The 209,948-nt window shown below is 40.9% G+C and overlaps 2 protein-coding genes across 7 annotated transcripts; one reads left to right on the plus strand and one right to left on the minus strand.

The window, feature by feature from the left end:
- The first annotated feature begins 8,355 nt into the window (after nucleotides 1–8,355).
- On the plus strand, nucleotides 8,356–91,866 carry LOC125450800 (aldehyde dehydrogenase 1A1-like). 4 transcript variants are annotated; one of them, XM_048526996.2, is made up of 14 exons: nucleotides 8,356–8,505; nucleotides 11,036–11,151; nucleotides 11,904–12,008; nucleotides 19,800–19,940; nucleotides 30,648–30,777; nucleotides 40,218–40,279; nucleotides 42,307–42,435; nucleotides 51,035–51,148; nucleotides 57,337–57,439; nucleotides 60,496–60,680; nucleotides 85,261–85,425; nucleotides 88,107–88,264; nucleotides 88,368–88,442; nucleotides 91,355–91,866. In XM_048526996.2, exons 1-14 carry the CDS (start codon nucleotides 8,490–8,492, stop codon nucleotides 91,425–91,427), a joined length of 1,572 nt encoding a protein of 523 aa, XP_048382953.1. In that variant the 5' UTR covers nucleotides 8,356–8,489; the 3' UTR covers nucleotides 91,428–91,866. The 4 variants fall into 4 exon arrangements, with proteins under 4 accessions (XP_048382953.1, XP_059500643.1, XP_048382952.1 ...); XM_059644660.1 differs by lacking the exon at nucleotides 8,356–8,505 and adding an exon at nucleotides 10,364–10,382; XM_048526995.2 differs by lacking the exon at nucleotides 8,356–8,505 and adding an exon at nucleotides 10,496–10,669.
- A 9,998-nt stretch (nucleotides 91,867–101,864) lies between these two features.
- LOC125451034 (transmembrane channel-like protein 2-A) lies at nucleotides 101,865–191,137 on the minus strand. 3 transcript variants are annotated; one of them, XM_048527703.1, is made up of 20 exons: nucleotides 190,921–191,137; nucleotides 185,670–185,732; nucleotides 183,041–183,512; nucleotides 169,134–169,280; nucleotides 168,952–169,042; nucleotides 167,808–167,889; nucleotides 165,587–165,693; nucleotides 163,495–163,593; nucleotides 157,317–157,459; nucleotides 156,898–157,045; nucleotides 151,898–152,086; nucleotides 144,287–144,466; nucleotides 138,728–138,871; nucleotides 137,702–137,830; nucleotides 137,528–137,595; nucleotides 120,595–120,834; nucleotides 112,565–112,690; nucleotides 106,907–106,985; nucleotides 103,850–103,961; nucleotides 101,865–102,590 (listed from the first exon to the last, which is right to left on the minus strand). In XM_048527703.1, exons 1-20 carry the CDS (start codon nucleotides 190,970–190,972, stop codon nucleotides 102,382–102,384), a joined length of 2,880 nt encoding a protein of 959 aa, XP_048383660.1. In that variant the 5' UTR covers nucleotides 190,973–191,137; the 3' UTR covers nucleotides 101,865–102,381. The 3 variants fall into 3 exon arrangements, with proteins under 3 accessions (XP_048383660.1, XP_048383662.1, XP_048383661.1); XM_048527705.1 differs by lacking the exon at nucleotides 144,287–144,466; XM_048527704.1 differs by lacking the exon at nucleotides 112,565–112,690.
- Between the last annotated feature and the right edge of the window lie 18,811 nt (nucleotides 191,138–209,948).

Here is a 209,948-nt window from a genome sequence, read left to right on the forward strand (position 1 = left end):
CTTCACCCTCCGCCAGTTCAGAGATGTTCACCTCAGTGGATTCTCTATTAAGAACCAATTCATGAGTTCAGTCTGGCAAGTACATTATAGATACTTGTCTGCAGCTGGCCAAGGAAGAATCCACCCAGGCCTCTGACACTCAGAAGGTTGCTGGAGAGGAAGAACCTTCTCAGCCCCATGTGAAAGACAATTTCATGGAGTCCCTCATTAATTACTTCATGAAAATGCGTGGATAGGCTCAGGAACAGCAGGCAGTTTTTCCAGAAGCAATCAGTAAACTGGATCAAAGGATGGAGGAGTCCACCAATGTAATCAATTCTGTGCTGTCTCTATGTACAGTGAGCTAGGTGCAGCACACAGTGTTTTCTGAATATGTTCATAGACTTGCATTCCATGATTATTACCACTGATGCTCAGCATTAATGGCAAAGAATCCGATGAGTGACCTCAAGTTTACTTCAGGTGCCCCTTCTTTTCAGAATGACATGTTGGTCCTGTGGGCAGCTGTAGGGAGAGGTGTAACACAGAAGGCTTCCAGAAACTCCTTCTCAAGACACCCTGGAGTCAATTCTGACGAAGTCCAAACATGATAGGGTGAAACTATACAATATTTAAAAGACATTTAGATAAATACATGAATAGAAAAGAATTGGATGGATATGGGCAGGAGCAGGCAGGTGGAACCAGCTTGGTTTAGGGCTACGTTCAGCATGGACAGGTTGGACCGAAGGGTCTGTTTGTGTGCTGTACAACACTACGCGCAGGACCCTATAATATCAGAGGTGGGCATTCTAATTCCCAAGGGATAGCCAACTGAGTCTTCCAGGACAACAAGGCACATTACAGAGCAGGTTCCTTCCACCCACAGCTGAGCAAAATGATATTGCACTTAAAAGTATGGATGAGAAAGAAAGAAAATCTTACTGAGGACATTTAAGTATATTTTTCCTTTATTCATTTATGTGATGCATTGCCCTTGAACCAAGTGACTTGTTGGGCCATCTCAGATGGTTGTTAAGAGTCAAATGCATTGTCCTGGGTTTGGAGTTACATGTCGGCCAGACTAGGTGAGGATGACAAATTTTCCTTCTGTCAGGAAATTTGTGAACCAGACAGGTCATTATGAAAATTGATTTGCAGTTACCATTAGACAAGCTTTTAATTCCGGATTGACCATTGAACTGAAATTTCACCATCATGGGATTTAAACCCATGTCCTCAGAGATTTAGCCTGGGTCTTTGGATCACTCATCCAGTGTCAGTACCACAATATTGCCACCTCACTTGTGACATGGGGCTGCTTGACTGAAAAGAATCCTGCAATGATGGAACCTAAGGATGGAATGGCCTAGCATGAAAGAAGATTCATAAGTATTGCTGATCTCTCACAAGTATTCCCGATCTCTCACAAGCAACCAACCCCATTGCAGATAACCTTAGAGATCAGGATGCCCTGAACCAACACATTGTTGACTGCAGACATGGCATTGCACTTTAATGTGGACAGTACAGGGGTGAAGGAAATGTGCAGAGATAGTGGAAGGGTCTGTCCTGCATAGTTCATTCCATACTTAGATCCCCCCGCACCCTCCCACCCACCGCTTCCCATGAGTGACAGGATGGAATGAGTGATGATTTCACACACCTCTGCAGACACTGTTTTATTCTATCTTTCATCTTTTCAAGGGATGACATTGCCGTTCAAGATTAGGAGATATACAATGGGAAGTTTACATGTCCAATCTCCCTCGGAGAGCAGTGCTCCTTTGAACGAGCCACTGGCATAAAACTGACGCGTCCTTGATGGCCAGCAGGATGGGAAGGTCAGCCATCTCTTCTGAATGTAGATAACATACCTTGTTGATAATATCCCAGCACTTTTTTAATCTCCAGTTTCACTGGGCCTCCAGCTGCTCTAGGTAATGAGGTCAGTGGACTCAGATTTGGGCTGTCTCCTCTGAAGGCTGTGTGGCTGCTGCTGGAGGTTTCTGTTCCAACTTAGCTTAGCCACAACGCCTTTGGCTTTGAGCAATGCCATAGGGAATCCTCCAAGTGCTGGCGCCATCTTAGACAGGTGAGGCAATAGTCTATGGAGAATGTTAGAAATAGAATAGCATGTTAGTGATGGCACTCCTAAACTCTTAGAACAATTACAATTACCTTCACCAGGAAGTCAATGTCACACCTTGATACGGAGTTCTAAATAATGTCACCTTATCCAGATGTATGTTGCAGATCCACCATAGTAATATCACAAACCATGTTGTCACACACTTGCATTTAGGTGTGAGAATGTGGCAGTTATGTGTTACTCCAGATTTGAAAAGTGATGCAGAAGTGTCAAAGCCAGGTGAGAAAGTGAGTGAGTGTATAGCTGTGTGTATCTGACATGGCAGGGGCAATGATGCAAAGTATGCAACAGTCATGATTATTTAAGGGCATAATTTGTAACAGTTATTGTTGCCAAAAGAATGAGCTATAAAATGTAATTCAGTTTGGTGGCAGATGGGGTTATTATTGAATCAATAAATTTTTGATTAATCCAGTTGCCCTAATCAAGCCTCACAAGGAAAGAATTATACGCCCCCCCACCAAAGAGAAACACACAGTAACCTGCCCCCTTGACCTGTCCATCCTCCCTGGACTGACGTATCCCCTCCCTAACCCCCCACCCACATTCATTTTTATTGGCTCCATCCCCACCTCTTTGACCTGTCAGTCTCCTCTCCACCTATCTTCTCCTTTATCCATCTTCTATCTGCCTCCCCCTTTCTCCCTATTTATTCCAGAATCCCCTTGCCCTCCCACATTTCTGAAGAAGGGTCTAGGCCTGAAACATCAGCTTTCCTGCTCCTCTGATGCTGCTTGGCCTGCTGTGTTCCTCCAGCTCTACACCGTGTTATCACACAGTAACTTACTTAATCTGTTGTCGTATGTGGTTGCAGCAATTTTCTCTCAAAATTGCAAAGTTGAAGTTGGTGTGAAGGTGACAAGGTTTCAACATTGCATCCTGGTGAGTCAGGAAAGTAACAACTACTGCTTTCGTCATAATTTTTTCTCTGTGTTTTGGTCCTTGTGTCCCTGACAGTCTTTCAGTCTCCCCTCATTTCTGATCAGCCCCTTTTTAGTATGTTAATGGTTCCCATTTAATCCCTGAACTCATGGCTTTTTTCAAGCTGCCTTGCCTTTGTTGATCATGCACTGTATTTTAGTTTGGTGAGGATGATTGTGAATTGTGAAAACCATTCTCAACCTACCCAGCCACCTCATCTCCTGTTGATTCCCATCCCTCCTGTGCTCTATGAAACCCCACACTTTTTATCTGGAATTGCCTGTTTCCTTACCACCATTCCCTCAATAGCCCAGTCCAATGAACCTAAACCCAAGATTTGAGCTTCCCACACGGTACTGTACAGGCTTCTCCATGTAAGACCCCAACAGCTAATGCCCAAAAACTGACACTGGCACATCCCCTCAGTCTAAACTGCATGGTCAATCTCAACTGAGCCATAACAGATGGCTCTAACTGACATATCTGTTACCCTCAGACTGACTGTGGCCCAACTCCACACAATAGGACACTGATCCCTGGACTCTAGTTGGAACAAGTGGCTAATAGTTGTAGCCAGCTTCATGGGCAGTGACTGGGCAAGTCCTTTGACAGAATCTGGTGGCACCATGTGATAAAGAGGAGAGTTGGGAGCTGCATAGAAATTGGGTAAGATTCGCTAAGAATGAGATGCAAATGCAAGGAACTATGGTGGTCGCCACACATTAACAAGATTCAGAACATGCCATTTAAACATTGAGGTGAAAGCTGGAAATGTTTCCTTGATGTTGGGAATCTGATTCATTTCATACTCAAAGTATTTTCATAACTTTCTCATCATTGACCACACTACTTAAAGTAATGGAAAATTCTGCCCTGTGTCCTTGCATTTTAAATTCTCTGATCTGCAAAACAGTTATTACCCTCCTTCAAAATATTACATGTTTCACGGACCAGAGAATACAGACAAAAGTTGTTGAGCCTCTTAACATAGGACAACCTCCTTATCCAGGGATTTACAAATAAGTCATGCCTCCAATGTAAGAACATCTTTCCACAAATACAGAGACCAAAATTGTACACAGAACTCCATTGATGGTGTGTTGAAAAGGAGCAGAATTTCTCTGAATTGTAGGCTGATGTGCTGGGATATGAAAAACTAAGGCACTACAGTGCCACTATGGACAGGAAAGTGTAATTACATCATTTGTTCCAAAAGTAAATTTAATTACGAATGTAGCCAAGGGAATGTATAAGAGAAAACATTGACAGTGCTGAATGGAAATCAGTAGCAAAGAGGAACTAATTTGTTAAGTGGTAATTCATGACAAGGTAACAATAGATCTACTCAGCTTTAAATTCATGTTGATACCGTTCACACATTAGTAATGTTATGACTACAGGTACACATCATACGTGCCAAAGTCTATATTTACCTTCATGATCTCTCATCAGATGCAGATGGTGTTATATTATTACAGGAGGCTGACAAGCTAGACAGATACACACAGCCACCATGAAGTCATACAGCCCCAAGAGGCCGTGCACCTTAATTTCTCAGCCAGAGTGCATTTCACGTGGTGATAGGAACATACCACATAATCCAAGAAAGTCTTCAGAAAGAATGTCAAATTAGTTGTGTTATTATCTGCTGCCACACCTTTGTTGTTCTTCCGTATGGCACTACAGGTCCAAGATTCATGGTTCTTTCCCATAATAACCTTTACCGGTAAAACAGTCCTAAAATGGATCACAAAAGCAGAATTCCCAAAGTGCTCTGTTTATATAATTTTAACTATTTATTTTTATTCATTCAGTTTTGAATGTGGCATTCATTTGCCAAGCTGCAGTCTTTGCCCATTCCTATTTGCCTGCTTTGGTGCATGTTGACCAATAGTGGTGTTTATGGAGGGTGTTCCAGGATTTTGACCTAGTGACACTGAAGGAGCGCAATGTATTTCCAAGTCAGAAGGGTATGTGGCTTGTACATGACCTTGTAGGTGATGGTGTCCTAATGCATCTGCTACTCATGTCCTTTGATTTGGTAGTTGACGTGGGTTTGGAGAGTGATACGTAAGGAGCCTTGGTGAATTTCAACATTGCATCTGTTAGATGATTCACACTGCTGCAAGTGTGCATCATTGATGGAAGGAATGAATGTTTGTGGATGTGGTGTCAATCAAATTGGCTGCTTTGTCTTGGATACTGTCATGTTTCCTAAGCATTGTTGAAGCTGTACCCATCCAGGCAAATGGGGAGTATTTCATCATACTCCTGATTCGTAGATAGTAGTCAGGCTCTGAAGAGTCAAAATATGGATTAGCCACAACCATATTCGTAGCTTCTCAACTGCTCTTCTAACTGTTGTATTTGTATGGCTAGTCCAGTTCAGTTTCTAGTCAATGGCAACCTGCAAAATATTGATAGTGAGGGATTTAGTAATTATATCGTTAGTGACTGCTGAGGTGTGATGTTTAACTTTTTTCTTGTTGGAGATGGTTATTCCCTAGCACTTTTGTACCGCGAGTGTAACTTGCCACTTATTAGACCAAAGTAGACAAACAGGAGGCAGGAAGAACACAGTAAAGCCAGGCAGCATCTGGAGGAAAGGAGAAGTCAACATTTCAGGTATTACCCTTCTACAGAACATTGACTTCTCCTTTCCTCTTGATGCTACCTGGCTCGCTGTGTTCTTCTAGCCTCCTGTTTGACTACCTTGGATTCTAGCATCTGTAGTTTTATTTGTCTCTAACTTGTTAGACCAACCTAGTTATTGTCCAGGTCTCAATACATTTAGGCATGGAACTGCTCTGTGTCTGACAGTTGCAAATAGTGCTGAACATTATGAAACCATCAGTGAATGTGCCCACTCCTGACCTCATGATGGGGATAAGATCATGAATGAAGCACCTGAAGGTGGTTGGTCCAGCACACTACCCTAAGGAACTCCTTCAGATATGTCCTGGAGCTGAACAACAATCACAAACATCTTCTTTTATACTATGAATGATGCCAACCAGAGAAGAGTTTTCTTTTGATTCCCATTGACTCTAGTTTTGCCATGGCTCCTTGATCTGGCCAAATACAGTCCAGATGTCACAAGCAGTCACTCTCACCTCACCTCCAGAATTATGCTCTTCTGTCCATGTTGAACAAAGGCTATAGTGAGGTTAGGAGTTGAGTGGCCCTGGCAAAACCCAAACTGAATGTCACTGAGCAGGTTATTGCCAAGTAAGTGTCGATTGATACCCCAGTTGATGATCCCTTCCACCATTTACTGGTGGTCAAGAGTAGGCAGGCTGGTTGGCAATTGGCCAGATTGGATTTGTTTTTGGATTTTATGTAAAGGACATGCCAGGTAGATGCCAGTGTTGTCACTGTACTGGAACAGTTTGGCTAGCGAACAGCAACTTCCGGAACACAAGCCTTCAGTTTTATTGCAGGAATGTTGTTAGGACCATAACCTATACAGTTTCAAATGCCTTCAGCCTTTTTTTAATATTGTGGGGAGTGTATCAAATTGGCTGAAGACTGGCATCTGTACTGTTGACGAGGCCAAGATGAATCACTCACTCAGCACTTCTGACTGAAGGTTATTGTGAATGTTTCAATCTTAAACTTTTATTCTGTTGTGCTGGACTTCCCCATCATGATAATTGAGGAGCCTTCTGTTCCTGTTCATTGTTTGATTTTCCACCACCATTCATTACTGGGAGTGACAAGACTGTAGAGCTTAGATTTGATTTTTGGTGATGGGGTTACTTAAGCCTGGCTATGGCATTCTGCTTTCACTGTTTGACTTGGAAGTGGCCCTTTGTTGTAGCTCACTAGTTGATTTTCTGAAGAAGAGTCATATTGGAATCAAAACATTCACTTTGTTCCTGTCTCATAAATGCTGCTATTTTTGAGTTTGGCAAGAATTGTCCAATGTCATTCACAACTGGATATGGCAGGACTGTAGAGTTAAAATCCATTCTATTGGTTGTGGATTTGATTAGCTCTGACTCTCCCTTGCTGCGTATGCTGTTTGACACTCAAGGAGACCACTTTATCTTTTTAATGTACCCCTGGTGGCTGCTCCTGATCCCCCAATGCACTTCACTGAACCAGAGTTGGCTCCCTTGCTTGATAGCAATAGAGGACAGGGGCATATGCCAAGCCATTATGCTACAGATTGTGTTGAAGTACAATTTGAATTCTATCCCATTTAGTACTGCGATTGTGCCACACAACATGCTGAATTCTTAAGTTGAAGACAACACTTTGCCTCTACAAGTCTGTGTGGTGATCACTCCAGCAATACGTGGACACGGTCACAGACACATGCACCTGCTGCAGGCAGATTGGTGAGGATAAGATCAGGGTTTTTTTTCCCTATATGACAGGATTGTAATTGACTGGGTTGGATTTGTCCTGCTTTTTCTCCTGGTGCTTTTCCTCACCACCTGCTCTTGATGAAGTCCAGCCGTTCTGTCCTTTAGGACTCGATGAGTTCAGTCAGAAATAGTGTTGCCGAGTCTTGCTTGGTGATTGATATTGAAGTCCTCCACCCTAAGTAATTTCTAAACCCTTGCCACACTTCCTGCTTTCTCCAAGTGGTGTACAACATAAAGGAGTACTGCATTGAAAGATAAAAATAAGAGGGTGCCCATTTAACACAGAGTTGAGGAAACCATTCTTTTCTCTCTCTAGCATTATATGTCTTTGGAATTGCATGTCTTTGGAATTCTTTTCCCCAAAAGCCAGTGGATACAGAATCATCAAATATTTTTAAGGCAGAGCTGGGTAGATTCTTGCTTAACAAGGGAATGAAAGATTATCGGAGATATGCAGAAATGTAGAGTCGACAGTTAAAATCAGATTTACCATGATCTTATTGAATGATGGAGCAAGCATGAAGGGTTGAGTGGCCTACTCTTGTTCCTTGTTTGGATGTTTGTATGGTTCGTCAGCAGAGGGCTGCAGGCAAGAAATTGGCAGTATGTGATCATCAGCAGGAAGTTTCTTTGTCCATGTTTGATACCATGAGACTTCAGGGAGTCCAAAGCCAATGCGGATTCCCAGGCAACTCCCATCCTAGTGTGTATCCATTGTGCCACCACCTCTGCTGAGTCCTACTAGTGTAACAGGACATACCTGAAATTATAATAATGACAGTGAATGGGGCATTGTCTTTAATGTTTGATTTCTTGTCTGTGTCAGGCTGCTGATTAACCAATCTGTGAGACAGCTCTTCCAATTTTGGCTCTATCTCTGATATTAGTACGGTAAACTTTGCAGGGTCAACAGGACTAAGTTTGTCATTGTTGTCTCTTGTGCCCAGAATGAGGCCAGGTAGTCTGTCTGGTTTTGTTCTCTTTTTGAGATTTTTTTAACAGTTTGCTCAGCCACTTCCAAAGACAATTAAGAGTCAACCACATTGCAAGAAGTCTGGAAACACATGTTGGCCAGATCAGGTAAGGACAACAAGTTTCTTTCCCAAAAGAACATTAGTAAATCAAAGGGGCTTTATTGCGGAAGCAAAGGTCTTGTGATATTATCACAAGACTATTAATTCAGAAACTCAGGTCATGTTCTGTGGCTCTGTGCTCAAATCCCACCAAGCAGATGTTGCAAATTGAGTTCAATGAAAATTATGGATTTAGGAGGCCAATAGTGAAACTGCTGGTTTTGATGGAAAAAACCCATCCAGTTCACTAATTTCCTTTGGGTAGGGAAACTGATGCCATTACCTTGTTGCCATTACATGTGACCTCAGAACGACAGTAATGTGGTTAATGCTCAACAGCCCTCTGGGCAATTAAGAATGGCCACTAAATGCTGACCCAGCCAATGATGCACACATCACACGAATGAATTTTTGAAAAAGTAACTGTGATCAACATGGTAATTGTTAGACTCTTTAAAATTAGTTTGTTTCTTTTAATTCAAATTCCACCATCAGCCGTGGGCAAGCGTTACAGGGAAAGAACGGGAAATGGTGATTTGATACTAAATGGTGTGGGATAGTCCGAATCAATGCACTTTGATTCTATGACCCCAGGTACAATAGACATATTTGAATTAACCCATTACAAGTAAAGAATTCATGATATCAGTACAAAGTTACACAGTAAGTTGGTTGCGAAGGTCATACTGAGATATGGACTGACCTTAATATTTGGCTGTTGCTTATTTCTTCTGTTGAATTCAAGTACAGAATGATAAACATCAGTGATTAAATGTATTAAAATTCTTAATTTTACACACAGTTGCTGAATCACTGAAGTATTCACACAATGTGCACTCAAATTAGCTTCAGATAGGTTTATAAGAAATCAGTGGTCTAACAAACTTGCATATTTCATTCTACACTCAATGAGTGGTAAATTTCATGCAGTTTAAACTTAATTTTGTCATGAATTATGCTTAGGTTGTAATGCTAATGCATTCTTTAACAGATCATAGGCATTATGACATTGTGCCAGTTGTGGTTCAATGTTTGTAATCTTGCCACTGCATCAGATGGCTAAGGGTTCATTTTGAGTCTTGAATACAAAACCTGGCCTGACACTAGGAAGTTCTGTCTCCTCGAAGCATTAAACAGACTTTTCCAACTTGAGTGAATGTAAAATGATACTATTATTGAAAAGAGCATGGATTTTTCCCTACTTTTGTGGTCTGTATTTATCCTTGAACCATTCTTTCATTATCACTTTAGTATATATGAGATGTAGCTGAATACAGACATATTTTCTGTGTTAGAACAGTGACTACATTTCAAAAAGTACTTAATTTGACCATGAAGTGTAATGAATAATCCACAGGCATGAAAGTCACAGTGTAAATGTAGGTTTTAGCAATTCATTTTTCTGGCAAAGGCCAATGGAAAAGTGGAAGTAACAAAGTGGAAGAATCAAAGTCAAGGAAGAAATATTCAGCAACAATATCAATTTGTACAGACAAATATCTTGTGATTAGATATAAAGGAAAAGCATCAGTGAACTAAGTGCAAGAAGAGTCACAAATCTGACAAATGTACAAATCTCTGGAGACGTAATAGCCAATGAGTACAATTTACATATCCACTGCAAAAGTTCACTAGAGATCCATAGACAGCACATTCAGAACCCACGACCACTTCCATTTAGAAGGACAAGGGCAGCAGATATATCGGGAACACCATCACCAGCGAGTGCCCCTCCAAGTCATGCCCCATTCTGACTTGCAAATATATCGCCGGTCACTCGCTGTGACCGGATCAAAATCCTGGAATTTCCTTCCTAAGGGCATCAACTTACGGCACACAGACTGCAGCGATTCACGAAGGCAGCTCACCATCACTTTCTCAAAGGTAACAAAGGTTGAGCAATAAATGTTGGCTTGTCAGCGGCGCCCGCATCCCACGAATAAATAATAAAAACATCAATTTTGATGATTTGGTAAGAAATTCAGTAACTCCTACGGCCGTTTCCAGTGAGGAAGGAAAACACTGATGCCTGTTAATTAGGCTAATATCTAAACGTATCGACCTGCTGAATGGAAACTGTAAAAACGTTCAAGTACTCAGCAAAACTAAAGTGATGAACTTCTCATTTCCCGAGCGACTCTTAACAGCGCCGATCTTTCAAGTTTGCTTAGGTAATAACGTTTTCATTATTTTGACGTTTATTTATTTAATATATAACCATCGCTTTATAACCTGAATTAGTTGGGAACGATCGCAATGATCACAGGCGGTTTTCAATCTGTTGTGGCTTGATTCTATATGCTGCTGCCGAGAGGTGGGGATTTGCCCTTTGAACGTGCCCCATGCACTGTACCGTGGGTTTTCAGCCAATCGGTTCTCTGAATGTTAGTAGTGTTTAATAACTCTGTTTCAGCACCTTCTGGCTGAAAACAAAAGTAGGCGAGAACTGTGGACTTGTTTTCTTTTTTGTTTAAGTTATTATTTTGCAAGGAGAGGAAGCTCTTGTTGTGTCTGAACCTGAACTACGCCTATTCCAGGAACACAAGCAAACAAGCACAACATGAGTGCTCCAGCTGCCGACCACGAAAGTCCAGCGCCAGCTCCCCGCAATGTGCCCGCGCCACTTACTGAGCTGCAAATCAAATATACCAAGGTGAGTGCGTTCATTTCAAATCGCAACAGTTCGGGCACCTACAACCTTCCCGACTGCAGCCCCGTGCCCGTAGCTACCCCCATCCGATTTGTTATTTCATGTAAACATAAACTGGAATAAATCTGAAACTAAAAAAAAATGCATAGACCTGGAATTCCGATCAATTCTCTGAGCTAGCATTAGCCTGAATAGGTTTTGTGCGCACTACGGTGGAATCTACGACGGAGAAAAATAGTGGTTATAACAATTTTATTTTTTAAAAAACGTACAAGAAGTGCGCTTTTTCGCGTGTTCCGATTGAAATTACCGAGACCTGCGACAGAACGGGAAGCCTGCACACAAAATCTGTCTGAGCTGCAGCGAACAGCCAACAAACAGGTCGTGAGCTTTACTAGAGCGAGAAACTGGACAACTCAAGTGTTTCTTGATAACGAAGACAAAAGAATGTTCTCGGATAATTACATTTCTGTCTTTAGGAGCTTCTGGGAAAGCAACGTACAGTAGGAACCCTGACCCATGTGATGTATAAAGTGCAATATTAACTGAAAACAGACCAACCTTTAAATGATCAGAGGATTCACATAGATTGAGATTCCTTAGACCCCAGTAGTGTATCAGTAAAACCAGGGTGCACTCTACCGGGGACTAAGAGAGCAGGTAAAGCTAGCTGGTCACTGCGGTTTCGGGATCACTGTTTTGCAGCGATGTTGCTTAGGATCGGTGTCCAATTATATGTGCTTGTTTTATTGTAGATCTTTATCAACAATGAGTGGCACAATTCCAGCAGTGGCAAAAAGTTTACAACCTATAACCCTGCGACGGGAGAGAAGATCTGCGACGTGGAAGAAGGCGACAAAGTGGGTTTGCTCAATAATTTCAGTGTTTTTGAATAATTCCTAAAAGGGCGCTTCGTTTTTTTTTAAATTCATTAAGCTTCTGCCAGTCGCCTCAAACGTATATCAAGTCGACTGAAATGAGACAGTGTGAGCTTGAAGCCACGCTTAGCTTTTGCCAGTTTTGCCTGTTGTACATGTTCGCTTGTATTTGACACTTTTGTTCTTCAAGGATGACTGTTGAAGCTATATGCTGAACGTTATAGTTAATTGTAGATAGTATCCGCAGCAACTTACATAGAGATCGCATTCTTGATGGTCGGGCTTGAGTAAAAGATATACATTGACGCAAAGGTTAAAATCAAATCAAACGAAGACTGTCTTTATTTAGCAGTTTGAATCTTTTCTAACATCATGTGCTGCATTCTAAATAAAATACAGCGCTAATATGCACGCCAACAGGGAGTTCAGAAGTGACATGATGTAGAACGTTATGTAGACATTGGCTTTAAATTCATCATGAAAGAAATATATTGTTTGGTGAGTGACATGAGCACATAGTACAATTCCTATCTGCAGTTCTAAAGTGAATCAAAAGGGAATCGACAATTGTTGAACAGGACATTTCTGAAGCTACTGAGTCTTACTCTGTTCTCCTCCAATGCTTAGATGGTTAAAGTTGATAAGATCACGATAATTGGATGAAGAAACATGATTATATCAGATGTAATTGGACCATAAATGTTCCTTTTTTGAAGGCAAAGGAAGTTGTATTATAACTCTTGTAACATCCATATTCTTGCATAGAGTAAGAACTACGTGGGTTTTCTATCAGTTAAAATCCTGGGGCTATCATTGGTCAAAAACTGAACTGGACTGACTATAAAAGTACCTGTGGTTGCAAGAACAGGCCAGAGGCTGGGAATTCTGCGGTGAGTCACATCCTGATATCCCAAAACCAGCCCACCAATTACGAAGCACAATTCAGGAGTGTGATGGAATGCTTTGACTTGCCTGGTTAAATGAAGTTCCAACAAGATTCAACAAGCTTCATGCTCTCCAGGACCAAGCAGCTGACATGATTAGCGTCTAATGCACCACTTTAACCATTCACTTCCTTCCCCATAGACCACAGTGACATAGTATGTGCCATCTACAAGTTGCATTGCAGTAGGTCACCAAGGTGTCCTTAGACAGCACCTTTCAAACCTACGATCTTTACCACCTAGAAAGACAAGCAAAGCAGATGTGTGGGAACAGCACTACTTCATCCTGTTGACTTGGAAGTAGATAGCCGTGCCTTGACTGTTGCCATTTCAAAATTCTGGAACTCCTAATGGCACTGCGGATGCATCTATGCATCATGGACTGTCGTAGTTCAAAAAGATCGCCACGATCTCCCCAAGGCAAACTAAGGAAAGGCAATAAATGCTACCTTAGCTGACAATTCCAGTATCTCATGAATGATTGTTTTAAAACAATCTACAACTATGAATTTCAAAACTTTACCATTAAGGAAATATTTACCTGAATCCCAAAGGTCTGTAATGACTTATTGAAAAATGACCTTGACAAAATATAATTGATATTTCCTTCTAATCATAGTTATAGAAGGCAAAGGAAGTTGTATTATAACTCTTGTAACATCCATATTCTTGCACAGAGTATGAACTACGTGGGTTTTCTATCAGTTAAAATCCTGGGACTATCATTGGTCAAAAACTGAACTGGACTGACTATAAAAGTACCTGCAGATATTGCAGATTTTCCTGTGCAAGTCATACCTCACTATTAAGAACTAGAAGAACACAACACTGAAACCTCAAAAAGAGCATAACACAGCAAGTTCAGAACACAGACTAAAACAATTAATCTTTTGCCAATTTTCCTTTATATTGTGGTTACTGACAATGGAAGATGCCTTGATCTTTCAGAAAATAATATTTTGAGATACAGTATGTGAGCAATTTGGCACATGATATGTGAACATTTATACCCATATTTTAAAAATATTTAGCAGAGATGGATAAATCAGGCATTAATGAACAATCTGCCTAACATCAGCTGTGGGGATAAATTGGTGACAATAGGCTCAGACAGAATTAATTGACATTTGAAAAATTATTAGATCATAATTGAAAACCAGCATATATTTATTCAACTTGATTGTGTTAAAGTAGTTATAGGGAGAAATGAATTAGGGCCATGATGTTTATGTAGTACAGATGGACTTTCAAAGTGACATTTTATCAAATACATGTAATAGACTTGTTAACAAATGTAAAACTTCTGGAATTAAAGATATAATGACAACACAAATTCAAATTGACTAAGGGACAGCAGTAAGTGAGCTTTTAGTGTTTTTCAAACTGATAGAAATTTTAGAATGATGAACCCTCAGCCTTAAGGCCACTCTATATCAGTGTCTGTTAGTTGAGTGTACAGGGTATAATACCAATGTTTTCAGGTAATGTGAAATGTCTTAATCAGCAGGGTATAGTAACAGACATCAGGAAGGCGCAGAGAGGCCAGTAAAATAGGCAGACACAAATTCAAATGATACCACACAAAAGTGTGAATTAATGCATTTTACAGGAGGAATGAAGCGAAACAATGTAAAGTAAATGATATTATAATATAGTGATTTGCTGGAACAGGCACCTAGGGTGTGTGTCCGTAAATCTAAGGAAATGGAAAGACAAGTTAAGAAGACTTAAAATATCATTTGGACCTTTGATATTATTAATGGAGAAATAGAGGCAAAAGTAAGAAAATTATGCTAAATCCATATGAAACACAAAGACAGACCTCAGCTAAGTTCAATCTGAACAACACATGATGAAGATGTCAAGGCCTCTGAAAGGATGCAATCATCAGCAAACACTCCACCTCTGACCTTATAATGGATGAAGCAGCTGGAGATGGTTCGGCCTAGGACACCGCCATGAGGAATTCCTGTAATGATGTCCTGGAGCTGAGACAAATGCCCTAAAACAATCACAACCATTTTCCTGTATGCCAGGTATTACTCCAACCAGCAGAGAGATTTCCCCTAATTTCCATTGATTACACTTTTGCTAGGGCTCCTTGACATCACATTTGGTCAAATGCAGCCTTGATGCCAAGGGCTGCCACTCTCACCTCACCTCTAGCATTGAGCTCTTTGTCTATGTTTGAACCAAGTCTATTAGGATGGCAGCAGCTGAGTGGGCCTGGTGGAACCCAAACTGCGCATCACTGAGCAGGTTATTGCTGAGCAACTGCCACTTGATAGCACTGTTGATGGCATGTAATAACATTTTGCTGATGGGGGAGAGTAGATTGATGGGTCTGTAATTGGCTGGGTTGGATTTGTTCTTTTTGTATACAGGACATACCTAGATAATTTTCCACATTATCTGATTGATACCAATGTACTGTAATAGCTTGGCTAGGCGTGTGGCACATTCTGAGGTATGTGCCTTTAGTACTATTGCCGGAATGCTTTCAAAGCTCACAACCTTCACAGTAACCAAAGCCTCCAACCTCTTCTTGATATCCTGTGGAGTGAGTCAAATTGTTGAGGCCTGATCAATTTGCTGGCAAAGTCCCCACTACTCTAATGGAGAACCACAATAGAGTCTTTTAGTTGTTTAATGACCTTAAAAAGAAAACACATTACAGAAGAGTTAAATAGTGTTTGCTAAAGGTTTTGTTTTGTTTTTACTGGAGTAATATACAACCAATGCATTTGCTGGATCCATAGACAACATGTCAGCTATTTCATTAATATCCAGCAAAAATGTGGAAGGTTGCAAAGTATGCCCTCCCCTCAGAAATTAGACAAATCTAATCAGATCAATTATTTTCAATCATTAACGGAGTGAAGGTAAGACTTATCAAATATTGTCAACACACATCTATTCAGCAATCTTCAGCTATTCAATATGATTTCTGCTAGAGTCATTGGGTTCCAAACTTCATTATAGCCTTCAACTGGACAAGGACACATAATCTAAATTCCAGAAGCAAGGTGTGGTTTACTCTTAATATACCCTGCCATATGGCTTATATCAAGAGTAATCAGGGATTGGCAACAAACACTGGACTTGTCAATGACACCCAGATCTAATGAAAGAATAAATAAAAGGAATTGCCGGAGCTTCAACCGTACTCTTTACTGAACACACATGATTACCATCCCATGGTGATCACCATTGACCAGAAGCTTAATTATGCTAATGTTCATATACTCATGTTAACAGCATGACCGAAGAGCAGGCAGAGTTCGCGCATCTCTCAAATACCTATTGGAATCTATAGGAATATAAGGGAATGTTCTTCTACGTTTAGCAAAACGCTGTGTGCTCACAACAGACCAATCAGATTGACCATTGTCCCTTTCAATACATTGAATATTCACCCATTCCAATAGCATACAGTGGCTGTAATTTGCATTAACCAACACTGCAGATATTCTCTAACAGTGCTGAAACAATACCTGTCAATCCTACTACTTCTAAGAAGGAGAAGAGCACTTAAATCATAGGAACACATTTACTGTCAGTTGTCCTACAAATTTTGCACCATCAAATTATGCATTTTTATTGCTGTTGGTTTATCAACATGTGTCAATATCCTGGGATTCTCATGTAATCTTCATGTGAGTACTACTCTACTCGTTTATAAAAGGCTTACACTCGCAAGCTGACTAGAGACAGTAAATGTCCACGTGATGTTTGCACATGATTCAGTTTTGTGAAGTGACCAAAATGTTAGGACTGGATATTGAGCCAACTGAGCTGTAAGTTGATGTCCACCTGAATTTTGAGTGGGGTTCAGTTCTGGTGACAGTAGCTGCCATTTACAAATGGAAAATTTGGATCAGAAGAGATATTCCATGCACCAATGCCATGTAAGTCTTAGTCTGCCTATATTGGCAGTGGATACTTCTGCTCAATGACATGAGTGGCACAAGTTACTCATTTTCCGTGACAATTTAAAAGAAAATGTTCTTAGCTCTCTTCAGGAAATGCTAGATGCAAAATCGGGTAACATTGTTAGTGGAGTCACATGTGTATTTTGAGCTGAGGCTTTTAACTTTAATGTTTTTCCTGCGTAGATTCTGGAAACATTGCTTGCTACAATAAGGTATTATGTTCCTATATTCTTGATACCATTATCCTTCCTACTTAATTTGGTATTACAGCATCTTCACATTCCTAACCCAAGATGTAGTATTGTGCAATGATAAAATGCAGATTGACTCTCATGCGTTCTCACAGAATGAATTTCTGAGCCATATCAGATCGGTTCAAAGCAAAGAATAAAGGAGTTCAGTATCATGCAAACAGCTTGTACATATCTCCCACAGATATTTTCCGTTGATAGGAGCCTGGGATAAGGTTGTTCAGAAGACAACACTGTACAAGCAATCAGATATTTAAAGGAATGGACAAATAGTAAATCAAAACAAGTAAAAAGCTGTTTTAAATTTTAGTTAACATTTTAAAGAAAGCTCACTGTTGTTCTTTAAACTAGTTAAGAACACTAACAATTTGTTAGCTTACTTCTGTTCAAACGTCTAAGATAAAATTGTGAGAAGTAATTTCAGACATGCAATGATAAGTGCAATTTAGGGCTGTAAGTTAAATTGTCGTAATTAAAAGGGAGAATTGTGTTTATGTTGAATAAAAAGCATAGATTTACTCAAGATTAAATTACCACTAATTTTGGTTTCTCTGATATTTGACCAGGCAGGAATTATGAGATGAACAGTAATTGAATTACCTTGATCCATTTTTTGACAGCTCGTGTAGAGCTCTGTTTCACTTCCATTCATTTGCCAGATACAGAAGAGTCCATGAATAATGCTATTATGCCCACAGGTGCATTTTTCTATAACTAATTGCTAGGTCAGAGATTGTATTTTTGTTGGTTTTAGTCAAACCGAAGAAGGAGCCTTTTTTTCTCTTTCTTTATCTGTTCGTCTTTGTATTTCCTGCACATTTCCTAACAGTATAAATATAGAATATTAAAACAGGAGATGTTGGAAATGCACATTTGGTCAGTCGGCACCTGAAAGAAAACTGTTTCTGCTCCCATGTCTTAGCCCATTCTCACAAACAGGTCCTGACTCCTGTTACCTTTAAAAAGTTGTTTATTCTTACCTTCTGATCTAACTTGTTTGTTTCAATAACTTGACCAGGAAGCAGACAGAAAATCCTTGCAAATAACTGTTTAAACGCTTTTCTCCCCCTCTAATTTATGGGGTGTGAATTGATTGCCTAAGCTCGTTATCCTGAAAAGACAGTGTGAGCTTTCTTCTTGGACTACTTTGATCATTTGAATACCACTGAATATCTTGCTAGGTCAATTCTGAGGGTGGTTGAGAGTTAGCCACATTGGTGGAGTGATGTATTAACCAGATCAGGTAAAGATGACAAGTGACACTTGTTGGATATATGTATGACAACCTGAGAGATAGAGTTATAGTACAGACTCAGGTAGCATCTAGAAGAAAGAACAAAGAAAATTACAGCACAGGAATAGGCCTTTTGGCCCTCTGATCGAGATCCTCTATCTAAACCTGTCACCTATTTTCTAAGGGTCTGTGTCCATTTGTTCCCTGCCCATCCATGTACCTGTCCAGCTTAACCTTAAAAGACACTATTGTGCCTGCATCTACCACCTCCGCTGGCAACGCTTTCCAAGCACACACCACCCTCTGCATAAAGAACTTTCCACGCATATGTCCCATAAACTTTCCTCCTCTCACTTTGAATTCATGACCCCTAGCAATTGAGTCCCCCACTCTGGGAAAAAGCTAATTGAATAATGAAGCTGGCATGAGGTGCTGAATGGTCAGTCTCTGTTCTTATATAACATCAAAGTGTATTTTGTTCGTTTTGATTTAAGACATAGCCTGATCACTTCTAAATAAGAATGTGATATTGCTATATTCATAAGAGTCAAAAACTATGTGATAGAATTACAAATTTTGCATGTTTGGGGCACAGAATAAAACCATGCAATAAGGTCTGAAGTACCCCAGTGTTTGATCTTGGCATCATTTCTATGATGTCTGTGAGATATGGATTGTAACAGTAACCGTGGTTGCAGCAATTCTCAGTTATGTGAGACAAGAAGGGTGTGACTACGACCACGTCACAGGGTGGAAAGTGTTGCAAATGGGAAGAAGGATACTCCTGCTGAATCCACATTCAGGTACATTTTAAAAGCTTACTCCATTGGTTTCTGACGAACAAGCGGTTTCTTTAAGAATCATCTGTTAGGTCTACATATAAACCCTGTATACCCAACTGCAGCTAGCACCAGCGCTGACTGGTGACTCAGAAAAAATATTCTATATTCAAGGCATCAAGGAGTCCTTTGAACTTCACCAATATGGCAGGCTGTGTCCTCTAATCTCCATGTGAACTTGCTGCCTGCCATATGGGAGCCTTAGCTCTTTAGTGACTGAAAAACTGGGTGGATTTCTGAGCCTATTTTCTTTCTCAGTGTGTCAGCTTTAATTCTTTCATCAATCACATAGGTATTCATTAAATGATATACTTCTTCATTTGTAAACAAATCTGTGCCCCCAAATATGTTGTATTTAACTATGGAAAAGCTAAAGGTGAATGGCTAAGTGCAGAAAGTATAATCATTCCTTGCAGCCTAAATGTGTAATGTATTGAATGTCTTCATGTTATATCCAGAAGAATGTCTTAATTTTAACTATTGTGCTATAACTGATTACAATGTTGCCTAACTATAACCTTCAATGTTAAATTTTCAAAAGACACACTGTGACTGTGCATTGTTACCTTTAAGGTGGAAGTTGACAAAGCAGTAAAAGCAGCACGAGAAGCTTTTCAGATTGGATCAACATGGCGCAGGATGGATGCTTCTGGAAGAGGGAGGCTTTTGCATAAACTTGCTGATTTGATGGAGCGCGATCGCATTATATTAAGTGTGAGTTATATTTTACATTTTCATGATAATACATGTGCAAAATTCCAACATTACTTTAATGGTACACCAGTGTATTAAAAGTGCTGCTAATGAATTCAAACACAACAAATAACCGGAGCATGTCTTCTAGCAGAGCATTTCCATTATCACCTTATTAATAACATTGTTTTAAATGAGTGCAAACAGGTACAAATGCCCTAAAACAACAGCTTTATCTTAAAATTATAGTGTTCCTTTTTCATACAGTATCCTGTACATTAGCAATATTATTCCTAAGTGTTTCTCCTACTTCCAGTAAACAAAAGAAGTCAAGGAAAGTGAAATATTTGGATCTGTGTCAGCGCATTGACATTTGGAGCCAATAATAGTCAATGAGCTAGAATTTGGTCGCAATTTAATTTTTCTAAATTGCTACCCTCAAACAAGCAAGATACAACAAGGAATTAGGAATTAAGTTGTAGGCTAGCCTTTAGTACATAGGTTTTGGAGTATAGAAATTGACAAAGTCTTACAGAATTGCATAAGCTCTTTGTAAGACTGCACCTGTTGACAGGTTTGAATTCCTTTTCCAAGGGCAAACATGTTGACTTTAGAAGAAATAGATCAAAGACTGACTCGTGGGGAAAATGGATTGTACTTTGTGAAGAGATTGAGTAGACTAAGCCCATGTTCTCCCAACTTTAGAAGAATGAAAGGTGATCTCGCTAAAATGTAAATTCTATAAGATTTGACCGGGCAAATGTTCGATGTTTCCACTGGAGTACAATGAGGACAAATTTCTTCACTCAAAGGATTGAGAACTTTTAGAATTTTTCATGCAGTACAGTAGTGGATGCTTAGCCAGGGAATATATTCATGACACAGTTGCTATATTTTTGGTAATTAAGGGAACTGAGGATTTCTTTTAAAAAAGCAATATGTAACTGAGGTAGGATCTTTACCATATTCTTACATAATCAAAGTGTGCTCAAAAGGTCAAATGGCCCAGCCTTGCTGCTATTTCTCATGTTCTTACGCAAGCTCAATACAAAGGACAAGATTGTTTTTAAAAGGATTCATTGTTGGAGTATTTTAAGTAACAGCCAAAGAACCTGTGAGTGGGCTGTGCCAAAACAGTGCTGCTGAGAATGTCCACTCCTAAACTGACTGACCAAGGTTGGGCAGGTCATTCATTTTTGGTATGTTATACCACTGTGAATGTCCTGCACAAGGGAGTTGAAGGTTTCGATATACAGAAGCAATGTCAGGCATTAGTTCTCACCTGACACAGAAGTCTGTTTCCTTTCACAGCTAATTGATTTCCCTTAAAGAGCAACTTGATTTCCTCTTTCTTCTGGTTTTCTTTTTTGCTGATCCTCAAACCAAGAGGTCTCCAGAGCAAATTGGCCATGCCAAGGATCAGTAGCCTCATTCTGAATCCTTTTTACTGGTTGCACACCATAAATAAAGATGTTGATTAAAATCAGAGGTACCAAGTTTCTGCCGCCAGCCAGCGGACTGCACTTGACTTTGCCGATCTTGGCATTAATACAAATTTGTGCAGCCTCTGACAGTGGTGCAGATAGGGTTGTGGGGCATAATGATCAGCTAGTTAAAATCAAGCTCGAAGAGTCTATACCCATCGTTGTTTATACTCTGCGGTATCTCGCTGCTGTGAGGCAAAATTCCCTCCTGTTTATCCTTTCAAATTATTCCATAGCTTTGAAAATCTTTGTCAGATCCAACGTAAAAGAAAATCAATGTTCCAGTTAAAAAAAAAATTTCAAGAATTTCCACATATATTTGTCAATTTTAGTATAATTTTAATATGTATTTTTCCATCCCTCTTCAATCTAGAAAATGCAAGGGCAGTAGATTGATGGCAACATCCCCCCCCAACCCCTTCAAGTTCAACTCCACGTCACACACCAACTTGTCTTGGAAATATATCGCTGCTCTTTCAGTGTCATGGGGTCAAAATCCTGGAACTCCCTCCCTACAAGCATCGTGAGTGTCAGTATTTCTCACGACTGCAGTAGATAAAGAAGATGCGTAACTGTATAATGACTGGATTAGGCAGCAACACCCATATCCCAAATTCAAAGGCCTCATCACCACTGTTGCTACTCTACTATACAGTATGATTATCTAACTATGGCTTCAGTCATGTCCTGCATAAATTCAGCGTAACTTCTCTTTGTATTCAGTGGCCTAGAAGAAAAACCAATAATTGGATTTTATTTTTAACATTCTTTTCTATTTCAGTTCCATTTTTTATTATCTACGAATTTGCACTGTTTGCTAAAATACCACCAAAGTATACTTCACTCCACTCTTCCTTTGCCAAAATGAATTATCGCGTATTACCCCACATTAAATTGAATCTGTTATAGATCTATTTACTGTTTTAACCTATGTCCTTCAGCAATTCCGTGCTCTAATTCTAGAGGTTTGTCTTGCTACCTAATTTTTTTTGCTGCATATGTCCAGCCATTTACATAGAAACGTATGAAACATTAGCAGGAGTAAATCATTCAGCCTGCCAAGCCTGCTCTACCATTCAGTGTGATCATAGGTGATCATCCAACTCAGTACGCTGTTCCAGCTTTCTACCCATACCCTTTGATCTGTTTTAACCCTAAGAACTATAGCTAAATCCATCTTGAAAGCATTCAATGTTTTGGCCTCAGCCACTTTCTGTGGCAAAGAATTCCAAAGGCTCATTACTCTCTGGGTGAAGAAATTTCTCCTCATCTCAGTCCTAAAAGGTCTATCCCAAATCATCAAAATGTGACCCTAATTACCTTACAACACTTCTTCCTGTAGTTTGTAACAATACACAGATGACAATAGATAAATAAATCAAATGGTTCTGGATTCCCCTGCATCAGGAACATCTTTCCTGCATTTACCTTATCTAATACTGTTAGAATTTTATAGGTTTCTATGAGATCCTTATGCATTTTTCTCAACTCCAATTATTATAGTGCTAATCAATCAAGTCGCTCTTCACATATCTGTCTTGACATCCCAGTAAACTTTTGCTGTATACCCTCCATAGTCAAAACATTCTTCCTCAGATAAAGAGGCCATAAATGCACACAGTACCCCAGGTGTGGCCTCAACAAAACCCTGTATAATTTCAGCAAAATATCCCCGTTCCTGTGCTCTAATCCTCTTGTTATGAAGGACAACATATCCCCTGCCTTCTTCACACCGGTTGTGCCAGCAAGTTCACTTCCAGTGACTGAAGCATACGGGCACTCAGCTCACGCTGCACTTCCACCTTTCCCAAACTGTCAGCATTCAGATATTAATCTGCTGAACTGTTCTTGCTACTAAAGTGGTTAACTTCACATTGATCCACTTATATTTCATCTGCTATGCATTTGCCCACTCACTCAGCTTGTCCAGTTTGCCCAGAAGCATATCTGCAGCTCACCTTCCCATCCAGCTTTGTATCATCTGCAAACTTGAAGATAATACTTCTGGTTACCTCGTCTTAATCAATATATATATTGTGAATAGGTGGGATCCAAGTACGGATCATGTCGACACCCCATTAGTCACTGGTTGTCATTTGGAAAAAGATCCCTTTATTCCTGCTATATCAAGGTGTAGAGCTGGATGAACACAGTGGGCCAAGTAGCATCAGAGGAGCAGGAATGCCCTTTACTCCTGCTCTTCATTTGCTCTGAAACTTGATCCTCAGCTTCTTGACCGATAAACCACAATCAGTGAAGGAAGATGACTACACCTGCTCTACCTTGAGCAACCCTCAACACTGGAGCCCCCCAGGGATGCATTCTAAGCCCCCTACTATACTCTCTGTAAACCCATGACTGTGCAGCCAAATTCCCACTAAATGCCATCTGCAAATTTGCTGATGACACCACCGTTGGGTATCAAATAATGATGAGCCAGAATACAGAAAGGAGGTAGAGGGCATGGTGTCATGTTGCAATGATAACAAGCTATCTCTCAGTGTCGGTAAAACTAAAGAGCTGATTATTGACTTCAGAAAGAAAGGAGGAGAACATGCCCCTATTTACGTCAACTGAGCAGAAGTTGAGAGGATTGAGAGTGTCAAGTTCATAGGAGTGACAACAACTGACAGCCTCTCCTGGACTTCCCACGTAAATGCAGTGGTCAAAAAGTCTCAACAACGCCTCTTCTTCCTCAGGCAGCTTAGGAAATTTGGCCTGTCCATAGGTCCCTCACCAACTTCTACAGATGCACCATTGAAGGCTTACTGTCCAGGTGCATAACAGCCTGATATGGCACCTGCTCTGAACAGGACGAAAAGAAACTACAGAAGGTGGTGTGGACAGCCCAGACCATCATGGAAGCCAACCTCCCATCCATGGACTGGGTTTGCTGGATTTATGGTTGTCTTATGTTGGTACATTGGACATGCTGGGCTTGTTTCTACTGGAATTTGGAAGACTAAGAGGTGATTTGATTGAAATGTGTAAGATACTAAATGGTCTTGACAGGGTAAACACAGAAAGGATATTTATTTTTGCGGGTGATTCTTGATCAAGGGGATATTGCCATAAAATTGATGGTCACCTTTTTAGGAGAGACTCAAGAATTGTTTTTCAGTCAGAGACATGTGAAAATTTGGAGCTCTCTGCCTCAGAAGATGATGAACACAGGATGATTTGTTATTTTCAAAGCTCGGATAGGTAGATTCTTGTTAAACAAGAGAATTGAAGGCTTTCAGTAGGAGATGGGAATGTGGAGTCTAAAACACAAACAGATCAGACGCAATTTTATTGAATGGTAGGTCAGGCCTGAGGGGTGAATGGAATACTTCAGTTCCTCCTTTGTATGTTCGATCATGCTTGAACAGTCAGCAAGCAAGCTAACTGTAGGCAAAATATATGGTCAACTTTCTTAAATCATGCTAAAGTGAACGAGATTACCCTTGTTGAATCTCTTTATTACAATGTTAGGGTATGTTGAAAAATCAGTTTTCTGGCAAGTAGACAAATCCCTACTGTGAGCTCAGTTAATTCACTTGAGAAAGGAAAATGACCACGGTGTGTGGCATTTATAGTAAACAAGGGAAAGCCAGAGGCATATTCTCAAAATTTCCATAAATTAAATTGGGACACAGCAGAAATATTTAAAGAGTGTTCAGATCTATGGTTTCTACTTTTGTGCATGTCCAATATGGAAAAGCAAGTCATTAAGATTTGCTGAGCAATTTGGAACAAAGACCTACACAGATAATAGCAAGCAAGGATTAACAGATGAAGAATCAAAAGATTTCCAAACGATAAGGACTGTATTTAGGATATTAATTAAGAGTCAGATTCAAATGTTGTATTCATCAAAGAATTTACATCAATAGACAGAGGCTTTCAAAATTCATAGACCATGTTGTGGTCAGATACAGAGTAAGGGGCTCGCGATGTGACAGTTCAGATGAGCAAACAGAATTTTTGGTGATCATATTTATAATCATGGAAGCTTTCCAGAAATAACTCTGACACAAACTGATAACGTTGTATCAGGTTCATAGTTCCTTGAAATCTAAGTCGCAGGTAGACAGGATACTGAAGAAGGCATTTGGTACGGGGATAATGGGAACTGCAGATGCTGCAGAATCCGAGATAATAAAGTGTGGAGCTGGATGGGTCTAAGCCCAAAAAGTCAGCTTTTGTGCTCCTAAGATGCTGCTTGGCCTGCTGTGTTCATCCAGCTCCATACTTTGTTATCAAGGCATTTGGTACACTTCCCTTTATTGCTCAGTGCATTGAGTATTGGAGTTGGGAAGTCATGCTGCGGCTATATAGAACATCAGTTAGGCCACTTTTAGGATACTGTGTTCAGTTCTGGTCGCTCTGCTATAGGAAAGATGTTGTGAAACTTGAAAGGGTTCAGAAAAGACTCACTAGGATGTTGCCAGGGTTGGAGGGTTTGAACTATAGGGAAAGGCTGACTAGGCTGGGGCTATTTTCCCTGGAGCATCGGATACTGTGTGGTGACATCATAGAAGTTTATAAAATCATAAAAGGCATGTATAGGGTGAGTAGCCAAAGTCTTTTTCCGTGGGTAGGCGAGTCCAAACCCAAGGGTGTAGTTTAGATTATGAGGGGAAAGATTTAGAAGGAACCTAAGGGACAACTTTTTTCACACAGGGGATGGCGAATGTTTAGAATGAGCTGCCAGAGTAAGTAGTGGAGGCCTGTATAATTACAGCATTTAAAAGGTATCAGCACAAGTATATGAATAGAAAGGGTTTAGAGGGATATGGGCCAAATGCCTGCAAATGGAATTAGATTAATTTAAGATACCTGGTTGGCATGGACGAGTTGGACTGAAGGGTCTTGTTCCTGTGCTGTACAGCTCTATGACTCTGTAATAGTTACTGAAGGATAGCTACTTGCAAGTCAATGAAGCTTACAAGCCTTAAGTACATCTCAGTGATTGACATAAATCAATAAAACGCCTAAACATGGCAAGGTGTGGCCTTTTGCATATACTATGGAAACCCCCAAAGTTCGATCAACTTTGTAAGGCACATAGCAGAAAAGGTTATTGGCAGAGGCAATTCAGTAGAGCAAAGGTTAATACAACTGCAAAGAGCCATGCCCTGACCCAAAACAGCTATGCTCAAGAAGTACTTCAAAGCTACAATAAAGTCCATCTGGTATTGTGCCAGAGGTGAGTGCATAAAGTGATCAATTAAAAGAGATTCTGACAAAGTACATGATGAGTCAAAGTCTCATGAACACATGTCTCACATTGTTAATTCTGTGGGAAACATCACTGTCATCATATTCTCCAAAGTATTGGCAAAAATTCAAATTATCTGTACCTAGGTAACTGGTGAATGTTTGTGAGCAGCTGAGGGCAACAGCCAATATACTACCACTGTGAATTCTAAAAAGATATATAATCAACAGACATGGGCAGTCATCACAAAGCCTGTGAAAATATACATTTCTTTAATTCCTCATGTAGAATCAATAGTGCAGGAGGACAAGTATAATCAATCTGCCTGGGCATCTACATTGCTGGACCAGCAATTGGAGGTATACCAGAGTGCTTGCAGCACTGCGATAGTGTTCCCTACCTCTGAACCATATGGCCTAGGTTTGAGTCCCATCTGCTCAGAGGTGTATCAAAACATCTCTGAACAGGATGATTAGGAAAAACTTTGCACTATTCTCAACTCATCGAATCCATCGAACATCGGAGACACAATAGAACTGTAAGACTATTTAAGAAACAGAACTGAAAATGGAAAAAACAATGAAGCACTTCTTCAGGCTGAATTAGTGATACTAATCATTAGCTCCTTGCTAGGGACAGAAAGTAAAAGTTAAAGAGAAAAAGGCTGAAGTTCCACTTCAGGATTAATCCAAACATGAGACCACCACGACTGAGATGAAGTTTTTAGCAGATGCCTCTGCTCCGCTCATGTAATGAATGAAGAGCTACAAGACAAATAAAAGTAAGCAGGATGAATTACAAGCTCTGTAACATCAACCCAATGAAACGATTGATGGCTTACAGGAAGATCTGGAGCAATTTGCATGCAAAGCTGATCAGACTCAGCAGGAGCAGCTGCAGAAATATTAGATTGAGCTCAAACCAAAACTGGAGTAAATGACAGATCTGCAGAAAAAAGGGGAAATGTACAGTGCACGCAAGGAGCTACAAATCATTTATGACAGTCCTATTGACAATAATTACTAACAATAATGCTCCAGCCAAGTATTTTAAACATGGTTTAGAGAAAGTTAAATAACTGCTGAAACAGCAAGTGGAAAAGGATCATGCTTCAAATAAAACATAAAGGACAAAATTACAAAGGTTGGACAGTTATTAGAGCAGGGTGTGAAAGAAAGTATGCTAGACCAACAATAGGCTAAAACTTTGAAAGAGTTAGAAGAATCCAGTGTCTAAAACTAAAACCTTCAAAGTGAGTTGGTGATCTTCTAGAATGTGATAAAATCAAGAGGGGCATGAACAGGGTGAATAGTCACAGTCTTTTCCCTGGGGTAGGAGAGTCAAGACCTAGAGGGCATAGGTTTAAAGGTGAGAGGGGAAAGATATAAAAGGCTCCTAAGAGTCAATGTTTTCACACAGAGCGTGGTATGTGTATGGAATGAACCGCCAGAGAAGGTGGTGGAGACTGGTACATTTACAACATTCAAAACACATCGGGATGGGTATATGAATAGGAAGGGTTCAGAGGGATATGGGCCAAATGCTAGCAAATGGGGCTAGATCAATTTAGGGTATCTGGTCAGCATGGACAAGTTGAACCAAAGGGTCTGTTTCCATGCTGTACATCTATATGACTCTGTGTCTCCATAACCTTAATAAAATCAAAAGATTAAATGTCACAAAGACCTGAACAACGTGCAACACCTCAAAGAAGACATCAGTCAGTGTTTAACCTGAAACAAAACTTGACTATAGTGCACTAGAATAAGCAACTTCTGGACCAGCAGCTGCCGCCTGTGAAAGAAAACCAGGCAATTCAAACAGCAATGACAGACAATATCACAGCTGACAGTGGAAATTGACACATCTCCAGACAAAGTCATCTTCATGAGATCTGGAAGTATCAGCGAATTACTGGTAAGTTACAGAAATTCGTAGGTTCACTTGTTAATGTAAATAATTACATTTTCTTTTGAAAAAGAGGTGGTTTCAATAAATATATTTTGCTTTCAAGAAAATTTATCTTTACAGGCTTCACATGTATGTGTACAGTGTTGCACATCTGCCTATCAGTTAGTTTGCTGTGGATCTTCAAATGGTGTATACCATAGATATCAGCTGATCCAATGTTTTCATAACTTGTAACTTGTTTACTGTTTTAAATAAATTAGATCACTGTGTTAATCAATTCATGAAGAGTGATTAATCAATGTGAAGGTAATTTTTTTTGCAATAATGCCTGAAAGCAATTTGAAACAGTGACCTAAATATATAATGTCAAAAGAATTGTGTGATGCAGTCGAATGCTTCGCAGGATACTTGTGATGTTAATCGAAGGAATACCTATATAACTGAGTTTTATGATGACAGAGAAAATAAACTAGGGGCCAATAATTTAGTTTTGCCTTCTTTTCAAAAAGAATCAGGAGAACAGCCAGCTTAGCAGCAGGGTTTTAGTTTATAAGGGCTCTAAGCTATGAGAGTTTGTTTAAAAATTTGTAAATCAAAAGAGGATATAGAAGTAAAAAGAGGTGAGCAGAACAAGGAAAAAATTGCAAAGCTATCTTGGCAGTCCATGGAAAGGAATTGGAAAGACCCAATTAAGTAAGGAATTAAGGAGTTGGGAAGGGTCTGAAATCTTTCTGGATTGAGTATCTGCAAAGGAATATCAGAGATAACAAGGTGTGGAGCTGGATGAACACAGCAGGCCAGGCAGCATCTTAGGGACAGGAAGGCTGACGTGTCGGGCCAAGCCTTTTTCAGAAATGGGGGAGGGGAAGAGGGTTCTGAAATAAATAGGGAGAGAAAGGGAGGCAGATCGAAGATGTATAGAGGAGCAGATAGGTGGAGAGGAGACAGACAAGTTAAAGAGGCAGGAATGGAGCCAGTAAAGGTGAGTGTAGGTGGAAGGTAGGAAGGAGATAGGTCAGTCCAGGGAGGATGAACAGGTCAAGGGGCAGGATGAGGTTACTAGGTAGGAAATTGGGCTGCAGCTTGAGGTGGGAGGACGGGATAGTGAGAGGAAAACAGGTTAGGGAGGCGGGGACGAGCTGGGCTGGTTTTGGGATGCGGCAGGGGAGGGGAGATTTTGAAGCTTGTGAAATGTCATCTTTCCTGCTCCTAAGATGCTGCTTGGCCTGCTGTGATCATCTAGTTCCACACCTTGTTATCTTGGATTCTCCAGCATCTGCAGTTCCTATTATCTCTGAAGTAATTTCGGGCCTAGACCCTTCTTCAGGCCCTTCCCATTATCTCTGCATAGGAATATTGTTGGGAAACAGCTTGAAATTTTGAAATAAACAGAGAAAGTGCTGGAGAAACTCAATAGTACTGGCAGCATCTGTTAATATGATTGTTATTCTGAGTTCCTAGATCTCCAGTATCCTCAGTACTTTGCTTTTATTTGTTGAATCTTTGTTTAAACGTTTATATTAACGTCTTTCTAAACTGACTTATGTGAAAGTATATTATATATGTGTAGATTTGCTTGTTTTCCTTCTGTAATAAACTTGTGCTCTTTTGTTAAAAAAGACACTTGCAGGCTTGTTTAAATATCTTCAATATTTACCCGTCGTGGTAACCACCTGCAAAATTAATCTTACAGTCTAACAAGGCAAGTTTTACTCTGGGATGTGATTGGTCTAGTACACATACACAACCTCCATGATTCACTAAAGTTACAAAATAAGTATGAAGTAAAATTTTTGTATCAGGAAAGGTTGGGATTCCGTTATTTTATTATTTATTGCACTGTTGCTGACGGAAGCTTTTACATTCATCAACTATTTAAAACTGACACTCGAGATCTGGTCCTGAAGTATGTTAACCACAAAATAATGTGTCATAGAATTCTGAAAGTGGTACAATTACTTTGAAGATCATTATAGTAGACTGTGAAAGACTTTATACTTGTTTTATGTTTAATTTTTGTTAAGATTTCAATTTGAGGTAGCTCCAGCATTCTTGGAAAGTTAAAGCTTAGTTAACTGTAGTTTCTTAGAACCTATATCACTGACAGGGAGATTTTTATTTTTATTTAAGACAATAGAATCCATTGACTCTGGAAAACTCTTTCTTCATGCGTACTTTGTTGACCTAGATGGCTCAATTAAAACATTGCGTTACTATGCTGGCTGGGCTGACAAAATCCAAGGACGCACTATCCCTGTGGGTAAGGTTTTATTTATGTCCATTAATTGTGTTGAATTACTGTTTTCATCTGCCCTTGAAATAAACACTGTGGGAATTTTCTAATATTGTGAGAATGTCTTAGAAGAATGTTTATTTTTGGCCAAATTATTCTAATCTCAAACTTTTCAGAACCAGAAACAAAATTATCTTGTCTGTTACTCCCAGTACGAGTCTTAAACTTCACTAATCCTTGAACAACTGTGTTAGAAAGAACAGCTATTTAAATATATGAATGGGGAATTAAAAGTAAATCATTAATAAGTCATTCCCAAAATGCACCTAAGGTCATTCTTTATTGCAGATCTTTTACATTGACCATTTCCTTCACATCTAAAATGCTATGACATTGGCAAGAAATCAATGTATTGAATCAAACCAGTGGAAGTGAGTTTTCTTCATACATGAGCATAAATGGTAAAAATTTGGTAAAACTATTCGCATTTCAGGTGCATCACAGTGGAATCCAATTCTGTAGTTATCAAAATTACATACTAGTACATTTTACAACCTAGAATATTTGGAATGCCACCCACCCAGAAATTGTACTTCACCCACTACCCTCTCAATGTCAGTAGTTAACACACTAGAGACTAGAAACTCAGTCTATCGATAATTCATTCGGCAGCGAGAGCTGTCAGTAAGTAGTGTCTTATCAAAAAAAATCTTTTATGTCTTTAGCAGCCTATAAACAGGTCGTTGACTAAGAATAGGACATGTCCACTGGAGAGATTTACATCTGATTTACAATATACATTAAGCTGCATATACATGTATTAGATTTCCAAGTGAGCAGTTGACATTCATTTTCCTTGGCTCCAAAATGTTTAATACCTCTGCAATTTTAAGCTTATAGATCAATTATACTTTTGCAGTTTGTTAACTTAATGCAACAAACTTAATGTACTCGAAGTAAATTCAGCTGAAGTCTGGGAAGAATGTGGAGAAGACTTGAATCCTTTGCTGTCACATCAGCCATAGTACAACTACAGATGCTGTTTTTTGCTGAAACAATTGCAATGCAATTGGTTTCCTAGCTACTCCTTAACTTCTTTTTAAAACTGTTTTATGTTGACATAGAGCTGAATGCCCATTGATCCTTATTAAAAATTCAGCAAACTTGGTTTAATTCTGTTCTGTGCTGATACTGAACAGCTTCTTGTATATAACGGTACCCTCTTAAAAAGTCTAGTGGAGATTTAAATGAAAATGTTCCCTATCTCTGTCAAGAAGGTAATTTTCAAAAGATAGTTTGCAGAAGATTCTGATAAATTCCAAAGAGGCCAATGGATAGACAAAAGGAAATTAAATTAAACATCAAATATAATAAATTAATAACTATATGCTTATCAACCTTCCAAATAATTTCCAGTTCCTGGAATGAAAGTACAGATTGTTTCCAGTGCTGAGTTGACTTGAAATAAATCAACTGAGACAGACCTGGAGAGACTCAAGCTTAATAAATTACTTTTCAATATTAATAATGGCTTTGTTGTTTGTTTTTAAAGATAACTTGGCAATACAAATTTTAACTTATGTATAAAGTAGGGAGTAAATTGCATTTATAAAGTTTAAAATTAGAGGAAGTCATTGCTGGAAAAATTACTTTTGATTAATTGTGGATCCAGAGCATTCTTTTAAACAATGAGGCATCCGCAGTATGCTTCATACAGTGAGGACTCCATAGTATTCTCCTATACTATGAATAATAGTGTTCCTTCTTACTGTGGGAAGGTCCAGGATGTTTTTCCATACAATGAGGGATAGTTATTTTTAACCATACAGCGAGTGATCCTCACTGTTTCTAGTGATGCATTGTGGACACTTGATTATAAGAATGAAGACAGAGGATTCTTCATTGTCTCAAGAAACAGTGTGGATCACTGATGGTATGTTTAAAAATAACTAAACCTCTTTGTATGGAAAAACACCATTGACCTTTCCATAAAAAACATGCTAAATCAGGAACTAAAACAGAAGTTGCTGGAAGCTCAGTTGGTCTGCTGGCGTCTGTGAAGAAACAAAAAATCAGTTTACATTTCGAGTCCGGTGACCCTTCCTTCTGAGGACCCGAAACAATAACACAGTTTCTTTTTCTTCACACACCTGCTGAGCTTACAGCAACTTTTGTTTTGTAATAGACCTTCCCATATTGGTGATGGGTTTACAATGGTCCTGTATGTAATAAGGGGCCCAGATAGCTTAAGTGAGTGGGAGGACATTTGGAAGATGATGTATAGTGTAAGTAAAAGTGAATTTGTCCATTTTTGCAGGAAGATTGAAAAAGCAATAGATTATTTAAAAGGAGAGGGATTGCTGAACTTGGTGGTATAGAATCCTGGTATATGAATCACATAATGTTTGTGTGCAGCAGCTGATAAAGCAGGTACATCAAATGTTGCCATTTATTGTGAGGGCAACAGAATAGAAATGATGTTCACTGAAGTTGTACAGAATGTTGGTGAGACCACACCTGGAGTATTGTGTACAGCTCTGGTCTCCATACATGAAAAAAAAACTTCAGAAGCAGCTCAGAAGAAGTTCAATCAATTCATTCCTGCAAAGAATGCCTGATCTTAAGAAGAAAGAATAGACAGATTTGTTCATTGGACTTTAGATTGACAAAAGGAAATCTTACAGAATCAAATAAAATTTTGAGAAGGCTCGTTATGGTGGATATGTGGAGGATGTTTCCTTTTATGGGGCAGTGTAGGACTGGGGGACACAGTTTAAGAATAAGATTCTCCCTTTGAAGATAGACGTGATTTTTTTCTCTCTCTCTCAAAATGTTGTCAGTGTTTAGAAGTGCCTTTCACAGAAAGTAGAGGATTTTATGTCGTTGCATTCTGATTTAGTTGGTTGTTTGAAAGATGAGGGGTTACCAACAAGACAATAGAGTTGAGAACTCAGCCATGTTCATGTTGAATGGTGGAGCAAGCTCAAAGTGTCAGATGGCCTACTCTTACTCCTAAATCCGCACCGTTGCCTCATACTGATGTGTTATGCTGTCTATTTTGGATGCTGTGTGATTCCCCAAGCATTAGCAAGGAAGCAACAATTTAACAGAGGGAGTGACTTTATTCCTCAGTCCTGGATAGCCAAGAGGTGCAAAAACAAACTACCATATTTCTTGGATTTTACATCAAGTTAGTATAACTTCAGTTTGGACAGAAGCCACTTTCAAACGTTACTAAATTATTCCAGAAAAGCTTTTCAATAGTTTAAAAGTTTTTAAGTTTTTTCAGTGTTATTGTCAGTGTTAAGTTCCTGTCTATTCTTAATCTAGATATTAGCATACACAAAGTTGTTTTTTGTTGCACAGTGGCAATCCTTTGGGTGTCTGCTTCCCACTATGTGGGGGCTATTGTGACACGTTTGTCATATAAAACAGAACTTGAACTTCGATTTTAAAAAAAGTACTTTAAAATAATCTCCCTTCTAATAATTATTAAAAGCCCTTTGCAATATTAATGACTGGGTTGATGTTGCTATGAAATTAGCATACAGATCTACATGATAGGATGATGTTACACTTTCAAATGCCATTATCACAAGTGCAGAGATTTGTATGCAGTGTTGTAGAGTCCCTTCTTCTGAGCCAGATACCCCAGATTCAAGACCCACTGTCTGGCTTGATGGGCATAGAATACAGAACAGTGAATCACAGAAACAGGACCTTTGGCCCATTGTGTCTCTGCCAATCATGTTGTCATTCTAAACTAATTCTACCTGCCTGCTCATGGTCAGTATCTCTTGTCTGCCTGTTCATGTTTCTGTCCAAATGCCTCTAAATCCATTTGAAATAACTGCACAGAGGCCTGTAGTCTGTCACCAGGTCACCCTTTGTTTACTTGTGCACAGTACACGGGCTGCCACCAGCCAACTTGGAGTCAGTTGCCTGAACGGAAGAGATTCTAATCTCCTGGATAAATTGGTCAGCAGGGCTTTCCTGATAGACCCGGGTTAACAAACACAATCAGTGACCTCATAGTCAATGAGGTCAACCAGGTTCCAATCACTACAACCCTCCACACACCAACCCCACGCCCCCCCCACCCCGCCCAACTCCACCGTCCTCTATGCCCCAGGATGTGGGACTGGTCTTTGGCCTGTAGCTTTGTCTGCAACATTTTCGGCCCAAGTCCGGTTCCTGTCATTCAGACTCTGATACGGGTGGCATGTACTGGGTAGCAGCCCACCTCGTGCGTCCGGAATGTCCTGGGAGAGTTTCCTCCTCTTCTTCTGACAGTAGCGGTATCAAGACTGCATCCGTCTCAGATTCTGAGGTTTACTCAACACTGAAGTGAGGGGGAGAGTCTATGGCTTCCAACAAGTCTTCTGTCTGTTCAAAGGGGCTAGGTATGTTTTGCTCCTGCCCGTTTGTGAGGTATCAGCTTTTAGGCGATCTGTGTGTTTGTTCAGGACTGTCTCACCTATCTGAACTTTGCAAGTGACAGGACCTTGCCTCAACCTCAAATCATATCCATACAGGGCCATTTCCATGGTTCTGACACCAAACTTTGTCCCCAAATTAAATTATCTCTCTTGCTTAGGGGTGGCATGTGGCTGGCAGTGGCATTCCTGCTGTTGTTTCACCCTCACCCCCTAGGTCTGGGAATATCAAGTTTAACTTGATGTGGAGCAGTCTCCCCATCAGCAACCCTGCTGAAGCTATCCCTGTTGTTGCATGTGAGGCAGTCCTATAATCGAATGGGAACAATGATAATTTGGTACCAATTGACACTGTAGGCTGTTGCCTTAAGCCTTTCCCTCAATGTTTGGCTTGCTTTGTCTAGTAGTCAATTGGACAATGGAGATAGTATGGAACTTCCCTTATGTACTGAATGCCATTGGACTTTCAGAAATATTCAAATTCCCTACTGGTGGATGATGTCCCATTATCCGTTACTAATACTACCGGAAGCCCATGTGTCACAAATGATGCACGCAGCTTCTCAGTTTCAGAGTTCGCTGAATGAATTTTATGTGCGTCCAACCACTTTGAATGGGCATCCACAATGACCAGGAGCACTGAATCCATGAATGGACCCCCAGCACAGTTGACATGCAACTAAGTCCAGGATTTTCCCAGTCATTCTGTGGGGGCACTGCAGGTGGAAATTTTTGTCCTTCTTAGCCCCATTAGTGGGGCAATGCCCAGGGTGCCATGTTGGCATCCAACCCCAGCCACCAGACATAGCTTCTTCATCTTGAAAACCCCTGGATGTCCATGTTAGAGTTCAGCAGGTTCTGGTGGTGGTGTTTACTTGGGACAATCACCCTTGCTTCCCATTGTAATATGCCAAGCTTTGCAGTGATCTGGTCTCACTGGGGACAGAGATTTCAATCTTGGTTGCAATATTCCCCATTACCATCAGCTGATATAATTCTGCTAGCCCAGGATATTTTTGTGTCCATAGTCGGATATTGTCAGCGTTGACTGGAAGGGTGTCCGGGAAGTTTAAAACCAAAGCGGACACTTCCAGGAAAGGACCTACCGGTGAAGTATCTGCCAGTGGGAGGTGGCTCAGGGCATCCACATTAGTCACTTCGCTTCCTGGACGGTGTTCTAACTTGTACACATTGAGTATAAGGACCCAATACCAAATTCTATGCGAAGTCATGGTAAAACCATCTTGTCTTCCTTTAGTAGCCCTAGCAGGGGTTTGTGATTTGTTATTATGATAAATTTCTGTCTGTAAAGATACTGGTGGAACTTCTTCGCACCACAGATGCCCACCAAACCTTCCTTCTCTATCTGGGCATGTTTGCATTTGGCATCAGCTAAAGTCTGGGAAGCACAACCTACCGGGTGTTCCTCTCCATTGGGCCACCGATGAACGAACACTACCCCAATACCGTACTGGGAGGCATCACATGCCAATACTACTTTTCACTTTGGATCAGAGTGGACCAGCACCTTTGATGATGACAGTTGCTTTTTCATTTTTCTGAAGGCTGCTTGTTGACTACATCACAATTTCCAAGACTGACCCTTTTTCAGCAGCAGGTGTAAGGGTGCTAAGATGGAGGCCAGGTTACTTGTGAACTTTCCATAATAATTTGCTAACCCAAGGACAGACCTAAGCTCCGGTACAGGTGTGGGAGCTGGGGTTCCTTTGATCGCTCTCCCTTTCTCTTCCAACTGGTGTGGCCCAGTTTTGTTGAATCTGTAACCCAGTTTGGTCACTTGGGGTGGGTGGAAAATACTTTTGTCTCTTCCAAAGCATACGCCTGCCTGGGAGAAACTTGTAAGCGCTGTGTCCAAGTTCTCCAAGTGCGCTTCATTGGTCTTCCTGGCCATTAGTACGTCATCTAGATAAATGAAGACCTGGGGTAGCTCTTGTAAAATGTTCTTCGTGGTCCACTGGAAAGGTTGCAAGCTGATAATACCCCAAATAGCAGTCTTGTATGTTTGTATGAGCCCTTTTGGGTATTAACTGCAGCGTACGTCTGGGACTATTCATCCAGTCACACTTGCAGGAAGGCTTGGCTCATGTCCAGCTTTGTAAAGGAAAGCCCCACACCCCACCGCACCGCCCCCTCCCCCCGCCCCCGCCAACCCCCTGCCACCCAGCAACTTTGCAAACAAGTCCTCTATGCGAGGGATTAGGTATTTATCCAGCTAGGAGAGACGGTTTACCATTTGCCAAAAATCACCATTAAGCCAAGCTGAGTGATCAGTCTTCACAATTGGTATGACCGGTGCTGCTCATTCTGCAAACTGGATTGGTTTGATGATTCTTTCGCTCTCTATCTTCCTGGTTTCTACCTCTACTTTTGCCCACAAGGTAAATGACACAGGGCAGGGCACGAAGAAATCGCAGATTTGCCTATTTATCATAGTACAAAGTGGTTTTGGCTCCTTTGATAGTGCCATGCCCTTCCTGAAATACTGCTGGATATTTCACTAGGACTTCACTGAGGTAGCCTTTTACTAACTGAAAAATTTTGAGCCAACCCAGGTGAATCTCTCTCAACCAATTCCACCCCAGTAGGCTTGGGCCAGAGCCTTTTACTACAGTCGGTGGTAAATGCACCAACTGCTTCTCATAGGAGACTGGGACTGAAGCCATATCCTTAACCTACAATGGTTCCCCAGTGTATGTTCTCAGTCTGGCTGTGGTCTTGTGCAAACTTAAGGGTTGGATCCCTGAGCAAATCTTGTTTTAGACAGATTCTGCAACCATAGATACAGCTGCATCAGTATCAACCTCCATAGGAACTGGTTGACCTTTTAACTGCTCATTAATTTTAATCAGTTCCAATTTAGATGTCACTAAGCAATTTAATTGTGCCCTATTATATGGAGGAGGACTTTCCAAGAAGTTTACTCTACTGGATACCTACAAGTTTTCTTACTTAAGTAGTCTGCGTCAAGTCCACATACTGGCAGCAACTACAATAGCTTGCTTGCCCAGATCCTGAAACATTTTAGCCACTTTGCCAAAGGATACTGCTATGGCAGGCATAGGGCCCCTTTGCTCAGGACATGCCCTTCCTGAGGCTCTGCAATTGCCTACGTTCAAGTGGTGTTCCCCAAGTTCAATTGGAGAGATGAGGGAGTTCACTTCCAATTGGATGTCCTGTGGCTACCAGGCTCCACTTGCTGCATTTTCTAATGCCAATGCCACTTGTAGTGGCTGTTTGAAGTCCAGCTAGGCTCAGCATCTCATCCAGTGTCAACACAAAATCACATGCTTCTGTCATTTGTCTCAACCTCGTCAAAAATCCCAATACAGATTCCCCCAGTTTTCTAATAGCCAAATAAAACCAATAGTGTCTCAGAATTGGAGGAGATTTGGGGTTGTAATATTCCTCAACCAACTCCTTCAGCTCTTGGAGGGAGTGTTAGTGTCTGGTGCCTCTGGGATAGGTAAGCCCCTTGTAACTGAGATTGCTGCAAGCCTACAAGCAGTCAGAAGGATTAATTGTTGCTTTTCATCTGCCTCAATGCCATTTTCCTAGAAAAAAATATTACATTCTTTCCACATACTGGGCACAGTCTTCAACAGCACAATCAAATGAGTCAAGCTTCCGAAATAAAGGCATAATGCCAGAAATGCTCATTCCAGTGTTAAGATGATTGTTGCAAGTGAATGTTCTTGAGGCACATCCCGTTTTCTCCCTTCATCACTGAAATATCTGCACAGAGGGCAGTATCACATCATCAAGTGACCCTTCATTTACCTATGCACAGTCTACTGCCTGTGGCCAGTCACTTGAACTGAAGAGATGCTAATCTCCTGGATATATTGGTCAGCCAGGACTTTCCTCATTGGCCCAGGTTAATAACCCCAATCAATGGCCTCGTAGTCAATAAAGTCAACCTGGTTGTAATTCCTACATTATTGCTCTCAGATCTGCTTCTTCCATTTCCCATGGCAGCACATTCCGGGCACCTGTCATTCTCTGCATAAAAAAACTTGCCTTGCACATCTCCTTTAAACTTCTCCCTCTTGCATGAAACCTATGCCCCCTAGTATTTGGCAATTCTTCATCTAGGAAAAACACTGTATCTATCCACCCCATCTATGCCTCTCATTATTGTATACACTTCTATCAGGTCACCCCTCAGCCTCCGATCCTCCAGCAAAAACAATTAAAGTCTATCCAACTTCTCCTTATAACTAATACACACCATGAAAGGAAAAATGGTGAAACAGGTTGATTACCAAATTCTTCTAATGCCAGGTAGTAAGAGTGAGGTAGTTGCATGGTCAGCCATGCCTGACTCTTAATGGCACTCCTCAAGTTACAGCCTGTGGTGATAGCCTGTGACTTATTTCAGGAAAATCTACCCATGGAAACAAATGTACATGTGCTTTGTCTGTCTGAAATGATGCTTGGTGTGGGAAGAGAGTAAAAAGAATATCACAAGCGTGGTGACTCATTGGTTAGCACTGCTCCCTCACAGTGCCAGGGACCCAAGCTCAATTCCACCCATGGGTGACTGTCTGACTGTGGGGACTTGGCACATTCACTCCATGTCTGCATGGATTTCCTCCGGGTGCCCCAGCTTCCTCCCACAGTCCAAAGACGTGCAGATTACGTGGATTGACCATGCTAAATTACCCATAGTGCCAGGGTTGTGTAGGTTTGGTGGATTAGCCATGGGAAATGCAGGATTACAGGGGTTAAGTTTAGGGGGTATGGGTCTGGGTGGGGTGCTCTTCTGAGGGTTGGTAACAAATTTGATGGGTTGAATGGCCTGCTTCCACACTGTAGGGAATCTATGTTCTAAGCATAGAGTTCCAAACTGAAGAGTTTATTTCAAATTTGTGAACTAGTGGCACATTTAATGCACATTCTGACAAACATAATTCTCTTGTCTGTACTAATTTAAAAATGCAGCTATGCTGCATAACTATCCAAATGTTTGTTTAAGGTAAATAATTGAATTAATTTCTTATTTTGCATCAGATGGAGATTATCTCACCTTTACAAGACACGAACCAATTGGTGTTTGTGGACAAATTATACCTGTAAGTAACATTTGTAGTTGGATTTTATGTTGCCAAGATTCCTGAAGAGTATTGCAAGGAATTTCACTTTCAGTTACCTGAGTCTGAAATAGAAAATAGTCACCTTTATAGGGGACTGCAAACCAGTCCTGCTTTTTTTAAGAATTCTGTACTTTCACTTCAAGGAGCACGACATCAAAAATAAATTGCAACACATTCATTAATGATTTAGTGTGCAGCTGAATATTCAATCAGCACATAATCATTTATTGTTTTGCATATTTCAGCAAAATCACAGATCATTGAATTATGTAATATGGTTCGCAGGCAACAGAATTAAAGATGCGCATGAATGAGTTGAAGAGTAAATATATTAACAATTAGTGGTTGATACATCAAAGAATACAGTAAATTGTGTTTGAACTTATATTCACGCATGAACAATTTCTTGTGAATATAAAAGCTAATTTGCATTAATCAAATACAAGTTCATTTGGATTCATTATTAACTGACTGATAAATATCATGGCCAAGAGAAACATTAGTTAAAAGTTTTTTGGCATAACAAAACCATCATTTATAAGCAATTTTAGTCATATTAGGGTAGGAATTTTGCTAATCATTTTGTGTGCCAATATATAAATTTATTTGTGAAACTTCTGTCTGCTTAGACAAAATTATTTCTTTCTGTTTTTATTTCAGTAACTAAGGTTTTGTACCTAGGTATTTTGTACCTAAGATGGTGCTGTGTGTGGCAACATTGCGCACTTTTTACTGTAATCTTGGACCTTGTGCTTGAGTACACAAGACAATAAAACCTAAATTTAAATCTAATAGTTCCAGTAAAATACTCATTTCAAACATAAGGTATATTCTATGATTCAATTTTCACAACAAAAATGCACTTAAAGGGCCTGATTTTATGTCAACCTTGGTAGTGGGTTTAAAGATGTGGAGGTGGAGGGGTTTTTTTATACGGGGAGGTACAGGAAATGGCATTGGTGCTTCTAAAAAAAAGGGACAGCTCTACCTGTCAACTACTCACCCACTCCAACCGTATTACAATATTGCAAGCAGTAGGGGTGACATCAAGTGTCTAGTGGGCTAATTAATGCCCTTAAGAGTCCAATTATTTCCTACTTAAGGACTTTATCCCACTGATAATTCTAGCACAAAGTTCTGGAAAGTTTTTGGTATTTGACTATCTCTTTGAGGAGGGACATACTGTTCATGAGGGAAAGGAATCCTGCCTCAGGCCGATTTAACCATCAGCTGGCTATGGGGCAGTCATTCAGAGATAGTAAGAACTGCCGATGCTGGAGTTTGAGATAACACAGTGTGGAGCTAAAGGGACACAGTAGGCTAGGCAGCATCAGAGGAGGAGGAAAGATGATGTTTCGGGTCGGGACCCTTCTTCAGAAATGGGGGAGGGGAAGGGACTCTCAAATAAATAAAAGGGTGGGGTCGGGCTGGGGAAGGTAGGTAGGATGGTGATAGGTGAATGCTGAAAGTAGTGGTAGGGATTGGTCAGTGAGGTGGGAGGAGCGGATAGGTGGGCGAGAAGACAGACAGGTCAAGGAGATGGGGATGAGAGGGATCAGGCAGGGGTGGGGAGATTTTGAAGCTCATAAAGGCCACATTGAGACCGTTGGGTTGTAAGCTCCCAAAGTGGAATATTGTTTTTCTTGGTGGACCTTTTGTTAGGATACAAGAAAATTAATATTTCATAAAATTCAGCTCAAAGGGATTGTGGAACATAGACTTTTTCTACAGCCTGTCTTTGACTACACTCCTTTCTAACTCACTTGAGTGCCAAGTGCACAGGAGTGTTAATTTTCCAATTACGTATTATATTTTTATTGAAATTGCTGGACAGGAAATTTCAATGACCTATTTATGATATTGTTGTACTCATATAGAAAATTTTTATCCTAATATGAGGCATGAATATTATTATGCTATAATCATAATAACTGTGCCCATAAAACTAATGATAATCTAATGACAAAATCTGATGTGATTAATGCAATTTTTTTTTGTCTCTCTAGTGGAACTTTCCACTTCTGATGTTTACTTGGAAACTTGCTCCTGCACTTTGCTGTGGCAACACAGTAGTTATTAAACCAGCAGAGCAAACCCCACTCACTGCACTCTACATGGGAGCTTTAATCAAAGAGGTAATTCATTAAAGATAAGATTTATAAACTTGTAATTTATTGATGTATCTTACGAAACCTATTTTTATGCAAGTGTAAGTTCACACCCACCATGTAACAGTGTCAAAAGTATCTAATGAAATCCAGTCCCAATTGATAAAGGAGGAAACTAAAGATTCATGAAAACCGTTGTAATGTTTGGGTCTGAATAAGGCTCACCAACTGAGAAAAAATGTGATAGAAGTGAAATGCATTGCCTTTGCTTTTTGGGTGTAAAACAAGTGAAGAAATTTCTAATTCAAGAGAGAAGTACATGTATTTAGGTTGAGCTGTTTTGGGGTTTTTCTTGTACTTGCTCAAAACATAATTTCAGAGCCTTGGAGTATGCTAATAAGGAACCTAATGCTTCTTGTAGGATACAAACCAGAAATTGATTTGCCAAGAATGCAAGAGACAGCTCCACGTTAAATCTGGCCGCTGCTGACCACTGTTCATCATCTCCTGGTTTCCGCAAATCCTTCTGCCCTATGTGGAAGTCTCAGTAAGCTGCTCTAGCTAACATACATGTAAACTAAAGCAAAACATGTAGAAAATATTAAACCAAAGCTAAAAAAAGAGGGCTGAAGAAGATAGCAACAATGGTGAGAGAAACAGTTAATCTTTTGAGTGGACTATGAGTCTTCATCAGAAAAGTTCAAGTTAGAGTCATATTTGACTCAAAATATTAACTCTGTTTCTCTATTTAAAAAAGTACCTCTGTCCCTCACTGCATGATATCCACAGATCTGCCAAGTTTGACATGTTCTGTTTAATTTATTGCTAGTCCGCATGACTGGCAGCCACAACTAGCATTTATCCTAATGAAGGCAGTGGACCAATGTGCTGTACCCCAGCCAGATCATGTCTCCATCATCACCTCCCCAGAATAGATACAATCCAATTTTTAAGTCAGTTTTTGGGAAATATTGATATCTAATATATTTATATTGCGCTTGTGCATTTAATCATTTTTAAAAAAATTATTTAAATTATTTTATTTATTTAGTCTATTCATTCTTTCTCCAACATCATAGCCCAGGTTAAAAATCTTATAATCCTTTCCTGGCTCACTTAGTATCAACTACTGTATGTCCTTTTGTTTTGATTATAAATGGTTAAATGCAGCAGCTAAAATGGCTTTTATAAGTCACAGCGAGTAAATTATTTACTAGAACTCTAGACATCGACCTGAAATTGGTTGATCATTTTTCTTTCACTTGATGCTAAAGGGCTAGATCATGTCAAGCTTGAGTTATACCCTTAGGCACATGGTGAATAGATACCATAAAAGATGCAAAGTCTTCCTGCTTTACAGATTTTTTAATTTAACTACTAATCTGGAGTGAACATTCTGTTTAGAAGTAAAGAATGATTGTCCAGTTGCACATAGCTACTAAAATGAAAATTCTCAGCACCCTTTCCAAGTTGTGCTGAGATTCCTTTGAGTATGGCTAAAGGGAAACATTTAAATTCCTCCTTACTTTAGCAACATGTTATGACATAGTTCCTATTTGTTCCAAACGTAAGGAGACCAGTAAGTTAGTATTTTTTGCTACTAACAATTAAACATTAACTTCAACTTGAAAAATGCTTTGAATTTACTTTTAGACCAGTTCAGTCAAACGATCACAGTAATGCTGTTGTTTGTTTCTTTATCCAATTTAAAACACTATTGGGTTGATAGTTCTGCAGATCATTAAATGTTTGTCAAATGTGCTAAAAAAAATTACAATTCCAACAAGAGTAGCTGAGTTGATGAGACCACATGGACAAAATTCTACCAAGTTTAAAAGAAATTAGATAATTAAATTAGTTAATTAAGAAGTCACCACTATCTGATGCCAAGTCTGGATTTTAAAATATAGTTTGTAATGGATAAATCTATTGCTTTTTATTCTACAATGCGCTGATAGTGGATGACCCATGTGTATGGCCAGTAGCTTGTCAATAAAGCTGGACCACTTTCAATTTTTTTTTTCATTTTCATGAGGGCATGGAGCTGGTTAGGTCATCGTCTACTGCCCATCCCTATTGCTCCCAAGGTGGCAGTGGTGAGCTGCATTCTTAAACTAATACGAGTCTTGGGGTCTGGGCCACCGGCAATGATCGACAATGAAGGAATGGTGATGGCATTTCAACTCAAGATCGTGCCTTAAATAGAGGAGAACTTAGCGATGGTGCTCTCGTGCATCTGCTTCCCGTAACTTTCTAGATGGTTGACTGTTTAGAAGATGCTGTTTATGGAAACTTGAATTTCTGTTTTGTCAGGCGATGAAAAAACCTCCAAGATTTCAAAGCCAATTTTTATACAAAAGCTATATGAAGCCTTTAACTTAAAAGAAATGCTGGGGTATTTTGTAAATTTGAAAGGAAAATTATTTTTCTGTTTTGTTTGTCAATGTATTTAGGACCAACAATCATAGAAATATATCTTTTGCAAACAAATTATTAAATCCTGTTTTAATCATATAATCCTATGGACCTTGGACAGAGTATTCAAAGCTGAACTTTATGTCAACCAATCTTCTCCCTTTCCTAACTACCCTGCTACCTCAAAGCACCAGTTTGGCACGCACAGGCACTACCTGCACCCCGATAAGACAAAGGATTCAAAGAAACCATTAACTTTGTGGCAATAACAGTTGATGAGAAATTGATGCTGTCTACCCGCCAATGGTAAATTGTAAACTTATTGTTGCAATGAAAAACAAACCTACACTTAACAGTCAGAAACATATTTCTTGCCTTACACTAAAGAAAATGTGACATAATTCCAAGTTGTTATTGCAATGTTATTAAACTTTATTGAATTATAAAATCATGATTATACTTTCTTCTTCAAATCACAAATATATCGATGTGGACTAGACAAACATGAAATGTTGCCTTACCCATAGATTACAACTGAGTGCATTAGGTGAGAAATCTGATTTATTATAATTTGTTATTTTCCCTAGATTGTTACATCTTGATTTTCCATGATTGTTTGTGTCTGGAATATGCAGTTTGTGCCATTTTACCATTTATGTTAACTTTGAAAGTGTCTACAAAATAAAAATAAAGTATTCCAACTAAGATCAGATCCAAAAGTCCTCATCACAATAACCAATCACTTTAACGAACATCAGAAAACTGGCTGGTCCAGAGGAACCTGCCTCATTTTTTTCCTAAGTTGCCAATAATTCTACGCCTTTAGTAACAAGGATTGATGGTAATTTATGATTGATCAAATTTATAAACAAACATGAAAAAAAACAGGGAAGGTTCAGCTGGTATGATGACTCAGAATGCCACCCTCCCAGTGGCTGGCCATGTAACCACTTAGGAGAGATATTAAAAAAAAACAACCATGTTAGGAGTAGATAAACTGGAAAAAATATTTTTGATCCCCTTTGGGCCTCCAAACTGTCCAGGGGCGTGGGGTCATAGAGTAATAGAGTAATAAAGCATGGAAACAAGGCCTTCATCCCAACAGGTCCATGATGACTGTGGTGCCCACTCAGTTAGTTTTCATATACCTATCCAAATGTTTTGTCAATGTTGCTATTGTAACTGCCTCAACCACTTTCTCTGGCAGCCCATTCCATATACAGACCACTCGCTGCTTGAAGAAGTTGCCCCTCAGGTCCTTCTTAAATCTATCCCCTCTCACTTTAAACCTATGCCCTCTAGTTTTCAATTCCCCATCCCTGGGAAAAAGACTACATGCGTTCGTCCTATCTATGCTCCTCATGATCTTATATACCTCAGTAAGGTCACCCTTCATTCTCCTACTTTCAAAGGTAAAACTGCTAAACTGGTGCTTTGAGGTAGCAGGGTAGTTAGGAAAGGGAGAATATTGGCTGACATAAAGTTCAGCTTTGAATAGTCCGTCCAAGCTCCATAGGGTTATATGATCTTTAACTCGTCATTGTCTACAGGAGTAGTGCCAGACGACTGGAGGATAGCGAATGTGGTTCCCCTGTTCAAGAAGGGGAGTAGAGACAACCCTGGTAATTATAGACCAGTGAGCCTTACCTCAGTTGTTGGTAAAGTGTTGGAAAAGGTTATAAGGGATAGGATTTATAATCATCTAGAAAAGAATAAATTGATTAGGGATAGTCAGCACGGTTTTGTGAAGGGAAGGTCGTGCCTCACAAACCTTATTGAGTTCTTTGAGAAGGTGACCAAACAGGTAGATGAGAGTAAACCAGTTGATGTGGTGTATACGGATTTCAGCAAGGCGTTCGATAAGGTTCCCCACAATAGGCTATTGTACAAAATGCAGAGGAATGGAATTGTGGGAGATATAGCGGTTTGGATCAGAAATTGGCTTGCTGAAAGAAGACAGAGGATGGTAGTTGATGGGAAATGTTCATCCTGGAGGCCAGTTACTAGTCGTGTACCACAAGGGTCGGTGTTGGGTCCACTGCTGTTTGTCATTTTTATAAATGACCTGGATGAGGGTGTAGAAGGATGGGTTAGTAAATTTGCACATGACACTAAGGTCAGTGGAGTTGTGGATAGTGACGAAGGATGCTGTAGGTTGCAGAGAGACATAGATAAGCTGCAGAGCTGGGCTGAGAGGTGGCAAATGGAGTTCAATGCAGACAAGTGTGAGGTGACGCACTTTGGTAGGAGTAACTGGAAGGCAAAGTACTGGGCTAATGGTAAGATTCTTGGTAGTGTAGATGAGCAGAGAGATCTCGGTGTCCATGTACACAGATCCTTGAAAGTTACCACCCAGGTTGACAGGGCTGTTCAGAAGGCATACAGTGTTTTAGCTTTTATTAATAGAGGGATCAAGTTCCGGAACCATGAGGTTATGCTGCAGCTGTACAAAACTCTGGTGCGGCCACACTTGGAGTATTGTTCTGGTCACCACATTATAAGAAGAATGTGGAAGCTTTGGAAAGAGTGCAGAGGAGATTTACTAGGATGTTGCCTGGTATGGAGGGAAGGTCTTATGGGGAAAGGCTGAGGGACTTGAGGCTGTTTTTGTTAGAGAGAAGGTTGAGAGGTGACTTAATTGAGACATATAAAATAATCAGCGGGTTAGATAGGATGGATAGGGAGAGACTTTTTCCTAGGATGGTGATGGCGAGCATGAGGGGGCATAGCTTTAAATTGAGGGGTGAAAGATATAGAACAGATGTCAGAGGTGGTTTCTTTACTCAGAGAGTAGTAAGGGAATGGAACGCTTTGCCTGCAGCAGTAGTAGATTCGCCAACTTTAGGTACATTTAAGTCGTCATTGGACAAGCATATGGATGTACATGGAATAGTGTAGGTTAGATGGGCTTGAGATCGGTATGACAGGTCAGCACAACATCGAGGGCCGAAGGGCCTATACTGTGCTGTAATGTTCCATGTTCTTTGTTCTAAAAAGACCTATCCTGACTGACCTCTCCCTATAACTCAGGCCTACTAGTCCTGGCAATATTCTGGTAAATTTTCTTTGCACACTTCCCAGTTTAACCATGCCTTTCCTATAACAGGGTGACCAAAACTGAACTCATTCTGAGGAGGGGTAACCGGACCCAAAATGTTAACTCTGGTTTTTAATTCACAGATGCTGCCAGACGTGCCGAGCATTTCCAGCAACTTCTTTTTTTTATCCCGCCTCTTATACTCAATGCCTCGACCGACGAAGGCCAGCATGCTAAATGCCTTCTTCACCACCTGTGACACTGCTTTCAACGAATTATGTATTTGTATTTCTAGGTCCCTCTGTTCCACAACACTCCTCAGGACCTTACCATTTACTATATAATTCCAACCTTGGTTTGACGTTCCAAAATGCAACATCTCATACTTATCTATATTGCATCACATTTGCCAATCCTCAACCCACTTCCCCATCTGACCAAGATCCCTCTGTCGTTTTTGATACCCTTCTTCACTATCAATGAGACCTTCTAATTTTGTATCATCTGCAAACTTACTAATCGTGCCTTGTACATTCATATCCAAATCATTTACGTAAATAGCCAATAACAAAGGTCCCAACACAGACCCTTGTGGCACACCACTAGTCGCAGGCCTCCAGTCCAAGAAACAACCTTGTATGTTAACAATGATTCATATTGTTAATTTATAATCTGCCTTCTCCATTTTGTGACTTCTACTGAAGCTAGAAATTTATTCAGAGATGATGGGAACTGCAGATGCTGGGGAATCCAAGATAACAAAGTGTGGAGCTGGATGAACACAGCAGGCCAAGCAGCATCAGAGGAGCACAAAAGGTGACGTTTCGAGCCTAGATCCTTCATCAGAAAAGGGGGATAGGGAGAGGATTCTGAAGTAAATAGGGAGACGGGGGAGGTGGACTGAAAATGGATTGAGGAGAAAATAAGAGGAGAGGAGTGTATAGATGGGGAGGTAGGGAGGGGATAGGTCAGTCCGGGAGGACGGACAGATTAAGGGGGTGGGATGAGGTTAGTAGGTGGGAAATGGAGGTGCGGCTTGAGGTGGGAGGAGGGGATAGGAGAGAGGAAGAACAGGTGAGGCAGGCGGGGACGAGCTGGGCTGGTTTTGGGATGCGGTGGGGGGAGGGGAGATTTTGAAGCTGGTGAAATCCACATTGATACAATTGGGCTGCAGGGTTCCCAAGCAGAATATAAGTTGCTGTTTCTGCAACCTATGGGTGGCATTATTGTGGCACTGCAGGAGGCCCAGGATGGACATGTTGTCTAAGGAATGGGAGGGGGAGTTGAAATGGTTCGTGTCTGGGAGGTGCAGTTGCTTATTGCGAACCGAGCAGAGGTGTTCTGCAAAGTGGTCGCCAAGCCTCCGCTTGGTTTCCCCAATGTAGAGGAAGCCACACCGTCTACAGCGTACCACATCTTGGGCCTCCTGCAGTGCCATAATGATGCCACCCGTAGGCTGCAGGAACAGCAACTCATATTACGCTTGGGAACCCTGCAGCCCAATGGTATCAATGTGGATTTCACCAGCTTCAAAATCTCCTCTCTCCCCACTGCATCCCAAAACCAGCCCAGCTCATCCCGGCCTGCCTAACCTGTTCTTCCTCTCACCTATTCCCTCCTCCCACCTCAAGCCGCACCTCCATTTCCTACCTACTAACCTCATCATGCCACCTTGCCCTGTCCATCCTCCCCGGACTGATTTATCCCCTCCCTACCTCCCCACCCATACTCTCCTCTCCACCTATCTTCTCCTCTATCCATCTTCAGTCCACCTCCTCCTCTCTCCCTATTTATTTCAGAATCCTCTCCCCATCCCCTTTTTCTGATGAAGGGTCTAGGCCCGAAACGTCAGCTTTTGTGCTCCTAAGATGCTGCTTGGCCTGCTGTGTTCATCCAGCCCCACACTTTGTTATCTTAGAAATTTATTCAGTTCTGTTTTAAATGATTGCAGTGAATGTACACTCAGCAGTTTGACAGTTTGTTACTTAGGCCAATTAATCTCTGTGAAAGTAAGAACCACCTGACTTCTGACATAGCTCTCTCTATGAACACTTTATACATGATGATATCTGGTTCGATGCAACTTAAATTTATATGTACGCAATCTTGTCTCCTCTGAAATTTAAATATCTCTGTTAGATAGCCATGGTATTTAGGCATTTCTGTAATGAATGCAATTAATTTTTTAAGTCTTTCTGGTTTTAGGGTGGGTTTCATTCTAACAGCACTCCTGTAGTCTTTTTCAAAGGCCCCTTTTTCACCCACTATAATAGACAATCAGCCAAGACAGAGTATTCCGAATTAAAGCTTACTAAACTTCATATTAGGTCTTTTATTTATCATTTCTTGCAAAAAGAACAGTACTGTGCAAAAATGCCTCAAGTGCTCATCGTGCATTAAGACAAAAGTGATCTTTCTGTGAACCCACCAAGCTCCTTTCATTCTGGTTTAAATTTGTCACCTATTTTGATTTTATTGCCCTAATGTATAACTACAGCTTTATATTTAAGTAAGTTTGCAATTGTCCTCCACTTTTAGAGTCATAGTCATAGAGTCATAGAGTTGTACAGCACAGAAACAGACCCTTTGGTCCATCTAGTCCATGCTGAGCAGATATCCTAAATCGATCTAGTTCCATTTGCTAGCATTTTGCCCATATTGGTCTAAGCCATTCCCATTCATGTACCCATCAAGATGCCTGTTAAATGTTGAAATTGTATAAGCTTCCACCACCTCCTCTGGCAGCTCATTCCATACACGTACAACCCTCTGCATGAATATGTTGCCCCTTAGTTCCCTTTTATATCTTTCCCCTCTTATCTGAAACCTATGCCGTCTAGGTTTGGGACTTCCTTATCCTGGGAAAAAGACCTTGGTTATTCATCCTTTCCATGCCCTTCATGATTTTATAAATGTCTACAAGGTCACCCATCACCCTCCGACACTCCAGGGAAAAAAGCTTCAGCCTATTCGGCCTCTTCCTTAGTTCAAACCCTCCAACCATCAATTTTATGATTATACATTTATTCCAAAAATTTGATCAATTAGATTACCACAGTTAGATATCTTTTCTTAACTTTTACTGTTTAAAGTAACTTACCATCTAATGAACACAATGCATCCTCAACAATTCATTGTACCTATTGAATATTAACTCATTATCTTTTGCTTTAGGCAGGATTTCCTCCTGGAGTGGTGAACATTGTACCAGGATATGGATGCACTGCAGGAGCAACTATGACCAGTCATATGGACATAGATAAAGTAGCTTTCACTGGTTCTACTGAGGTACTCTGAACTGAACATGATTCTTTTGCAAAACTGTGTAGACCTCAAACCAATTTAGAGGGCTTTTCTGAGATTATGTTAGTAATTATTGCTTGTGTCAAATCATATATTTCAAGAGAAATGTATCTATCTTTGAAGGCTCTGATGTTGAAAATTGTTTGTGCTAATACACCTCAGTACATTCACCATAGGATAAATGTTTCACTCATTTCTATAAATTAAAACAGCATTCCAAACTTTAAACGTTAAATCCCAGCAGACAAATGTGAAGCTACTCAGCTAATTGTTAAAGAAGCCACATTCTGTTTGGAAAGCTTCAAATACAATTCCCACCAATGTTATTAGAGAATGGGACTTACAGCAACTGAAATTCTGTGAAGTTCTTTCATCTCCTGTAAATACAGTGGATAATCTGAGAATCAATCCAACTATCTCAAGTTATCTGTAGACTCACTTCTGTCGTTCCGAATTCGGCTACTAGGGATTGAACCAGGATCACATATATTAATATTAAACAGTGCACTCTGTTTTTGTTGTGCTTGCAATACCATACACACTGGTCAGATGAACTTGTAGTTTATCTCTGTGTGGGTATATTGTAGCAAGAATCATTTCTGCTATAACAGGAAAATAGGTGATATGTTTATGGAAGCATGTGGTGTTTTCATGGTCCTATAGGAAAACAATGTACTGAATACTTCGACTTTTTGGCAAAGTGTTTTTGGTGACTGGACTGTCATGGCCCATGTCAATATTTCTTTTCACTCTTCCTCTCACTGATTTATGATTGGTCCCTTCAATGCCTGTCTTATGGAATCAGGAGAAGAAGAGTAAGAAGGATTTGTTGCCACTGTGACCTTGCTATGCTCAGGCCACTAGGGCCATATTTAAACCACAACTACTCACCACTTTCGATGCTGCAAGCTAGGAAGTAACCCTCACACTATGGCATTCCTACATTATCCCAAAGAAATTGGCCCAGAAAAGGAAGTGGATCCCCACATTGTGAACAGTGATCTTAAGGAGCTAGTGGTAGAGAGGTGAACCAACTTCTTTCCTGCTGACTGTAAAAGGAGACCACATCACCAGATTCAACTAGAGATAGTAGGAACTGCAGATGCTGAAGAATCTGAGATAACAAGGTGTAGAGCTGGATGAACATAGCAGGCCAAGCAGCATCAGAGGAGCAGGAAAGCTGATGTTTCATGTCTAGACCCTCATTATACCAGATTCAACTAGATTGGATTGAGATAGATTGCAGAGTTAGTGCTGTATCCCAGGTTAAATGCAGTGCCTGGCAGTACAAGGAGAAAGGGAATTATCTTCTGTGCAACACAAGGGTAAGTGCCATTATTTTTTATTTGCTAACTTGTACACAGTGCCATCGATTATTTTAACTGTGCCAGCACATACAACTGTCACCAAGGCACAAGTTACACTATCACATGCATCACGTCTGATCAATGGCTCTCAGGCACCTCAGCATCCTAAATAACCAACACTTCCTGTACTCTATATTTCCTATTCCCTCGTTTAGAACACGTCACCATTGCTCCTACTCCCACATCACCATTGATGTGTTTACCATCCACTTCCAGCATCCTCAATCTTGGTTTTTGCCTCATCGCAGGAAAAGTTCTTATAACTAGGCCAAGAGGCTGAAGATAAGCATGGGATTTGCATTGGAACAGGATGTTCCAGCTGGAGTTTGTCCACTTCACTTGTTTTTCCTCTTCTTTTCTTCTCTTTTCTCTTTTTCTTAGTGTTTTTTTTACTTCTCTCCTGGCTTCTGAGGATTCCCAGCCTCTAGTAATGAATCCTGGTTTCTGGCAATGACTCCCAGCCTTCAGCGACACTTCCAGGTCTCTGACAACTCCCGGCCTCCCAGTATGGAGCAGCTGCTTCCCGGCATGGCGCAGTGACTGCCTGGATTGGTGTGTCAATTGCCCGGAATGGCGACCTCCTGGCCAGGCATAGCGGTCTCCCCACCTTTAGAAATGGCCTTCCAGGGCAGCCTCTCAGCCCAGAATGGTGCCCTCTTGGCCCAGTGTGACAGTCTGAAGTGATCTCCCAGCTTCATGATCTTCAAGGTGAAGCCCGGCGTGATTTGGAGCCAGGGCCCTGTGCAGACTGGAGGCTAGGTGCCAACATGATCTGTTGTTGTGAACTTTTATTTCTGCACTACTGAACATTTTATTTCTCTATTGTCTAAGATCTTGTAACTGAAAAAGCTGTACCTAGTTATAAGAACTTTTCCTGCGATGAGGCAAAAACCAAGATTGAGGATGCTGGAAGAGGATGGTAAACACATCAATGGTGATGTGGGAGTAGGAGCAATGGTGACGTGTTCTAAACGAGGGAATAGGAAATATAGAGTACAGGAAGTGTTGGCTATTTAGATACCTAGATACCTAAGATAGCGCTGTAACTGGCAATGTATAGCGTTTTCACTAAACGTATTGAGTGTATGTGAAATAAAGCTGTTTCAATTCACTTAAGGTAGTTCACCTATATGTGGAGAAGATGGTTGTCTTGGCTGGTGGAGGATTTGACTACTCCTATAGGGACACACACTCTATGTGTAACCTCCTAATGAGCTTCCTTGTGCTATGCTCTGCTACTTTCTCATTAATGGGGGTGCTAACTCATTCATAGCCTGCTCAAACTTCTATCCCTTTACAATTTGAATGTCTAGCCACATCCAGTTAACGTCCCCGAAGAAGAGGCCAACGTGGGAAGTCCTGGCTCTACCTCCACCTCTGAAGGGGGAGTCACTGAACCAACAGAGGACGAACTGTCCAGGCTTTCACCTGTACCCTTCACAAACACAGAGACTTTCATCTCTGCGGATTCTCTAACAAGATTAGACTGAGGAGCACAATCTGGTGAATAATCCACTAAGGCATCTCCATAGATATTGCAGAAGAAGTGCTGCAGATCACTGGGAATTAGAGGACTGCTAGGGACCAGGTACTGCTTATCCCCAAGCAGATGATGAGCCCATGGTCATAGCTATGAATCACATAATCAAAGTTTACAGACAAGCATGGAAGTAGCAGTTGGATTTGTCAGAGGCAGTTGGCCAACAGGAACAAAGGAGCCTATTAAAATTAACGGTTCCACACTAGCTCTCACCTGCACCCATCTGGCTACTATCATGAAGAGCCAGGTCCAGCACGCTCAGTGTCTGCTTGTACACTGACCTGTACTCCATCACGTCAGTCAAAGGTGTTAAGTATCTAGGTGCCCCTTTCTCTCAGAGAGACAGGACGGTGCCAGCAGGGAGCATGAACTGCAAAAGTCTCCCAGAAGCTTCCTTTCGTGGCTATCAATCTCCACTCTAAATTCTGCAGAAGTCTAAGTTGAGGAGGGGGAAATCAGCATTTGATTCACTTTTAATCACTTTGAGCAGGCTTGGGCCCAGAGATTAAAGAAGTTCTAATGGCCAAGTATTACTCATCTGTCAAAAGCAACCAACTCCTTGACTGTGGATAGTCTCAAATATCAACCTGGACTGCAGCCAAAGCGTTGCACTTTAATGGAGACAACACTGAGGATACAAGCAGTGTGCAGGGAGTGGTAGGCCCTGCCCTGCCTAAGTCATCCATACTTACACTCACCTTATATCTCAGGATTGCTCCCAACATGCAGCCTATGCTGAGAGTCAAGCACAGAGAAACTCAGGAGCAAAAACATAATTGCTGGAAAAACTCACCAGGTCTGGTAGCATCTGTGGGGAGAGAAACAAAGTTAACGTATTGAATCTGACGACTCTTCACGACTGAAAGATGTTGAAAAATATGTTCTGAATACATACTTTTGTCAGAGGCAGAGGAGTTGTTGATAGTGGAGAAAGAGAAAAAAAGGGAGGTAAGATGAGTGTAAATTAAGGTGTGAACTAGCAGGAATGGGTTCTCTTTACTAAGAACAAAGTAAACAAGACACAATCAAGACTAGAGTGCTCAGGGGGTGGGGGAGCAGGAGAAGAAGAGAATGTAAGAAAAATGGATAATGGACTAAGTGTGATCAGCTTCAGAAGTTATTGAATTTGATGTTGAAATCTCAAGATGTAAAATATTTAAGCAGAAAAGAGGTGTTTGGCCTTGAGCTTGCATTGTGCTTTCTTGGAACATTGCAACAGGCCCAGTACAGAAACACTAGCATGAGAGCAAGGTGTTTTATTGGAGTGGTCGGTCACTGGGAGGTCTGTGCCATTCTGTGGACAGAACAGACATGTTGTGCAAAGCAGTCATTTGTCTGCATTTCCTCTTGCCAACATACAGATGACATTGTGAGCAGTGAATGGAATAGACTAGATTGAATGAAATACTAGTGAAATACAGCTTCACCTGGAAGACGTGTTTGTGACTTTGGAATGTGAGGAGGCAAGAGGGGAATGGAAAGTTTCATGGCAAGGTGCTATCATGTGTGGGTGGCCTGATGGCTCATTGGTCAGCACAGCTGCATCACATTGCTAGGGTTCAATTCCAATCTCAGGTGACTATCTGCTTGGAGTTTGCACAATCTCCCTGTGTCTACGTGGATTCCCTCCAGGTGCTCTGGTTCCCTCCCACAGTCCAAAGACGTGCAGGTTAGGTGAAATTGCCCTGTAATGTCCAGGGATGTGTAGGCTAGATAGATTAGCCATAGGAAATGCAGGGTTACGTCAATGGGTGGGTCTGGGTGGGATGCCCTTCAGAGGGTCAGTGTGGACTCGATGTAATATAACTATAAGATCAGAGCCTGGAGTCTGTAGGACTACCATATAAAACAGAGTGTTACATTTCTGCCAAATAAAGTGTTACTTTGAAGTTTAAACCTGAAGAATGTTCTTGACCTTGCCTTCTCCTTGACCAGTCTGTCTTGAACCCAAACTCATATTGTGGTATCTTTTCTATGATAAAAGAGGTGTCAATAGAACATCTCATCTGGATGTAGAACCTCCAAGAGTGCATTGCCCCCTCAACCCTGATGTCGAGTATCATTATCGATTTAGTGGGCTTTGAGTCTGGAATCGCGAGTGAGGAATGAAAATGCTGCCAATTGATAGACAGCTGACATTCTAATGCAGGAAGAAATTTCATGGACTCGTGAGAGCAGCTTTGTCAAGAACAAACTGGTTGTGCGATAAATGCCAGTGAAGTTTACATACCATAGAGGAATAAAACATAAGACTTCTCCTTACATCTTTCTGACTCTGTCCAGAGACCTACAATACCTCTATTTTAGCTGTACCAAGCCAAATCTTCCCTCTCTGTTTCTAATGCTTTTTCTTTGATCATAATGGAATACTACACTGCACCAGCTTCTACTTGGACTCACAACTGATTCTCCAGCTGACAACACTTGCTGTTTTTTCCCTTGGTATATGCCAAATTGTCTACTACAACTTCAAAACCCATCAGAAGTGTATATTGCTAACTCACTATCTTCTTTTTGCAGAAGTTGGCGTATCACTTAAGGGAAAGTTGAAGATCAAGAGAAAGAGAACAAGAGAACTTGAAACAAATGGAAGATATCACAATTGAATTTGTTGGCAGAAAAACAGCATGCAATATTACAAATGGCAAGGCCACTTCGAAAATTTTTTATGAAGGGTCCAGACCCGAAACATCAGCTTTCCTGCTGCTCTGATGCTGCCTGGCCTGCTCTGTTCATCCAACTGTACACTTTGTTATCTCTGATTCTCCAGCATCAGCAGTTCCTACTATCTCACAGTAACATGAGGACAAGCACAGAACATAGAACATAGAACAATACAGCGCAGAAGAAGCCCTTCGGCCCTCAATGTTGCACCATCCTGTGAACTAAACTAAGCTCCTCCCCCTACACTATCCCAACAACCAAAGGTTCAATAAGGCAGCATATCACCACTTTCTCAAGACAATTGTGGATGCCCAGTAAAAGCTGATTTCATCAGCGATACCTACATCTGTGAAGAAAGCAAAAAAAGTAGCTAGGGTTTGGAAAGCTCACGAATATGGTGGAGTAAAATTCATTGCAGGCTTGAGAGAAGAGGTGGAAAAATAAAACTAACTGAGGTTTTATTGCAGAGATTCAGTGGAGGGATTGTGCTGCATCATTCAAATAGATTTCATGCTTCTGTGAAATACTTATAGCACAGTATAAAGGTAAGCTTAATGAATTTAAATACTATATTGACATTTCTTATTACCATTTTTACTCAGGTTGGTAAACTAATACAAGAAGCAGCAGGCAAGAGTAATCTAAAGAGAGTAACACTGGAACTTGGAGGGAAGAATCCAAACATCATATTTGCTGATGCAGATTGTTAGTATTAAAAGTTATTTCTATACATAAATTTCATTTTCATCAGATATTTAATTGTTTTCGGCACTGATATTTGGGTGTTTTTGGCAAGGTTTTATGTACTTTCCAAACATGGATTTCTAAAGAAGTTGGTTGTGGGCCTTCTGTGAATTTTGCCACAGAACTGCGAAAAGATCAACAATACATGGTCACGGCAGAATGATGTGTGACTTCAAGGGAAAATTGTCACTGATTGCTCCATTACTTTGGTGCTTTTGCCATTCTTGGTGGCAGAGGTCATGAATTACTGGCAAAATTGTGTTTTTACATACTCAATAAAGTTCATGCTCTAAATAGTCATTTTTGTGACGTAGGGAAGCCCATTAAGACCAGTTGCAAGAGCACCAATTAAATTAACCCATTTATCCTGGATTATGAAAACCAATGTCGTTGAAGGCAAGACAGAAATAATCACAACATTTTTGTTGGCGACATTCATTGTTTATCACTATAAATTAATATGGTACAGGCTATCTTTTATTTGCAAGCACAGGCCTAGTTATTGTCTAGTTCTGACTATAAGCTGAAAAATACTGTGTCACCTTTTTCCTTTTGCAGGTTTAGGCTGTTCATATATATGTTTGAAATTTAGTTTTCAATGTCAGATGCATTAGAGTAGACTTGAATTTCACTACTGGACAGCATTCACACACTACTATTCTGCACGCTGTCAAATGATCAGGCAAATGTAAAATGGGTAGGAGGCAATGCTGAGATTATTATCTGCTGATGAAAGATTTTACTACTTATGATGTTAATTTTAATTAGACTAGAATGAGTATTGATCAAATGACTGCAGATTTCATTCTATTGTCAAAGAATTTGACAAAAATGCTTAAAATTTATTTTAAAAATTGCTGTCTTGCCCATTATCATAATCATAAAGCTGGTTCTAAAAAAACACCTGTCTAAATTCCATCGTTTACAAATATGGACACAGTTAGCACAATGCTCTTCAGTTCATTGACATGAATACAGCATAAAACCTCTTAATTCAGAAGTCCAGTTGTAAATGATGAACTGTGGCCTAAATTCATGATTCATTAACTAGAAAGTGATCATTGCACCTTTTTGCCTGAGTCTGTTCTCCATTTGCTGCCGCTCCTGGTAAGACATTCAGTAGTACACCAAGTAGTATGCAAAATATGTGAAGATCCCACTTATGTGGAGTAAAAACAGAGGCAAAATCTCGTAAATCCAAAAACTGGTACAACACCAACAGAATGCATCATTAAAATTACCTCAGGGAGCAAACGCTGGTGATAAAACTGCCAAAATAAAAGGTGCACTTTGCCAAGTCAACTATGTGACTAAATGTGTGGCCCATTTAATGAATTACTCGCATTCCAATCATAGTCAGATGCCAACAATATGATTTCCTTGGGTCCGATGGCTCCCAAGCTGCTGCTGATTGCTGTGAAGCTAATACTCCTCAGACATCTGGCAGTGAGAAGGTTCTGACTTGAGGTACTTTATTGCAGCAATTATACTGACCTTTCTGAGAGTATGTCAAAGAAAATAGTGGGGAGTCAATCATGTCAACACTATCATCGTACACATTTGATACTCCCTAGCATTTCCATCCTCTGTTAATAGAGGAACAAATGAGAACTGATAAATTTGATTTTAAAAAAGCTGATTAATGGGGCTAGTCTACAGAAAACTACTCCACTATCTATGAAAGCCAGAATATCCATTCGTGTCTGAAGTGATGTTAAGTGATCAGCAACACATTAGATTTAGCTTACTTTGTAATCGGTTCCACAACCTATTATTTCAAATGATTGGATACTAATTGTTAATAACATAGAGTCATAGAGATGTGAAACATGGAAACAGATTCTTTGGTCCAACTTGTCCATGCCAACCAAATGTCCTAAATTAATGTAGTCCCATTTGCCAACATTTGGACCAAATCCCACTAAGTCCTTCCCATTCATATAGCCATCCAGATGCCTTTTAAATATTGTGATTGCACCAGCCTGGACCACTTCCTCAGACAGCTCATTCCATACACACATTGTCCTCTGTGTGAAAAAGTTGCCCCTCAGATCCCTTTTAAATCTTTCCCCTCTCACCTTAAACCTATGCCCTTTGGCTTTGGACACCACCTACCCTGGAAAAAAGACCTTGGCTGTTCGCCTTATCCATGTGCCTCAAGATTTTATAAACTTCTAAAAGGTTGCCCTTCAGCCTCCAACGCTGCAGGGAAAATAGACCTAGCCTATTCAGTCCCTACCTATGGCTCAAATCCTCCAACCCTGGCAACATCCTTGTAAATAATTTCTGAACACTTTCAAGTTTCGCACATCTTTCCTAAAGCTGGAAGAACAGAAGTAAACACAGTATTCCAATAGTGGCCTGGCCAATGTCCTGTACAGCCACGACATGGCCTCCCAATTCCTATACTCAATGCACTGACCAATAAAGGCAATCGTACCAAACGCCTTCTTCACAATCCTATCTACCTGCAACTCCAAGGTCTGTTTGTTTGGCATCACTCCCCAGACTTTACCATTAAGTGTGAATGTCCTGCCTGTATTTGCCTTTCCAAAATGTAGCACCTCATATTTGTGTAAATTAAACTCCATCTGCCACTCCTCTGCCCATTGACCCATCTAATCAAGGTCCTGTTTTATTTGAGATAACCTTTATAGCTGTCCACTACACCACCAATTTTGGTGTCACCTACATACTTACTAACCATACCTCCTACATTCACATCCCAATCGTTGATGTAAATATAACTTCACACATATTTTTTCCAAAGTATAAATGGTCATAAAGTGTGCTCATCAATTTCTAATGAATGTATCTCATAAATGTAACATGTATTGTATATCCACTGACTTTTATGAGCATGCAATATGCTTCTTAAAAAAATCCAATAACAGTATTTAGAATAATTAACCTCATATGTAAATGCCAGATTTGAACTCTCGAATAAATTATACTGTTGTACATTTTCCAAAATGATCCCCAAAATTTCAAATATGAATGCAACTCATGTTTTGCAGTGGACTTTGCTGTCGAACAAGCCCATCATGGCCTCTTCTTCCATCAAGGACAGTGCTGTTTAGCAGGATCCAGAATATTTGTAGAAGAACCGGTCTACAAGGAATTTGTCTGCAAGAGCATTTCGCTAGCACAGAAGCATGTTATTGGAAATCCCCTACATGAAGCAGTTACCCATGGGCCGCAGGTATCAGAGAAAAGGTGTTATATGGAATGCTTAGAATAATTAAAGAATTAACATAATATTTTAATCTGTGAGAAGAAAGCTCATAAGTGACCACATTCTGAGACATGATACTGTTTTAGTTAAGCTTGTCCATCTTAGCCATCGCTTTATGCATGCTTTTTCCTTTTTATGTGTAAAAACTAACAATGCTGTTGTAGTCTGCCACATTTATTGGGTCTATTGCCATCTGTTCTGATAGTTTCCTTAATATAATGAGAATTATGAATTGCAGGGGATAAAAATTGCAGGTAAGAGGAATATTGGATGGGTTAACACAGACCAGGTAAGGACAATAGCTTTTCCCTCCCTAACTAACATTAGTGAACTATAAGAAGTAACAAGGTGTAGAGCTGGAAGAACATGGCAGGCCAAGCAGCATCAGAGGAGCAGGAAAGCTGATGTTGTGGGTCTGATAAATTTCAAATCTGAAACATCAGCTTTCCTGCTCCTCTGATGCCACCTGGCCTGATCTGTTCCTCCAGCTCCACACTGTGTTATCTCTGACTCCATTATCGGCATTATCTCATATTGGATAGTTTCCTTAAAACTAAGAATTAACATAATTGATGTGTGCAAAATTACAATGGGTGTAGATACAGTAGACAGGAAAGAGCAATTTCCCCAAGTGGAGAAGTCTATTTCATATACACTTTTAACATGATTGGTGTAAGGAATTCGGTTTAATGAGAAAAAAGACTTTCAAGCAAGAGGAAGGTAGATGTCAGGAATTACGGTTCAGTGGAGTCAGAACTCATTTAAAAGGTACCTTCATCGGATCTCCAAGTGTTTTAACCTACAGGGCTAGGGACAAAGTAGAATTAGAATGGGTGGCTAAATTTTTTTAAAAGGTTTCTAAATTTTGACTTTTGTTTGAATGCACAGGCATGTTAGTCAGAATGGTTTCTTTCCATGTCTATGGTTTTACAAGTCTATTAGATCACAAGAACATATGAGAAGGTAAAATATGCAAAGGTCATTCAGCTTATCAATCCATGTCTGTTCACACTTTTAGAAACAATATTACAGGATTACAGTCCTGGCAGAAAAGCTCATTAACTAGAAGATAAACCAAGTAACAAGTTTAACATGAATTATGTTATAATGTGCATGAATATGTAGGAGTCACAGTAGATCATTAAAGATTGATCAACTTTCTTGTGAATATACTTTAGAGTATTTTAAATATAATGTTTGAAATGTATAAAGTCATGGTTGGATTATTGGGCCACATTAATGATAACTTGTAAGGCCATTTAACCTTGAATTATATTGGAGAAAGGTCAAAAATTGAGCCTTGCCATTAATTGCCTTTACCGTTTCTTTCCAAATGGAACTGGTTACTGTATTTTCAGTTTCTTATCCTGTGGTTGCATTGCCCTTCCAGTGCCTAATATTTAGACAAAATCATATGTAAAGTTTGAAACTGTTTCCGTCTGGTTTCTTTTTAAATCAAGAATTGAAATTATCACACACATACATTGTTTGAAGAGTAGAACTCTTCTCTGATGAAGGGTCCAGGCCCGAAACGTCAGTTTTTGTGCTCCTGAGATGTTGCTTGGCCTGCTGTGCTCATCCAGCTCCACACTTTGTTATCTTGGATTCTCCAGCATCTGCAGTTCCCATTATCATTGTTTGAAGAGTAGGTCAGCTTTAAATACAGCAGCTCTACCCTTACTTCATCTGTCACATAAAATGTCAAAACCTCCCCTTATGAGGAGGTAATTGTCAGTAGGACTGTTTGTTTCTAGACTTGTCAACTGTTCAAAACTATCCTGGAGCCTTCAAGAGTTACAAATAACTTTTGAAACACGGCCGGGACAAAACCCAGAGCAAAATCATAGGAGCGTTAAAAATACGTTTTTCTTTCATCTTCCTTTAGTGCTCATTTTAGTAATTAAATACATGATACTTCCAGACATATGGCTAAGAAAAGTTGTAAATCCTATTGGCCCTGTCCAGCAATATTTAATTTTTCTGAATTTGCACATTGCTAGAATAAGACACATTTTGTTGAAGCTTGACACTTTCCATTGTCAGGATAATTTGCAAGAATAACAATGTAAAGGGAAACAATAATTTTTATATCGTATAAGCACAGTGTACTGATTGATTGATTAGCAAATGGATTCCAATTATTCAAGATATTACCATGGAGAATGCATTAGTTATAACTATCCTGCTTGAAAGACAAAGGAGCCAGATTACACCAATGAACCATATTTAATTTGGACCTTTTAAAAGCAGCATAGAAAGAAAGAAATGTGGATTAGTAGCAGCGAAGATCCAAAGTCGCCCTCTCCCTGTTTATCTTTTCAACAAGAACTCACTGAAATATCCTTGGATTTTGCTACTGCTGCAAAAACAAGTCAACCAGTAAACAAATGTGGCCTCAGGGTAAAATCTCACACCTCAAAGTTTTAAAGGACTTTTAAACTGCATAGCCTTTTATTTCCTAGCCAGGACTCCCCTTTTAAAAATTTATATCTGCTTGTCTATGTCTTTGGTATTGTGGTTTTCTTTATTCCTCAGTGTAAGTAAGCAATAAAAACTCAATTTCTTTTCTTTCAGAAAACCTTCTAATGGCTCCTGACTTTTACAAAACAATGTTTTAATTAATGTGAGATAGCTGCACGCTGAAAAGAAATTTGTTGTGATCGACCAACAGTGGGTTACAAAGAGGAGTGTTGAATTATCTCCCTCATCTGGTTGTAAAAAATTCAGGAGCTCAATTTTGTTACTTTCTGTTTGGCAAACAGCTGAACAGGAATTTGAGAGAATAAGTTGTTCCTACAAACACTATTTAAAAAATGGCAGCACTTTTTTTGTCTATTGTATTAAAAGTGCTACTATGTCCATATTTACTGTTAACGCTTTCAGAGAGAAATAAGCTAAAGTCATTGTCTTTGGAAAAATAAGTTAAAAGGGACAGACAAACACTTAGGGGTGGCATACTGCCCAAAAGCCAGGAGAAAGGAAAACTTGCAAAATGGATGATGAAATGTCTAAAAGTAGAAACAGAGCTTAGGAATACACAAAACTACAGCAGCAGAAACTTGTAATGGAATTCTAACAGAAAAAAAGAGGAAAGAGAAATCTAGGAATTGAAAAAGAAAGAATTCCAGAAAAGGGAAATAAAAACAGGAGCTCCAATTGAGAAAGAAAAATTAAGACGGCTCCACTGAAGGAAATACAATATGAACAGACTTAAGGGCTGAAATATTCAAGTTTGTCCATTTAGTTCCAAGTTTTGGTGAGGAGGAGGAAGAGAGAAGTTAGCAGAGCAGTTCAAATGGCCAGTCCAACAATGGACAATGATGTTAAAAAGCAAATTGACAAGGAAATCTCCAAAAAATTACTCTCTACTACCTGAGGAGAATTCTATACAGCAGCAAAAGAGACTATTTTAAACTTGTGCCAGTTAATGTCATAAAGGCAAAAATGCCGTATTCTTAAGAAACAGCTCAACCAGATACACCTGGAATTTGAAAGGCTGAAGTAACTTACTTTTGGCCAATGGGTGTGAACGTTCAAAGTTGAGGTCACTTATGAAAACCTTAGTGCTGAAATTATCCTCGAGGATTAAAACCTCAACATCATGTCCAATGCAGTCACATGTATGGGAGCAGTGGTTAGCAGGGCACAGCCAGATCACAGTTCAGGCTGATAACTATAAGTGAACAGACAGATTCAAAAACTGAGTGAAGGTGAGGTCTCGAAGCTATCACAGAGCAAAGAGAGATAGGGATTAGATGAAGACTCTTGTGACAAGTTGTGGAGAATGGAAAGCCAAGTGAAGAATATAGAATTTTCCCGATCATTAAAAGAAAGGACCTGAACAGGAGGCATGTGGTAAAATGCACCAAATGCTTTGGGAAATAATATGTTTCCCATTACTGCAAGTTACAAAACCAGTGTTTGTAGAATTATTGGTGGCCAGTATCTGCTCCGATATCACTGTTGACCAAGAAAGCTTTCAGAAGTTTGTATAAAAAGGGAAAAAAATGACCATTAACTATTTTAGACAGCATGGGAGAGAGAAATCAGCATTCTGTAAGACACTGAATGTTTGCAGACTTTGATGGTGATGATGAAGTAAAGATTTTCCAACTGAAATTAAGTCTAATTGCACAGTGCTGATAAAAGCACTTGTAGGGACAAGTGTGGAGTTACGACATGTCACAGTTTATTTAGAGAGTGAACTTGTTATTGCAGGTCTAGTAACAGTGAGAGTAATCACTAGGATTGTCAATACCAGGGTAAATGTTTTTCTGAAGCAATTTGGCTGGCAGTGAACTATTACGTTTAAATATAAAAAGACAGTCCAGAGAGATTATAACAGTGTGGAGCTGGAGGAATGCAGCAAGTCAGGCAGCATCAGAGGAGTAGGAAAGTTGATGTAGTGGGTCAGGACCCTTCTTCAGCTGCCTGACCTGTAATGTTTCTCCAGCTCCACAGTATGTTGACTCTGACTCCAGCAACTGCAGTTCTTGCTATCTTCAGAGATATTAGATGGTCCAAAAAAAGTCAACAGGAAGTGAGCAGCAAGGCTGGAAATTGAAACAGCTTTGAAAGCTCCACAGGGGGAAATAAAACCGGTAAGATTTGGAGTGGCTCAAGAAGAGTTGCCTGAATAAAATCAACAGTAAGATGCAAAGAGGCTAGGAGCCAAAACGTTCAGAAATCTCATAGGGCGCAGTAGAACCCAGTTTTGGGAGATTCAGAAAGGGCCAGTTGAGAAGAGGCAGCAAAGCCAGAAACTGAGATTTGGAATCCATATAGTGAGCAATATAATCCTTGAGATTTGAGGTGGTTCATTAAGGGTGATTCATATTAAGAGAGCTGAGATCCAGCCAGGATGTTGGAAAGGTTCAGGACAGAATTCAAAATGAGTTAAACAAGCCAATTGCCATTTTAAAAAAAGTAAGAAAGGCCTGTGAACATGACAGGGCAGAACAAAAGAGTTGGCAAATTTAAAAAGGACTCCAAAATTTCAAGGACACACCACGTGAAAGTGAAGATGAAGTCACTTTTAGTGAAGGAACTGTGGGGATACAGCAGAAGTTCACCGTCCAGCTGATGGCAACCTAGTGGAGGCCATCAAGACCACACCCTTAAGTAAAACACAAAGTTACCCACTGGTGGGTCTGAGGGACAATATTAAGTTTCATAACTAATCCAGTACAATTGGTTTGATGTAAAGTTGAATGAGATCAAGGTGCAGGATGTAAGCTCAGACGTCCTGCTGGATGAAAATTACCTGCCACCAAGCTCATAAATATCAAATTTGTATAAATGCCTGAATGTGGTACATGACTTATAGAAGTGGGCTGTGAAGTATCAGAAGGCCAACATGGCCCAAGGAACAAGTCCGGCTACTAGCCCCAAAGTAGCTTTTGAACTTAATTTAGGATGACAAGAATGAATGTGGAAAGTACACATGTCATCGCAACACTTTCACTGTAATTTCATACTGACCTTGTAATGGAACGCTCACTATAAACAAAAAGAAGAAATATTATGCCTGTTTGTTGATCTTGCTGGAGAGGTGTCATGATAGTGATAAAACTTCCGTCACCTAGGTTTAATACCTGGCACCTATATGGACTTTTGAAAGGAAGAAATGTAGACCTAAAATTATTCAGCAATCACCTGACCACCCATACGTAAGTTCAGGAAACAGATGTTGAATAAATGAAATCACCTTAACTGAAATTACCATCTATCTAAATGCATTAAAACTAGTCAACTGAGTCAGGTATCAAAAAGCTCAGATTTTGTGTTTAATTTACACTTACATGAAATCTGTACACATTCGATATGAAAGGATAGCCCACAACTATCCAGCTTAGAAAGGGAATGGAGCCAGAATTGGGAATACATGAATCATCTTTCAGTGGATGCCTGGAAAGACAAATAAATGGCCTGTTAACAGCAAGGACTGAAGTACCCTTCCCAACGTTAGTCATCTAGACAATTAACCAGTCAAGAGAGTGCAAGTATATTACATATTACAAAATCAACTCTGCGATTAAACATTGCCATTTGCTGTAACATAATCTAATTGCAATATCACTTTATTTCCCATTGTTTGATTTAGGGTACAGGTTTTGTACCTATTCCATCTATTTAGCAAGGTAAAAGTGGCTGCTCTGGACCTCAAGGCAGCATAAAACCCTACCAAACTGGAATTAGAGAGAAAATGCTCCACTGTTTGAGATCATTCCTAATACAAAAGAAGTTGGTTGTATTGGTTGGACATCAATGACCTCAATCCCAGGACACATCACTGCAGGAGTTCCTCAGGGTAGTTTCCCAAGCCCAACCATCTTCAACAACTTCATCAATGACCTTCCAACCATCATAAGGTAAGAAGAGATATTCATGGATGACTACACAATGCCATTCGTGACTGCTCAGGTACTGAAGCAGTCTCTGTTCGTTGGCAACAAGACCTGGACAATATCTAAGATTGTGATGATATAACAAATGCTAGGCATTGACCATTTCCTACAAGAGAGAATATAGCCATTTCCCTTCAAGTTCAATAGCCTTACCATTTCTGATTCATCCATTCTGAGAAACCATTGATCAGAAGCTGAACTGGACCAGCCATACAAAAACTGTGGCTACAACAGCAATCAGAGAATAGAAAGTCTTCAGGAAGTAACTCACCACCTATGTCCTCAAAGCCAGGGCTATGATGGAATATGCTGTACTTGCCCAGATGGGCGCAGCTTTAGCAACACTCAAGAAGCTTGATGTCAGCCTCGACAAAACAACCAACTTGACTGGCATCCCAACAGTTCCTTCGAAATTCACTTCCTTTAACATTGATGCACAGTAACAGCAGTGTGTACCATCTTCAAGGTACACATCAGAATCCAAGAAACCTCCTTTCAGAGCAACTTCCAAACCCAGGACTTCTACTGTGTGGAAGAATTAGGGCAGAGGAATCATTGGAGTATCACTTGCAAACCTCCAAATCACACCATCCTGACCTGGAACTGTGCCATGTTTCCTTCACTGTTTCTGTGTCAAAATGCTGTAACTCTTTCTAGTCTTTACACCCAGGAATGCAACGGTTTGAGAACGCAGCTCACCACCTCCTCTGATGAAGGCTCTAGGCCCGAAACGTCAGCTTTTGTGCTCCTGAGATGCTGCTTGGCCTGCTGTGTTCATCCAGCTTCACACTTTGTTATCTTGGATTCTCCAGCATCTGCAGTTCCCATTATCTCTGATCACCACCGCCTTCTCTGGACAATAAATACCAGCTATGCCAGCGAGGCACACATCCCATGAACAAATGTAAAGGCAAGCTGTACCCTGCCCATTCTTTCTGTTAATATCATAACATCACAACATTGACTGACTGTGTCAAAGAAATGTGCAGTTAACTGTGGGAGTGGATATGTGTGTTTAAATATGACACAATAGCAAATGGTCACCTCAGCATTGCATTGTTATCAAGCAACCAGTGACTACAGGTACATTGTCTTCCCAAGACATTGATTTACAGGAAGTCTACTGTACTATCATTTTCTTTGAGACAATAAGTAATGTCATAGCCTAAAGACATAAGAACAGATTTGAAGAGATACTATAGCAAAAGATATGTATCACTATAATTACAACAAAACATGTTTGACCTTGAAATTAAAGCAGAGGCTAATAACTCACTAATAACTAAACAATCAAAAATTAACTTGCAAAAAGCTAGAACTCCAAAATAAATCCCCAAAATAATAAAGACACTCAAAGCTAAAGCAGTCTCTGAAGGGAGAAAATAGGGTTGATTAAAAAAGGCAGTGGGGAGGCATCATGAATTGCCAGTCCTCAGTGGTGGAAGGGCCCAGCAGCTCATTGCAAACAACAGGCTGAAATGCTTGATTCCATCTTCAGCCAGAAGTGCTAAGTGGGTGATCCATCTCAGCCTTCTCCTGAGGTCCCCAGCATCACAGGTGCCAGTGTTCAGTCATTTCAGTTTATTGTGCACAGTGTTAAGTAATGGCTGGGTACACTGGATTCTGAAAGAATTTTGGCCCTGACAACATCTTGGCAACAATACTAAAAACTTGTTTTCCGTAACTAGCTATATTTTTAGCCAAGCTGCTCCAGTATAGTTATAACATTGACATTTAACTGACTAAGTGGAAAATTCCTCAGGTATCTCCTCTGCAAAAATCAGCACTAATTCCGTGCAATAATTCCATTCATCATACCCTCATTTAATTGAAATAAGTAGTGTATTTACAAGAAGCCGGATATTCTGTGCCTATGGTTTCACCTCTTGATTTCCCAGAAGTGTTTCAGTCACCTGCAAGACATAAGTCAAAGTCTAATGAAATACTGTCACCTAAATTAACACAACTACAAGAAGCTCAATGCCAACCAAAGAAAGGAAGTTTTCAAGATTGGCAGCTCATCCAGCACCTTAAACATTCACACCCTCCACTACCATTCCATTGTTGCTGTAATATGTGCTATTTATAAGTTGCACTACAGAACCTGTAGCACCTTCCAATTTTATGACTTCTGTCATCTGGAAGAACAAGAGAAACAAATACATGGAAATACCATCATTTGTAAGAGCTCATCCAAATCACAAGCTGTCCAGACTTTGAAGTGTATGACTATTCCCTTCCAGTTTCTTTTCTTCTTATTCATTTACAGAATGAGGCTGTCACTGCCCAGGTCAGCATTTATTGCCCAGAGAATTGTTTATGAGTCAATCACATTGTTATGGTCTGGGGTTGCATGTAGGCCAGGCCAGATAAGTATGGCAGTTTCCTTCTCTACTGGATTTAGTTGATGGATCAAAACCTTGAAACTGTCTACTTAATAGCAACATGGGTATCCCTGCAGTGTATGGTTCATAGGTGTCTCACGACCATCTTACAAACCTATGAACATATAAACTAGGAGCAGTAGTAGACCATTCAGCCCCTTGAATCTGATTTGTTACTTAATACAACATGGTAGATCTGTTTGTGTTTAAACCATTTTATTTAACAGTGTTTTATCTACCTACCACTAGTAATGCTTGATTTCCCTGCCTGACAACAATCTACCCACATCTCTCATAAAAATATTCAATGACCCAACCTTCATTGCCTTCTGAGGCATGATCCAATATCATACAACCCTCTGACAGAAATGGGTTTCTCCTTATCTCTGTCCTAAAAAGGTGATGTCTGTTTTTAAAACAATGGTCTGTGGTTCTGGACTGACTCATAACAGGAAACATCCTTCCCACATCTGCCTTGTCAAGACCATTCCAGATTGGTGCACTTTAATCAAGAAGTCTCAGTCTTCTGAACTCCAGCAGAAAGAAACTTACCCTGTCCAACCTAATCACAGAAGACAACCTGCTCATTCCAGGCATCAAGAGAGCAAAACTGCTTTGAACTGCCTCTAATACATTTACATCCTCCCTTAAATAGAGACCAAAACGGCACATGATTTACAAGATATAATCTCATCAATGTCTGACATAATTGAATATATAATATACTTACATGTATATTTAATTCCTTTTGTTATTAAAGGTAGCCTTCCATTAGCCTTCTTGATTATGTGTTGTACCTGCGCACAGTCTCCAGGTTGTGAACAGGTTCTGTTCTGAAGCCTGCTTACGAGTTGAATTTTATGCAGACAGAATACAATGCAGGATGATATTAAGGACCTATTCATGGAAGTATTTGTACATTAAATCTTTAATATTACACCCCTGGATGAGATCACGTTAGTAAGTACAAACATATGAAAGCGTGATGTTCATAAATTGGGGATCCCAATACAATTGTTGATTCATAAACCCGAACATCTAAATCCCTCTGTACCTTAGAATTCTGCAGTCACTCTCCATTTAAATAAAACTCTTCTCCCATTCTTCAGGCTAAAGTGAACAATTTCACATCATCCTTTGTTATACTCTATCTGTTTTACTTTTGCTTACATACTCATCTATATCCATTTGCAAATGTCTTATGCCTTCTGTGTAACATACGTTCCTACCTATCATGGTGCCACCTACAAATTTAGCTATCATGCTTTTGCTCCACTCATTTAATCCATTGATGTTAACTATAAAAATTTCAGGCTCCAGCACGTACCACTGTGGGACTCCATTTAAATCCTGCCAATCAGAAAATGACCCATTTATACATACTCCTTGTTTTCTATCAGTCATCTATCCATGTTAATAGCTTTGCTCTATACTGTGAGCTTTCATTTTCTGCAATAGCCCTTGATGTAGCACTTATGAGATGCCTGCAACAGACCAGTTATGAATGAGCAATAAATGCTGGCCTTGTCAATGATGCCCATAACCTATGAACAAGTCTTAAAAATTATATTTTCTTATGTTTTCTTATCCTAACATGATCCTGGTTGACGGATAACAGATGTTAATATAGAAAAACACACTCTGAACTGTGGTCTTGTATGAGTTTACCAGTGCCTATTTTCTCATTTCATTTCCAAAATAGATTTATATTGGCCTCTTATCTACCTTTGTTTGTGACAGTTCATAAAGGAAGCCCGAATGTTTACAATTTTGCAAAAGTTCTCGTTATTAGCCACAATAATCAGCTGCCATTTTCCTAAACCCTTTCAAAAATGAGGACTGTGAGAAGCATTGAACTAAATAAATATTGCATTAGCAGTTTATAGTTAAGGTTTTATTTTTCTAACTAAACATCCAGTTAATATAAATTGTAACAGAAGCAATTTTAACCCCTAGGTCTTTGCTAATAAGAAACTCAGCATTGTACAAATAAACCTTTTTTTTAGCTTGTAATGTTGTGATCACACTGGCAGATTTATAATGATGTGTTCACTGTGAACAGACATAACAAATTTTGCTGTAGCATTAGAAAGTTATTGTATTATGTTTATATAGGCATCTTGCCTTAGCTTGTCATCTTTTCATGATGCTTTGATTCATAAACTCATGAGAAACTCAAAGCATAATCTCTCAAGGTGCTACTCATTGTTAATGTTCCCTGAACAAATACTTCCATCAGATCTGATTATTTAGACTCTAGTCCTCAGGTAACAGATGACCTTATCATGCAATTAAAACTCATGGGGAAATTGATCCTCATCTTCCTCGATTCAGTTAAATCCCTTCTCCTATGCTAAGTTGCATTTGGAGATAGGTCACTGAAAGATTATAAAAATGAGCATCACTCCATTGTAGTTTAGGAGACAGAGGTCATAAAAAGTTGTTGCACTGTACTTCTGAGGGAATTAAGAGTGACAAAAGAGATATTCAGTCAATAACCTGCTGCTGACAAGATGTCATCAGACTCACATAGACCCACAACAAAAGTCTCATACCTCCTCACAAAATGCTGACCTCATCCACAGTTACAGTGGTGTGTCCAATGGAGGTGAAGCTTGTTAGAAAACAAGAACAGATCGTACTGGAGAAACATAGCAGGTCTGGTAGCATCTGCAGAGAGGAATAACAGAGTTAATGCTTCACATCCAGTGATCCTACATCAGCCTCTGTAGGCCTCAGTCTGTTACCTATTAGGTATGGATGAGGTGAAGTAAACATATTAGAGTTAGATTTTATTGTCATATGTACTCAAGTACAGTGAAAATGTACATTGTCACCATTCCCGGCACCATCTTAGGTTCAAAAGTACCTGGGTATAAAATCTTGGGGACAAAATAGAAAAATAAAGAAATAAGTTAAATGTTCAACATTACAGTTCTTCACGCTACACTAGGTGTTCCCCACGAGAGCATGCTGGTCACTACGCATGGCTGAGTTCCTCACTAACAACCGCCATCCGGACTCATCATCCACTTCACCTCTGTCCGGTCTCATCATCCACTTCATCTCCGTCCGGCCTCATCATCCACTTCATCTCCGTCCGGGCTCATCATCCACTTCATCTCTGTCTGGTCTCATCATTCACGTCATCTCATTCTGGACCCATCATCCACTTCATCTCCGTCCGGCCTCATCATCCACTTCACTTCCATCCGGCCTTATCATCCACTTCATCTCCGTCCGGTCTCATCATACACTTCATCTCCGTCCGGTCTCATCATCCACTTCATCTCCGTCCGGCCTCATCATCCACTTCATCTCCGTCAGGTCTCATCATCCACTTCGTCTCATTCTGGACTCATCATCCACTTCATCTCCGTCCGGTCTCATCATCCACTTCATCTCCGTCCGGTCTCATCATCCACTTCATCTCCGTCCGGCCTCATCATCCACTTCATCTCCGTCCGGTCTCATCATCCACGTCATCTCATTCTGGACTCATCATCCTCTTCATCTCCGTCCGGCCTCATCATCCACTTCATCTCCGTCCGGTCACATCATCCACGTCATCTCATTCTGGACCCATCATCCACTTCACTTCCATCCGGCCTTATCATCCACTTCATCTCCGTCCGGTCTCATCATCCACTTCATCTCTGTTCGGTCTCATCATCCACTTCATCTCCGTCCGGTCTCATCATCCACTTCATCTCCATCCGGCCTCATCATCCACTTCATCTCCGTCCGGTCTCATCATCCACTTCATCTCATTCTGGACTTATCATCCACTTCTTCTCCGTCCGGGCTCATCATCCACTTCATCTCATTCTGGACTTATCATCCACTTCTTCTCCGTCCGGTCTCATCATCCACTTCATCTCATTCTGGACTTATCATCCACTTCTTCTCCGTCCAGTCTCATCATCCACTTCATCTCTGTCCGGTCTCATCATCCACGTCATCTCATTCTGGACCAATCATCCACTTCACTTCCATCCGGCCTTATCATCCACTTCATCTCCGTCCGGTCTCATCATACACTTCATCTCCATCCGGTCTCATCATCCACTTCATCTCCGTCCGGTCTCATCATCCACTTCATCTCATTCTGGACTTATCATCCACTTCTTCTCCGTCCGGTCTCATCATCCACTTCATCTCTGTCCGGTTTCATCATCCACGTCATCTCATTCTGGACTCATCATGCACTTCATCTCCGTCCGGCCTCATCATCCACTTCATCTCCGTCCGGTCTCATCATCCACGTCATCTCATTCTGGACCCATCATCCACTTCACTTCCATCCGGCCTTATCATCCACTTCATCTCCGTCCGGTCTCATCATACACTTCATCTCCATCCGGTCTCATCATACACTTCATCTCCATCCGGTCTCATCATCCACTTCATCTCCGTCCGGTCTCATCATCCACTTCATCTCCGTCCGGCCTCATCATCCACTTCATCTCCGTCTGGTCTCATCATCCACTTCATCTCCGTCTGGTCTCATCATCCACTTCATCTCCGTCCAGTCTCATCATCCACTTCATTTCCTTCTGGTCTCATCATCCACTTCATCTCCGTCCGGTCTCATCATCCACTTCATCTCCGTCCGCTCTCATCATCCACTTCATCTTATTCTGGACTTATCATCCACTTCTTCTCCGTCCGGGCTCATCATCCACTTCATCTCTGTCCGGTCTCATCATCCACGTCATCTCATTCTGGACTCATCATTCACTTCATCCCCGTCCGGCCTCATCACCCACTTCATCTCCGTCCGGTCTCATCATCCACGTCATCTCATTCTGGACCCATCATCCACTTCATCCCCGTCTGGCATCATCATCCACTTCACTTCCATCCGGCCTTATCATCCACTTCATCTCCGTCCGGTCTCATCATACACTTCATCTCCGTCCGGTCTCATCATACACTTCATCTCCGTCCGGTCTCATCATCCACTTCATCTCCGTTCGGTCTCATCATCCACCTCATCTCTGTCCAGTCTCATCATCCACTTCATCTCCATCCGGCCTCATCATCCACGTCATCTCCGGCTGGTCTCATCATCCACTTCATCTCCGTCTGGTCTCATCATCCACTTCATCTCCGTCCGGTCTCATCATCCACTTCAACTCCGTCCGATCTCATCATCCACTTCATCTCCGTCCGGTCTCATCATCCACTTCATCGCATTCTGGACTCATCATCCACTTCATCTCCGTCCGGTCTCATCATCCACTTCATCTCCGTCCGGTCCCTTCATCCACTTCATCTCCGTCCGGTCTCATCATCCACTTCATCGCATTCTGGACTCTTCATCCACTTCATCTCCATCCGGTCTCATCATCCACTTCATCTCCGCCCAGTCTCATCATCCACTTCATCTCCGTCCAGTTTCATCATCCACTTCATCTCCATCTGGCTTTATCATCCACTTCATCTCCATCCGGCCTTATCTCCATTTCGTCTCCGTCCGGCCTTATCATCCACTTAATTTCCGTCCGGTCTCATCATCCACTTCATCTCCGTCCGGCCTTATCATCCACTTCATTTCTGTCCGGTCTCATCATCCACGTCATCTCATTCTGGACCCATCATCCACTTCATCTCCGTCCGGTCTCATCATCCACTTCATCTCCGGCAGGTCTCATCATCCACTTCGTCTCATTCTGGACTCATCATCCACTTCATCTCCGTCCGGTCTCATCATCCACTTCATCTCCGTCCGGTCTCATCATCCACTTCATCTCCATCCGGCCTCATCATCCACTTCATCTCCGTCCGGTCTCATCATCCACGTCATCTTATTCTGGACTCATCATCCTCTTCATCTCCGTCCGGCCTCATCATCCACTTCATCTCCGTCCGGACTCATCATCCACGTCATCTCATTCTGGACCCATCATCCACTTCACTTCCATCCGGCCTTATCATCCACTTCATCTCCGTCCGGTCTCATCATACACTTCATCTCCATCCGGTCTCATCATCCACTTCATCTCCGTTCGGTCTCATCATCCACTTCATCTCCGTCCGGTCTCATCATCCACTTCATCTCCATCCGGCCTCATCATCCACTTCATCTCCGTCCGGTCTCAGCATCCACTTCATCTCCGGCTGGTCTCATCATCCACTTCATCTCCGTCTGGCCTCATCATCCACTTCACTTCCATCCGGCCTTATCATCCACTTCATCTCCGTCCGGTCTCATCATACACTTCATCTCCGTCCGGTCTCATCATCCACTTCATCTCCGTCTGGTCTCATCATCCACTTCATTTCCTTCTGGTCTCATCATCCACTTCATCTCCGTCCGGTCTCATCATCCACTTCATCTCCGTCCGCTCTCATCATCCACTTCATCTTATTCTGGACTTATCATCCACTTCTTCTCCGTCCGGGCTCATCATCCACTTCATCTCTGTCCGGTCTCATCATCCACGTCATCTCATTCTGGACTCATCATTCACTTCATCCCCGTCCGGCCTCATCATCCACTTCATCTCCGTCCGGTCTCATCATCCACGTCATCTCATTCTGGACCCATCATCCACTTCCTCCCCGTCTGGCCTCATCATCCACTTCACTTCCATCCGGCCTTATCATCCACTTCATCTCCGTCCGGTCTCATCATACACTTCATCTCCGTCCGGTCTCATCATCCACTTCATCTCCGTCCGGTCTCATCATCCACTTCATCTCCGTTCGGTCTCATCATACACTTCATCTCCGTCCGGTCTCATCATCCACTTCATCTCCATCCGGCCTCATCATCCACTTCATCTCCGGCTGGTCTCATCATCCACTTCATCTCCGTCTGGTCTCATCATCCACTTCATCTCCGTCCGGTCTCATCATCCACTTCATCTCCGTCCGATCTCATCATCCACTTCATCTCCGTCCGGTCTCATCATCCACTTCATCGCATTCTGGACTCATCATCCACTTCATCTCCGTCCGGTCTCATCATCCACTTCATCTCCGTCCGGTCTCATCATCCACTTCATCGCATTCTGGACTCTTCATCCACTTCATCTCCGTCCGGTCTCATCATCCACTTCATCTCCGTCCAGTCTCATCATCCACTTCATCTCCGTCCAGTTTCATCATCCACTTCATCTCCATCTGGCTTTATCATCCACTTCATCTCCATCCGGCCTTATCTCCATTTCGTCTCCGTCCGGCCTTATCATCCACTTAATTTCCGTCCGGTCTCATCATCCACTTCATCTCCGTCCGGCCTTATCATCCACTTCATTTCTGTCCGGTCTCATCATCCACGTCATCTCATTCTGGACCCATCATCCACTTCATCTCCGTCCGGTCTCATCATCCACTTCATCTCCGTCCAGCCTCATCATCCACTTCATCTCCGTCAGGTCTCATCATCCACTTCGTCTCATTCTGGACTCATCATCCACTTCATCTCCGTCCGGTCTCATCATCCACTTCATCTCCGTCCGGTCTCATCATCCACTTCATCTCCGTCCGGCCTCATCATCCACTTCATCTCCGTCCGGTCTCATCATCCACGTCATCTTATTCTGGACTCATCATCCTCTTCATCTCCGTCCAGCCTCATCATCCACTTCATCTCCGTCCGGTCTCATCATCCACGTCATCTCATTCTGGACCCATCATCCACTTCACTTCCATCCGGCCTTATCATCCACTTCATCTCCGTTCGGTCTCATCATCCACTTCATCTCCGTCCGGTCTCATCATCCACTTCATCTCCATCCGGCCTCATCATCCACTTCATCTCCGTCCGGTCTCAGCATCCACTTCATCTCCGGCTGGTCTCATCATCCACTTCATCTCCGTCTGGCCTCATCATCCACTTCACTTCCATCCGGCCTTATCATCCACTTCATCTCCGTCCGGTCTCATCATACACTTCATCTCCGTCCGGTCTCATCATACACTTCATCTCCGTTCGGTCTCATCATCCACTTCATCTCCATCCGGCCTCATCATCCACTTCATCTCCGTCCGGTCTCATCATCCACTTCATCTCCGTCCGATCTCATCATCCACTTCATCTCCGTCCGGTCTCATCATCCACTTCATCGCATTCTGGACTCATCATCCACTTCATCTCCGTCCGGTCTCATCATCCACTTCATCTCCGTCCAGTTTCATCATCCACTTCATCTCCGTCCGGTCTCATCATCCACTTCATCTCCGTCCGGTCTCATCATCCACTTCGTCGCATTCTGGACTCATCATCCACTTCATCTCCGTCCGGTCTCATCATCCACTTCATCTCCGTCCAGTCTCATCATCCACTTCATTTCCATCTGGCTTTATCATCCACTTCATCTCCGTCCGGCCTTATCTCCATTTCGTCTCCGTCCGGCCTTATCATCCACTTAATTTCCGTCTGGTCTCATCATCCACTTCATCTCCGTCCGGCCTTATCATCCACTTCATTTCTGTCCGGTTTCATCATCCACTTCACTTCCATCCGACCTTATCATCCACTTCACCTCCATCCGGCCTTATCATCCACTTCATCTCCATCCAGTTTCATCACCCACTTCATCTCCATCCGGCCTTAAAAGGGGAGCAGAGCAGCCATAAAGTAAGATATGGGATATGTAATCAGGCTCGTAGGCATCAGTTTTGTGTACCCTTGGAGAGTTGCAATATCCAATTATGATGCACTCATACGTTTGTAACGTGAAATATGTGAGACAGCAGTTTGATTCAGTTAGAAGCGTGCATGCAGTGAATGTGTATCTGAGGTACGCAGGGCAGGCAAATCATAATGTCAATCTATGTGCAATTATATTTCATTTAAAGATATCAACAACTAATTACAGGTTAGTAGCTGGTTAATTTATTCTGGCAGTTGCATTATTCCATCAACTGTCTAGTACTTCATATAGTTATGCCAAATTAAATCTGAAATAACTCCACAGAGGCCAGTAGCCTGTCACCAAGTCACCCTTTTGCGGATTTTGTTAAAGACTGGTTCTGCAATCAATTGACACAGCCACGCCAGTATCAGACTCCATTAGAATCAGGTGATCATTTAAGCAGATGTGTATTTTGGTTGGTTCTGATCCGAATGTTGCTAAGCAATTTAACTGTTCCAAGCCAGATATAGGTGGACTTTCCAGGGTGTGTACTCCTGAATACTAGCCTCTGAGTTCTCTTAATTCAGGCTTAGTGGGACTCTTTTGCTGTCTCGAATCCACATACCAGCAGCAACTACAATGGCTTAGTGGCCCAGACCCTAAAGAAAATGTTACGTGTTTGGCTATGGCTTATTTTAGGGTTTTGCTGTGGGCTGACCTAGAGTTCTTCTGTTCAGGATATGTCCTGAGTGAGGCCACACAATTGCATTCACTCAAGTGGTGTTCCCCAAGCTCAGTCAGCCTGCTGAGGCTGTCCAGTTCCATCAGAATACCCTGCAACTCATACGCTCCACTTGCCGCATTTTCCAATGATAAAGCCAGTTGTAGTGCCTGTTTGAAGTCCTGTTGGGCTTTGGCTAGTAGACACTTTTGCATTGTTGCATCATTAATCTCTCAAACGAAACCGTCTTTCAGCGTCTCATTAGGGTTAAACTAAAGTCACATGCTTCCGCCAGTCATCTTAACCTCGTCAAAAATCACAACAAACGTTCCTCTGGCTCTTGAGCTATCGAGTAAAACTGATAACGTCTCTGAATTAAAGGAGGCCTGTGGTCATAATATTTCTTAACTGTCAACAGTTGAATGGTTTTAGTATCTGGTGCCTCAAGAACTTTCAGGCACTTCATAACCGAAAAAGCTATAGGCCCACAAGCTGTCAGGAGAATTACTCAGATGTTCATCAGCCCCAATGTCATTTGCCTGGAAAAAAATAATGCATTCTTTCCACATACTGGGCCCGCTCTTTGATGGCAGGATCCAACATGTCAAGCTTCCCAATAATGGCATGATGCCAGAAATGCTTACCCCAAATCAAAGACAAATCTTTGTAAATTTCTTCATAAGCCTACTTTTCTCATGGCACCACTCCACAGAGGCTGGTATTATGTCAGCAAGTTACCCTTTATTTGCACATGGAGAGTCCTTGACACTGTGCCAACTTCCTTAGAGACAGCTCTCAGGGTGAACAGATCCCCTGACACTCCTGTATATATCTGTCATCCAGGGATCCCTGATTGGACCAGATTAACAGCCCCAATCAGGGAACTCATATTCTGTGGGTCCATCTGGCTGACCTTGTTACAATCACTACAATAGCAACCAGCCTACCTTCCGATCTTGTCTTCTTCACCTTCAGTGCTTGCTGAATGACACAGGATGAAGAGAAATTTCCTATTCATTCTGCTGCATACAGTAATTTGATAATCGATTCTTTCATCAAGCCTTGCACATGCTTCTAGAAAGTTCCGGTTCTTTTTGCTAAGACTGTCAGAGCTCAGTAAAGACAGTCGGTGCCACGACTCTTGAAAAATGTGTTCTTAGAATATATATGCATAATACCTGAGATTTGTTGTGAGAATGTGGTAATCATTTCTTTTATATTCATTAATGGGATGTCATCCTACTGGCTAGGGCAGTATTCATCACCAATTCCCAATTTCCCCAGAAGATGAATGTGAGGCTTCTCCTTGGATAGCTGCGGTTTTAGGCTTTAAGGACACTAACATTGCTGTTCGGAAGGGATTTTCAGCATTTTTACACTGAATGAACAGCAGTGTAATTCCAAGTCATGATGGCCTGAGGCTTGGAAAGGAACTTTCAGATGGTGGTCTTCCTATGCATCTGCTGCCTTCTTCTTTCTAAGTGATAGAGGTCACCAGCTTGGAACTTACTGTTGACAGTCTTGGTAAGGTGCTACCGTTGTGTGTCAGCAGTGAGGGCAGTGAGCATTGAAGGGGTATTAATCAAACAAGATGCTTTGGCTTTTTTGGCATTTAGCTTCTTGACTGTTGTTGGAGTTGCACTCATCCAGGTAAGTGGAGAGCATTTTTTTCACACTCCTGACTTTGTGCCTTGCAGATGGTGGACTGACTTTGGAGAATGACAAGGTGAGTTACTGACCAAAGAATTCTCAGCCTCAGTCCTGCTGTTATATGGCTCATTTAGTTCGGTTCTTAGTTTCAGATGATGTTGATAGTGGGGTATTGAGTGATGGTAATGCCTTTGAATGCCAAGTGAGATGGATAGATTCTCTCAAATTGGACAGGGTCATTGTCTGACATTTATGTGGCATGAATGCTACTCGCCCCTTAGCAGCCCGAGCCCGAATGTTGTCCAGGTCTTGCTGGATATAGGCAGAAACTGCTTCAGTACAGCACGGGAGTGTTCACCTTAATGTTTATACTCAAATCCAGTAACAGCACATAGACATAAGCCTCCTGGCACAGAGTTGAGATTGCAATCTACTGAGCCATTACATTTTATCTGAAGTTGCAGCAGCAGCGCGAGCGGGAGCTTGGAGCAGGAGCCTGTCGGGAAGCCAGTGAGTCACTGTTTTTGAATCTTTAAAAAGCTTACCTCGTGTATAGGCAGCGGTACGCTGAGCAGGAGCCGACACAGGACTGGTGAGTGAGTGAGGTAATATATTTGTGTGCCCGATTGGTAAGCTAACAAGTTTATTTTTTATTCTTTAGTTTTTCAGTCTTGGGAATTTAGATTAATGGGAACGGAGGTCAGGGCAGTTGAATGTTCCTCCTGCAGAATGTGGGAAGTAAGGGTCACCACGAGTGTCCCTGCTGACTACATCTGCGGGAAGTGCACCCAACTCCAGCTCCTTGAAAACCGCGTTAGGGAATTGGAGCTGGAGCTGGATGAACTTCAGATCATTCGGGAGGCAGAGGGGGTTATTGAGAGGAGTTACAGGGAGGTAGTCATTCCTCAAGTACAGGAAAAAGGCAGATGGGTTACGGTCAGGGGACGGAAAGGGAACCGGCAGGCAGTGCAGGGATCCCCTGTGACCATTCCCCTCAACAATAAGTATACCGTTTTGGATACTGTTGTGGGGGATGACTTACCAGGGGAAAGCAGTGGGGCACAGGTCTCTGGCACAGAGTCTGTACCTGCTGCTCAGAAGGGAAGGGGGAAGAGGAGCAGAGCATTAGTCATTGGGGACTCCATAGTTAGGGGGACAGATAGGAGGTTCTGTGGGGACGAGAGAGACTCACGGTTGGTGTGTTACCTCCCAGGTGCCAGGGTGCGTGATGTCTCTGATCGTGTTTTTGGGATCCTTAAGGGGGAGGGGGAGCAGCCCCAAGTCATGGTCCACATTGGCACCAACGACATAGGTAGGAAGAGAGATGGGGATTTAAGGCAGAAATTCAGGGAGCGAGGATGGAAGCTGAGAGCTAGGACAAACAGGTTTGTTGTCTCTGGTTTGTTGCCCGTGCCACGTGCTAGCGAGGCGAGGAATAGGGAGAGAGAGGGTTTGAACACCTGGCTACAGGGATGGTGCAGGAGGGAGGGTTTTGGATTCTTGGATAATTGGGGCTCTTTCTGGGGTAGGTGGGACCTCTACAAACAAGATGGTCTTCACCTGAACCAGAGGGGTGCCAATATCCTGGGGGGGAATTTTGCTAAGGCTATTCGTGTGGGTTTAAACTAATTCAGCAGGGGGATGGGCACCAAAATTGTAGTTCGACTATAGAAAAGGTTGAGAGTAGGGTGGTCCGAAATAAAGTTTCAGGGAAGCAAGATGGCACCGGCAAGCAAGAAGTTGGTTTGAAGTGTGTCTACTTCAATGCCAGGAGCATCCAGAATAAGGTAGGTGAGCTTGCAGCATGGGTTGGTACCTGGGACTTCGATGTTGTGGCCATTTCGGAGACATGGATAGAGCAGGAACAGGAATGGTTGTTGCAGGTTCTGGGATTTAGATGTTTCAGTAAGAACAGAGAAGATGGTAAAAGGGGCGGAGGTGTGGCATTGTTGGTCAAGGACAGTATTACAGTTGCAGAAAGGATGCTTGGGGACTCATCAACTGAAGTAGTATGGGCTGAGGTTAGAAACAGGAAAGGAGAGGTCACCCTGTTGGGAGTTTTCTATAGGCCTCCGAATAGTTCCAGAGATGTAGAGGAAAGGATAGTAAAGATGATTCTCGATAGGAGTGAGAGAGACAAGGTAGTTGTCATGGGTCTTCAACTTTCCAAATATTGACTGGGAACACTATAGTTTGAGTACTATAGATGGGTCAGTTTTTGTCCAGGGTGTGCAGGAGAGCTTCCTGACCCAGTATGTAGATAGGCCAACAAGGGGCAAAGCCACATTAGATTTGGTACTGGGTAATGAGCCTGGCCAGGTGTTAGATTTGGAAGTAAGTGAGCACTTTGGTGATAGCAACCACAATTCTGTTATGTTTACTTTAGTGATGAAAAGGGATAGGTGTATACCACTGGGCAAGAGTTATGGCTGGGGGAAAGGCAATTACGATGAGATTAGGCAAGATTTAGGGAGCATAGGATAGGAAAAAAAGTTGCAGGGGATGGGCACATTAGAAATGTGGAGCTTATTCAAGGAAAAGCTCCTGTGTGTCCTAGATAAGTATGTACCTGTCAGGCAGGGAGGAAGCTGTAGAGTATGGGAGCCGTGGTTTACGAAGGAGGTGGAATCTCTGGTCAAGAGGAAGAAGAAGGCATATGTTAGGATGAGATGTGAAGGATCAGTTAGGGCACTTGAGGGCTACGAGGTAGCCAGGAAAGACCTAAAGAGAGAGCTCAGAAGAGCCAGGAGGAGACATGAGAAGTTGTTGGCGGATAGGATCAGGGTAAACCCCAAGGCTTTCGATAGGTATTTAAGGAATAAAAGCATGATGAAAGTAAGATTAGACCCAATCAAGGATAGTAGTGGTAAGTTGTGTGTGGAGTCAGATGAGATAGGGGACGCGCTAAATGAAAATTTTTCAACTGTATTCACTCTAGAAAACGACAATGTTGTCGAGGAGAATACTGAGATACAGGCTATTAGACTAGGTAGGATTGAGGTTCACAAGGAAGAGGTATTAGAAATCCTTCAGAGGGTAAAGATAGATAAGTCCCCTGGGCCGGATGGGATTTATCCTCGGATCCTCTGGGAAGCCAGGGACGAGATTGCCAAGCCTTTGGCATTGATCTTTAACTCGTCATTGTCTAGAGGAATAGTGCCAGATGACTGGAGGATAGCAAATGAAGGGGAGTAGAGACAACCCTGGTAATTATAGACCAGTGAGCCTTACCTCAGTTGTTGGTAAAGTGTTGGAAAAGGTTATAAGGGATAGGATTTATAATCATCTAGAAAAGAATAAATTGATTAGGGATAGTCAGCACGGTTTTGTGAAGGGAAGGTCGTGCCTCACAAACCTTATTGAGTTCTTTGAGAAGGTGACCAAACAGGTAGATGAGAGTAAACCGGTTGATGTGGTGTATATGGATTTCAGCAAGGCATTCGATAAGGTTCCCCACAATAGGCTATTGTACAAAATGCAGAGGAATGGAATTGTGGGAGATATAGCAGTTTGGATCGGAAATTGGCTTGCTGAAAGAAGACAGAGGGTGGTAATTGATAGGAAATGTTCATCCTGGAGACCAGTTACTAGTCGTGTACCGCAAGGGTCGGTGTTGGGTCCACTGCTGTTTGTCATTTTTATAAATGACCTGGATGAGGGCGTAGAAGGATGGGTTAGTAAATTTGCAGATGACACTAAGGTCAGTGGAGTTGTGGATAGTGACGAAGGATGCTGTAGGTTGCAGAGAGACATAGATAAGCTGCAGAGCTGGGCTGAGAGGTGGCAAATGGAGTTCAATGCAGACAAGTGTGAGGTGATGCACTTTGGTAGGAGTAACCGGAAGGCAAAGTACAGGGCAAATGGTAAGATTCTTGGTAGTGTAGATGAGCAGAGAGATCTCGGTGTACATGTACACAGATCCTTGAAAGTTACCACCCAGGTTGACAGGGCTGTTCAGAAGGCATACAGTGTTTTAGCTTTTATTAATAGAGGGATCGAGTTCCGGAACCAAGAGGTTATGGTGAAGCTGTACAAAACTCTGGTGTGGCCGCACTTGGAGTATTGTGTACAGTTCTGGTCACCACATTATAAGAAGAATGTGAAAGCTTTGGAAAGAGTGCAGAGGAGATTTACTAGGATGTTGCCTGGTATGGAGGGAAGGTCTTACGAGGAAAGGCCGAGGGACTTGAGGCTGTTTTCATTAGAGAGAAGAAGGTTGAGAGGTGACTTAATTGAAACATATAAAATAATCAGAGCGTTAGATAGGGTGGATAGGGAGAGCCTTTTTCCTAGGATGGTGACGGCGAGCACGAGGGGGCACAGCTTTAAATTGAGGGGTGAAAGATATAGGACAGATGTCAGAGGTAGTTTCTTTACTCAGAGAGTAGTAAGGGAATGGAACGCTTTGCCTGCAACAATAGTAGATTCGCCAACTTTAGGTACATTTAAGTCGTCATTGGATAAGCATATGGACGTACGTGGAATTGTGTAGGTTAGATGGGCTTGAGATCCGTATGACACGTCGGCACAACATCGAGGGCCAAAGGGCCTGTACTGTGCTGTAATGTTCTATTTGAATTGTGGGACTTATACGGAGAGGGTATTCAAATAAGGCACAAAGTATTATTCTCATTTTAATGTAACTTTCATGTAACTGTTAATTTTGTGTAAAATGACCTAGTACAAAAAAAATCACCTGAGACAAAAAAAATCTCAAACATTTATGCAATCATCATACCATTTTGTTTTCAAACGTAGTCATTTATTTATAACATTCATGTGATAATATTTTGACAGATTGACAAAGAGCAGTATGATAAAATTCTCAATTTAATTGAGAGTGGGAAGAAAGAAGGAGCCAAGCTGGAATGTGGAGGTTTGCCATGGGGAGATAAAGGATTCTTCATACAGCCAACAGTCTTCTCAGAGGTTACAGATGAAATGCGGATAGCCAAGGAGGAGGTAATGTGGCTTCACACATGCCAGCTTCTCGGACAAGTACATAATTCAGACTTGCGCTCTTAAATAACTCATTGAAAAAAGCAAGGTCATTATTATTTTGTTTCATAGAAGAAGTATTCACTTTCAGCACCTATTGTGATACCTATTGTGAAACCTCAGTAGGAATGCTGGCCTTGACTGATGTTTGATTCCAGTATGTCCTCAGTAAGCATACTTCCCCAGCTCTCAAACAAGCTGATAACAGACAGAATTTCCTCATGGTGGAGTGCTCCGTGTTGTGGGAGGAGAGTCTGGCACAGTTCTATCTCATAAGAGAAGCAAGCCTACTGGTACTAGTCCCAGAATACCACTTAAAACAGCTATAATCTCTGTAGCACAGATCATTCAAAATGATTATTTAAAAATTAGCAAACGTACAAACTGGGCATATCATGAGAAAAATCAGATTTTACTTTTCTTTTGTTAAAGGAAAGCTACAATATCTTCAAATTAGGCTAAATTTTTAAACTTCAATACAGCTTCATGTATTAAGATGATATATAAACAGAGATTGATTAATGCTTTATATTAGCAGCTTTTACACAGTCACTATCATTGTTAATGTTTGGAAATATACCCTCAGTTACCTTAATTATCTTTCTGCAGATCCGTAGTTAACTTGATTTAATGGCATTTGTTTATCTTAACAAGTGCTTTTTTTAAATTCTGTTGAGAATTTTTCCTAGTTTTGAAATTATTGCAGATCGATTCTGGAAGGCAAGAACTCAAATTTGTATCACTGTATTGAGTTCCATATTTATTCAAGTCACAATTCAACAAAGTGTGAGCTTGAACAGTATATGTTAGCAGTCTGTTTAGCCATGAGACCATAGCAAATAAACTCTCCAGAATGGGGGAGACACTCTGTCAAGACAAAAATATTGGTACTGCTGAGAAATCGTTAGTCTACCCCAAACATAACTCTTCCCATTTTGTTGGGGTGCATTTCACATTTGTGTATCTTATATATTGCTAACACATCAGCTGCCTCCAGTGAAGTGTAATTTTGGAGTTTTGAAGCCCAAGGTGTGCAGTTTAGGTCTGATAAGAACAGGTCTGAATATTATGGATTCAGATGAATAGCACAACACCCTTTTAGAGAGGCAAGGTACCTCTTTGGATGCGATCCTGGGATAGCTTTAGCAGAGGTAAGAGGCCTTTTGGTAGAAGTCAGATGCCCTATGGAATTAAGAGCAGGCATAAATGGCCATAAACTCATTGCCCAAGTCCATTAGGACTGTCAACAATCCTGTCAAAATTAAATATCAAAACTGCAAACTCAAATGGGGTTTCGTGAATGAGAGTGGTTTTCTTTTCGATATAGTGGTCTGCAGTAGGTGCAGAACTTTAATACAACTAATCTCTACATTGGACTTGAGGTCTTTCCATGATGGATATTAGGTGAGTTGGTGTGTTGGATGTTAGGACAAAAGTGTGTTCGTTAGGAGGAGTGGGTTAGCATAAGTTGGCATTAATTTGTCACAGTAGCTATGGAGGGCCATGGGCATGGGTGAAATGACACATGTTGGCATGTAGGGTACAAGGGGCCATATGGGATTTGGGGGCCATAGTTTGGTAATTGGGGCGTGGAGGGCCATGGTGTTGGATAGAAGCATGATGTAGGATGCGTTGGCATGGATGAGACATAGGCAGTTCGGGGAATGGAAGAGGTGCCCTCCTTATTAAACTTCAATTTTGTGCTGGTGCACCAAGATAATACTGTGCATCCTCCCTCTGCACAAGGCAACACTTAATCTCATTCTGGATCGCCCAGACCACATCTGCAGTTTCCCACAACCTGGAATGAAAATCTATCATGCCCATCCACTTTTTTTCTGGGTCAGTTTGTGGAGTCAAGGGTTGTCTCTCTCTGGTTCTGAACTTCCAAACAAGGAGCAAAATTCTCAGCACTTGAAGTTTCTTCAGCCATTATTTGCTGTAATCACTATAACAAATAGATGTTGTTTCGTGTTACTATGTAGAAGAAACACTTGGGAGAAATCTCATTTCTGTGGCAAACAATGTGGAAATTAGTTTTAGTGAAATTTTGTACAATTTCTTTTTTGAATACATTTATGTTGTCACTGTATACAATGACCAAAACAGTACAATATTCTTCTTGCAAGTGTTTAGAACATAGAACATAGAACAATACAGCGCAGAACAGGCCCTTCGGCCCTTGATATTGCGCCGACCTGTGAACTAATCTAAGCCCCTCCCCTAGTTTGGAAGGCACTATTTGAATTTTAGAGAGAAATAGCTAAAATGGCATAACTTACATAGCAATGCTTTTAAACATGATTGATGCATTTAAAAGTGAATATGGTACAAATATTGATAAAGTAAATGCGTATTAATTTTTGAAGAAAATAATGAGCTGTGGATACTGGAGATCTGAAACAAAGCAAAACAGAAATTGCTGGAGCAACTCAGCAAGTCTCGCATCATCTATGAAAAGAAAACAGAATTAACTTTTTGAGTCCCGTTCTGACAGAGGGCCACTGGATTCAAAATGTTAACTCTGCTTTCCCTCCATAAATGCTGCCAGACCTGTTGAGTTTCTCCAGCAATTTCTGTTTCTTTTGTGCATTAATTCTTGCCTTCTTAACAATGTTTTTCCTCTTTCTATATCAAAAATATAGATTTTTGGACCAGTGCAACAAATTATCAAATTTAAAACAGTAGATGAAGTTATCAGAAGAGCCAACAACACCCATTATGGCTTGGTTGCTGCTGTTTTCACCAAAGACATTAATAAAGCGTTTACTGTTGCTTCAGCTCTTCAGGCTGGAACTGTGTGGTGAGCATTTTTTGAAGCTTTTTTACAGTACACGGTAACATTTCAATGAACTAGAAGTTCTATTGCACTGAATGCATTGCTAAACATATTAATATTCCAATAGGGTCAATTGCTACAATGCCATGCATGTTCAGAGTCCTTTTGGGGGATTTAAAATGTCTGGAAATGGTAGAGAAATGTAAGTATCATAAAAAATCAATTTTAATATTTAAGATTTGTGCACATATTGAGTTCAATGAGTTACAAAATATATGCAAATTTGTATCAACAAAATTCATTAAATGCACATTGGTGGAGGAAGGGATGTAATTACATTTTCCACTTTGAAGGATCATAGGTTTTACAGAAAGATAAGAAAACTTGAAAGTAGCAAGATAAGAAAATCAAGGATTAAAGTTCAGATGAGTATTGCGTTAATTTTAACAGAAAATCCAATGGTGGAGAAATTTATTTGTTTAAAAGCCTTACGTCAATCCATCAGACAGGCCATTGTGTGTGCTCTTAATGACTTAGCTGTGGAGAATCAACATTAGTCTCCATGACATCAATAGTATTTGAACACATTCCCCCCCTAAAAGGGATCAAGGTACACATTATAACGTGGAATGATTGTGCATAACACCAAAATGGCTGTTGTACATACACAGATGCAGTCCGTGAGACATCAGTGGCCACAAGACAAGTGCAGGACATGTCTACAAATCCACTGCTGATGAGGGGCTGTGGAAATGAGGTGGAGGTTAAGACCCTGGCAGGGTCAAAGTTCAACACTGAGAGGTGGAGCGAGGGAGGTTTGCACTACGATCAAGGATAGCAGCCTCCACTTCTTTGATTTCTGCATCACTTTTTATACAAAATGATCGCAAATTCTGAAGTACCTTTCTTCCTGCAATGCCAACTGTCGGCTGCTTTGCATTGCTTGCCACAGGTGTCAGCTTTCCTTTTGCTCACACACACTCTTTGTGTTACCTACAGTCTTAAAATCACCGCTCATACCTGTTGATATATATCACAGGAAATCCATCTTGTCTATCTTTGTGGCAGAGATGGAGAGCTCTACTTTCACCTCAGAAGTGGGAAGCATGAACTGAGTCTGATTTTGGTTGAGACACACAGAGCTGCTGGGAAACTGATTTCAGTTCAGATTTTCTGCAGTGTTGAGCCCTTGATTGACATGGAGAAGAGTTTCCTTTACATATTTTTAATTAATTTGGGACCTGAACCTCCTGACCCAATGTTAGAAACACTCGATTCATTCCTCATGATATCAAGAAACTGTTGCAGACACCGGATACTGCAAAGACAATGGGCCCTGATAACATTCCAGCAATAGTACTAAAGACTTGTGCTTCAGAACTTGCTAGCTAAGCTCTTTCATTACACTTACAACACAGGCAGCTACCTGATAACATGAAAAATTGGCCAGGAATGTCCTGCACACTAAAATCAGGATAAACCCAACCCACCAAATGATGCCCCATCAATCTACTTGCAATTATCAGTAAAGTGATGGAAGATGTCATCAACCGTGCCATTTAGCAGCACCTGCTCAGCAATAACCTGCTCAGTGACACCCAGTTTGGGTTCCACCAGGGCAACTCAACCCCTATCCTTGTTACAACCTTGGTTCAAACATGGACAAAAGAGCTAAATTCCAGAGGTGGTGAGAGTGACAGCCCTTGATAACAAGGCCGCATTCGACTGAGTGTGGCATCAAGGGGTCCCGGAAAAACTGGAATCACTGGGGGCAAACTCTGTGGTAGTTGGAGACATACCTGGCATTTAGTAAGATGATTGTGATTGTGGAGGTGAGCCATCTCAGCTCCAGGACATCTCTGCAGGAGTTCATCAGGGTAGTGTTCTAGGCCCAACTATCTTCAGCTACTTCATCAGCAACCTTTCCTCCATCGTAAAGTCAGGAATTGAGATGTTTGTCAATGATTGCACAATGCTCAGCACCATTCGTGAGTCCTCAGATACTTGAAGCAGTCCATGTCTAAATGCAACAAGATCTGGACAATATCCAGACTTGGGATGAAAAATGGCAAGTAACCTTCACACCACACCACAAAATGCCAGATAATCACCGTCTCCAATAAGAGACAATCTAACCACTGCCCCTTGATATTCAATGGTGTTACTATCATTTATTCCCCCACTATCAACATCCTTGAGGCTATCATTGACCTGAATTGAACTTGTCACATAATCACTGTGGCTACAAGAGTATGTCAGAGGCTAGGAATACTGTGGGAGTAACTCAATTCCTGACTCCCCAGAGCCTGTCCACCGTCTACAAAGCACAAGTCAGGAGTGTGATGGAATGCTCCCCAGTTGCCTCGATGGGTACAGCTCCAGCAACAGTCAGGAAGCTTAACACCACCAGGGCAAAGCAGCCCGCTCGACTGGCACCATATCCACAAACATCCAGTCCCTCCACCACTAATACACAGTAGCAGCAGTGTGTATTATCTCAAGATGCACAAAATTTCTTGTGGTTTTATCCTCCATCTTCTGTTGTATGCAAAAATCCACCAATCCACCACATTAAACATTCACTCCCTCCAATGCCAATGCACAGTGGCAGCAGTGTAGGCTGTCTGTAAAATGCCCTGCAACAACTCACCAAGGCTCCTTTGACTTGGCATTGACCACTTTGAAGGACAAGAGGGTGGGAACAACACCATTTGCAAGTTCTCCTCCTCACTTGGAACTGTATTGCCATTACTTCAATGCCAAAGGATTACTATCAGGAACTTATTTCCATACTGCATTATTAAAATACCTACACTATATAGACCACAGCAAAGTTGGCTCACCACTCCCTTCTAAAGGGCACTTAAGTATGGAAATTAATGCCAATCTAAACAATGGTGCCCACATCCAGTGAAGGAGTAATGAAACTCCCTGTCTCTCCTTGAGGGAAAGAAGCATATTCACATATTGGTAAAAAGCAGGTATTCCTATAATTAAAGCTACAAACCCCTGGATGTTTCTCCTGATTTTGGAAAACTTCTTCTTCAGTTACTTCCAAGCACAATGAACACAATTATCTAAGCAAAATTATTGAATATTATTCTTTCTATCTAGGGGAGAATATGGTCTCCAGGAGTACACCGAGATTAAGACCATCACCATCAAAATTCCACAGAAGAACTCCTAAAATATTCTAAATTAAAATGCATTGAGCCTGAAGAAGTAGAAAAGTCTAGAAGCCTCACTTTGTTGAGATGTATCCAAAGTCGAAAGTAATGTATCTGTTTCATCCGTGTAGTTTCTTAATGATGTGGCCTGTATTTTACAGCTGCTTTGCTCCAGAAAGTATAAATATTGTATCAAAATAGTACATACCTGTTTGTGTTTACACAGCAGATCAGAAATGAAAAAAAGTTTGACAGATACTTAGTTTGAATTGTTTTTGTTCATAACATTTGATGTTTTAGTCGTTTAAGACACTCAGCCCATCTGACTCCATCAATCAAAATGATGAAGGTTCTTTTTTAAAAGCACTTATTTTCTTCATTTGGCATTTGTATCAAACGGCTCTGAAATTCAGTTATCAATTTATATCCTACAGATTGTACAATAAACATTAAACTGTGTTCCTACTGTTTTTCCAATCATTTCTGATAGTTAAAAGATTGTATAAATAATATCAGAATACATTTAGTCAAAAGTAAATGCATTAGTTTGACATAACTGAACAAACATGGAGCCTTAGTACCTCTACCAGTCAAAATGAAATTTCTCAGCTCGAACAATGAGATCTCCACTACAATTCAACCATATTGTTGAATGAGAGAGTTGACTAGTTTTATTTTTAAACTCCACTTAAGAATATTTGCATTGTATAGCATCTTATCACAATTCTCAGGAGCAGCTCAAAACACTGGGTGTGCATGACTTTTTTTGAAGTGCAATCACTACTTCTGTACATCACTAAAATCTAACATAAGTTATGCTTTAGAACATCAGTTATAGAAAAACACAACTATCAGTTGTAAACAATGAGACAGGTAGTCATTAGCTTGGCAGTCCAATACAGGAATCTTTCTAAGTATAATTCATGTTATCTCACTTTTGTTTTCCTTCACCTTCCTGTTTTGAAATCAAGACTGAGTGTATTGGTTCAAAATATCTCTGGTCATGCATTGATAACTTGTTAATAAGTTAATGAAGATTTATTCTCTTGAATATTTCTGGCATAATCGTAAATATATTCTTTCACAATGTATTTTCAAATTCAGAACCAAAGGAAAGCAATAACATCACATCAAAGCGAAACATGAGCACCAGAATTTCTTTGGACTGTGTCCTGCTCTGTCAGCAGAAATGCAGCAACACTAGGATTTTTCCTGAAATCAATACAAGCCCTAAACATTGGACAAGGCCTAAAGAATATCCAAGTTTTGACATGTAATTTCTCTGCAAGATGCTGTAACTGTGAGGTTGGCGTGAAATTGCTTCTTATAGAATCATGGAACCATAGTATAGAACTGAAGGTGTATTTCACCAGTCGTGACCATGCCAACTGTCTGCAAACACAGTGAACTAGTTTCACATTCCTGTCCATTCCCATATGCCTGCAAGTCTTTTTTTCTGTTTATGTACTTATTCAATTTCCTATTAAAAGCAGTAGGTGAATCTACGTCCACCTCACTCTCAGGCAGTAAATTCCAGATCTTACCTTGCATGAAAAGGCATTTCCTCTTCTACATTGGTTCTTCTGCAGTTCTCTTTAAATCAATGTTCTCTGGTTCTCAACACTTCTGCCAATGTAACAGTGTCTCTCCATTTGCTGCGTCTGGACCCATCATGATTTGGAACACCTCTGTAATGTTTTATCTCAAGCATTTTTTTTTGCCTAAGAAGAATAACCACAGCTTTTCCAATCTATCCATGTAACTAACATCCCTCATTCCTAGAACTAACTGGTAAATCTTTTCTGTAATTTCTCTGAAACTTCCACCCTTATGTAAAATACGCACAGAATTGAGTACAGTTTTCCAGTAGAGGCTGAATGAGTGTTTGATAAAGATATATCACAATTTCCTTGCCTTTGGGCATAATGCCTCTACTTAGAATAGCAAGGAATCTATGTTTATTCTTAACCATTAACCTGCTCTGCCATCTTCAATGATCCATAAATTTAAACCCCGATCTCTGCATTCCTGCAGCCCCTTTATTTTATGTTGCTCTTTCTCATTTTTCCCAGTAAAATCTATTACATTACACTTCCTTGCTTTAAAATTCAACTGCCACATATTAACTATTCCACCAGCTTGTCTACATCAAACACTATTCTCCTCAAAGTCTGCAATATTTCCACTTTTTATGCCACTTGCAAATGTTGAAATTGTACTCTGCACATTTAAGTCTAATTGATTAATTTATCCCAAACAAAATTGATGTTTTCAGTGCCAATCTTTCAGGAATCCTACTGTGTGCTTACGTCAAGTCTGAAAAACAACTGTTCATCTCTTTTTTGTCACTGAACCGACATTGTACCTATGCTACACTGCCCTCCTACCTCCTTCTCTTCGACAACATCCAACTTGATTAGCAAAGTGATTATGTAATATATTATCAAATGTATTCTAGAAATTCATAATATACTACATTAAATGCATTACCATCATCAAACAAACCTGCTCTGCTGCCAAATCAAGCAATTGAACAAGTTAGTTAAACTCAATCAGAGATAGTCAGATAGGGCGGAGTAAAGGTTTTCTAAAGAAGGGCCCTGACCCGAAACATCAACTTTCCTGCTCCTTTGATACTGTCTGCTGTGTTCTTCCAGCTCCACAATGTGTTACCTTAGTTAAACTCTATTTTCTTTTAACCAAACTGCTATCACGGCTCTCTTGTCAGCTATATCTCTCTTGTCTTGGCTGCTTGTTTCATGTTTATAAGTGAAAGCAACTGTGTGGATTCAATTCCCACTCCATCTGAGACTACATTAAGGTCTCAATATCTCCCCTCACCTGAGACATGGAGATCCTCGGCATTTATCATCACCAATTCTCCCTCTCCTTCTGTCTCAGTCTGTCTGTCTATAATGTGAGCGTAGCTTTATGGTCTGCTAGAACTATGGTGACTTTCCTTTCTCCAACTCACTTGGGAAAGTCCACTGACAAATAGTCTCCGGCTTGCACATAAAGTTAAACATTTAATCAAGTTACTCGAAGTGCCCAGTTTTCCTCATGCTAACAGAAAATACTGACCAAGTATTTGCACTTCATAATAAACAGCTATTTATTCCAAAGAAATCAATTTTAACCACAGCAAACAGACTATGAATTATCAACATATAACTCTGATGTCTGAAACTCTAACCCCTATCTTAAAGCCTTACACATGTATATAGACTACAAAAACAAACATGTCTGTTCTGGGTAGAGGGAAAAGTTACTGGGAAGTGCACTTCAGGTGCATCAGTTCACAAGATTCAAGAAGACATCCTTTCTGCTTCCCATGTCCTTTTGATCACTGAGCTTTTTAATTTTTCCAAGTATTTTTTTCAAATCTTTACTGCAGATACAGGACAATTGGCACAGTCATTGTTCAGCCTTTCAAACACTGGTTACATGTAATAGCAACTTGCAGGGAAAGGATAGCTAGCTTATGTTCCAAGTTTTGGTTACTTCACTGCAGAAAGAAAGAGAGAGGGAAAGACCCTTTCTCTGTTGCAGTCTGGAGGTTTCTGCTCCAGTATTGTTCACTCCCTCCATTCATCTGCTCAGAAGCCAGAGAGTTGTCTTACTGGAGGGTCCTGACCTCCATAACTGGTCCTGATGCACAAATCAATCAGCAATGCCTCTCTGGGCAAAGCTTGTTCTGTACACACCCACAGTGCTGTGATTTCTTGCAAAAATTACCATTTGCGTGTGAACTCCTGATGAGTTCCACTAGCTTGTTTTTAAATTGTAGTAAGTTTTTTCTGTAGTCTTTGTCCGAAAGCAGTCCTTTGCCCCCTTTCGGTCCAAAATCCAAAATAAAGGAAAATATAAAGACATGAAGTGGAAACTTATAGGAGTCTCTTTGCTATGGTCTGTGATGAGAAATCTGGGAAAATCAATAGAAATCCAATGCCTATCTCAGTGTTGGGAACAAGTGGCTGCAAGTTCCAGTCATTGAGTTGAGTCGGCAATGGTGTGGTGCCAAATGATAGGGATTATTGCATGTTAACAATCTCATTACCTCAATGATATACAGTTCCTTATCCTACCACCTGCTGCAAGGAAACGAGACGTCAACAATTTCTGATACAAAAGTTAGAACATGTACCTGATGAATCCAACTTGCTGCTTGCTCCTCTGGGTTACCATCTTGGACACCCAGCATGTCAGGGCATGCTCCAGTGCATCGGCTACACACTCTGCTCATTTATGGATGCCAGCAGCAGCCACTCAGAGCCCTCACAGCACCTGTCCTCAGGATGCTTCTGCATTTTAAACTTTCATATCAGAATGAACCAGCAACTAACACTGAAATATTGCAGTAAGGACTCTGTGAGCACACACAGTCACCCCGATCATAGACTAACCAGGATACATCTCAAAGCTGCTTGCTTGCTCTCACTCAGCGCCTACCTGAATGTACACCGTATCCCTGCCTTGCCTTGCCATGCTGTGACATGCCATGCCATGCTATGGCTTTTAAAGCATTGGCATTTCAGCCTGTTTTCTCCCAGTGCTGCCATATTGACTTGCTATTTAGTACAACACAGAGCCATGCTGATTGGCATGCTTGTCGATACCAGTTAGTCCAGGGGGTGAACATTTTGCTTTTTGGCTCAGCACCCCGGTCAGTCTCACACTTACAGCATGTGCCAGCTGCCTTCACAGCAAACGCACTTCATGATTTCTTTCAAACAGATGGCCATGTCTGGTAGTGTGTCAATGGCAGGGATTTGGGGTGGGAGGAAGGTTGGTGGGAGAGCGGCTAGTCCTCTGCTAAATCAAGGGATCTGCTGTTGGTCAAGGGATCTCAGTATTGTCAAGGGCTTTGGGTATTGATGGTCAGAAGATATGTATAACTACAGTGCAGGGAGTGCCCTATGATCACTTCACTAGGGCCATCACAAGCAGTCAGGGGAATTGCATCCCATCCATCAGGGAGCTGTCAGCACAGTGGTCAGGGATCTGCTTAGCCCTTTCCTGGGGCCGTCCATCATTGTCCATCAGAGCATGGATAGCAGACCTGGGGTTGGAATGCTGAGTGTTGGAGAGGGGGAGAATGGGAACGGGGGCGGGGGGGAAGGCGAGTTGTGGAAGGCGTACTCTGTGACAGTTGGGAATATTCAAGAATTGGAGTGAAATGCAAGAGAATCTTGAAGTAAGCACAAGGATGGTGCTGGAGGAAAATCAAGCAAAAAGAGTGTAAGCAGTGTAGAATGGGTGGGCATGGAAGATGATGGGAAAGGGGTTCGTTAGTAGCGATTACTACCATGGCCCCCATTGGGTTTGGGTGAGCATGCCAAGACCATGGTGGGCATCTTTAAAGTGTATGTCAGAGCTCAGGGGGCAAGAAGGAAAGTTGGCGGCAGAACTCTAAGTGGTGGGTTTCTACATATGCAAGGGAATTGATGGAAATGGGCTGACTGGGTACAGCAAGAGAGGGGTACATGGAGACTCTGGGGTGGAAAGGGTGGTGGGTTACCTAGCGATCAGGCTGAATCCTATGCCTAGAGTATCCACTGGGAGCAGCAAGGAGAAAGTGCGTGGACCGGTAATCTGGGTTAGTGTCAGTTTGATGGACAAAAGCGTGCAGTTCTGCTGATGGGGGGAGGATAGTGAAGGGGCAAAACTAGCAATCACGTCTTTGCAAAATGTAGCAAGGCTTAATTTGCAAACATATTACTGTGAGTGTGAAATGCATGAAGTGTGACAAGTTTTGTGGGTTCAATTGCTGGTCACAGGTGATGCCCACTATGTCATCAGCTCTTGCAAATTGCACATAGAAATCTCAATGAAATAGAAATTGTCACATTAACTTTAAAAGCGCTGCAGCCCTCTGAAATCTCTATGCTTCGTGAATGTTGACCTTACACACCTCCCCAGTTCTAATTGCTGTGCCATAGACAACCATATTTTCAGCTGTCTAGGCTAAATAATAGTTACACTTCAAAAGAATTCATTGGCTGTTTAAGATTCACTGATGCCAAAAGAAAAGTGCATTATAAATGCAAATCTTTCTTTTTGTAGCCTAACCTCTCCACATTTTCATTTTCAGAACACTCCTTAAAATGACCTTGGTTGACCAGGCTGTTTTTGGGCACCTGTCCTAATGATTTATTCATGTGAATCAGTGTCAAATTTTGTTTAAAATCACTCCTGTGAAGTGACTTGGAGTATTTATTGTGTTAAAAGTGCTATCAGTATCAAAGTATTCGCAAAGCAATGTGTCCTGATGCATTAAGGAAAGAATTTCTGTAGCAGACAAGTTTTATACAGTATAAACAAATTCTAACAAATACTTGTTAGCCATAATGTTTCTTTTTTTAAAAAAAATGGAAGATGCTGGTAATATGAAAAGAACCATGAACTGGAAATCCACAACAGCTTTATTAGCATCTCAAAAGAAAGGTTAATGTTTCAGATATCTTTCATCATAAGAACAGAAAACTGGAAGATAAGCACAGTGGATTTACCGCTGTTAAGAAGAGGAGGGAGTCAGAGCAAAACTCAGAAAAGTTGGATGGATGCAGTCAAATAATACTAATCCATTGTCCTCACTTTCCACTTCACTGGTCTCAGAATGATGGTGGATTTCTTTCTTCATTCAGATTGTCACATTGGTCTTTGCAGCATTTACTATTTTTGCCTCAGTCTTCCACTTTCAGTCCAGAATCTGCCTCTATTTTATGTGTTTGCTTTTTGTGGGTCAAACATCTATTTACTAGTTTGTACTTCATACACATTTAGATTAATGTGCACACTTTGACACAATAAAAACGATTAAAAACCAATAGAAAAGTTGCCCATTTTACAGGATAGTTCTTGGTAGTGGGGGGGCAGAAGAGGTTGTGGGATGATGGTGTAGTTAGCGTGACTAGAATTATGAGGAGAAACTTGGGAAGTTGGAGCTTTATCATTGGAGATGAAAAGGCAAAAGACCTGACCGTTTTTTTGAAGTGATCAAACATTATGATAGCATATAATAGAACTAGAAAAGAAAGGAATTACAAATAATGCTTAGAAATTGGAATTTCTGCCACCAAGCAATGTTTAAAGAGACATTATAAATTTGAAAATGAGGATTGCAAAAAGAGTCATGCAGGAGATCAGAATTAGACTAAATGCTTTCAATGAAGTAAAAACATTAGCACAGAATTTTACTTTTACCCTTTCACAAGATGTGAATGCCCAGATAAGCATTTGTTGCCCATACTTAAATATCCTTGAAAATTCAGCAATAAGTTGCTGCCTTGAATTGCCGCTTAACATGTGTTGCTGGTCCACCTACAGTACAGAGAAGAAAGGAGCTCCAGGATTCTGATCCAGTGGCAGCGAAAAGAAAAATGTGATATATTTCCAATCAGGATGGTGTGTACCTTGGAGAGTAACTTGTAAGTGTGGTGTTCCCTTCAATTCGCTTTCTTTGACTTTCTAGGTGGTGTTCATGCTCTAGAAAATGTTGTCAAAGGAGACCTGGCAAGTTACTGCAGTGGATCTTATAGACAATAAAGACTGCTGTCACTATGCATCAGCAGTGGAGGGCATGAATGTTGGTATTTTTTAAGGAGTGTCAGTCAGACAGGTTGGTTTGTTCTGGATTATATTGATCGTCTTGAGTAATCTTGGGGCTACAGTTATCCAGGCAAATGAATAATATACAATTACACTCCTGACCTGTACCTTGTAGACAAAGGACAAGTTTTGGGGATTCAGGAGGTTAATTACTTGTTATGGAAATCGCAACATCTGACCCACTCTTAGAGTACATGTATTTATATGTTTAGTTTCTGATCATTGGTTACCCTCAGGATGTTGACACTGAGGAATTTAATAAAGATAACGTCCTTAAAGGCAAAGGCAAAAGTTTGATTCTGTCATGCCATTGATGGTCATTTCATGCACAGATTATCAGCCCAAGTTACATGTGGACACAACTTCAAGAGTCAGAAATGGTGCTCAATATTTGCAATCTTCAGTAAACTTAAGCCTTTATGACAGAGAAAAAAAGCCAGTAATGAAGCAATTAAAGATGGTGGGGCCTAAGACACTAACCTGAAGAATTTTTGCCATGATGTCCTGGGGGTGTGACGATTGATCGCCAATGAGCATAGCCAACTATATTTGTGTTCAATATGACTTCTACCAGTAGGGAATTTTCTCCCTGATACCTCATTACTTCAATTTTGCTAGGGCTCCTTGAGGTGATATTTAGTCAAATGCTGTTTTGATGTCAAGGGCAGTCACTCTCAAATCTTCTTGGGGTTTCAGTTGTTTTTCTTCCATGATTGGACAAAAGCTATAATGAGGTCAGGAAGTGAGTGGCCCTGGCAGAACACAAACTGAGCTCTATCATTGCTGCTTCGCAGCATTGTTGACATCACCTTCCATTACTTTGTTTGCGATTGAAAGTAGACTGATGTGGCAGTAATTGGCCAGGTTGGACCTCTGCTGATTTTGCCCTGTGGCCAAGACATACTTGGGAATTTTTCCAAATTATCGAGCATATATCAGTGTTTCCGTTGTATTGGAATAATTTGACTGTGCTCTGGTAGATCTGAAGCATGTATCTTTAGTATTATTGCTGGAATATTGACAGGCATATAGCCTTTGCAGTATCCAGTACCTCTTGACATCAAACTGTGGAATGAATCAAATTGGTTGAAGATTGGCTTCTGTGCTGTTGGGAGCCTCTGGGGGAGGCTAAGATGGATAACACACTCGGCACTTATGGTTAAAGATGGTTGAAAACTTTTCTATCTTGACCTTTCCTCTGATATGCTGGGGTCCCCATTATTGAATAAAAACTGACAGAACTGTGGATGCTCTAAATCAGGAACAAAAACAGAAGTTGCTGGAAAAGCTCATCAGGTCTAGCAGCATCAGTGAAGAAAAATCAGAATTAACATTTCGGGTGCAGTGACCCTTCCTCAGAATTCCTTGGGTCACCGGACTCGAAATGTTAACTCTGATTTTTCTTCACAGATGCTGCCAGACCTGCTGAGTTTTTCCAGCAACTTCTGTTTCTTTCCCCCATTATTGAGGCTAGCTTTGGTTGTGGAGCCGCTTTCTCTGATAAGTTGTTTAATTATCCACTACCATTCACATCTGGATGTAGCTGGACTGCAAAGCTTTGATTGTGGGATCACTTAGCTTTGTCTATTGCCTGAGAATCTGTTTTCAATACTGATTTGCTTTCAAGTTATCTCCAACCTCAGTAAAATCTTAATTGCTTGCTGTTTTCAGTCGATGATGCGTTTTGATTGTGGGATCACTTAGATCTGTTTATTGCCTGAGAATCTGTTTTCAATACTGATTTGCATTCAAGTTACCTCCAACCTTAATAAAATCTTAATTGTTTGCTGTTTTCAGTTGATGAAGACTTATACCCAAAATATTAACCTATCTATTCATTTTACAGACATTAAATAGGCCTTCTGAGCATGTTCAGGCACTCCTATTTTTAAATTAATTAAATTTCTGAGAGATTGGTTAAAAAGTCTATTTCACTATTTTTTTAAAAATCTATAGATCATTTGCAGTCTCTTTATTCCATGGTCTCCTTTCGACACAGCACTTTGAGGTTCCCAATGCACCAACATAATGTAATGCACAACACAAAAACATTGGCCTTGCCTGTGATTTTCATTATGTTTTGTACATCAAGTGGGATTTGGCTGGCTTGTTATGAAATGTTGGAACACAGGATGTGCCACACAGTATTTTAGGACATACTGCTGTTCAAACAGCACTGTGGTCTGTTTAAACTTGGAAGAGCAAAATGACCATCTCCCAAATCATCGATAAGAATGATTTTCAGAAGGTTGATTTGGGATGTTTATTTTCTACAACATATTTATTCCATAAGTGGTTGGAGTGGATAAACGTGTACATGATAATCTTTCCCCTCAAGTTGCATTGTGTCTCACAATCCTCAACAGCCTGGAGAACATGTTACACTCACCTTTACCACCTTCATTGAAACATTCATGGAGATGTGTGAATAATTAACACATCTGAGAAACAGGATGTCAAAGTTACAACAGCAAGGGAGGAACAGTCTTGGTTGGTTTGAAATGGAATGCTGGAACAAAATACATGCCAGTGTCATGACCCAAGTGATTTCACTGTCCAATGTTTTATTGTTCCCGCATATTCTGTTCGCGGCTGTACCAAACAAATTTTACTTACTTGGGGACACGTCCCATGGGGATTCTCTAACTAAGGAGGCCAGCGGAACTTGCAGATAAACAACAACTGAATTTCTCACGCCAGAAGTTTTGCTGGTCTTTCAATGGACCACTTTAAATTCAACAAATTAGGCGATCTGTCATATCCACAGTAAAGTTATATGAAATTAACTAATTGACTTCACAACTAATCCTGGAATACTCATTCTAAATACTGTTAATGGCATACTGATCCACATTAAGCAAGTTTTATTCTGCAGTCTCATAGTAAATAAATAACCACAACAATGACAAATTTATGACTGAAATGATGCAGAATGCACCGGCATTAGAAAAACATGAGCTCCAAAGCTCCTACCAATAACGCTTCATACTTAAATTTATGTCATTCCTAAGGACCATCAATACAGCCAAACCTTTAACATATCAATTTGTTTGCAAAACATTGCCTTTCTATTAGGTTTCCTTCAAAACCTAGACTAAATTAAGATAAATTGGAATGATTTTGAACAAATATAGCCAGAAACATCAACGCTAAGAAAAAGGTAATTAATCATACTTAGATGATTACAATTAAGTTACCTTTGCTTCTTACAGAAAATGGCAAATCTGTTAGTGATAGGCATGACAAATTTTGTTTTATTCAAAATATTGCCCAGATGATGCCCCAATGTGAGACCGAACCTTTGTCACAAAAATCCATGAGGAAGCAAGGAGAATTTGAAAGATGGTTCCATTTTTGGCTCACACCTCAATGTCGTGATTGACCAGGAGAAGGTCTACGTGGGCCTGAGCCTGGAGTCCCAGATCTTGGCTGCCCTGGTATATGTGAGACTTGTCTTGGATTCGGTGGTTTCGTTACCACCATTCTTGGAGGTGGTGGTGCTAGTGTCATTTCTTTTCCATGTTTTCCATTAGCTCTTGTTGCTTCATTGGGTTGCTTTCCAATTACTATTTGATCTTTGTAAAAGAAAATGATAAAAATGATCTCAATTAACAATTGCTTGTCCTTTCTTTAAATGTTTTATAATTAATCCTTATAAAAATATGATCATTTTAAAAAGTTTTATTAAATATATGCAATCACTCATCCACAATATTACAGCTGTTTGTGCCCAAGCACAGTGGAGTGGATGGAAAAATAGTCAAGGTTGTTGTTGGATCAATGAGTTTATAGTGAGTATTAATAGACAGTCAATTCCTCAGAAATAGAAACAGAGCGGTCAAGGGATGGAATGGATGGGCCAAATGTGATGCATATGAATGAAAATTGAACAGAAATTGGGAAAAAAAATGTCAATTATATGTTTCAGTTTAGGTAGAGATCAGAAATCCAGTCAGGTAAAACATTTGATATTTACGATTGCAAAAACAGAATAGAGAGAAAACAGATTGAACAGTTAAGGTGACGGAGAACAGAAGTGTTCTTAAAATAAGATTTATATGCTTTATTTGTATAGGTTTATAATAAAACTACTTAAGATAACTATGTGATCTTATGACTGCAGCATTTGTCTTTGTATCAGCATTGTAGGCTGCAAACAGGAATAAATAATCACCCCAGAGATCAAACTGTCTGCCCACTGCCCCCTGCCCACCTTTCATCCGACTGCAACTCAAATACTGAATCATGTAAATATTAGCATTGAAACAATAGTGATGGTTGCTCCATGGTGGTAATATAATTTTGACTCTACTATTCCGACAATGGAAGATAGATTGGGTGAGAAAATCCAGTGAGCAAATTATTTTTCCACTATTTTCCAATTACCTCCAGCAGATTACAGCCATCAGACTACAAAATTTCATCCAAACTTCTGCAATAACTTGCGAAACTATTGCAAAAATTACTCTTTAAAAAATTGCTCTTGCAATCAGGAAGGAGTGAGTACAAATTTTAATTTGAATTGTTGCATTCCATTAGTAAATATTTCCTGCAGATCTTTCAAAAATGGTCAGATGTTAAAACTGTGAAACTCATTTCCAATGCAATATTTACTCAATTTTGGCATTTGTAAAAGCTGTATTAAGCTAATATTCAAAGACTGCAGTTGTTTTACCCATAAAATGATCAACCATATTTAATTGTGCAAACATGTGTATAATTACCAAATAAAGATTTAAGTGCCAAAGCCTTCTTGACATATCTATTCTTGTCAAAATTTTAAAATACATACAAAAGTCAACCTCTAAAATAAAGCTCTGACTCCATCCCTTACTTGATTCAGGTTTGTTTACATTTGCATTATTTGGTAAAAGATCTTCCAAATCTTGCAACATAGGATTGACAGTATATTTATTGTTCCTTCTGTTCTTTTGTTCATCACGCAGCTGTTATGAAAGAAAAGGAATTCCATGATATTTTACAATGCCCTATTTTAAAATCTGAGTGCAGCATGTACACAAATGCAAGTCTGTTCAAATGTAACACAAAATATCCGCCTTGTTCCCAATGAACAACATATTGTGCTGGAACTCAGTGCAGAATGTGACATAATACTGTTACTTATTAACTTCAAAGTTTAACTTATAATTTTCAATGTAATGCAAAGATATTTTAGTGAACTCTGATAACAAGTTGTCCTTTCGCATGCAAACAAAGCAGCCAGAGTTTCATTATGGTTTTAACTATATAGTTAGGCTGCAAACAATTGTCAAACGTTATTTCATGAGTGCATCAACACATTAATTTTAGCAATGCTGAAAAACAGTTCAGTTTCTCATCACTTTCTTTTCTTGTAGCTCAAACTTTGTTGAAGACACAAATGGAAGTGGTCCTCTTTCAGGAAGAAGTCTCATTCCTCTTTCTGTTCAGTATAACTCTAATGTGATAACTATTATGGTGAATTGAAAAGATTTTGCATCTATGTTGTAATCTCACCGTCACAGCACACATTCTATGTGGTAACCAACACATTCGATTTGTAGAGTTAAAAAATAATGGTGTGGATTTTACAAGGCAATGGATTACCCAGCTCCTCTCAACATAAAAGTTGGTTGGCATGTTACCAACGAGAAATTCAGCTGTAATGCAGCAATATTATTCAGGCGAAACTTTAATTGATGACTGATTTAATTGAATTGCAACTTCAGTCCACATCAGAGAGGAAGCCCCGACCTGCCTGGCTGCTCTGTAGCCTTGGGGTGGGGGGGAGGCATCTCCAGAAAAAAAGCAGCAGCCTCTTCTGGGATTACAAGCACTTCAAAAAATGAAGAGAATATGTCTCCCAGACATGAAATAATCTGAGTATTTTGATCAGTCTGGGCTTGGAAAACCTTGTGTGAAACGATAGGAGTGGGGAGTTAGGTGAGAAACGTTGGAGGAGGATAGGGGAGTGTGGCATGATCTTGGGGCTGGTGCCCTGCCTCCAGCCTATGCAACCGCAGCCTGATCAATCAAAGCTGCTGATTTGGTTTACTTCCTTCTGCATTCCCCAAGAGGCCAAGAAAATCATAGCAGAGGAAGTATGAAGCTCTTAATGAGCTACTTACTAAGCCCATGGCTTGGTGAGCTGCCTCATAGAATACTTGCCCCCAAGTATGAGCTACTGGACAGGGTATGTGGAATGGTGGGAAGGGTTGGCCACCTACTCTATTTTATGATCCCAACTGCCTTCACATCTGCTGGTGGAGATGGGGAGATGCATAAAACTCATCCCAACGTGTTCTTGAAACTCTCTGACAAAACATTGTAAGCGCAAGTCTATTGTTTATTCAAATTAAAACGTGGATCATAGTGTTCTATGTGAAAAAATAGAGAGAAGTCCTATGTCAAAGCTGGCAACAGCTATTCAAAAAATGTCAACGTTTACTTAAGTATCAGTTATGAGTGTGGGTGGTATTATGATACAAATTAGAGCTGTTAAACACCACATACCTTTGGTTGCTAAAACAGAAGCTGTGACTTAAAACTGTTGATTTTCATGCTTGGTGTGCAGAGTGAAAATGTTTGGTGATGAAGGAGTGCCCCAGTATGTAGGCTACCAAGAGAGCAGGCACAGACCTGCATGACTTACCGGTGGCCGTGATTTTATCACTGCATTTCCATTCATAACAGGACTCCCAAATACGAGAAGCCAGCATGAAAGAGCTGTAGGATCCATTACTGAAAGCAAGCTACCCCACTTTCAGATTGTGATTGACTATATCCAATATTATGACAGGCTGTTGACTGATCACCACCACTACATCTTGCAGGATTGTGCCTGCTTTCTTGGTAGTTTCATACTGCCTACATATTGTTTCAGTCTTCCATCAGCAAACTCTTTCACTCAGCACACCAAGTCAAAGGCTGCTCCCTTGGAGACAAAGATGCAACACTGCAAAATGAATATGTGACAGCTAAGCAGAAGCATAACTTGACCTATGACACCACTAGTGCCATTATTGAGCAGACCATTGACATAAGCCAATGATTCTGCCAGCTGAACTGTTTGCTGCTTTCTGTTGCACAGTTCAAAAGTTGTACTAGATTGTGATGATTGCTACTTATGGTAATAGCATTGTCTTGCAATGGAGACAGATAACAAGAGACTTTTCAGAATTAGGTGAGGAAAATTCCAATCATGGTTAATTTGGAGGAGAAGCCAAAGGGCAACAACATCAGATTATGAACAAGGCTCTTTGGAAATTATTAATAGTTAATTGAACTCTCCTCTACCCCAACATCCCAGCATGAACAATCCTGAACACTCTCTCCGTAAGTCTGTTCACAACGTTATACAGCCAGTTCACCTTGTTAGAAAATGTTTCCAAACATTGATCAACATTAATATGCATCTGATCTAAGACTAGAGATCGAAACATCATCTCTTGATTGAAGAATCAAGTCTTCATGTGATGACAATCAACCCACTAATCTTTGGGTCCATGAGTTGGGATGTTCTACAAGGTAGTGTGAACCCACATGCAGCATTTGCCTCCTTGTTTTTCCATCTTTGCTGACACACAGCCATGATATTAAGATGTTGAAAATCAAATCATGACGCTGCTTGATGGGCAGGCTGACGCCATTTTGAATAATCGGCAGCAAACTCTTCTCACTCATCAATATAAACACTGCTGTGATTCAAGGAGAACCACGGAGAGAAAGGCATCAGCCTCCAAACCTGCTTGTTAGAGAACTGGTACAATCCAATTCCCCAGATTTTCAAAATTTCAGGATGCAACATTTACTTTCATTCTTGCATCATAAATCATTCATATGGAAAACTATACATGCTATATTTACTTAGTAGCTGTCAATGCAGGCTGAATATTTCTCAAAGTGAACTTACCATTTGCATCTTCCTTTTGAGCTCCAAGTTAGCAGTTTCATATGTTTTCGAAGTGGCATTGAGATAGTATATGGCTAAACTGTAATTGAGTAGAATTAAAACATAGTCAGATACCTTAATACTTGATAATGTAGAATGCATTCTGTTAAAGATATACATTATATTCATACAAAATGCTGACCCCTTTTCAGATAATTAAGGCAATGACTGTTTAGTCAAATTGAATATTGATTTATATGGTGATAGTAAGCCTGTTCATAGCTAATCTAGCTCCATAAACGTTTCCTTCCAAAGTAAAGGGATTGCAAATGTGCAAGCCAACCATCCTAACTATTAGGGAAGGTTCACATCTGTAGTGATTTCATTTTTTCTCCATTGAGTTTCTGGTTTTGGAAAGAATTCCAATTTAGAAATAGCTGGCAGGAACTGTGTCAATAGGTGCTCATCCCAAGGTCCCATCTTTCCAAAGAGGCTTCAAACTACAGCCTCGGTGCCCAAATTGAATCTCACCGAATCTGGTCCCTTTAGAAAGGGTGAAAATGAATCACAAGCCATAATTTTAGTCTGCATCCAGACAGGTGGATTCCACACAAATTTGAACTTATCAAGCCCTTATCAGTAGAGTGGCTGAACTAGAGAGGTTCTGAGGGCTCCATCACTAAGTCATGTTAGAATGTTCATTGCCCTCCTGATGAATGCCACAGAAATACAAAATCAGAAATTGCTGGAGAAACTCAGCAGGTCTGGCAGCATCTGTGAAGAGAAAACAGAGTAAATATTCACACCAGTGACCCTTCTTCAGAACTTGAAACCGCAGAAATACAGTCAGGGTTAAGGAATCTTGGCTCTCTTTCATTTTCTATTAACCTTAACTTTTGACCGATTTTGTATCAATTTGCATCCTTATCTTCTGAAGTGAATCATTTCATTGTATTTTGAAATAAACAAAGAATCCAACTCCCAGTAGCCAGATTTATAAAATTACAGGCAACATCTTTTTTGGAAGTACAAAATGGACATTCTCCAAATAAACAAAAAGCAAACAACAATTTCATTGTTAGAAAATATTTCTGGATGGTTCATTTTTTTAAGCCATAAAGGCAAGAAACTTAACTCCCCAAATGTTTTGGTAAGTATTTGGTGTTAAGAAATGGGCAGCACAGGCAAGGCCAACGATTATTGCACGTAACTAATTGCTTCTTGAGAGTTTGGTAGTGAGTTTCTTCCTTACACGGCTGCAGTAACATGTTTAATGTGTCATTGGATATTGTACTAAATCATATAGACATGAAGGTATCAGATTTAATTTTGCATTAGGTAACCTCAAACAGGACAGATTTGGAAAGGAGAAATGTCAGTCAGGATTCTTGTTTCTCATCTTCACCTATCCAATGACCCAGTCTGGAAAGCACGTGTCTTACAGTTATTTGGTATGGATAGAATAGGGCTCAATTCACATGTTCTCCATAGCCAATTAGCTTGCTACATTCTAGGCTTTCATTAGAAACGGTCAATTGATATCACGTCAGTATGGAGCATCAGCACGAGACCGTCCATTAAATAGAAGCATGGCTTATAATGTTCCCATAATTATTAATTATGTGAATTAATAATTAATTATTATTGTTCAATTATTATTCCTCCTCCTATATCAGGCCTATTGGAACCAGAATTTTACACATATCAATCAAACTATTTGGAAATCAGCTGACTGTGGATAATCAAATAAAATCATTGTCTGGACAATTAATTTATGCCAGTAATTTGGCAAGAAAATTTCCTGGTGATGCAGAAAATTATTTGTTAATAATTTTCATTTCCTTTCTTTGCACATGTACCATGGGTAGTTATTGCAAAGACAATAAAGTATGAAAGCAACAATAATATGCTGAAGGGAAGTTTGACACATTTATTCATAATCTATTCACACTTTCTCCAAAAATATTAGCAGAGTAATCAATCACAGGCATACTATACTCAAGCCCAAACCTGCCTTCATTCAATACCTGCATATACACTGACACTTTTAGCAGAAATCATTGGTTAGCAATCACAAGCAGGATCCCTAAACCATTTTACTCTCCTTTATCAATGCTGTCCATGGTCATTGTAGGTAAATTAGAATCAGTTAACAGTAAAGGACTGGGATCAGACCTGGAATACAGCATATCCACATGACTCAGACATTCACTGGGCAATTCATTAAGCCTTGGGGTGTAATTTAATGTAACTGGCCTAGAAATTCATACATTATCAATCATCTTCATCATCAGTAAAGTGATGGAAGGTGTCATCAACCATGCTATCATGCATTACCTACTCAGCAAAAAGTTTGAGTTCTGCCAGGGTCACTCAATTCCTTGGTCCAAACATGGACATCAAGCCATTGAGACTGAGTGTGGTGTAGAAGGGCGCATCTGGAGGCAATGGAAATCAGGGGAAACTTTCTGCTGATTGGAGGTATGCCTGGCACAAAGGATGATGGTTGTTGCTGTCGGAGGTCAGTCATCTCAGTTCCAGGACATCTCTGCAGGAGTTCTTCGGGGTAGTATCCTAGGCCCAACCATCTTCAGCTTCTTCATCAATGATCTTCAGATCTTCCAGAGCGAAGATATCGCCGATGATTGCACAATATTCAGTACCATTTATGACTCCCCAGATACTGAAGCAGTCCACGTTCAGATGAAGCAAGACCTGGACAAGATCCTGGCTTCAGGGCAGAAAACTGGCAAGTCACACTGATGCTACACAAATGCCTAGCAATGGCCATCTTCAATAAGGGACAGGCTAACCACTACCCATTGATATTCAAAGGTGTTATCATCATGGAATCCCCTACTATCAACAATCTAGGGTTACCATTTACCAGAAGCTCAATTGGTCTCACCACATAAATACAGTGGCTACAACAGCAAGTCAGAGACTAGGAATATAGCAATAAGAAACTCATATCCTGACTCCCCAACACTTGATTACCCTCTACAAGGCACAATTATCTCAGTGTAGGACTGAGACGGACAAAGTCAGAAGTCACACAACACCAGGTTATAGTCCAACAGATTATTTGAAATCACAAGCTTTCATAGCACTGCTCCTTCATCAGGTGAAGATGAAGGCAGAAGGCAGGAGTGTGATGCCTGGATGAGCGCAGCTCCAACAACACTCAAAATGCTTGACAACATCCAGGACAAAGCAGCCCGCTTGAATGGGCACCACATCCACAATCAACTATTCCTTCCACCGCCAACACCCAATAGCAGCAGTGTGTACAAGATGCACTGCAGCAATTCACCAAAGATCCTTAGACGGCACCTTCCAAGCCCGTAACCACCTCAATCTAGAAGGACAAGGGCAGCAGATACATGGGAACAGCACCAAACCGCAAGTTCCGCTCCAAGCCACTCACCATACTGATTTGGAAATATATCACTGTTCCCTTGCTGTTGCTGAGGCAAATTCCTGGAATTCCCTCCCTAATGGTGTTGTAAGTCTACCAACAGCACAAGGATTGCAGTGACTCAAGAAGGCAATTCACTACAACCACCTCTTGAGGGCAATTAGTGATGGGCAATAAATGCTGGCCAGGCAGTGTTTCTCACATATCATGAGTAAATGAAAAAAAGAATTTCAGTTCCTGAAAACTGGCCCAACAAGGATTAATGGATTCAGTTTAAATTGTGCATTTCAAATTAAACCTTAAAATGGTTATTTAAAAAGTACAATGAAAAGATTATATTTTGCAAATAACAAAGTTACAAAAGAATAGTTACAAAACAATAGTTATTCATTATTTTGTTTGTAATTTTTATACTGTTTGTAATTTTTATTAATGACTTGGATGAGGGGATTGAAGGATGGGTCAGCAAGTTTGCAGATGACACAAAGGTTGGAGGTGTCGTTGACAGTATAGAGGGCTGTTGTAGGCTACAGCGGGACATTGACAGGATGCAGAGATGGGCTGAGAGGTGGCAGATGGAGTTCAACCTGGATAAATGCGAGGTGATGCATTTTGGAAGGTCGAATTTGAAAGCTGAGTACAGGATTAAGGATAGGGTTCTTGGCAGTGTGGAGGAACACAGGGATCTTGGTGTGCAGATACATAGATCCCTTAAAAGGGCCACCCAAGTGGACAGGGTTGTTAAGAAAGCATATGGTGTTTTGGCTTTCATTAACAGGGGGATTGAGTTTAAGAGTCATGAGATCTTGTTGCAGCTCTATAAAACTTTGGTTAGACCGCACTTGGAATACTGCATCCAGTTCTGGTCGCCCTATTATAGGAAAGATGTGGATGCTTTGGAGAGGGTTCAGAGGAGGTTACCAGGATGCTGCCTGGACTGGAGGGCTTATCTTATGAAGACAGGTTGACTGAGCTCGGACTTTTTTCATTGGAGAAAAGGAGGAGGAGAGGGGACCTAACTGAGGTATACAAGATAATGAGAGGCATAGATAGAGTTGATAGCCAGAGACTATTTCCCAGGGCAGAAATGGCTAACACGAGGGGTCATAGTTTTAAGCTGGTTGGAGGAAAGTATAGAGGGGATGTCAGAGGCGGGTTCTTTATACAGAGAGTTGTGAGAGCATGGAATGCGTTGCCAGCAGCAGTTGTGGAAGCAAGGTCATTGGGGTCATTTAAGAGACTGCTGGACATGCATATGGTCACAGAAATTTGAGGGTGCATACATGAGGATCAATGGTCGGCACAACATTGTGGGCTGAAGGGCCTGTTCTGTGCTGAACTGTTCTATGTTCTATGTTCTATGTTCTATTAATTATTTATAGAATTTACATTAAAATTGAGTTATATCTGAAAATCAAATCCAAGAGTATATATGAATTGTAAACATGTCCCCCCAAGTAACATAGCTTGGTATGAAAGTGCATTTTGATTAAGTTCGGGAGGAAATTCATCACAAGCCTCATTATAGAAACATGCTTGAGAGTAACAATATATCTGATCCGCAGAAAGATCTAAAGATCCCTGAAAATTAACCTGCCTGTTTAACAAGGCAGCCAAATGTGGCCCATCCTGTTGATTTGACTGATTGAAATGCTCTCAGAGTTCATTTCACTGTTAGAAAATTGTAATTTGTATTTCAAATTTGTGCACGAGTAAAACAGTTGAGACTCAGAGCTGACTGTACATTTGGTTTAAGATAGCAAAGTGTGGAGCTGGATGAACACAGCAGGCCAAGCAGCATCTTAGGAGCACAAAAGCTGATGTTTTGGGCCTAGACCCTTCATCAGAGAGTGCTTTTGTGCTCCTGAGATGCTGCTTGGCCTGCTGTGTTCATCCAGCTCCACACTTTGCTATCTTGGATTCTCCAGCTTCTGCAGTTCCCATTATCACTGTACATTTGGTTTCACTTCTTGCCAATTCAGTGAGCTCCATGGTCAACCTGCACCTCAGTCAGAGAGGGTTGCGAACAGAATATGAGTTACCAGTCCAATTTCGATCAGGATCCAACAAAGCACAACAATTAAGTGGCTCCTGTTCTGTATTTACTTATAGAGGATGCATTGAGCCAATCCATCTGGAAAAATAAATTATGCATTTACTGTATTTGTAATAATCATTGACGTGATTTTACATTTGAAGTGTGTTCTACCATTCAAATGATTTGAGATTTTCCTTTACAGACATGAAGTAAACATACTCACACCATGAGTAAGATTCCAGGAAGAATCAACCCTGGGTTTGATGCGTAACTGAAGAGTTTTCCAATAAATGCTGGAAAATCATTTTGGATTGTTTCCATAATAACTTCAAACATTTTAGTTTTCCCACTGTTGGTTAAGAAAAAGATTAAAATTTGATCTAAATAACCCCAAAAAGTTCTAAGTTGGGGAGTGTACTTCAGAGTAGAACTATTTTATTGAATCATACAACCACGATATCATAGAATCATTTGTATAGACGATCCTTTCAGCCCATCAAGTCTGTACATCAAAGCTACACTAAATCAACACTAAATCTACACTACTCCCACCTTCTAGAACCTGTCCCATAGCCTTCAATGTTACAACATTTCAACGTGGCCATACAAGCAATTTTTAAATGTCATGAAGCTATCCATCTCAACTACCATCCCAGGAAGGGCAGCACATGTTTAAAGGGCAGCACAGTGGCTCAGTGATGAGCACTGCTGTTTCATAACACCAGGGACCCAGGTTCAATCCCAGCCTTGAGCGACTGTTTGTGTGGAGTTTGCACATTCTCCCTGTGTCTGTGCGAGTTCCTTCCAAGTGCACCAGTTTGTTCCCACAGTCCAAAGATGTGCAGGTGAGGTGATAAGATGTGAGGCTGGATGAACACAGCAGGCCAAGCAGCATCTCAGGAGCACAAAAGCTGACGTTTCGGGCCTAGACCCTTCATCAGAGGGTCCTCTGATGAAGGGTCTAGGCCCGAAACGTCAGCTTTTGTGCTCCTGAGATGCGGCTTGGCCTGCTGTGTTCATCCAGCTCCACACTTTGTTATCTTGGATTCTCCAGCATCTGCAGTTCCCATTATCTCTGCAGGTGAGGTGAATTGGTCATGCTTAATTGCCCATAGTGTGCAGGCTAAAGGGATGGGGTGGGTGTCTGGGATGCTATTCAGAGGGTCAGTGCAGACTCAATGGGCCAAACGGCCTCTTTCCACACTCTAATCCTCTTGCCTTTCAGCTTAAAATTATGTCCTGTTGGTATTGACATATTTTAATTAACCTGCTCAGAGCTGTTGTTACACAGCTCTGGAGCAGATGGGACTTAAACTGATAATCATCCTGGTCTGGAGATGGGGATGCTACCACTTAGCCATAAGACCCCTACCTCCCAATTTTGCTATTGGCCCTTAACTAAGGGGGAACTGCTGCTTTCTATACACTTTGACCATGCTTGCCACATGAAGAGTGGTTGATCACTCTGGGTTTGTATTCAATGGAGTTTAGAAGGGTGAGGGTATGATATCACTGAGACTTAAGTGCACTGAGAGGCCTGGATAGGGCGGCTGTGGAGATGATGTTTCCAGTAGTAGGAAAGATAAGGACCTGAGGTCACAGCCTCAGAGTGAAGGGACCACCCTTTAGAAATGATATGAGGAAGAATTTCTCCAGCCAGACGATGGTGAATCTGTGGAACTTATTGACACAGGAGGCTGCAGAAGCCAGGTCATTGAGTGTTTTTAAGACAGAGATTGATAGATTCTCAATTAGTAAGGGGATCGAGGGTTACAGGTGAAATGTAGGAGAATGTTATTAAGAAAGGAATCAGATATGATCGAATGGTAAAGCCTCAATGGGCTGAATGGCCTATTTCTGCCCCAGACTCACGGTATTATGGTCTTATGGACTCACATTCTTAAATATCTCTATCATGTCCCCCGTTAATCTTCTGTGCTCCGAAGATAATAACCCGAGCTTTGTGTAATTGGACATCACTGCGTCGTTTGTTCATTATTAGCGTGAAAGCCGTAGTTTTCAGCTAGGATCCTCATGTCATATTATTTCAATCCAAGAAGTGTCAATTTGATAAAACCTTTAATAATACTATCTAAAATAACTGACTGGAAGTCTCACAGAACTTTACGATTTGACTACATGCCAAATATTTCTCAACCCTTTAACATCAAATCTCCATGTCCAAGTCCATCCAAAATTTGGACTATACTCAAATATTTGGAACAATTTACCCAGCAGTGCTCTCACATTCCTGCACAATTCATTGTCAAAAAGCCAATTTTTCTCTTATCTCCACATTCTTGCACTTGTTTCTAAAATATCCTGTACTCATAGCCATTTCTCAATTGACTGGACATGTTGGCCATGTTGAATACAAGACTTATTATACAATAACTTTCTTTAACTTATTCTTTTAGAAGGGTTCAAAACTGTGATCTCCTTACCCCCATTCATTTTCCCTTATATTAAACACAGGTTTGACAATGTCAAAATATTTTCCTACCCCTAGCCCCATCTCTTAGCTATGTGATTCAGTTATTGAACTTCCCTTCCCAAATGCAATAGATTTTCAAATAATAATTTACTGAGAAGTGAAAATAAACCAGAAAACAGTCATTTGATGCAACATTCAACAGAAATGATCTTGATAATTATTTAAGTTATGTCTACTAAAAGTTATGACCAGTAATAAATTGTGGTTTGCACATTACTATTCATATTAAATAACTGATGGTTCATCATTAAATGATCAATTATATCTTCTTTCTGAAATTAAACATCATGCAAGAAATTTGTTACACATAACATTTTTCAACATTTACAATCCCAATGGTACTGTCACACATCTTGCAGAAGACCAGTACTTGAATAATTATATGTACCATTTGGTTTATACCTCAGGTCTGGCCATTAATGGTTAGGCCAGCATTTAGCGCCCATCTCTACCCGGTGAACACTCAACCACATTGTTGTGGGTCCAGCCCAACATTTTGTACCCATCTCTACCCAGTGAACAGTCAACCATGATGCCGTTGGTCTAGAGTCACATTTTAGTGCATACCAGATAAAAATGGCAGATTTCCTTCCCTAACAGACATTAGTAAATCTGATGAATTCTTATCTCAACCAACGGTTGTTAGATAGCTGCCATTAGACTTGCTTTTTATTCCGTACCTCTATTGACTTCAAGTTTTATCATCTTCCAAGGTGAGATTTGAACCATGCCCCCCAAACATTAGCCAGAGGACCTGATTACTGAGCTAGTGGCATTACCATTGCACAACTGATTCACTGCCACTTCCTCCAGTATGGCTTAAACAAAAATGTGGCTACAATATTTACAATGTTACAGTATCTAATCATTTCATAAGACTAGAAATTGACATAGACAAGCCTCCACTAATTAATGTGTAATAATTAATAAACTCATTTATATAGTATGATGTAATCAAATGGCAGAATAGGAATAAGGGACTGAATGACCTACTGCTGATCCTTGATTCCTATTCTTCTACCCAAAACTCTATGAAAATACAGGAATAGAAGTGCTGCTTGAGTCTATTAAGCATCATTTCGATAATATTGCCTATAGCAATGTCCAGGCTCTCTAAGCATGTAGAATATTTCCTCAATAGCAGATAGAATTCACAGTGCACATTACCACTTCCAGTCAGAGTATATTCCCATCAAAAGCTGAAGGAAACTTAAGGGCTGAATCTTATTTTTGACACAATCCAAGTTGTGTCAACAATTTTGAAGGGATTTCTGGTGGGAGGGCTGATGTGGTTTCTTGCCGTATCTCACCAACCCAGCCTCAATGATTACCTAGCTCGCTCATATAGTATCTGTCACATAGAATTGTGCCCCATCTTATCACATGCCAGTCCCAGAACACTTTCCACTTAGCAGATGTACTCCAAAGGATTGGTGTTGCTTGCGTCTGTGCTTTCTTTAATAAGGCAGTCTGGGCACTCAGACAAACAATGACATTCCGAAGATGCCAAACACAGTACAAACCAAATCTAAATATGTCAGAAAAGGGGAAGATAGTATCGTGATTGTCAAATAGAGACCCGCAGGAATTGGTTGGGGGGCTAGTGTAAAGGAGAGGTGTCCGTTTCTCTGAGGACAGCAGAGAATGTCACAACATTCATCCTTGTTAGAGGGTCCAAGTTCGCTACCCAGATCATTCCCTTTCCAAGGTTTGGAGGAACTGCCAACAGCGCCATAAAAAGGCCATGGGCCTTCTCTGCTGCATCAAGGCGAGGGCCACAACTCTGCACTCAGCTACCATCGCTCTACTTCTGCTTCCACACACACATTCCACCAACGTTCATTCTTTTCCACTCATTTTCTGCAGTTACTTCCCTTACACCACATCCCACCAATCTCCCACAGCAGTGACCCTGCATGCCCTCTACATTGCATCTTCACACACTCTGAACAACTTAGCCCCTTTTTCTCACCTGCAGCAGGACTCACAGACTCTTATGAGATTCCACCAATGATTTTATCATTTTAAACTTAGATTATAGACTACTTTTCAATTCAACCCTAAATTAATGTTCTACTTCAAAGTGTTATTGATTTCTTGAATACCTGGTTGGGTTGACGTGCATTAGAGCACACAGACATGTCAATTAAAGAATGTTATTGATAGGGGCATATACCAGTGAGAAAATATGAGAAAATAAATCGTGGAGGCAAATTTCTGAGATGAAATATATTATTCAGTTTAATGCTACTAGCAAAACTGCAAAGTATATTGTAATAACAACGACTGCAAAAACATATTCGTTTGTAGACTTGAATATTTTCTCAGATGATATGTAGCAGTACACCTCAGAAATGAATTAAAAATGCTTTTTTTCAAATTCTGTTTGAGTGTGCTTCAGTTACTTTATATTTTCCTTTATCTCAGAAGACTTGATAATCAAGGTCACATGTTTTATTGTTGATTGTGGCATCAGTGTTCACTTGACAAATGAATGAACTAGATAAGCTGCACATGCAACATCAGAACAATGTCAGTTTCTTTTAATTAACGGTGGAGAACATGATGTTCTATAGGATGCATTGTGTTAAACAGTGGCCCAACAAAGTAGAAAATGGTGTTGTAAATTATTATAAATAGTCATCAATTCTATAATCCAGACAACATTTATCAGCGTTAGTAATTGCACATGGGTAGAAGAATACCTGTATGACGCTTTTTCATAGTCTCACAGGATGATTATGGTGCAGAAGAGGGCCATTCCACCTGTTATGTTTGCACAAACTCTCCGAGCATTCTAACTTAGTTCCCAACCTCTTCCCATAACCCTGTACATTATTTTTATTTAAGTAATCACCCAAACCCCTCTTGAATCCCTGTTAAATTTTCCTCCACCACACTCCCAGACAGTGCATGCTCGACCCTATTCTCTCATTCCATGTTGGCAGCTTTTCCAAAACACTTTAAAACTCTACTCTTTGATTCTGGATCCGTTTATAAGCAGGAACAATATTCCCTGTCTACTTTGTCAAAACTCCTCTTGATTTTGAATATTTCTAATAATTCTGATCTCTGCTGTTTCCTTTTTAAAGAAGACAGTCCTAACTTTTCCAATCTATCCTCATAATTGATGCATTTCAACCCTGGAACCATTCTCATTAATCTTGAATTGTTAGTAGGGAACTCACTCAAAAGGAATTTAGACTGACAGCCAGCCTGACAATGTCACACTGTTAAATCTGGCATGATTTCTTCTTCAAGACAATTCCCACTAGAAGCATGGAATTGCTGAACTTTCTATCAAATTCTTTTTTACACCTTTACTTGGTACCATCAAAATTAGGCATACACATCAAATTTCCACAGAGGTTCCTCCGACCTCCCTCACAAACACTTGTAGAAAATAGTTACAACCTTGGAGAAACAGCTGTCGATGGTTATTCATCTACAGTCTCCAATGATTTTATTGAATGACCCCAGATGGAATTCCCATTCACTTGGGGTGGCAACACCAAATTATAGCCCTGTGATTGACATAAGTGTACTGTAACCCTAAAGGGGAATGATTGGTTATTTTGACTTTGTGAAGGTCACTTCTGTAATACAAACAGCAATAGCTTACTAATTATATTACATCCATCAGACTACAGTCAACATTAGCTCTACTGCAATCTTACACTTAGCTCACTTGTTTTTTTGTTCAGATACTTTCATCTGACATAAACTTCAAAGCAAGCAAAGCAAGCATTACCCCTGTTGCAGCATTCAAAATGAATGACCTTCCAATGTCAATTGAAGATCAATTTTTCAATCTTGCAATGGAACTATATGCAATCAGTCTGAGTATTTTTGGTTCAAAAGTAGATTACATATCAATAAACTTTGGATATTGTGCATTCATATATTGCAACATCTTGAATCTCCATTTACGAGTATTAATTAAAGTTACGCCCTACCACTTCGCTGATTTCTAATATTTCAGATGAGTGGTTCACTAAACATAAACATATTCAGACACTTCTATATTGCTGACAAATGGACAACTATTTGCCAGCAGAATTTTTTGAGCAATTAAACTTTAGTTTATGATACCTTGTGGCTCTGCCTTAATAAGATTGCTATGTGTAAGCTTTGTGCACCTCCATTTGGATTGCTAATGCCATGTCAATAGTAATAATCTCAATAGTCCATAGGGGAAACTGTATTTGATGTGAATCTGAGAACCCACTTCTTTATCAGAAAGCTGCTAAACTGTGAGTCAGAAACACACTAATCTGAGGAACATTCCAAACTTTATCAGTTTTGGCAAAGATCCTTAGTTACATTTTTTCATCAGCTATTTCAATCATTAACTGTACTTTCTGTATTCAGGTCACGAACTGCTAAATCAAAACCTGATGTGCATTCATTGATCTCCCAAGACATTGTACACAAGGACTAAAGACAGAGGGCTAGAGACTTGACTTGATCACATGGTTAGTAATCTAGCAGACCAGATAAATCCCTGTGTGAGAACCTGCCTCCATTTTTATTCCATTCAGTTATGCTGTAACTATACTCTCACACCTGTGATGACAATATAGAAGATAATTAGAGTGTGACAAGTTCTCAATTTAAATGTCGACACAGGGTATTAAATTAGAATTGCTAACAGTAAGTGTATGAACACATAATGTTTTAAAAATACACTTAACTCACCACGTTACTACAGTACTGAATATGGTAAGTTAAAAATAAAATTGTTACTTCACCCAGATCTTTGCATTCTGTGAGTTCAACCTGAATTACTAAGTTTATGCATTTTCTGCTGATGCAGCTAATGTATTTTCCACTCGTGCAGCTAATAGAATTTTATTTTAGTGGGGCTTGGGCGATGAGCAAATTTATGGTTAACTTTCGGTGGAGTGATATCAGACCTCCTGTGCTCTCATTTACAATGTGAGACTGTGTAGAAGATTCATTTGTAATATAACAAGGGTCTTGCACATACCACACACTTCTGCAAGTGCTCTCACACTCTTATCGTTATAACACAATGTTTCCTCCAAAGTATGGTTGAAAACATCATGGAAGATCCACTTTGTTGAAAAGAATAGGTGCTAAAAGAGATTGAGCGTCACAGTTACCTCAGATGTAGCTCATATTTTTGTCTTTAAAATATAATGTCAAATACCTCAAGACTCTTTTTGATCATGAGATTTCATTCACAGAAATATTTCATAACAGCTCTGAGCCTGTTTATTATTGGTTACTCAAAGAAGATTAGGGAAGAAAATTCACACCATAAAATTGTAAATTATGACATGCTGTACAGAAGGGAGGCAAGACTACAACTATTTATAGAGAATTTGGATCAGTATATGAAAATGAAGGAACCAGAATGTGATGCGGAGGAGCTGAGAAATGGAAGTAAATTTTCTGAGAATAATTAAAATCAGCATGAGTCTAGTTTATCTAATGAGCTCTTATTATAATCAAGATGATTCTATGATCATACTTATTAACATGAGCAGAATGAAAGTTGTGACATCATTTGAGGAATTAACATAACTGGATCCCATTTTAACCTATGGTTTCTTGATAGAAAACATATCATCCTTATTGTATATTTCATGATTGATGTAGATGTGACTAAAGGAATACATAAAAAAGGAAAAATAAATTAATACATATTTTGGTCATGTAGGAGATAATATTTTAGACTTAAAACAAAAAAAAATGCATTCTACACACAGAATTCTATTTTTTAAACTGATTACCTGAATGGTCCACAATCAAACGATGGGGTAAATGTCATTATTGTGTAGATAACTGGCAATAAGCTTAGGAACAAGATCAGCAGTAATAATGACATATAAAAATTATTCGATCCCGATGCCTTGAAAACTCTTGACTGAGGGACATTGCAACACATAACAGCCCAGCACTGAAAGTACATGGATGTCAACAGCCGTAGAATATTGATGCCAATTAAGCCAGGAGAATAGAAAGTCCCCATCCTGAAAAAAATGCATTATTCAGTCAAGTAAAAACAACGTGTATGTAATTAAAAACAGTACTGATGCTATTCTTACTTAAATTTCCATTATTTTATATTTGTTCATACAATGTGTGTATCTATGGCAAGGCCAGTATCTATTTCCTAGCCCCAATCACTTTCTGTAGGTCTAGAGTGACACACAGGCCAAACAAAGCAAAGATAGCAGATTTCCTTCACTAAAAGATATTCGTGCACCATATGGGTTTTGACAACAACCACTAGCTGTCGCACAGTTTTCATTAGACTAGCTTTTATTCCACTTTTTAACTCCATGTTTCCAAAGCATTAGCCTGGATTATTACTCCAGTGACATTATGACTACAGCATTGCTTCCCCTCAGAGTTGCCAATGTCTTCAGACATTTCAAACAAGTGAAATGAAATAGTTCTGACCTCTAATATTTCTGCAGTTTGATAATTCAAAAGTACATTCCGAGAACATGTGATAATCTGTTTTTCTCCTTATTCACTAATGTTACAATTACCGATAAATTGTTTAACTGCATTAACTTATCAACATTCTTTACATGTTAGAATAGCAAGCTGATTTGATTTTTGCTCTGTGTACCCTTTCTGTCTTATTGAAAGACTGAGGGCCAATTTTTCCCATTTTGTGTTAAAGTATTTTGCCAAGTAAAATTCATGACGCCTGGTCCATTATGGCTCACAGCCACTTTTCTCTCAGACGTCCTCACTCTTCAATCTGTTAATAATGTAACCAAGCCCATGGGCACAGTTCTTGTGCAATTGCACGGCAGAAGAGGGAGTAATGCTTGCCAATGCCCGACCTTCCAGTATTCAACTACTGGTGTCATGGTTAAAATCCTACCAGTTTAGATGTTGCAGGCCAGGAATTGCCCCATCTATTGTGGCTCTCCTCCATCATCACTGAAGTTACGGCCCAGAAAGCAAGGCTCGCTCTGCACTTCGTGGGCTGAGACCTGGAGGTGGTGGTGAAGAGGAAAACAGTCCCTTTTTTCTTGTTGACCACCAAAGGAGATTATGGCACCAGACCTAGCTAGACCAGACTCAGGTAACGGCCCAGGTCAGTGATGTGTTCCTGTTTTAAAGGGGATGTTGAGGAGTGCAGGAGGAAGGCTGAAGATGTCCATTGTTGTGAAATGTCACTATCTTCTCTCTAGTAGTTCCCTCTCACAGGGCCTTCACCTATTGGAATGCTGCCTCTACACACTAAGACTCCGGGACAACAACTCATTATTGCACATATCATGTCCACTCAATGGTTTTCACTCACTTATACCCTCAAGGTTCTGACCTCTCCTGCCCTCTACCAACTCACTCAATGGAGACACCTCAAATCACTCCAATTCCTGAAATAACTGCTCTTCCAACCACTTCCCTAACATCCAACCCCACTCTTTCTCGCATTTCAGGAAAAAAATGGCCCATCCCACACACTGATGCCTTCACAGCACTGTGTTCCATTGTCCAATCCCAGGCTGCAAGAGCTCAGAACTCTAAACCCTGGTAAAACCAAGGTTCTGTTTGACTGATATAGGAAGTTTGCTTAATAGGTTTGCAGATGACAAGAAAACTCGTGGTTTATAGACAGTGAAGAAGGTTATCTCAGTGTTTAACTGGACCTTGATCAGATGGGCTAATGGGCCGAAGAGTGGCAGATGGAGTTTAATTTAGATAAATGTGAGGTGCTGCATTTTGAGAAGGCAAATCAGGGCAGGACTTACACATTTAATGGTAAGGTCCTGGGGAGTGTTACTGAACCAAGAGGTCTTGGGGTGCAGGTTTATAGTTCCTTAAAAGTGGAGCCCACGTAATTAGGATAGGGAGAAGGCATTTGGTATACTTGTCTTTATTGGTCAGTGCATTGAATACAGGAGTTGCGAAGTCATTTTGCAGCTGTGTAGGACATTGGTTAGGCCACTTTTGGAACACTGCATTAAATTCTGATCTCCCTGTTATAGGAAAAATGCTGTGAAACTTTAAAGGGTTCAGAAAAGATTTATAAGAATGCTGCCAGGGTTGGAGACTTTGAGCTATAGGGAGAGGCTGAATAACTGGGGCTATTTTCCCTGGAGTGTCGGAGGCTGAGAGGTGGCCTTATAGAGGTCTATAAAATCATGAGGGGAATGGATAGGGTGAATAGACAAGGTATTTTCCCTGGGGTAGGGGAGTCCAGCGCCAGAGGGCATTGGTTTAAGATGAGAGTGAAAAATTTAAAAGAGACTTAAGGGGCAACTTTTTCATGCAGAGGGTGGTGCACGTGTGGAATGAGCTGCCAGAGTTGCAATTTAATGGTCAGGGAACAGTCTTCAAAACCCTCCATGGAAGATGGTCAAATTTAAATGCAGTATAAAAAAAACTGAAGCTAAAGGCTGATATAATAACCATGGGGCAAATATTATGTTTTTTTGGATGAGTCTGAGTTGCATTGGGTTTTTTGAGGATTTCTTGCTGCAAGGTCTAGTGAGTTATCTCACTGTATATTACCAACATGCCTCGTTAACTGTAGACCACATCCCAACAGCATCCCTCATGTCTGACTTCCAATCCTTCTTACCATACATTGTTGCTGGAACAACTCACCACTTAGTGGGTATCCCAGAATTCATTGCATCTCCTGTGCCCGTGCTAACGTAAAAAGCCTTTGTGCAATCCCACAAGCCCTGACAGCCCAGGCCTGCTCTGCACAATTCCTGACATTTATCCCACACATGACAGGCTAGGGGAATTCAGCTCATTGTCTTGTGGAAAGGATCTTCAATATCCTTTTGGATGGGGTGGCATCTACTGGACTTTTTCTTCATCCTGGGACAAGCAATGGAGACCATGACACTAGACCATGCCAGCCTAGTCCAAAGTTGCTACCTGTGTTAGTGCAATCTCCGCCATTTGGAGGAATGCCCAGTAATTTAAGATGAAGGTCAATGTCATTCTACAGTCCAAAAGCAGAGATGCCACCCTCTTCTCCCCAGTACCTTACATTCACTCCATTTCTGCACCTATACCCATCTCCTACTAATAGTCATGCTCTACTACTCTTGATATTGAATGCAAAATGTTCTCTCACTTGCTGTCAACAAACCCAACCCTGACACCACTAACCCCATATTCCTTATGCATTAACTACTCACTTGCTCGTGGCACTTCCCCACAGCAATTACAGCGCCACCCACTTTGAACTACATTTCTGTCTCTCATTCTATGAGGAGAACAGACCATAACAGAATAGAAAGACTTAATACAAGTGATGTGCTGCCAATCATTTGGCTCCTCACACATTGTGAGGAGAGGACTCTGACTCTGACGTCCACAAGCAGGTTATGGACCGATGTCAGGGGCTACCTTTGACTTATCCCTGAGCAAAGGCATACTGACAATGATGGCAAGTGTCCAGGCTTTGTACCTGCACAAAACAGCGTGGCAAGCCAACAGTAATTTGATGTGATAATGGGAACTGCAGATGCTGGAGAATCCAAGATAACAAAGTGTGGAGCTGGATGAACACAGCAGGCCAAGCAGCATCTCAGGAGCACAAAAGCTAATGTTTCGGGCCTAGACCCTTCATCAGATGAAGGGTCTAGGCCCGAAATGTCAGCTTTTGTGCTCCTGAGATGCTGCTTGGCCTGCTGTGTTCATCCAGCTCCACACTTTGTTATCAACAGTAATTTGAGCCTGGTACCACTGGCTGAGGGAACAAAGTGCAAAAAGGTAAGGCAAAGCAGTGCAAGGCAGGGATGCTGTGAGCATAGTAGGCAGACTCAAACTGAGTCAGCGATATGTAGAACATAGAACAATACAGTGCAGACAGGCCCTTCGGCCCTCGATGTTGCACTGACGTGCGAACTAATCTAACCTCCTCCCCCTACACTATCCCATCATCATCCATATGCTTATCCAAGGATATGACAAAGAGTGATGATCCCTGAGACACAGATGTGGTGCAGAATATAGAAAAAAGAATGAAAATAGCCAGAACTAAATTTGTGAACATGAAGGATGCATTAACAGCAAGAAAACTCAAGAATGCAACAAGAGAAAAAGAACTCAGAAGATACTATGTTGGATCAACTTCCAAAATATTGACGTCTATTACAAAGGATGTGATAGGATTGCACAAGATTTTGTTGAAAGTACCAATCTCTCACAGATTCAGACAGTTCATTCACAGCTTACAACCGTTAAGGGAGGCAAACCATGCCCCCTTCAGCACAGCACTCAGCCGCTGTACCCTGACATTTACAGGTCCTGATGGTGATTTTGACATCTGCTGTCAAACGGTAAGTACATCATGTCAATGTCAGGTTAAGGTGCTGGGAACAAAGGATGTTCAATTAGTCATGAGAAGTTTGGTAAGTAGGGTGGGAATAGAGTGCCAACTGGTTAGTGTATCAGCTAGGGAGGAGTTTGGGTGCCAGCTGGTGTAGATGTATGGTGTCACTTGGGTAGGGTGCCAGGTGGGTAAGATTTCAGTGGAGATGACGGTGTGGAAAGGGAATATGGTGCCAAGACTAGTTCTAAGATGGTAGCAGAGAAGCAAGGGCTATGTGCATGCCCCTGCCTAGGGCTCATCCGCGTCTATCTACTTTCTTTTTCTTTACTTTATGCTTTTGTTCTTTCTCTTTTGTTGCATTCTCTTTTCTTCTATTTGATCGGTTAGTTGGCAGCATCAGCGTGGCAGCAAAAGCAGGCCGTGTGCAGAGTGGTACTAGCATGCTGGCAGTTGGGGGCAAGAGTTGGTGAGGGCGCAGCTCCTTTTGGCTATAGGAGGAGGCAGCAGCGGCAGCAAGGATATCCTTCCAGCATTCGAGCCTGGAAGCGGTGGTGGATAAACTCCTCCATCGATCCACTTCAAGATGGTGGTGCTGGCAAGGCAACATCATGGAGGAGGGCAACCAGAGTGGGACTCTTGGTGCTGTAAGGGCCTGGCCTGGCAGTGGAGCCAGGGACTCTTGGCCATGGGGTGAGTATGTTTTCAGCATAGGACTCGGTGGTGTTGGCAAGGTGTAGCCAAGAGATGGGACCTGAAGTATGGTATCTCCTACGAAAGTGGGTCCAGTGCATGTGGCAGCAAGGCAGTGGAGGAAGGTTGGCGGCAAAGATGTCATTGGTGAGCTAGCTGAGTATCCACGTTGGAGACGCCAAAATGAAGACAGACTGTCTTTCAGTTTCATCTTCCTACTGTTTTTTATTCTTAAACTATTCAAAATGGCACCAGATTGTGACAATAATTGAAGCTTTTCACTGAATTTTACCATATTATTGTCTACAAATGCAAGTGACAATAAACCATTCAACTCAATTCAATTCAGGATGGGAGGGTGCCAATTCTCAAGGAGGTAAGGGGCCAGCTAAGTGTCTAGAATAGATTGGAGTGGAATGGAGAAATCAGTCTATTCACTCCAATCTACGCTTAACACTGACCTGGCTCCTTACCAATTTGCAGACTGGCATCCCCATCTGGTGGGTGGGCAGGGTAGGGTGTTGGGTCTGGCGTTCAAGTTGGGACTCACAGGGTGAATTGGGGGAAGGGTTCAACAGTGGAGAATATCAGGATTTAGAGCAGTGTGTGTCAGTTTCCAAGGCAGGGGTTTTGAGTCCTGGGACAAGGGTGTTGGGTCCCTGGGATGGTGGGGGAAGGAGCTGTCAAGTCAGGGTCTGCAAATCCAAGTGGTTTGAGAATGCTGTAGATGGGGATGTGTGAAGAAGGCATGGGGTCTGTTTAAATGCTTACTACAGAATTAGGCTATGTATTTAATAGTCTAAGATTTTCTGAGTGAGTATTTCACTTAATTCCATCAGAACCATTCAAAGTCTCAGGTTTTTATGGAGATTTTCAGAGGGCTCCAATCATGGAGGATTGACCAGAGGAACATTGTTTCCCAGGCAATTCCTTTGGAGGCTGTTACGGTGGAGATTCTGCAACCCCTATCTATTGACTGGTCTCTGCCCAACTCAGACATAATTTTAAATCTTCAAGTGTGTACCTTGCACGTAAAAGACAGTCAGGGCTTGGAATTTATGGCAGGTCAGTTTGCACTGAGAGACAGCCTGGCCTCTTTTGAATCTACACAGGATTTTCAGTGGTGATGTGGAACCAGGCATTATCCATGTCTTAGCCCATGTTTTAGCCAACAGTTTGTTGAGCTAAGTTAAAGGCAGGCACTCTTTGTGGTTTAGCCTGTCATTTAGCACACAAGTCGAGGCTGGTCATTTGTGACAATGGTGAGCACTAAACAGTAAATGCATCAGTTAGAGAGAGAGTGGCAATACCACTGGTATGACATGGTGTTACATCAATGTCGGAGTTGCAGCTTGGGCCTGCAGTTTGCACAGCAAATATACTGCATGTGCTAGAAGAAAATGATGATGTGTGAAAGTCAAATGGGAGGAGTGTTTAGTTGATTGAGAGTGGACTCCAGTAAATTAAGGGACTGCCTCATTTTTGCTGTGATAGCAGAAGTGAGTTTTGTACACCTGCTTTCAGGATTGTTATAAGCATTTAAGAGCTGAGATTGTGCTGTGTGGTCTGATTCCAGTCCAAGGGATTTGTCACAATCAGTCAGGCACTTTATCCTATTTGAGTTCAGGGATCTGTGCACTTGAAGGGAAGTGATTAGGCTGCAGTCAGTTTTCAAAGTCAAGTTTTGCTATTATATACAAAGGCCAGTCAGGGTGCTGTTGAAAGATTAGATTAGATTAGATTAGATTCCCTACAGTGTGGAAACAGGCCCTTCGGCCTAACAAGTCCACACTGCCCCTTGCAGCATCCCATCCAGACCCATCCCCCTATAACCCATACGTCCCTGAATACTACAGGCAATTTAGCATGGCCAATCCACCTAACCTGCTCATCATTGGACTGTGGGAGGAAACCGGAGCCCCCGGAGGAAACCCACGCAGACACGAGGAGATTGTGCAAACTCCACACAGACAGTTAGCTGAGGCTGGAATCGAACCTCAGTTTGATTCCACTCTCGATCAACTGTGTGCGGGGAAGGGAGGATCTGTGGAGTGGGCTTGTGTTTCATGGGGGTGTGGGGGACTACCGGAAAAACCTTACTCCCAATGCAGCATAGGTATTTTGTGAAAAAAAAGTTGCTGGAAAAGCTCAACAAGTCTGGCAGCATACGTAAAGTGAAAAACAGAGTTAACTTCAATTCTGAGGAAGGGTCACCAAACCCGAAACGTTAACTCTGTTTTGTTTCCTTCACAGATGCTGCCAGACCTGCTGAGCTTTTCCAGCAACTTTGTTTGTTCCTGATTTACAGCGTCCGCAGCTCTTTCGGTTTTTATTATAGACATTTTGTGGTTCACCATGTATTTGCTAAGGTACTTGGCAAGGCATAACAATGACCTCCATGAGAAGCCTCCTCCTTGCCACACTGTGTGAGGGCATTGTATTCACCTTAATTGTTGAGGAGGTGATGGCTGAGATATCCCTTTATTAAGGTACATGACCTCTCTCTTTTCTATGATTATCTGCTCATAGAGATGGCTGTCTGAAACTATACCTGTATTTCTTATGGCTTTGCTTCAATTGAGAATGAGAGAGTAGAGACAGGAGCTTCAGCACACCCCAGAAGAATAGTAAGCTCTAGCAGCTGCTGCACAGCCTCCACAATGACAATGGGCAGAACTAGGCAGAACTCGATGAAGGAGATACAGAGGAATGGTGGGAGCCAGGGTTTGTAGGTTTCACTGTAGTTATATGCAAATGTCAGAATGAAAATGCACCAGAAGATTAAGGATGTCCTGTTCCATCACCTCAAAGATTTGCCAAAGTCTGAATTCACATCATCTGCTTCGCAACCTCTTCCCAGTGGCCATATTTCAAACTTAAGTTCTTGCATTGCTCAGCAATAATTCTTGTCACATTGTTAATTCTTGTACATCTCTATCCTCAATTTTTTTCATTTATGGCGCACAGGCATCACTGGCCAGGTCAGTATTTATTTTACCCATCCTATTGCCTAATGGAGAGTTAAGAGTCAGCCATATTGCTGTTTGGCTGGAGTCAGACAAAGGTAAGCTCAAGCAGTTTTGTTTCCAAAAGGGCATTTAAGAACTAAATGGGGTTTTCCAACAATTGACAATGGTTTCAAGGTCATCAATATTCTCTTAATTCTATTCTTCTTTCTACTTAAGACAATGGGAACACGTCCACATGTAAGCTCCCCTCTAAGCCAAACATCATCCTGACTTAGAAATATATCACCATTCCTTCACTGCTGCTGGGGGCAAATCCTGGAATTCCTACCCTATGGACATTGTAGGTCAGCCCACAGCTGGTGGGCTGCAGCAGTTCAAGAAGGCAGCTCACCACCACCTTCTCAAGGGCAACTAGGAATAGGCAACAAATGCTGGCCAGCCAGCAACGCCCACATCCCACAAATGAATTAAAGTAAAAATTTCACATTTTTATTGATTTAATATTCCACTATCTGCCATGGCAGGATTTAAACCCAGGAACCAGAACATTACTTGAGTCCGTGGACTGATAATGTAATGATAATACTACTAGGTGAAGTGATGGTCTGGGAGGTGCACTGCCTGTCACACATAAGAATAATCTGTTATATGAGTTTCAATGGCAGTATGATACCAGGTATACAGGCTGCTTGTCCAAAAAACTGTGTATCGTATCAAGCAGCATATTTAGGGCGGCACAGTGTGTCAGTGGTTAGCAATGCAGCCTCACAGTGCCAGGGACCTGGATTCAATTCCAGCTTCAGGCAACTGTCTGTGTGGAGTTTGCACATTCTCCCCGTGTCTGCATAGCTTTCCCCCAGGTGCTCTGGTTTCCTCCCACAGTCCAAAGATGTGCAGGCTAGATGGATCGGCCATGCTAAATTGCCTGTAGTGTTCAGGGGTGTGTGGGTTATGGGGGATGGGTCTGGGTGGGATGGCCCAAGGGGCAGTGTCGACTTGTTGAGCCAAAGGGCCTGTTTCCACGCTGTAGGGAATGTAATCTCTTGGCTGTTCACAAGAAGTAAGGCACAAACTGTACCTGGCCATAACCAGCTGATGGCCACAAATCTGCCATTTTCTCAAAGCAGATCTATCCTAGCTTCTCCAACCAAGTTTTGGAGCTAAAACCTCTCATTCCTGGAAGCAATTCAATTATTTCCCCTGCACTGCCTCATGGACTCTCGCATCCTTTTAGAAGTGTGGTAACCAGATGAGACACAATTCTTTGGTAGTGGCCTAAGCAGAGGTTTCTAAAAGTCCAACATAACTTCTTTTGTTTTGTCTTTAAAATTATTGAAGGCTAATATACCAGAAGGCTTTACTAACTACTAACAACATGCCTTGGCACGGTCAGGTATCTATAAACATGAACCATGTGTGTCTGACCTGCACATGCTTCAAAAGTAACCATTAAGTATATACTCTTTCTACGAAAATGCATCACCTCCCACTTTTCAGTATTAACTCTCACCTGCCATTTCTCTGTCCATTCTGCTAGCCTATCTATGTTTTATTGTTATCCCTGCATGTTATATCGTATGTATGAGCATTGTATCTATGTTATGACTGATGTTATCCTCACAATGTGTTACACCTCCCAAGTTTAGTGTAATTAACAAATTTTCAAATTTTACTCTGAATTCCAATATATGAGTCAAAAAGCAGGGGACCTTTCACTGGCCCTTGGCAAACACCACTGAAGTACTATTCTCCAAGCTGCCCTCTGGAATTTAAGCATTTGTAATAAACACTGATCTAGTCAGTGACGTCCTCATCTCATGAAAGAATAAAAGCAAAATAGTATTGTGTTCTCTATACCCCTTCATCATCTAAGAAGGAGAGCAGTGCAGAAGAAGACTCCAGAAGTGACAAAGTAAAGGCTGCCAGATTCAAGTAGTAAGCCAATCATCTTACCAAAACCTCATTATGTCATTAAACCTCTTCTGTACTGGCTTCAGGTTCTGGGCACAACACTTGAACATCTTCCAGCCTTTGTGACTTGCTGAGACACCTGCTGGATGAGGCTGGTGGGTCTTCTCCTTCAGTCCTTAAGGAAAAAGGACTTCTCTCTACGTTCTCAGAGCACCAAAGTTGAAGGTGCAAAAGGGGCACAATATTTTTATGCCTTCCATTCATCCAGCTATACTTCGTTCTCTCAGACTAGGATGTTTTCTGAACCACTGTAACCACTGTTAGTCTTGTTTGTAAACTTTTAATTAGAGATTCCTCTTTGTTTATTTAGGTGTATCACTCCACTTGCCCTCCCTGACTGGTCGGAAAACTGAAGAACAGTCTTTGTTTATTCTGCAAATGAACAAAAGCATGGAGAACAATTTTAATGGTTGGGGCCCCACTCATTCAGGAATAAGTGGAGTAGATGCCACCCTACAATTAACTGTAGAGTTGGCTGTACAGTAATTTTGGATTCCTTGAGGTTGTGCAACTCATCACCCTTCTTCCTTTTAATCCAGCTTCTGTTTATGAATGATGGTGAACAAGTAACTAATAACCCAAGGAGGATTCTCCATAAAGATCAACTTTTTTGATTTTAATTGAAGCCCAGCAGTTCAGGTCAGAAGATAAGGCTAAAGAATTTGCAAAATACCTCAGCCTCCTCATAGATCCTAATCGCCATACATGCCAATCTTCAGCCAATTCAGTTCACTGCATACAAAATCAACAGTGCCAGAAAGAACAGGAGACAGAAAAGATTGTGGGTTCAGATGACATTCCGGCAATAGTGTTGAAGACTTGTGCTCCAAAATTAACTGTACCCCTTGCCAAACTCCTTCCGGTACATCTACAACATCGGAATCTTCCCAACAATGTAGAAAATTGCACAGGCATGTCTTTGTTTAGAAAAAGTAACACACCTCCAATTCAACTAATTGCTGCTCCATAAGTCTGGGTATTTTTAGTTAACCGGCTCAAAGATGCGATTACATACATCTTGAGCAGGTGGAACCTTAACCCAGGCCTCCTACTCCAGAGGTAGGCGCACTACCACTGTACCACAAGAGCCCTCAAAGCCACTCGGACCCTGATCTCATGACAGACTTGGTCCAAACAGACAAAAGAGGTTAATTCACAATGTCAGAGTGACTGCTATTGACAGTAGTGCTGCATTCAGTGTATGAGACATCAAGGAGCTCTAGCAAAATTGTCGTCAGTAGGAATCAGGAGAAAACTTGCCACTGGGTGGAGCCATATCTACTGCAAAGGAAAATGAGTGTAGGATTTTTGGGTTCCAGCCCAATAATATAATAATGAAAATGTTCTAGTGAGGTTATCACTTGAGAGATAATCAGGACATTTTAAAAGACAATTTCTCCCCAATTCCACTTTTACACATATTATGACAGTCAGGTCGCTTTAAAAATAGTGAAGCAGATTATTACAGTTGTTATTAATCTCCCATCACTTCTGCAAACACTATGTCTCTGAGTTCTTTTGTGATACAGTGGCAGTGCCCTGGGCTAGGAGGCTCACATTCAAGTCCTACCTATTTCAGAGGTGTATAACAACATCTCTGAACAGGTTGATTTAAAAATATTGCAAAATCTACCTCAGCAGTTATTCTCCTTCATGAAGTCCATTCTCTCTTTGCAGTTTTCAGATTTCCTTTTGTATTATTCATTTAATTCACGGAAAAGCTATTTTTCTTGACTTTCCCCTTCCAGTTCACAACAGGAGAGATTGTTGATGAAAAATAAAACTTGCCTTCTCTGTGTTTCCTCATCACTTGAAAGGCAAACCTCTTTAGCTTTTTATGTTTTGGATATATCAGATTGAGACACAAGATCCCTGACCTGTCTGAAGCCATTGTTACCAATTCAACTTTTCTTCTGCCAATGACTAAAATACAAGCTGCAACATAAAAACTAACAAATAACTCTTTCAATGAACGATAATGTAGTGGTTATTGCAGTGAATTTAAAACATGGAGGTTGAGTTTAAATAAGGTAAATCTGGTTATTTGTGGACAAGCACAATGTCAAAGCAGGAGGTGGTATTCGTTCTTCTTGTTCCATACTTTTGCTAACTTTTCAGAGGTACATATTATATAAAGTTTCTTATGTACAACTGAACATTACCTTAATATTGATGACATAAAATTAGTACTGCACATGGAGGAAAACAAACAGAGGGAATATTGCTGCCAACCCCATATATGGGGATGTTAATTTATCTTCTCATTCCCAATACAGATCAAATTTCCTTCTGGTAGATTTAACAAACGTTACAAAAGTATTCATTGTATAAGTAAATGTAAGGCCAATAAACTAATTATTGTAGTAAATTACTTTTATGAGGGCCATTGTTATCAGTCAGCACTTCACTGTATACCTTAAATCTACAGTCAATCTAGTTACTATAACCTTAGACTAAATTTGTTTTCACATATGAATGATTTTATTCTATCAGTAAATGTAGGCAATCAAGGAAATGACCTTCACTCAGTCATGAGGTAACAGTACTTAGTGGAGCTCACTGCCAGCAAATACCACCCAACCACAAAAGTATAAAGTGTTTCCTCATTTCTGATTAATGGAGTCAGTAAGTTTAAATGGTTTTAAATCTGATTGTTATCAGCCAGTGAACAAAAGAAAATCAAATACTACAAAGCATTCAACAAAACCGTGGACAGAATCTTAGAGGGATCTGAATGATGTGGGTTACCGTGCGATTTGTGGCAGAATCAGATGAGAAATCCAGTGAAGCCAGTTTTGACACTGGGAGCATCTCCATCCAACTTTCATGATTTTCACAAATGGCATGGCATGATTTTCACTAGGAGTGGTGACTTACCAATAAAGAGTGATTAATGCATACTAAATACTTTGTTGACTCATTTTGTTGTCATTTAGCTTTCAATCTTACAGAATTTGTCAAGCAAGCCAGACATCAAGAAAGCTTGACATGGAAACCACAGCAAGTACCTGACGAATTCAGCTTGCCACTTGCTCCAAATGGTCTTCATATTTGATGCCAGGTACCAACATCTCAGGGTGTGCTCCATGGATACCAGTATCTGATATGTGCCAACTTCTAAGAAACCTCATGGCACATCTGCTATCCACTTTCTTTTAGCATTTATTGCCCGTCCATACTAGCACCTGAGAAGATGGTGGTGAGCTGTCTTCTGGAACTACTGCAGTCCACCTTCTATGGGTACCATGAGAGAGAGAATTCCAGGATCTTGACCCAGTGACAGTAAAGGAACAACGATATAGTTCTAAGACAGGATCATGAGTGGCTTGGAGCAGCACTTGGAGGGTGGTGTTCCCATGTATCTGTTGTAGTTGTCCCTCTAGATGGAAGTAGGTTTGGAAGGCGCAGTCTGATTTGCATTAGTGAGTTTCTGCAGTGTATCTTGTACATAGTACACACTGCTGCTACTGAGCATCAGTGGTGGAGGGAGTTTGCAAATGTAGTCAATCAAGCAGGCTGTATTGCCCTGGATGGTATCAAGCTTCTTGAGTGCTGTTGGAGCTGCACCCATCCAGGCAAAAGTGGGGAGCAATTCATCACACTCCTGACTGGTGCCTTTCAGATGGTGCTGAGACTCTGGGAAGTCAGGAGGTGAGTTATTTGCCTAGCCTATTTCTACTCTCTGACCTATTCTAATCGCCACTTGTTCTTTGTGGTGAGTCCAGTTGAGTTTCTGGTCAATGGTAATGCCCAGAATGTTGATATTGTGGGTTTCAATGATGGTAACACCATTGGCTATTAATGGGTGGTGGTTAGATTGTCTGTTATTGGTGATGGCCATAGCCGGCCTGTTACTTGCCTCTTGCAGGCCAAGCCTGAATATGGTCCAGATCTCGTTGTATTTGAACATGAACTGCTTCAGGACACTTCTGCACTTCAATACTGTACCTCAGGTTGCACTGGCAACAAATATTGCAATGTTGTAGCTAGGACATTGTGCACTCAGGGGCATACATATACCTCACTGACTGGACTATCTGGTTGTCAGCAGTTCTCAGTCAAGCAACAGGGACAGCCTTAGTTCAGGGGCTCCTGGCACATAAAGGCAATGGCAGCCTTTGATACAGGTTCAGATGCTTGGGAACGGTCAGTCAATCACTAGGGATGGTCAGAGTCAGGATCTTCTCCATGTATCGTTGGCAGCCCACCACCCACTTTGAATCTTACTGCCCTAACGAGGATTGTTTTCATCCTGAAATGAGAGAGGGGCGGGTATTAAGGGAGATGAAAGGAGATGTCACAGCTCTTCAAGTGAGGACATGTCCTGACCAACTGATTAGGCAGCACACGGGGCGTGCAGGGTGAGTGGTATTGGGAGTTGGGATGGGTGGCAGTGAGTGAAGGATGACATTGCAGCCAATAGTGAGAGTGGTAGAGCACCAGTCTTGGGAGATGTCATTACAGTAACAGATATAGAGTGAGTGTGACGTTATCAGAGAGAAGGTGTGACACAATGGTGGAGTGAAAGAAAATTGACTTTCTTCCTACATTGCTATGTCTTCCTCCACACAGCTGAGACTGCACTGACCTGGCCAGGCTGCATTGTCTGGTATGATGGCCTCCATTACTGGTCCTGAGAGAAGAGAAAGTCCCTTTTCCCTGTCCTCATGGTGCGATGCTGATTTCCCTGGTCTGGAGAAAATATCAGCAATTGTGCAGGGGCAGGTCAGGACTGACAGTGCATGACCGGGTCCACCAGTGGCTTTTAAAGACAGTGCTGGTGAATTCTGGGATATCTGCAGAGTGACAAATTGTTTGGAGAACAGTGCATCGTAAAGTGGGGCTGGAAACGGACACGAGGTACATCATAGGGGCCAGTAGATGGTTAATGAGATGAATTTGGTAAGATACAGCAAGAAAATGTTATGGCAGAAATTCCCCCAAACTAACTTTCCACAACTCGGACTTTAGCAAAACAGTAATGTACAGCCCTCTGTACCAATAAGAAGGTGCTGAAATACCTGTACCTGCTGGTCCTACAAATAGGTAATATAGTTCATATGGAATTCTCAGGAGGACCATGTTATTCAGATCATGTTAATCCATTGGTATCCTAGTTCCTTTCTTCTAGGAAGATAATCACAAAATCCAAGTCCTTTCCCTCAGGGAGCAATTCAACACGTCCTTATGCTGACCAATAGGGGTGAAAGTCAAGTTGAGAAAAAAAAGACTAGATTTACGTCTTTCAGAGAAAGAGTATACAAATATGAAAAAGATAAATATATAAATCCACAAATGCCTGTAAGGTATGTAAGGATGTTAGGAGCTGCCTTGAATATAGACCAGAATGGCCAATTACCTGCTGTCACTCCTTGCACATTCAAAAACTACAATTTTAATACAGGAACATAAAGGTAAAATAACCTTGTGCTACATCATTACTGAAGGACAATTCTGTTTAAAACAATCAAACATCACTGGCAAAAGGCTCATCAATTGCCCTAGGTCATGCAAGGATGGGTTAGAGAGTAAGACCAGGTGGAAATTCACAAAGCTTCATGTCTGGTCAAGTGGGATGATAGGTTCCTGCCTCCAGATGAACAGTTAGCCACAGCTGCTTCCATAGACCATCCTATGGAGAAGCTTCCCCTACACAAGGGTGACCTGGCAGAAGTAACCACGATTCATTTTGTGAAATTAAGAGCTTCTTCAGAGACCACCTCAAGGTCGAGACTCCCTTGCAGTTCTCAGCTTTCCCTTATAGTGAGACTGCTTTCTCTCCAATGCTGTCGGCTCGCAGATTGGCCAGCAGTCTCAGAAGCCAGGGAATGGACCCAGTGATGGCCTGTTAATTTGCTGTTTGTGCAAGAGATCATGGACCAACACCATGGAAATCAGTTAGGGCCTGAAAATTGTCTTGACCGGTCAGTGTTTTTTTTAATGGGTACTGGCTGCCATGAGCATCTTTGAAAGTTTCTTTTGTTTAGTTAACTATTCTTGCACAAAAGACACAATGGATGTATCCCAAACATAAAACGGCCATACGCACTTTCACTTGTTTACGTTTATTTTTGAGCTTGGTTTCTACCACCGCACCTGTTAGAAGGATCTAACATGGCATATTTAGTGGCTCCATTGAGCAGTACAATATTTCCTCATTGCAGTATTCAAGTATTTGAAATAGAAACAGAAACAGACCAGTCAGCGCCTTGAGCCTTCTCCGTCATTCAGTAAGATCCTAGCTGACCTGTTTGTGTTACTACCCATCTACTCCAAATAACCCTTGATTTCACTTGTCTGAAGAGTCTCTCCTGGTCTGACTTAAAAATATTCAATGATACCGTTTCTACAGCCTTTGGAGACAGAGAGTTCCAAAGTCGCACACCCTCTGAGAGAAAAGAATTCTGTGCATCTCAGCGCTGAAATGGAGTCCCCTAAATTTAATACTGTGCAATCTAGTTCTGGGCTGACCCACAAAGGAAACATCTCTTCCACATCCACCTTGTCAAGATCATCCAGGATCATATACAGTTCAGCAAAGCCACCCCTCATTCTTCTAGATTTCAGTGGAAACAAACGCAGCCTGTCCAATATCATCATAAGATAACCCACTCAGTCCAGGTATCAAACTAGTAAACCTCCTCTGAACTGCTTCCCCTACATTTACATCCTCCGTTAAATAAGCAAACCAAAGTTGCACACATGAATTTAAGATGTGTCTCAACAGTGTCACCAATGAATTGTACAGTTGTAGCAAAAAAGCTTCCTTACCATATCATTCCTTGATTGAAGATAAGTCCCAGAACATTTCCACTGATATCAAACTCAGTATATGAAGGCTAAAGTTTAAAGGATAAATGTACAATTTTAATGGAGATGAAGCAACAGCATAAGATGAGTCCGCACATCATATCCAATACATTTATTTCCATAAAATATACTTACAAATCCATACTCCAGATCCCAGCACCAGCAATAGTTAATAAATCTGACAAAGAGAGCACGTAGGAAATCCCCAACCAATATACTGCCATAAGTTACGAGAATGTCAGAGACAGTAAGCTTTGTAAATTCCTACAAATTAAAGGCCACATTATTCAACAGAATGCAATTATCAAACATTTCAGTGATATTAAGCTTTAACCTTTCAACAACATTTATCAAAACAAAATTGTTATTGAAACAAAAAGTGTATAACTTTCTCCCTATTAGTACAGTTGCAAATTTACCAAAATAGTTAAGAACTATTTACATGAGGCTGAGTTAACTGACAGAGTGGTGGGCGCATCACTGATGGCAACATTGTCCCATGATTCCTAGGCACCCTAACACAATTAAAAGCCAATCAAGCAGTTGCCTGGTTGACGCCAGCTTTCTCAGATCCTGTAGGAGGGATGTTGTGCCTCCAAGAACTGCTGATTAACAAGAAGACAGCATATCATATGGTATTAGCAGTTCCATTACACATGATGGCTATGGTCAGTGCTGCAGTGGACCCCAGGAGAAGGAGCAAGTGTGGAGCCTCGGAACAAAGCAAGTCAGAAGGCCTTGGTTAGGCCAGTCAGGCATGTCTGGCAAAGAGGGCATTCTCACAAAGGACAATTGGGTCTTCTACAAGACCATGAAAGGCTAACCTGAGTAAATATTGCAGCCCACTGCCCACAACTGGTTAAAAAATTGGAAGGCCTTCCTTGCCCTTTCCCACCCCTGGGATTGTCTTGGGGAGTCAAGAAGGTGATGGGACCACCAACACATCCCTTCCTGCCTTATTATATAGATTCACCACTGCCCAACCACTACCACTCCTGCAAGGATGAAGGCCATTAAACAGGATCCATTATTACACTGTTAAACCTAGTGAACCTTCAGTGGTACATGGATGTATCTTGAGCTATGATGTGAAAATTACTTGAACACATTAAAGCAGAAAAATTTAGAATCATTTCCACAGTACAGGTTCAAATATCTTACCAATCCAACACCTGTTTCCCAGCAAGGTCCCCTGGGAAAATCTGCAGGATCTATTGCAGGAATGCTTTCCGAGGTTGAATTAGTAAAATTGAAGGAATTCACCATGGCTAAAGTCTTATTCTTTATACTTTCTTCCTCTGCCAACTGAAAAAAGCCAAACAAAACACTTTCAGAGTATGAAAACATATTTGTAGGAATATAAACAGAATGTACTGGAGAAACTCAGCAGGTCTGGCAGCATCTGCAGACAGAGAAACAGAATTAATATTTAGAATCTAATATGACTTTTTTCTCAGAAGAATTTTAGACAAGTATCTGCAGCACTTTCCAGCTTTATTATCAGATCTCTAGCAACCATAGCACATTGCTCTTACTTACATGTTTGTCTACATTTTAAGGCATTTGTTTAGCAAACAATACACTTAGATCTTGCACTCAGCTGTAACCCACCTGGGTTCAGCCTTGTTCCAAGCAAGGTTTTAGGATAATTGTCTTTGAAATAATTTTGTGATGTGACCAAATAAGGGCTGAAAACATCACCTACATCTTAGAATACCTGGCAGCTCCTAAGGTTATTTAATATGGCTGAGACTTTTGTCGGAAAATTGACAAGATTCAGGAGAGCATTGAGTCAATTTGATTGTATTGTTATAGATTTAATTATCTTCCTTCAGCAGATTACATTTTAAAACTTTTCCTGAACTCTCAGCAACAACGCAGGACACCAAGTACACACAGATGGTTCATGTTCAACTTTTGTGAGGCACAAATGAATGAAAACACATTGACACATGTATGAAGCAGTTTCATGCTTAATCAGCAATTAGAATAGATTCGCTTAAGTTTGGTCGAATGCAAAAAAGATTCAACATGTGGCCGCAGCAACTCCTGACAAATTTCTCATGCATAAACCTTCATTACATGGTGTTTGGAGGCCCTCAAATATGATCTTATTTAGATTCTTTATAATTGAGAATTCTTTCTCCTATGTGCCTATTTTCGTATTGTTCAGAGCATACCAGTAAATGGTGGTACAGGAAAATAAATGCTAGCTACACTGTTCATAACAGCAATAGGAATCAAACTAAAACATATCTTGACACGTACTGTAACTTACAGAGATTCTCTGAAGCCTCTCCATCTTTGACTATTGCACTGTAAGCTGTGACGGAATAGCATTGCAAACTTTTAGCCAGTTCTTTCACAATCATTTCAGACCAACAGCACCAGAATTTTATGTACGTAACATGATGCTGAAGAGGGATATTGAAGCTCCTGGTTTGTCAACTATTCGGGTTAGTGGAGTAATGAATAATTAAAATATTATTGTATTTGATTATAGGAATTAAAGGACAATGGTGAGGCCTCTTCTGGAATACTGCGTCCAATTGGGTCACCTGTTATAGAAAAGACATTATAAAGTTAGAGAAGGTTCAGAATAGAGCTCCCAGAATGTTGCTGGGTTTGGAAGGTTTGAGTAATAAAGAAAGGCTGGATTGGCTGGGACTTTTTTCACAGGAGCACAGGAGGTTGAGAGATAACCTAATTTATAAAATACGGAGAGGTATAGATAGAGTTAATGACAGTTGTTTTTTCTCTAGGATGGGGTGTTTCAAGACTAGGGAGCACATTTTAAGGTGAGAAGAGACAGATTTAAAAAACATACTAGAGGCGATTTTTTTTTTACACAAAGAGTGGTTCACACGTTGGATGAACTTCCTGAGGAAATACAGGTAAAATTATTATGTTTGAAAGACATTTAGATAGGTACACAAATAGGAAAGGTTTTGCGGGATATGGGCCAGGAGCAGCAGGTGGGACTAGTTTAGTTTGGGATTATGTTCAGCATGGACTGGTTGGACCAAGGGGTCTGTTGTGGACTATATAACTTTATGAATAGGTTGATAAAGTTTTCTGAGAGAGTAGTAAACATGAGGATTGAGTGAACGCACTGAAGAAACAGATAAAGATGAGAAAGTATTGAATGAGAAATATAATGGTAGACTGTAAATTGTTCCATTGAACTGCAGGCAAAAGCAGGATAAATGATAGTGGAGAGAACAGAAATAGCAGAGATATGAAACACATATTTGAGCCAGATTTTCAATTGCCAGTAGGGGCAGAAAATGAATGAGAATAAGCATGATATGGACACCACATTCCTGGATGCCAGTACTGAATCCCCTGACCAACTGAATGCAATTCAATGGGATGGTGATTTGGAAACTTCCATACCTTCAATGGAATACCTCTTAAGCTATTTACAGAGCCTTTAAAAAGACTTCATTAGACTAGTTTTGAATTTTCAATTGACAGTAGGGAGCAATCAGAGTTAAAGGAAACTCTAGACAATTTATTTCAAACTCGATGGGACAATTATGCTTAGTTGCTGAACCTGCACTTCTGATCCTGAGATGCTTGGATTTCTCATGAGTTGAGATTACAATCCTGTTAGGGGTACAGGATGTTAACGGCAGAGAGGACAGCAGAACCTGGTAGTGGAAGCTCTCCTCCACCACACCCAATACTTCACCCTACATGGCCATACATTGGAACAGATACAGAGCTCTAGCTCGTTTCTGCAGCATTTCCCAATTGTTACACATGTGCAACTGCAGCAGGATGAAGAGTGCATAATGCATGAGCAGACTTCCCTCCTAAAGCTCCCACAATATATCTGGACAGGAGCTGTTGCATTGCTGAGTCATGCTCTCTTCTCATTTTCACCTAAAGTGTGAAGGTTATTGACATTTTTGATTTAACTTGCTCTTTTGGGTATGCAGCCCACTGAGTTCTTGCAGATGCTGCTTTGGACAGGGTTATCTGATGCTGCTCAACACTGGCCTTCTAAGACCTTATGAGGTCATTGAAGAGTTTGTGGCACTAGAACACACATCATCCCAGTGCACTATTGCAGCTCACTTTTCCTCACTTCCAGCCATTCTCTTTGTGTTCCTGGGGCTGTATGCTCTGAAAGGATTTTGAAAACAATTTTGTCTCCTCTTAACTACATCAATGGCGAGGACCTATCACAATCTAGGTTTTCAGAAGTCTACAGCATTTGGGGATGTAATTGTTCTCATCATCCAAAATTCTCTACAGGCCAAGTCTTCTTCTTTTTGGAAGGTCAAAGGTTGTGACCCTGTAGAGGTGCTGAGATGCTGACTCATGTGGAGATTGCCTGGGAGCACTAAAAGGCTGTGAAAGCTCTATCGTTGCAGGCTATTTCAAGTGGGCCTGTTCACTGTTCACTTGGTTAGGAAGAATAAAAAAGCAGAACATCACTAAAATCGATATCAGAATTGGGGTGGCACAGTGGCTCTGTGGTTAGCACTGCTGCCTCACAGTACTAGAGACCTGGGTTTGATTCCAACTTTGGGTGACTGCCTGTGTGGAATTTGGAATGTTATCCCCATATCTGTGTGGGTTTCTGCTGGATTCTCCAGTTTCATCCCAGAGTCCAAAGATGTGCAGTTTAGATGGATTGCCCATAGTGCCCAGAGATGTATAGGTTAGGTGCATTAGCAATGGGGAATGCAGGGTTATAGGGATGAGGAATGGGGATGAGTCTGGGTGGAATTCTCTTTGGAGGGTCGGTGTGGTCTTGTTGGGCTGAATGCCCTGTTTCGACACTGCAGGGATTCTATAAATTTAAAGAAGTTCCAAAGTGCAGAGGGATTTAGGTGTACTAATTCATGAGTCAGATCAGAAAATGTTAGGATTCAGCTACGGCAAGTAATCAAGAAGGCTAACAGGTTATATCCATCACAATCAGAGGGAACTGAGCCAAAAAGTAAGAAGGTTATGCTTAAGTTACAAAGGCATTAGTGAGATGACATCTCAAAGACTGTAGCAGTTTTGTTCTCCTTACTTGAGGAAAGATGTAAATGTTTTGGACACAGTTCAGAGGTTTATTAGATTGATACCTGGAATGTATGGGTTGTCTTATGAGGTTGGTACAGGGTGGCATTGTTTCCACTGGAGTGTGGAAGAGTTAGAGGTGACTTGATTGACGTTTTTAAGATCCCAAATGGTCTTGACAGGTTGACTAAGCTGCAATTTGTTACAGACCTGTAAGCGCAGAACAGCCAGAGAAGACATCTCTCTTGCTCTCTCTGCCTTTTCTAAATGTGAGTTAAAAAGCCAGAAAAAGCTAGAAAACTCATAGGAAAACATTCTAATATCAGGAAAGACATAGGTCCACCAGGTCAATAATTGAAGTGAAAACCAACCTTTGCTTTATAAACAACAGCATATCATAACTGATTAAATCAAGGAAACCGAGAAAGATAATTTAATACACCCTTGTTATATGGACATTTGGCCTTCTGAATTTTGTTCCCTGTTTATATTTTTCCAACAATAATATTTGCATCAAATTGTCTGTCCTTAGTCTGTTTTATTTGTGAATTAGTGTGTGGATTTTAAAGGGGTATAGTTTAACTTATATAATAGCAGATTATCAATCCTTTCTTTTTTCTGCCATTTGTTAAACTTGTGTGTTATAATAATGTGAGTCATTTTCTGTTAATCACAAAGCCTGATGTGAATTGCTTTCGTCCTGTGTAGCAGTCAGACAAATTGATCATCTTCATGGTCTCAACAACGAGACATGATTATCAGTGCACTCTTCTGAGTTAAACCGCACCAGAGTGCATGTTCAAGGGGGAGATGCTTTATCTTTGTTCCTAGATCATATATTCATATGCTAGACAATTTTAAAGACTCCAAACAATCCGAATGAAGACACTTCTCTACCATTCAGTTCTAAATGCTCTTACAACCTGCTTTTATATCCCTGTTTAGCCTTCTCTCATTTTCCACGTTCATAAAACTGCTGAAAACAAAATAAAAAATTGGCAGAAGAAAAGTTCAACCATATTCATATACCACCTACAAGAATGCCATGGAGCTGGTAATTTTTTTTTATTCTGCTTTTGAAACCATCACTCTATTTGTGGCTATGATGCTCACAACTACTGTCATCTTTTATGGTACCTGCTTATTTCAGACAGCAACAGGAGTCACCTGAAATATCAGCCAGGCCATGTATTCAGTAGATGAACAATGCACTTTATGCTTCAATACACCAGGCATGCTGCAATAACAGGCCCAAGACCATTTTGTTGATGTTTATCATATATCACTCCTTATGTAAAACTGCACAAAAGAAATCATACCAGAGTGTTCATCAGCTAGAAAACTCCAAATGACTGCACCTTCCCATACGCTACCAACCATATTCAAAAATATATCACACCTACATGGCAACCAATATGGCTAATTTTCTACATCAGTGGAAGGTCACATGTACAGTTATTCCACCTGCTATAAAAACATTGTTTTTTCCAACATGTCAGTAATACTTATTGGCTAAGGCTACGTCGCAGATAGGGTTGCTTAGCTATTTATTTCTGCCAATCATTGCCTAATCTCCTGTCCTGTCAGTCACAGTAAAGCCTGCTAGTGGAAATTGAAACCATGGTTACGCAGAGTAAAGTCACCTTGCAACAAAAATATACCAAAGGATATAGCAAAGCAATAAAAAGAATACTTCACCTGTGCATTGACTTGATCAATAAGTGCCAGCAGGAAGGTATACAGGTTACCAAGAAAAAGAGCAAACATTCGCCAAAGCTGCCACTTCAGTGCAATACGGGGATGATAATTTTCCAGACCAGCAATGGTTTCAAACAGTGGAGGAACAAACATTCCCAACAAAGCCATGACTATGTCAATCTGCAGGAAGAGCAACAGGTAAGAACAGTAACTGTCACTGTTCTGTCAACTTACTGACATGATATCTGCAAATGTAATTGGCACTACAAAATCTATATTGAATTCAGCCAAATCAATGAATGTGAACCCTTCTGAATTGAATCATGCATGACAGAACAAATCATAGAACTATGTGAAATGATTATCCAGAAGTTGCTTAAAAGACACCTGCCAGAAGTTCCTATTTTGGATCTAAAGTCTGGCAGTAGGTCTCTTAGATGTCATTATATCAGCCAAGACACGAGGCAAGGTTTCTGATCATTCACTCTTCAGCTCTGGTACTGAAGAATCCGTACCAAGGAACCTTGGTACTTAAGGTGGCACCATAAGTGGCGACTTATAAATTTTTCACTGTACTCATGAGTACATGTGACAATAAAGCTAACACAAATTAAAATTATTTTGTATGAAAACAATTTTTTTGCTAAATTAAACAGCAAATCATGTGCAGCTGGCAAGCGTTCTTGCCTCCGCATGTACTTTTCAGGATCAAAGGCTCTAGGACCATTTTTAAAGGTTACCCAGGCACCCCTTCACATGCTGTAAGGCAGGCATTGGTTTTCATTCCACAGACATGTCTGCCAAGCCTCCTAAGATGGCTTATCTTAGTGATGGTTCTGCTCTAGGCTATCTAGAACCTGATGGGCAAAAGAAGTCTTCCCATCACAACCATGAATCCTGCTACCCAATCCAATCAGAAGTCAGTGCTACCTCTAGGTGGCATCAATGCACCATGATTCAGTGCAGGAAGTGAATGAATGATCTCCTACACCCCACAAGGTTATTATCAAAGCACTACAACCTCACCCTCAAAAGGCCATCTATCAGTGTCCGCTGCTACTGTACAGATTTGTCACATCAGCCTACTAACCTCATCATCACATGACAAATGATGTGGTCTAAGGCTCACATCCACCTTAAATTGATAATGTTCACGATTTCCTGGGGAGTGCATTTCCTACTCACTTACTGGGAGGGATTAGCACCTAGCAGGACTCCAAGCTCATCAAGTACTCCCATCACACTCAATCTTACACTCATTTTGCAAGACACTCTGACACACAAGAAAGAAAGAGAAGGACCAGACTGTCTGATGGGTTCATGATCTCTGTCGCCTTGTCACTTTTGAAGAAGGCGTGGTCTAGCTGGCAGTTGAGGACCCTAACTGGACCCATGCTGGTGGAGAGATCAGAATGGCAGAAGCTAGTGAGGAACAGTGTTCTGATCTTCTCAGAAGTACAGCCACTCTCACACACTCCTGTACATTGTGTTTGCGCATCTTCGTCAACTAATTCTCCCTCTATCGCAGGGATGAGCAGTCAACAGACAGCAAAACAGACCAGGGTCCAGACATTGTCCAATGAAGCCGATGAAACCTCAGGGGAGCCATGAGTAAGGTGTTTACCTGCCCCCTTCACCAGCACAGAGACTGTCATCTTGGTGGATATTCTCACTAAATTAGACTCAGGGCACAGCCTGGTGAGCCGATCCCTGACATTTAGATTTAGTTTTAGATTTTATTATCATGTGTGCTCAAGTCCAGAAGTACAGGAGCACAATGAAAAGTGTATAATGTCGCCACACACTGAGCCATTTTAGGACAAAGGTACCTAGGTACACAAAACTTAGGTACAAAGTAGTAAGAGAAGCAGAGTAAAAAAGTTAAGCATTGCCATCATAGAATGAGTAGAAAAATAAAGAAGTAAGATAATAGTTAACATTAAAGTCTTTCTTAATTTAAACTAGAAAGTAAAGGAATGTGGCCATATTCTGATGGCCCTGTGGTATTATCACTGGCCTATTAATCCACAGAGCCAGATAACATTCTGGGGACCCAGATTCAAATCCCGCAACAGCAGAATTCAATAAACAAAAATCTAGAATTAAGAATCTAACGATGATCATGAATCCTTTGTCTATTGTCAGGGAAAAAACATCCGGTTCACTAATGTCCTTTAGGGAAGGTAACTGCCATCTTTACCTGGTCTGGCCTATATGTAAATCCAGACGCAAAGCAATGTGGTTGACTCTTAACTGCCCTCTGGGCAATTAGGGATGGGCAATAAATGCTGCCTATCCAATGATGCCCTCACCACATGAATGAATAAAGGAAAAAGAATCTGTTGGAGGAAGAAGCAATCAAGTTCTCTGACACTCAAAGACTGTTGGAAACCAAACACTTATTGAAGCCCATGTGGAAGATCTACCTCTGTACATAGCCATATGCTTCACATGTTCAACCTGCAGAGACAGGCAAGGGAAGATCAGACGGAGATGTTGCAGAGCATTATTAGACTGGAGCAAACATGAAATATTCCATCCATTTTCTGCCTAATGTAGTGGCTCTGCCATGCAAGGACTCAGCCATGGAATAGCTGGTAGTGGTCGTCTTGAAGACCCAGATTCAGTAGAACATTCTGCTGGTTAATGCTTGAACCTGCACTCCATTGCTACAGAGCGGGCTACTCAGCGTTAATGTCAAGGTGACAGGGGGACGATGCACTTGGACATCATTCCAGGTGTGCCCTCTTCTCAGAGAGACAACAAGCTCTGAAAACGAAGAGGAATGACAGACAGGCATCCCAGAAGTTTTACCTCAGGATACTATAGCGATGCCCTACCCTTAGCTCCCAGCTAACAGTGATCCCATTACCTGGAGCAGTTCAGGTTGAAGAGCGTATTCTTGCATCTGTGTAAATACTTTTACAAGCCCAGGACCCTCTACATTCCAAGGCGACTGAGGCCATAGCCTTCATATTAACCAGAGCATACCATTTACCAGATTCTCTCCACATCGGCTTTGTATATCAAGCTCAGAGCTGGATGTGCTGATAGGCAAAGGAAAAATAAATCCTTTTGCGAGCCCCTCGACGATACTGTTTCATGAATTCATAAATATTACATTTGTAAATAAATTCATTTTCATTGTTCTAATGTTTGCTGTGGTCTAATTACCGCTCCCGGCTCCAACTGTCTTGTCTAATTTAAAAGCTAATGCATCTCTAAAGAGATCCAGTCCTTCGATCAGGACACCTTGAAAGTCTCACTACATTAGCAATGTGCGTGCCCATACTCCCTGGGAGACACACACTTTGTCCTAGCAATTGAACAGCAGGATTTTAGGCCTGGAACAACTATAGATTGGGGCCCATTCAGGCACTTTATGAAAATCATACCAAGAGGTGACCACAATGGTGTAGGAATTAATGGTTATATTTCCAATGACAATCTCCAAAGTCAGGCTCAACATTCTCAGTATGAGGTAGGGAAAGCATACCTGAGAGGTAACTCTCACCATTCCATTGGTAGGGTACAGTGTGGAAATGTTAACATTTGTGCACCTCAGGATACTGGATACTTAACGCAAAGAATATGCTGCTACTGCGTGTATGTTAAAACTGTATGATTTAAGTTTGTTGTGGAAAGTTTGGCGACAACCAATTTTGAAATGGGGAGAGGAAGATTTTATTAAATAAGGCAGGATCTGGGCAAAGTAGACTGGGAAGACTTACTTCTGGGTAAATCTACAACATAAAAATTAGGGGACAGCATTCAAAATTGAATTGGTAAGACCATGGGCCCAATGCGTTCCTTTTAGGGTAATGTGTATGAGCAACAAGCCCAGAGATATCTAGAATATCTAAGAATACTCAGACTCCTAGGAAGGCAAGAGAGGCTTCTCACAGGTAGGAAGGGTCCTTGGTAGAGTAATGAAAGTGCCGGTGGCAACCTAAGAAAGCAATGAGAAGAGCAAAGAGGAGGCAAGAGAAAACAATGGTAAGATTTGGGAGAATCCCAAGATATTCTATAAGTACATCAAGGGGAACAGGAAAACCAGGAATAGAGTGGTACCTATTAAGGACCAAGGGGGTAAACTGTGTGTGGAGCTGGAGGGCATTGGTAGAGTGTTAATGGAGCATTTCACATCTGCAACAAAAATGGAAATTACTGAAAAATCTTAGCAGGTCTAGCAGTATCTGTGGAGAGAAATCAGACTAATATTGTGGTCTAGTGTCCCAGTTTCTATGAATTTCTTGAGCAGTTCCCACAATGGGCTCACTGATCGCCAATGTGAGTGTTCCGTGATCCCAGGACATGCTCCTTAATCAGCCTTCTCTTTAATAAGGAGGTGGCTCAAAGTATTGCAGTCTTCCACAAGCCTCAGTTCATGGGCGAACTCACTGTGCTACAGCTACAGTTCACTCAGAACCCACAGATCTCTGTGCTAGGCTTCTTGCCTCAAAATCATCACATCATAATCAGAAAGAGGAAGATGTGTCTCTTTGGCTTCTTGGGCCATAGCCCTGTTGTTTGGTGTCTGGGAGGGTCTCCCTTGATCAGCAGAACATCCTCTTCCCATCAGCTTCTTCCTCCCACTCCTCCGTCTCATTCTGTGCCAAGATATCTCCTGCTGTCAAGTCAGGTTGTGAAGGGCTATGATGTGAAACATTCTGTCTGGGATGTGCTGCACTACACTGCTTGACTGGTCATGATATCTGAATCTTCAGATGTTCTATGATCTGCGCCACACTGGCCTTCATGGAAACATGCACAACATTGTACCTCTCCTCAGCATCAGTCTGTCAATTTCTCTCAGGTTTCATGAGCCAGAATTTGGGGAGGGTGGTCTGTGACCAACTATCTCCACATATGCTGAGTTAGTGCTGAAAGATGTTGTGACTGTTCCAGAATATGGACATCATGATAGTTGCCTGGATACCGCGTGTAGGCCCACATTATCCTCATGATCACAGAGGATCTGTATATTTATGGAGCAGGAAACCTTTCCATTCCTGAAGACTGTTGAATACTGATAGGGTACTATGATGGCCATAACAGACTTTATGCCAAACCTGTGGAAATCCTGCAATAGCAGCAAACCTAACGGCTCTGCCTGCCTAGCTCCCTGTATCTCGAGGAAATTAATGCTGCTCCAATATAGAAAATAGGAACAGGGATAGGTAATTAACTGTTCGAGTCTGCTCAACCATTCAATGGATCATGGATGCTTATCCAACACAGTACATTGTCACATTTGCCCTTTGATCCCTTTAGCCCTAAGGACTATAACTCTGTCATCAAAACATTTAATGTTTTGAACTCAACTGCTTTTTGTGGCAGAGAATTCCACTGGCTCACCACTTTCTGGCTGAAGAAATTTCTTCTCAATTCAGTCCAAAATATCCTTGTATCCTTAGACTGTGACCCCTGGTTCTGGACTCCATGATCATCGGGAACATCTTTCCTGTTTTACGCTACCTAGTCCTGACAGAATTTCATAGGTTTCACTGAGGTGCCCTCTCATTCTTCTAACCACCAGTGAAGATAGCCCCAAACAATGCAATCTGTCTTCATACAGCAGCTCTGCTATCCCAAGATAGTTGGTCTCTGTCAAAGGGGCAGTTTATAGATTGCATTTGCCACCCTTGCTGTATTGTTTACTTCATAGCTGAGAAATCATGAGTTGGCAATCAGAGGAAAGTCTACTTTGGGTCCTTCACTTCAAAACACCATATGGAATTTGATAAGGTTCCCCATGGTAAGCTCATTCAGAAGGTCAGGAGGAATGGGATACAGGGGAACTTAGCTGCTTGGATACAGAATTGGCTGGCCAACAGAAGACAGCGAGTGGTAGCAGAAGGAAAATATTCTGCCTGGAAGTCAGTGGTGAGTGGGGTTCCACAGGGCTCTGTCCTTGGGCCTCTACTGTTTGTAATTTTTATTAATGACTTGGATGAGGGGATTGAAGGATGGGTCAGCAAGTTTGCAGACGACACAAAGGTCGGAGGTGTCGTTGACAGTGTAGAGGGCTGTTGTAGGCTGCAGCGGGACATTGACAGGATGCAGAGATGGGCTGAGAGGTGGCAGATGGAGTTCAACCTGGATAAATGCGAGGTGATGCATTTTGGAAGGTCGAATTTGAAAGCTGAGTACAGGATTAAGGATAGGATTCTTGGCAGCGTGGAGGAACAGAGGAATCTTGGTGTGCAGATACATAGATCCCTTAAAATGGCCACCCAAGTGGACAGGGTTGTTAAGAAAGCATATGGTGTTTTGGCTTTCATTAACAGGGGGATTGAGTTTAAGAGTCGTGAGATCTTGTTGCAGCTCTATAAAACTTTGGTTAGACCGCACTTGGAATACTGCGTCCAGTTCTGGGCGCCCTATTATAGGAAAGATGTGGATGCTTTGGAGAGGGTTCAGAGGAGGTTTACCAGGATGCTGCCTGGACTGGAGGGCTTATCTTATGAAGAGAGGTTGACTGAGCTCGGACTCTTTTCATTGGAGAAAAGGAGGAGGAGAGGGGACCTAATTGAGGTATACAAGATAATGAGAGGCATAGATAGAGTTGATAGCCAGAGACTATTTCCCAGGGCAGAAAGGGCTAGCACGAGGGGTCATAGTTTTAAGCTGGTTGGTGGAAAGTATAGAGGGGATGTCAGAGGCAGGTTCTTTACGCAGAGAGTTGTGAGAGCATGGAATGCGTTGCCAGCAGCAGTTGTGGAAGCAAGGTCATTGGGGTCATTTAAGAGACTGAAGGACATGTATATGGTCACAGAAAGTTGAGGGTGCATACATGAGGATCAATGGTCGGCACAACATTGTGGGCTGAAGGGCCTGTTCTGTGCTGTACTGTTCTATGTTCTATGTTCTATGTTCTATGTTCTATGGAATGTGATTACAAGATTATTTCTGATCTGTTGGCCTGCTGGAATTGTAAGGACTGTGGGCAACTGAACATGATTGTCCATCCACTAGGGTCTGGAATAAAAGGGGACACCATCAACTGTTCACAATATGAAGATGTGACTGCACAAACCTTATGCATTTGTCGGCAGATGTTCTATTTTGAAAGAGTGTTGCACAATAACCCTGATACTCTTTCTGCTTGCTCATTGAGCACAATGGTCTCTGAACATCCCGTGCCACACCTCATTCTGCATCAGTCTCATTGGTTTGCATCCATGTGGTCCTGACAGCCTTTAATTCACCCCTCCCTGGTGCAGCAACAAGTGCAGTTACCATTAAAACCCCATGCCTCTGTTAGAGACCCTCAACACCATGGTTCATAGAGTCATCAGAAACACATAAATTGTGAGCATGTTCTTTGCTTTCCTGTATGCAACACCATATTAGATTAGATTTGTGAATAATCTTCTCGATAGTTAAGTATGATAAAGAAGGACAAAACTTGAACGCAAGCAGGAATTGCATATCGTCAAAGCTGATTAACTTTGTAAATAAAAACTGGAAATTTCCATGTTCCACTGTGCCAATAGAAATTCAGATAAGTATTGTATGCTTAATAAATAAAATTGAACTTCTTGAAAAGAGCATAAATATGTGGTTTTTTATTCATCCTTGCAATTCATAATCATAGTTTGCACTTACTTCATTTTTCTGGTACCATGTTAACTCTTCCAATGTTGAATACGTCTGGGACTTTTTCACAACATAAAATATGAGATAGCCACTTCCAGCAAGACAACAAAATATAAGAAAATTAGCTAAAACAATAAGAAATCTCCTCAGGTGAATATTTTCATCTTTTTGGCTTTCTTCTTCATCCACAATAGATTCCTGATAAAATAACATATATTAAAAATAAGGCAACGGCTTTTTATCAAATATAACTGTATGAGCTTTTTTTTCTGAAGTAATATTTAGATTTCCTTCCAAAAATCATTACTTCTTTCAGTTCAAAGGACATAGCAGCAGATGCGTGGGAATAATACTGGCAAGTTGCTCTCCAAACCACACACAATCCTGATTTGAAACCATAACACCATCCCTCCTCTGTCATTTGTTCCAACATCCTAAAACTCCCTTCTAATAGTACTGTAGATATACCTATATCACATGGGCTGAAGGATCATGTTTTCATTGTTCAAGAGAATGGAAGGGAAGCTGTAGCGTCAAATGAGACTTCATTGTCAAAGAGAGAGGAGCCGCGCCACAACTCCCTTCTTTAGCGAAGTCAGAAATGTGTAATAAATGGACAAAGTGGGCATTGGTGACAGAGTTACAATGACCTAGAGACAGTGTTTATTTGGAAAGTAGCTAAGGACAGGCAAACTGAGTGGCCAGGTGGTTAAACAGAGACTAGCATGAGAGAATGGGATTGAATGAGTGAGGCAGTATTTGCCATGCTTGCTATATGCTGTGAGCAGCATGGGTTTGTAACTGCTGTGTCACAACATCAAAAATTTGGAGAAGGGACAGAAAATTGCAAAACGAATATTGAACATTACTGGAACTTTAATGTAGCAAGAAGTTAATTCTGCTCTCAAATTTGTAGCTTCAAGATTAAGAATTATAGTTGCATCTTGGCATACATCTCAGATAGGAAATTCTAGTACAGCTGCAATGGGTCATATTGGGGGTGGAGGATAGGATTTTACAGAATTTTGCAGAATGCCATATCCCAATATATTTCTAAGAAACAAATATATTTTTGCAAGGAATGGTAAGAAACCAGGCCTCTTTATCACTTCAGCAATGGCAGATTATAAAGATGGTAGTTTTCAACAAATATCAACACATGAGTCAGGCTGACTAATCAACTGAAGCACAACTAAGCAAAAATATTACATCAATCCCAAGTTTGTGACGTCATTGTGCCAAAATTCTTCTTTTAAATTTTTTGTGCAGTTGCTACTTTATACTGTTGCAAACATCAGTTGTCAAAATGAATTAATATTCCCTGTGCACCACCTACCACACACCACTATCATTCCCACGCTGAAACTAGATAGGAACTCTATCTTACCCTCACTTCCTCAGTCTAAATATCCCTCAAATCAGTAATCCTGCTCAGATTGAATACAGAACTTTGCTTTTATGACTTTCTGCCGGCACGATCACAGGAGGTCAACTAGTATAAATATAGGATGATAGGTTTCTCATGGCATCATCAAGTCCTCAGGCAGTTGTCTTTCCCAATTGCTCCTTGGTGGTAGCTGCTCCAAGTTTTACTGTGTCCCTCAGAACCTGGACATCAGAATGTGCCAGTCTGCAACATTCAGTTGGGGTCAACTCCTTGCTCTGGAAGACCACCAAGATTCGGGCAGACAAAAGAGCATCTTAAACCAAGTTGATAGCCTTCCAGGTACGATTGATGTTTGTCTCAGCGTGCAACCTGTGGAACAGGCTATAGAGTCTAGTGAAAATATATGGGTAGAAATTAGAAATAAGGAAGGAAAGAACAGTTTGATGGGGTTGTACTATCAGGCCCCCTAATAGTAAGAGAGAAATTGACAAACAAATATGTAGGGAGATCTCAGATTATGCAAGCATAATAAGGTCGTAAAATTGGGGGATATGAATTTTCCAAACATTGACAGGGGTTAGCATAATGTTAAAGGTTTGAATAATGAAGAGTTTTTCAAATGTGTTCAAGAAAATTTTCTTTATCAATATGTGGATGGTCCTACCAGAGAAGGTCTTTTGGGCAATTTGGCAGGGCAAGTAACTTAATTAAAATTGGGGCAACACTTTGGGACTAGCAGTCTTATTTCTATTAGTTTCAAAATGATCATGAAAAAGGATAAGCCTTCCATAAATGTTAATTTTTAATTGGAGTAAGGCGAATTTTAATGGTGTGAGACAGAAACTTTCTAAAGTTGATTGGAGTAGACTGTTCACAGGTAAAAAGACATCTGACAATTGGGAGGCACTCAAGAGTGTGATGATGTGAGTTCAGAGGCAGGTTGTTCCTGTTAGGGTGAATGGTAAGGTTGGTAAGGTTAAAGAACAATGGATGAATAAAGATATTGTGGTTCTAATCAAGAATAAGACAGAATCTTATTTTAGATATAGACAACTTGGTTCAATTGAATTTCTTAGTCAATATAAAGTGTGTTGGCACATTCTTAAAAGAGAAAGCAGGAAGGCAAAGAAGAGATATGAGATAGCATTGGCAATAAGGTTAAGAATAAACCAAAAAGATTCTATAAATACATTAAGATCAAGAGGGTGACTAGAGAGAAGGTAGGTCCTCTTAAAGATCAAGGACGTCGTCTTTGTGTTGAACCCCAGGAGATGGAAGAGATTCTAAATGACTACTTCACATCAGTTTTTGCTGTGGAGAAAGAAATTAAATCTAGAGAATGCGGAGAAATAAACTTTGATGTTTTAAAAACAGTTCACATTACCGAAGAAGAGGTTTGGGACGTCTTAGAGTATAAAAAGATGGATAAATCTCTGGGACCTGATTTAATGTATCCAAGAAACTTGTGGCAAATAAGGGAGGAAATTACGAGACCCCTTGCAGAAATATTTGCATCACCTGTAACTCTGGATGAAGTGCCTGATGACTTGAGGTGGCTAATGTTGTTCCTTTGTTGAGAAAAGGTTGCAGAAAGAAGCCAGGGGGCAGTAGACCTGTGAGTCTGACTTCAGTTTGGATGGATTGTTAGGGTGATTATGAAGGATGGGATTTGTGGATATATGGAGAAGCAAAAATTGATTTGGGATAGTCAGCATGATTTTGTGCAAGGAGAGTCGCATCTCACAAACTTGGTTGCGTTTTTTGAGAAAGTTACTAGGGCAGGGGGTACGACTGATGGTGGAGCGGTGGGCATCGTTTATTTGGATTCTGGTGGGGCTTTTGACGGGGTTCTGTATGGTAGACTGATTGGTGGCATTGGGTCACATGGGATTTGGAGTCGGCAATTGGGTGCATGATTGGCTCCAGGAGACAGAGGGTAACAGTGGAGGTTTGTTTTTCAGGGTGGGGGCGTGTGGTCAGTGGTGTTCTACAGGGATTGGTTCTGGGTATCCTCTTGTTTGTCATTTATATGGATAAATTAGATGGGAATATAAGGGCACGGTTGGTGGGTTTGTGGACGACAGCAGGATTGGTGGCATGGTGGGGAGTGAGGAGGGTTTTCTAGGATTGCAAGGAATCTTGATCAGGTAGACCAATTGGCTAAACAATGCTGGATGGAGTTCAGTCTGGATGGGTGCAAAGCATTGCATTTTGGTGTGGCAAATAGGGGTAGCTTTGTACTGTTGATGGTTGAGCTTTGGGTGGTGTTGTGGAGAGTTGGGACCTAGGGGCGCAGGTATATAATTCTTTAAAATTTATGTCGCATTGGACAGGGTGGACAGGGGCGTTTGGCACATTTGCCTTTGTTGCACAGTTCTTTGAGTTTAGTAGTTGAGGTATTATGTTAGTTGTGCAGGACGTTTGTGGAGGCCTCTTCTGGAGTATTGTGTCTAGTTCTGGTCGCTCAGTGGTAGGAAGGCCTTTTTTCACTGGCATTTAGGAGTTTGAGAGGCAGCCTGATAGAGGTTTGTGAAACAATGAAAGGTATAGATAAAGTTGTTGGTAAATGTATAACCCCTAAAGATAAGGAATTTCAAGACCTGGGGCATAATTTATAAGGTGAGAGGAGAGAGATTTTAAAAAAGACAGCAGAGGCAATTTTTTTTACACAAAGGGTGGTTCACGTGTGGAATAAACTTCCCGAGGAAGTGGTGGATGCGGATAGAGTTACAACATTCAAAAGGCATTTGGACGGATACATGAGTAGAAAAGATTTGGAGGATTTGGGCCAGGAGAAGGAAGGTGGGACTAGTTTTACTTACGATATCTAGTCGGCATAGATGAGTTGGACCGAAGAGTCTGTTTCAGCGCTGTATACCTTTATGACTGAACTCCATTGACATTACCACTGTTGCCAAGCTCCCTATTATCAATATCATGGGTATCACCATTATGCAGGAACTGAAATGGACCAGCCATGTTAATATCATGGTTACAAGATCAGGGCAAAGACTAGCTTCTCTACAGTAAGTGATTCACCCTTAAGCATCTAAAAGGCTTTACACTGCTTACGCAGTTGCCAGACAGTGATGTTCAAGCCATTTTCTTGGACAGTTACAACAGCAAAGACATGAATACTTTTCACAAACAGAAGCTTGTTTAACCACCAGCTCTTCTACTGGAATCAATCTCTCATATTCTCCACTATCAGCTGTAGCAGCCTATGTACAGGATGCAATACTGTAGCCCACCAAGGTTACTTTCACAGAACCTTCATACTCTGTCCACTCTACTGCTGAGATGGACAACAGCAACAATGTTGAACTGTCTCCTTCTAGTTACACACCATCAGGAATTAGATATGTACTGCCATTTCTGCCTGACTGCTGAGACAATATCACAGAATTCCTACCTCACACCATTATGTCAGCAACATTGATATAAGGCTGCAGTGGTTCAAGGAGAAAGGCCATCTCTGAAAAGACAAAGAGTTCCTCAAATTCCAGATAAGCAGAATAAGGGATTCACTCAAATTGAGATGAATTTCACATTTAAACTCTCACCAAAAAGTCATCGTCATTACAAATAATAATGATTTAATTTGCCACAGTTTTAAACTTACCTTAAAGCTAGTTGTAATGGATGCAAACTTGTTATCAGCTGTTTCAGGATTTCCAATTAGGTAATCCCAACTTGTAAACATTTTCCAACTAAAATTGAAATCTCCATCATCTCCATCAATTCCATTTTCTCTTGCATTTCTTGCCATTCTGGACAGAATCAAAATTGTCAAGTGAACAGGAGTTACTTTATCAAGTATTTTGTACATATACATATGTATTTGAAATTTGCACCCACTGAATGAGGTTCCGATAATAGTGCAAAATATCTTAAACTTCATGGCTTATGTAACAAAGCTGTCAATTAAAACTCTTCATTAATTATTTTCTGTGGAATAACTGATTTGGCCTGTTCCTCAGTGGATTTGATAACATCTGTGCAAGAATTCAAACGTTCCTTCCAAATGTATTCAATACTTACGTTCTGATCACAACCATGAGACTATATCCAAAGGATCCCACACCAACCATGAAATAAGACAAGGGTAACCTGTACTTGAAAACGCCAATCATACGTTCATTATTGTAGTATCCATAGAAAAGAGCTGAGTACTTTATATATCCCTGAAAAATACAAAAGCATTTATGTTTTAATAATCATGCTACACATATATTTTAAACTTTAATGTTCAGACTTGATCTTATTGCATATAATCCATTCAAACTGGTGCAGGATATTTTATTATCCATCCACATGTTAATAATAAAATAATATTTCAGTTATGGATGCCATAATATTATACTTCATGCCATAATTTTAAGTAATTCGGAAATAATAATTTACTGAGAATATCATCGTATTGTCAGATAGTGTCAGCATAATTCAGCAAAATGGAAATCATGTTTGACAAATTTGAGAAGGTATCCAAGTTTTCCTAAGATACAAAATAAAGTTCCAATGTCAGCCATGAGATCAATTCAACGAGGCAGTAAAAGAAGATTGACAAGTTAAGCAAATGGAAGCCACAATAGTAGTATAAACAAAGGGTAAATTTGCCATGGTCTTACCAGACCATAGGGTTGCTCCTTCATTAGAGAGAAATGACTGGTGGTAGTTTAACCTGAGGATCACTGTGCCTCAGGTAAGGGGAAATGTTGAGAAAGTCTTTCATGATAACCTCAGCCAATGCAGGAATTGAACACACGCTGTTGGCGTCACACTGCATCACAAAGCAACATCTGAACTAAGTGACATCTGTATAAATAGAAAAGAGTAGGAAGTACTTTTGAGGAAGTGTGAAATATTTAAATACTACTGGTCAAAGAGACCTATGCACCTTCATACAAGAAACTCAGAAATTTAGCATACTGGTACAATTTGTAAAGGTGATTGACAAAAGGGTTGAAGTGGAAAGAGAAAGCATTCGAGTGGGTTAGACTTTATTTAAAAGATAACTTCTTAAGTACTGTGTGCACTTTCAACTTACAGATTTAAAGCATGTAATTGCCTTGGAGGTGGTACAACAAACAATGAATAAATTGTTTCCTTTATGGAAGAGTTTTTTTTGATAAAAGGCTCAGTAAATTATGGCAAAAATTCTCCAAAGATTACCAAGGATGAGAGGTCATTTCACTGAAGCAATCCTGAAGAGGTTTGACAGGAGGGTACTGAGAAGTTGAATCCAATGGCAAAGGAATCTAGAGCAGAAGAGTGGAGACACACAGCCTCAAGGTAAGGACTTAATTAATTTAGAACTGAGATGAGGAGAAATTTTGTCACTCTGAGCATTGTGACTATTTGAAATTTTCTAATCCAGAGAATTTTGGATGTTCAATTAACAAGTGTATTCAAGAAGAAAATAGATAAAGAGACAAGAAAGATGGGATTGGACAGGAAAGTGAGTCAAAACAAAAGCTGAGCCATGATGTCGTTGAAATGCAGACCAGGTGTCGAGGGTCGTATGGTCTACCCTTTTGGATCTGGCGCCAATCAAGCTGGCTGTTTTGTCCTGGATGGTTTGAAGCTGCTTGCTGTGTTGTTGGAGCTGCACTCATCCAGGAAATATTTTGAGGAATATTCCACCACATGTTGGACCGGTGCCTAACAGACGGTGGAAAGGCTTTGGAAATCAGGAGGTGAGTTACTCATTGCAGGTTTGTTAGTTTCTGACATGCTCCGATAATCACTATATTTGTAAGGCTATTCCCATTCAGTTTCTGGTCAATGATAACTACATGTTCAAAGAGAAGAACAAGTCAGAAAGAGTAGCAAGTACTTTTGAGAAGTTTTGAGATACTTAAATGTTAATACTCAAACAGACCTGTGCTCCTTCATACAGGGAATGCAGAAATTTAGCATACTGGTACAATTTATAAAAGCAAATAGCAAAGGGGTCGGAAATGAGAGGAGAAAACATTCAAGAAGATTGGAGTACAAAAATAAGGAATTCTTGCTGCACTTGTACTATGCATTTGAAAGATCAGTTCTGGAGTACTGTGAACACTTTTGTTTTACAAATTTAAAGAATATAATTGTCTTGGAGGTGGTACAACAAATGTTGAAGAAATAGCTTACTTGATGGTGTCATATACAATCCATGATTGGCCCTAAAATAACTAACTACAATGTCAAAAGATGCCTCAGAGCTAAGGGCATTTTACAACCAATGCAATACAACAACTAGCAGTAAATATGATATAACAAGGTGTAGAGTTGATGAACACAGCAGGCCAAGCAGCATCAGAGGAGCAGGAAGGCTGACGTTTCAGGGCAAGACCCTTCTTCAGAAAATCAGATTTTCTGAAGAAGGGTCTTGGACTGAAACATCAGCCTTCCTGCTCCTCTGATGCTGCTTGGCCTGCTGTGTTCATCCAGCTCTACACCTTGTTATCTCAGATTCTCCAGCATCTGCAGATCCTGCTATCTCTGAAAGAGAAAATATGATGTTGGGTTACATAAGTCAAATGTCAGGCTCCTGCTCATCGACTACAGCTCTGCTTTTAGCACCACTATCCATTTCAGATTGATTTTCTAATTTGAGGCCTAGTATTGGCTCTACCCTCTGCAATTGAATCCTCAACTTCTTGTCACAAAGACCGCAATCTGTGAAGATAGATGACTGCGTCTATTCCACAATAACACTCGAAACTGGAGTCACCCAAGGATGCACTCTCAGCCCCCATTATACTCGATGCTCACCCCCGGCTGTGTTGCCAAATTCTGAATGAATGCCATCTATATGTTTGCTGATGACACCACCGTGATAGGACGGATACCAAACAACAATGATTCAAAATACAGAAAGGAGATAGAGGGCTCAATGACATGTTGCAATGATAACAACTTTTCTCTCAATGTCAGGAAAACTGATCATTGCCTTCAGAAAGAAAGGAGAAGAACGTGCCTTCATCTACATCAATGGAGTAGATGTTGAGAGGGCTGAGATAATCAAGTTCCTTAGAGTGACAATAACCGATAACCAGTCCTGGACTTGCCACTTAGACGCAACAGTGAAGAAGACACAACAATGCCTCTGATAACAAAATGTGAAGCTGGATGAACACAGCAGGCCAAGCAGCATCTCAGGAGCACAAAAGCTGATGTTTCAGGCCTAGACGCTTCATCAGAGAGGTCTAGGTGTGAAACGTCAGTTTTTGTGCTCCTGAGATGTTGCTTGGCCTGCCGTGTTCATCCAGCTCTACACTTTGTTATCTCGGATTCTCCAGCATCTGCAGTTCCCATTATCACTGATACAACAATGTCTCTTCTTCCTCAGGCAGCTCAGGAAATTTGACATGCCCATAAGAACCCTCAGCAACATTTACAACTGCACCGTAGAAAGCATGCATTCCGTGTGCATTATGGCCTGGTACGACAACTGCTTAGCCCAGGACCATACGAAGCTACAGAAGGTTATGTGCACAGCCCAGGCCATCACAGAAGGCAACCTTCCACCCATGGACTCCACTTACACAGCCTGTTGCCGTAGAAAGGCTGCCAACATAAAGATGCATCCCATCCCCGTAATGGTCTCCTATAATCTCTTCCACCAGGCAGAAGATACAGAAATCTTCTGTATGTGTGTGTGTGTGTGTGTGTGTGTGTGTGTGTGTGTGTGTGTGAGAGAGAGAAAAGGCTCAAGTACAGCTTTTTCCCTGCAGTTATGAGACTGATGAATGGACTCTCTAACTTCAAATAATGCTGATCTTGTTAATGTGGTCTTGCCTAGTGCATATCCTGCACAGTATAATATGTACACCTTACTCTGTCAAAATTATTTTTCACTTTATGATCTGTATGCTCTTGCTTGCAAATGATCTGCCTGTACTGTTCACAAACAAAGCCTTTTGCTGTACTTAGGTACACATGATAATAAATCAAATCAATCAATCCATTTATGTACAAGTTAGAGGGTGCAACAATGGAACTGTTCCAAATCTGAGAACTCAAAAACAAGGCAGAGACTCAAGTGCTTGAGACAAAATAGAAAATAAACACAATCTCCAGTCATCAGAGGATCAGAATAATAAAGATATACTTGGACTTATGGAAGGGAAGAATATAAGGAATAAATGTACAAAGGTGTACATGAGTATTAACAAATGCTACTTCGTTTAAATCAAATTGTGCAAATGCAGTTATTGAATAAAGATGCAAAATAGTGAAAGATAATTTTTTGAGTTGATATCAGGTCATTCATCTTCACGCTGTTATGAATGTGTAATATCATGATTTATATATTTTAGAATATAAACTCCAACTTTCTTTTTAAGCAAGGAGGGAGCTCTGCATTTCTGAGAGAAAATTTTGATCAAGACTCAGTCATAAATGCAGAGCTGCTCTTCCATTCTGACAGTTCTTTTGTAACGCAGGACTGCATTCTGGAATCCCAAAGCTGAGATAGCCACTGTTGACAGCTGTTGTCAGAAGATAAATGCAAATGTTTGCAGTACGGTCATTGGGGGTAGGATAAATTGTGAATGGGGTGTGTCAAATCCAGGAGAGTGAGGATGGTTCCAGCAGTGGGGATAAGGGTTATCAGTTCTCGAGATGAAGGCATCGGGTCAATGTCTTGGGGTGTAGGCATTTCCAATTGGTGCATGTGAACTAAGTATGTGGTCAATTGAATGCCAACTCAAGAGTTAGACTGTGCATTTAAATTGTTCCTAACTAGCTATTTACGGGCTCCTCTAAATTCTCTGATTTAATTGCAGACTTTTGGAGAGATCCAGGTTTAGAGCGTTGCCCAGTGCAAAATTCAATTTCCTGGGCAATTCCTTCAGAGTCTGGAATGAAAGTCCTGTGTGCAACTCCTACCTATGCTGGAATTATATCCCAAAAATAGAAACTGCTGGAGAAACTCAGCATGTCTGGTAGCTTCTGTATTTACATTTTAAACCAGTAACTTTTCATCCATTCTGATGAAGAGTCTGAAGAAGAGTCACCTGCTTTGAAATAGTACGTACACTCCAAAAGTACTTTCACCATCTGCTTTCTCCTCACAAATGCTGTCGGATTTGCTGAGTTTGTCCAGTAATTTGTGTTTTATTTTTTCTCAGATCTCCAGCATCTGCAGTTTTTTGCTTTTTTTTCTTTGTTTTATAATGCTGGAAAAATGACTGTCTAGTCATCACATTTCAGGCCAATATTTAGTTGATAGATTGAAATTCTTCTGTGCAAGATAAATGAAAATAGCTTTTGAGAATTTGATAAATTAACCTAAAGTAACTGCAATTCAAAGGGTGGCACTTATTTGCTTAATAAGGTCAGAAATGGAAGTGAGAAAATACCAAACAATGAATGATCCCTCTCTGAGATTCTTGATGGAGATATGAAGTCTACATCTGTCCATAAGGGGTTTAAATTATGCTTAGGGATTTTCACAACAAAGAAAAAACTTGAGAATTGGAGATTACTATTTTAAACCTGTTATCTGGTGTGTCACAGGAATGCTATGGGAACAGATTGCAGGACAGTTTTCTTAGGTTAGAGGTTATTTATGAATTATTTTCACAGAAGAATTTATTGAATCTCGAGGACAGCTTTGAGATAAAACCGAGAGACCATCTGCCAGATGCAGCAGATCAGTAATGCAGGAGTAAAGAGTGATCGGGTCTGTTTTGGCATCGCTATGCAAGAAAGCAGTGGAGCCCATGCTAGCTGACACTCTAATGCAACGCTGACAGAGTGCTGTCAGAGATTACATCTTACAGATGAAACGTTAAACCAAGGGACCATCTCCCCACTCTGGTAGATTTAGAAGTTCCCATGGCACTATTTTCACAAAGTGCTAGTGATTTATCTCCAGAGTTTTGTCTCATATTTATCCCTCAAGTGACAGTACACAACCACATTATTTGGCCAATTATCACATTTCTGTTTGTGTAAGCTGCTCGTATGCAAAACAGCTATGTATTTCCTGCTTTGCAATAGTACGTACACTCCAAAAGTACTTCATTGGCTGTAAAGCACTTTGAGACATTCAATTGTCATGAAACACACTCATAAATTCAAGTTTTCTTATTTCTTTTTCAAAGAGTAGTCAATGTATGGAATAAAATTCATATTGGAGGGAAAACATTTGGATATATCAGTAAGCAATGGAATGGTATAATTGTGCAATGTTATTGACAGTTTGTTAACATATCTACAGGCTCACCCCAAACTCCCAAAGTACAGAGAAATCCATAGCCGTTGGCTGTTCTTTCCTTGGCACAGTTTTCCGAGGTATGCTGCCATATGGTAGGCCCATCAACACCTGAAATTGTCACAAAGATGTGTAAGATATTATTATCAGTTTTACATTTGGATTTCTTTTAGAGGTAGATGGATTTTGGGGTTTCAGTTCTGTAAAGGTAATATTTCTTTGAAAGGTCAGAAAGTGCAACAGGGGCTATTTTCCAACAGCAAGATACCTGTGATGTTAATTGATGGAATAGTTATGAGTTTTATGATATATAGAGAAAACATACCAGGGCCACTAGTTTAACTTTGACGCTAGTGCGGAGGAATCAGGAACAAGCAACACCTACATCAATATCAGCTGCTGTCTCACAATGTCAAGGAGTCCATGTAAGTGCACAGTCTTAGTGAGGAGGTGAGGGGCATGGCGGATAGATTTCAGTGGCCAGGGGATGATATTTGGATGTGGCATTGCCTCTGATGATAGGTTCGGGGGCATAAAAGAGGTTCCCCTCATTCTCTGACACCATACTAGCAGTAAGCTTCCTGTTTGATGGTGGCTGCCTGAGACCATTAAATGTCCATTAATGCACCACCTCTCAGCTTCAACAAGGCCAAGGACAGGCTGGTTGCTGAAAGACCAGGCAGGGTGTGTAGACAGCAGAAAGGTCAACAACCGACGTCGAGAGTGTGAATAGCATCAAGATCCTCAGAGTGACGATAGCCAAAGAACTGTCCTGGGCCTCCCACGTAAATGCAACAGTCAAAAAGGCACAGCAATGCCTCTTCTTCCTCAGATAGCACAGGAAATTGGCACGTCCATAACATCCCTCACCAACTCCTACAGATGCACCATTGAAAGCATACTGTTCAGGTGCAACAGCCTGGTATGGCAACTGCTCTACCCAGGACCATAAGAAACTACAGAAGGTGGTGTGCACAGCCCAGACCATCACGGAAGCCAACCTTCCATCCATGGACTCTATTTACATGGCTCACTGCCACGGAAAGGTGGCCAACATCATCAAAGACGCATTGTACCCTGGGTCATGGCCTCCTATAACCCCCCCAATCAGGCAGAAGATAGAGAAGCCTGAACACACGCACAAGCAGGTTCAGGAACAGCTTCCTTATGGCCATTATCAGACTGTTGAATGGACTCTAGCTTCAAATAATGTAACCTGCAATGTAACCCGTATGTCTCTAAGTCTTTTTGACCTGTACATGCTTTTTTTTGCTGTGATGTGCCTTTACCGCTCGCAAACAAAGCTTTTCACTGTACTTCAGCACACATGACAATAAAATCAATTAACCAATCAATTGGATATTATGAGCCTTCAAACTCACCAGTGGTGAAGCTTAAATGAAGCCCAAGGAGATATTAGGGCTCATGGCCAAAAGTTTGTTTGAAAGGGGAAAGGTTTAAGGAGTGGCTTGTAGGAGAAAAGTGTGAAAAGGATGGGAGAGCTTTTGTGAGATGTCTCTAGAGTTTCAGACCTTGAAGGTGAGATCACTGATATCATTAAAATCAGATACGTCTACAAAGCAAAAATTGAAAGTATAGTGATCGTGGAGAGATTTAAAAGTAAGTATGGGCATGTTAAAATCAAGCTGTTGTTTAACTGAAAGTATAGTAGGTTAATAAACACAAGGTTGATGAGTGACAGAATAAGGTATGGGTTAGGACTTGGACAGAAGAGCTTTGAATGATATCAGTGTAACAGAGGATAAAAATAACCTGGGTACTAGCTAGTAGTGTGCTAGAGTAATGAAGTCTGCATTACAAAGGCAAGGATGACAGTTTAGCAACAGTTAAGTGAGACAGGGTAGAATCAGGCATTGTGACAGAAGTGGAGGTAGAGGCTCTTAGCAGTTCATCAAATATGAGGTCAAGGCCTCCATTCATTTTTAAAAACGTAATCTGGTGATTTGATTATGTGAGAGGAGAGGATAATCCAAGGATGTTACCAACATTAATTTCATTTCACAAAAGGTGTGAGTGTTACCTTTTAAATTCCAAATAAACTTAAATAATTAATCCTGAAGCATAATCAAGCACTAAGACTTACCTCTGGAATTACAACCAGGCCAAACGTTAGACTAAAAAGAACCAGATTAATCCCATAGAGCCACCGTAGAAAAATGAAATATGAAGCCACTGAAGAACCAAAGTGACCTTGGATAAAAGAAACATTTCCATAAATCTTATATAGTTGAAAATTACTTCTGAAATTATGTAGACTGAATAGGTGCAATTTTGCTCTCCAATTCAATCTGTTTACTATCAAATTTCTAAGTGAATGAATAACAATAACAGTTTTCAATGTTCAAAAACAGATTGTTCTTATTTAGCATCTTTAGCAAAATAAATAATTTCACAAAAAAAGCAAAGGAGGAGGTGTAATGGGCAGGAGTATCAAATGACTTAGAAAAACAAACAAAAATATAGTTTTACGTTTTGTGGAGTATGCTATAGGTGGAAGGGGTTGGGGAGATATAGTGAGTAGGAGGAGTTTTCAGACAAGGTTCCGTGAACGCAGCTGGAAAGTCAGAAGAAAAGGGGTATATAAAAAAAAGAGCAGATGAAATGAAGCTTATTGTTGTTTAAGAGAATTAGTGCCTGAAAGGGTTTATTGACATCGCAAGATAAGGTCCATCTAAAAGGATATAAAGAACTGTTCTTGGGAGGAGCTAAATGTTTTCCTTCATGTACTCACCAATGTGCATATGGTGCTTCAAATTTGCATTCATGAAGACCACACAGGACTTCCATGCCAATAGCAGTGCATTGTCCATTAGTTCATTTTGCCCTGGACTGCACTACATCAAAACGATATAAACCACCACCATTGTGTGATTCAGTATTCATTGACTCAGTAACTCCTATAGATGAGTCACCATGAATGCAAAAGTAGATGGTGAAATCATGGGATCTCTACTCAGCCCAGCTCTCAAAAATATTTTCGTTGGGTTCCATGAGAAATGTGTCTTCATTGGAATGACAACTAATTGCACATTGCTTGAATATTTCCTACGTATAGAAAGTTTAAAGAAAGCTTGACAGCTAGCTGTCAGTCATCATTAATTGGAGCATTCTTCTTGATCTCTACCAATCAGAATCTATTGACTAACTTATCAGCACTACCCTCTCACATATTAAAATTGTTGTTTTCCATTTACGTTGGTAGTTCTTGCAAACGGTCCTAATGAGTGCAAGGTGGAAACCTTTAAAATAATGTGGCTGTTTATCAGCAGTACCCAATGACATTCTAATACCCTGTAACTAAAGTAGTAATAGTGAACTTAGATTTAAATTGAGCCTGATGTCTCACAAAAGAATATCAGGTATCTCAGATGTTGCGTAATTAACTATTAAGCTACATGAAATCAATCTAGTTACTGTGCATCAAGATTTCACCTAACTTCTAGCAAAGACAGTTTGTGGATATACCAGCCAACACAACATCTTAGCTTAGACTAAGATTACCAAAAAAGATTGGTGGCAGTGAACCTACCCACTGATATCTGCACTGGTAGCTGCATCTTTAAAACATTTATGAGCTGTCTGACAATAAAAATCTGACGGTCATTTAGCCAAAACGTTATTAGAAGAATCCCTTTGAAATATTACCAAAGAGAACTGCTGAAACAATGAGGATAATTAGAATGAATTCTAGCGAACTGTGGTACACATTTTGGGTGAGTCTCTCAAGAAATAAATAAACCTTCAAGTTTGTTGCAGCATAAACTTAGTTCCTCGACAGGAGTAAAAATTGAACTGAGTTTATAGCTTTATGGCTTAACTCAGTGTTAAGGGGATGTTACTTGCTTTGTTTATTTTCATTGTATCATAAATTTGTTATTGATTTTCAAAAAAAAATGAAATCTGTGTGCTTCTGCGAGAATACCAAATGTTTAGATTTCTCTTTAAATGTTCATGGTCTCTATAACAATATTTCCCACTTCACTGTCCAGTTTTTCATTGAGAAGGTCATCAACTTTTGTATTTCAAGACAGCTAAAGACTTCATATTTCCTCTTGTCAAAGGGAAGAAGCCAGAGCAAGCACTTGACTTCATGGTGATTGCAGGTTTCACCTTGGTAGCCGGTGACATTGACTGTAGGCACACGTAATTATCAAAATGGCATTGAACATGGCCTGCAGTGCATATACTTTCATGTGTAGCAGACACCATTCTGCACGTAAGATAACATCAATACCATTGAAATTACAGACATTACGCTACCAAATGTTGCTGCTAATATGTTCATTTTGCAGGTGCAAACTTACTCTCAATTTCTTTTATTTTCATCTCCCAAGGTATGCATGAAGTCTTAAAATTCTCAAAGTCCCTTTTAAATTTGATCCATTTCTGAAATATTAAATAAAAATGCAAATTATTGTTGGCCTTCCACAGTCCATAGAAGTGTAAATATATTCATTTTAAGAACTAAAGCATGCCCTTGCAGATGGAACCCAGACTGAAAAATTAATTACAATTATTTGGCTCAAAACATTGTCTGCATGGTGTTTTCTCATGCCTTCCTCCTATCTTCAAGGAACCTTAGGTTTTGCTTACTCTTTCATGCAATCAGGCATAAACCTTCTGGAAAATAACAGCATATAAAATTAAAAACAAATATTATTCAGATTGTTCTTAAATCTGTCATGGATTAAGAACTGATTAGCCATCCAATGTAATCCATTAACTGTTTTGTGACATTTGTTGTTCGAACAGTAATGGCAGCATGTTAGTAAACTGTTCAGCTGTTCCAATGTGCTGTGCTGCTTTGTGGTAAGATTTGAATTTGTGTCATTACTTGCATTCTGTATTTTGTCTCCATGAAACAAAAGTCTTAGACGCACTCTTAGCCCATTAGCTAAGCAATTTGCAGGTATCTTTCAAAATGAACTCTGAAGTCCACTAGGTCATTTTTTTCTTTTATAGATTTTTCCAAGACAGTTTACGAAAAGCTTACAATAATCTATTTTATCACATTAGCTGCTTCTTACAACAGAGTCTGCCACTTGAGACAGCCACTTCATTTTTTCTAGCTCCTAATTTACACGTACTTTGAAGTGAGCCTGAGTTATGAAAGTTTTGGGGGTTCATTGCTGAGACAGGTTATTCTGGACTCTTCACGAACTGAAATAACATTTATCCAATCAAAGTTGCTACCACCGGGTCAGCCAATTCTGGTTGGCCCCTTCTTGTATTGTTGGGGGGAGTTCAATCCAGGTATGGAGCTATGAGGAACCTCAAAGATGGCGAAAACACTGTCATAGTTATAAGATTCAACAACATCTGTGACAGCTCTTCACATACCATTAGTGCAGGGCACAAGTGAGATATGCTGCTGATTGGTATCAATGAGCACAGAGCACACAATAAAATATAAATATTGCTAAAATAAAAAGGCTGTCAGATACTAACCTTCATCATCATCACTTTGTAGGCATAAAACTTTCTACCTTTTCCCTTCCCAAGAGCACCTTCAAATTTCTCTACAAATTCCTGAGATTCCCTGATAAATGTAAATTAAAACTGAATTAATACGATGACACCTAAATGAAAGATCATTTTGCACGATTCTGTAGGAACAATGAATCAGTTACTTTAACGTAGTGAGTTTCCTTTTCATACGCCAAGCTTTGGTCCTTATGGCCGCTATCAGCATTTTCTTTTCTTCCACCTCTTCTAAAACCTTGGCTAGTTCACCTTCCGACAAGGTGTCTTCACTGTCTGATGAACTTGATGAGGAACTGCAACGAAACAGGAGAAAAGGTGTATCAGCTAGAAGCAAATCAAATTCTGGATGGACCTCAGGGCAATTATCGGAGTAGATTTCATTTTTACTGCCTGGTTAATTTTCACCTGTAGAGACTATGAGAAGGAAACAGGCAAAGAAGGTTGCATTTTTCTTACAGAATTATACTAACATTCATTTCTACAAGCCAGAAACTTATAAGATTTATCTCCACAAAATAAGATTTCATACAGTTGAGTTGGACAACAAATAACTCCAAAAGGCATCTATGGAAGATGGTGTAGTGATTGCAACAAGGTCAGTCAGGTGGACCTCACAGAATATGTGTTCCCTGATTGGGGCTGTTACTCTGGGAGTCTTGGCTAACAGCTATAAACAGGAGTGTCAGATTGTCTGCTCACTCTGAGAGCTGGCTCTGAGGGAGCCAGACCAGTGGCAAGTGCTATGCCTGTGTAAATAAAGGGTAACTTGGTGACAGGATGCCAGTCTCTGTGGCGTTATTTCAGTGACGACGTGAGAAAAAAGTACACTCCTGAAGAAATTGGCTCACAATAGTCATCTTTGAGTTGGGCTAAGCATTTCTGGTATCATACCTTTATTTAAGAAGGTTGACTCATTCAATCCTGCTTTTGAAGACTGAGCCCAGTATGTAGGAAGGATGCGTTATTATTTTTTCTGGGCAAATTACATTAGGACACGTGAAAAGCAATGAGTAATTGTCCTGACAGCTTGTGGATCCTCAGCTTTTTTAGCTATTAGGCACCTTACATTTCCTGAAGCACCAGATACTGAAACCTGTCAAGGGTGGATGGATTTAGTTGAGGAATATTATGATCCCAAGCCTCCTCTAATTCTAAGACACTATCAGTTTTACTCAGCAGTTTATAAACCCATGGGATCCATGTTGGGATTTTTGGTGAGGTTAAGATGACTGGCAAAGGAATGTGACTTTGGTTCAACCCTGACTTAGATGAGAAGAGACCATTTAGTACATGGAATTAATGATGTAACCATGCAAAAGCACCTATTAGCTGAAGCATAACTGGACTTCAAACAGCCACTACAGCTGGCTTTGTCATTAGAAAATGTGTAAAGTGGAGCACATGAGTTACAGCGTGTGCCAGTGTTGGATTGGGTTGAATATAACAGGAACTGATAAGAGGCTTTTTAATGAGCTGCTATGTGAGTGGAATTATACTAAGTCATTCTGGTTTGCTAAGAGTCACGATTGCAGGAAATCAGTCAGTGCAGCCTCTACCAAATAGGGAAATATTTGAGATTGGTGATGGGCACAGATAATTCCAAATAGGGCACACACTTGGCACAGAGACATGTATATATAGTACTCAGAATCCTTGATTTTCTGCAGAATTTCGAAGAATAACTATGTAGGAGGTATCCTACATTAGGAGGTGTGGTTAAAAACATTGAGAAGAGATCCAGCTGGCCAATGTACCTGCCAACTCACCCGGGTAATAATGTTTGGGGTTAGTTGAAGAACTCAGGGTAGTGAAAGACAATGATTGAGATATCTCTTGCAGTGGAAAGCTTGAGTTATCCATTTAAGTACTTAATAAATTAGTTGAGTTTTATGAAGCTCTAAGTGTATTCTCTGCACCTTCAACGATGTATACATTGTTGTCTCAAAAGACAGGCAACACCAACCCAACTAAGTGAAGGCCTTTGCAATAGCCTCACTCAAAATATATCCTGAACAAAGGGTCTCTAGGTCAGCTCACAGCAAAACCCCAAACAAAGCCAAGCCTTGGCCAAACGGGTAACATCTTCTTCAGGCTACAAGCTAGTGGGCCACTGTAATTCCTGCTGGTATGCAAACTTAAGACAGCAAAAGAGCTTTACAACACCTGAATAGAGCAAGAAAACTCATAGGCTCAGGGGAATGTACACCCTGGAAATCCCGCCTACATCTGGCTTGGAACAGTTAAACTGTTTAGCAACATCCAAATCAAAATAAACATCTGGTTAAATGGTCACCCAGTTCTAATTGAGGTTGACACCGACGCAGCTGTACCAGTCATTGCAGAACCAGCCTTTAACAAAATTCACTCTTAACTCCAACCCATTTGCGTAAGACCTCAGGCTGGGCTAAAAACTAATACCGGAGAATCTTTTGAGATTACGTGTACAACTTCGGTTCCAGTCTCTTATAAAAAGTAACTGGTTCACATAGATAACAAGGTGTAGAGCGGGATGAACACAGCAGGCCAAGCAGCATCAAAGGAGCAGGAAAGTTGACATTTCGGGCCTAGGCCCTTCTTCAGAAAGGGGGGGGGGGAAGGGAGGGGACAGGTCAAGAGGGCAGGATGAGGCTAATAGGTAGGAGATGGGGTTGGGGCCTGAGGTGGGAGGAAGGACAGGTTAGGGAGGCGGGGACATGCTGGGCTGGTTTTGGGATGCGGTAGTGGGCGGGGAGATTTTGAAGCTTGTGAAGTCCACATTGATACCGTTGGGCTGCAGGGTTCCCAAGCAGAATATAAGTAGCTCTTCCTGAAACCTTCAGGTGGCTTCGTTGTGGCACTGCAGGAAGCCCAGGATGGACATGTCGTCTAAGAAGTGGGAGGGGGAGTTGAAATGGTTTGCGACTGGGAGGTGCAATTGTTTGTTGCAAACTGAGTGCAGGTGTTCCACAAAGCGGTCCCCAAGCTTCCGCTTGGTTTCCCTGATGCAGAGGAGGCCACATCTGGAATAGTGGATACAGTATACCACATTAGCAGGTGTGCAGGTGAACATCTGCTTGTTGTGGAACATATTCTTGGAGCCTGGAATGGAGTGACGGGGGAGGTGTACAGGCAGGTGTCGCTCTTCCTGCGGTTTCAGGGATAAGTGCCAGGAGTGGTGGGGCTAGTGGGGACGTGGAGCGGACAAGGGAGTCACAGAGATTGTGGTCCTTCCGGAAAGCAGATAAGGGTGGGGAGGGAAACATGTTTTTGTTGACAGGTTCGGATTACAGATGGCGGAAGTGTCGGAGGATGATGCATTAGATCCGAAGGTTGGTGGGGTGGTACATGAGGACGACGGGGATTCTGTTTTGGTTGTTAAAGCATGAAGGACGTGTGAGGAATGAGTTGTGGGAAATGCGGGAGACATGGTCAAGGGCGTTCTCGACCACTGTGGATGGGAAGTTGCAGTCCTTGAAAAATGAGGACATCTGAGATGTTCAGGGGTAGACTGCCTCATCCAGGGGGCAGATGCAGTGGAGGCAAAGGAATTGGGAATAGGGGATGACATTTTTGCAGGAAGGTGGGTGGGAGAAGGTGCATTCTAGGTAGCTGAGGGAGTCGGTAGGCTTGAAATGGATATCGGTTTCCAGGTGGTTGCCAGAGATGGAAACAGAGAGATCCAGGAAGGAGAGAGAGGTATCAGAGATGGTCCAGGTGAACTTAAGGTTGGGGTGGAAGGTGCTGGTTAAGTGGATGAACTGTTTGAGCTCCTTGAGGGAGCACAAGGCAGCGCTGATACAGTCATCAATGTAACAACACTGATTGTAGTAAAAGGCTTGGGTCCAAGCTTGATGGGGCAAAATTGGTTGAGCTTGATTTGCTCAACATTTTCAATTCCATAATGGCTGCCTGATGAAGTCTGAAATAAATACCTGGAAGTCTTTCAGGTAAGTCTAGGGATTATCAAAGGAGCAACGGCCACCTTGCATGTTGACCAGGAAGCAACTCTACAATTCTGCAAGGCCCCCTCAGTGCCATTTGCCTTATGTGCAAAAGTAGAGGCAGAAATGAGAAGGCTAGAAAGTGAAGGAATCATCAAACCAGTGCAGTTTGCGAATGGGCAGCACCGGACATACTGATTGTGAAGCCTAACACATCGGTTTGCCTTTGTGGGGATTTTAAACAAACGGTAAACCACTTCTCGCAACTGTTTATGTACCCAATCTCTCGCACAGAGGACTTGTACACAAAGCTGGCAGGGGAGCTGTCGTTCATAAAGTTAGACATGAGCCACAACCTGCAATTGTGATTAGATGAAGGTCTGAGAAGTATGCAACACCTAATACCCTAAAGAGTTTGTACCAATGTACAAGACTGTCATTTGGGGTATCAGCCTCTTCCAAGTCTTCAGAGTCAACAAGGCGAGGCTATGCCTGTTGGAAAATAAAGTGAGGGTAATCAAAGGTGCCTCATTCCCACATCTGCAGCAGAACTTAAATCTTTCCCTAGATTGGTGAATTATTACAGAAAGTTCATACGTAACCTGGCCTCCATCCTGGCACCCGGACATCGTCTATTGAAAAAGGATCAGCCTTGGAAATGGTCACATAGCCTAGATGTAGACCTTTAAGGAAATGAGGAAGCAGCTGTCATCATTTAAGGTATTGTGACACTATGATCCCAAGTGATCTGGTCCTGACATGCAGTGCCTCCCCGTACATCCCTCGAGGATAATGTTGGCTCATAGATGGCCCCATGGACGGTTAGGGCCACTCAAAGAGGGCAAGGCCATGCTGCCCATAGTTTTAGGTCAAATTCAACGGTGAGTTCTAATCATAAGTGCAAATAATTATTAGTTGGAACACTCTCCGGGAGGCCAAGTGGCAAATATGGATGCCTTGAGATGTCTCCCACTGACAGATGCTGCCAGCGGAAGGGTCCATTCTGGTTTTTAACTTTCTGCACAATCTTCCAGTCTCTATAGACAATATCAGACCGTGGGCGCAAAAAGATCTGGTCCTGACAAAACTAAAGCAGCTTGTGCTGATGGGGGAAACAAAAGGTCCATCGCAAGCAGAATTGAAACATTTCTGGAGCCAGTGAGACCAGATCACCAGCCAGGATGCAAGAGTGGTTGTTCCAAGTAAAGGTTGCCATCAGATATTTGCTGAAATCCAGCAAAGTCATCTAGGGGTTTCCAAAATGAAAATGTTGGCGAGAAGTTATGTCTGGCAGCTGGGATTGGTTACAGACATAATCTGTGTCGATGAGGCAATGCCCAGCGTGCCAACAAGGACAAAAATTATGGTCAGAAGCTCCCCAACGTTCATGGGAAGTGTCGTGTAAACCCTAGACTTGGTTACACGTCAACTATGCAGGTCCTTTCTTGGGTTCAAAGTTCTTAGTCTTTGTGATGCCCGATTAAGGGGATTGGACGTGCATTTGTTAAGCAAAGAGGTGACAACAGAAGAGTTGCAGTATCTTTTGCAAAACACAGACTCCCAGGAGTGTAGGTCACAGAAAAGGGGGAATTCAAATATTTCCTGGAGTTGAATGGCATTTGGCATATAAGGACAGCTCCATGCCATCAATCATCTCATAGTCTGGCAGAAAGAGCAGTCCAAACATTGAAGGCAGGATTAAAGTAACAGCCTAAAACTTCACTTGATACTAGACTGTCCCGGTTCCTATTTGATTATTGTACCACGCCTCATGCGACTACATGAATAACTCCAGCAGAGTTGCTAACGGGGAAAGACTCCACACCAGGTTAAGCCTGATCTTCCCGGACCTGGGGGAGTGCGAAACGGCATCGGGAATGTCAAAGTAGGCACAAGACTCCACTAAGCAAGTGAAACAGTTTCCTTCAGTTGTCAAAAGTTTGGTGTTGAAGCCATGAAGATGGCCCTGCATGGATAAGAGGCATGGTCAGTGCGAGGTCCGGTGATGTACAAAGTTCAGGTAGGTGAGGTGGACCTGAACAAACACACAGGCCACATGAAAGCTACAAACTCACAAACGGGTCACGAACAAAACATACTCAGCCCCTCAGAACAGCCTTAATGGCTGTTGGAACCCTTGAAAACCCATGAGCGTTTTTTTTTTCTTGTGTTGGAAATATTGAATAAAATTATTTGCACAATGGTGTCTTCACTGAATCCCTGCACTTTCACACACACACACACACACACACACACACACGTGCTGTGGGGAAACATAAGCAAAAAAAAACAAGTGTCAGAAGTTCTGTTCACTCTGAGAACTGGCTCTGAGGAAGCCAGATCAGTGTCAAGTACTACACACATGTAAATAAAGGGTGACTTGGTGATGGGATATTGGCCCCCATAGACTTACTTATAACTGAGGGTGATATTTACACTGCTGTGAACTGCCAATAGCAGCTCCAAAACATAAAAAAGGCACAGGTAATTCCTGGATGTGATTTTTCTTCTTTACTGCTGTCATAAGCTAACTGAATCTTGCTAAATGCTGGAAACGACCATTTACCCCACTGGTTGCAGGCATGCTATTAACACACTTATATGAAAGAGTGCAGCATTGCTTTTTTGATTTCACCAAGTCTCATCCTGGCCAAGGTTAATGCATTAACGAATAAAAATGAATGTTATTTTTTAAAACTGCTGCGTATGTCAGCCTTGGCTCAGTGATAGCATTCTCACTTTTGTTAGAAGGTTGTGGGTTTGAGTTCCATTCTGCAAACCCGAACACAAAATGCTAGTTTACAGATCAGGGGATGGGCTGTCCTGCAAGCTGGATAATCTGGTCACAAGACATTAAACTGAAACCCCTTTTGCTTCCTTGGATGGCTGAAAAAGTGCCCGTGAAAGTATTTGAAAAGAAGTTGCGTTTTCTCAATATCATGCTCAATATTATTCCTCAACCAACATCATTAAAAAATGACTGTGTATTTCAAAGGGGATTTACAGTGGATTCCAGTGTATAAAATGACATCTATCCTTGTCTGTGCAAAAGTGACCACATTTCATGACTACTTCAGTGGACGTAAGGTGCTTCAGGGGTGCCCTAAGGTTATGAAAGGTGTTGTATCCCAGCATTCCATTTGGAACGGCAAGCCAAGGAGAAGGTGTATCTCCTGCTTATGCTTGTGAGCAGGTCGTCAGTACTGTTGATGACATCTTCTGTGTCTGCACCACATTGGAACTGGACGTTAGAAGCAGAAGCAAATTTACCTTTTTTTGCCCCACTCTCTATTCCACTTATCATCCTGTTTACTATCCTACTCTCCACTCCTTTGCTATTCTATGTGTCATTCTCCTCACTGCCTCACTCACCACTCTGTTCTCTGCTTCCCTTGGCAATTTGGTTGCGGGCCTCGATGTGAATGTGATACATTCCAACTCCTGTACCTAAATGTTGTAACTCCTACACTCATTTAACACTGCCTGTATATCTACTGATTTTAAAAGAGTAATGAAAATAGATCAGTTGTCACAATGTCTTTAGCAGTGCACTTTTAGAGACTGAACCATTCTGGTGTTCTACACATTGTTATATGCCACCGTTTCTGCAGGAATCACAAACGCTGTAAACTACCTGTACTGTGCATGCCTGACTCCCTGTGGTTAGGTTGGCAGCAAAAACGGCCATCAGGGAATGCAAAGGTCTCAATTCCAGTCCTTGGGGTACTCCACTACCAACTCTTCTCTCGTCTGAAAAATCTCCATTAGCCTTTACTCTGTTTCCTATTTGCTTAGCCAAATTTGTATCCATATTGCAATTATCCCTTTTATTCTGCTGTTCTAACCTTCCTCATATATCTGTTGTATGGCACTGCATTACACACCTTCTGGAAATCCACATATGCCACATTAACAGCACGACTATCATCAACTTTCTCTGTCATCTCTTCAGAAATCTATAGAAAATTAGTTAAACATGATTTGTTGGCTCTCCTTAATTAACTCACATCTGTCCATTTCACTGTAATTACATTCTAAATTTTCATTTCAAAGAATTTCCCTACTATTGGCGTTAAACAGATTTGTCTGAAATTGGTTATACCCTGGGAAAAATCGCCTTCCTGTGGAGTGAGCTTTGAGGGAACATAACATTGAAGAACACACTTGCTGGATGATAACTACCTTCATTATGTGAGGAACTGAATGTGAAAAAAAGGATCTTTTGCTTCAGTTACATAGAGTTTTGGAGATGTCACATCTTGAATAGAATTTGCAGTTTTGGTCTCCTTATTTAAAGAAGGACACAAATTATGTGAGGTGGTACAAAGAAGCTTTACTGGATTGGTGCCTAGAATATACAGGTTGCCTTGCAAGGAAATATTGGATAGATTGGGCTGGTTTCCTCTAGGGTTTTGAAGAATAGGGGTATTGTGAAATTTACAAGGCCCTGAATGGCCTTGACAGGTGAATATGGAAAAGCTGCTAATTCTTGTGAGTCCAGCACTGGGGGTCCTTTTAGGATTTTATTTTCCTCTCACAGAATTCTGTCACTTTAGACCCCTCTGTTTCAGAAGACAGTGGGATCATGGGATATTTCTAAGGCAAACAATTCTTGTTAAGCAAGGGAAACAAAGCTTATTCTGATAGATTGGAATGTGGAATTCAGAATACTGCATTTCCTTGCTGACATGAGCACACAGAGATTTGTGTTATGCTCATATTTAGTTTTTCTGATTACGTGATACAGGCAACTTCTCAATGGTGCGATTTATTTGTCATTAGAACATATCTAGGTAGATGGATAACCCAAATGGTACTCTGAGGAAACAGCATCTCCTGAATGAGGTCCTAAAAGCTGTTAATTCCAGTGAACCTGGAGAAAGCTAGATAGATCAATATCCATTCCTGACATTGAGCTTTGTGAAATGCTTGTTACCTGAGAATTTGGGATTAAGTTTTTTTTTTCTAAAATTTGTGGAATGTGGGTGTCGCTGGGTGGCCAGCATTTATTGCACATCCCTTGTTGCCCTTGAGAAGGTGGTGGTGAGCTGCCGTCTCGAACCGCTGCAGTCCATTTGCTGTAGATACATGAACAATGCTGTGAGGGAAGGAATTCCAGGATTTTGACCCTGCGACAGTGAAAAAACAGTGATATATTTCAGGATAGCGAGTGGCTTGGACAGGAACTTGGAGGTGGTGGTGTTCACATATGTCTGCTGCCCTTGTCCTGCTAGATGGAAGTGGTCTTGGGTTTGGAAGATGCTCCCTGAGGATCTTTGCTGAATTTCTGCGGTGCATCTAATAGATAGCACACACCTCTGCTACTGACCATCAGTGGTGGAGGGAGTGGATGCTTGTGGATGTAGTGCCAATCAAGCGGGCTGCTTATCCTGGATGATGTCAAGCTTCTTTAGTGTTGTTGAGGCTGCAGTCATCCAGGCAAGTGGGGAGCATTCCATCACACTCCTGCCTAATGCCTTGTTGATGTTGGACAGTCTTTCAGGAGTCAGCAGGTGAGTTATTTGCTGCAGCATTCCTAGTTTCTGGCCTACTCTTGTAGTCACTGTGTCTATAGAACATAGAATAGTACAGCACAGTACAGGCCCTTCGGCCCACAATGTTATGCCAAACTTTTACCGAAAGCTAAGGTCTATGTAACCTCCATTGCTACCTTACACTATCATCCATATGACTATCTGATAGCCACTTAAGTGCCCCTAATGAGGCCGACTCCCCTACCCTCTCCGGCAATGCATTCCATGCCCCTACCACTCTCTAAGTAAAGAACCTACCTCTGATGTCTCCCCAGTATCTACCTCCTTTCACTTTAAAACTATGTCCCCTTGTAAAAGCTACCTCCACCCTAGGAAAAAGTACTGGCTGTCTACTCTATCTATACGTCTGAACATTTTGTACACCTCTATCAAGTCACCTCTCATCTTTCATCATTCTAAAGAGAAAAGCTTTATGTGGTGAGTCCAGCTGAGTTTCTGATCAATGATTACCCCAGGATATTGATAGTTGGGGATTCAGTGATAGTAACACCATTGAATGTCAAGACACAGCGGTTAGATTGTCTCAAATTGGTGATGGTCATAGCTTGGCATCTGTGTGGTGTGAATGTGACTTGCCACTTATCAGCCCAAGCCTGGATATTGTCCGAATTTTGTTGCATTTGAACAGGGACTGCTTCAGTATCTGAGGAGTCATGAATGATGCTGAACATTGTGCAATCATTGGCAAACGTCCCCACTTCTGACCTTAAGCTGGGAGGAAGGTCATTAATGAAGCACCTGAAGATGTTTGGACTTAGGGCACTATCCTGAGGAACTCCTGCAAAGATGTCCTAGAGTTAAGGTGATTGACTTCCACCAACCATGACCATCCTCTTACGTGTCAGATATGACTCCAACCACCGGAGAGTTTTCCCCCTGATGCCTATTGATTTCAGTTTTGCTAGGGCTCCATGTTGCCACATTCTGTCGAATGCAGCCTTGATATCAAGGGCTGTCACTGTCACCTCATGGTATGATTCCTGTACGGGAATTTCTTCAATATAATATTCAGCCATATTAGATCTAAATAAATTATTATGGTTTGTTGCCTGGTATGGAGGGCACTAGCTATGAAGAGAGGTTGAGTAGATTCGAATTATTTACATCAGAAAGACAGAGGTTGAGGGGGGACTTGATTGAAGTCTACAAAGTCATGAGAGGTACAGACAGGGTGGATAGCACGAAGGTTTTTTCCCAGAGTGGGGGATTCAATTACTAAGTGTCACGATTTCAAAGTGAGAGGGGAAAAGTTTAAGGGAGATATGCATGGAAAGTTCTTTACGCAGAGGGTAGTGGGTGCCTGGAATGCCAGCGGAGGTGGTAGAGGTGGGCACAATTGTGCTATTTAACATGTATCTAGACAGATACATGAATGGGCAGGGAGCAGAGGGATACAAATCATTGGAAAATAGGCGACAGGCTTAGAAAGAGGATTTGGATCAGCATAGGCTTGGGTGGCCGAAGGGCCTGTTCCTGTGCTGTAATTTTCTTTGTTCTTTGTTCTTTGTTTCATCTAATGTTATTACTGGACAGCTCAGATGCAGATGAATTCTGGCGTGATAGATTATATTTTCCTTAACTTATTTAGGTAGTCTTCCAGTGAAATGCAATGCTATAGATGTGATTTTAATAGTAAAACAGGCCTGTTATATCAAAGAAACCAAGATAAAATATACAAACCAACCTGTTCACACATAACATCATTTGGAAGGTTTTGAAATGCATAGTATAAATACAGTCCATCTATCATATATTTTTACTCAAATATCTGAGAAAGTGCACTTCTCTTTCACATCTATAGATTTGACTTAACTGTTACTTTCAATTCCCAGCCTTGAGCCTTTGGTAACATCTATATTGAATAAACACACACTTGGGTTTAAACTTTCTGAATCTTGACTAAACCCCTCAGGGTTCCAGTCAAACTCTTCCAATCCAGGATTTTCAGACTAACATCCTTACACAACAGAAACCTATTTCCAAACAGTTCGAAACTACTCCTTCCCACTTGTAAATCTATACTAATGCAAATAAATCCCCATTGTCTCAGAAACTCTTTCACTTATTCTAGCTCTAAAAAAGGCATGGCTCTAGAAATACTGACAAGTTAATTATTAAATCTCACACGTCACTAGTTCATTCCAAACTCTATCCTTAAATAATTTATAATACATAATACCAGTGCAGGGGATGCCAGATCCATTGTAAGCAATTAGTTTTATCATATGTGGACCATGCCACATTGTATCAGTTTCCTGAATAAATCTTGTGAGATCCATGAAGGCATGGAGGTTTGCAGCTGTGCCAATTTTGGCATATAGTGCATGCTGTCCATTCCTTTTTCACATTATCACTTGAATAGGGGCACAGGTTAGCTTTACTGATGGCATGTATGTGGTGTGTCAAGTTAGCACGTGTACTGCCTGACTGGAATCATTAGTCTGCAAGAATTACAGAAATGTCCTTGTTCCTTGGCTGACTCTTCACATGCTGTCATGCGACATTGTATTGCATTTTGAGCTTCTCTGGGCAACTGGAATTCTTTCACACTTTAGCCTAATGTTCTCTGGTAGAGCATAGCTTGTATATGTCATGATATGCTGGGCAATGTTTGGGGTCAGAGGGTGAGACATTCCACATCCCAAACAAGATTTGGATGTTTAAACCTGGTGATTGTGTTAATAATTGTTGCAGAATGAAGAACCTGTAAATGCTGCTGACCTGCCATAATTACCTCAAACTTAATTCCTCCCTCAAACATTATGTCGATAGCATATTCTTTGGGTTTATATCGATCCGGATTTTGGAGGCGTTTAATGTGCATAGAGGCAATAATGTTTATAAGCCTTTCTATTGTTCTACAAGCCTTTCAGCTGGGTCAGTTTCGATGGAATCATATTCTGTACCTTTGTGCCAACATCTGCCTATAAATTGGCCAATAGTTTCAACTGATTTTTTAATGGTATTACATGAATTCAAACATATAAATCTTGAAATTGACACAAATCTTAAGCTGTCTTGAGGCTTACTAACAAAACTAACTATTTACACTGTTATAAGTTCTCAGACTTAAACAAAGTCTGGGTTCTATGCCTACTAATGTTACAGCTGCATTACATCACTGTAACATTGCACATGGCTGTCTGACTTAATGGCTTCGTGCAACACTGAAGGTGAGGCAAAGAGCTTTATACTAGAAATCACATGTTGTGATGCTGTCTGGCTTAAAGATGCACTGCTTTTCTGAGATTAATGTAATAATACAACACATATATTCTTCTTTATGCTAATTTCTATCTCCGCTTTTATTCAGAGAGCTCTGGATTTGTTTGCCCTACTTTTTGGTGGAATATGCCCTGGCTGTGCTTGAATCATCCCATCATTAAAGGTAGAATATTGTTAAAGTTATACCCACCATCTTCAATCATCCAACCCAGCTCCATTCTTGCCCTATGAGTGTCAGGTTTCCCCCTGCTAATTATTCTTAATCTGAATTGCTTATTTTACTTTTTCATCATCATTTTAAACCTTATGACACAGGGATCACTGTTTCTGAAATGGTGCCCCACTGACTAGTGATCTAATTAGCTCAATTTATTTCCAAGAGCCACGTCGAGCAATGGCTCACCTAACCCATGCTGTCACCAAAACAGTATTTTTCTCCTCCTTTTGCTATCTTTCCTGAACACCTTACTTTCAAGAATATTTAAAACCCATTCCTGCTCTTTCTTTAACCACATCTCCATTACCAACACAGCATGATAATTCCACATCTACTCTGCACTGTACATCACCAATCCTACGTACTAATCCACTCATTCTGTAATTACTGTCTGGAATTCTCTTCTGATTCCCACATATGCTTGCAAACATTTTTCCATTCCTTTGAAGTACTGAGTACTTCATTCTTAAGCTATTTAAGTAAGATTTTTCGACTCATACCACATCAAATAGTTCCACTCTGGGGGGATAACTTGATTCAAAAATGCTTTGGAATATTGCCCAATTCACCCAAACAATGCATGCTACAAACATGAAAGTTTAGATTCACTGATTGAACATATGCACCATATGCTGGACATCTGTCATAAAAATAGAAAATAATGAAAACTTGCAGTGCTTCAGATGCATTTGTAAAGAGAAAATAGGCTTGTGGTCCTGAATCAGATAACAAAGTATTAATGTAAAATTACACCCAAAACTTTCAGACAGGCCTTAATTGTATTTGAAATGTTCTCTGGTTTTATTTAATATGCCTTAAACTTTTATTCCTTTCTTTCAGTATTGTGCTAAGTAAAAACAGTTTCAGACCCCAAAGGGGCATGTGGATGTATAGAAGTCAGTCCGAATCATAGAATCTCTACAGTGTGGAAGCAGGCCATTCAGTCCATTGAGTCTACACTGACCCTCTGAAGTACAGACAAGAAAACCACACATAGCCCTATGGCTTAGCAAATACATTATACGCAGCTAGCATTTATCTCTTTGTTTTATATTCAAGTGATTCTTTATATGCTAATGTAATAACTGTTATAATTCATGTGTAAAGTTCATGCATAGTAAAAAGAAACCAAATACCTGGAGGATTTTCCTTTCTTCTTCTTGTCTTTCCCATTGTCTTTTTCACCCTTTCTATTGCCTCTACTGTTTGCTTGTTTCACCTTTTTATTATCTTCATCTTTCTGCCTTTTGTTAGCATTGTTTCTGTTATTTCTATTATTGTTATGCACTGGGTTCTTTCTTGTTTTCTTATTTTCTCCTTCTAATTCACTGTTATCATCACTTTCCTCTCCTTTACCATTGTCCTTGTTTCTTGCTTTTGTCCTTGAATTTTTAGCTGTATCTGTGCTTTTTTCTTCGTCACTTTCATCATCTTTATCATTCTTGTTCTTTCTTATCCCATTCTGGACTGGAAGTCTCCTCCTGTTGTTTCTCGCTTTCAGTTTAGTATCTTCATCTGAATTATCCTCATCCTCATCAGATGGTTTAGATGATTTTCTATTATTTTGTTTCTTTCTGATCTTCGCTGGTTGCTTTATATCTTCTTCCTCTGCGTTGATAGAAAAATTACGGAGAAATGAAAGAAACATTTCAATTTCAGTCCACTCCAATGACTGAAATGGCAGAACAGCAAGAAAAGTTTAAGTCTGATTTACCCCCGCCACCAACTCCCACCCCATCCTCCCCTGTGCTTTGATAACCAATTTCAAACAAGGCAGCGGGATAGACAGAGTCTCAGAGTCATACAGCATGAAACTGTGGAACTTTGGTCCAATTAGACTACACTGACTATGGCCCCAAAATAAACTCGTCCCACTGCCTGCATTTGGCCAATATTTCTCCAAATCTTTCTTATTCATGTATTAATCCAAATGCCTTTCAATTGTTGTCATTATATCTGCATCTAACACTTCCTCTGGGAGTTCACTCCACACACTATTCACTCACCGTGTAAAAAAGTTGCCCCTTACGTCCTTTTTAAATCTTTCTCCTATCATCTTAAAAATATAGCACCCAAGTGTTGAAGTCCCTCACCTTAGATGATATAATTAAACTCAATTCCCCAGAATTCTGAGCGAAAAAACAACTGGTATTTCCTCCTCTGTTTGCAATCCATATTTATCTGCTCGAAGTTATGACCGTGTAGACGTGAGGATGACAACAGGCTTTTCTGAAGAAGGGTCCAGACCCAAAACGTCAGCTTTCCTGCTCCTCTGATGCTGTTTGGCCTGCTGGGTTCATCTAGCTCTACACCTTGGTATCTCAGGTTTTTCTCTCTTATCCGGAGTTAGGTGTCAAGGCCTACCAAAAGTGTAAAGTTCCTTGGCAAGCTGCCCAAACAGAACCCGACTTCAACATGAGGTGACATTTTCAGAAATGGAGGCGATTATAAAAGGGGAGCATAATTGGCTGATAAAGATCAAACTACAGGAGTGACTTAAAAAGGGAATACGATTACAGCTAAAGACATTTGGACAGGTACATGAATAGGAAAGGTTTAGAGGGATATGGGCCAAATGCAGGCAAATGGGATTAGTTCAGTTTAGGAAACCTGGTCAGCTCAGCCAAGTTGGGCCTAAGGGCCTATATCCATGCCATATGACTCTATGACTGTAATTGCAGATTCTGGAGATATGAAATAAGCAAAAACAGAAATTGCTGGAGAAACTCTGCAGGTTTGGCAGCATCTATGAAGACTAAACAGCATTCATGTGTCAAGTGTAGTGACTTCTTCAGAGATAGGTGGCCTTTATGCTGATGACAGGAGGTGGGTAGAAAGGAGTGAGCAGATAGGTGGAGAGAGACCCCAGAGATAGAGAGAAAAGAAGCAACTCCAGACAATGCATTCCAACCAAACCAGTCATTGTGTGAAGAAAAATTTTCTCACATCAAACTTGCTACAATTGCAAATCACTTAAAACCCATGCCCTCTCATTCTTAATCCGTGGGAGTTGGAGCAGTTTCTCCTTATCTGCTCTGTTCAGATTTCCCATCCATCTCTGCTAGTATTTATTTCAACATGGTAACAGTTCTCCAATAGTCCCTGTCGGTTCCCACACCTCTGCTGAGTTACTTTAAAGTCCTCTCAACAACCACAAGGAACTCAGTCCCAACTCTGTTTAGGTGAAACATGTTAGAGTTGTACAGGTCCCAGGATCTGACCCAGTGACCCAGGAATCTAAAACCCTCCCGACTGCAACATCTTTCCAGCCACACATTCATGTGCCTTATCCTCCCATTTCTGTACTTACTTGTAGGTGGCACCGGGAATAATCTTTGGGGTCCTGTTTTCTAACTTTCTACCCAACTCCTTTAATTCTGATTGCAGGACAATATCCCCATCCTACCTCAGTCACTGATACTAATGCGGACCACAACCTCTGGCTGTTCACCCTCCCCAAGATGAATGTCCTGCTGTCCTTTTGTGTCATCTTTGACTCTGGAATCAGAGAAGAAACATACCAACCTAGAATCATGTTTGATGACTGCGGATTGAGACCACAACCTTTTAAGTGCGAAGGTAAAAAGCACAAACACTGAGCCAAGGCTGATATCTTATGACATTAGACCAGCAGAATTCACTGTCTCAATGCTTGAAATTGACTTAGAATGTGCATGTTAAATATAATAATTTACAGTGTTAGCATTTATAGGGCTATTATTGATGAGCCTCTGACAATTTTTAAATGAATACTGTTTATCTTACCATTATCATCATCTTCTTCTTCTGCTGTGTCAGTCGTTTCATCAGCATCTATCTGAATTCCAACTGCGAGAGAAAGTTTGACATTACTCCGTGATGATTATTCAATTTATCACTTTGATCATTATGCCAAACAATAAAGTAACTAGGGCTTTGCTTCATTCTTAATAAATTTTCACTATGTTGCAATCATATAAAGAGCAAAGGAAGACATAACTGAACTTTTAAAACTACACATCCTGAAATTGCATTTCTTTGTGGCACCAGTGCAACTGCAGAAGATGTCCTCGTTTTTCAAGGACCACAACTTCCCTCACTCAGTGGTCGAAACGCCCTCAGCCATGTCTCCCACATTTCCCCTAACTCATCCCTCACACTCACTCTCCGCAATAACATCCAAAACAGAACCCCTTCGTCCTCACGTACCACCTCACCGACCTCCAGATCCAACAAATCATCCTCCGACACTTCTGCCATCTGCAATTTGACCCCACCACCACAGACATTTTTCCTTCCCCACCCTTATCTGCCTTCTGGAGGGACCAGTCTCTCTGTGACTCCGTTGTCCACTCCACACTCCCCTCCAGCCCCACCACTCCCGACACTTTTCCCTGAAACCGCAGGAAAGTGCTACACCTATCCCCACACCTCCCCCCTCACCCCCATCCCAGGCCCCAAGAAGGCAATCCACATCAAGCAGATGTTCACCTGCACATCTGCTAACGTGGTATACTGTATCTGCTGTTCCAGATGTGGCCTCCTCTACATCGGGGAAACCAAGCGGAGGCTTGGGGACTGCTTTGTGGAACACCTACACTCGATTCGCAACAAGCAAATGCATGTCCCAGTCATGAACCATTTCAACTCCCCCTCCCATTCCTTAGCCAACATGTCCATCCTGGGCGTCCTGCAGTGCCACAATGACATTCCCATGCATCTCCTGCCCTTGTCCTTTTGGGCAATAGAACTCCATCTGGAATATGTTTTTGAAGCAGCATTATTCAATTGTCCTTTAGAGAGTACACACTGCAGACAATGTGTATCTTTGGCGAAGAGTGCCAAATAAGTAGTCCGCTTTGGCCTGAATGTTGTCAATGATGTGGACAGTATACCATCACATGCTTGTTTCGCACCTTGTAGATAGCAGACATGGATTAGAGAGACAGGAAATGAGTTACATGCTGTAAAGTTCCTAGCCTCTGACTTGCTTCTGTAGCCAGGTCAGGCTGCTCCAGTTCAGTTTATGGTCAATGGTAACCCCAGGGTGAAGATTGTGGGAGATTCCCCAATAACAGTGCCATTAAGCAGCAAAGGTGATGGTTAGACGCTCTCTTGCTGGAGATGTCCATTGCCATTCACTTGTGTGATATGAATGCTACTCACCACTTATTAGCCAAAGCCTGGAAGCTGTGCAGGTCTTGCTGCATGTGGACATAGGATACTTTTGTATTTGAGGAGTTGTGAATAATGCTAAACACTGTTGTCAGAAAATAGAATTTTTACTGGAAATTGGCAAAGTATCAATTTCAGCTAGTTTCATGGAGGGTTCATTTTGCAGCTCTCATTTCAGTTAGTTGTTTAGTTATCCACTATCATTCACATTGATGTCACAAGACTACAGAGGTTAGATTTCAGCCATTGGTTATAAGATTACTCTACCCTGTCTATGAGGTATTTGGGCACTTACCAAAATTATGTGCCTTACACATATTCATGAGTATGCTGTATATACAAGAGTTATGATCAGATCAGGGTAATCATTGTCCTGCAGCATAATTTTAATGTGCACTATTTTAGATAAAACTTGCATCATGAGAAAATGAGAGATAACAAGGTGTGAAGCTGGATGAACACAGCAGGCGAAGCAACATCTCAGGAGCAGCTCCACACCTTGTTATCTCGGATTCTCCAGCATCTGCAGTTCCTATTATCTCTGATATCATGAGAAAATGGTTCAGATTGTATTGATAAATACTATTAATCAACCTGTTCAGATATGTTATGACACACCTCTAGAGCAGATGGGACTTGACCCCAAGCACTCTGGCCCAGACATACGGAAACTGCCACAGTGCCACAATATCCCTCTTATTCTATTTATAAAATGTCTGATAATGGTAATCTTATACTGCACGGTTCTATAGGAATCCCAATGCAACCAGTGAAAGTAGACTTGCAGGAGACAATAGTAAAGAACCCATTCACAGATACTTCACCCAGCACACCAGTGAAAGGGAGCTTGTGAGGCTTCTCCATTTCAGTGGGTTATTTTGATTGCAAGATTATGGTTTTTGTAAGGAAATATTTCCATGCAGCTGAAAATTGAAATATAGCAAATACCTTTCCTAGACATCGTAAACGTGAACAGAAGGAGGTTAGGGGCCATTCCAACTCTCACCTACATTTCTTTAAATGGAGGAGACATGAATTTTGGTGAACAATTGGTTCATCCATGAACAGATTCATTTTAACCATTAACAGATTGTGCCATCCATCACTGAAACTATTCATAATTTAAACATTTGGATTAGAACGGTGAACTCACTTATCTTTATCATAGACTATATTTTACCATAGACTATATTTTACTCCTAAGCCTTCTTCCACTGGAAGCATTTGCTCCTCATTTATCCAATCAAAACTATTCACGTTTTTGACCGTCTCTATTAAACTTCTTTTCAACTTTCTCTGCTCTATGGAAAATCCCCACAAAGGAAGTCCTTTATCCCTTCTTTATTTGTAATTCATTCATGAACTGAGGCCATCACTGACTGAGCCAGCCTTTGTTGTCCATGCTAAATTGCACCAGAGGGCTGTCAAGAGCCAACAATATTGGGTCTGGAGTCAGATTTGAACCAGGCCATATTTCATCCATTGAAGGGCATTTTTGAACCAGAAGGGTTTTAAATGACAAGGAATGGCTTTATAATCATCATTACGTTTTTAATTCCAGATTTTTATTGAATTCAAATATCCTACTGATATCCAGCTTGTCATGAACTCGATTGTAAGCTTCAATGAGAGCACCTCTCATTCTTCAAAATTCTAGAGAATACAGACAAAATTTCCCCAATCACGCCTCATAAACAATCTTGCCTTTCCAAGGATTAATCTGAGTGACCTTAATTGTGCCCTTTCCATGGCAAGTACATCCTTCCTAGATAAGGGCATCAAAGTTGGACACAATACCCCGGGTGCAGGTATACCAAGGCTCTAAACTATATCTATACTTCAAAGCCCAACATATTGCTTGTCTTGGGAACTGATTGCTGAACATGCTAGAACATGCTAGCCTTTCATGGCTCACAGACAAGGACACATTTAGACACATGCCCTTACCGAGTTTTCACTATTTAAGAAATATTCTGCCTTTGTACCAAAGTAATTCACTTTGACACTAATTTACATTATATTCTATCTGCCATGTTCTAGCCCATTCATTTAGCATGTCTAAATCCTCTTAAAGCCTGTGAAACGACTAGGGTTGGTCACCGACAAATCTGAAAAAAAATTACAGTGATAGTTGAAACTGCAGATGCTGGAGAATCTGAGATAACAAGGTGTAGAGCTGGATGAACACAGCAGGCCAAGTAGCATCAGAGGAGCAGGAAGGCTGATGTTTCATGCCTAGACCCTTTTTCAGAGGCTCTAGGCCCGAAATGTCAGCCTTCCTGCTCCTCTGATGCTGCTTGGCCTGCTGTGTTCATCCAGCTCTACACCTTGTTATCTCTGAAAAAAATTACAATTGGTTCCCATATCAAAGACAACTGAACAAATTGTGAATGGTTGTGGATCTAGACCTGACAGTACCCCACTAGCAACAACCTGCCATCCCAAGAATGATCCATACAGTTTGACTTTCTGCTTTCAATTAACCAATTTTCAATTCATATTTGTGCTATATCCAAAATTTCATGTACTCTAATTTCTTTTACTCACCTCCTATGTCATAGGTGGTTTCTTTACTTAGAGAGTAGTAAGGGAATGGAACGGTTGTAGATTCGCCAACTTTAGGTACATTTAAGTCATCATTGGATAAGCATATGGACGTACATGGAATAGTGTAGGTTAGATGGGCTTCAGATCGGTACGACAGGTCAGCACAACATCGAGGGCCGAAGGGCCTGTACTGTGCTGTAATGTTCTATGTTCCTATGTGGAATGTGGTACCACGTCCCTCGTGAAAGTAATTGAAAGAGATGATGCCTCCATGTTGAGTTGTCCTCCTGTGTTAGATATGTTCATTTTAACCAGTCAGGTCAGTAAGACAGATTCCAACAATCGAGGTATGTGTGGGATGGGGTACGCACATTGTAACAATGACGTGTGGAAGTAGATATTTCTGACAGATTGGTTGTGGGCGGTCATTCAGTGGTGGGGTAAAGTGACTCTTAACTGGTCAATTAATTGAGCTAACTTTGTGCCTACAGAGCAATCATGCACAGGGACTCCCGCAATTGGTAATATGCCATGGCAACAGGCATTTCTTCTGATGGCTTCCCCAGCACATTAACAGCAACTCCTAGCTCCCAGCCTGCCACTATAGGACGAGATAAACTTCAACCTGCATCTCAATTATAAACATAAGTATTCAAACTTATCCAAACATATATCTTCCACCGTCTCACCTTGTCCTATCACTTTCCACATTTTGTGCACATATGCTGCAGGTTTCTTCATTTCTGCAGCCTTCTTTAACACAATGTCATTTAGTTTCTATTGGCTCTTCACATTTTTTGATTAAAATGCAGCGCCTCACATTGTTAAATGACATCAGCTGAAGTCTACCCATTTTACTACACCTCCTCCACCTGAAACCTCCTGCCATTCTCATTGTTCATGACATTTCAGTTTTCTGCCATTTGCAAATGTTGAAATGTGTATCTCCTAAGGCAGTGTACCCTGCAAAATACCACAATATACAACCCACTCCACCAAGTCTAAGAAACATCACTACTCTTTGCTTTCTATTCTTCTAAAAACAAACCTTATATGTTCCATGGTATCCACGCTGCCGTGGCCCCTTTAAGCCCATGGGTTGAAATTTTGCTGACTAGAACCACAAGTTAAACTATTCTTATCCTTCCAAAACTCTTTTCGATTTTAAATAATGAGAACTAGTAACATCACAGAGATTCCCCTATTCAGAAAGCTTGCTGTCCCAAAGATTGAATTAAACAATTGACACAGCACATTGATTGCTGCCCAACTTGGTGTGGGAGCAAAGAGTCTAAACAGCGCACAGAATACTCACTCTTTTCCAAGTCTTCACGATTATTTTTCTTGGTTTTATTTGTATTGACCATGATCACCTCGTTTCACTAGCTTGGCGATTAAAGAAATGCTTCCCCCTTGTTTGAACTCAAGACGTCCCTCCCCGGCGTCTCGTGGCAATATCGCCCCAACAGGTTTTGTAGCCGCTGCACATTCACTCTGGGGTTTTGAGTGGATCTGACACCAGCCTTGGGCAGTGTTGGGCTCCGGGCGACGCTGCCGCACTGTGACACTCTGGTGGAATATGACCCCAGCAACATGCCGAGGGAATACACTACTGCAAGCCGAGGAGTTTCTTCCTGTACTAGGCACATACGCTGTTTAACGATTGTAAAAGAATAACGTTGCCAATTGCTGAGAATTTCAATATTGGCTTCCTTTATGTGTTCAATTGAAACTTGAATTGACAGTGGCGCTGTGATATGTTTCTGAGACAGTGCTCATCACGGGGAGCAAAATGCAACAACCCTTCGATTGTACTTTTTTCTTTAATGTATCCTTCTGGACCGCGGGCTAAGTGATAAACCTTGACTCAGAACTGAAGGCAGGACACTACCCAAAGGTTTAAAATCCCTCAGAACTGGACAATTTAAATGACAGCAGATTAGTTCAAGGATGGGGGCGTCGGTGGGAGGGTACATGTTATTGGGAATACAGGTACATTATCAATCAACCTCAGGCAATATTAGAAAGTTGAAGTGAAACCATGCCACGTTAGAAGTAGCAGGTCTGGAAGCATCTCTGGAGACTTCTGATGAAGGGTCACTAACTGTCTCTATGCAAATGATACTGTGCCTTCAACATTTTCTGGTTTCATTTTAGATTTGCAGCATCTGTTGTGCATTGCTTTTGTGTAAGAAATTAGGATTTTTTTTGTACTGTGATTAGAAGATATTTTTGCTCTTACTCCTACTTTCTACTTCTCACAGATGTTCTTTACCATCTTTGAGTTTGATTTGTCATCCATCGCCCTTTTTATTCTCACCTTTACACTAATCTCTCCTTGTGTTGAAGATAATAGGAACTGCCAATGCTGGAGTCTGAGATAACAAGGTGTGGAGGTGGATGAACACAGGAGGCCAGGCAGCCTCAGAGGAGCAGGAAAGCTGACATTTTGGGTCTGGACCCTTCTTCAGAAATGGGGGAAAGGAAGGGGCTCTGAAATAAATAGAGTGGGAAGATAAATAGAGAGAGGGGGAGGCTCGTCCACTTCACACACCCCACTAGTCCCACTACCCACAGCTCCTTTCCCTGCACCCACAGGCGGTGCTACACCTGCCCCTACACCTGCCCCCTCAGCCCTATCCCAGGCCCCAAGAAAACCTTCCACATTAAACAGATATTCATTTGCGCATCCACTAATGTGGTCTATTGTGTCCGCTGTTCCCGATGTGGCCTCCTCTACATCGGCGAAACCAAGCGGAAGCTTGAAGACCACTTTGTGGAGCACTTGGTTCATGACAAACGACAACACCTCCCAGTCGTGAACCACTTCAACTGCACCCCCCCACTCCTCGGACGACATGTCCATTCTGGGCCTCCTCCAGTGTCCCAACGATGCCACCCGAAAAGTAGAGGAACAGCACCTCATAATCTGCCTGGTAACCCTACAACCCAATGGTCTCAATGTGGACTTCACAGGCTTAAAAATCTCCCCTTCCCGACCTCATCCCTAGACCAGCCCCTCCTCTCATTCCCACCTCCTTGACCTGTCCATCTTCCCTCCCACTTACCCACACCTCACTCCTCACTGTCCAACCCCTATCCCAGCTCCCTACCTAGACTCACCTTTACTAGCTTCATCTCCGCCTCCTTGAACTTTCGGTCTTCTCTCCACCTATCTGCTCCATTATCTACCGTCTATCACCGCCTCCCCCCTCTCTATTTATTTTAGAGCCCCATTGCCCCTCCGCCATTTCTGAAGGAGGATCCCGACCCAAAACATCAGCTTTCCTGCTCTTTTGATGCTGCCTGGCCTGCTGTGTTCATCCAGCTCTACACCTTGTTATCTCTCTGGAAATTGATGCCTCTCACCTGTCTCTATGTCTCGTCAGCTATACCACACAAACCATTTCCTCTCATTTTCTCTGTTACTATAATTCTAGCTGATGTTGGAAAGGAACAGAAGCTCAAACTCGAGGGTGAAATGGGTGGTAGGTGTGAGGAATGAACCTAAAGAATAAGTCTGGCTCTATTATCAATATTCACTGCTAAAAGGTCTCCAGCGGAATTACTCAGATGAGCAGGTATCCTTCATTGACTTGAATCTCTGTCTCTGAAATCTTCATCCAACACTTTTTATCAGCTGTTAATATATATCAAGTCCTTCACTGTCAGTTCTCTGTCAATTGTCCTCACCATAATGCAGATATCCTGTGAACTATGGTGTCCTATGTCGTTTACATGGACACCACTGTTCTACTAGCTTATTACACTCTACAAACTTGCCACGGTAGGAGAAATCTTACGTTGTGAATGCTACCTTCCAAACATCACTTGTGGAAACCTTGCAATACTTGTATTTCTTCACTGTCCGTATAGTGTTTCAATTCCCCATTGGAACGTACCTACTGATTTCTGCCTGTCTTAAGAAATTTTAGTTTTAGTGGTCATTCAGCATTCAGAGCAGGGGTCACAGTCTAAGGATATGGAGTGGGCCATTTATGGCTGACATGAAGAGACATTTCTTCACCCAGAAAGTGGCGAACCTTTGGGATTCTTGGATGCAGAAAGCAGTTGAGGCAAGAACATTGAATGGTTTCAACAGGCGTTATATATAGTTCTAAGAGCTAAAGGAATCAAATGGTGTAGAAGGACCAGGCTACTGAGTTGTATGATCATCCATGATCATATTGAATGGCAAAGCAGGCTGCAAATGGTCTAATCTTGCACTTACTTTCACTGAATCCCTACAGTGTGGAAAAACACCATTCAGCCCATTGAATCAGCACTAACCCCCTGAACCCATCCAGACCTGTATTCTATCCCTATAAACTTGTATTCACCATGCTAATCCATCAAGATTTTACATCTAGATCATATAAACGCAATTTAGCATATCCAATCCACCTAACCTGCACATCTTTGGACTGTGGGAGGAAATCAGAGCAGCCAAAGGAAACCCACACAGACACAGGGAGAATGTGCAAACTCCCCACAGGCAGTCACCCGAGGGTGGAATCGAACCCAGGACTGTGGCACTGTGAGGTAGCTGTGCTAACACTGAAACACCATGCCCCTAGACACTATAAGGAAATTTAGTATTGCCAATCCACCTAACCTGCACATCTTTGAACTATGGGAGGAAACTGGAGCACCCAGCAGAAACCCAGGCAGACATGGAAAGAACCCTACATAGACAGTCACTCGAGGCTAGTATCGAACCCAGGTCCCTGGCCCTAACACTAAGCTTAACTCTAACCCCAACCCAGACCCTTGGCAGTGTGAGGCAGCATGCTAACCACTGTGCTACCCTTTTATGTTTTCTACATGTTTCTATGACTATTATATTGTTGTGGCTTGCTAGAGCAGAAATTCAGAAAGAAAATGTAACTTCAACAAGTCTTGAAGAATGGTCAAGTTGTGAGCAGCAAAGCCTATTTTCTTAACCAATAGAATCATACTGGCCTATGCTCTGGAATGGGATTTATGAACAGGATCAGACAGGAACAGTTTCCAATGCACTGCAACAGACATTTTTGACATACAAGAATGGGGTTATCAAAAGGAATGGATGTGTTGATACAGTGGCACAAGGCATTTTGTTGAATTATTCAAAAGACTGCAGTCAGCATGGGCTGAGGAACAAGCCTGTGTAATGGCTCAGTAAGAAGTGCAGAGCAGATGACAATGGCACTAAACAAGATTGATATAGAAATGTTTGGTGAAAGAGGCCAGGAATGTGACACTAGTGAGGTGGAATTTTATCCCTTTCAAAATAATCAAGAGCCAGAACCATTTCCACATACCAAGCCTGCTTCTGGCAAAGTGCCTGTCGGTGCAATCTTCCAGGAGAGGGCCCCTACTAATCTTCTGCCTAAAGCAGAATTAAGGATGGCAGGCACATTCCTGAAGCTGCCGATCCAATCAGAGGCCCCCCTCCTTGAGGCACCCACCGAAGAGGCTGAACATTGTTACCAATAAACACTGCCCCTGGCTGTCAGACCAACAAAGTGGAAGGGAAGTTCCTTCACAAGACAGCTGCTGGGTGCCACTTTGACCCACTGATGTATGCTGCTCCAGTGAGGGCTGCGGTTGAGATCAGAAGGTCTTATGGAAACCCAGATTCAGGCCAGGGACCTCAGGCAGGGGTCCGGCTGCATACCGGTGGAAGATCCTGGCAGGTCCCCAATCAGTTGTCCCAGGACCGTGAAGGTGACTGATCATTGACCCAATGCCAAATTATCTGAATTTCACCCAGGTTCTACTTTAAATCACGTTCCACAGAATTAGAAATATCCTGCCCATTCTGGGGATAGAAGAGAAGGCAAAGACTGTAGATATAGTGGAGCACGTGTATCAAGGAGTGGTGGTTGGAGTCGGTGAAACGTGAAGATAAACAAGTAAGAGCAAAGAAAATAGACAATAGTTTTTTCTGTTAAAAACAACACTGAGCTGGAGAGATGGCAGAATGACGTGCCTTCAGTCAGGTGAGGTGGGGTAGAATAACTCTCCTCTTTGGCACTCCTCATATGACTGCACTGGCTTTTTGTTTTGAAAAAGATGTGCTTGCCAATTCAATAGGTGCCTGTTTCCATGCTGTAAATGAAGGAAACACAGACAGGTTTCCTTGAGATTTTCAGAAAGACAAGAGTATTAAGTGTACTTAACTCAGTTAAATTTAATAAAAATGTTCCAACTTTGTCCGTCAAACGCACTCAGGTTCATACATATAAAAATAGATTGCAAAGTAGGAAGAAAGATTAAAGAATCTTTTAAAATCTGATAAAGTTTAAAGTAATACAGTTCTCAAAGGTTGATGGCTTGGGTGGATCCAGGCTAGGCTGGGTGGCCTTTCCAGTTTCAAAGTCAAAGTCATTTAAAGATGTAGATGGATGGTTTATCAGGTCTTCTGTAGACAGCAGGTAGGATTGGGTTTCATTTTAAATCTTTCTGTCTGCGGCACATCGATAATCAAAAACACAGACAAGGTTTGAACTCGTGCAGTTGTGGAAAGACATAACATACATAAAAACAAGATGACAGAAAGCTCCTGTCAACCCAACCCACAGCACCATTACTTATAGGGGTCAGAAAAGGCATTGACATATGAATAATGACAATCTTAGAAGTTATTGCCACTCATCTAATAACAGAAACATAACCAAGCATTGCATCACGCTTCACCAAGCATCTCAAGTCATCAAAAAAATCTAACATGCAGGGTGGAATATTATGACCTTGTCAGGGACCAAATCGGAGTTGGGAAACCAGTTGAATGAATGGGAGATTGTAGGGTAGATTTTCCACTGCTTTCCCTACTCCTCCCAATCAATAAGTACTATTATAAATATTATTGCTGTGTGTTGTCTACTTTTATTTTTGATTATTATTAATGAGCTTCATTTTTGGCTGTTTATGAAAAATTATTGTTGTTATCTAAGAAGCGGGAGAAAATTGTCTGCCTAATGCTGCTCAGTATGCCCCGTCTCAGTGAGGACATGATGGATAAGGTCTGTTATCGCTGGGAAACATCAGAATTCTTTAAGGCCTGCCGTGAGGTCAGATTGGGCTGTGTTTTGGCATTGGCACTCTTTGGTAAATGAGTAATATGAGGCTTGGCTACCCTCAGATTAAACCACTACCAGTTGTCTCTCTCCAGTGACAGTGCAGCCCTTTAGTCGTCTGAGACAATGGCAACTTTATGTTTTAATTGCCATCATTCATATGTCATTACCTTTTCCGACATCTTGGCTGCTGTCATATACTTGCAAGTGATCTGCAGACATTGTCTACCTGCATGTCGTTGCTGATGGTCAGCTGATCAGTCTTGCTTACCTAAGATCCAAACAAAAGTATGCCAACAGAGTTCTTTGGACAGTTGTTCCATGATGTTTATGATTCTTTACTAGTATTCCACATGCAGAAATATCTGAAGTAACTAATAGATAGACTCTCTCATAGCTCTGAAGAGTTTGGTTTGACCATCAGCATCAGGAAGCCAAGTGTCATTGTCCATTCTATTGCCACAATGCCATCAATCAACATTGGCAATGTAATGCGAAAAGTTGCTGATGCCTTCACAAATATAAGCTTCACTCATCAACAGTCTGTCCTTTAATATTGAAATCAACACACATTACAATTATAGTCAAAGTATTGTGGAGGCTAGAGACTTGAAATAAAAGCAAAAGATGCAAGAGATACCCAACAAGTAATAGTTACAGAGTTAACATTTCGAGTCTAATATGACTATATTTTAGAACTAATGCATATTGCAAAAAGTGCACTAGTTATCTTCAAACTGAGCAATAGAGTGTGGAAAAGTACTATCTAGCCTTGAAACACCAAACTGTGAGGATAAAAAGCCTGCTTTCTCAGTGCACTTCCCTACTTTGATGAGACCTAAACAAAATATGACCATCAATAACCAGAAAGTTTGAAAAAGGAATGAAACTGGATGGACTATCTTGGCATTGACTAAGGCACCGGAAACAAAAAGAGCAAACACAATCCCAAGACCCTACAAAGTCTTCCTTATTAACGTCTAGTGGCCACTGCCAAAGTTGGCTGATGGACTAGCACTTGGGGGTGAGTGCAAATTGATATTCATGCCTTGGACTGACAAGTAGCAAGCAACATTCATGCCACACAATCATTACCATGCAATGCTCATCTCTAGCAAGGGAGAATTTAATCATCATCCTTTGACATTCAATGGTGTTACCAACACTGCATCCTCTACTTTCAGTATCTTGAGGATTACTATTGACCAGCAACTGAACTAGCCATATGAATGAGTATTATCACGATAATCCCAGAGGACCATAGACTGATCTCTCATTAGATAAAGATAATTAGTGATGGCTTAACCTGAGGATCACCACACCTCAGTTGTGAGGTAAGATCAAGAAGTTTGGGCTTTCATGATGACCTCAGCTGGTATGGGAATTGAACTTGTGCTGCTGGCATCACCGTGCATCACAAAACAGCCATGCAGCTACTGAGATAACTGACCCCCAGCAAAATAAATGCAGTGCTTATAGAGCAGGTCGGATACTTGGAATCTTGTAGCAAGTAACCCATCTCCTGACTACCCAAAGCCTGATCACCATCTAAAAGGTAAAGTACAGGAATGGGATGGAATACGCCCCATTTGACTGGATAAGTGTAGCACCATCAACGCTCACGAACTTTGACACCATCCACGACAAAGCAACTGACTTGATTGGCACAATATCTGTAAACATTCATTCCATCACAAAGAGTCCATGAGGGATATAGACAGGTTAAATGAGTGGGCAAAAAGATTGGAAGATTGAGTATAGTGTGGAGAATTGTGAGTCTGTGCACTTAAACAGGAAGGATAGAGAAGCTCAATATTAAATGAAGAAAGACGGCAGAAATCTATAAAATAGAAAAATGTGGATGCCTCATGCATGAATCACAAAAAGTAAGCATTCATGTTCAGTGGGTAATAGAGAAAGCATGAAGGAATTAAGGCTTAATTTTTGAATTAATTAATTCTTTTATTGTCACATGTATTTTGCAGTGCGAAAAACAGTAAAATAAAGTTTTTTTCACTATCGCCACGATCCAGTGCCTGGTCTTCATTTCAAAATGATTGGAGTACAAAAGTATAAAAGTATACTCAGCATTGTCAGACCTCAATATGTACTCTGAACAGTTTTGGACCCCTTATCTAAGGAAAAATATACCAGCGTCAGAGGCAATCCAGAGAAGGTTTACTGGGCTGATAACCAGGTACAGAGGTAAAATAAAACAAAGAACTGTGGATACTGATGGTCTGAAGCAAAAGCAGAAATTTCTGGAGAAACTCAGCAGGTCTGGCAGCATCTGTGGAGAGAAAGCAGAGTTTAACATTTTGAGTCCAGTGGTTTTTCACCAGGTCTTAAGGGATTGGCTTATGAGGGTAGGTTGAGTCGATTCAGACCATACCCGTTGGAGTACAGAAGAATTTATTGCAACATGCAAGATTCTTAGAGGATGATGAGGTAGGCACAGAAAAGTTGTTTCCCGTTGTCAGAGAGTCCAGAACCAGACAGCATAACTCAGAATAAAGGGTTGCACATTTAAGGCAGACGTGAGAAAGAATTTCTTCTCTCAGAGGGAATTGAATTTGTGGAATTTTTTACCACAGAAGTGCTATTGGGGCTGAGTCACTACATATATTCAAGGTTGAGATCGATTTTTAATCAGTTAGAAAACCCAGGGTTATGGCAAAAAGACAGGACAGTGCAGTCAAGGATTACTGGGTCAGCCATACTCTTATTGAATGGCAAGCAGAATCTATTAATTGACAACCTACTTCTGTTTCTACATTGCATAGCCTTACGACAGAGATGTTTCAATGTGATTTGGACAATTTGAGTGAGTATGCAAATACATGGCAGATGCAGTATTATATGAATAAATATGAGGCTACCTTCTGTGGTAGCAAAAACAGAAGGCAGATTATTATCCAAATGGCTTTAAATTGAGAGAGAGGGAAATGTGCAACGATGCCTGTGTGTCCTCATGCACTAGTCACTAAAGGTAAGCTTGCAAGTATAACAGGCAGTGAAGAAGGCAAATGTTATGTTGGCCTTTGTAGTGAGAGGATTCAAATACAAGGAAGAGGATTCAAGGAAGGACATTTCCAATGACTGGGGAGTCCAGAACCAGGAATCATATTCTAAGGATAAGGAACAAACCATTTGGACTGAGATGAAGAGAAATCTCTTCACTCAGACAATGCTGAGTCTGTAGAATTCTCTATCACAGAAAACAGTCGAGGCCAAAATACTTTATGATTTTTGAGAAGGCATTGGATAATACACTTGGGGCGAATGGGATTAAAGAATATAGAAGGAAAGCAGGAACAGGCTACAAAGTCAGATTGTAATGAATATTGGAGTAGGTTCAAAGTGCCAACGGCCTACTGCTACCATTTTCTATGTTTCTATGTAACTGTCTACAGCATAGACCTCTGCAATCTAGCTGTAGTGTTTTTTTTATATACTTACACCACATTGGGCAATTTTTCCACATTACACTCCATTTGCCAGATCTTTGTCCATTCAGTTAACCCTTGGATGTATTTTATGCCTCCTTATACATTTGTGGCAATGTAGGTAGAAACTGATCTGCTTTTTCTCCTGCCTCACAGGAAGCAGAAAGTAGGTATCAATAAGAGACAGTAAGAACTGCCAATGCTGGAGTAGGAGATAATGCAGTGGGGAACTGGAGGATAACAGCAGGCCAGGCAGCATCAGAGGAGCACAAAAGTTGACACTTCAGATCTTTTTCTGCTTGGCAAGGTGCAATGGGTGGTGAGTAACAAGGACCAATGCTGGCACTTCGACCATTTACAATTCATCTGAATGACTCGGATGAGTGCATAATATTTTCTGATGACACAAACGCAGTTATTGAAGTAAGTTGCAAAGAGGACAAAAAGGGAGGCATATTATCTAAGTGGTGATAGATTGGCCACTCAGCCTACTCTTCTTGTTCCTAAGTGTGCTAATCTGCCAGTTATGACAGGTCATAAATATGAAACATTCAGTCATCTGTTTCTGAAAAGTAATTCTCATCTTCAACTTTTATAACCAAGCAGAAGAAAAGTAGCAATGTCATGTCAACATATTTCCCAAGTCATGTATCATCCTGATTTGAATATTTTGCCTCTTATTCATTGTCATTAGCAGCTATTCTTGAACTTTATTCCTAAAAACATTGTGGTAGCAGGGACATTGCACTTCCCTGGGTAATTAAGAAAGAGGTACAAATGGAACCTGAGGAATAGTCAAGAAAAGTCTGAGTCAACGACAATTCTTTGTACCATATTTATGCATGTTATATTAAGATATGTCTTTTAGAGATTTGGCTTTACAGAATTGTTTTAGACCTGGAGATTTTATTTTTTGAATGGAGTGTAATTTTATAACTTGTTATTCTTGAGAATACATCAGCATAGAAACATGGGTACAGAAATTAACTTAAATTGAAAGAAACAAAATCTTTGACTACACTCTCCAAACAAATAACATACACCTCAGAGGTCAATGATTTACGGTAAATGTAGCACTGGAATTGAGGCTGACTTTAAGTTATGTGTACATAGACTTTGTGAGTCATGCAGCTGACACCATTCAGTTGTATTTTTACATAAATGTTCATTGCCCCCTTCTATATTATCTATCATATTGCCTCTCTAATTTACATTAATTTCCACTGAAAATTGCATAGAAATTCTGTGGACTATGAACATGTATGAACAATGGCACTGTTATTTGCCATTTAAAAAAATCCAGCCTATTATCTAAAGCTGACAGGTGAGTGGTATTGTTGTAGAAAGGTCGGAGCAGACTTGATGGGCCAAAGGTCCTCTTCTGCGTTATGTTACTCCATGCAACTCTATAAAAATGTCATTCATACACAAACGTTTGATTTGCAACTATGTAGTTTCTGGTTTGCCGTGACTTTGAAGCTGGCATGTGACCAGTTACTAACGCCAGTGAGCTCAGCTTGTATTGAACTAGAGACACAGAACTTGAAGTTTGAAACTGCAGATGACAGACAACAGTGTAAAGCAAAGTTTTCCACACATTAGGTTCCAGAAGCTAATAGAAATCCAGTCATTCAGGCTATTATGTAATAGGCTGCAACGTGACATCTCATCACCTGATTCATTTATCACTTAGCCATACTCCTCTTATCTGTTACGAAAATTAGACCTTTGCTCATGAAATTAATTGTTTTTGTAAATAATTTCAAAGCTGACAACATGACCTAAATGCCCTGATGAATACACTGTGCATTGTAGTCTAACCACACAGACAATTAACAGCTCTAGCATGTTAGATCCAATAAACTCAGCTGTGGCAGTGGCTACTAGAGTACTTTCCAACCGTAGAGAAAACTTAGGATCAATTTATTTTCCTAGTTCACTTTGGACATTATAGCTACATCAGTTAGGATCATTCCAATACTTTAAATAGAAATCAATAATATGAAAGGATTTTTAACAAAATTTTTTTAAGAGCTCAATAGCTGAGCTGCACGTTATGTACGTACATTACAGCATCCTGCTCAATTAACCACCGTCTATGTTACTGTGTTCACACCTCATAGATGTCTAAGATAGTTCATAGATGTCTAAGATAGTTTACCTCTGCAAACTGCAGTTAAATAACAGAGGCATGATGAAGCAATTATTTTAAATTTTAATTAGGTTTTAAATTTCCTTTCATCAGTTTTGTAAGGTGTAAGATTACATTTCTTGTATATAATTACTTGGAATATAGTTAAAACATCTGATACAAAGTAATTCAAATTGCATATATAAAATGAGAAACCATGTTTTATGATTATTTTCCAAAGTATATTACTCTTTAAGCTGTTTACATTGAAAATGTTTTACATATAGAACTGTTGATACGTTGTAATTTTGAAAAGAGGAGGCAAATTTTATCATAGATAATAAAATGTGAGGCTGGATGAACACAGCAGGCCAAGCAGCATCTCAGTGCTCCTGAGATGCTGCTTGGCCTGCTGTGTTCATCCAGCCTCACATTTTATTATCTTGGAATCTCCAGCATCTGCAGTTCCCATTATCGCAAATTTTATCATGATTGTTATGGTGTGCTGAATGATCTGTGGTGCACAGACTGAGCATCAGGGAGAAAACAGCATGTAATCATCCTCAGTTTTGTTATCATGGCCCAAACTTATGGTTTCCTGATTACTAGAGATTGGGCATATGCACCCAGATATGCACCATGGCCCTGTGGAGCTCCTCATGCACTGAGCCTCCGAAGGGCAAATCCATTAGTTCCTGGAAACCTCTGCAAGAGCTTCCAAATCTGAGCTAATTCAGAGATCTTTGACAGCTCTACAGTATTTAGCTAATTATTTTGACAGAAAAAAGCCAGTCTAGATTAGATTCCCTACTGTGTGGAAACAGGCCCTTCGGCCCAACAAGTCCACACCGCCCCTTGAAGCATCCCACCCAGACCCATTCCCCTATAATCCACACACCCCTGAACACTACAGGCAATTTAGCACAACTGATCCACCTACTGCACATCATTTGACTGTGGGAGGAAACTGGAGCACCCGGAAGAAACCCACGCAGACATGGGGAGAATGTGCAAACTCCACACAGACAGTCGCCAAAGGCTGGAATCGAACCTGGGACCCTGGCGCTGTGAGGCTGCAGTGCTAACCACTGAGCCACTGTGCCCAGTCTAACTCCTGAAAATTACACAACTTACTCCCAGCTTCTCAATCAACCTCTCATCACTGCCCTTGATACCCACCTTGACCTCCCTGGGAACCCATGACCATGAAACCCCTCCCCACACCCACAAACATCTGACTACTTGCCCTCAATCCCCAACTACACTGTATGAACTTAGAATGCCCCGAAGCAGATCCGGCAACACCCCAACCTAATAACTATTCAGCTGAGTCTCTGCTTACACCTCAGCCCCTGAGCATCACCCAATCCCAACTGACTGTGCTACTTAAGCACACAATCCACCATGACTATCTGACTAAACCCCTACCCACCTACCATCTCACCCACTGACCACCCTTGTCATCTACTACCTCACTTCCTGCTTCCATCCCAACATACCAATTCATAAACTGTATTCATTTACCCACTTACCTCAACCAGTCTACCCATTTTCTCACTTACAACTTTCACCAAGTCATCATGCCACAAAACAGCAGAGTCTACATCACCACAGAAACAATGGATAAATCCTATCAATGGAAGCATTCCTGATAAAGGGAAATTATTCAGAAAAGAGAAAGTCTAGAAATTAATTATGAAGATCAACAAAGTAAGCCAACCTCCCCAGCCGAGAACAAAGATAGCCAGAAGTGATTCTGGGCTATCATCTCAAAAGATCAAGAGTTAGAAACAAATTTTAATTTTGATACAAGGGTGGATATCTCAATGCTGGCTGGCAACTTGTTGTGCCTAAACTGTGACCTGTGAGCTAAAACTACAAGGTCCACAGGCCTAGGCCTTCAGTTACAAGGTCAATTCATCACTAAACTCAAACACAAACGATGAGAAATTATTGATACTCTCTGATACAAAAGAACCAGAACACTTCACTATTAAGTAGAAATGCGTGCATTCAACTGGGTGTCTTACAGAGTGTGGATACACTCAGCTCCAAGCTGAGAATGAACAAGAATTTCAACATAAATTTCCAATGTTATTTAGAGGCTGAGGAAATTTTATAAAAAAGGCTTAGCATATTATTCTGCAAGATAATACCAAGCTAACCTGCCATTACCCTCCGAGGAAAGATTCTCCCCCGATATTAGAAAATGTGAAAGCTCAATTAGACAGCATGATAAAACATTTAAGTTGTAGTATATAAACCACAACAGTTTGTTTTTAATACATACAAAAACTCAACAACTCTGGCAGCATCTGTGGAGAGAAAGCAGAGTTAATGTTTTGGGCCCTGTGACCTGCTTTCTCTCCACAGATGTTGTCAAATCTGCTGAATTTCTCCAGAAGTTTAGGTTTTTGTTTCTGACTTCTGACATCTGCTGTTCTTTGGATTTTTTTGTTCTTAATTCATGTTTAACTTATATTGTCTCTTGGTCTTAGAGTATAGTTGGATGTCTATTGAGTATAGTGATTTAGTAAAGTATTTAATAATAGTATTTAGTGTTTTCTTTATTTGTTTCTGTATGGTAAAAAATATTTAGTTTAAACCACAGAATCTTGTAACTTTATTCCTTCAGTAAATAACTAGGATTTTAGGCTTTCTTTTAAGAAAAGTTAATGTGTGTAATAAAATTGACTAGTACTGAAATACAAAGAAAAAATATTCTCAGAATTCTGTGAAGAGCTCGCCTGATCTCAACAAGTAAGGCGACATATGTAAGTACCTAAGGATTAGATTGATCCTTGTTAAAGCTGATGGACAAGCATATCTCTTCCACTTTAATCTTAGGACCAATAATGAGATTACTAGATTTCTCAGATAACATTTTAAATAATTATCAGATGTCTGAGAGTCGACTAGCAACAGCAGGCTCCATTATGTTCTGCCACTTTATTTGGATCAAAAGTGTCAGGACAGAGAAACATCCAAGATTATTGTTTCTTTAAACAGAACTTGGTTATCCATTATGTTGTGCATTGAATTAACTGAAATTCATTAAAATTTGTCTTCATTATTTTAGTTGTTCGTGGTAGGAAAAACACGAAGTGCTGGAGAAACTGAGAAGGTCTGGTAGCTCTTATGCAGAGAAAAACAGAGTTATCATTTCAAGTCCAATATGATTCTCCTTTAGATCCAGTGTTGGTACATATTTGGTAAAGTATGTTTCATTGACATATTGCAAGATTTGCTTTGTACAAAACAAGCACAAAAGTCATCACAACTTAACAATATAAGGTGTTATACAGATGCAAATCCTTTCCTTCCCTTCCCCTAAATGTGTTGCATTAGCTCTTTACTGTTCTTTACCTGAAATTTGGAGCCACAGAAGGCCACAAGACATAGGAGAAGAAATTAGGCCATTCAACCCAACGAGCCTGCTCAGCCATTCAATCATGGCTGATAAGTTCCTCAACACCATTCTCCTGCTTTCTCCCTGTGACCCTTGTTCCCCTTGACAGTCAAGAACCTATCTATCTCAATCTTAAATGTACTCAGTGGCTTGGCCTCCACAGCCTCCTGTGGAAGTGAATTCCATAGATTCACCACTCTGGCTGAAGAAGAACATAAGAACTAGGAGCAGGACTAGGTCATCCGGCCCCTTGAGCCTGCCCCACCATTTAATAAGATCGTAGCTGATATTTTTGAGAGTCAGCTCCACTTACCCGGCCGCTCACCACATCCCTTAATTCCTTTACTGCTCAAAAATTTATCTAGCCTTGCCTTAAAAAGATTCAGTGAGGTAGCTTCAACCGCTTCACAAGGCAGGGAATTCCACAGATTCACACCCCTTTGGGTGAAGAAATTCCTCCTGACCTCAGTCCTACATCTGCTTCCCTTTATTTCGAGGCTATGTCCCCTAGTCTTACTTTCATCTGCTAGTGGAAACAACTTCCCTGCCTCCACCTTATCCATTCCCTTCATAATCTTACATCTTTCTATAAGATCTCCCCTCATTCTTCTGAATTCCAATGAGTATAATCCCAGCCTACTCAGTGTCTCCTCACAATCCAACCCTCTCAACTCTGGAAGCAACAAGCCTGTATACCTAGTGCATGACTTACTTGTACCACTGCTAGTCTATGTAAATAATTGCTAGTTGTCATTAGCTCAATTGTTTTCATAATACCTTGCTTCTTTACTTGATTTCTTTTAATTCTTAAGATAAAAATTGATCCTTACTAATGTTCATTCAAATCACCTAGGATATCTGGCAGCCATTCATCTCGCTCCTTTTTTTAATTGCCTTTAAGATCAGCTATAAAGGACTTTCATAACATAACCTGGGTAAAATTGGAAGTATTTGCAGTGCTGTAACAAAGGACAGCATCTTTGCCCTGCACAGCGAACACCAATTCAAGGAATTACACAATATACCTGGTTAAAAAGCAAAGCATGCTAAGCACAAAGTTGAACACAAATCTTTTAACTTCAAAGTGGACTGGCATATGTGGTGAGAGTTCCAACATCAGAAAGAGAAAAAGGAAATAAAAATAATTAACCTCATTGTTAGGATCCATCTTCACAACAGAGTTACCTATCTAGAACTGGTCTAGATATCGCAGTACTTCATGTTAAGCTGGTTTAAGCCAACTACTAATAGAAATTAAACGACATCACACCACCATCCAAGAACTCATCAATTATCACTAAACCAGTGATCTCACTTGGCTGGTCCAGGAAATAGGAAATTCCCCAAAACAATCAAAACAGCAATTCCAAGTTTGGTATAAAATCAAATTATTCAGAGTAAGAAGGCGTTTTGCGCTGTATATCTGGCCATGTTGTATTAGACTTGGGAGTTGCAAGTTTGTGTGAAACAAAAGCAGGCCACAGGGAACATAATTTTGAAAAAAAAATCCATCTACTCCAGCAGTAGGCTGATGTTTGACATTAACAACAGATTTTGCTATGTGCCACAGTGCTGGCAAGTAGGCAAGTGTTTAATGTGCTCCCAAATCTCTGCCAACACCACTCTGAGTCTGCAGCATGAAGATCCACAAAGCAGAGTGATAATGAACATGCCTCTATTATTTCACACCCGGAGACGAAGAAATTCAGACTCTTCCAAAGTAACATTGCTAACATTAGAAGAGTGGGCGATCACAGCCGTAAACCAATGGCCCACATTGTCTCATATGATGTATAGAAACATAGCAATTGTATTTTGTTTTTTGAGGTCTTTTAAACTCATAAAACAATATGACATTGTTAGTGCATATGCTGTTGTACCTGGTTTCATTTTGCAACGGCGTAAAACAATAGGTAACAGCAGATATCCAATTTTGGCAACATCAGTGTTTCACTAACAGCCAAGTATCAATTTATTAATGCGCGTATTCCTGTAACAGTGCAATAAATTTTGCATGAAGGCCAGCTATCACTTTTACAATACTCATGAAATATTTACATTAAAAACTTAATGAAGCAGATCCTATTCTTTCTCTACATCAGATTATGTTCTGTCCTTAAAATATACTGTGCATTAAGACTTTGCAAATCTTTCTGCAGCACATTTTGCAACATAGTTTATCTCATATTCTCATATCTTATATCGCATTTTTCTGGATGGGGCTTTTGCTATTTTAGTTTACAGCAGTATTTATATAAAGCTGTTAGAAATGTGAGACATGAATCATTTTTAAAATTAATTGTGAAATTTAAATTTTCATTGATTGACCCTTTTTTTTAGAAACAAGCTTCTGGGACTAAAAATTCATCAGAAGTTTTTAAAAAGTAACAAAAGATAGGCCTTCCAGGGTCAGAGGGTATTGGGTTTAATTGCCATTGCTGGACTCAAAAGGTGATTGACATCTTCTATTGCGCCATGTGGCCAATAAGGAACCTAGCAAGCAGCTAATGGGGTCCATCCCAGAGGAAGCTTTTCCACTCTCACTACATCCAAATGGTCTCAATTACTGCAAAATTTACTCCATGTGTGTATTCTCTTTCCAGGAACTTGCCATGACTCCTACATCCTCTGTTTAATCTTCCAAGATACCACCCCTTTATTGAGTCAATTTGTGGAGGTTGCAGTAAACAACTACAATGTAAAGCCCTCTGAGGTGTATTGCATTTCACAACCTGACTGGTATCTGAATCATACTTTCATGAGGTCAATGGTCCCACTTCTCCTGCTGAGAGCTACTTCTCTCTTCATGGAAATCACCCATACTCTGTTGTTCCCTGAATGTCCCACAGGAAGCCATGCACTCCTGCCCCTGTCCTTCCAAATACCTGACTAACTTCATCCAACTGCATTGCATCCTTGTGACCATTCCCTCCACCACGTCATGCCCCCCCAGAGACCATGCCCCAGGCACGGCCTTAAAAAAAAAGAACAACACCCTAGAACAGCTTTCTGGCCATTCTGGACTGACTGTATATCAACAGTGTTTAGAAACACTGCAGCTCAGACTGACTGGAGTATAACCTCCTCCCTCTGTCTGAAGAGAAAGCCCACACTGCTTGATGCAGACTGACTGGCTGAAGCACAACCCCTACCAAACTAACGACAGTGAACATCAACCCAGGACTGAATGTGGCATACTCTTGACTAAAATGTCCTTCATTTCCTTCACTGATCTCATGCTTCCTTGTGGTTCAGCTGTCAGCAAACCCCAGTTAGCAATGTGTGTTACAGCTCGCACTTGAGCCGTAAGCTGTGCTTTTCTGCCATGTTGGGCTGACAGGCTGACTGGGATGTCTTGGACTATATTTGAAGTGAGCACACCTGTGAATAGGAACATTATTTAAAGCAGTCTCTCTGTGAGCGCAAAGCAGCAAATGCTTATCCTGAGGTAAATGAAGAAATGCTACTCATCACGTACTCGTTCTTATTTAGCTGTCAGATTTCTGGAGCATTGCGTTTCTTGATTGGAGAGAATTAGAGCTAATTCTATATTCTGCTCAGGGAAAGCAAAACCAGCCTATTAGTCTCTTTTTATAACTGAGACTTTCTGTCCCAGGGAACAGCCTGATGAATCTGCCTGCACCCTCAGTGCAATCACATCCCTCCTACAGTGTGGTGACCAGAACTGCACACATTATTCCATCTGTGGCCTAACCAAGGTCTTATAAAGTTGCAACAAGACTTCTTTGCTCCTATATTCTATGCCCCAGATAATGAAGCCAAGCATCCCATATGCCTTCTTCACGACCCTATCTAAGCTTTTTGACAGCCTGAGATCTACAAATGTACACTAGGGCTCCTTTGTCTCTCAAAAAGTCAACCACATTTATAGAATCCCTACAGTGTGGAAGCAGGCCATTCGCCCCATCGAGTCCACACCAACCATCTGAGGAGCATGCCACCCAGAACCAATCTCCGTATCCTTGCATTTCCCATGGCTAATCCACCCAACCTAAACATGGACACTATGGGCAATTTAGCATGTCCAATTCACCTACCTGCACATCTTTGGATTGTAGGAAGAAATCAGAGCACCCCAAGGGACACCCACACAGACAGGGGGAGAATGTGCAAACTCTGCACAGACATTCACTTGAGGGTAGAATTGAACCCAGGGTCCTGGCACTGTGAGGCAACAGTGCCAACTACTGAGCCACCATGCCACTGTGAATCAGGAGTCACATAATATGCCAGACAAGTTAAGGATGGCCGATTTCATCCCTACAGGATTTCAGT

The sequence above is a fragment of the Stegostoma tigrinum genome, chromosome 3 (assembly GCF_030684315.1).
Source record: "Stegostoma tigrinum isolate sSteTig4 chromosome 3, sSteTig4.hap1, whole genome shotgun sequence".
NCBI lineage: Eukaryota > Metazoa > Chordata > Chondrichthyes > Orectolobiformes > Stegostomatidae > Stegostoma > Stegostoma tigrinum.

Coding starts and splice junctions, on each gene's coding strand:
- LOC125450800 (XM_048526995.2), top strand. CDS start 10,612: ATGAACTTCTCATTTCCCGAGCGACTCTTAACAGCGCCGATCTTTCAA. Junction 60,681..85,260: donor CAGTTACCCATGGGCCGCAG/GTATCAGAGAAA, acceptor ATATTTTGACAG/ATTGACAAAGAGCAGTATGA. Junction 88,265..88,367: donor CTTCAGGCTGGAACTGTGTG/GTGAGCATTTTT, acceptor ATATTCCAATAG/GGTCAATTGCTACAATGCCA.
- LOC125451034 (XM_048527703.1), bottom strand. CDS start 190,972: ATGGTCAATACAAATAAAACCAAGAAAAATAATCGTGAAGACTTGGAA. Junction 138,872..144,286: donor TTGATCAAGTCAATGCACAG/GTGAAGTATTCT, acceptor GGCTTTTTTCAG/TTGGCAGAGGAAGAAAGTAT. Junction 103,962..106,906: donor TCAAAAGGAAGATGCAAATG/GTAAGTTCACTT, acceptor CTTTCATAACAG/CTGCGTGATGAACAAAAGAA.